At 44.9% G+C, this 288,358-nt stretch overlaps 7 protein-coding genes and 1 long non-coding RNA gene across 21 annotated transcripts; 3 read left to right on the top strand and 5 right to left on the bottom strand.

Moving 5' to 3' along the window:
- The first annotated feature begins 37,333 nt into the window (after positions 1-37,333).
- On the top strand, positions 37,334-77,419 carry arhgef39 (Rho guanine nucleotide exchange factor (GEF) 39). Of its 2 annotated transcripts, XM_048969902.1 has the most exons (12): positions 37,334-37,458; positions 44,628-44,803; positions 45,490-45,584; positions 50,224-50,344; positions 51,710-51,828; positions 61,166-61,236; positions 65,553-65,681; positions 67,674-67,903; positions 72,799-72,887; positions 75,029-75,170; positions 75,406-75,524; positions 76,437-77,419. In XM_048969902.1, exons 2-12 carry the CDS (start codon positions 44,657-44,659, stop codon positions 76,474-76,476), a joined length of 1,302 nt encoding a protein of 433 aa, XP_048825859.1. In that variant the 5' UTR covers positions 37,334-37,458; positions 44,628-44,656; the 3' UTR covers positions 76,477-77,419. The 2 variants fall into 2 exon arrangements, with proteins under 2 accessions (XP_048825859.1, XP_048825871.1); XM_048969914.1 differs by lacking the exons at positions 50,224-50,344; positions 51,710-51,828.
- A 15,435-nt stretch (positions 77,420-92,854) lies between these two features.
- On the bottom strand, positions 92,855-104,473 carry LOC125704397 (glucoside xylosyltransferase 1-like). 3 transcript variants are annotated; one of them, XM_048969872.1, is made up of 8 exons: positions 103,457-104,473; positions 101,599-101,691; positions 100,058-100,253; positions 98,861-98,992; positions 97,060-97,311; positions 96,269-96,392; positions 95,992-96,164; positions 92,855-94,486 (listed from the first exon to the last, which is right to left on the bottom strand). In XM_048969872.1, exons 1-8 carry the CDS (start codon positions 103,654-103,656, stop codon positions 94,325-94,327), a joined length of 1,332 nt encoding a protein of 443 aa, XP_048825829.1. In that variant the 5' UTR covers positions 103,657-104,473; the 3' UTR covers positions 92,855-94,324. The 3 variants fall into 3 exon arrangements, with proteins under 3 accessions (XP_048825829.1, XP_048825848.1, XP_048825838.1); XM_048969891.1 differs by lacking the exon at positions 103,457-104,473 and adding an exon at positions 102,258-103,437; XM_048969881.1 differs by lacking the exon at positions 101,599-101,691 and having other exon boundaries at positions 103,457-104,468.
- Positions 104,474-105,248: 775 nt separating this feature from the next.
- Positions 105,249-114,003, bottom strand: LOC125704412 (YY1-associated factor 2). Its single transcript, XM_048969930.1, has 4 exons — positions 113,688-114,003; positions 113,269-113,394; positions 107,165-107,317; positions 105,249-106,258 (listed from the first exon to the last, which is right to left on the bottom strand). Exons 1-4 carry the CDS (start codon positions 113,711-113,713, stop codon positions 106,021-106,023), a joined length of 543 nt encoding a protein of 180 aa, XP_048825887.1. The 5' UTR covers positions 113,714-114,003; the 3' UTR covers positions 105,249-106,020.
- A 21,192-nt stretch (positions 114,004-135,195) lies between these two features.
- Positions 135,196-180,997, top strand: ptprz1a (protein tyrosine phosphatase receptor type Z1a). Of its 6 annotated transcripts, XM_048969805.1 has the most exons (31): positions 135,197-135,451; positions 148,959-149,027; positions 154,567-154,746; positions 158,878-159,029; positions 159,542-159,637; positions 160,994-161,060; positions 161,302-161,459; positions 162,542-162,692; positions 164,462-164,646; positions 165,076-165,202; positions 166,743-166,795; positions 167,540-168,143; positions 169,011-169,490; positions 170,908-171,052; positions 171,732-171,823; positions 171,985-172,070; positions 172,665-172,685; positions 172,856-172,952; positions 173,066-173,148; positions 173,597-173,731; positions 174,149-174,283; positions 174,652-174,815; positions 175,050-175,185; positions 175,530-175,676; positions 175,999-176,092; positions 176,487-176,560; positions 176,643-176,771; positions 177,623-177,769; positions 177,891-178,033; positions 179,865-180,000; positions 180,142-180,997. In XM_048969805.1, the coding sequence occupies exons 1-31, from the start codon at positions 135,388-135,390 to the stop codon at positions 180,280-180,282; spliced, it is 4,491 nt and encodes a 1,496-aa protein (XP_048825762.1). In that variant the 5' UTR covers positions 135,197-135,387; the 3' UTR covers positions 180,283-180,997. The 6 variants fall into 6 exon arrangements, with proteins under 6 accessions (XP_048825746.1, XP_048825755.1, XP_048825762.1 ...); XM_048969789.1 differs by having other exon boundaries at positions 135,196-135,451; positions 167,540-169,490; XM_048969813.1 differs by lacking the exon at positions 169,011-169,490 and having other exon boundaries at positions 135,198-135,451.
- Positions 180,998-182,732: 1,735 nt separating this feature from the next.
- Positions 182,733-195,518, bottom strand: aass (aminoadipate-semialdehyde synthase). 3 transcript variants are annotated; one of them, XM_048969840.1, is made up of 24 exons: positions 195,315-195,518; positions 194,492-194,709; positions 194,118-194,294; positions 193,910-193,994; positions 193,445-193,512; positions 193,189-193,335; positions 192,856-192,934; positions 192,289-192,416; positions 190,980-191,128; positions 189,919-190,041; positions 189,669-189,780; positions 189,208-189,267; positions 188,961-189,028; positions 187,219-187,340; positions 186,927-187,056; positions 186,730-186,840; positions 186,403-186,511; positions 185,750-185,890; positions 185,211-185,378; positions 184,789-184,884; positions 184,477-184,592; positions 184,286-184,374; positions 184,029-184,205; positions 182,733-183,815 (listed from the first exon to the last, which is right to left on the bottom strand). In XM_048969840.1, exons 2-24 carry the CDS (start codon positions 194,702-194,704, stop codon positions 183,697-183,699), a joined length of 2,787 nt encoding a protein of 928 aa, XP_048825797.1. In that variant the 5' UTR covers positions 194,705-194,709; positions 195,315-195,518; the 3' UTR covers positions 182,733-183,696. The 3 variants fall into 3 exon arrangements, with proteins under 3 accessions (XP_048825797.1, XP_048825807.1, XP_048825818.1); XM_048969850.1 differs by having other exon boundaries at positions 194,492-194,706; XM_048969861.1 differs by lacking the exons at positions 194,492-194,709; positions 195,315-195,518 and having other exon boundaries at positions 193,910-193,990; positions 194,118-194,256.
- Positions 195,519-199,781: 4,263 nt separating this feature from the next.
- On the bottom strand, positions 199,782-202,566 carry fezf1 (FEZ family zinc finger 1). 3 transcript variants are annotated; one of them, XM_049019962.1, is made up of 5 exons: positions 202,428-202,505; positions 201,379-202,218; positions 201,153-201,287; positions 200,812-200,944; positions 199,782-200,548 (listed from the first exon to the last, which is right to left on the bottom strand). In XM_049019962.1, the coding sequence occupies exons 2-5, from the start codon at positions 202,159-202,161 to the stop codon at positions 200,277-200,279; spliced, it is 1,323 nt and encodes a 440-aa protein (XP_048875919.1). In that variant the 5' UTR covers positions 202,162-202,218; positions 202,428-202,505; the 3' UTR covers positions 199,782-200,276. The 3 variants fall into 3 exon arrangements, with proteins under 3 accessions (XP_048875919.1, XP_048875910.1, XP_048875927.1); XM_049019970.1 differs by having other exon boundaries at positions 199,791-199,894; positions 200,525-200,548; positions 201,379-202,566; XM_049019953.1 differs by having other exon boundaries at positions 201,379-202,564.
- Positions 201,331-203,604, top strand: LOC125746227 (uncharacterized). Of its 2 annotated transcripts, none has more exons than XR_007398889.1 (2): positions 201,331-201,397; positions 203,125-203,604. It is a non-coding gene; the product is annotated as an uncharacterized LOC125746227 (long non-coding RNA). The 2 variants fall into 2 exon arrangements; XR_007398887.1 differs by lacking the exon at positions 201,331-201,397 and adding an exon at positions 202,640-202,818.
- A 2,458-nt stretch (positions 203,605-206,062) lies between these two features.
- cadps2 (Ca++-dependent secretion activator 2) lies at positions 206,063-287,907 on the bottom strand. Its single transcript, XM_049019940.1, is given in 31 exon segments — positions 206,063-206,982; positions 207,423-207,527; positions 210,880-210,987; positions 214,234-214,266; positions 214,355-214,438; positions 214,832-214,906; positions 221,979-221,993; positions 223,306-223,453; positions 223,956-224,111; positions 225,277-225,306; positions 226,354-226,473; positions 226,852-226,993; positions 228,046-228,202; positions 230,687-230,787; positions 231,597-231,720; positions 232,043-232,106; positions 233,274-233,375; positions 241,720-241,907; positions 244,366-244,440; positions 244,442-244,503; positions 247,645-247,848; positions 248,145-248,253; positions 248,658-248,724; positions 253,769-253,908; positions 254,393-254,504; positions 259,110-259,231; positions 259,473-259,712; positions 259,972-260,052; positions 265,058-265,390; positions 272,947-273,060; positions 287,578-287,907. Coding segments are annotated over 31 exon segments (3,912 nt in total). The 3' UTR covers positions 206,063-206,811.
- Between the last annotated feature and the right edge of the window lie 451 nt (positions 287,908-288,358).

The following is a 288,358-nucleotide window of genomic DNA, read 5'->3' as shown; positions in this document are numbered from 1 at the left end:
CAGATCTGCACTTTGATTAAACATTGAAGGACCAATGGACTGTGAGGCATGCCTGTGAACTACACTGCCTCTCTGCAGGCCTACCTAAAAGTCCACCGTTATCATTCATCTCCCTTCAGCTCCTACCTGATGTCCAGCTCTGGCTATAGACCATCAAATTCAGATTTAACCAAGGAATGCAGGCTGTACCTCGTGCTTCAGCTCCTGAACTGAAATGAACAGCTGTGAAAACGTCACTGGTAAACAGCAGCGTAGGCGGGTGAAATTTACAGGGCACAGAGTAACCGAGTGATTTATCAAAACTCATCCTACTTTGAGCTGATAAGTGACAAGCAGCGTTTAGTACCGCTGCTTGATATGAATCAAAATAAACAATGTAGACAATATTCATCTGTCACGGGATGTTTTATAACCCAGGACTGAAGTGCCAAATGTCTAAGGTTAGAAGAATATTAAAAGTATTCTGCAGTGCGTGTCTCCCAACATATTCTTCAGAAACAAATGTCATTTACAAATGTGTTCTTCCACAGGCTAAATGGCAAAGCTTCCTTTGCTATAAGACTACGCTTTTCCTTCACTATCATCATATCATAATTGCTTTTTTGGTGTTGATGATCAGAAACGCAATAAAGCTGCAGCTATTAGACAACGAGGAACATTTACTTTGAAAAATGCATGACTACAAACAACAGAAAGAAAAGCCTGCAAAGAGAAGTATTTTACATAAACAATGCAGTTAAATTACTGTCATATGCCACATGTCAGCTGTTTCTCTAAATATTATACATAATATCCGTCTTCCAGGTGCTTATGCCGGACTGGGTAGCAGTGGACGCAGGACCATTTTTTAATCTTCTTTTATGAGACAACAGTGCTGTCCACTGAGCCACCCATTATTCTAAATTCTGCTACTTAAATTACTGATTTATACCAATGATTTTTTTGTGTGAATTCAATATACTCACATTGGACTGTTTCGTGTTTGGCATTGCAGTATGGTGTTGCGTGTCACACCATGGTCTTTGGGGAACTCTGTTCTCCTGGCACTGAATACATGGTTGACATGACAGTAAAGGTCATTTGACTCGACTGGACTAACAGGCACCTGATTAGGATTAAAATGTATGTTTTACTAAAATAACTAAAAAAGGGATTTTCCCCCACTCAAATCCAGGACAGAGGCATGAAATGACAGTGAAATAATCTGTAAGTAAAAAGATATCATTCAAATTTTATGTGTGCATTTTTATATCAATTTGTCTGTGAAGCTAAATTTCAACAAACAGATGAGAGAACTCCATTTGGGATTTGGAGAGAAAAATTAGAATGCATAAATTCATTAAAATAAAATAAATTCCTATTCTGTCTTCCCCTGATAGACCACATTGTGGGACAATCCATCACAAAGTTTCACAAAGTACCGACGCCACAGAGCCCTCAAGTTCCCTGTAAATCAGGACCATGATGCATATTCTAGAAAAATCAGGACATTTTCACACTGTACAAATCCCAGGAGGAACATTCGGAACAAACAAACAATAATTCAGAGAAAGCAATGGCTTTTATTTTCATCGGTCAAGGGAGTGGCAGCGGCACGCCACTCAGGATGTGAACCAAAAACCCAAAGCCCGTGTCCAAAAGTCCAAATAGCCAGCTTTCTAAACATACATCAGTCCAAATGTTTCCCGTAAGGAGGGGAAGTCATTGATGTCAACAATAAAACATTCACTTTCGTTCTGACCTGGGAACAGTCTGGCAGAATGCTGGCACTGTTGAGAAAGCTGCACAGTCTGGTTCAGGACAACATGTAGGCTTTTTACCCTAGATAAAAGGCAAAATTTTATATTTTTACCATGTATAGACATAAAACACAGGTTGATATTAATGCAGACATTAAATATAGTTTAGGTATTTGAAAATAAGGATAATCAGGATGAACAGACATATAAAAATTATATTTTGACAAGATATAGACTGACGTTGTACAGTGTAAAGGAACAAGAGCTTTCAACAATTAAATTGACCTGAATCCCAGCTTTGTTGGTTTATCAATACTGTGGTACATATTCTGCTAATATGTATCACAGTATTAAGAGAGTCATTTTCTGGCACATTTTTACATTGTAAATAACAAAAATGACAAATATAATTATTATAATTATCACCATCACACTAGCTGAATGGATGAACAAAACAGTTGGATGGATGGATGGATGGATGGATCACTAGATTTCTTTGTAGAGTAAAAAAAAGCCATGAAATCAAAATGAAACAGAATATGGAATGAGTAGTTAAAATTTTCCTCCCTTTTCCCCACTCCTACTTTCTGATGGTGCACATTAGTATTACAGATGTTTGTCTACGGACTCGAACGTGCATCGCCTGGCACCACCAAGGAGAGGCGCAATTTAGCCGAGTGATAAGCGTTCTGAGGGGGGCGTGTTGTCAGACTGACCTCGTCACTGGAAGAGCACCGTGACCTTGCTGCGACTTCCCTCCCTTTATAAACCACATACTGATTGATATCAATTTCCAGTCTGTTATTTCCACAATGAAAAGGGTAGAAATCTATCACCGGCAATGGTCCGAGGCGGCAGATTTGAGACAAAAAAATGGAGTCTTAAACCTCTCCCTCTGGGCTGATGGACTTCTGCTACTGAAGTAGGACACCTCTATCAAATACCATTAGCCCTCCCTACATTTCAGGTATATGATATCCTGAAGGACAACAGCTAATTTAATCTCCTATCAAAGAATCGGGCAGATCAGTCATATTTCCTGAATTAAATGACATTTGGAGAAAATTGATTTTGGCCAAAAATGAGGTTTCCTATCCTCAGACTCCAATTAGCAGGAGAGCAAATCCTGATGATTTTCTTTCCCCTAACATCTTGAGCTTTAAGAGAAGGTTTTTTTTGTACCCTGCTCAAGCAGCTGCTGGCGAGCCCAATCAAGCGGTATAAATCTTTAATTTTAGCGATCAGCATTAATGCCGAAATACTTTAAGATCTTTTCTCCCTTGCCCGCTTTCATCCTTTCAGTTGGCGGAATTCCGCGGGGAGGGTACTCAATCATTTGCTCCCTAAGTACACAAAATTAGCTGCTTATCTGTTGATCTCCTTACATGATCCTTTAAAAATCCTTTCTGTGTGTCCAAGGCCGCAGCCTTCAGAAGAGCGAGACAGCCTGCCTCCGTCTCGATTCGCGGGGGGAATCGGGCTGTTTAAATAGCTCTCGACGAAGGCCCGGGTCGTCTTATCCTGCACCCTCCCGTGACAGACGGATAAGGCGAGTCTCGTGCCCCCTGTTCGGCCAAAAGTCGACTCTCGGGCCCCCTGTCCAGCCAAAAGGTGAGCCTCGGGCCCCCTGCTGGCCAAAAGGCATTGTGGCCTATGATGTCACTGCTAAACTGTTTATCATAAATGGAAGACCCAAGTTAAGGTGTTGACCAAACTCGATCATATGCTTAGAGATGTAAACCTTGGGGTGGGTTGGGGGCCAAGGCAGGCAAAGGTATCCTCGATTTCGAACCTCCCTCATTTGATAACTTTGATTCCTTGTTATGAGAGCCACCTTATTTTTAACGCCGAACCCCACCTTCGGTACTCCCTCCATCACCGCCCCCCCATACCGCCCCTGCCTGCGGTTGTGCCGCATTTGCTTAGATTAATAAGTCATGGCAGTGAAATTAGGGAAGAGCCCCGCTAGTTAATGGAGCCTGTGAAAGTTAGAGAGGGACCACAGCTCTCGTTAACTGCGTCGGCTGCTATTGATTGCGCCGGGTCACTGGGGACTCCCTTTCTACAGCTGACTTTGTGCTTCTACAGGAGTTCTAAGGGTCTGCCGAACAACAGGGACCAAGCACATCTCAAACAAGGTCTATGAAAAGCCTATCAATTAGGCTTTGAAGGTCAAGCTAGGTTTTTTTCCCCCTCTCCCTCCCTCTGCCCCAGTCTCCCTTCTTCCCCCTTCCTTCAGCTACCCGTACCTCCAGTACTCTCTCTTCACTTCTCCAAAATACATCTGAAGACTCCATTCAATTAAATATCTTGGTGCTCCAGCTGCTTTCTAAGTGAAAGGTCAACTAAGTCCAGAAGGCTAAAAAAGAAAGACTTGGCTTCCCCCCCCCACCCCCCATACACACACACTATTGCTTGCAGACTCTCCTAATGATACCCAATGGTCAATCGCTAACCAGCAGTGACAGTTGCCCCAGAAGCACCATTGTGGTGGAGAGTCTATCGATCAGGGGGGGGAAAAAAAATATAATGATAACCCGTAGATATAATGTCAAGCCCCACGCCATCTCCACTGCTTGACATTCAGGCAGGTAGTGTGGAGAGGGAGCCGTGTTGGACATCAAAAGCGACGGCTGCAAAGAGTGTTTCTGCACCCACCGTGGACAGTTAACCCTTATCAGATCTACTGCAATTACGCCACCGGTGGCCCCATAGAGTCCAAATGGCATGACCAATTATAGGAACAGCCCTTCCACAACAGCTATCAAAATGTCCGGCATATTCCCGCCCAAAATTAGGTCTCTTCTTTATATTACTACTCTCTTTATTTCCACAGCTGCTGCCCCGCAATGTGATGGGTAAGTGGGGGTCAGCGTGTTGCTCCACCTGTGCTCCCTTCACCTTTGAAACACGGGTCCGTCTCTCCACACTCAACTGTACAAGACAAATGAGTCTGCAGGGAGTGGGCGGCCGCAGGTTCATCTTACTGCACAATGCTTCGGCAATCTATTTCCCCTTTAATTGCGAGCAGACAAGTCGAGCCATACATCTGCTACACACTGCTCGACCCAATACATAAGTGCCATTGATCAGTCTGGGTGTGATGCCACCTTCCCATGTCTCGCGCTAAGTAGGAACGCATTATCAGAAGGTTAATACGATATACCACTAAGGCCATCTCCAAGCCGGTTCCTCTACCCACACCCCTCCTTTTCAGATTGGGTTCAGGGTGTCTTATTCTGAGCTAGATATGGATAGACAGCCTGACTCCAGCCCCAGTAGTGTGGGGTGCGATGGAGCTGGGGCGGACCGTTCCCCCTGCCTGGCCGTCTTATCAGCAGCCCCCGGGAATGTCAGCCAAATGCCGGTAACGCAGGACGACCGTCTCCACAAGGCAGGCAGCTTTTTTTTTTGGGGGGGGCAGTGGCGAGGGGATGGCGGTATGGCGCTAAGCGGGCAGGACGGCGACCTGTCTGCCTCCCCCTCGGCCGCGATCGCATTTCCCAATTTTCAATACTTAGTCACTCCTTCCCTCATCGCTTCCAGCTGCCGTTTCTTTAACCTTGCCATCAGCACCATGCCTCCACTTTAGTGGCCACATCTTAGAGGACTTCGTCAATAGGAACACACTCCCCTATACACACACATACACAAACACACACCCCTGTAACCACACACACACACACTCACAGATGCACACACACCTGTATACACACCCATGTGCACACACACCTCTATACACACACACACGCCTGTACACACACATGCAAACACATATACACACACATATATACACATACACACATGCACACACACATGCACACACACCTGTATACACACCCATGCACACACACCCCTGTACACACACACACACACGCCTGTACACACACATGCAAACCCCTGTATACACACATATATACACATACACACATGCACACACACATGCACACACACCCCTGTACACACACACACAGAAATATATATAACACATTGATGCAACACTGAGTGCTATTCAGCAATAGAATATAATTCTTAGAAGATAACAATTACAAATGTATAGTTCCTGAAGAATTGAAAGGGATAATATTTGTATATTTTTATTGATACTTTTCATTAGTCATTTGATCCATAATTGTAATGTTTTCTGGAATTTGCATGAATTTGTAAAATAAATAAATCAATTAATTTATTAATTTAAAATGCTTTAAAAAATATAATAGTAATGTAGATTCAAGGGCACTTGTCAATCATGATGCAGTCTTTTGGCATTAAGTGCCATAGATTATACATATGGATTACAAACAGTGAATCCATACTGTAATTAAAACAAGCTCTTGGCACTAATGAATAAATTACAGAACAATGTTGGTACAATACAGAATTTACCGTGCAAATACGTAATACTGACACTTTCTCAAATGAGAAATTTAATTACAGGAATGGGATCAGATCCGGGACTGACATTTTCCCACAAACACAATTGAAATTAAAAGCTATTTAAATATCGTTTGACATTTGGCCAGGTACCAATGCAGTCTCCAAGAGAAGAGAGTGTCTTAGTCTGTCAGAAGATCTATTTTTATATCTGGATTGCTTTGCTTGATGTCAGGATCTTGAAACGCAAAGATTTAACACATTGTGTCCCTCGTAGAGTTAAGCCAATACCCTACGATGATAGATGTACATTAGCTCAAAGAATGTATAAAACCACACCATTGTCGCTGTTTTCCTGCTAACCAACATGTGAATGGATTACCAGGCAAGAATAAGATGTGGGTGGAAATCCATATAAAAAAAATGCTAAATACTTATTTATGAATAAAGCAGTTCCTGAATAAACTCTCCAATAAATTATGTAAACCTTGCCTTTGGTCTGTTTTTAACTATGTGCTCCAAAAATAAATTATTATTTTCTCCTTGTCCTAAAATCAAGAGGGACGCAAATGGTCATGCAGTCCCTTTGCCTATTTTAGGTAAAAGTGACTTTACAGAGAAAGTTTCTGTGCTGTCGTCTAACAGGAAGTCACAGGACTCCTATCCTGGAACTGAACCTCTGGCAGGTACAACCTGCTTTATGTTTTTTCGTTGTTTTAGATCAATCCACCTTCCGTAACCACTTTTCCAGTACAGAGCCTTGTGAAGCCTGGAGCTTATCCCAGGCAGCACGGGGTACCAGGCTGGGGAACATTCCGGAGGAGATGCCAGCTTATCCCTAAGGACCCACACAAAACCAGTTCCAATGTAGACAAAACAGTCCACCTAAATGCATGTTTTTGATGTGCAGGACTAGCTGGAGGAAACCTGCATAGATACAGGAGAACATGCAAACTTCACAAACGTAGATGTGGGACAGCATTCGACCCGCCCATCCTGGAGGTGTGAGGCAACAGTGCGACCAACAATGCACGTTATTTTTTTTTTCCAACTATGGTGAGAGATGAAACGACAATTAAATGAAACGACGGCTAACTACTAGTGTCTAGTCGTTTCAAATGAATTCATCCACAGAAGCAGGGAGCCTAGCCGAGCTGCGAATCCCCGTTATGTTAAATGTATGTCATTTTGATTGTTTTTCTCGCATTAGGACACCAAAGCCGTTCACTTGGCAGCAATCCCTCTCTAGCAGGAACTAAGTACAAGCTTTGCTTCTTAAATCTGTGCTTCTCTGAGGATTTCATTTTTCTGTTTCATTGAGTTTGTTGTGTCTCAATATCGCCCATTGACAGCTCTACAGATTTCTCAAGGAAATGTAATATTGATTTTTTTTCACATACAAATCAGGTGTTGTAAAGATTAAGAACTCAAATTTGTGACGAGTGAGCTGATGGGTTATATTCCAGATATATAACTTATGGTACCACAGACTACTGCATTTAATCGACTTCAGCAAATACTCAGCATTGTGAGCGGACAGTGTACTTTATTGTAAGCAATACCAATAGATGGGACTGTGATGTGCTATGCTTCTTACAAGGGCACTGAAGAAATGCCCCTCCTCCAGCCTTTGGACCAATAGGGTCTTTGCTTACCACCTTGACATCAGCTCCCAGCTTGACCTTTATTATGACAGGTCATGTGCTGTACGGTGATCTTCAGTGACAAGTCGGCAAAGGTCAGCACGGGGTCAATATCACAGGGTCGTCGGGGGCGCGGCCTCTTCAGCCACCCTGCAGCACTCGGTATTGGCTCAGCATCAGGCTGCTATTGACAGGAAACACCTGACCTTTCTGGCCAGGTGCCCGTGACAGCCCCCCCCCCCCCCTGCAAAAGGGACAACCACACAATGGGGCAGAAAAGGGCAGGAAGGTAACTTTAGCACAGTACATTTTCTTTGGGGCCGTTGTGCTGAAACTTACTATGTGTGTCAACATGAGAGAAGGTTGGGCCTTAAAGTGAAATTCACAGCACAGAAGGCCAGGCGAGAAATGTCGTATTAAAAAATCATATAAAATTATTTATGCACAAACAATGGCCCATTTAACTGTGTTAGGCTTTAGACTCAAAAGCAAAGCATGTCTGTTTGAAGCAAGGTGGACCGACCGTACAATAAAACACATTTACGTGAGCTTGTGGCGAGAAAATGTGGCGAATGCTATAGCGGAACCTCATTAAATTAATTGCCAGATTAATCACGAGATTAAATCAAATCTTTGACCTGCCGTTAATAATTAATTACAGTAGAGCAGGGAGCCAACTAGAGAGAGACATTTGCTGACAATGGGGAAGAAAGAGACGTGATTTTACTCTATGTTTGAGTTTATAAATCTGGTTTAAATACAGTGGGCTGTTGTAGACATGTCAGGTGGAATCACAGATACTAAAGATGGGGGTCTTCTGCCAGTGGGAGGTCTGCAGTCTCAGTCACCTGACACCTCTAAGTCACACCTCCACCAAAAGCAAATCTTTATATAACATAATCTGGAAAGATCCATAGTGTTCTTATCTATTTTATTTTGCAATTAATATTATATATTTTATCGTTTATTTTATGTTACTCTATACATTTCACACATTTTCATTTATTAAAACTAAATTCAAATGAAACAATTCTTTGTTTAGTTTCCCTTCAAATTCCCCCCCAGTCCCCAGGGGTGGTACATACTGCAAACCGGAATAAGATATAATCCCAGCTTTGATAATGAGGTGAGCTCAAGTCTGCAGGGGGAGACGAGCAGAATGAAGAAAGACAGCAAAGATCTTTCCTTACTAATTAACACAATGGAGCCGGACGATTGGAGCTGGTCCTAACTACATCCACACTGATACCTGGCCCATATGTTTAAGAATTGTAGTTGATATTTTCTTGCAAAAAAATCTATTCATCCATCACTTTTCCAGTTCAAGATTTGAAATAAGCCTAAAACCTGTATTGTTAAAGAGATCAGTGTCAAAGTACGTGCGGTACCTCGCAGCCTCGGCAGTGATCTACTGTAAACACGGTGCTACAAAAATATTTCCCCTTCAATCATTAACAAAGCCCAGACCCTGCTCTTCCCCACAAATCGCTGGGTCCATCATTGAGCTCAATGTGTGCAATGGATGACATTGATGGGGTTGCCTCAAACTCCACTGTTGCCCCGGCACTGAAATTGGCTGGGGCCCAATCCTGCAATCCCCCCCCCCCCCCCCCCACCCAAGAGCCCCCACGTCTCGCAGATCAAACAGTTTATGGACAGTTTGGTTTGAAATCAGGAGGCGAGAGGGGGGGTGCGTCATTAAGGAAGGACTTTAATCCCAGCAGCTCCAGGCAGGGAGTGGGAGGGGGGGCACCTGTGCTGATCGGAGATGGGGGGGGGGGGCTGGCATATGTGGGGACGCACTGGGAGGGGCCAGCAGCTGGAGCAGGCCGCGTTAACTAGTGGGGGGGTGGCGGGGGAAAGGGTGGGGGTGCTGCTCAGGCTTGTCGGGTGACAAGTGAGCCCTGATTTGCAAGCAATGGCATGCTGTCTTCAAAACATTGGCGCTCGGCCGATCCAGGTGCTTCGGAGGCTGCTCTTGGAGAAGCTGCTGTGGACACCATGTCATTGAGAGCTCCCGGTCAGTTCCCTGAGCCCCCCTCCCCGCCCCCCACGGTGCTAAAGGTCATCCACACCTACATGCTGGTCCGACAGTCAACATTACTGTGGAATGTCAACTCATTTGCCAACAAACACATGCAATAAGGCATTTTTAAATAGTGTTTCTCCTGGAAAAAAGAAATCTAAAGGTTATTTACCTTCGTAAGTAAATAGAAAATATAATTTACATATTCCTCTCTTTAAAAACAATGCTGCAAGAAAGAACCTGACAGCAGTGTGAGATACAGGCTAGGCTATCAGCCCATGAGAGGCTTCTTCGGGATTTAAACCAAACCCGTTTGAAAATCAGCCACGTGATTTTTTTTAATTGACCCCCCTGACATTCCTTGGAGCCTGGATAAACACGGACATGGTCTAAATTTGACCACAGTGGACCTCCGGCACATTCAAGACGATGCCGGCAGGCTCGGAATTGTGTACGCGACCCCCGGAATGGGGAAAAGGTCAATCGCACCTATTGTGAGACCTTGGGCAGTGCTTTGGCTCCGCTGCTGTGTCAGGCCCTTCAGGGCTTGTCAGGGAAACGAAAGGCCCTGCCAGTGGGGGTTGGGGGACGCAGCCCCTGGTGCCCCAACGGTAAAAAGCATCACGTGCTTTACCTCGCGGTTAAATGCCACCGGTTGTTTTCCGATGCCGCGGTTTAGCCCGCGGTCGGCCCCCCCCAGGCGTTTGCAGCACTGATCACCTGTGCATTTCTTTGTTGCTGCTCTTTGACGTGAAGGTCTTCGGGGTCGTTGGACTATGGCAGGTGATAGGGGGCGGAGCCAAAAGGCAGGAAAGCATGGATAGGGTGAGCTATTCGCAATGGAAAGGCATCTTAGAACAACAGGCTTCCCAGAAACGTACCAAGTAAAGGAGGCGCACAACTCAGTATATTAGGGGCATCACAAATAAACTGTCAGCATGTAGCTCAATGATTAGCATGGCTAACTCACTCCTCCAGGTCGGGACGGTTGAATCCCACCCTTCACCTGTGATTGTGGGGTTTGCATGTTCTCCTAGGTGTGTGTGCGTGTGTGTCAGAGAGAGTATATCAGTGCCCTGTGCTGCCTGGGATGGGCTCCAGGCCACCCCATACTGCATAAACGGTTGAAAGATAGATGGATGGAAAATGACATTGGGGAATGGACTCTCTCCAATGACTGGCATTTGCTTTTTGGGTCAGGATTCTGGGGGGCATCACTGTATAAACCCACAGCATAAGTCAACGCAATGTCAAACAGAGACTAAAGTCAGTCATACACAAAAGCTTTTAATTCATCTCTTACGTAACATTCAAGTGTTTCCCAATTTACAGATTTCCATAATTATTGTCAGGTGGTAAGATCCCTGAAGTTATATCAGCCAAGTCCCTTTCGAAGCGTTATTGTGCTCTATCCAAGTACCGACAATACTCTGTCTTTCAACCTAACACTGACACTCTATGTATAAATGTAATCATATCTATATACCCATATGTCTGCTGACCAGTTTATAAGTCGTGCTCGTTTTTATCAATCTGGCTTGATGGCATTTGGATAACCGATATACCAGTACTGCGGTCCCGCTCGATAAACATTAAGAGGTGAATTATTGATAAGATGCTACGGTTGGCATTATTGCAAGCGTCTGTCAAGCTGGGGATTATTTTCTGGGTTTTGGCACAAGGTCAGTGTGGTCAATCGGTCATTTCTGTATGACTAAAACTGTTTTATCGAATGGCACTGAGGACTTTTGCAAATAGAGCTGAGCTTTGAGATAGTAGACCTCCCTAGTCCATTCAAACTTCACACAAACAAAAAAACATTTGATCCATTATATTAAATATATAGAGGACAGGGCTTTTTAAACATGTCCGGAATAATTTCTGCAATGAAGACCATAGACTTCATAATGAGGAGGATATGCTGGATGCAATAGACACATAACCTTGTAGAACAATATCATGAAAAATTTCAAAAACATATATTAGCACAGGGACACAGATGATATGAGAGAAACAGTCTTGTAGAAAATTGCCATGATTCAAAACATACAATGCTTTTAAAGGGTTTATGTAAGAATTTTACGTAAGAAACATTGTTTGTTTGTTTCTAGACGTAGTCAAATTTTCACTTTGACCAAAATATATGTCTTTATAGAAGACTGCAGATTCTCGGCTTGAACATTTGAGCGTCAACATTTTGGTTTAATGGAGGAAAGGGCAGATGACCAGCTGAAAACAGAAGAGCAGGGTCTCTGAGGGCAGAAGGAGGTTTTAGAGCAGAGCAGAGCAAAGGCCTGTGTGCTGTTATGGGGGCACCATCAGCGGTCACTCTGGTTATGTTTCTGCAAAGCAGTCGATGTGGAGTGACGTGAAAAATGATGAGGATAAGTGCAGTCCTCCTACAAACCCTGATCACTCACCTGACGCATGTGTGACAGGTACCATACCTCAGGAGTAAGGACTGAGCGGATTTCTGGCACACATCATTGGAGAACTGGACATTTTTCCTGACTGCCAAGTGATGTCACAAACAGTATCAAGCCCATATGGTCTAGTCCATACATCAGATCCATACCACTGAGTCCATAGCATCTAACCCATACCATCCAGTCATTACCATCTAACCCATATCACTGAGTCATTGACATCTAACCCATAACATCAAGTTATTAACAACTAACTTGTACCAGGTACTAGTACCAGGTATTCGGTGTTCCTGATTGGCTGGGAGCTGGGAGTGAGCAAAAACGTGGACTGTCTGTGGTTCGCCGAGGACTGGGTTGGGAAACACTGATCTAGCCCATACCGTTGAGTCCATACTGTCTATGTCATATAGCCCATACTATCTAGCCCATTCCAGCAGGTTGATAAATCAAATAGACAAATATGGGGAAGAATTGTAACTGTCCATTTCTGAAAATAACCATACATAACTGCACAGTATATCATCCATCTCTGTAGCCTCCATAGCTGTTTATCCAGTACTGGGCTGCACAGAGCACAATGCAGGGGACACTCTGGATGGGGAGAACATGGAACCACATGTGGGGTGGGGGGATCACAGCCCCCCAGCTCAGGGAGTGCGAGGCGGCAGTGCTGCCCATTGGGTTACCATATTATCCAATATACATTAACTATGGTATGAGACTCAGTGAAATATAACATGACACATAAAGTTCAACATCCTTGCAAATGTCAACATTCCAGCCTCTGAGAAGGAGGTCATTTGGCTTGGATCTTAGACTGTAAGGAGAGGTTTACGCTGGATGTCTCACCAGTCCATCACAAGGCGATCAAATGTCAATGAGCCATGAAGGCCCAGAACCACCCGCTTAGCTTCAGTCACCCTGCGTAAATGCATTATGGCAACAGACAGCAGGTCACTGGATGCTCCCCGGATCCTGCAGACTCATGCCGAGAAAGACCCAGATACTAGGGACTGGCACACTATACAATTCCCCAATGAGGACTCAACGGGAGCAAGTCTGAGAAAGCCTGACCATGAACCCCACCTCCATACCCAAGGACAGGCTCCCCCACACAAGTGCCCAGAGGTTTCCTAACTCCCAGGTCTGCAAATCATGCTGCTCTGTGCATGAACCAGTAAGATGCATGCTTGATCTACCCAACAGACAGCCATTCTGTTCAACCATATCCATAACATAGTTCTTGTTCATAACATATGTTATTCAATTCAATATTTATTTTTATAGCGCATTTTGTCTCAAAGCACTTTACAATATCCCTGCCAAACCCCCCCAGAGAGCAATCCAGATGCACCAGTAGCAAGGAAAAACTCCTTAGAACAAAGAAACCTTGAGTGGCACCAGACGCAAAAGGAGAGCCCATCCTCTAGGGGGCAGCAGAGGAAGTCAAATGAACAAGATGGCAAAGTCCTAATTTACACCATCCAAATTTTAAGATGAGTCTAAATGCAGAGGGCAGGCAGGTGATGGTGCTGCTGCTGATGACAGGACGAACAGTGGTATAGCAGTAGGGCAGGCAAGAGAGATGTCAGAGGCAGAAGGACGTACAGGCTGGAAGGATGTTACAGGTGGTAGGTGTGTCGTAAGCAGTGGGGTAGGCAGGATATTACATCTCAGACTCCAAGTACACTATATGGACAAAGGTACTGGGACACTTGGACATTATACCTACAGGAACTTTTATGACATCTCAGTCTAAATCTATAGGCATCAATATGGAGTTGGTCCTCCCTTTGCAGCTTTAACAGTTCCCACTCTCCTGGGAAGGCTTTCCGCAAGATTTTGGAGTGTGTCACTGTGAAATTTTTCCCATTCATCCAGAGGTGAGTCACTGATGTTGGACGTGAAAGCCTGGCTTGCAATCTCCATTCTAGTTCATTCCAAATGTGTTCAGTGGGGTTGAGGTCAGGACTCTGCGTGGACCAGTCAAGTTCTTCCACAACAAAGTCACCCAACCATGTCTTTATGGATCTTGCTTTGTGCAGTGGGACAATAGGCCTTCCTCAAAAACTCTTACCACAAAGTTGAAAGCATACAATTGTCCAGAATTGGCCTTGGTATGCTGGAGCATTTAGCGTTCCCTTCACTGGAACTAAGGGGTCTAGCCCAACCCCTGAAAAACAACCACATACCATTATCCCTCCTCCAACAAACTTTACAGTTGGCAGTGAGGCAGGTAATATTCTCCTGGGATCCGCCAAACCCTGACTCATCCATCAGATGGCCACACAGAGAAGCATAATTTGTCACTGCAGAGAACACATTTCTACTGCTCCAGAGTCGAGTGGGGGCGTGCTGTACACCACTCAATCCAACGCTTGGCATCGTGCTTAGTACTGTCAGGCTTGCATACAGCTGTCCGGCCATGGAAGCCCATTCCTTGAAGGTCCCGGTGCACAGTTTTTGTGCTGGAGTTAACGTCAGAGGAAGTTTGGAACTCTGCAGTTATTAAGTCACACACAGGCTCAGTGGTATGGGGATGTATATGTTAAATCTCTAACACAACTTAGTGGCCAGTTAATTAGGTACAGCTAATTGCTAATGCAAACAACCTGCTCCTGTAAACAGCCAATCACGTTGCTCCAACAGAATACATGCAGCATGCCAACAAGGTCAGGAGGCTCCCTTACTGGTCAGCTGAGCATTAGAACCGCTACGACTCCTAGTCACAGTGATTTTAAACACGGTATGATTGCTGAAGCCAAATGTGACGGTTCCAGTATCTCAAACTGCCACTGCCATGGGATTTTCACACACTATACAGTGTCTTGAGTTCCCAGAGAATGGTGTGATGAACAAGAAAACATCCAGTCAGTGGCAGTTCTGTTGTCACAAACACCTTGTTAATAAGAGAGGTCAGAGGAAACTGGTCAGGCTCGTTAAAGCTAATGGGGAGAACAAGTGCAGAAATAACAGCTCAGTCCAGCAGCGGTGTGCAGAAAGGCATCTCTGAATGTACAACTCATCAACTGTAGAAGTGGTTTGGGGACAAAGGGGGTCCTACCTGGAACTGCATGGGGGGGAGTGTATATTGATCATTATACTACCAAAACCAGAAATGCTCATGTAGCTCTACTCATTACACAGTATAGCAGAGCTCCTACAACACACAGTAATGATGACACAGTACATAGTAGTAATGTTGACGTAAGATACATCTGTAATCATCATACAACATAGACAACTCTTATATAACTTCTAATGCATTGAGTTTGTTTAAAAGGTTTAAACTGCTTCTCTAAAATTAGTCTGGAAGTTGAAACAATCACCAGTGATCAGAGATGCACACACCTGTCCGTGCCAAATCACCCTAGTGAACTGCGTAATTAACGCCACCGCGTAACCCACCACGATTTATGCATTCCGTTATTGTGAGCAAATAAACAAATAGCCCCGCTGACCATAAGGACTGAGTAAGAAGCATTTTAATTAAAAGCATGACATTGTATAGCAAGAAAATGAATCTGGATCGAATAAGTATAATGTAATTATCGCCCCAGATATAAATAGCTTTAATTTCATGCTTTGCAAAAATGAAATGGAAATTGCATCAGGGTGTTTATGAAGCTCGCTGCCAATCTTTTGAGCTAGAAGACAGGAGCCAGAAGCAATTGCTTCCCTGTCTATTTACCCACCCATCAGGCGGATCTGTTTATTATCATTATCGCTGAAGCTACATCTAAGGTGACTTTAGCGGTGACGGATACTTAGGAAATAATAAATAAATGCGAGAAAAAGAGAGAGATCGTATTAGAGAGAATCACACGGTAACGTGTCTCGCATCGCCGGTCTTCCAAGCACTGAGCAGATGGTCAGAAATTACACACCCACACAGCATTCACATGTACGCGGAGAAGTGTAAACGGAACGTATATGGGATACTTAGGCAGACGAAACAGGCGTCTGCAGAGACGGGAACAACTGCCATATATTGCTACCTTTTTATAAATTGCTTTTTTCCTACTTTATTATAGTATCATAAAGACAGAACTTGTTTATGTCCGGCTGGATTATGCGTTGAGGATGAGAAGTTTATGGAAAACGATTGACCGGTTTTGACGTCATTACCCAGAATGCTAAGCTCAGTTACAACTGTTGGGCTGTTCATTGATCTTCCTGTGATGATACTGCCAGTTATGTTTTAAAGCCCCATTTCTAGTGTACTCCAAACAAAAGACATACCAACGGCTGTCCCACGATAATGATGCAGGATTCTCCAATTCAGCTCCAGTTTTTTTTTTTTCTAGAAAAATCAGTGTTTGGTGGCTTTGAAAACATCTGACACTGTCAGTTCAAAGATTTTGGAAATCCACCTTCACATGGTTGCTAGTGTTCCCACATTTTATTTGTGAGATATGTGAACATTATGCTAAAACTTCTAATCTCTCCTCCTCACCCTTGAAATGTAGTGCTGTTTCATTTGTTTCAGCTATGGTATGCAGGGGTGTGTGTGGTGTGGCCACGACCTCTTTCTGGTACAGATGGAGAGTAACTGGGCATGGCGTGTGGTGGGAATTGTATCATAACAGAAAACGATCACCATGTCATCAATCTGCATTACTATTTCTTTGTAAATGGTGAAAAACCATGTTTGTGCCGCCACTTGTCACGCCTGATTGCTCCTAAGCCACATGCTGCATGAATCATTGATCCCAGTTTTCACTTCTTAACGTAAACCTTGCGTGCTGCCCACTGACGAGTGTGGGGATCTTCTGCCAGCACTCGAAGAAACATGTAGCATGATCCCATCTTATACTCCTACCTAAGATAGCTCAGTAGTATCTCCTTAGCCTAGACTCCATCCTAGGATAGCTCAATAGTATCACCCCATCTCATACTCCAACCTAAGATAGTTCAATAGTATCTCCTCTTCCTATACTCCAACATAAGATAGCTCAATAATATCACCCCATCTCATACTCCAACCCAAGATAGCTCAATAGTATCACCTCATCCAACACTCCAACCTAAGCTAGCTCAATAGCAGCACCCCATCTCATACTTCAACCTAAGATAGATCAATAGTATCATCCCATCTGATACTCCAAGCTAAGCTATCTCAGTACCATGACCCCATCTTACGCTCCAAACCAAAGATAGCTCAACAGCAAATTCATATTGCACTCTAAAATCAGAAAAAAAATGTCCATTAATAATACTTAATATGTGTAGTTTAAAACATAAATTAGCATTCATTACATGTTCGAAGTAGGTTTAAAAGTTGAGCCGTTGTGTCCATAAAGCAGTAAACATAGATTTGTGTGTCATGTTTCAAATGTTGCAAACTCCACAGTTTAATATAAATGCACGTTTCTGTTTATCGGCACGTAAAGTCTCCCCTTTTAATCGTTACTTTGTTCTGATGAAGCCCTTCGCATTGTGCCGCCGCATTAATTTCCTCCGCGGTGACATTCTGATATGAGCAGAACAGATGGAAATGCAGGATTGTTCTAGCAAATTTATCATAAAAAATGCATTCGACACCTGTGTAATTTGCCTAATCATTTTTTCCTAATAAGCTCCCCTCCATTAATTATGCACGATTTCCACAATGCAATCAAGATAAAAGTAAATCTGATGGCTTAATACCCTTCAAAATAATTGGTTCACCCATCTCCAGGCCTCCTTTCCCTCCGATTCCTGTTTCTTCCTCTTCCCCGGATTTTTAATTAGGAGGAGAAAATGGCGGATGTCTCTAAGTGTATCAGGGCGAGCCCAGCAGGTGGCTTGGCCTGGGACTTGGTGGGGAAGAGGAAGCTATCCCACTGCTTTTTTGGGCAGGAGTCAAGGATGTAAGCTGACAAAAGGAAGGGTGCACACCCCCCCCCAAGACCCCCCCCCCCAACCTATGTGAACACCCCCGCTCCCCCGCCTGGCCCACTCTCCTCGGCAGCCGCCCCTCTGCAGTAAACAGATGCGATTAGCGTTCGGCTGCCTCCGAAAACGGGCCGCGGGACTCAGTGGGTCTAATGAGAATCAACTTTAGGGGGGCGGTCGTCTGGCAGGGCATCCCACCTGTCACGTCGTCGGGGGTCCTGGGATCTGCTCGGCTAAACGAGCCGCCGAAAAGCAGGCCTCCTCCCCACCGGCGATGCCAACGCCTTTCTTCCATGCCTTTCGGCTCAATTTTAGCTGGCTCTCCTTGCTGACTGGCTTCTGCGGTCATCGCAGCAGATTCACGGGAGGATTTCAAGAGGAACCTGCAAAGGACCGTCACTGTCCCACTGGCAACCGTGCCAAGCAGGGATCCATTTTTAATCTCACTGACAGACATTCACATGAGATTCCTAGATTGGGAAATAATTTATGTAGCATTCCATGAAATTCCATTCGATGCTTTCATATATTCCTAAAATGTTTTGCTATAAAATATATGTTTACAATACAATTTTAATGATGTTAATGTGAGAAATTCGCCATGTGCAAACAGAAGTTAGTGCAATACAATTTAAGACCTTGGGTTCCTCTAAGTCAGAGCTAGATAAGATTTTACCAACTCTGAGTTACTACTACAATTCTTCTCAAACGAGCTTGATGGACCAAACGGCCTTCTCTCATTTCTAGATTTCTTATGTTCTTATATGCGCAGTGTATTTTAAAGAAGTAGCAGAGTTGAAGGCTCCACCCCACAAACTGAAGAGAAAAGGTAAAGTACCAATTCTTTTTCAGGGGTACGATCCATGTCATTCATATGTGCAGTATCAAAATGCAGGCCCCCCACCTGCCCAGCAGAGGGCAGCGTTGTCAGTGCACTTCACTGGCACAAATTAGCGAAATGTTTTTATGTGCAGAATATTCCATAATCTACAGCACAGCATAACTATGCATATTATACTGTGCACATGAAATAATTTTGCTAATTTCGTTTGGCCAAACAGACTTCTGTGGCGCTTGTTTCCATTGATTTTTTTTTGTTTGATTTTGTTTTCAATGTTTTAAATTAGGGGCGGCATGGTCGTGCAGTGGTTAGCACTGTATGGGGCGGCATGGTGGTGCAGTGGTTAGCACTGTATGGGGCGGCATGGTGGTGCAGTGGTTAGCACTGTATGGGGCGGCATGGTGGTGCAGTGGTTAGCACTGTATGGGGCGGCATGGTGGTGCAGTGGTTAGCACTGTATGGGGCGGCATGGTGGTGCAGTGGTTAGCACTGTATGGGGCGGCATGGTGGTGCAGTGGTTAGCACTGTATGGGGTGGCATGGTGGTGCAGTGGTTAGCACTCTTGTCTCGCACCTCTGGGACCCGGGTTCGCGTCTCCGCCTGGGTCACATGTGTGTGGAGTTTGCATGTTCTCCCCATGTCGTCGTGGGGTTTCCTCCGGGTACTCCAGTTTCCCCCCACAGTCCAAAAACATGCTGAGGCTAATTGGAGTTGCTAAATTGCCCGTAGGTGTGCATGTGAGAGTGAATGGTGTGTGAGTGTGCCCTGTGATGGGCTGGCCCCCCATCCAGGGTTGTTCCCTGCCTCGTGCCCGGGATAGAATAAGCGGTTTGGAAAATGGCTGGATGGATGGATGGATGTTTTAAATTAAGATCCAAAAATGCATCAAAACGTATAAATACAACCAACATTTTATTTTTCATAAGATAGTGGGCACAAAATATTTAAGTATAATACAGGGAACTGCTAAAATGAATATGTTGGGGAAATCCTGTTTAGTTCTGATTTAACTGAATTTTAGCGCTATTTCCCAGGACAAAGAGATGGAACTCTCTGAACTCCATTACCTTTCTGTTAAACAAATGTTGTCTTTATTCTAACATGGCGGTCCGAGGACTGACGTAATCTGCGTCCCTTAGGATTTTATTTACTTGGACCAGAGATTCCTTGATCTTAACTCACAATAATATGGGACCCCTTCAAGACCAACAGCTGCCATATTTGCTCTTTGTATGAGCAAAAACCCTTGAGTCACTGTGTGCATTTCTCTGCCTGCTCAGTATCTGCTAAACATACCGACTAACAAATTTGCCAGAATCTTGCACAACTACAGTAGCCCTAAAAGTGGTTTACTGCACGCTGTGCATAATACAGTCTCAAAGAAATCCAATCATTTAAATGAGCAAGATCTTCATTATAATAAGTCAAACTGACCACCATTTTTATGTTATAATTTAGCAAGTCATTTCAATAAATATAACGTAAGCCAAAGATGAGGTTCATGTGCTATAGTTTACTCAGATGGATGAGGTTCATGTTCTATAGTTTACTCAAATGGATGAGGTTCAAGAGGTTTATTTGAAGCAGCGCTTGGTTATAGTGAAGGGTTGGTTTTGGTTATAGTAAAGGGTAAATAGACATCAAGGGACAGTCATCAAATATTAGAGAGAGAGAAGCTCCCTGCCTCTCTGTGAAAGCCATAGCTTATTCATCCTCTGCCAGCAACTAGTGAGAGCAACACTCTGCCCTCCCCAGGGCCGGCCCTCCCCGGTGACAAAGGGCTCCCAGAAGCAGATGACGGAAGGGGCGTGGGGTGGGATTCGGAGAGGGGGGTAAATTTAAGAGGTTTATCGGTTCCACCGCCACGCCAAGCGAGCACTACCCCCCCTGCCACCCCCCACAGCCACGTCAGCTTCCTCTTGTTTTGCCATCGCAAATCCCTGTGATCATTATGCCGCCATGTTTGGGTTTCGGCAGAAGCGCAGGCTCTGATCCTCGTAGATAATACCTGTGTGGGACTCCATGATAAGCGACACGGCCTTTGTGGCAATGCCGGGGCTCTCGACAGTCAGGTCGCCTCTGCAAAGGCAAAGTCGCATTTAAAAATGCGGCCTGTGTGCAAAATGGCTACTAGACCAGCCTGGCTTTGTACTCGTGCTGTTCTGGTCCAAAATCCATTTCAAATCCATTTCAAATGCCCCCTATTCCCGCCCCCGAGCTGGGATCATTAAGTTATGCCCGTTGATGATGATGTGGCCTTTCCCTGACACATCACTGGGATGATTACCCAGGAACACTAACAAAAATGGAGGGGGGCACCTGGATCGCACCTGACCCTAGAAATAGATCATTAGCCTCAAATAAAATCTTGAGAAAGCCCAAAATCAAAAGGCTAACTGATATATAAAAGATATCTATATAAAAATAATACAAGAAACAACGAACATGAAAATAGAAATGAACAAACCCCATTTTGACTTCTCAGTCAGAGAGCCCCCAGTCTGGGGGGGAGGGACATGGTAATTTAGCAGCTCTGAAAAAAACAGTCACTGATTGAGTTGGGAGATTTCATTTAAGTAGCTCTAAAAGCGATCAAATTAAAGGTTTGCTTTGTAGATATTAGTGTCTTAAATGTCAGGGGATATTCAGTGCGCCAACCCCACCCTCCATCGTGCGCCCCCATCCTCTCCGGGCCGGCGAACGCCCGTGTGATCACACCTGCACAGAAATGCTAATGCACGGATGCGCTAACTTTCTGCTTACGAGAGCTTTTACTTCATTAATTTGGCATCGGCTGAAGTGTTAATCTATGTCGTTGCCGTGGTTACGGAACAAACAGCAGCCCCAGCGCATGGCCCGTTAATTGCGCTTGATTGTTTCAGGCAGACAGAGTGCGGCCAGGGTGGGATGCAAAGAAGCTCTGCCATTGACACCCCCCACCACCGTGCTGGTCTGCGTGCGCATTCGCTGAGCTCTGACATGCAGCAATAAAAAGGTGCTGTTTCCCCGTTAGGCGCGTGCATTTTCCCACACGGCTTATCGCAATTCGGCTTATTTTGGTGCATCTGCGACGTGGTATTAACCTTGGTACGCTGACCTCCGGCACTGTTGCATTATGGTAAGATGGAGAGGCACGGGCATCAAAGAGATCAGATAGCATAACAGAAATGGTTACAAGTACAGAGAATGCAGGTAAACTGAATGCAGGCATTCAAACCATCCTGCCAGGCCTTATTCACCCAGTCGCTGATATATTACTGAGATACAGACGTGTAATCATGATAACACTGCCGTTGTCCACTGTCATTCAGTCAATATCATCAATACCTTTCAGTCCTCTGCATCTTTATTCTTCCATCCATCATCCATCTGCTTACCCAGTGCAGCAAACACAAGGCATTTTAAGATTAATCTGCTGGAATTGATAGATTCTCGTTTTGTGATTCATGGCCTTTAGCAGGTTGGCATCCTGCTCCCTTGGTGCCCTACTACCACGTGCCCGATGCATCCCAGACTGGGTGGATGGATGAAAGCATTATTTCTATTTACAATGAGGATAATTTGACACCTGCACTCCTCTTCACAGTCACATGGACTTCAAACCAGACGGCTCACGCTCAAGGCACCAGCAGTCTTTGAATGATGTGTTGGATCCCCAGCTGGTGAGGATATACGTACAACCGTCTATTTTTGTGTGACCGACCAATGCGGCAAGTCTGGAAGGGGATGCCAAACCAGTACAGACAACGCGCTCAAAATGGACACCTTAGAGACAACATCTGTCTATGGATGCAGAGACAAATGCTGAGTATCAGGAGGACAAACCCTAACAAGACGTCAAACCCATGAGACAGAAGGTGTGGGGCCAACTGAATCACTGGAGCTTAAGGATTTTACTAAAATTCGTTAGCAGGAACGGAGATAAAATGTCATCAGTTTTGTGGTCAACATGCTTTAGGCTAGAGAGTATTTAATGGTTTTCATGCCAATACTGGATATTTAAAGGGCCGATTCCAGCCTTTGACAGTCCTGCGAAGGGCTTTTATAGTAATTTCTGTAAACTGGAAAACTAATTTAGGTGTTTTTGTGTGTTTTAGGTACAGAACATAACAACGGTTGGGAAAATAGTACACGTCTGCGCTCAAGAAGTATTTTTGTGTTTGTATCTGTATTTGAAGATCATCTAGGTCTGACCATATCTTGAACGTAATCAGAATTCAAAATTTACTCCAAACCCATGAACGATAAGGCATACGAAGACATGATTTCAATTGATGATATTTCTAGAAGGTGGTGGAACGGATGGAAATCATCTTTGTGTTTAATTCTCCTGAAAACATGCAGATAATTCAAGGTCTGGCAGCTGAATCCTCATCGCGGAGAGACAGGAAGTGAAGGTAGATCAGTCACTGAGGCATGCTGGGAAATGGGCCGGCACCTGGATCACTACTGTAAAGGGGGCTGCTTCTCTTCTTATGGAAACATCCCCCATGTTCTCCAGCTGGGTTTTTTTTTTTTTTTTTGAGGGGGGGGGGGGGGGGGGAATCATATATGCGTCTTTAGTTTGAACCTTCACAGGAGCCAATTTCACCCAGCAGACTGGCAGGAATCTACAAAGCTAGCTGCGAACTTCAGGGCTCCATGTGAACACGGTAATAAATGTTGTTATCGTTGCCCAGACTGACGAAAAAAAACTGCAAATAAGCCGTTTTGCTTTTGAAAAAAAAATGCTGCTTTTATTTAGGTGAGATAGACGCCTGTAAGGTTTGCAAAAGGGAGTAAAAAATACATCTAATATTCTGAGGTAACTGTGACTATATCAGCCATATACAAATGACCCAGGACCTTGGTTTAAACAGCAAATAAAACAGGCACAAATATTCACTTCCTGTTCCTGTCATACCCACCTTGTTACACCTTCCCTAGTTGATGCCGTTCAACCCAACGCAGCTAATTTAATGGACCTTATTAGAAATGACACAAAAGATACTTAACTTAATGGCTGACTAATCCTTCAGATCATAATATATTATAACAAATTATTGTTTTTAAAGATAATAAGATCCTTCCACGTAGCACGGGGGAGCACTAGTCATTCAGCCTATGGTGGAAGCATGTAGGTCTCCAAAGCTGATATTCAAATGAGGGTGTGTTTCTTCCTTTTGAAATGAATTTCTCCATTTTTCACAAGTGCAGGAACATTGACATGCTTCTGATTTATACATTCCATTTTGTCCTTCTTTGTGACACACAGTTAAGAGCGAAGGTTGGGATCTGAGCACAAGGTCAGGCCATTTGTCCGACACACCTGGGGCATTTTGGGGGATTCAGTGCCTTGGTCGAGGGCCCAATGGAGATGCTGCAATTCGGCCGAGGCTCAAACCCGTGACCATCTGAGAACAAGCGCAGGAGCCAAACCCGCAGAGCCTCACAAGGATGGATGATACACCGTACATCACTGTGCCACGGTGCCATGGAGTCTGGGTAGCTGCACGTCGATCACGCGGGCCAACCAAAACCAGCGAGCGGTTACATGAGCTTAGGACCCGATGGCCTCTGGCTGAGCCGCCTGGTAACTAACTGAAACTAGATGCCACTTAAAGTAGCTTAATGCTCGCAGTAATCACTCTGAAAAATCACTCCTAAATGCCCTGTCACTGGTTCGAATGCACCCCCCCCGCATGCCGCCTCTGCAGCCAGACCCTGTCTATCCACTCTGACGATATGCGATAAACTGCTAATTTTTGTTTCGGGGGGGAAAAAAAATTCAAATAATAATAATAATAATAATAAAGGAAGCACAAGTCAGGAAAAATCAAGACGAAGTTTTAATGAGATGAATGTGGCTAATGATAGTCAAGGTGAGGGGTTAAAGCGCAGGGTTAATGGTACTATCAGGATTCAGACAAAGTTAAGTGTTGAGGAAAGGTCTAGCACAAGAGGTTAATTAACCTTTTAAAACCCTAAGTTGTCGGCACATACATACATATTGAATGGAGCCGCCACCGGGGCCTCCGGGTCATTGCTAATACATTCTGCACGCTACAATTAAAGCATCATCCGACCACTCCAGATCTCCATTTAAGTGCCATTTACGAGGCTGAAATCTGAAAGGCAATTAATTTAAGTCCAACGCTATTGAAGTAAGGAGGTGCCAGGTTACAAGATATATAATTTAAGACTGAAGTGCTGTTAGTGTGGTCAAAGCAAGGCTAGTGATGCAAACGCTAAAGTATCCGCTTTTATTCCGTTCTCATTCTTTCTCTTGTTATTTTTCTCCCCCCCCACCCAGCTTTAATGGCCATGCAATGCAATATGGGGACAATAAACGGGAGGGAAAAATGCACTTTAGCAGTTCAGGGTAACGCATTATTGAGTTGGATGTGGATATTACTTTGAGAATATTACTTACGTCAAATTTTATACATTCAAAGGGCTTTCAATTTGTACTATATCGGTCGGAACACTTTGTGACCCAGACAGATATAAAACAATCCGAAAAGTAGAGGGAGACTGAAGTGGCAGCCCTGAGATAGAATAGATATTTGTCAGTGGATAGAAAAGCTATGCGAGTTGAAAATACCGAGCCAGGAAAAAAAAAAAATACATTTCTGGCTCCATCAGGCCATTGTGGCACATTTCAGGTATCAGAAGTACGTTCGAGTGAATTACAGAAAAGGTGATACTTGTTTAAAGGTTAATGGCATTGAATCATTTCATTCCGTGGGATTTTTATATACGGCCCTCAGTAAATGGCAACCGGTATTCAGGAAATTCTCCTTTTTGCAATTTAATGGAGAGAAGGCCACATGAAAATTAAATCTGCTGCCAGAAAGAAGCATATTAAAGAGAGGAATAAGAGGCGTTCAGGCCTGTTTGTCTTGCGGTGAGCAGTGGGTGAACGGGGTGTAGGGGGAAGCCGGGCCAAAGACGACTCCACCGCAGCAGGACAATGTATGGCCCTAAGTCACCATCTATCCATCCATCCATCCATCCAGTTTTAATAGGGCATCTCAATCTTAAAGCTGAATTGAAATATCAATAAATGGAAGTGTGCAGATATGATAATCACTTCAGTATTATACTTATGGGCAAAGCTAATGCAGTGAAGGGTCTTGCGGTAGAGATGATGAACAACAGCATGATGACTTCAGCATCCCGTTCGGGACGTTCCCCTACCCTGTGACCTGTGCTTCCTGGGATAGGCTGCAAGCTAACATCACCCCCGCACCAACCGCATAAGCGGCTGTAGGTGGATAGATGGGTGACGACTCTATTCCACATATTATTCAGTTGCTGTGACACCTGTGGGCTCATCCTTTTAGTGACCTGTTACAGTCGCTCGCGCCGCGATCCGTGACCCATTACGCACAACCTGCCTCACCTAGTAGCCAGCCAATCAGAGCCGAGCCGCAGGATGACGAGGGTCCGGTGCTGCCGATCGGGAGGGGCGGGGTGGGGTCTCTCATTAGGAAGCCCCGCCCTGCAGGATGGAGCAGAAGATGGAGCAGGCGTCTCCATCCTGCTCAACTGCGGGAGGGTAGCAGCCGCAAGCTCTCAGGGGTGAGGGAATGACTCCCAGCGGAGCTGGTCCTGCAGACCCTGCCTTGTCTCCAGGAGGAAATCCCCGCCGCTCTTTAATGAGCCTGTGAGCCCCAACCCCCCCAGCCCCCCCTCGCCTTTTTCATCTTTTTGCCCGTCTTTCTCTTCCAGCACTGAAGAAGTTTCAGTCACCCTCCTCAATGCGCATAGCCTTTCTTCCGGGTTCGGAAAAAACCTGCTCCGCGCCCATCCCTGCCGCCAGACAAGTCTCCCCTTTTCCTCGCGCGTTCAAAGTCGCCGGCCCCCTTTAGGCGGCTGCGTGCCACCTGTCTCCGCGGCTAGGAAGCTGCCGTTTCAGTTTGCGGGGAAATCATTTGGGGGAATAGTCAGCGATAAGACACCAGCGCTAAGAGACGGCAACGTAATGGACGGCCACTGTTCCTGCCGTTGCATGAGAATCTGAAGTAGAAACAAGATGTATTTCACTTATAATTATATCTATCCATCCATCCATCCATCCATCCATCCAGCTGCCAGTACAGGGTCAAAGGGATATCATGTAAGTCCAGAAAACTATATTGAGTAATGTGTATAGCGGATCCTCACTTAATTTCAGTTACAAATCAGGCGGTTTAGGCTTTGAATCAATTAAGAGTCTTACTTTTAGAAACATACCACTCTCAAATAAGTTGGTTCAGACAGTTTTGTCCTTTTCAAGTTGAAATTTTTGTCACCTTAGTTGAAGCTTGAAAACAACTGTAAGAAATTCCGACAGCACAGAGTAGCTGCTCTTAAATTAACGGCTTTCAGCTGACACCCTCTACTTAGTATGTAAAGAAGATCTTTGACTTCCCAGTAATGCTCCTGCTGTCCTCCTTTATCGCAAAAGCTGGTATTAATCTGTCATGATCAGCGATTAACTTGCTTAACTGTGTTATTACGGCATACGGGAACAAATGCTTTGAAAGTCTTAATGGCATTAAAAGGCCTTTAACTACGGAAGGTTTAATTGATTCTCAAAGCTGTAAGGTACCGGTTAACAGACATAGGGTTCACATTAGTTAAATAAATCAATCAATCATTCAATCATCCATCCATCCATCCAATACTGCTTATCCGTAATAGAGAAACCAAAATGAAAAGTAGATGATGGGGTTTATTTAGGGCTACATCATGATGCAGTGCTTAGCACTGTTGCGGTTTGAGTCTCTGCCTTACCTCCTTGTGTGTGGAGTTTGCATGTTCTCTTTGTTTCATTTATGGGTTTTCCTTCGAGTACTCTGGTTTACCCTCCACAGTCCAAAAAACATGTTGAGATTAAATGGAGTTACCAAATAGTCCATTGGTGTGCATGTGTGAATGGTGTGTGAGTGAATGGTGTGTGTTAGTACATGGTGTGTTAGTGCATGCTGTGTGAGTGAATGGTGTGTGAGTGCATGGTGTGTGAGTGCATAGTGTGTGAGTGCATGGTGTGTTAGTGCATGGTGTGTTAGTGCTTGGTGTGTGAGTGAATGGTGTGTGAGTGTATGGTGTGTGAGTGCATGGTGTGTGAGTGCATGGTGTGTGAGTGCATGGTGTGTGAGTGCATGGTGTGTGAGTGAACGGTGTGTGAGTGAACGGTGTGTGAGTGAATGGTGTGTTAGTGCATGGTGTGTTAGTGTATGGTGTGTTAGTGTATGGTGTGTGAGTGCATGGTGTGTGAGTGCACGGTGTGTTAGTACATGGTGTGTTATTGCATGGTGTGTGAGTGTATGGTGTGTGAGTGCATGGTGTGTGAGTGTATGGTGTGTGAGTGTATGGTGTGTTATTGCATGGTGTGTGAGTGCATGGTGTGTGAGTGCATGGTGTGTTAGTACATGGTGTGTTAGTGCACGGTGTGTGAGTGCACGGTGTGTTATTGCATGGTGTGTGAGTGCATAGTGTGTGAGTGCATGGTGTGTGAGTGCACGGTGTGTTATTGCATGGTGTGTTAGTGCATGCTGTGTTAGTGTATGGTGTGTGAGTGTATGGTGTGTTATTGCATGTTGTGTTAGTGTATGGTGTGTTAGTGTATGGTGTGTGAGTGTATGGTGTGTTAGTGTATGGTGTGTGAGTGTATGGTGTGTTATTGCATGGTGTGTGAGTGAATGGTGTGTTAGTGTATGGTGTGTGAGTGTATGGTGTGTTAGTGTATGGTGTGTGAGTGTATGGTGTGTTAGTGTATGGTGTGTGAGTGTATGGTGTGTGAGTGCATGGTGTGTTAGTGTGCTCTGCGATGGGTTGGCCCCCCATCCTGACTATTCCCTGTCTTACGCCCATAAACTCCAGACCGCCAATAATAATAATAACAGGATATAAAGGGTTACAGAAACTGGATGGACACTTATTTATTCCCATACAAACATTTGGAATCAGAATTTTCACTGAAATATTTTTAGTTGTCCAAACTCTTTTGTTCATAAATATCCCAAATCTGGGAGGAAAAGATTTCAGGGCAGACTGACCCGTTGAGGGTCGGCTGTGTAGACCATGCCGCCATGGTGCCATGATGGGCTTCCTCTTTGGAACTGGGAGTCCGGGATCAAGCCGCTTCCTGCTCTGATCCTACCAACCTCTTACCAAGCCACTGTGTAAATGTATACTTTATATGTAGCTGAGAGACTAGAGGCACCAGTATCCCATGCCAGGATCCAAACTGTGGCCCTTCTATCCACTATTTATAGACCCTTATTTATTTACGGCTCTGTACAATTCATACTTACCCTGTGTGCCCGTAAACATCGTCAATTCTTTTTACTCCATATGATCAAACATGTCAAGTTTATGACCCATTCGATTGTGGGTGATGGATCGACCAGATGCCAGTCTAAATAAGCAGTGTGAACTGGGTTCCTGGGCTATTTATCTGGTGCTTTTAATTCGAGTTCAGTCCCATTGGTGAAATAATCTAATAAGTAGTTAAGTATTTATACCACCGTCATTCCCCAAAACAGCACTGACATCAGCGTTTCCCAGATTTGCATCAAAATGATCAAATATAGTTTATCGTGGTAAGAATGTCAAAAAAAAATAAAAATAATAATAATCGTGCAAATTAAGCAATTAATGGAGAAGAGCGGAGAAAAAACCTCCACACAAACAGCCCGAAAGTAATTGAGTCTGACACCCGCGATCCAAATAAATCAGCAACGCTGGAGGATAACCGCAAAAATGCTAATTGTTGTCATCGGAGCTGCTTCTCAGAGACGCATTGCAGTGTAGGACAGGCGGCTGGGCCACGGTGACCATTAAATCTCTCCAATTCAAAGCCTGGGACAGGGTTCAGGCTAATGCCTCTCATGAATATTCATGAGAATCAATTAACAAAATAACAGCGGAGAGCTTGCATTAAAATGCAATCGCCAGGATCTTAGTAAACTTTCCACTTCTGTGCAGGGGTGTTTAATGTACGAGGCGGTCTACTGCCAGGGAAAGTTCACAAACGCCGTCGAAATCATCTCCTTCGGCTTCATTACATCTGAAGAGGGATCCACTTTACGTCCTGGGGCGACGCTGAAGGAATCGCCATCTACAAAGCAGAGCCAGGCAGGAAATGCTAAGACAGGTGAATGGGGACCACTTTCACTCCAGACGTTCCTTTAATTGGCACCGTAATTATAATATCGTACGAATAATGCATGGGACCAGCCTTGCGGAGGTGGTGGGGGGAGGGGGGGGGTATGGGGAGAGAGACCAAAGCAGAGAGAGAGAGGAGAGAGTGGAGTAACTTTTTGTGATTGCGTGTGGATCTGCTAGCAGCTGGTAAACAGCAGGCCTGATCAGTCATGAACTTCCTCTGGAGCCCGGGTCACCCACTACAAGGTACGAGGCTGTCGGTAACCATGGATCCCTTATCCAATTCGGGTGTCTTCTTTTTTTATTGAAAAGTCATCCCTATTCCGAAAGATCAACCCAACTCTGAGTGTAATATCTGAAAGTGCCCACATTGAATAATGACATTTCTAAATTTTAAATGTAACAGATCTGTGAGTCTGTGTATGAGGCCTTTTTCTTTATCCTAAGTTTGATTTCCTTTTTGGAGCCGTTCTGATGTAAATGACACTGATTTGCGTGACATTTCCTCCATAAAATTGATCTGTGCAAGTCAGTCTCACGTATGCTTGGATGGAACTTTGCATATGGACCTTCTGCCTCTGGTACTAAAGATATCGAATGAAACGGTTAAAACAAATAATGGATTCAAATTAAATTATCATACAAACACTCTTGTTGAAGCCTAGCTGTGTTTAGTTTCGTACAGAAGCCACTTGGCTGGGGACGTGAAGGCAGCCTGGCAGCTATTTTTAACTCACTGTTAACAATTGAACCCCAAATCGTAGGAGATTTTAAAACTTGAATCAATGCTGCTTCAAATGGCGTCTGGCACTAGCTTCAGATGGCTGTTCCGAATTCGGCGACGTAGCATTACACAACAGGTCTCATGCATGCTTGGATGTGACCTACTGCCCCTTGAATGAAACAATTAAAACAAATAATGGATTCAAATTAAATTATCACAGAAACACTCATAATAGCTTCTTGATTTAGCCATTTGCTTTGAAACAAAGACAGGACGAGCCCCGGAGAATTAAAAGAGTCACAATGAGATAGCCCTGCAGACAAGACACGCTCCTCCAGTTTCAATATGATGACTGTTGGCCTTTGTCTAACACGAAGGCCTCAGAAGGCCAAAAGCAGAGGGCGGAAGCTACATTAGCGTCAATCTTATTAAACTAATCAACCTTCGAGATTATGATTAGTTCAGTCAGGTGTGCTGGAGGTGAAATATAATAAATGTAGCTAGTGGCCTGGGGTCCTCGAGGAGATGTAGAGATTCTGTCCTAGAAACCAGCCTCAGAAGGCAAAGACTGTGGCTAGGCCAGGACTAGCTTCCTGGTGCTGCTAACTCACTATTTCAAAGTGGCATATGATCATATACTCCACTGGTACTACTGAGCATGTCAAGGAAAATCAACAACAATAGGGGTCCAATTATGACTTTGTTCTGCAGGGATGGTAGACAGAACAGCCAATTACTCGACTGTGATTTTTTTTTTTGTCCCTCGCCGCTAAGTAAATTCAGATACAGCTGCCACAATCGGAATGACGGCGGGAGTCGCAGGGGCCCGAACGGGCTGGGCCATGGGTCTACGGTAACACAAAGTCAATACCGGCACATTGGCCAGAGGACAACTGAGTGACAGGCGTAGTGCGGAAGAGCCAGCACCAATCCCGGCTGTCGATACAGGAGTGCGCCTCGTTGACACGCGCAGAGTCCCGTCAGGCGGTGCTTTTAGTAATTGCGGTCTCGAGAGTTTTAATTATCCATAAAAACCATCAATGTTTGCATGCTTCTTGTTTTGATGGTCCCTTCCTACTTATGTGTCCCTCGATTTTTTTCCCCCCTCTTTTTTCCCTGCGATCACCCCCCTCCACCCACCCACCCCCCATTCCCCAGACCAAATGGTCATTTTGCTTTAATGAGCTCGTCGCTGAAAACATTCACAGAGCTGACAAGTGTGGAGTGCCAGGTGACGAGGGCTGATTGAATGCTTTTATCAGGCCCACAGAAGGTGCAAAGGGGGGAATTTACATAAGTGTGTGACAATTATAGCAAATGGCTTTTAAAACCCTCCTCTGCCTCATCGCTGGCAGTGCGGGTACCGGCTCATTCTGCTTGTTTGTTCTCGCTTGCCTGTGAATTCTGTTTGGTTCCATTACTTTATTTGCGCTTCACCTTTATGGCTACTTAATTAAGAGTATACCTCCTGGAAGGGGCTTTTAAGTGATGGAGGAAAGCTACGTGTGATTATAGACCAAAAAACATGAGTGTACTTCACATTGGGGTGGTCACCATTCCTGACTCTTTTTTTAAGGGGAAAAGCATAGGGCGTATCAGGTAAGGGAAACAGCATAGGGCGTATCAGGTAAGGGGAACAGCATAGGGCGTATCAGGTAAGGGGAACAGCATAGGGCGTATCAGGAAAGGGGAAAAGCATAGGGCATATCAGGTAAGGGGAACAGCATAGGGCGTATCAGGTAAGGGGAACAGCATAGGGCGTATCAGGTAAGGGGAACAGCATAGGGCGTATCAGGTAAGGGGAACAGCATAGGGCGTATCAGGTAAGGGGAACAGCATAGGGCGTATCAGGTAAGGGGAACAGCATAGGGCGTATCAGGTAAAGGGAAAAGCATAGGGCGTATCAGGTAAGGGGAACAGCATATGGCGTATCAGGTAAGGGGAACAGCATAGGGCGTATCAGGTAAGGGGGAAAGCATAGGGCGTATCAGATAAAGGGAAAAGCATAGGGCGTATCAGATAAAGGGAAAAGCATAGGGCGTACAGAACTGGACTGAAACGTGAATCTCAAGAGAACCACTCGGGATCGGCTCTACCTTTGCAGGACTCCTAGGCAAAGCTTTCTTGGAGGGGGGGGGGCTACTTCTTTCACATACTCTGCTAGCCAGGTAATTCAGAGGCCCAAGGCCAGTGTTTTTCAACCTTTTTTACACCGCGACCCAATCTTTACCATGCCAGCTCAGTCGCGACCCTACATCAAGTACATGTTGAAATTAACGCTATGATCAAGCACACAGTGCACTCTGCAATTTACACCAATCAATGCCTATCGCACAAATCTGACTGGATGTGCCAGTGAATTTTGAATTAAGCATCTGTGGTTTGATTCCTTGGGTTGATTGAGCGTTCACTAGTTTTGCACTTAGCATTTACAGAACCAAGACCCATTTATATAGGTTAATTTTAGGATTGGGGCTGTGAAATCTGATGATGGATCAGCATAGGAGCTTGCTGAATTTAAAATGGTTACATTTTCCAACCCTGCCTCACGACCGTTTCAGAACTTTCCATGACATAATTTGGGTCACGGGTTGAGAATCGCCAGCGAAGGCTACTAGCTATTCTGCCTATAGCTACAGCAGGCCTTAGGGCCACTTCAGGATGACATCCTGCAGCACTAGAATATAACAGAATGACATTTATGGTCTACTGAAGAGATCTTGCCAAACATCTGGTATTGAAACTTTGCCACTCATAACATGAAGTAGCCGGCTGGACTATATCCAAATCAGTTTCTGATGCGTCATGTATCATCTAAATCTTTTGATTATATATATTTTTTTACAAGCTCTAGCACCTAGTTTTAAATGACAACCAGCAGCTAATAGGTCACTGACATCTAAATAATTCATAACCTACAACTCAATACTATTGGACTGGGGTAAAGGGACTCAAAAGTTGAATTTCAAAACATCACACTCTTTCAACTCGCAAAGTTTTCTCGAGGTGAGAAGGTCAAAATATTTAAGTGTCCTCTGGCAACTCAGTCCATGAATAATGCACCATCGGGGGGAGGGGGGGGGAATCCAGGGAGAGTTCCTTAACTTGTGTGGATTATTGATGTTTATGCGCAATATCTTTTTCCTCAGGTAAAATGAACCCTTTGTATGGGTATTTCTCAAATGACTCCTTGTTGTTCAAGTCTGGGTAGCCCTTAGGCAAAATAAGCCTAATTTACACAAGTCTCTGTTGGGGCAAATTATTATAATAACAAATTTTCTTTAAACATAAAACACACAAAATCAAAAACAAGAAAGGGGAGGATCGCCGGTCTCTTTCGCACTTTTAGGCAGCTCTTTTAGATGGTGTTCTTGCTCTTCGTACCTCTTTAAACACTCCTCACCCAGGGGGACCCAAAGTACTGTCGGTGTAGAATTATTATCTGACTAGCTGGGGACTTGCCTGACTGACAGTCTTGTCTGAGATTATTTAATCTCTCGCTTAGTGAAGAGAGTGCAACTACGAGGTATTACAATGATCGATAAAGAAAACATTTCTTAATAAATAGGAATTGGGAATGCAGGAGGGCGCAGGTATTTAGCCTACTCTGGTCCAGATGGAGGTGAAGCCTCCACTCGCTCACTAGCCGAACTGAATTCTGAACACTACCGCTAATCTTAACCCAGTTCTGCCTATAACTACAGACTGCATAGCCCCACCTCCACTTATTTATATTACCTGTAGTCCATCCATCCATCTTACATACCTGCTTTCCCTATTCAGAGTCGCAGGGGACTCCTGGAAACCGTGAGCACAGGGCAGGGAACATATATTTACACTATTATGTATACACTGTGCAGAAATTCTCTCTTTAATGCAGTGGTTCTCAAAGTCGGTTCCCGGGTCCCACTGCCCTGCATGTTTTCCAGCTATCCCTGCCCCACACCTAAGTCCCAGCTGTCTTTCAGCTTCTGATTGACTGAACACACCTGATCCAGGTAATCAGCAGTGTGTAGGGCAGGGATAGCTGGGAAACAAGCAGGGCAGTGGGTTCCGAGGACCGACTTTGGGAACCACTGCTTTACTGTAACCATAGATGCTGTTCATACTTGTTAATTACATCATGCCATGCATACCACTGTACAGCTGTTCTAAGTCTGATTTGCATGTGAGAGAGGGAGACCCACAGAAACACCCTGGGAGGTATATGGTTTTACTCATTTAAGTTAAAGAGCAGAACAGTTGTTGTGACTGTCATTCAACTGTCCAGCCTGCCCACAAGAGTGTCTACCAATCAAATTATGCCACACACATATAAATGGCTCATCTGACAAAAACACGCTTCAGGAGCTAAAGGACTGAAAGTGCAGTTAGCAGATGTGAATTAAAAGTTAACATGAATGTTGATGCAGTACCAAGTCACAGTGAGCCTAGCACCTGTCCCTAGAAGCGCAGGGCACGCCCCAGATCGACGGCCTGTCCATCGCAGGGCACACACTGGGGGCAATTTAGAGTCATAAATAACCTTAAACCGCATGTCTTTGGATGGAAACCAGAGTACAGAGGAAGGCCGCTCAAATGTGAGATCATGTGTACACACACACACACACACACACACACACACACACACACACACACAAAGCTGGGAGTAAAAAAAAAACACGATCTTGATTTGCTGAATGTATTTTTAAAAATTCGAAGTACAAATAGAAAGTAGCTTTTGTTTGACAGAATTACAAGAGCATAATTAACCTTTATTTTTACCATTTATCTGACTGTTTTGAATGCGATTTAATGTAATTAAGACAGGAGATGGGAAATGCAAGCTGTAAGCTGCTGTGAAATGGGCACATGGCAGTCAAATTAAAGGAAGATATTTCTTTGAAAAGAGGAATGGTGAGCATTCAATGTTGTTTACCAACCCCCCCGGTATTCATAAACCAGCTTTGGCCACCGATGACCTCTAGTCACTGACAGTAGTAGAGGTGTTGCTACCAATCACAACAGACTATTTACAAATTCAATTTTCTCTCACAGTTTATTGATTTCAAGGCCATCAGCTGTTTCTCAGGTACTGCTAAAGATCAGACTTCATTGCGAGCATTCCTTGTGTTTGTGCCAAGCACTCTGGTAATTAGATCCAAGTCCACTATTTATCTTTTGCTACGCACAGCTTCTTTACTCTTCAGATTCACTGTGAAATATTTTCTGAGTCCCAATAAAAGTTCTCTTAGAAAAGGCTGCACCTCTGGAGGTAAACAAGCTTTGCGCCCACTTAGATGACCCTGAGGTGGTCAAGGCCCAGTCTGAACTAATCATCTCAATCAGTGTATCGTTTAGAAACCCTGTATGAAACCACTGGAATGCCGTAAACGGCCAAATCATCTTAAAATCATCATAAAAATGAATAAATAAGTATGAAAATCTGGGTTTGTGGTAGAATGGTTCATACACCTACCAGAAGTTGTTACAAATTTCCCTTACTAATAGCAACAAATCACTATATTAACTGCACTAACCTGTAAATCAATATTTACATTAAAGCTAATAGTTCAGAAATGAGAAATACATAATCTCTACCCTATATCTCACTATCATGTAACCTTTATTGTGCCTCGTTGCAGGAGTCTGCTGAAAAATAAAGATAAAATAACTATATCACTTTTTTGTGATGCACGTCAAGATTACCTGGGCTTTTATATTGTTTACAGTTATTGCTATAAATGTTGAATGTTTACATGGAAAACTGAAGTGCCACAGCCTGCTTCTCAGCAGTGCCTATTAACAGATTCCTACCCATAATGCTCAGCTTCAGAATGAGGTGATCCAAACAGTGTTTCATCCTGCTGACTTAATGCTGTGTGAACATTTTACTGATACATTCCGCGATTCCACTGCTCGTTCACCCACAGCTACAGCTCCTGTATTGTTTTTTGCTGGTTTGGGATTGTTCATCGGAGAAACACAATCGTGACACTAGATGTCAGTATTCTCGCTACAGTGAACCGAGTTGACGATAGTAATAAACACGTTAAAAAACCCATCTTGCATCTATGAGAACATATTGCAGTCGATGTGCCAATATCAGATTTGAGGACGCCCCGAACAGTTCTACATTTTTCTTTCGTAAAAGCACGGAATAGTAGCATTTACTTTTATCCTTCCTACGCATACTGATGCAAGATTCTGTAAAAGTTTGCTTTCATTTTTAAGTTCCTTTTACTATTCTGATGAATCATTTAGTTCGCCAGTTTATAAATCCATTTTTTGCAATACAAAATTCTGATTGTGAGTTGCACTTAGTTTCCCTTTAAGTAGAAATATTCAAAATAAATATTTACATTTTAATGAAAATTAACACCCTCCACCCTAGCCGGCCACCTGCTACAGTCACAAACCTGTAGATAATATATATATATTAAAATGAATCAAAACGGCAAGTAACAAAAGCCTGCATAAATAATCGTCTTCGTTTAATTTCAGTAAAACGCACGAACAGATAAATGCAGCAACAAAGCCGAGCTGGAAATTTTTATACAGACGTTAAGGCACTCGCGGCCCAATACCGTGTCACGTGTAATACAAAACCAACCAATAGGAAGGGTCGATTAACCCGGAAGTTTGCGGAACGTGAAAAGAGCGCCTGGATTCGAAGTTTGCAAGTCAAGTAAGGTCAGTCGCATTATTTTATAAATATAACGATAAAAGGCAATAATACTGATGGATATCAAACGGATTTACGAAACGAATAAGTATTTTGAAGCAGAACGTGTATACAATTTTAGTTATAGCGTTCGTGATTTTACTACTGTTTGTCAGCTTGTTTGGGCTTTAAAATATTTAAATTTTTAATGTTACCTCGCCCTTGTATCGCTGGTGGTCGAACGGTATCTCTGAGTTCACGCTCCTGGTTACAACTTCGCATTTAATCCTTACTCTGGCGGCACATTGTAGAGCAGTCGACAAGTCACGGGCGATTGCTATTACTCAAGCAGTTACTGTCATGTGTGACTTTATGCAAAAGTTTTTAAATAAAGATTTCTTAAATCGCACATGACTTAAGGGGCAGAATATCCCTCGTCTCAATAGCAGCGTAGCGTTAAGAAGGATTATTATTTGGCAACTCATTAGTAACGCTTATGTTTAATTAAAACATGCCGCACCCACAAGGTGTTTGGCGGTCTGCCTTTTTACATTCCGACGGAGCCACATGAGATATTTCCCAATTAACGGTTCTTCACTAGTTTTAAAACCACTAAACTACACATGGCTCTCTCTTTTTCTTTATAAAAATAACCGAAAAGAAGGCTTGTCTATAAGGGGTGTTATTTTGCAATCCAGCCGGATGCAGACGTGTGTTTGGTGTATGGGAGGTAGACGCTAAATTGCAGCGCTGGAGTAATTGCCTCCGGGGTCTTTTCTTGCATTGATGGGAGTATTTATAAAATGAACCAACCCTAACGATTGACAGAGCTCACGTCCGATGTTGATTTATAAATGTATCCGGATTCAATGGCAGTAAGCTGAATTGCGTATTTTTATTTGAATGCCTGCACGGAAAGGGCACTCTTGTAAATGTGCATGTGATATGCACTGAGATGACCCGCAAAAGGCGATGAAACATCTCAAAGACACCCATCGCCTTTCAGTGAGTGCAGTGAGGCTCCTCCAAAGAGCAGATGTTCGACTTACGGAGCTGATTGCGGGGGAAACGTGTTGCAAACGAAATCAATAGCAGGAAAAAACATCCCTGATTCTGAAAGCGACCTTTATCCATGGGGTTTCTGTCCCAATCCTGCTCGTGATTGCTGACGATCTCGGGCGATCCGCACAGACAAAATAGTCTCCTTCCCCCGGCAGTCGCCTCATACCTTTTTTTGTGCTACCGTCTTTTGAAATGGAAAAGAAGCGCCTCGTAAAGACAAAGCCGAAAGATGAGCAAGTGGCCTACATAATTAAAGCCGAAACTGCTCCTCGCTCAGCTGCTCTCTTTTTGAAGTCGCACCCGGTGCCAGGCATCAATTAGTGGGGAGCTATTTTAACGCAGCTGCTACCGCCCTGTTGGCCCTGCTTGGCGGTACATGTGCGGCCCAAAGGCGCCCAGCTCATCTATCTGCTTCCTGCATCAATGCAGGATTAGGAAATACTTCATTTGGATGCAGTGATGTAAAGAAATTCGCACCCCACTCCTCCCAACTGCCCCTAGGGATTGATTGGGATCTCTTTTGTCCTTTCCCTGCGACAGGTGGGCACAGAACCAGAGTTGAACCAACCAGTAATGGGTTAAATGAGCCCCACATGGAGTCTTTATGATTTTATCAATATCTGGTTCAAAACATGCCCCTTCCATGTCACCTTGCAAACCGTCTTTGTCACACTCAACACAAACGGCCTCTTTTCTCCTCCCACATAGATTAGATATCGAGGTTTTATCTTGCATGCTTCGGGTGACAAGTTCCACACAATGTCACAGTTCCCAAAGGGGTTTGACAGTTGTTGTTCTTTTAAATTACTGTTGTACTGTTGGGTGAATTATAAACCACTGAGACTTTGGTTCTCTGTGAGGTAATTGGTGATTCCCAGTAGGTGGATCACAGGCCAGGTATGATTTTCCCTGACGTGCACAAATGCGCAGCCCTGACATGGAGGGTAAATGCCTGTTCTTGTGAGCGGCACAAGTGAGAAGATGACATCACTCCCATCACCATCCTTGCACGTGTGCACTTATGCTCATTACACCGGACAGTAACATGTCGGTGTGTGCTGTCCAATGAGCGTGCTGTTTATGACCCCCCGATCAGGTTGCCGGTGCCGCGTCCTGACGTGGATGCAGCCGACCGGGACCTGGAGGGGGTGGCATGTGCCTCTGGATGGATCAGATGCAGTATCTGGCTTCACCAGCACATGCTCAGTGACTTTGGAGTGGTTAATGACAACTGATGGCTTCCAAGGTGCTGCCCTGTGCTCAGCTAATTTACACAAAAATCCAAAATGTGACTCTCTCTTGGGGGGAAAATGCAAAACTGTTTATAGGTCAGCATGACTTCACCCAGCTTCCAACTAAAATGTTCTCCAGAGAGTTAAGTGGTCAGTGGCTCTAACGTCTGCAGTTATGGGATTTATGGTGTTTAGTAAAGGAATGACCTGTACTTAGCTTTATATCGGACTCTATATCTTTTTAGTTGCTGTAATGAATATATGAGCAGGCTATGTAGTTGATTCACCTGCACAGGGTGTCATGTGGGGCGTGTGGGTGGAGATTTGATCCATATGACAAAATGGCAGCTAAGTAAAGCTCATCATGAGGAAGCAGAGGTGATCAGGTGATGTAGAGCTTGTCCGGAGAGGCTGTTTAGTGTTATAGGCTGCACCCTGGGAAAAGTTCCTCCCACAGTCCAGTAGTAACTGGAGAAAAGCCACACGAAGAACCAACTGGAGGTGCATGGCCAAAACTGTCGCTCCAGCTGTGGAATTGACGCGCAGGACGTGCAGGTCACAGCGGAATGCGTCTGCGGCCGACTCCCGGAACGACACCTTCCAGCTTTCCTACGTTCCCCGCTAATGAAAGCAGAATGCGAGTAAAGATCTGCGGCGGATGGTTTCCTCAGCAGACCTGGAAAGGAGCCCCCCCCGGCTACCAGTTTGAGTCTGCACAGATCACATGCTGTTCTAGGTTGCATAATTTTGCGTGTGAAGACACGTCATGGCTTGCTATCTTCGGGAGACGCTGTCTTGGGTTCCAGGGCTCCAGACCGCAGGGAACACAGCGTCACCTGTGGGCTCAAGCTCCCTATGTTCTGCAGTTTCGCATCCACATTTAGGGGGGTCAGTAACAAGCCTTGACCACCTGACTCATGCCCACACGTAACCATGCAGTTCTGTCCGGTTCATTCATTGGTACTGCCAGTGTAGAGCAGGCTGCTTTTTCGGTTTGTATGACTTCCCGTTTGAGATGCGCGCACTCACAGGTGTCCGATGAACAAAGCCACCATAATCCATTCCTTTTGATATCTTGTTAGAGTGCAGGCTGTTCTCTTAAACCAAACTTGCTTCTAACAAAGTCTCTGTGACGATCTTGTGAGAAGTTGCACGCCAGTTTAGCACCTGTTATCCATTACTTTTTACGTGCGATGGCCTTTCACTGGCGAGCGCGGGGGATGTGGAGCTGAAGGGCGCTCGCTCCTGCGCATACAGATGGTTCCATCTTAGCTCTAGGCCTGTACTTTTCTGTTTCTGCCGAAGAAGAGGATGACGCTATATATATTTTTACAACCCAACCAGATGTTTGGGGCATAAACATTGCTTTGCAGGCACGTGCTGGGCTTGTTGTAGTGCTCGATTAGTGCTTGGCGTTTATTCCCCTTCTGCCACGTAGCAGCTTAACACCTGTTTGCCGTCAGTGGGACCCCCCCCCTCGGCTTAGATTAATTGCCGGGGGGACGCTGGAGTCGCATTCGGAGAAGTGGGGAACTCGACCAACTTGGGCTCGTCCAGTATTAATTGGTCAGGCTAACGAATGCTAATTGGACACACTCTGTCAAATAGTAGATTCTCCCTTATTATTTACACAAATGAATGCACCGAGCTTGGCGGGGGAGGGGGAGTAGTTTTAACTTCCTAAGCGTTCACTTAATTTAGAGGCAACTTATCGGCAGTATGGCAATAAAGGCGGTAATTAGACGTGGCTTCCCGCAAAAACGCACAAGAGCAGGATAGCCATCCGCGTGGTTGCCGTTAGCGCCGAGGGGCAGGGGGAGGCTGTTGACTGTGTGCTTTGTGGCGGATGCTGTTTTTGGGGGAAGATCCGGGTGGGACGGCCCAGCTGCTGGGGTAGCAGAGCTCAGGGCTGGGGTCACTTAAACTACGGTTATCTTAAGTGTTCTGAGGCATCTGCTCAGGCAGGTAAATGTGCTAAAGCACGACTCAAGCCCCCCCCTTCCCCGGCCTGTAACCCTCAGCCCAGACTGACTAAGTAAACCCCATCAAACTGAATCTCTGTGAATGTAAGACATGAGATTTGCTGTGTGATTGTCAGCACTACATTAATAGGAAAGGAAAGTCTGATTTGTTTAATTTCAGGGGAGAAAATGGCCAAACTGCCGAAGTGTGGGTTGTGGACAGGTGGGGGCGGCTCGATCCCTGTAGCTGTAGGGAACGGCTCCAGCGGGTTTTTTTGGGAAGCGGGGGGGCGGCGTCCTTTCTGAGGAGGCTGTCGGCTGTTAACCTTTTCGGCCATCTTGCAGAGGGGGCCCCCGGCCCTCAGCGCTGACGCCCTGCCTGGGGATGCGTCTCCCTGCTGCTAATTGAGGCCAGGCAGGGGCTGCCGTGCTGCCCGGGTGGTGCCAATTAGCAGCGATAAACAAGGCCCCGCTGCAAATCCCCCCCCCCCCCCCCGGCGTCTGCACGTATCCATCCACCCAGCAGAGCGGCTGGAACTTGGCAGCGTTAGCTTGTTGCTAAGGGCTAACCCCAGCTCCTTCATTAAATCCACCCGCTACAAGATAATGATGGAATCATGTCAGTTCAGACCAAAACAAAGTGATTCCGCTGATAGATTATAAATCAGTTTAACACATAATGCAGAAATGTATTAAATTATAAATATGCATGTTTTTTGTACCTTCCTTTTCGGATTAACCTAATTTTAAATGTTTGACTGTGTAGGATATGAGATGCTTGCACAAAAGTGTGCAGTTTTTATTGTAAATGGCGAAAGTGTGTTTCATCCGTAAAACAATTTGTGAGCAAGGTTAGAGGGATGTGTTGAAAGCATGGTCTGGAAGGCTCCACCGTGCGGGCGGGCAGTCGGTTCCTTGCTGAGCGCGGTGCATGAAGAGGCCGTGAATCACGTAGCTATGAGTGTGGGCCGGTTCTCACCCAGCTGCCCCAGCCTCTCTCCGGACCACAGTTGGTTTAATCACTAATACCTGTGAGCACTTTTTAAAAATCTGATTAATCGGTTTATTTATTACCCGCTAACCTAAATGTCTCTGGAGGGGGTGTACTGTACCCCTGAGAGAGCTGTGTGCTCGGCACCCCTGTGCTAGCACCCAATCTGAATGCATTATAGCACCTGCGAAGCTAATGAATTGTTTAAAGCCCCCCTCCATGTTTGTGTTTCAGGGTTGGGTGTTGGGTGTGATTGATTTAATGTTATCGCAAAGGATCTTGCGCGCTAATTACACCCCTAATTTGTTCCCCATGCCGTACCCGGACTGAATGCGCCGGCCCGCCGCCTAGTCAGGAGCACGGTATCTGCAGCCCGCTCCAGTGGGTGTCGGAGCCCTTTAAACCGCGTTATCCGCACACAAACACACACGTTCCCCCCCCCCCAGGCCCACTGAGGTGCCTTTTTGGGCCCCCGCATTAATATTTCATGATGGATTATCCAGGCCTGCGCACAACCGCCTGCTTCAGACAGCTACAAATCTCAGATCTTGTTTTCCCATTACGCTCATAATGAGTAATGTGTAAGGGAGCGTCCTGCCCGCTCACCGGCGCCCCCTAAACCCACGTGGACGTGTTTAACATTTGCAAGCCTTTCATGCGCAAATAAGTCTTGGATTTTTTTTTTTTTGGTAATTTTTCGAAGCACTTCTTAATTGTCCCTTGTGTAATTGTCACACCCATCCATTGTACTCATTGCATCCTGCAATGAGTCGACGTCTGACAGGGAATTGTTTTTGTTTTTTCCTTTTCTTGCACATTCTCTCTGGCCCGAGTCTGCCTCCTGCTGGTCGACCTGGTGTGCTGCGGTCTCGCTGTATTTTTCCTTGGGGGGGGGACTGGCTTTGCATTTCTTATCCTTTATACTGCCTTTTAGCTTCAGTGCAAGAACAGTTATTAAAGAGAAAAAAAGGCTAATCTTTTTTAAACAAACGTAAACCCAGTTCTTTGTTGAAATATTGCTTGCAGATATTCCTCCCAGCGGCTGGCAGGCCTGACATGGGGGGCCTGTATCAGCCGTCCTGACTGTTCTGTCCCATAAAACCGTCTCTAATCCATTCCGGGCTCAGTGATCCAGCCTTCAGTCATGGCCGCACCGGGGTGAGGTTGGCGTTACTGATGGGGTCCCTTGGTCCTGCTCGTGCTTTAGTCTTCTGCTTAATGATAAGGGGAGGGGCAGAGAGGACAGGGGTGCGGCTGGTGGTGCACACGCCCGGCCTCTCTGGTGTGAGTTTGGTGAATGAGGATAGTTCTGTAGGTGTCCAGAGATGTAGTGCATGATGATGGTAAAGGCGTCCTCCTATTCCTGGAGCTGAAAGACTTTCCTCGACTCGCGGGAGCGCTGAGACTAGCAATGTGGCTTTGTTCTCCCGCCTTCCTCTTCGTCCGCCACTCGTTATCGTCAGTGAGGCGCGACATGCTTCCTGTCAGGTGTTTGATCCCAGTCCCTCGCGGCACGCGAGCTGCGACGTCATTGGCCCCTTCATTTGTGATGTACAGACTCCGAGAGTCACTCTTTCCTGTATGGCTCTGTGCAGAATGCTGTGATTAATTAATGACAGCATCCCTTTTAATGGGACAGGCCGTTAATATGTATCGTACATGGCCATGCAAAGGCTTTAAAATGATTGCTCTTCTTTGCTTAGAGATATGTTATAAGAAACTAGAAATAAACAGTTTCCAGACTGTAGTGTGTATATTGGGGCGTACCGGATTTGGCCTTTGCTTGCTGGCATGTGGACTTAAACCTGAGGTTTGGCAGTTCATATCTTCAGACAGGTTTGGCTGTTGTACCGTTGAGCAAAGTTCTCACTTTCATTAAATATCTAGCTGTATAAAGCATAGAAGGTGACGTTAATATGACGTGGTTTGCGTGCCTCTTCTATCTGTCATAGATTTTCTAGGTCCCCTTCGTCATCTCGCCATGAGCCTGGCGCCGGCGCCCACCGGGCCACCCTCGAGCGGCGTTCGGGAGCAGCAGGAGCGCTGGGAGAGGAAGCGGGCCCGCACGGGCCGGGAACTGGTCCGTACCGAGCAGCGCTACTGCCACCAGCTGGAGCTAGTCAATACGGTCAGCGTCACCTGGGGGTCAACCCCCCCTACCCTTCGAGCCGCTCCTCCCTGCCCTCATTTCCCATAATCCTTTTAGAGTCCTGCTTCCCAGCCGCTGACACATTTTCAGCATGGTCATAGACGCCCCCAACACGGCCCCCTGTGACTGCCAGATCACACACGTTACAGCCTCTTATGCAACAGAAACCCGGCGTAGTTCAGAGTTCACGACCCTCCTGGCAGTTTCCTGTCTTTTTTCCTGTGTTTCTACAGCCTTCTCAGACCTTACCTGAGGCGTCATGTTTATTGTGAAGCTTATTCTGCTTCAATATTAATCCTTATTCTGCTTGAGCCCTAGATCTCACTACTGCTGTTTTTATCACGGGTGTTGCATGATTTGAACTGAGCAGTGAATTATAAGGGGGATACATCATGGAACATTGTCTTTATTATTAATGGGATTTGAAATCTTTCCATTTCGTATTCAGTGCTTTATTTCCCACCCTTCTAGTAAGCCTACATTAAATTTGCATCACAGATTAAAGCATTAAGAGTAATTGAGGCACCGCGGCTGATGGACGCCTTCCTCCGCTTTCTGCTTCCTCCAGCAGCTCCCGTGTGTGATGGTGGCCTCGGAGATGGCGGGATGTATGCAAAACGTCAAAGACATTCAATTATCCCCTCCTCTCTCCTTCGTTCTTTTAGTACTTTGTCGAGATCCTGAAAGCCAAAGGAACCCTGAGGCAGGACATTAGAGAAAGCATCTTCAGCTCAATTAAAGCCATTCATTCACTAAACCAGTAAGTATCCTTTAAATAATTTACACAATATTTATTCTTAGGAGGGGGGTGGGTTGGCAAAAAAAACATTAATTGGAGACTTACATATTAATGAAGTGCGAATGAACTTTCAGGTTAGCTAGTTCGTTTTAATGGTTTGCATAAACAAGATACACAAAAATCGATAAGTGCGGCATTTGCCGGACATAACGGTTTCTCTTGATTTGCTCCGGAAGCTTCCGTGCATGCACACTCACTGCCGCTTTTTTTTGGGCTGTGTTTGTTCCTGCCGACTATTGTGGTGGTGTTGTGAACTTCAGATCTCTGGTTTGAGCTGTACCTCTGCTGCACACGTGTGGAGACCTGCATGTCCTGTGTGCAACCTAATAGTGGGCAAATGTGCTCCATGAAGTGTCAGGAGTCGTCGTGGATTCTGAAGAAGCTACAAATGGCTAGAGGTGACCAGAAAGAGAAAAACTATGGGATATAGTTTAGGGCGATGGAGCGCTTTAGCCATGTGAAGTTTCAGTGACATGCACGTCTTCCGCCTGATAATGTAATCGATTACGATGTAGATCATAATAATAGTTGATACTTTATTGATCTACTAATAATTGGTACTAAATTGTCTTTTACGCCTCCCTCAACGTGGTCTTTGTAGAGTAAGCTGTCCGCGAAGGGCAGCCACCTGTAGTGCTGCCCAGGGAGCTGGGGGTTAAGGGCCTCGGTCAAGGATCCGCAGATGTGCCCAGGCTGGGTTTCAACCGGCGACCTTCTGATTACAGGCACATCACCTTTGCCACACACTGCCCCGAAGGTTACAGTCAATCCATCTCTTCCAGTGCTATGCTTTTGTTCTTCTAGTTCATAGTTACGTGAGCACACTCTTTCTATGGCTGCCTCATGTTCGCTTCTTCACTTACATCATGATGTTATGTGTTGCTGGTCACCAGGGGACAGATTTGCCTAATTTTAGGAACTACGATGGATTAGGGATTGAGTTGCAAACCATATGTAATTGAATGAGCGCCTACTTTCTCTTTGTCGTGCTGTGGTGGACGTCTGAGGATAGGGAATCTCTGGCTATCATAAACTGACTTTTAGTGATTAGCTAACTGGGAAAGAGGGAGATTTTGTGTATTTTTGAGTCAGCCCTGTGTCTAGGGCAGGGGTCTCTAACTGTTGTCCTGCAGAGCTTAGCTCTCTCCCTGTTCCACCACACATGATTCAACTCAAGAAATTGGTGGTAATTAGTAGAGAAGTTTAATCAGGTGTGTTACATGAGAGGAAACCTCAAAATGTGCAGGGCTGGGGCTCCCCAGGACTGGAGTTGGAGACCCCTGGTTTAGAGGGAGAGTTTGGCACCTTTTGTTGCATGGAAGCTGGGAGAAATGCAGAAACAAAGTGTTGCGCCGAGACGCTGGTAAGCAGACCCCCCCCCCCCCCCTTGTTCGAGCAAGGCCGATAAGCGCCATTTGACTGCCTCAAAGTGGCCCATAAATTGAGCCGCTCGGTCGATACTAAAGATTGGGCCCGGCCATTTGAAGCGAAAGCTTGGGGTGATGTTGGCCATTCATTCCCTTATCTGGCCGTTAATTGCCACGTTATCAAACACAACCGGCTTCTGTGTGGCGTCTGTACGTAAGGTGTGTCCCTCTTGCAGGATCGAGCTCCACGGCACGCTCCGCTCACGTGCAAATCACACCTGGCTTGTGGCTTAAATGACAAATTGGGAGGCGCTAGCCTTCCGAGCGAGACGGACGGCGGCTGACAGTTCTGCCCGTGAAAGCGGGGGAAATGAACCGGCGATCGGCATGCTCCGATACTCACGTTCCACGTATAAGGAAAAACAGGAATAACAAAAAGGTTTTGGCTGCTTGCTTGGCACAATGTGAGCTTCATTCACGAGCTACGGGGGGGGGGGGGGGTCTCTACGGGGGGGTCTCACAGCTCTAAGGAGAGACCCTTTGCCCTGTGACAGTTTAAAACATCTGCGCGTCTAGCTGCTTAGAAGTCGGCAAGCTTAGATGTTTGTTCCTTGATTATAGACCGTTTCTTAAAATCCTCGCTGACTTTTTCCTAACATAAATAAAGAATGAAACAACATTCAAAACAAATATACAATTCCTTTTTCCTCTGGTGGCTGCATATGCATATGTATTTAAATCCTTGGCCGACATAAGAAACCACTCCGTTCTCCCGCGAAGAATAAAGTCCCCTATCGACATTCATCTTTCCCGTCTCGCCATGCCGCATGGAATTAAATTGAGATTCCACTCCCCTACCACACCCGCCATTAATTTCCACTAAGTCCTGTTTGTAGGCGAACACGGTGACATCGCACGCATGATCGGGGGGAATGAGCCGTAACATTTCTGCGAGATTCGTAATGCACTGAGTTGGGGCACGAAAAATAATACTAATAATCTGAGGAGAAAAGTCCCCTCCCCGTCAGAGAAACCCGAGTTCAGAAGGCTTAAGCAAAACGCTCCGGAGACGAGGCCACGGCCTGTAGTTTGATAGGGCTTTGATTTTTATTTGCAGTTTTTATTTTTCTGTTTACGTTTATCCTGGTTTGTGATTGCGACAGGGATCGGGGCGGCTCGAGTGAATTGCGGTTTCGGTACTGCGGTGCCTTAATGAAATGTTTATTTGAATGTATTGATACAGCGATGCTGTACATCATCATTACGGCGGCTCGAGGAGTTTGGGGACACAGCTCCCGATAGCAGGCGGCGATAATTGGGTGGCTGCTCCATAGCAAACTATAATAAAGAACTTGAAAGTGTTGTCATTTTATCAAGTAAGTAGCACAATTTCAAAAAGTATTTGAAAAATAAATATTCTGAAAGAACGCGTCTGGGGGTTTCTTAATGAGAGTAAATGTGGTTTGAAAATAGATCAAATACTATCCCACATGTCAGAAGCCGATCCTTGTCACTATGAGAAATGTTGAATAAAATTACAGCGTAATTGAGTGTCTTTAAGGTGCCTGGTACAAAAAATTAATTTGGTTCCAGACCCGCTCCGGTTCAGCGCTCCGCGGTTCTCTTGGGTTCTTGTGCCGCTCGTGTTGTGTGTGTTTTTTTTAGCGGTTTAAGGGTCATCGTGTTGCATCATGTCGGGTCAGAGTACAAGTTCTCATGTGTAAAATGAGCTTTCTTGCTCACAGCTTTTTATTTAAAAAAATATGGCCACTTGCAGGAGAAAAAATAAGGAGAAAAAAAAACTGAAAACTGAAAGATGTTTTGATGTTTACGAAAATGGCACTAAAATGACAGACATTTATTAGCTGCTTATTTTAATGAAAATGCCTCCTTCTTAAGAGCAAGCCAAGATTTTGCTTTTGTTTGTAAATTATAATGTTTGCGCTGTGTGCGTCATCTTGTGTTCCAAGACGAGACATAATCGATGATGTTTATCCTGACATTTTAAGCAAAGTGCCGTGACCCCGTGTGTCAGGTGCGGTAAAGTTACAGGTCGTCCCTAGGATGTGGTGGCTGCCACCCGCCGCTCGCCCTGACAGTGACGGTAAGAGGCTTGCCAGAGGGCCTCCCTTCTCCTGTAAACACGAGCTGACTAGCATCGTTAGCCGTTTAAATGCTACGTGGCCTAATAAAACCTCCCAGTGTCTGATTGTTCCCCGGATCATGTTCACCGCCACTGACGTCAATAATCGGCATCCTCGCGTTCCGGCCGACCCAAACCATACCGTCAGTGACTGAACCCCCTCCGGGTTTTGCATCCACAAAGAATTAATGTGCATTAGCGTGATGCTAAAGGAATATTAATGCTGTTTTTACAGCCTTCCTTACGGCAAGGAATTTAATTGCCCTAAAAAAGTTTAAAAAAAAAAAATATATATATATAACTTGTGTTTTTATTTTTATCATAATAGCCTCCAGCTGCAGGAAAACCCGGAAATGCAGTTTTCCTCCTGCCCTTTGCCCTCGTTAGCGCTCTCGCCGCTCCGCTGACATCTCCTGATTACGAACGGAGGCTACCGTGGCGGGCAACTTCATTAAAATCTATTTAAATCAACTTCACCGCAAAAGTGCACCTTCTCTAAACATCTGAAGTCCCAGGGAACATTGTTAGGAAGTGGGTTGGCGCGCGCATGTGATTCCAAGTTTAGATAATAAGCTCGTTGCGAGTGTCAACATCCCGACGAATTCCCCATTTATCCATGTTAGAGTAACGTGGCTGACAGGCGGATCGACTGCGGCGCTCCCCCCTTTGATGTGCCTTTGTTCCCAGGTTCGGCAAACACTCCTGCACCGGAAAGTTCCCGTGCCCACTGTCTGCTGCTTGATAAACATGTCAGCTGGGAGAAAACAGCCTGCTGTTGTGTTTCTTTCAGTTTTTCTGCCTCACCCCCCCACTAACGCCTGGCTTTGGGGTGCCACGCCGCGGAGCGAGGTTCCGTGTGAAAATCAAAAAAGGACTGACTCTTATTTTTAAGCGTCTAATTGAAAGAAGCACCATTAAAGATAATGGACCCCGTGCAGAACCACCACTTATTTGTCGAGATGACATGCTCCCTACATGCCACTGTAGTCGCCATAGATACCGTGCAGGCGCTGTTTGTTTATTAATTTCTTCCCCTCCCCCGATGTTGATAAGTTGGCTGAGTTCCTGTACCCCATCTGCCTTTCTGCAGGACGTTACTGGCCTACGTGGAAGACGGGATGTTTGGCCCCGGTTTCGAAAGATTCTGCCAGCACTTGAATCACTACACGATTTACGTCGACAACATCCATAACGCCAACAAAGTTCTCCAGGTGCGGTTTCCTCCAGATAGTGCAGCGGAAATCCCGGCTTCCGTTTGCTCCTTTTCGGGTGAAGCTTCTGCCATCTTCCTTGGAAACTACTGGAACATAGTCCAAGCACCTCGTGCCCGGAGCGCCATCCCCGTCGTTAATCATTTGTTGCACGTTTCTGTGGGTCCCTCTGTGTGTAGCGTTTAATGTCCCTAAACTGCAGGTCATTAGGTCACTGATATGCTGTCTTACTCAGAAAGCAGACACCATCGATTATTCATATATAGTAACTATTTTTTGGTGCTGCTGTTCTCTCAGTCACTAATGTGAAGTTCAGGCCTTTCTGGATGCCGGGCTATTCGTTCCCATTTGGTTCTGGGCCGGCCGCATCTCAAACAGGCCTCTCCATCTTGTGTGCCATTTTGGTTATGACAGTCTGGCGATGTGCATCCGCCCGTCCCTCCGTCGGAAAGGCTAAGCGTCTGATCATGGCCCGGGCTCACGCCTCCAGAAAGGCTAAACTGTCTCACTGGAGTCCAACTTCCGCATCTCATTACGGAGCCTCGCGACCATGCCGATCCGATTGCCCGTGCTGGGGAATCGGGCCGCTCGTTAGTGTTCCTGGCCGCCGTGCTCCGCTCCCAGGTCCTGCGTGACAGGACCCCACCGAATGGCCCAAATAAGACGAAGCTGTCAGCCGGACGTCCAGAATGACCCGCGAGTCGGCTCTGTGACCTCTGTACCGCTTTATCTATTTGAGCCCCTGGGCCTCCGCGATATCACTGTCTTAATTAAGAAGAAGGATGTGGTCGCAGCAAATTGACCGACCCCATTGATTAAGGACTAGCTGCGCAAGTTACATCGATTTCACCACTGGCTCTACATAAACGTAATTGTCGGAACACGGCGCCGCATAATTGCGGCGATGTGACAGCGAGGAGTCGCCCCGTCCTTTTCAACCTTCGCCTCTGTCGCCTCGCATGATAATGCGCTGCCGCCCAATTAATGGAGGCTTCTGGAAGTGCTGGTCCGCAGCATCCGGGCCTGAAAGTTAGGGTTAGCCTGAGATGCAACTTTCAGTTGTTTTTGAGAGATAATGTAGCGATTGGTCGACGATTTGGAGGGATGTCAGTCACGTTGTGTGGGTCCGTCGAGTTTCTGTCGGTTTTGGGCTGCCTTTTATCCTGCTCTTGGCTCAGTGAGGCGCCGGAGCGGGTGACTCAGAACCAGCCCGTAAATAGCGCCAGTAAGAGCTTGAAGCGGCAGCCGGTGCGTGATGTCAGACGGCAGGCTTCACACCTGCACGTGTTCCTGTACGTCTGTGTGCGTGTGTGTAGCACTAATGACTTCCTGATCAGCAGTGTAAGACCCTCCCCCCCTAAACAGATGACGCTGAAAAAAAACAAGGCTTTTCGCCGCTTCAAGAAGCTCCAGGAGTCGAGGCCCGAGTTCCGCAACACGACTCTGGAGGATCTGCTCCCGCTGCCTCTGCAGCGCATTCAGCAGTGAGTACCGCCGCCCCCTACTGGTCACCGCTGACCTGACGAACTGCCAGCATGGGCCGGGGGGGTGTCCCTGCCCATCCGTGCATGTGCAGATTCTTCTGATTATTTTTATGTTAAAATAAGAATTGAGGGAGCCAGTTTCATTAGCGTATTTGTAAGTGATGCAATGTATTTGTATGCAGGTATTTTCCTATAATTTCTGGAAACGCCTGAATCTGGGTGTTGTGATAAAATGCATTGGTTCACACTGGGAAGATGACTGGTTTTGTTGATGGCTAAACTGGGGGGCTTGGTTTCCCTTGTAAACCAGCATATATTCACCGTTCCGATTTAACCTGTCCGCTCTGTGACATTTTAAGATCCTAATAAAGACCCCAAAAAATATTGCTGTGCAGGCATCGCGTTTCTGGGCATTCAAGGTGACACCGCGCGTTTCCGGTACTTGTCCTCAAAAACATTGTACAGAGCCATGGAAGGGGACAGCCTTCTGATGATGGCCGTCTGACACGGGGGGTCCCTGTGTCCTGATGAGACTCTGCCCCCACCATGGTGACATCGGTCAGCCTTCCGCCACTGATTTTGGTGGCAGCCCATCTCCCCATGATCAGAGCCCAGGGCACTACTTGTCTGTTTCCTGTTATTTGCTGCTCATCCTTCCCCCTCCACCCCAACCTTCTCTGCGTGGAAATTTCCAGATCAGCTTTCATTGGCATACATGAGTAAACGCAGCTTTTCACGCCCCAATCTCCCCCCCCCTTCTGTTTCCGGAAGTTTCCATTAGTCACACGTCTCTCTGTGGGAAGCCTTAATTGTAACCCACTGGAGAAAAGGAGGAATTATTAGATGACGGTGAAGCTCATTTTGCTGCTAAACGTATCCCAAACCTGTCAGCGTACTCCCTGTTAACTGCGAGAATTTGTTGGCTGTAATTTCATGCGGTCTTCACCCCTGTCATAAATTAATACAGCATGAAGTAAAATGGGCCAAAACACGGTTCGTAATGAACAGGAGTAATAACGTGACACCCTTACCGCGCCGCTGCCGGATGTCTTAATTATACTCTTATTTATTTATTATTCTCCCTCCCACTTCGCCCAAACTCGAACACGAAGCCGGCCGCAGACCGTTGAGGAGATTCCCGCTGAAGAACGCCGCTTGTGTTTGCAGCTCCAAGGCATTATTTGATTGTGTGTGTTATGGTTTAATTTGTATTATGTTTATTTAATGACGTTTCCCTCCCCCGGCGTTTAGTGATATGCCGACTACGGAGACCGCCACCAGGATGGAGTACGAGCCCATTCATCCCTGGAACGTCGTCTGTGGTTTTATGTTCCCGCATAACATCCCTCGGACTGTTAAGGCGCGGACGGGCCGCAGATACACGCGGGGGCGTCGCGGTAGTGTTAGATCAGCCGCTGTCTTTATCTGTTACTGGAAGGGGGGGGGTTGGATTCAGATTAGCGTCCCTCTCCAAGGAAGATGGTTCAGTGTTTCCAGCCTTAACGATGACAGGAAGATTATTGCTGTTAAGAGGTGCTGCGGTGAAGGGATGTCGCTCCAGGCGTAAAGCCCTCGATAGACAGCCTCCTCGCTTCAGTATTGGCATGATAAACTGTAGGTGGCACACACACACACACACACATACACACACAGACCTGTCCTCATATCTTTGTGGGGACTGTCCATTAATTTCTAAGGGCAAAACTCTAATCCCAACAATGACAACCTTAAGCCCTACCCATCTCAACCTTAACCATAAGTGTCAGAATACTTTAGGCATTTTTAGTTTTTTTATTGTATTCACAGATTTTTATAAAATTGCGATTTATATTGTGGGGACCTGAAAAAGCTAAAAAGTAACTAATTTTACCACATTGCTGAGGCCATTTGGTCACCACAATGTAATGTATACCTGGACCACACACACACACACACACACACACACTTGTCTCACCTACTCACCACGTGAGGCCGCAGTTGGTTGTTGTGCCTTTCAGCTATACGAGTCAAAACATCACGTCATCTGGAACTTTGAGTTTACGCTAAACTAGGTGGGAATGTGTGAGTGTGTCTGCAATGAGTCGGCACCCCAGTGAGTTGGCTTCTGGGATAGGCTGCTGACCCTCACAATCCTGCATAGGACAAGCAAATATGGATGGATGGATAGTTTAAGATAAATGTTCTTTATGGCAGGGTAGTGTAAGGTGACTGCAGGCAGGCCCAGGTCTTTTAGGCGGGTGTTGACTGATGGCTTCCTACGGCTACTCAACACATTCACAGGCTCTGTTCTTTATAGTTGGCACTGATTGGAAGGTTGGGTCCCCTTTGTTGGACTTTAAAGTTGCATTATTGGCCAGGTACATCTGCATGTACTAGGGATTTGTTTCGACAGTATTGGTACACAGAACACAGAACATAATAGAATAAGCAGAAATAAAATAAATGGAATCACATAGATTTGAGTATGAAAGCATTACTGATTGGAACCAGGTTCCCAATAATATACAAATAAATAGTGACACCGAGTATACAGGAGTTAAACAATGAGACTGAAACACTGACCAATAGTGTTTGAGGTTTCATGCCTGGTGGCCAGTCTTTCTGATTGCACATTCCATCAGTAAGAGCAGAGTGTGAAGGTTGAATTAGCAAAGCAATAGCACAGCTGTGGATAAAATATTGCACTCCGCATATATAATGGGAGATGTATTATAGTTCAAAAGAGGGCAAATTGTTGGTTTGTGTCTCGCTGGTGCATTTGTGACCAGGACAGCAAGCTCTTGTGTCGCATCGTGAGCCACGGTATCCAGGATAATGTCGGCATACCACCATGAAGGACGGACCGCGTCTAACCGGAGTAACTGCAGACACAAGGGGAAGCTGTCTGAGAGGGATGTCTGGGCACTAACCCAGGTTTTATTGAAAAACAAAACCACAGCAGTCCAACTCACTGCAAATGCGCACCTTGACTCTCGCGTTTCTACCAAAGCTGTTTGTTGGGAGCTGCACAGGGTCACTGTTCATGGTCGGGCTGCTATAGCCAAACCTTTGGTCACTCATGCCAATGCCAAACGTTGGTTTCAGTGGTACCAGTAGCACAGATCTTGAGTTGTGGACAATGTGAGACATGTATTGTTCTCTGATGAGTCCACCTTCAGTGTCTTTCCTGCATCTGGGAGAGTTCCGGTGTGGAGGAGCCCCAACGAGGCTCATCACCTGAACTGTTGTCTACTCAGAGTGCAGCACGCGGGTGGATCAGTGATGGTCTGGGCTGCGATATTATGGCATTCACTGGGTCCACTACTTGTTCTAGATGGGTGTGTCACTGCCAAGGACTACTGAACCATTCTGGAGGACCATATTCACCCAATGATTCCAACAGTGTACCCTGAAGGTGGTGTCATGTATCAGGATGATAATGAATCAATACACACAGCAAGACAGAGTGGTTTGCTCAACATGAAAGTGAATTTGAACGTCTGATGATCTCAACATGATGCGGTATTGGGCGCAAAAGGAGCACGAAAATGTGGCCTGTCTTTCGGTACCCGGAGATCAGATTGGGAAACGCTGTAATGTATTATGGTCTGAAATCAAGTGTTTGTTTCATTGTCCAAGCCCCTTTAGACGCTGAAATTTGCAGAAAGAATTTAAGGTAGCGACTGGGTAGGAGGTCCAGGACAGTGTTAAAATTTGGGGGGAAGGAACTAGGAACTGTGTTATGGGGGGGTTGTTGGGGTTGTTGCAAGTGGGAAGAGACCATTTAAGTGACGCAAGTCAGGGCAGTGCGGGTCACTGTGATGGGTGGGTGGGTGGGACACAGATGCAGTGCCTTATTACCGTGAGCATTTCCCCCACCCCGGTACCACGCAGCCCTGTTCTCCCTGCCCCCCTTCCCTGCAGTAAGCGCCATGAACCGGCTGTCAGCATGTCCCGCCGCGGCCTCTCCCCCGGGCCCCCAGACCGCCTGTCTCTGACACCCGTCGGTAGCAAAGGCGGCCCTGATGGGGGCTGGGGGGGGGGGGCTCCCATTGCCGGAGATGCGGGCGGCCATATGCCCGCACCAACTGCTGCCAGCTCACGTCCCATCCCAGCTGCCCGCCTGCACACGCCTGACACGGCTCTGCGGCGGGGCCCCTGCGTGGACGGGACTGGGCCCCGGATCCCCGGTGTCACCTGGAGCGGAGGCGGGCAGCATCCTCCACAGAGCGGCGCTCATTCATTTATCATCATTACACTTATTTATTTATTACACTGGAGGTCCCAGGGCCCCTCGGGCGTCAAGCCAGAAGCCAGATTGGGGAACATTTGGAGATGTCACGAATTCTCCGGCAGACGCTTGTCCGTCAGACTCGTGAATATCGCCTGCACGCTCGCTCCCCCTCCATACGGCAAGTTACCTGTTCTCTGTTTTTCTTCTTCTCCTTTCTTGCTCTTAATGCTGCCAAGAACATGTTAGAGGAGCGTCTTCTCAGATACAAACTTGCTAATTAGGGCCTGTTGTTGATATATCCAGACAACCCTTTAAAAGTTATTTGATGGCTGGATTCATTACCATGTTCGGGGGGGTGGGGGTTGCATTTAGAGCTCTTGCTGCATGGTTCACGCACTGAATTAGCAGTGAATTATATAAATTGTGTCATTCTGGCACCTCATTGGAAAGCTTGTAAAAGCCAGTAGTAGGTTTGTTTGTACGGAGGGATATTAGAGACATTGAATTGAATGGCTGCATAGTGAGTATGAATCTGTGAGATGCGAGATCATCAAATGCAGATTCAGTTTTTTCAGGTATACACGGTGTCTGGTTTGCTCTGATTGGCACGGCACGACTCCGCCCTGGCCTATCTAAAAGTCTTCCTGCTGACCCCGAAGCTGTTTTCCAACTGCAACCTGCCTGGGAAACCTAGAGCCAAACCGATACAAGAACGTAGTGTGCCGTCAGCTGATTTAAAGCTAATCAGAAACGTCAGAAAGCAGGTACCAATAGCCAATGTCTGATATTCCACAGAACAAAGGATTCTAATAAAAAAGATTCTAATTATGCTGATGATCTGGCGTGCCGGGATAGGCCTCTGCGTTCCCGTGGTAACCTTCCTGTTATCGGCACACACGTCTGTGTCCTCCGATAAAGTGGCTCACTGATGCCGTTTGTGCGCTGGTGTATTTGTGTTCGATTTGCGGGGGATTCAATCCCGATGCTGCGGCCCACGCCTACCCGGCGTGTGTTAGGCCCCGGGTCCTTCACCCGGTCACCGAGTGGCACCAGCCAGATTCGGAGCGCTTACGTTTTGAGGGTGTTTTTGGGCTGTCTTGGCTTTAACAACCTCTGAGATTCCCTCTAGTGGGACAGAGTCGTCTTTCTTGTAATCTTTCTTTCTTTGAAATCAAGACCCCAGGATGGCTGCCGGAAGATTCCTCCCGCATGTACGCAGAAGACCAGGGTGCCCGACTCTCCTCCCGTGGCAGCCAGTGTGGGGTTTTATGACGACGCTGGGTGATCTCGGCACGCCGCCGTCCTCTCTTTCCCAGCTCGGCTCGCTCCGTTTCCGCGGCATGCTTTTAATCAGGCGCCTGGAAAGACGCCTGCCGTGCCGGCCGGAGTAGACGCACGCTGCCCGCGTCTCCTTCGGCTATTAAACGTGGGTAATTACAAGGCGGTCTACGCTGTGTTCAATAAGCCATACCGATGCCTGACAGCGCATGTTGTCTCTTAATTAGAAATTTGAATCCTTAATGCATGTGTATTAAGTAAAATAATTGGACAGCCCCCCCCCGCCCCACCCCCACCTTCTCTTCCAGTGACAAGTGTGTTAGTACGGAATGACCCAACATGTCTGTAATATGCAGATGAAATGAGCTGTTTTTAAAGCAGAGGAATTAGCATGCGCTAGCTAAGAGGCACACCTGTAAGTAGAACAGTGGCGCTTTCTAATCCGGCAGTCTTCATTATAATAACTTAATTGGTATAGATATCATTCAGATTGCATTACTGTCTTCTTATCGCCTCTTTGCTTTTGTGGTAATGAGTAGAGCAGGACTCGCAAATGAACGACTTCCGTTTACATTATTCGGAATACGCCTTAATATTTCTCATTACAATACCCCTCCCTTCTTTCAATAGAGGGAAATGCTTTGGTTTAATTAGATTCCACCCCCTCCCCCCCCCTTAATAAGTACCAGGACATTCAGTGCTGATAATGCCTGTAATGCATTTGTTCTAAAACTGGAATAAAGAAAGGAAATTATTTCACTTTCAAGTGCTTCTTAATTGAAGGAGGCTTAATTTAACTCCAAGCTTGTTCATTTCACCCCCAGTTCCTAACGAGTAATATGATTTTGCCTGTTATCCGTCTGTGTAAATTAGATGGAACTCTGATGTAATTTAATTTTGAACATTTTCGCCTCGCAGCTCTTTGCTGTAGGTCTTCTTGAAGTGTGGCTTTGTTTGCGTGTTTTATCAAGCGCCCCCTCCTCACTCGCCGCCTTTTTAAACCCGGCCCCCCCCGGCTTGTTTTTCTCTGCTATCTGAGTGCTGTGTCATTTCCTTCCACCTTTGTATTTCTTTTTATTTATCTTTCTCTCTCGGCACGACCCTTTTGTGGACGACCAGGTGGCCGCTGCCCATTCTCAGGCCGAACTGTAGGTTTTTACTCAGGTGCGCCCCCTGCTGGCCTCGTATCGCCAATCACTTCTCTTTACTGGGTGTTACGCCGCTCTGCATGGCGCCGTGACCCCTGCCCAGCTCTCCTCTGTGACCTCTACTGGGCCTGTTCCAGTGGCCCATGGCGTCGGTTGGGGGAACACGGAGCCAGTCTGTAAACTGCGAGACAGAGGCTGAGTTGGGGAGACAGGCTGGGGGGGGGAATCAATGTTGGCTATTGATGCCACCAAGGTCACCCCCGTCGTCTCTGGTTCTATTGACCAGGACGAGGAGAGCTGTGAACTCTGGGCTGTGGCCACATTCGGTCTGTCGGGGGCGGGGGGGCGGCTGTTCCTTCATCTTAATTTCTCTCCCGAACCCACCGAGCCCTCGCTTTTCTCCGAAAGACGCTATAAACCGTGAATGATCTCTCTGCACCGTCTCTGATTTCCATGAGACGGTTTTCCGAGACTCTAGTATCCCCCCCCCCCCCCACTCGGGGTAAACGGCGTCACAGTCAAAGGGGCCGTAGCCCGGATGCCAAGCGCTCTGCTAACGCGCGGTCCGTGGGCCCCCGTTTCACGCCGCAGTTGGAGGAACGGCGTGGCAAGTCAGCCAGGCTCCCCAGCAGGGGAGGGAGGCAGCAGCTGGGTAAATTGGAGCCTGATTTCTCATGCAGAGGATCGTCTCCCGGCCCCGCGCCTCCCTCACCCACAAAGGCCTGTCAGCGGCGGAGTTTAAAGGCGAGGCGGCGAGAGAGACGCCTTTCTACTGGATATTATCGCTTTCAGTCGTTTTCACAGGCGCCGGGTGACATCCTCTCGCTGTCACAGGTGTTTATATCAGAACATGGCTGCAGGAAATGCGCGGCCCGCCATTGTTTCCTCCCCCACTGCTCCCTCCGTGATGAAATGCACATCCCAGAGCTTGACTGGAATCTCCGGGAGCCCGAAGACTTCTACAGAATCCTTTGCTCAACTTTTTTGTCCACTGGGATTTAAGGGTGGTTGTGTATAAACTTTTTTTTTTTATTATTATTATTATTATCATCCTTTGCTTAGAAGCTGAGGAAGTCTGTATGTAAAGACCCTTCAAACGGTAGTAAAGCCTGACTGGTGAATATTTAATGAAGCGTATAAATGTTAATTGTTTTGGCCATTACCTCTCGTCCATATTAATTCTATATATCCAGCAGGCAGACGCATATACAGCAGATTGTCCTGTAATGTGCTGTCTAAACAATTTTAAAGGTGATAATGGAAAATGAATATTAATGGAAGGAAAAGCCAGTATATATTGGGTTTATTTGAATTCCTGGTTGAAGGTTTATCTCTGGGCTATGCGGTGCTTTTAGAGGAAACATCTGTGCTTTCTCTAGAAGATTCTGGAGCATCCATAGATGATTCCCCAGTGATTTCGTTTGTGCTGTTCGCTGACTGGCTTCATTAATGCTCTGCCAGTGACCGTTTTTGGATTGGAACCATGTCACACGGGGTATTGATGTCAACCAGCAGGGCTGATATTTTAGGGCAGGGCCGTTCAAACCATGGCCCTCAAGGTCCGAGTCCTGCTGATTTTCCAGCCTTCCTTTACATGTGAGCTGGGTGTGGCCAATCAGATGAGTAATTAATAGAGGAACGACCCGGGAGAACTGAAAACAAGGCCTGGATTTGGAATCGAGGTCCAGATTTGAAAAGCCCTGCTATAAGAGTGGTCTTAGAGGATCGTAGGGTTTGTGGGGTAGGGTTAGGGTCTTCCCACAATGGTAGCCTTGGTACCATTTCCTAAAGCCTGGTTTGTGATTGTGTGTACCGGCATAGGTTACTTGTGGAGGCCACAGCGTAAGCTCTGCGTACAGCTGACAAACAACTCAGGCATAAGCCAGTTAACGTTTGAAGCATGTATATCTGCATCAGGCTTAATGGCGACAGACACGGTGACTCTTTTTAATTCAGCCGCGTGAATTATGACTCATCAGTCCAAGAATCATGTCCAGTGTATGTTTTGCTGCCTGAGTGCATCTTAACCCCTGCCTTGAGAAATTACGAGCCCGTCCATTTTCTTAATGGAAGTAATGCCTAAAAACAACGCTAACTATTGACAGCTATTTGCGAATCGCAGAAGTGGGCTCACTTAATGTTCTGGAAGCTTCCAAAGCCATCTTGCAGCTGCACTCTGCTCGGGGTGGGAGGGGGGGGGGGACTTAATGGCATTGAGGATGGCAGATAAGCATTCTCTCAGGGTTAGGCCTGGGTCACATGACCCGAGTCACAATAGATGCTGGATACCTGTTTTCTCTTCATATCCATTTTCCAGGAATTGGGGCTTAATTCCACACTTTGCTGTTTCTGAGTAGTGTAAGTGCCCTCTAAATGTTGGTCTCCTTGGTTAAATAATGGTGTTGTGGTGCACTCTGCCATTTTATACCCTTTTTGGAAGAGCAGTTGACATATGCGTAATGTCTTACCAGCAGTCATTCATTTGACATGGGGGAGCCGGGACACTTAGAGCCATCTTGACAAGATTTAGACCGTCCCTTTCATCAGCTATTAAATAAAGCAAACAGATCCGTATATTTGAAAATTACAGTAGATGGGAGCACTTTTTTCCATGTTCTGGTTTGTGAATATTCTCTGTTGAGTGTCACTCACATCTCTAAACTAACGGGGAGATAATGACTCTGTTTTCTCTTTTCAGATACAAGTACTTCCTGCGGGACCTGACGGAGAACACGCAACCGGACAGCCCCGAGTTCGCTCAGCTGTCAGGTGAGCGGCCGCCGCAGCAGGTCCGCGTTTTTGGGTTAATTGTAGCGCAGTTTCCTAAACAATCGAATATCCAGCACGGTTAAAAATGAAGGACAGCTGCACTGCTAATTGAATTAAAGCTCAGTGGGAATCGAAGGGGGGGGGGGGGGGGCTCTTCCCTGTCTGCGACGGTGAAGGACAGTGTTCTTCCAGCCTTTGTTGTTGTTTATTTGCTATTAATGTGGGGGGGGGGGAGGGGGGTTGTTGAAATTGTCGGAAAGTGGGGGACCAGCCTGTTGTCTTTATGGATTTTGAAATAATGAATTGGGACCTGACCAGGGGGATAGCGCGCGTGAGATGTATTAATAAATAAAATTTCTAAATCAACAGAAGCCCGATAATGATTAATTTCTAATCCCAGTGTCAAATAAACAGCAAATCCTTCTTAAGCAGAAATGTACACAAAGAATTATTTATGTGTATTAATTAAAATCTCATCGGTTGTGCTCTGCTCCGGCTTACAAATTAAAACAGCCTGGCGATTCATTTTCTGAGGAAGGAAACCATCCAGATTCGCGGCCCCATCGCTCGCTTTCTCTCCATTACTGCATATACTCCCTTATTTCTTACTTAACGCTGCCTTAATTTAAAAGGAATTATTTAAAAAGGGCTCTCAACGTAACACTGTGTCTGATTAGGCTGACTAGCCCTGAAAGTGCCCCCACCTTGGCTCTGTCCCGGGCTCCGTTGTCGGTGTCACCGTCAATGCGCGCTTTTCACGCAAAGCGTCCCCAGCACTGCAGTAGCGCAGGTTAATTAAAAAACCTTACAATTAAAGTGCTCCGACGACTAATTCCTATTTAGCATTTAAAAGATAAAGCCTTTGATTTTTTTCCCTGTGAATGAAAAAAAGTTGCTAATGTGTTTGTACAGGCAGCGCTAAAATACATTTCAGAAAGGTAAGGGGGAAAATAATAATAATTACTAAGTTGTAAAATGGAAAAGTAATTTCTGGAAGACGTCCCCGATAATTGTTGTATAGATAAGTGACCCAATTAAGTTGTAGTTATTATTTCATCAGAGTTAAAGTACGTGAAGCAACCTGTTTAGTCCCCATTTTCTCCTGAGCACAGATATGGGTGTGATGAGAAGCCGGTGTCCGACCGCAGCTTTTACCGTGTGAATCGGTGCGGTAGCCGATGCTGTGGGGTCCGGGTCGGGATTGGTTACGAAACACAGGAGCGCACCTGGATCTGCGCAGGCGTTTTAAAAAACATGTTTCATATATATATATATATATATATATAATCTCGGTATTCATCGACAAAACGTTTCGCGAATGTTTTTGACTCAACATAGCATCATTTGATCGCTTGTCATTACTTTAACAAAACACATAACCGATTGTGTTTAGCAAGACCGAAAGAAAAGCCAGTGCGGTTTGCGGGCACAAAAGGGCACCGACATCCTCAGGCTGGTACTGCAGGGAGCTGCACCGGGCCCTGCAGTTCCCTGCATGCGCGCTTATTAACATTGCCACTAGGTGGCGCCGCTTTTTGGAGTGGTATGCTGACGGCTGAGTTAGCATGGTGCCCCATAGCGATGCTGGAGTTTGCTTATACAGATTCACTCAAGGGCGCATCCAGCCTTTCTGTACACAACGCTACAGGGAGGATAAAAAAAAAAAATTAGTACCCTGTTCTGTATCGTTCCAAATCACATTATTCTTGCTAGTCGAAAGGAGAAAAGCAGGATGATTTTTCTATGTTTAAATAATAATAATTATAATTATAGCAGCAGTTTATTTGAGAGAATTTTTGAGAAATGTGTGGTTTAATGGTTTTGTAAAGTTACTGGTTGCTTACAGTTTTAGTGCTAAATTCTATATCAATTAGGTCTGCATGTACCTTGTGATAACAAACCAGTTCACTGTCAAATATTACAACTTGTTGCAAGTTGTGGTTGTATCAGACCTAGAATCATCACGGTAAGAGAATGACTGGGGGGAAAAAGGCAGCTGTTTATAGAAAATAAGCAGGCTTATATTTGCAGGGCGCCTTACAGCATTACGTCATCCCAACTGTCGATTGCACGAGAATGAAGGAGGCAACAGCTGTCGGCGTAAAATGAATGTTTGTTTTCCACAGTAATGGTGCAACTTAATGTTGTCTATTTTATTGTCTATTTATCCCCTTAACAAAAGGTGAATATTAAAATGTGTTAGTAAGCAATGAATTTTACCACCAATTCACGTTGCACATCTTACAGGCTTTTCTGAATAGCAGTAATGTTTTTATTTATAATTAATATATGGGTGACGGTCTTTAGGCACATTATCTCTAAGATAATTCATTTTCAGCATGAAATGTATTTCGTGTTAATAAGTAAATAAATATTACCTGTCATCAGGACTAATAAAACACTTGAAGCTCGTTCTAGGTGTACTCGCCAACCGTTCTATGAATAATAATTTTTGCAGGGAAAATAAATAAATAGTTAATCGTGGCCTAGTCATGCTTGGTATTACATTTACTAGCAGGATCAGATCACTGTTTAAAGACTCCAGTGATTCAAAGATAATAAAGGAGGGGTCTTATTTTCTCTTTGCTCTACCTTTTAATTGCTGTGAATGTGGACAAACTTCTTTATTCTGAAGGTATTTAACCAACTGAGGATTGGCCTTTGTGTGTTTTTTCCCTGAGTGGTGAAGAGGGACCTTCTACTTGGAGATAGTATAAAATTAATGGCAAGCCAGTTTTCCATTTTCAGCAATTTTTAGTTGTAGCTGATAACTGACAATTCAGGGCATTTTAGACTTTTGTTTAAACATGCGCACATGGCTGTCTCTGCTTCTGCTTAGCTTTTCAGGAGATATGATTTGTGTTCCCACATGCCACCATTTTTTTTTAGCTGAAGATTTCGGTCCCGCGAGGTCAGTGTTCGCTTTCAACTTTTCAACCAATTTTGGAGAGTTTCTTCAAGAAAGTATACCGCTTGGGTAGAGGGGCAAGTAATGAAGTACAAATGCCTCATTACTGTGCCTTTTTTGTATTTTATTTTAGTATGTTAAGCTGTTGCAACTTAAACATTTCTGAGCCAAATAACGACTTTTTACTCCAAAACATTCTGCATGACCATCATTACTCACCCGGTTAAAACATAATGCTACTGCAGACAACACACCTGAATCAGGCTGCACGCTAATCACAGAACTTCCAGTGAAAAGAAAATAATCCAGTTGTTGACTTGATGATGCACTTGTCAAACAAATGATGTTGCGTTTTAGTTTTTTAACAACACAAAACCTGCCGACTTGGGAAAAAAAAAGTTTCACTACGTACATGAATTGTTGAACCCAAACCCAGATTATTTATAATTTGCAGTGGATATTTTCAAATGCCTATGTGAAGAATTTCTTGTAATTCTGAATAGTCCAAAGGTTAGTAGGAAAGACAAATTCCATGCATTCTACGCACCTTTCAAATGTGGATATAATCGTCAAAGGAAAGGGATACAATATCATCAGCAGTCATGACTGTGTGAGTGTTAATGTACTTTAGCTGTTGGGTTATAGATGCTTTTGTTTTCACCTTAAATTGATCTCAGTTCTGTAAAAAAAAATGCTCTCTCTCTCCTGGTGCTGTATTACGGAATCTTTCCGTATTGAAAAATTCTGAAATTCGCCATCACATTTATTGCGGTGTAAGGCCATGTGTTAAGTAGTGTTTGTGAGTGCATGTGTGTACACCAACGCTGTCTGCAGTGACCTGGCTTAGGGTTACCATTTTCAGCATAAATAGGCGACGTATGAAATATGAAAATTGTGCTCTTTTCCCACCACTGTCCTTGGGTGTAGCTGCCGTGCCTACCTGCTCACACGTCCATCGCACTGACACTCCCAGCATCTCATTGGCTCGTCTTTGATCAGTGTAGGTCTCACACCTACACGCATTCCTGTTATGTGCAGAAGCATAATGTCTGTCTGCGTATGAACCAGCTCGCATTTGTGTCGTCCTCTGCTGACATTGCACATGGTGTTTGTTCAACGGAATGCAGTAATAAAATAAACGTCCCTTTTTGTTTGTAGATCAAAAGACAGATAAATGTGTATCGGTGGCCAAAGTCAGTAATGCAGAATGCCCCACCACCCCCCCCCCCCTCCCCCACCAAAAAAAAAAAAAAAAAGATAGTCCTTAATGCACCAGACCAAAAAACAGCCACATGAAGCCGCTAAATGCCTCAAAGTAGGTAAAGTGCTGCTAATTGACTGCGTGAGAATGGGCTCCCTGCGCTGGTGCATCCATCTGGAGCTAATGCATTAATTGCATGTGTGCCAGGGGCGGTGAAGGCGGTCTCGGAGGTGGCCCAGCGCATCCAGGACAACGCCCGCAGCCACGAGAACCAACTGCAGCTGCGCCGCATTCAGAAGCTACTGACGGGCGGCAAGAGCAAGGTGCTGGTGCCAGGTGGGTGCCTGTGATGAACTATTCCTTTCATCCCCTCCAAGAGACCACCCCTTCTGTGTCGTCTGCAGAGGAGACGGGGGATGGGGCGGGCATCAGAAGGTGGGGGCTCTTTGTTTGAATATTTAAAAAAAAAAAAAAAAAAGTGTGGTTTCCGTAGTCATTAAGCAGCATTAATGTAGTGAAGGCATTTTAATGTTTTATTTAAAAAAAATAGAAAAGCTTGATGGAATGAAATTAACAAGTTGGGCTTGGTAATTGATGAGGTGGAGGGAGAAAGGTGCACCCCCCCTTCCCCCCATGCATACACACACACGTACACATACACACCTTGGCCCAAGTTGCATCCTTCTCCAACTTGTGGAGTGTATGGCCCTGTCTTCCTACCCGGAAGCCTTTGAGTGTCCCCGGAGAGATGCCCACATGTGCACAACAGAGAGAGGCCTCGCCGTGGAGGATCGGGCCTGCCACTCTCCCCCAGGACCAATTAGCGACGCTGCACATCTTGTGGGCAGGCAGATAAAAAGGTAGCGGGAAGGGAGGCAGGGGCTGATGAATACCCAGTGAGCTGGGGGCGGATTCCCTCAGATGTGGATGTGAGATGTTGATAAGCCTCTCATCCAGATTCTCAGTCCACTTCCATCTCCACTCGTCCAATAATGGCCCGGCCCTTACGAGGCCTCCTTCCCTCCTTGCGGCCTGTTAATGCGGGTAAAAGAAAGTAACTCTTTACAAATAAGTAACTTTAAAGCCGACCGCCGGGGCCTTCGGCCGGCTTGTTGATATGCCTGACGGTGCCCATGAAGCTAATGTGGGTCAGAACCGCAGTGGGATGCCGGTACCTGGGCAGTACGGAGGCAGATGAAGACGGAGACCTTTTTATGGGAACGCTTTGGTGGAATCCGAACACTTAGCCAAACGTTTGGTTTCATGATGAAATTTAAAAAAGGGAAACGATGTTCCGAGGTCTCATCAGCGTCGGCACATAGATGGCAGTATAGAGCAACAAAACAACGGGGGTGGTGGCTTCTGTCTTGCAGAGGTAGCGGCTGTTTAGGTCATTCGTCTGCAAAGTCATACACTCAGTGCGGAGGTGCGTATGTAAGGCTTGGTCTGAATGACGTACCTTTGAAATCCAACTTTATTATCTTCTCATGGGCCAAGCGTCTCACCGCTACGCTCTCTTCTCCATGGCTTCGTCCAGATACTTGCGGGGGTGAGAGAGACCCCGGTTCTTTGGTAGCACCATCTTAATGTCGGTGTGACTGCCCCTCCACCCCTCCCCCATCCACCCCAAAGAGCCACCGGTCTTTGATGAGGAGCAGAGGAGCCCGTTTTGAAGGGGGAAGTTGAAAGAACACAGCGCATGAAGGGGGCCTTTGGATGTCCCGCTCTTTGAACCGGCCCTGTTCAAAGCACCGTGCATGGATCAGGCAGGACCACAATGGGAGACCAAAAGCTCGCCAGTAACAAGGCTCTACGTTATACTGGAGAGTGTTGTAAATACTAAACAACCTGCTGTGTGTGTCTGTTTATTTTTTGGTCTATTGCCTCCCCCCCTGCCCCCCATTTTAAATAATGGTCTGCTCTTCGCACGTGGCCTTTGTATATTGACATCCTTATTAATATTGGTTTGGGAATAAACCATTTACATCTGATGGGAGAGGGCTGCATTTTCACTCAGTCAACAAAAGTATTGAATTCAACATCTGAATTGGTTCCTGAATCTGCTGAAATTTGTGCAGTTTACTGATTAGCATTTCCGTTCCTAAAGCGCAGTGTCGATCCAGACCAATCTTATAGATCCACCTGTGGTTGAGCTTTAGATCACATGACCCATCAAACCATCTGGAAGATTAGTCGTCACTTTGTCAGTTTGTGATGTCAGGACCTTGCAGGGCTTTGAGCTGGCAGCTGCTTGGTTTGCCCATCCTTAAGTCACCTGCATGTTGGTCTTTAAGTGAGCAGAACCCCCCCCCCCCCCCTCTATTCCAGGCAGGTGGTACATCCGCGAAGGATGGCTGCGGACCGTGCCCCCCAAGGGTACTGAGGTCAAGCCCAAGATGTTCTTCCTGTTCTCTGATGTGCTCTTGCTGACCACGCCCTGCTCGCCTCTGCACCCCACCAATGGAGACAAGTTTTCCTGCCAGCGTGTTTACGCCCTGCAGGACTGCACGGTGGGCAAGGTGTTCGGCCACACCAAGAGCCAGGGCGGCCTCATCAGTGTACGTACTTCTGCTGCTGCAGTTGCTCAGCTCCCGGAAGCATAAATGTGGACTGTCTGTGGGTCACCAAGCACTGGATTGGAAACGCTGTGCTACTCTTATCTTCTTATACATGTTGTCCTTATTATTCTGTTTTGACTGGCATCCTGCCCAGTGTGTACCCCAGCCCACACAAACTGAACACCTCCCAATGTCCAGGAGGCTTTTAGCCTCTTCATTGGGATGTTATCCAGAAAATCAGACAGATTTATGCTGTGTTCCATTATCTCAGAGGTTGGAAGTTGGAATTACATCACTCCCAAATTAACCACGTTCCAGTACAACAAGTCGGAAAGCTATTTAGCAATACCAAGGACCTGTTTCAGTAAGCAAGATTACTTAGCTGGATAACTTGTTGGGTTTAATTTACCCCAGTTTAAATGGCCTTTATCCTTCGTTCATTTACCTTTACTCCAGACTAACTACAAATTATCCGGCTAACCGGTTCCGGCCTGGTCAACTGTTAACCATTGTTAGCAATATCAGTTGATAACAGCACTGGTTTACACATAAAAGCACCGTAGCAATGCATCCACAGATAGCAGTTGGGCAGTACTGTGTGTACGACCAATTTAATGAGCCCCAATACAGTAATTTCAAATGGAACGCAGCATTACCTCTGTAGGTTTGTCCAGCCTGTAAGCATGCCTCTGTCTGGTGAGTATAGTGAACACTCTCTATCGATGTTCAGGGGACAAACAGAATTTCCCAGCCACTAGCATAGAAAGTGGAATTCTGTTTAGTCAGTTTAGTAAGACTGCCGTGTGTCGTGCTGGCGCAAACGTCAAGGGTGCCGCCGGGAGGCCGGTGTGGGTCTGCCGGCCCATAATGCCACGGGTGTCGCCCCACAGACGAACACGTCGCAGAAGCTGAGCCCCGATAATCACAAAGTTCATTTGTGTCCCAGTTTATGCATTAAAGGGAACAGAGGAAGATGAAAGACTTCTGTATTTTCTTATGTTAATTTAGCATCAGTCTTCTCATTCTCGTACTGCAATCGCAAATCAAACATATTCAAATGTGGAACAACTCCCCCCTGACCACACTCCCGCTCACGCTATAACACACACACAAACGCACTCAGAGGTACATGCATGTGCACTTTACCAGTTTGGATAATTAGCTCTGCTTGAATGTACTTGACTTATTAGTTCTGTCTGTGTGGAGGGCTTTAACCTCTTCCACTCTCCCTTCCTACCCTTGTGGTAAAAACAGCACAGCCCCACTGACAGCTCAGATTGTGGCCTGGTGATATGTAGGTGTGTACTCTTGGTGGGGGGAGGGGGGTTAATTAATATTAAATACCATAGTCTCAGACTGGTCTAATTCTATTGGACAGGTAAGAGCGACGTTATCCAGGCTTAGCCGCACAGCTGGCCGGGTGTTTATGGTCGTCCTCTGTAACCCTAACCCTACTGCTCATGGACAGGGTCTGAGCGGAATGTAGACTCCTTCTCTGTGATGTGTTCGTGGTCTTCACTGATGGATGCGATGCCTTTTCCAGACTTTCCATAGAAGAGCTGTTGCAAGACTCAGTGAGTTTTTGTGTTTGAAGACTCCCGTGTCTCTCTCCAGGGGGTTTCTCTGTGGCAGTAGGTGAAGGTGGCATTTTGAGGTCTTTTCCAGTGGACTGACATCCACTGGTCTCTCCAGCGGGTGCACAGAATAATAATAGCCAGTTCAACAGTGGGCTGATATTTTGTTTGCCAGTACCTTTGTGGTTTTAGGCACATTTTTTGGATTTTTGGGTCTTGTTTGGGGGGCAGTAACACGCACGCTACATTCGGAAAGTTTCCCCATACAATATGCCGGATGTCGGCAACTGTGATCCTGTTGTATGACCCAGGGTTAGCAGAGAATGCCGATAATTATTTCCAACCTGCCCCAATCTAAGGTCATGCTGGACCGTCGACCGTGAGCCTATTCAGAGACTGCAAGGCCTAAGCTTTGTTCATTATACTCCCGCATTCTGCCGCAGAAAGGAATTGTCAGTGAAAATCTGTCTTTTTTTTGAACCAGTTACCCACCACAGCTCATTGCACATTGGAGCAATTTTGATTATAAACACCATAGAAACAGGGGTGCCTGGCTCCTGACAGGGCGGTCGCGTTCGTGTCCGCAAACATCGCCGGAATCAGCGGCCTGGCAACGGCAGAGCAGGTTGTACATCTGAGAAGAGAGAGCTGATAAGCCAAGCCAGATTGTTATACTCAGCACTTCCCCTAGGGGGCCTCCGTTCTGAAGGTATTCCAGCTCTCATTAAGTGCAGAAATGCTGAGTACCTGGAGCACGCAGCCATCTACGTGTTGGGGGTGAAGATTAGTCCGGTACACTAATTAAAGGAGCAGAAATGTTCAACAGTCCAGGACCTGATCAGTGGTGAGTGTAGCTCTTGCTTTGACGACTGCTGTTCAGGTTTTTGAGAGGGTCTCCCATAAGAGGACAGGTGACCTTTGACCTGTGTGAATGCTCTATTCTCCTGGCTTGCTCAATTTGGCACATTTAGTGTGAATGCAGGAGAAAATGGCTACCCCTTTTCAGAACTTCATCTCCCAGAAGGCCACACTGTGCCACATGACTGACGGAGGGTAATATTAGTCAAACATATTGCCATATCACCACGCAATATAATGGCCTCATTGCCCTGCGGTCAAGAACCATAGAAATCGTAAGCCACTCTGGGCAAATGGGCTCCAGTGATCCCCACACACCACTTGTTTTCCACTCTTGAAATGAGCGCCTTTGATGTGATCTGCGGCCTTTAAAGCCCACTCCCTCCTCATGCCGTGTTTCCCAGACCGGGCTTGCGAGGATCTTGATCGCTGCCCGGCCCATTCTATGCGGGGGTGGGGGTAAAAGCTCCTGGAAGGCTTATCAGATTACACCCGAGATCCATTTCTTCCTTCCATCCCGCAAAGACATCTTCCTCAGCCCTGTCAAGCCTTTTCATTGTGGTAGTTAACGTTATCTAATGGCAGGAATGGCATTTCATTACCTCGTTATCCTATAAGGCCAAATGCATACTCAATAACATTAAGGGTAATTTCTCATAAAGACATATTATTGATCCGAGGCCCTACCTGTAAGCAGAGAAAATTGCTGTCAGCGCTCTCCAGCCTTTCACTGCCGGGCCTGAAGAATTAAAGAAAAATTAAATTTGACAGCAGTAAATGCACAGCCACAATCTAGACGCCAATTTATATGCAAAACGAAAAAGCTTTATGAAAATTTCCTCCATTTTCTCACGCATATTTGGTGGTGGAAGCGCTTTCTTCCCTCCCCGGCCCGCTCTCTCGCTGCCTCCTCTCCATGAAGTTCTCCGTAATATCCCCGCTATTTAAATATTATACAGCGTCCACGGCAGACTCCTTTTGATGTATAAATAATCAGGCCAAATTATGTGCGGTAAGGAGGTTCGGCTTCTGCCATTCCTATTTTACAAAGTAATTTCTACCCCAGAGGGTCAAAATTCCTGACAAATTCTTAATTACGGCACAGCAACAGAACGGGAATCTATTTGTGCATAAATCACCAGTGTTCCCACGTGGCGAGTAGCTAATATTTCCAGCCATTTCGCTTGGCCCGCTCAGTGAACTTCGTAATTAGATAATACTTTTGATGATGGTACATTTGAAATCTTAATCCATTTAATTTTTTATGAGCGCACCCCCCACCCTCCCATCTCCACCACTACCCCCTTTATTTTAATAGGGATATGTTAGTGACCGCTGCCTATTTAACTATCATTAAAATTCTGTCCACAGCTGTAATAAAGATTAAAGATGGCTAATATGCCGTCCATAACCTTGCAGGTTTCCCCATATAACGAGAGCACCAGGTAAATGTGAAAGGTCATTTAATATGTTAGGCACTAATTATGATCCCCTCTAATAGGGTCCTGTTGTAATTATTCTAGTATTAAGCCCCTATTGTGTAATGCCGGAGTGCCTGTTTTCGTATCTGACACGTATGATGTCAGTCTAAAGACCCTCTGCTGAGGCAAGAAGCACATGCTTCCTGTTGACTAATGGGATGGGTCCCTTTCCTTAAGCTCCCCGGTCTAATTTATTTTATAGGCGTCTAAAGTGCAGTCTGCTTAAAAGTGAAATCCGGCAGTGAATTTTACTACCAGAGTATATTTAATCACGATTTTGAGCATACTTTGTGGGCATGACACGTCCACACGGTCAGGACGAAATGAGTCCGCGGCCGTGTACAGCCTGTTCCCTGGGGATCTGCCCTTTGCCGGCCGGAATCGGAGTGTCCGGACAGCACTGGAAGGGGCGCTCTGACGTATGGAAATGCGCGACCGCTGTTATCCGTGCCAAGATGCCCGTGATGTTCGTGCCGCCTCGATAGCAGCTGCGCTCGCAGGCATGCGCTAATGCGCGATGGACTTTTCACGGGTGCTGCAGTAGTACGCTGTCGTCAGGCCCTAACGTTTGCCTGTCAGACTCTCCCGCCGCCCGGTCCACAGGAGACCGGAAGCGGCAGCACCTGGCCGGGCGGGCGCTCCATCTGGCCTCCGTACCCGCCCCTGCCGACCCTCTGCCCCCACTTTGTCTTCAACACACCCTGTCATGCTTTTAATAGTGATATGTGTGCAACAACCAGGAAACACCTTCAGCTCATTTTTCAGATGATATCCGCCTTTGATTGGTGCTATTATTGGTGGAGGGAGCAGGATGCTTTACAAAGGGGCTGAAAATGTGGCAGATGCGGTTAGGGTTAGACGTAGACCTCTTGGTCCGTTAATGAAGAGGGCATGAGCTTTCTAACTGCATGTCTCACCGAACTTGGAAGTATCTCCCATGTCAGTAGCTGTGGTCTGACTCCACTTCTCTCTGTTCTTTCAGCTGACCTTCACTGAAGAAAAGCTCTTGCTGATGTCCAGCGACCAGGAGGACATCAACGACTGGTACCGGAGCCTGTCCTCAGCTGTGGGGTACGAGCTCACCCCGCCCCACCCAGGCCTGGGCTGCCCTTGGCCAGCGACCTTGCAGACGCCTCGCCAGAAGAAGGCGTCCGCAGCAGCATTGATCAGTCCCCCAGCATATGACAGTCTCTGCCTTAATTGAATCCCAAAAGGGGGGCCAGGCTTGGCTATTATTACCGGGGCCAGCCGATTGCTGCTCATTAAAAGGGCTTCACAGCCCACGCTGGCCCAGCTAATTAGTTTATTATACAGGCACCTTGACGAGGGGAGAAGTTGTCATCCTGCCCTTTATTGCACCAGGGACGTTGTTAAAAGTTTAATCAGCCAGCGCTGACCGGGGCGGGCCGGCCCGCGGGGCGGTCGTTACCGGGGTCTCGCCTGCCGCTGGGGCGCTGACAGGGTCAGGGCCCGGCCGCCGCCAAGGAGACGCTGAGGGACGGGGGCTGGCGCGCTCACCTGAAGGAAGAGGTTTCGTTGGGTGGGGGGAGGACCAGATGGCAGGGGAAAGAGGCTGTTAATCACCTCCCCACCGCACCTACACTTTAACGATGTGTGCATTGGATGGGGGTGGGGTTCCCTATCGCCACTTTGATAGATACTGGCGACAGCCCGTCCGTCTCTCCTGCAGCCTGACAGCGCTGACAAGGCGCTAACGACCAGAATGCACTGGGTTTCCTGTCGGAGGCGGGGCCTGTACCTGTGCCTGGGTCCAGCGCAGTCCTCGGTTGTTTTAAACAGTGGGCTTTGACACACCTATGATGAGACAGTCCTTTGCTTTAATTGGACAATGTACAGGGGAGACTTACACCTGTGAGAAACATCCTGTTTTGATACAGTGAGCTACTCATCCATCCATCCAACCTCTCCCTGCTACAGTGAAATATGTTGCTGTGTAAACATGCAGCTGTTGGTGGGAATGGATTACAGCTAGCATGGTGAAGATGACGATGGTGATGAAGAATACCGGGATAAACCATGTGACTCATCAGTCTTCTGCATCAGCCTGGTGTTCAGACATGGGCAGCCGACGTGACCCTACAGTGTCACTGCTGTACTGCTGCTGTTCTCCCAGGTGGCCTGGTGACCACGAGATCTGGGCATGGCTGTCGTAAACTTGACCGTCTGATTTGGGATGGGGGGGGGGGGGTGCTGTGAGGTGGTACATTACTCCTGTGCTTCATCCTTAATGTGTTTCCATGTGGCACAGAGGGACAGATATTGGGCCGGGTTTTCAGTCCTCCACTGCACAGCACCTAACCCTTTATCGCCCACTGGTGGGCATAATTAAAGGTGTCTGTTGTGTGACTCCTTCAGATTCTGCCTTTCAAGAGGCCCGAGGTTTTTTAATTATTACTTATTTATTTATTTATTTATTGGTAATTAGCTCCTGATGGGTATCTGCCTGTTCTGCTCTCTGCTGACCTGCCAATCGTTTGAGGAATCCGCTAATGAAACAGCCCTTTGAAGGCAGACTTGTGTTTGTCCTCCTGTGGCTGTGTTTTAGGCCTTAATGGATTAGCAAGCAACAAGCCAGACTTCATTTAAAAGCTTGTATGCTTTTCTTAAGCTTGTAATTATATACAATCTTGGATGGCAGAGTGACTCAGGGGTCGTGACCCTGTCCCGTATCAGCATTTGGGAATCGGGACAGATGGATGGATAGAAATCTTCACAGACAGATGACTTTATTGGCTTTGACATCAACGCTGAGTGGTATTGCTCAAAAAGGATGTGTTATCAGTGAAGGCATTTCTTTAAGGGACACAAGAGTTCTTCATGGTCTCAAGAGACAGTGGTTTTGCCGGTCCTGCTATCAGTCTTTCAGAATCCATACCACCTGCTGCCCCTGGTGATTGACAATAATATTACCATTTCCTTCTCTGCTAGTGATTAATATCAGTGGGGTGATTCAAGGTACAATCTGGCACTGTCCTGTAATATGGCCAAACAAGCTTTCTCCTGGGGTGTAAAGTGACACTCCTGTGTCCTGCAAAACTTTTGCTCCGAGATTCCTGCAGAAATCCGAGTAGGTGCAGAGAAACCGCAGCGGGAAGCTCTTCCTCCACCATTCATTCAGGAGCTGAGCGTTCTGTGGATCTGGTTCCTCACTGCCTGTCTTCTCCCAATCCACCCTTTTTCACGCCGAGCAGTCAGCTGGCCTCCAGAACCACGGTGGTGCAGAAGAGGGACAACCTGTGCAGGAGACCCCTCCGTTCGGCCCAGACCCAGAGCGAGCCCCGCACCCCCTCCGCGGGACCCAGCCAGCCGCAGCCCCTGCGGAAGAGGAACATGGTGAGGGCTCTCTTCATCTCCTCGTCCTCTAAGTGCAGGATCAGCAATACGGACGCAGTCCGTGGACGGTCTGAAGTTAGCCGTACTCCTGATTTCTGTCTCGGGGACCCGAGCACCATGTCCTACATTCTGGAGCAGCAGCTGCAGAACCACTGAAGCTGGAGCTCGAAGCAGCGTCCCACTCTGTCTGCTCTCACCATCTCATGTTCATTCCCTGCCCATGCTGACCCTACAGGTCACAGCAGAGACAACAGGCCAGTGTGAGGACCCCCCTCACAGTCCCCGCCTTCCTCCGGGTGGGGGTGGGGCCAGCGCCGTGAAGAAGATGAAACTGACGGATGCTCCGGCAGAAAGGTACGGCGGCGACACACGCGGGGGGTCAACGGCCAGCTGGCTCTGGAGGAAATGAAACATTTATCAGGCTGCACCCCAGCCCGGCCCCCCGAGCTAATTAGCGGGCCCCTCCTCTCCACTCTGGCCCTAGATTGTTTGTTTATTTATTTAAAACCTCCAGCCTGAGAGCCAATTAGAGTAGCAGCCGGACAAAAGAGCGGCTGAAGGAGCCGAGAAAATAAATAATGAAGGCGGTGGCGGGGCGGGGAGGCGAGGCGAGGAGGCGAGGCGAGGAGCTGGCGGGGCGTCTGCAAGGGTCTCCCCCCATTCGAGAGGCACCGCGGATCCCTGGGCCGCCAGAGGTTCCCCCCCAACCATCTTCATCTTATAACATTCTCTTTGATTTACACCTCCGATAACTAATGTCTCAGCCAGAGATAAATGCAACTCTTGATTGGTATGTGGGATGGAATCGTCACTTAGGTGGCCCCGGGGTTACAGACGTACAGAGCTTCATGCGTCCTTGCGTCCTTCCCCCTCACTTATTTTTGTTAAATTTCTCAGTTTTAGCGCAATTTATTGATGGTCTTGCAGTCCTTGCAATGTGACAGTTGCAGGTGCATCACATGTGATGTCGATATTAACATCGCACACCATGCAGGCCTCCTAAATGCTGAGCCCTGACAACACAGCCTCCTCAGGTGCCCCAGCACATCCCAGCTTCTGCCTTTTTAAATCCCCGAAAGTAGCTGTTATATATTTCTTATGTCATCAAAGTGATCGCACTGGAGTGATTATCCTGAGTCTGCAGTTAGTACTGCAGAAGGGACAGTCTGTTCACTCTCTGTTAAGTGTTTATTGGAGAATTCAGATTCTGCAGGAATAATGTGGTTTTACAGACTTCTGCCCCCCCCCCCCCCCATACCCCCCTAGCGCTCCGGAGCCAGCTGGGTCCAGCTGTGTGATCCTGTAACGGACTCCGGGCAAAGGGGACCTCATTCCCAGGACGTCACTGGCCCAGTGCAGTGGAATCTAGAGGGGTGTCGACTGCAGCAATTTTTGAGTTCACAAACTGAAATGAATATATGAAAATGCTATATGGGAATATGTGGGAGATACATTTTAACTAGATTTTTTTTTGCATTTATGTGCAATATTTTACACCTTTCCTATGTAATGTTCTCCTCTGCTGTCTTCATATATGCTAAGCCATGTATACTGATGTCTACCGCATATACTTTTATACTGCATTTATGCGAAGGCTTGTTGAAAGCAGTGCCATGCTGAGCACTTTGGTCAAGTCTGTGCACAACACTGGCAGTGATGAACAGTGCAATAAAGACCCCAGTGCATGTCTGCTGCCTGTCCTGTACTGCTGAGTCCACCTGAAGTCACCAACTGGAGATTATTCATTCTGCTACTGAAACATGCTTGTGGAAAATAAGCTTATTGCTGCGTTGAAGGGCAACGTAACAAGTGTCCACTATTTGTGTAATGTCATTTATATTATATCATTACTCTGATTTTATCATATGCCAGAGGTTAAGTTTTAATCATTTTAATATATTGCAAGTCTTTTTTAAAATAATACATTTCTCAATCACCTTATAAGAAGCGATTAAGAAGCGATCACCTTGGAAGCGATGTTATGTCCTGTATTTGTGTAATGCTTCGTCCATGATTGATGCATGTACAGTATGCATGATTATGATGGAGCTGATTAGCAGAATATGTGCAAGGTAACATGGGCTCAGCTCTGCTTCAACATCGCAGCACAGAAATCATAAATTTCTGCAACCTTAAGGTTTTTTTTTATTCTCTACTCCTGTTATGTCAGGAAATTTGTTACACTGATTAAAATTTGAAATGTAAAAATTCGGTTTGTTGTTTTTAAATATTAAACCCCTTTCAAATTCCTCCTTTTGGATAATGTGACTGTAACAGAGTGTCCACTAGAGGGCAGATTGGGTCTCTTTGCTCTGTCTGCTCCAGGAACTATGGAGTAGTTTCTAAGCCTTTGATGTGCTAGTTCTGCTACTAAATAATGGGTTTAGCATAAGGCAGCTTCAGGACTGTGCAATACAGACGTGGACGTCTTAGATATATAGGCAGATTGTACGTACTTTAGGACAAAGGCTTCCAGCTGCGTGGACTTTAATGTATGTATGTCCCTGCAACACATCTACACAAACACGCAAATCTTTTTTTTTTTTAAACACAACATTGTAGAAATTACTTGTACAAATTATATATAGAGAATGCAGACGCGAATGGTGAAATTAGGAAATTAGAACGCAGACACTGAAACGAGGTCTTTTCAGTGGGACATTTCCCTTCATTTGAAAGCAAATGCTGCCCTCTATTGCTAAAAAAATATCACTGCAGGAAAAGTGGATACACGAACCACCTTTGTATTCCGAGTCTCTCTCCCAAAAGGGAAATGTTTGTGTTGCAGCAGCAATTCACGTAAAATACACACACAAGGTAGGTAAAGGAAGACGGTGGACAGAATTGCTATTTATATATATACATAGTAGTATTTGTACATTATATGTTGCACATTGTACTATATATATATATATATATATATATATATATATATTATAGTATAATATATATATATATATAGTATAATATATAATGTACAAATATGCAAATGCAACTGTACTAGATAAACTTTTAAACTAAAGATTTCCACATCAGAATGTGCAAAATTAAATGTAAATGTGCATTTTGAGACAAGAAGAGCAGGTATTTTTACCTTGAAAGGAAGATGATTGTCAGTGTTCATTTATCTACAAAGTCACCATTTTCACCAGTTGTTATCTGGCTGGGTTCCGATCAGGAAAGATCAGGAGTGTGTAACTGTCAGGGTGACCAGATAATCCGTGTCAGGAGGGTCACTTTGAGGATTGGGTTTGTAAACTAGCATTTTAATTAAAAGGACCTGAAGTTCACTTTAGCCCTGAGTTCTTTCTGCATGCTGATTGGTCAGTTTCCTTTAATCATGCATGTGTCACTAATGTTAACTAAGGAAACGAACCAGTGAAAGTCCAAAAAGAACGGAACTATTTAGCCAATCATATGGGCCTTTCAGTTTTAAAGTAGCTTGTAAAACCCGAAGTAGCTCAAAGTGTCTCCCCTGACATCAATGATCTGCTCACCCTAGTAACAGTTGATCAAATGACACATACGCAGTTTGAATCCACTTTGGGCCACCTTCTCAACTGCTATGCTGCTATGAATCTGAGCTACAGAAATCCAGTTTGAGGTTCTCATCTAAGAGAACCTCAGCCATAGAGCATGATAACTTGTGTAGATGACCACACGTTTTAAATGACGCAGCTACCTGAACACTGTTTATCCAGGATAAGTTCACAGTAAGCCTGGAGCCTTTTCCAGAAAGAACGGTGCAGGACAGGATGCAAGCTGCCTAACTTCAATTCATGGTATCTCAATAAGACTAACAAATGATTCAACCCAAAGGCTGGTGACAAGATATCAGCCAAGGAACCATTAAAAGCTATGAGCTGGATGTCTTCTTGTAATGCATGGTGTCGTAGGTCCGCCTTCATCGCCAATTGTTCACACCAGTCACATTTACTGTAGCATGCCATTGACTGTGCCCATGTTCCTTAATTAAGATGCTTTAAATATTAAAAAGGCCCAAATTAGATCAGTTTTGAGAAATAGCTAAATCTTGCTCTATTTTTTAAGAAGAAGCATAGCAACAGCTACAGGATTTGTGCCATGCTGACTGCCGTTATACACATAAAGCAGTACAATATATGGTTTGCTCATTTTAAGTACAAATTAATTATATTCATTGCATCTCATCATCTCACTGTATAGCCCATAAACTTTTCTTGTTCAGCTTCATTCCACCATTGTTGTGCATCGCAACAGTCTTTCTGAAGCAAATACCTGTAAATAAAATAATCAGTATATATCAATCTGGCGTAATATGGTCAGCAGTATTATATACTAACACAATCATCCAAACACATTCGAAATGAATGCTGAATATCCATCCATCCATTTTCTAAACCGCTTATCCTACTGGGTCGCGGGGGGTCCAGAGCCTATCCCAGAAGCAATGACGGGGGGCCAGCCCATCGCAGGGCACACTCACACACCATTCACACCTACGGGCAATTTTTTAGCAACTCCAGTTAGCCTCAGCATGTTTTTGGGCTGTGGGGGGAAACCGGAGTACCCGGAGGAAACCCCACAACGACATGGGGAGAACATGCAAACTCCGCACACATGTGACCCAGGCGGAGACTCGAACCTGGGTCCCAGAGGTGTGAGGCAACAGTGCTAACCACTGCACCACCATGCCACCCCTGAATGCTGAATATATACAATATAAACAGCACTTGCTATATTCTGTATAAACACTCATTTCTTGCAGGATAGTACTGCTTGCTACTGCATGCATGCAATTACCTCTGAAAACATTTCTTTAAAAAAAAAAAAAACATATTGTAGAGCTGCAGGATATATTTCTATCTTCATATCTAAAATTTAAACAATAAGAACCATCAGTAAGCTGCCAATAAGGAGCTCTGCTTGATAGCACATCACTGAAATGCCTGCAACACTGCATGCTACTATTTTGGTAATACATGTGTCATGAAAGTGCTGAGCGCTCCCTCTGGGGAAACCTTTAATGGTGGTTCCCCAGTCCTGGTCCTGAAGGGCCAGTCTGCAGATTCCCTGCTCAAACACACCTCATTCAGCTCAGCAGCTAATTGCCAGGTTTAGAAATCGTGTCTGAGCTGGGAAATCTACAAACTGTGTTGCAGATCAGCCCTCCAGGACCAGAATTGGAGAACCCTGCTTTAAGTGTTGGTGAAGAAACGTAATGAGTGCAGGTACACCTGTCAACAAACACTGTACGTTACTAGTGTTATACCCTACAACAAGAAGGAAAGGCACAGAGACTTCACACGTGCTGTTTGCTACATTTTGAAAGACATGGTTCCAGTATATACCACCAAATATGAGGGAAAATGAGAAAAGCTAATTACAGTGATAGACCCAAGATATGCATTCCTGCAACCAGCTCTGCCTCTGAAGGAGTGTATTACTGGAGCCTGTGACAGACAGCAGCTTGTAAACCTGGACACAGTAGACAGGCTCATCTTCCTTGCCCAGGACCGGTATTTAAAGTATGGTAAAGTATTAATAATTAAAGTACTAATAATGACATTACTATGCAAGTTCAGAATTTACTGTTCTATTTGTGTTTAGAAAACAAAACAGGAAATTTGTTTTAGTTTGCACCTTAATAAATAAACATTGTTTTTGCTGAATTTGCAAGTATTTTAGACCAAATGAATGGATTGATGAGAGACTGATTCCATTCAAAGGTGAATAATGTTCACTAGTCTGGTTATACATTGCTACATCACAATGTTTTGTAAGTAATCGACAGTGACCCCAGGCCCCGGGTTATACATCAAAGGCTGCCTCTCCACCTCTATGCCCCAGATGTCTATGATGGCTGCTAGTTTGTCCATAGTCCTCTGTGCAACTCTTGTTTCATGGTTGTCGAAGCATATTACTGATGAGAGAGAGCACAGAACCTCTCAAGGTTTAGTAAAAATGTCGGCCTTCCAGTTTCAGAACTGGAAGCTGTTTGTCCTTTGGGCTTGTACACTCCAGTAAGAATGAGGAGACCAAGGTCAGCACTGGACTGTGTCTGATCCATATCACACCAACTGCAAACAAACCTCAGGCTTCCCGTCGAGTTTCTCATTTCGATGACAAATTTTTTCAGCTGACTGTGAAACAGCTGAAACGTAGATAATATATCCACTGTAAAAGAAGTATTCATCCTTGTTGGCCTTGGACGGGACTTCATCAAACACTGGGTAGCCATCCTACCTGCCTGCTACTCTTGTGCACATGGTACCGAGAACCAACACTTTTCTCCATTTTTGGAAAAAATGTCTCTTCCTTCAGCTTCCTGCCTTGCAGTAAATCATGCCATCATGTCTGCCACAGAGCATCAGCTGAGGTTGTAGTTTAACAGCAGTGTATGACCAGACTCCTTTGTCTTTTGATCCATACTGTATTATGAAAACATATCGTCATTTGGCAGCTGTTTTTTTCTGGAGGTGCAGCCCTAATGCTGGGCTGAGTTATCTTTGTGACGGTCTACTAAACTCAAATTTGTTTGGGTTTCCATGGCAATAGACAAATGTATTATAGTAAGCACAGCTTGAGAGCAGTTTAAGATCAACCAAAGTAACCAAGTAGGCAAAATTCAACCCAAATGCAAAGTTGCAAAAGTTTGTTGCAGTTGTTCAAAGTACGTTCTTTTTAATTAATTTCACTTTTTATAATCTTGAATCTCTTGATGTCACAGTGGCAAGGTACAAAATACAGCTTCACAAAAATATGTCGTTACATTTTTTTTTAGAAACTTGAATCTCTTTAGGACACATAATCACATTTCGTGTGAGAATACATGGAATTTGTCATTTTAGGGTGATTTTAAGGATTTTTCGCAAATTAACTTCCCTGAATGCAAAAAGCCATTGAAGTGATTGTCAATTTGACCCCAAACACTGGCAAAGGTACAAAACCTGTAGCAATAGAATAAATAACATTTTCAAAATTATACACTGATTTCCTATATCTTCCCATACATAGTTCACAAAGTCACCAAACTTTCAACAGAGTTTCAACTGAAATACAAAATACGACGCTCAGATATTTTTTTCTGATTAAACAGGCCCCCAGACAGAGTGTAAGGGATTTCATTTATTTAGCACCTTTCACTAACACAAGGAGACTTTAGAGAAAAATTATTAACAGAAAGAGATCAGTACAAATAAAATAAGAAATGCAAGGCTCAGTCACAAATAATAGGCAACAAATACAGCAGACTCTCAAACCATGCTAAACAGACTGGACAAAATGAGAGTCAGTGATCAGGAAAGGAGGGATGGCAGAGAGGAGAAAGGACTTCAGTTGAAGTTAAACTTAAACTTCAAGACCGGAGACAAACCAGGACAAAAAGACCTAAGACTGCAAATGGGAAAGAGGGGTTGAAGTAACTCCATAAGATAGTGAGGAGCATAGCCTTGCAGTGCTTTAAATATAAACAGAAGGATTTTATAGTGGATGCAATATAGAAGAGGGAGCCAGTGGAGATTATGGAGGAGAGGGGTGATGTGTGCTAATCGTGCAATGTGGTGAGGACTCGGGCTGCAGAGTTTTGAATATACTGGACAGGGTCTTTCTTAGCTCAAAATGAGGTGCAGATGATCATGTGCTCACATGTGCGTGTCTATGTACCATGCCTCTATGTACCATGCCTCTATGTACCATGCCTCTATGTACCATGCCTCTATGTACCATGCCTTCAACTGGCTCACACACTTTTTACAAGTAATATATTTTAGGAGTTCTAACGATTATGTAATTGAAAAAAAAGACAATTATCACATTAAAGCATATTTTATTAAAAGAAATTAAAGTGCCCTGTTCAAAATTAAACGCAACATAAAAGCAACATGTTAATTTACACATTTAACAAACAGAAAAGAAATCAAGTCAAATACAGCACAAGCCGTTCTTTTAATTTACAGTTCTAAGGGGCCCTGTAGCAGCGTAGTTGAACATAAATACACACAACCAGCAAAATGTTGCCCTAATAGGGTGTCTGAATGAAGCCATTGTTCATCTACGTTCATCTGGGCCGAATGGCCTCCTCTCGTTTGTATAGTTCTTATGTTCTTATGTTCTTACACTGTCTACAACCAGAGGCAGAACTAATCAGCCTCCTACTTACCATTTTATAAAACCTCTTCATGCACTCCTTGTAGTCCAAGATCACCTAGTCCAGTCCATCGATTGCCGCCTTGCAACACATATCCAAGTGCCTCACCTATTAATCTGTTGCGCAGAGGTGTCTTAACCTATATAAAAAAAAAATAATTCATGCATTAAAAAATATATTTTTCTGACAGATACAAAAGCAGCGATAGTGTTTCCAGTCATGTATTAAGTGCAGAAAATAGCCTCCCCGTGTCTGCAGTCTGGATGGGGGATATGAGGGCGATTGCAGCTGTAAGGCTCAGGGTGGGAGGAGGATTCAAGAGGATTCAAGCCATAGATGCAGCTTCTCCAGGGATTTGGTGTGAATTAGAGAAAAGTGAGAACAAAGACAAAATTATTATTTAAAACCAATGCTGGTGATGTAGTTAACATCACTTATATACAGTGCCTTCAGATCAGGACGTCTCATTCTCAGACTGCTAGGGTCCCACTCAGACACCATGTTAGACTTCCTCAGTCCTGGGAACTGCTCTGCCAGTGTCTTCATCTCAGCATCCCCATACTCTGCTGAGTTTGTCACAATCCATCTGGGAGAGACCACACATGCAGACAGATAAACTGCAGGTGTTTGGGAACTGGCTCTCGATGTTTAGTGCATTCAGAAAGGGCTCCATTACCTGTAAAAGTTATACAGTACAAACATTTCAACAAAACAGTGGCATGGTGGTGCAGTGGTTAGCACTGTTGCATCACACCTCTGAGACCAGAGCTTGAGGCTCCGCTATGGCTCCAGATGTGTGGAGTTTGCATGTTCTCCCGTGTCATTGTGGGGTTTCCACTGGTTTTCCCCACAATCAAAAAATATGGTGAGATTAATTGGAGTTACTGAATTGGCCATAAGTGTGAATGCACCCTGAGAAGGGTTGGCACCCCATCCTGGGTTGTTCCCTGCCTTGCACCCACAGGCTCTGGACCCCCTGTGACCCTGAGTAGGACAACTGGGTACAGAAAGTGGATGGTTGGATGGAGTTCAAGTGCATATTAAACACTCAAATACATTATGATATACAGTACACACACATACTCCTGGGGCCAAAAAAATGGACCAGACCCAAATTGCGCAGTATTAAGGTTTGGCCCATTCTTCTGCCCAGAAGTATATGATAATACTTACTGTGTTCCTGAACCTCTCCCAGGCACCTTCTTTGAAGTATGGAGGGATCTCATCCTGCAGAGACTTCAGACCAGCATCTGATTGAAGAAATGCTTGCCAGCGGTTCCTCACTATGCTGCTGTCTCTCAGCTGTGTCCGGCATGTCTTCAGCACTCTGACCTGAGATCAAACATGACAGCTCAGCTAGGAGTGTCATTCAATTAAAAGGAGAACCAAGGACTGTGATATTGATCTCATACCTCCTGCTCCACCTGAGAAAAAAAAAAAAGGTTTCTCTTTTGGAAAGACAAAAAACTGGTGGATCTTCTCACGCACAAGTTGCATCAGGTACATGGCAAGGGGGATGAACTCATGCAAAGGAATACAGTCCGTAAGCTGCCAACTCATTCCCGGCTTGGAATGAGAGGCCTGCAATAAGAGCAGGCAGGATCCGGTGCGTCACATCTGTTGATTCTTTATCTGACTCCCACCCAGCAGTGTTTACTGTCTACAAAATTTACTGAGCTTAAAAAAATGTCAAAAAAGTAAATCTGTGAATAGTCTAGCAGTGAATACTGCTAGACAGATTGGTTTGGGGAAGGCCAAATAGCATGGCCATTTCTTGAAGATTTCTGATCCTGTTGCTGGAGGTCTGGTAGAACCATAAGATTCTTCTACAAGTGCTGGCATATTTGAAGACGTTTGGTACTCCCCTCTGCCAATTAAAGCAGTGGGACATGGCCAGATTGAGGCGAAGGGCCACACAGTGCACAGTTACCAGGCCAAGGTGTGAGATCTGGAGTCTCTGTCCAACTCCAGCTTTTCTGCCTAGAAGAATTCAAAATGCTCACTATGACAATCTCATGAAATATCTAAACTAAAGGTAGAAGCAAAAGAGACAGCTCACCAATCATTACTGTGGCTCCATCTCTGGTGAAGGAGGCCTGCTTGATGGATGGTAGCATCTTGCCATCTGATGACTCTCAGTATGGTGTCACACGAAGTTGCAGCATCCCCAGCAGACACCTGGCCGAAAAACACTTTGGTTTTCACTACAGTGGTTCCCACTTTATCAGGTCCCAAAAAAACTATCCAAAAAAAAAAAATCTATATTCAGTCTAAGTAATTTTAATCAGAATTTACATATGAATTTTATTTTAGACGTAGAAAATAATCTCATGTCACAATAAAATCCACTTGATTAGCGACAGATGTCAGACATCTCATCATTACATGTCAAATACATGCATCGTTTATTTCCACACTGGGAATTTTGACAACTCTGCCACCAAGTGTTTATCGAAAATCTAGCCAGTGATTAACAGCATTTCATCAATGATGTAGCTGCTTGTATATTTGGTGTTGGCATTGACCTAGGGGCAGAAAATAATTAGATTGGCATGCTTGAGTAATGAGTAATTATATGGAGATGTTTAGTTTACAATCCTGTAATTAAATGATTGCAGAATTTACATTCAGACCATCAAAATAAGCACAGCCCAGTCACTTGCATTAGCAAATAGTGGGTTCACAGGTGGTGTAGTGGGGCCACGTTTGGTTGAAGCATTTATGTATTATTTTGAAGTAGCCTTCAAGAGCTCTGTGATTCATGCCCGTTCGTGCTGCTATGGCACGTTGCAGTGTCCACAGACACAGGAAAGTAATTATTTTTTAAAGCGACTATTTCATATTAGCGTTTTGCAAATTATACAGTCAGGGTTTCTGCAGAAGTGCTACATTGTGTTTTTCCTTTACTTCTGAAGCTTTATGGATAGCTGTCGTGTCGTGACGTTTTAAGGTTTGTGGAGGGCTGTCCCACAAAACCAGCAGCAGGGTAAACAGTGGGGCCAAAATGCTTTTGGTATAAGTCCCTCTTCAGTAAGTCTGAGCCAGGTAAACTTATCCAGCCGTTGCAGGGCAAAACTACCCGCTCTGTGTTTTTGAGACAATCTGGGAAGTTGAATAAAAAGTGTCACTAAAATCACGTAAATGTCAGCTTTGCTTTAAAGGTGCCGTAATATGCATTTCTTCAGTATTTCAAATTGTTCTCTGGTGTCTATATAGAAGGTATGTGATGTTTGGTTGGTTGAAAAATGCCCAGAATTAGTTTTGCAAGCTCATTTACAACCTTATTATTTGGCCCTAGAATGAAACAACAATAGAATGGATGGGGGAAAGCCTTGGGGAGCCTCATCCCTGGAGGAGTCGAAACCGCCGGAGAGCTAATAGGCTCAGGCCTGTTGGGGGTGGGGGTGGGGGTGGGGCTGGTGTGGTGCTGAGGCATCGCCTGTTATGGCGGCACTCGGGTCCCAGTTTGAGGCGATTCATTCGTGGAGGCACATGGAACATCCTGTCTCTCCAGCAAGATGACCATCTTCCTCTGCTGTTGGGGGAGCCTCATAAATTCCATGTTTCAGTGGCAACACTCTCTGAGGTACGCAGACCGGGGAGTGGCCAGATCTCTGTAGGTGGGTATAGCTACTTTTGGTCTGGTCGGTCTGATGGCTGCCATACTCAGGCAGTAGCTGTTGCTGAAGCGGATTTGCTCCTTCCGATGGTGTCTGATGTCACTCCTGCCAATGAATGTATCATGAGACTCAGGCTAAGGCCCTCCTTGGGCGTCTTGTCTGTTGTCTTGTCGGTTGTCTCGGTGTATGCTCCGACCACGGTGAGTGATGTCTCGTTGAGGGAGACATTTTACTTGCAACTTCGCTCGGCACTCCACTGGCCATGGATGACTTCAATGCGAGCCCTGGCACTGGCAGGGGTGACAATGAGGATTGTGTCAGTCCCCATGGGTCTGGAGACCGAGGTGAAAGTAGCCCCATGTTCCTTGACTTTGCGAAAGGTCAGGGGCTGTCGGTCACTGGATCCTGGTTCCAACGCCTTGAACAGCATCGTTGGACTTGGTACTCCATTACTGGTGGTGCAGCGAAGGAGATCGATCACATCCTCGTAGGCAGACGCTGGAGGCTCCTTCAGAACTGCAGGGTCTACAGAACTGCCCAGTTTGTGAATTCTGACCACAGACTTGTTGTTGCTACTCTGAAGATTCAGCTTAGATCCAGGGGTGGCCAATCTTACCCAGAAAGGGCCACTGAGTGTGCAGGTTTTCACTGCAACTCCCTAATTAGATTACTATTTAGAGAACTGAAAAGTCCTCACACCAGGGTGTCAACAGCTGACCTAAAGGTTATCCCAAAAACCCACATACACACTGGCCCTTTGCGAATAAGATTGGCCACCCCTGCAGTAGGCTATGACCTACTAGGAGAAAGAGGCTGGATTTAGTCAGACTCCAAGATCAAGTTGTTTCTGATGAGTTTAAGTCAGACTCCAAGATCAAGTTGTTTTTGATGAGGCATTAAGTTTGTATGAGGAACTTACAGACTTGGGTGCAACTGCTGACTCTAATGTGATGTGGGAGACCTTCTGTGATTAGACCCTGAAGGTTGCCAAGGGTTGTGTTGGAGTTCCCAGTGGTCCCAGAAGGAGGTGGTTCATCTCGCAGGGCACCCTGGAAATTATTGAGAGGAGTCGCACTGCACAACTTGGTGGCAACTCCAGTCTGTACCAGAAGCTGAGAAGGACAGCTACAGTACGAGGGCTCTGAGGGCAGATAAGGAGGCGTTTCTTAGAATCTGTGAGCAGGTGACACACCATCTGTGGTCTAGTGATCCACATGTTGCTTACAGAGGAATCGAAACATTACGCACATCTGAATCTGTTCCTCGAAGACTTGCAGTGATGGAACCGTCCTTACAGATGACACTGCAGTTGTGACCCGCTGGGCCGGCTACTTTGAGCAGTTGTTTAAAACTGACCTTCCAGGTAGGATGTTGGACATCTCTGGGTCTACGGTTCTCAAAGCTGATCCTCTGATCAGCTGTGAACCAACCAATCTCACTGAGATTGCACAGGTAGTGAATCAGCTGGGGGTAGGGAAGGCCGGCTGACCTGAATGAAACAGGCCATTTCCCTTTTTGTGTGAGCTCATTAATATGTTGATGAGCTCTGCTCTGATTGGCTCTTTTACAGTGAAACACTGCAATGGCTCATACAGAACCAACATTTGTAGTCTCTAGTCATGTAATGTAAAAGTATAGCACATAGAATTATGTACAGTACATAATGTTTGATAATGAAAGTAACACTGGTTTATATATTTACTACACATTCTATTGTTATTTTAGTGTTCTCTTTACACTTATTTAAAAACAACTTTACTGTAGCCTAGGTGTGTAGTAAGCTATATCATCTAGGTTTGTGTAAGCAGAGCCAAGATATAATGTAATAAATGGTCAGAGGGTCTGTATATAGAATATAAAGATTAAGTATCTGTATTCAGTCTGCGTTAAACTTTGATAAGACAATATTTACAATAGTCACTTAAAAAAAAGAATATGTTTAGAGTACATTTGCCGTATATAAATCTTTATCATTTTTAAAGCAAAAGTATTTTTAAAGATATGCATGTTGTTTTACACATATTACCAACTTTTGAACTGTTGCCATCAGGGTGAAGATACTGCCCCCCTCTGTTCACTAAAAAGATTCATTTTTAATTTGTCCACGTTAGCCTTTTTTTTCATTTTTTCAACAAGTAATTTTTCCAGCCATTTTTTCAACCAGTAATGCACGGTAAAATAAGCAGGATGTTTAGCCAATCTGGACAAACTTGATTTGTTTCAATGTGTAAGGTATGTGTATGGGAATGTCTATAGCAATGCCTATTGTTGCCTCGAATGCTCTGACGTTGTATCGATATACGTACGATTGTGTTGTTTTGTTGAATTTATAATGCTGTGATGAAATGCCTTTTGATTATGCTGCCAACTACTTTCCCCATGTGGACAAATAAAATATCTGTCCGGTTTTCCATATTTCTTTTTGGGCGAATTTTAATTAATGTTTCAATGTCTATACTTGCACTTACCGTTCAATAGCTGTCTCACTTACAGTCACTGGTGACGAATGGACACAGTGCATTTATTAATAGATATGTGTGGAAATACATAATCTAAAACTTAAATGGTGTCCACTGCACCCACATAGTCACATGCGTAAAGCACTTTATTTGACATGTCAGTGTCTTTAAATTTTATATTCATTAGACCATTAATTCTACCCTTTGTACTTGAAACAGACGCAGTACAGTTATTAATAGTAAGACAAAGGTTTTGTGAAATCTTTCAAAAGTAGAGATAACACACGAGGACTCGTTTGTTTTTTTCCCTTGTCCCCTTAGGGACTCCGAACATTTCTGTTTTTAAAGAATGCAAATTTGGAAAAAAAAATACAGGATGAAATACTTGATATGCGCCCCGTTCTTGGTTGTTCCCTGCCTTGCGCCGTGAATAAGATAAGCGCTTTCAGGCTCAGACAATAAACTGCATTTTTGCATTACAGTGCACTTAGTATTGTGGTAGAAAAATTTAGAATATAACACTTAGAATAAAAGTCGGACCTCTCAGTTTGATGAGGTAAAGGAAATCTCTTTTATTTCAGCATTCCAGCAAAGCGCTCTCATCACACTCTGGCATTCGGTACCAAATCTTCCGGAGCTCTCCGAGCAACCAGTTGATAAACCATAACTCCCACTTCACAGTAAGGGTGTCTAAATCCTGATTGGTCACAACACACCAATGAACCAAGCTTAAACGTATAACAAACACAATTCTCGAATTCTATTGGTTCACCTTGGTGGCAAGGTAAAGTCCACCCATTCTGCTCAGTTTACCAGAACATGTCTCGACTAATAGGCTCCTACTGGAGATATGAATATAGATATTGATTACATGACATTGAATCACTGTAAATACTCAGTTGTCCTTTGATTAATGATTAACGTATTGACATATTGTCATTGAATCACTGCCAATACATGGTTAACATATGATTAATATGATTAACATGATTACTTATACATTTGCACTACCGCATAGCTTGCTATATATTGTCTGCCACAACTATTCTATAAAGCTATAACTCGCTGTGCACCAGTTGGGGCAGCTTCAAATCTCTTCCTGCAAGTGGTTTCTCCCCCCTTTGTTCCGCTGTCTGCTTCTCCAAGGCCAGAGCTTTCCTCAGGGTCTGCGGAACTTACTGCAGGCAGCTATCTCGAAGCGAGGTCACACAGTATTCAAAACAATCTCTTCTTGCCTAAGGCCTAAAGACACACACAGACCCAATATGCCAACCTCTCGGGCCTACCGATGTCCAATTTTAATTCCACTTAGTTCACTTAGAGATTTACCGCTGTGTCCTTGTTCCCAGACTGCGGGAGAGACTTTAATCCATGCTCCATGTGGGCTACATATAGTGTATTTATGTAAATAAATATTTGTATATAATTTTTCTCATTTTAACTGTTTCTATATAGATGTGTATACTTCTTTAGATAAATGAATATTTCATATAAACGAATTGTCAGTTGCTTCGCTCATTCCATACTTGAACAATATACTGAATAGGGAATCATTCAGGCCACCAGGAAAGGCCCAACCTCATAATCAAATTAACACTTGCATCATCATCGAATAAACATAAAATAATATGTGCATGTGTTATGATCGCCGGTTGGCGATCAGGTACAAAGTAGGGAAGGACAAGGCTGGTAGGCGGGGGGGATGCAGGACACGGGGTTTATTAAAGGAAAACACGGTAGATGGCGACGAACTAGCATTAATGACAAGGAGGGAGTCGGAGGGGATACTGGCAAAGGCAAGGAGGGAGGGGAAGCCGCAGCAGGCGACAGCATAGCCGCAGCAGGCAAAGGTGCCGTCCACCAACGCGCTGGAGTGGGGGGACCGACAGGTGACCGAGGAGCCGAAGCAGGGGAACCCGCAGGCAGCCGACGAGGCTTCGGATGGGGGACTGAGGACAGGAAACGAGGCATCGGAGGGGGACCCACAGGCGACCGCCGAACTAGAGCCACAGGACCTGCAGGCGCTCCCTGAGCCCCAGCCAAAGCGAGCCAGGACTGGACAGGCACGTCAGGCGCTGGCGGGACAATATACTGTCTCAAAATAATCAGTGACAGGCAGCTAACAAAATGACTGTGTGTCAATATTGGTGTAATGTGAATTCATTTTCAATTAATTTCAGTTCAGTTCATTTCTTGCTTGTGACATTTATAGCAAGACATTTGCCATTTTAATGACCCCTATTGGAACTTTATTTGATTTTGTACCAATCAAGACAGCAAAGTCTTCTTCACACTTTCTGCATATCTAACTCCAGACATAAATCAGATTCCCAGCATGGTGGCCCCATCCTAAGATGATGAGGGCCCATCCACTTGGATGATATGACTGGGCACAGTATGAACTTATTCCTACAGTTGTCCCTTGGTACAAAACTTAATACAATGGTATGTAAATATGTGTTATACTGGATTGTAGTGCTTGATTGTTGCGGCATTCGAGTGGCAAAGAGATCATGAGGGGGACGGCAATTTGTAGCAGACACTTATTGCGCGATTCTTAAAAGTACGGCAGTAAAATAGTGAGCAAGAATAAACACACACAGACGGGAAGCCATTACGAAGACAAAAGTGGATACAGGTAAGAGAGACAGGGCACAGCGGGTCACTCTCCGGAAACTTTTTTCAGTTCAAAATAAATCCAAAATACGAATTACAGATTAACCTTTACTTTACTTTCACCTCTGCCTACATAACGTCTGTTCTGTTCTTTTTTGAAACCGGTGGAAATGCAGGCTGGTTCTCAAACGGCACCAAGGAAGAACCAGCCCAGCCCTGGCACCAGCACCCTGGAAACGAGGTAAGAGTGATGTTGGTAAGACTTCAGTGTTGCTGGATATTCTTTTGACCAAAAAAAAAAAAAAACACCATTATACCATTTATGTTTGCCATCCTGGGGCAGCATGGTGGTGCAGTGGTTAGCACTGTTGCCTCACACCTCTGGGACCCGGGTTCGAGTCTCCGCCTGGGTCACATGTGTGTGGAGTTTGCATGTTCTCCCCATGTCGTCGTGGGGTTTCCTCCGGGTACTCCGGTTTCCCCCCACAGTCCAAAAACATGCTGAGGCTAATTGGCATTGCTAAATTGCCTGTAGGTGTGCATGTGTGAGTGAATGGTGTGTGAGTGTGCCCTGTGATGGGCTGGCCCCCCATCCTGGGTTGTTCCCTGCCTCGTGCCCGTTGCTTCCGGGATAGGCTCCGGACCCCCCGCGACCCAGTAGGATAAGCGGTTTGGAAAATGGATGGATGGATGTTTGCCATCCTCAAAAGCAGGGGACTCCAGTGCGTGCTTGGTGATCTATATCCACTCCATAAGACCCTCTGTAAGGCACTTAACTAGTAAATTAGGGGCAGGTATGCTAAAGTGTAAGAAGTAGATAAAAATACTAATTAATATACAGATTTCAGGCCACAACAGAGCCCTCAATAGCTAATATCTTTAATTTTTTAAAATCCATCGTTTGCTCACTGCATATAAAAAAACTCATTTTTTTAATCTTTTCAAAAATATATTGCATGTAAATCACTTACCTGTTACGTATCCCCACAAACAAAAACAGTAAAACTACAACAGTAAAACATTAAAAAGAACTGAAAACATTAAAGTTCACATTCAGAATATTCTTCAGTCAGACATAAAAATTAAAAATCAGATTTTAGTGTTTTGCTTCAATCAAAATATTAATCTATGTACAATCTCATATGTAACCATTTTTGGCATTAGCTATTTAAATACAGGAAAACACTAAGAAAATAGAAATGAAAAATACAATTTAAAATATTTCAGTACACAAACATAGCAGTGTATTAGTGGTTCTATCATTGAAATACAGCATATATTGAACATTTTCATAAAGTCCGTCTGTCCACCCATCCATCTTCAACAAACGTTTGTCCAGGAAGGACTTTGGAGGGCTGAAGCCTGCCCAGAGACGCCCAGGACTTAAAGGCAGGATGCTGGTCCACTTACTGCCGATGTGACAAGCAGCATGCAGCTGAGCTGTACCTCAAAGGTGTACCGGCGTCCAGACTTGCATTCAGTGCAGGTCAGTCCTACCATAAACAATCTCCACGGATGAAGCATGTAGGTACAGTCATTTACAGGGGCAGTTCACCCCAAAACTGAAAAAATATCCACTCCCATTATATTCGAGAGAAGCCTGACATTTCTACAACCAATATCTCCAAAACTAGGCAACTCCCAGCAGAACAACCTAGATGGATAGATAGTACCAAGGCACCCCTCTAAAACATGCCTTTTTTCAGCTTTGGGGTAAACTGCCCCTTTAATGCCCAAACAAATGGTTGGGAGGCCATAATGAAACACCTCACTGATATACTTAGCATACTACGCTAAACCACCTTTTTTATAAAAAGAAAGAAAAAAAAAAACAAGATAAACCCCTCCCCCTTTCCCCCCAGTCACAAGGGATAATCTATTGCTCCAAATCCGGTCAGGAAATAATGGATGTTATAAATACTCAAACATCTCAGTCAAAAAAACAAAACCCTTCCAGAAAACAAAACTGGTATTCCTATCTGCGCGATCACCAAGAGACACTGCGTGATTGTCAGACACGTTATAGTTATAAAACTAAAAAAAATGATTGTCACGCCCCAGCTAGTCAGGAGCTGGAAGTCTGTGGATCTGGACCACTGCCACATCTCCACAAGTGCTGAAGACCACCAATCAGCACATAGCTAGACACTCTGCTCCTCCCCTTCCCTGCGGCTGTATTCTGACCATGTCACACAGGGTGGAGCCCGATCACACTTAGGGTCAGATATCGCGTGGAACATTCGAGAAGGTTTTCTGTTGCTAAGTGTAGAATTATGCTAAAGGCAGTGTTGGTTAGGAGTTCCTGGGCTTCCTCCTTCCAGAAGACACCAATCACTGTCCTCTGGAAGGGTCCCCCTGAGAAGTCCTCACACTCAGCTGAAGCCTCTTGGTGAAAAGATGTCCCGCCCGGCCACAGTAAGTGTGAGTCGTCTTGCGTAAATCTTCCTCCAAAGGTAGCAGGAGAGACTCAACCAAATCTTCCCCAAATGTGTACTGGGGGGGGAAAAAAAACAATTATTCAATTTGCCACCAGACACCGAATTACTCATAAAGCTGACCTCTCTGTGTATATGCAAATTCCATTTCTATTTACCTGTACATATTAAATATGACAAAATACTAAGCATACAAGTAGCTACCTCCACAGATTTATTTAGGCTTAAATCAGAGGCTGTGTAATGTCTGCAGTCCCCCTGGGATCGTGATCAAGCCATGACAACCCTGTGCTGGAGGAATCTCCCCGATAATCAGAGAATCTTTAGTAAACAGTTCAGCTGAGGTTATCAGCGAATGAATTCTGTCAGCTGATTAAACACAGACAGGGCCAGCAGCTCAAACAATGGACTCCTTCAAACATTTGATAGATAATTAATGCGACTCTGAAGACAATTGTTAAGAGTGTTAACAAGAACAATTGTTAAGAGTGACCAATAGGAATAGCGTGCATCTCGTTTGTAAATAATAAAAAAAACGTACAACACGTACGAAATGCATAGCGCTGTAAAGCTATCAAATTCACCACTCAACTAAAGGGCACTTCTCCACAGCACCAGGTGCCATACGGCACTGTTGTTAAATGACACTACAATGCAAGGCAGGGAATTTTGTTCTGAATTCAAAAAATGACGCTTATTACAAAAGTATATTACAGGGCTGAATGATGTCCTATATTAATACAAACATTGCATGCTATGCACATCCAGTACTTACATTGCTAATCAGCTAGATTAAGATCTAAGGCTTTTTCTTATCTTCAATAACCTCCACAAATATTATAGCGCAGGGAGTTTAAGTCTCGCTAAAACATTCTTACTCTATCATAGGAAAAAAACCTAGCAAGTTTTTTCAAAGTTTAAATTCGGTGCTTTTGCATGAGCACTGCATGCCTTCACTGAGACAATGAAAATGATTTTCCATCCTTAATTGCTGTTGAAAACACTCCTAGATGGGTTAGTGAGAATTTAACTCCTATTTTGTTTCATTAATAACCAAATATTTGTTACAACAAAATCACATTTCAATATCTGAAAATTTTTCAATACCGAGTTGGCAGTGCATTATGCAAAATACTTTATTTCTTATGCTACCCTGATCTTGTTGCATCTGTTCTTCCGACCAGATCGCAATTAAAGCTTGTGTTACTTAATTTGTCCACACGTCCATTACTATTAATTTTATTTATTATACATGCATGTATATTGGGACAAGGACAGTAGTCCGATTACATGGTAGACAAGCTATACCCTTAGCTGTGCATGTAAAAGTACTGAATGTAACAAGGGGCAACATATCTGTACCTGTTCTTTTAAGACACAAAAATATAATGCACTATTTGCCTCACTGATACATTTCTTGGGACATAAGTATCTGGTAAATATATAAAAGCAAATAATGCAGTGATGAGCCCAGTGTATGCGAGTTACTGGAGAGACAGCCTGTGCCCAGATAGAGAACAGCATTACCCATAATGCTATCCCTGCACCCCAGCCCTTCCTCACCCTCTGAAACGCCTGGTAAACCGCCCGGAACGAAGGCTGCTTCTCGTCATGATAGACGCCCCGGTTGCCGTGGAGGATGAAGACCCCCTCCTGCTCCGCCGGTATGCAGTTGCTTCCGTAAATGCAGTGGTCTGGCCGGTAGTTCCACTGGCAGGGGACGAGGAAGAGGCTCTCTGAAAGGGAACGGTCTGCGGTCAGTCTGGGCGAGGCTAACCCCGAGTCCATGGGCATACTCACATCATCACGGACAGAGAGGGCAGGGCAAAACGTGGCTCACCAGGGTTGTGGTGAAAGATGATGTTGAGCAGGTCCTGGTCTCCCCAGGTGATGTTCAGCTTATACTTCTGAAGCAATGGAATTAGGAGGTCGTTCCACCGCAGGGCAACCGAGGTCATGTCATTCTGCCCATGGGACACGTAGCAAAAGTAAAGTCACAAAATTAGCTTTAGGATCGCATTTAATACAACAGCACACCCCACTTCCCATTCAAATAAAGTATTTAAATCATCTGAAAACAATTTGTGGGCTAGTTGCCATTTAAAAAATAAAATCATGGTCATTCATGGGTCGGAGCGGTGGCTCTGAGGCGAGGGATCTCTGCCAGCAACTGGAATTTTGCTGGTTCAAATCCCGTGAATGCCCAGAGTGGTTCTACTCCATTGGGTCCTTGAACAAGGCCCTCAAGCTGCAATTGCGTCATCCTGGGTTATGACGTTAAATCTACATCCAGCTCTATAAGTAGGTCCTCCAACTTACAGGGAATAACTTGGGGGCGGGTGGCAGGATTGGCACTCCAGCCACTGGGAAAAACCTCACACTGGCCCAGTTGGACTAGAGTGGTGCTGAGGTTATCACCCATCACATGGCTTGACTCAGGTTTTCATCCCTGGAGTGGTTTGTCATGTGGTGGGTACACCAAGGCACTAATCAGTGCATACTCCTTACCTCGTGGTACTGCAGAATTATTATGTGATGCATGATCTTCAGTAAACTACCTTTCACTTTACTGAAATATTTTAAGCTCAGAAGACTGTTTAATTTAATCTTGACACAGAAAAGCAGGCGCACCTTGAAGTGCTTCTCTCTGATCCTGGTCATGTTCATGAGCATGACCCCGGAGTTGAGGCCAGTCTTGCCGTAGTAGGGGTGCCGTGCGAAACGGCTGTACCAGGCGATGCGCGGCTCCTCGTGTTCTGGCGCCATGGCGGCCAGTTGGCTGGAGTTGAAACGGGCCAACAAGGACCACAGATCCTCCACAGGCCTTAGGAACAGGATGTCCGTGTCCACATACAGTAGGGAGTCCACGTCCTTTAGGATGATCTGCAGAGGACACACACACAGACATCAGTACAACCGGTACTAACTGGATTAAACATTCCAGACAGTTCTACCCATTCACACCCTCTCTCTCAGTCACTTTATCAACATGATTATACGTAAAATAACCTCTTCATCTGTTGACCAGTTGCTAATTAACTGAGGGACCACTGGATTCTCAGACTGGGGGGGGAGGGTGTCATCTACTTTACGGTCAAGAAGCAGATCTCAGGAACCCTGCCAATGGGGGAGGTGCTGAGGAAACTGCATTATATTTAATTTTAACAGGCGCTTTTATACAAAGCAACTGACACAGCAGGGTCGGGCAGTCTCTGCGGTAATCGGCTGAGGGCCCTGCTCAGGGGACCAATGGTGAAATCACTTTGCTGACCCTGGGATTCGAACTGGCAACCTTCCCATCCTAGCTTTACACTGCCCAATAAACCCACCAAGGCAGGCAGAGTCTGGAGGATGCAGCTCAGGTGAAGGGAATTAAGATAAACCTTTAACAGAGTTCAGCTGAGGACAAAGGGCTAAAGCCCTCCCACACTCCACAAATTCCTGTGATGGGATAAACCATCGCCTAAGGCCTCCAGGGTGAGGACCTCCCAGAGGGGAAGCTTCTTTGCACACGCCATTTGGACCCTCAACCAGGGCAACACCTGGGACTGACCTGGCTGATAATCACCCCCCATTACAAATCTATTTATTACTTACAGGAATACCCCTGCTCAGTGTTGCACTGCATTATTCATACATACTACTATAAATACAGATGGGCAGTTAATGACATCTGTACCCCCCCTCTCCCCGTTACATTCCTATGAGTAATTTCTTATCTAATCCTATTACATCTGTATCTCATTCTTTTTACGTTACGTCGTGTCATAAAATAATATTTCACTGCAAGTCATACTGTATATGACTGGCATATGACAAATAAAATTTGAATTTCAGTCTGATTTCTGCATTAGTTCTGCGTTTCTGGGGTGCTCTGCTTCCCCAAAACCTGCCAGGTGTTCCCACATGTGGCTTTGAGGAATTGGCGAATCGCAATGAGTATCTGTGGGTGTGTGAGTGTGTCCCCTATGATGGGCTTGCTTCTATAGCCACTGCCCCGCCACACCATTGCCGGTCCGAGCTCCAGACTCGCATCTCCATACAAAGGAGCAGCAGTAACACAGAAGAGAATGATGAATACTCATGGGGTGAATCTCAAGAAACCAAAAGACCAAAGACCGTACTTGTCTTGACAAGACCGGTCTTGCCAACTTGCCATCCAAGAACAAACTTGGAGTGCAATGAATCATGGGATTGGTCTCGTTTGGTGAGGATGCAACCCATGTATCCTCGATATTTTTGGGGCGGAGCAAGACCAACATCCGGGGATTTTTACCGTCCTCTATACTCCTGTTTGAGTATTGGAACTAGACTTTGGCAATGGAAGATGATGCATAACAGGTAGATGAGAGCACAAGTACAGTCAGGTATGCATGTTGAGATTTGCTCATGATGCGACAGGATGCCGGGGTTTGCTGCACATGGGACTCACAGGCAGGAAGAGCCTCTGAGAGGCACAGGGCTTGAACAGCTTCTTCCACTCAGCAGCGTTGTCAGCAGGGAACGTGATTGGGTACAGCGTGTAGTTGTAGCGGGACCGGCCGGGGGCAGGCCACGCCTCCAGCTGCACAAAAAGGAGGGAAAGGTGAATACAGCACGCAAGCAGTCCAGTTCACAAGCCGCAGGTAGACGTACCCAGTAGCAGTGTCAGCAGATAAATTTCTGAAAGTAGGACTGCAGGGGAAGGCTGACCAATATTCCTATCAGGAAGCACTACCTGATGATCTTTGTGCTTGACGCTTTTGGGAAACTCATTCGGCCATTTTATAATGCAGAATGCTCTGTGAATGGCTGAGATCTTTGCACTACGATGCTTATTTTGTAGCTAACTCTGACGTAGCCAACTAACTGGCTATGCAAAATATCACGTTAGCCTTAGTGATGCATAATGTAGTTAACATATCAGTATTGGTCGATATTTGTTAAAAATCAAAATAATGGCATCTGACTGCTATGACAATCTTAGTTAATATTCAAACTTTATTAATATTCAAAATTAGCAGCACCAGAGCTATAGACACAACTACTGAAATAACAGATGTTTGCTTTGAGCGATCAGCCATTTTCATTGGCTCAATCACCATTTAGAAGAGGCCAGCGACATGTTTATAATTCATTATTAAATCTGGCCTGCAGATCCATGTTTCGCTTTCCACAGAATAAAAAAACCCAGGTAACATTGTGCTAAACGGTGCCAGCAAGCTTGGCAAACTTCACCCCCCCACCACCCAGGGGGCGCTTCTTTTAATGCGTTTGATGTATTTTGCACATTGAAATTTTACACTGGTTTGTTCTACCTGTATTAAAAAAATGATTAAAAAATTAAAGTTCTGCTATGCTAATTTCTATGAAAACCATTAATAGTGTGTAATTAGATCCCTCTGGTACTACTTGTGTATTTTTTTAGAAGTTTGAAAAGGTTTGGACTTAAGCTATCAAAATAATCAATTCATCAATTACTCGAATCAAACCATGATTGAAATGAAAGATTTCTAATTCATCAAACAGTTTCCGCAATGACTGGAATCGAATCGCCTTGGGGCCAATGATTTACACCCCTATGTACGAGCGGTTAAATCATGAGCGTGTCTCTGTAAACAAGCCGTACAAGAGTCAGACAGGTGCTCACCGCTGCTCTGAAGCCGGAGTGCAGCTCGTCCTCGGCAAAGATGTGGAAGCACAGAGGCTGGCGGCCGAGGGCGACGGCAGACTTGAGCATGGTGAGCGTCTCGTCCAGCCGCTGCCCACATGCCACCACGGCAAGGTGCACCGGCTCCTGCCCGGGTCCCCCAGCCTGAGACGGCTTCTCGTCCCTCAGGATGTACCTGAAACGAACCAGGTGTTGGCCAGCTGTATGATTCCTCACCAGCCCCCCTACAGAGCTGGGGTCCAGAACCCAATTGCAAGAGTGATTTGCACACGAGATACCTGGCAAGGGAGACATGGGACGTAGAGGAGGGTCTTAAAGGCAACGGAAACATTGCAGAATGACTGTCAGTGCCCAGCTTAATTCCCTAAGCCATAGAACGAGCAGCATCAGATGGCCTTTTGTGGCTGAATATTAAAATTAAAGTATATTTAAAAAGAAAACCTAACTGATCAATCATCTTTGTAAAATGGGGTGCAAGTATACCATTTTAAAGTGCATGTTACATAATATAAAAGGCTAAATTACTGTGGTTAAGTCCTTCCCCTTTACTGAAACCAATGCATTATCCTTTGGGAACAGAAGCCTAGTGTCAAATAAGCAATAAGATAAACCTTTAATCCATGTTTTCAATTAAGAAACTTCGCCATATTTTGCTTACAGGGGCTGCCAGTCTCACGGCATTAACAGAGACATGGTCCCTGTCTCATACCCCTTCAGCACAAAAGCAGGGGGCTGAATTATGGAGATGGGTCTGGCAGTCAGTGGTGCTGAAATTCACATCTCAACACAGTAGGCCAGCCCTGGCTCCCCGTTTTATCAAGCAGGGTTTCACCTAGAGTAGGGGTGGCCAATCTTATCCCCAAAGGGCCGGTATGTGTGTGCGGATTTTCACTGCAACTGCCTAATGAGATTACAAATTAGAGGACTGATTGGCTGAAGAGTCCTCATACGTGGATTTGAAAAGCTGACCTAAACATTATCCCAAAAACCTGCAAACACACCGGCCCTTTGCGGATAATAGCTACCAGTTATTTTGCTAACGGCACATATGTCAGGGGTGTTAAACTCCAGTCCTGGAGACAAAAAAGTCGTGCACATTTTTGGGTTTTACTTCATGCAATACCCCTGATGCAACTCTGTGCTAATTACCACACAGCTCTTGAGCTGAATCATTTATTTGAACAGGAAAAGAACTATGTTACATAGGGCTCTGGTGTTTAGCTAAATGGTGATCTTGATTGCAATTGACCTAATTGGTTTAGTGTGTGGTCCGGGATAAGCCAGGCCTTTGGAGAAATCGCACTAAAAAGAACCATCAATTTTACAGAAACCTAGAACAAAACCTGTTTGCTTAAGGGTCTCTTACATTAAGGACCGCAGTGCTAAATAGCATTTATTCTTGCTTAGCTTTATATGACATTACTAGCAATCTCCAGATTAATCTTCGTTCAGCAGATAATCCAACAGAACATAACAGCTTTTCCTTCCTATGGCCATCGGGATTAGTCTGCCGAGCCTACCTAAAAGACGATTCCATTAAGCAGTTCATTCCACAAACAGCAGGGGGCAGCCTCCAATAGGGATTCCAGTAAGACACTGACAAACTCCTACACCTGACAGGACGAGAAAAAACAGGCTCTGCATAAAAGCGCCCCTCGATCACTCCAGTGACACTCCAGTGATAAACGGAACCAAGAGCTGCTTCACCACCACACAAAGTAAGCAGGTGTAGCTCAAGATACTCTTTATGATCATATAAAAGTGTTAGTTATGTGAGTCAAAGACTGGTGTCTTACACTACCGAAAATACCCGGTTGTATAATCAGATTTCATCCAGGGACGGATTATGGACCGGGCCCGCGGGGCCGCTGCCCAGGGGCCCTTGGGGTGCAGGGGGCCCGTGGGGCCCCTAGCCCAAAAATTTGCAACGCTTATCAACAATATATTTTTGTTTGTCTATTTTAGAGGGCCTACATTCTTTGATCCTCTGCCTACAAGGGTCCCTGACCCTATAGGGAGGGCGTTTGGCTGCCAAGGGCCCTTGAATTGTGGTGGTTGGGGGGGGGGGGGGGCCTCGCGAACGTTTTGCCCAGGGGCCCACACAACCCATAATCCGTCCCTGATTTCATCATTTTTAGGGTGGCCCAGTGGTGCAGTAATTCACACTGTTGCCTCACACCTCTGGGACTTGGGTTCAAGCCTCCGCCAGTGTTCCATGTGCTGCATAGTCTCCTTGCGTTATCGTGGGATTTCCAGCTGGTTCTCCGGTTTACCCCGCAGTCCAAAAAATGCTGAGGCTACTTGGAGTTGCCAAATTGGCCATAGGAGTACCCTACAATGGTTTGGCGCCCCATCCTGGGATATCCCTCCGGGATAGGCTCCGGACCCCCGCAATCATGAACAGTACAAGCGGTTTCACAAAATGGAAGGATGTATTTACATTTAATATTACAAATGTTGGACTATGAATTGTAGTTTTTCTGGGATGAGCAAAAGGGGAATGGATTACATTTTATAATCTGACGCCAATAATCGTTAATAAAATCAAACAGGAGTATAGCGTTTCATTATTGGTGCTGGCTCAGGTCAAATTACTCATAGATTACATCGCAGGAGTATACACGCCATTTCTTTGAAATGGAAACGGATACAAATGTTGAGTTTAACGCCCCATTACTGCGTAGTAACTTGATATGTGGGATATCATGAAAAGTAAAAACAGAATGGGTAATAATCCATTAAGTTAAAACAGCAGAAAGCTCAGCTGAGTAAACACTGCGCGCTGCGTCTCCACACATCCTGCCTCACACCAGGACGAGAGGACACCTCCAGTAATCTAACCGCACATTTCCCGTTTGCTCTTCTTTTTGCAATGCAAAAAAACGAACAGTTTGCACAACTGTGCTACAATGCCAACCCCTTATAAATACGATCCTGAATAAATCAAAGGCGTGTTCAAAATCTTCACCTCGAACAAGGACAGTGCCTAATTCCGTGCATTCTCAAATCTTCACTGAAAAACCAATTAAGCAGCACTAACGCCGCCGCCAAATAAAACCTCAACCAGACCGATAAGCCACAGCTGCTGAAAAACCACTTTAACAAACCAACAAGCAGGGAGCGTCGTGCTCGCGGTTAAACCGCCTTCCGGCGGCGGTGACTCCAGACCCCACAGATTCCGATACATATGCTGCCAAGTCGGTGAGGCGCTGCACAGTTCCTCGGTAACAAATCGGAAGCGGGTTCATGTCCCGGAGAAACACTCACACATACTTATTTCTGCTAGCTTCCTAGCTACTCGGGAAGCCCACCGCTGCTGAGCCTAAATTCACTCAACCCGTGTGGTTAATTTCTTTCTGTTACACAGAGGAAGCTCACCTGTTAAACCAATGCCGGTCGCTCGGCCCTGATTTTTGCGCCCCTTTCCCGGCTCCCTGGCGCACGTCGCCGCGCCGCGCCCTCCAGTCGGTCCGCCCGGCCGCGCGCTCCAGCGACGAGGCGAACTGACTGAACACATAGAGCGCGGAGAGCAGCGCGAAGACGGCGCACGCCAGGAGCACGCGAAGGTAGCGTCGCATTTCGGTTAAAAACGCCAAGCGAAAGCTCCTTAAACCGAAGCTCACGGCATGACGACGAGGAGCGGACTGGTTAACAGGGCCGCCCGTGTACTAGCCCTCCGGCCATCGGAATGACTTAAGCCTTGTCTTCTAGCGCTGTCAAAAACGCTGGCGATGCGTTGGCTTCTGGGAGGAAGGGGCGACGGCAGACATCGCCGACCGCATCGCCATAGGACGGGATCTTCTCTGTCATGAAAAATTAATCAACCTCGGGGCACGCTGGCCGTGTTAGCGCATGCGCAGAGAAGACCAGGGAGGGGAAAGGGGGTGGGCACAAGATGGCCGCTTGGTGATGGTTTAGGGGTTTTCGAGGTCGTCGAAAAGCATGTCTGATATAATAGAATTTACTTACCTTCTCTTTTCACGTTAATTTGAAAAGTCAAATTGATCAATTGCAAAAGTGACCACCGACCACATCATGTCCAAATCATTATAAGACTGCAACTACAGCAAAAACCGTGATACTGGTTCAAATTTCCTTAATTCTAAATTACCATAGGCGGAGTTTGGAGGGGGGGTCACTGCTCCACCCCAGTCGTCTGTGTAGAAATTGTAATCGGTTTGGCAATACCATGTTCTATGCTGGCTCTGCATCTTTTCATAAGCGGTTTGTCGGTACGCTATAAATAACCTATTCTTTCGTGTAGGTGTGCATCAGATACCTGCGTTAACAGTAAGCAAGACGCACTGAACGCTGCCTGACACCGAGCTTTGCTCTTATCTGCATGTGTCTGTCTCATGGAGAGCATTATTTCTCCATGAGCATTAATAAAATATTTATATTCTACTCAATTTAAATTCTATTTATAAATTAACTTACGGGTGTAATTCCTAGTCTCTCGTCTATCTTATTGCAAGTATTGCAAATGGTTGACATGTTTTTGTTTTGGATTTTAAAATCCGTGAATTCACATTTAATTACTCTGGGTGTGGACGTCTTGTTAGCCCTGACAGTAGCTGTCATACCTAATGATGCATTATGTAGAGGCAAAGCACTCTGCAAATAAAGCACGTTGTAGTTATTAATGTATACCTGAGGAAAATGAGGCTACCAAAAGCCTGACTGATTTGATATGGCAGATGAATGCCGCTTATGTTTTTCATGAATTCACACAATCAGCGAACAGCTGTCAGATCGAGTCCTAGTGTGAATCAGGGCATATACAATTCAAATTGGATTCGAGTACTAGTCACAAAATACATTATTCATTCTCTAAAAACATTACCACATTATACAATGGCATGCTAACAACAGAGTGTAATTTGTCTACTCGACTTATTACATTTTTAGTAATCAAAAGTAATCATTTTATGGTTCAGCTTGAAATTTGAGGTAGTTTTAATCCTCACTATGGCATTAGAATGTAGACCAAAGCATTACACCCCAATGCTAGCAACCCCAGAAATGTAAACGCCAATAACTTTAATTTCCGTTTTTACTAAGGAGTCTAGTTTCTCTTTATTTTGTGATAATTTCTATAATATAAACCACTGTAAAGTAATGACAAGCTAGCGCCTATGAAATGAACAAGAAGCAGACAGAGGTCAACCTCTTAACAACAAATTCATAATTTCATTCTTTTACTTATAAACATTTCTTCAGACAGTAAAACAACGTAATTAATTGAGATGTTCATACACATTTAACAGCACAGACTGGTATACCCAGGGATGGGAAAATTAAACAAAACTGACATGTGCTATAAGATATTGGCCTAACCATACACAAGTGTCCTTGAAGAATATTCTTTCTTAGTTAAGCCACACCACGTACCTGCAGGTGTATTAAGCCACTGAGAATAAGTAGCTATGTCGTTCTCACAGTTATCACTTCCACTGTACACCTCAAATACCCTTTTCCCATTATCTGCTATAATGCATATTCTATTGTAAATGTTTAAACTCTGACCCATTTCATGCCACAACATTTTTTTGGAGAAAGAAATCGAGTAAGAGTGTATTGACAATATAACACTGACTTTATGTAAAATACTACCACATTAACATGGCACTATACAATTCATACTCTAATTTGTTCCCCAGATAATACCCTCGTTTCTTAAAGTCATGAACAAAGGGCGAGAAAGTTCACTTACTATGATCTTGACAGGAAACCGGTCTCGTTAAAAACAAACCCACCAGGACAGAACACATAGTGGAAGACTTCCAATATGTCCAACCTCATCATCTGCATGTCACAAACATGTGGTCTAACCTCACCTGAAATTGAGACTTGTGGTCTATCTTGGCAAAAAAGTTTATGACATGCGTATATTGCGTAATGACTAAAGTAACAGGGGTGTGGGGGCGGGGTAGGGGGCGGGGCTAGTGGGATTCCCCGTTGATTGACGATCCCTCTCCCCGGGGCGAGGACGACCGGGAGAGACCTCGCTCGGTGTTGTCGGAACTGGAGCCACTTTGGCTGTGCTGGTCTGCCGACGCTGCGCTGGAGGATGCTGGTGGCTTTGTTTTCTCTTTAAAGTCCGTGATAATAACAGTCAGGTCTCCGACTGTGACTTCCAAGTGCTGTGCGCTGCTCCTGTCCACGTTTTTTAATCTTGGCCTGCAGGGGCAGAGTGGAAAAGACCCTTCAGAAAACACTGAAATCATGAGAGCTTCCACAAGCCTCTAACTACACTCATATTGTTCTACGGAAACTGATTAATAAAGATCGCAAAACTGAGATTAGCATCGTTTGCAGCTCGTCAGGAGAGCCTTAACAAAAAAGCCAGCAATTCAGGTGAAAGCACACTTCTGAAATCAACTTCTTTTACTCTGAGGTGACAGTTGCCCACTTTCCACACCACATCTGCCGTAGAAAATACCTGCATAGGCAACTAGACTCTATTTCAGTGGAGGCTGTCAGTACAAGCCAGCAGAGCAAGGAGGAGGCCAACTCCTGCTGATGATATTTCACTGTCACAATCAATTTTTCCCCTCTTCAGGGAGGATGCCCTTTGGGTTCGTTTGAGTTCTGGAGTCCAATGCATTTGCCTGAATGTCATCTTCACTGCTCGTGAGGAGGCGGAGCACAGAATGGTTTCTCCATCATGACTAACTTTACACTTTCCCCAAGTTGCATTGTACATCCTCCCTATAGAGTTCAAGGACCCGAAAAACATGATGCTACTGATCTGCCCCCACACAGATGCAGAGACCCGGCTTACAGCCATTTATATTTAATCCTGATACAAACATGTCACCCAGAGTTAGTCTCGCTGATTGGATCTCAATTTACCCACCTCACCCTCATTTCTGAAACATTATCAGCAGAAACTAAATACACAGAAATTCTGAAATATGGTTATTTAAGCTGATTGCGCGCGCGCGCGCACACACACACACACACACACACACACACACACACACACACACACACACACACACACACACGAGCATGCATGCATGCACTCACTCTTTCTCCCTGGTGAAACTAGATTTTAGTTTCTCTGTGAGAATACTTGTTTACCTCATTTTCTTCTGGCTGTTTTTTTTGACCGCCGGCTCCTTTTCATTCTTTTCTTTATCCGTTTTCTCTCTTTTTTCTTTCTTCGGTTGCGTGGGGGAGGCAAACTGCTGGGTTACTTGCTGCGCGACCAACTGAGAGACTGGACGGGGCTTCCTGGAAGTTGAGAGACAAACGAGGGTGACCTCATGAGACAGTTATGGCCCATGGATAACAAGTGGGCGGCGCTACATAAAGGCCAGTATTACATTTAAGCCCTAACCAAGCACGGTAATGATAAACCGCCGCCCGCGCTAACAGACGCCTCAGAACGTCACCTTTGGAACCAGTTTCGGAGAAAGTGATACAGCTGCGACACGTAATTAGGTTTTGAGATGGGACGTTAGATGCGATTTGGCTATTGGATAAGTTGATAAGCCGGATTTGGTAATACCTATTAGAAAGATTCTCGATGGACATGTAGTGTTGAATTACTGTGTTGTAAAGCAGAACATGTGAGACCTTGAGGAAAGCTGTATTAGTTCGTAGACGTCCGGTGACGTTTAAAGCAGCAGTGATGTCACAGTGATAATGCGTTTGCCTTTCGGCTAATTATTTGCATGGATCACTTCCTAAAACAAAAAGTACAATGTTGACTGGTTCACCTCCATGCTGACCCTTTCCATGGCCTCCCACTGGCCTGCATGTCCATCCACTCCACCAGTTTGAACAGAGGCTGCTCTCCTTCCAGGGAACCTCTATTTCTATTCTGTTCCTAATTACCAGAAGACGTATTAAAATTAAAGACAGACGTGCCTATTTCGGCATGGCATCAGTGTCCCCGGTCATAAATATGAGGACACGGCACTGTTAATCACCCCCACTGTGCTTTATCCGCAGCTCTGCCGTTCGCGTTTGATCTCGCTGCCATTCATGAGTGACTTTGGAGGGTATCTGTACATTAAAATTAATTAACGATCTAGCAGATGAGTGCCATGGCTTCAGCACCAAAGCAGAACTGCTGATCTCCGGTCCTCCCAGATGGTTCAGCCCCCTCCGTGTCCTACATTCCCAGGTAATATTATATAGATGAGACCTTAACAGACGAAGCCTTCAACAAGCAAACATTCTTCTCTTTGCTATAAAACAAGGGTTTGCTTTCATTTCGTCCAATCTGTCAGCATAATCCTCCAGGGCAGTCCTAATCCCAAACGCTGCCTGATTAAACATACTGCTATATAGGCCGACACTTTCAGCTTTTCCCCATTTTGGCAGCGAAGGTGGGGGGGGGGTTATCTGTACTTGACGACAGGAAGAGGCTAAAACAAGAGACACTGTAATGGCATTTCAATGTCAGCAAGAAAAAAAAAAAAAGCTGTTTGCATCCATTAGGGATTAGTGGTTTCACAAGGAAGCACAAATCTCAAGACCGCACAGCAAACCACATCAAGCTGACATGAAACGCATGCTAATGCGGCATAATGTTAGCACCCTTTAGTCAATCACAAGATGAAGGTATTGATCTTGGTGAGGATTCCTCCCGGGTTCAGAGCGACACCTCTGGCGTAAACACTGCGTTTAAAAGGCGTCAGTCAATACTGCTCTGGCGCAATCCATTTCCAGCGGCTTAGAGAAGCCCTGCATAATGATACATAACGTCAAAGGACTCGAAAATAAACCACAGCCTTTGTACAATTTCCTTTACTGGGAAAACAATTACAGCAGCAGCCTATTCGCACTTGATAAGAACTTTCCTCCGCTTCCTAGTCTTCACCTTCTCGTCTCACTCTGTTGACAGGCCTCTTTTCATGCCTGACTCTGCTTCACTCACACTGCATCCACCCTAATCCAGGCCGATCACTGCCGTTGACTTTCTGTCAGCTCCTCCCACGCAGAGTCCTTCCCTGGACAAGCTCCTCTCTTTCTTCCCCTATTCTTCCACCTCCCGTTCACATGCAAACATGGCCCCTCGCTGGCAGTGTTCTCCAAGGCTCAGTGGCAGGATCACTATATTTTGCTCCCACTATCCTCTTTTCACACCGTTGGCTTTTCATCACACACCAACCATTAATCCCTCATGGTGTATGAACACTAAACCCATCAAAACCATCATCCTACAAATACAGATGTACGAAACTGAATGGTACTCTAGCTAAACCCCACTTTGAATTCCAAAAATAATTAGTCTGCATGTGCTACCCAAAGTCTGCCCTTTAAGAAAAGCCCTAAAAAATAAAATAATCAGAAGATACCTCCATATATTACAACATCCGTCCTGTTTGTCATAGCAGTGGGCTTAAAACTAAGTGATAAAATTCAGAAAATCATTTTTCAAACACTCTTAAGGTTTTGCAAAGCAGTTTTTTCAGCTAAAGAAAATATCCAGACAGGTAACCACAAATATTTTGTCTAGCTTACATGTTCCTCTTTCCTTATTTCTGTTCCACATCTTTGGCAGAGCGCTCTGGAAAGTCCTGACCATTTTCCCTGGTTACTGTTGATGTGATTGGCACCAGCCAGCACTTGTGACACACGCAAGAGGCATTTTAGTCACCCCCCTCCATTTCTGTAGTCATTATACCACCCTCATGTTCAGATTTTCTGCAATGAAAGCAGAAACGACAAATCGTTTCACAACAAGAGCAGAAAAACGATGCCACTGTACATGGAGAATTTTGTGCGATACTGGAAATTAAACATAAATGTGCAGATTTTCAGATCATTTCCACCCTATCTGCTTATTACACTGGTTAGAGATGGGTCACGGTACACACATGCACTTACAGATAACCAGGGATTTTGATGGCAGCATAAACACAAAAATAAAGCCAGTAAAATATTCTTATGAAGTAAAAGAGCAGTTAGCAGGTTCCTCCCAGGTTTGCCAAGCTACAATGGATCTGCCACTGCAACACGTTAGCTGACCTGCCAGGCAGCGTACACAGCAAAGCGGATGTCAGCAGGCCATGCCTGACCAAACCCACAAGCCCGGTACAGTCCTCCATGCCATCTGCACCATGTTGTCCTACGTCAAACAGATGGCTTTGGCTCCCATGGTGAACTACAGCTCCATGGACATCACCTCCCCCCCCGCCACCCCCACATATAGGGCACACGAGACGCTTCCCCACGTCTGCTATGACACAGGGTTCACTCCTGAACTGAGAAATTCCTGCATTTATTTGCATTAATAAATAGTAATTAATCAGCATTCGACATTTCATATTTGTGCTTCCTTATTGAATTATACAAAGGAAATGCAGGTGGGCTCCCCCTCACACACCTGCAGGGAAATGAGTCTGATAGGGGACGATGTGGAAATGCCATTAAAATTAAGAGATTTTCTACTTGTGTCCAGAAAACCAAGAACTGCGGAACCTTTTTCTAGCCATTTTCCATCTTGACTAAACAGATGAGTGTTTTTTTTTGTGTCGATGCAAGTTTAATTACACGAGTAGCGGTCTGGGGAAAAAGGGCCACAGCTGAACAAAGATTTTAAAAAGACTAGATTGTTATTGCTGCATAAGAAAGGAAAAATGTCTCCTTTAAAAATGTCACACACCTAGTTTATCTGATAAAAGCTATCTGACAAATTGGCTCTGCCAAAGCAAAAAGTAATGCATAATATATAGGCTTGTATACACTTGCTTATTATACATCTGGGTGTCAACAGAAAAGGAGATGCAATCCTTTACTCGTATCCCATATTTCATCAGGGTTCCTGGGCAGAAACCTACAGCCCACTATCACAGTGTTTAACGACCCTCATCTAAAACCTGAGCTCTTTAACACCTCAGGCAACGGAACATCAACCAATGAAACGTGGGGGGGGGGGTTGTCACAACACAAAGATAAATATGGAACCTATCACACAACTATAACTGCCCTCGAACTGAATGTTATTTGACGTCTGATGGTGTATAAATCCTGGTCCATTTTTTTTTTAAGTACAACCTACATATTTTAACCATTGTTAAGTTATTTTCAGAAGCATGATATAATGTTTATTCAACCATTACTTGGTTGAAAAGCCCTACATCTCACACAAGTAGCTGGATCTCCTGGAATGACATTGCAAGTTCTCCATAAATTGTTTTTTTTTCCCCCTGTTACACTTCCCCCAGCACTATTACATGACTAATGGCACGACATCGCTGAAGGTGAAATCACACCTACAACTGCCTGTGTCACCAGAGCAGCCGCTGTTTCCTCTCCTCCCAGTAGAAAGCAGATCCCTGCTAGAGGAGGCATCAGCTACAGCCAGCCAATCTGTCTGCCTGATCGCAGTGATGGAGCCCTACTGCGGCTAAAGCGCCCAACACTGCAAACCACTGCATGTTAATGAGTCAGGAGCATGACGATCCTGACAGCTGTGGTAAACCAGTGGAGTTTGACCTCAATCCAGCAATGCCTCTGAGAGATTAGGTCATAGCATAGCCTTCTGCATTCTCCGTCACTATGTAACCCAACCAGGTTACAGAAGGGGGGGGGGGGGGGGGGGGTTGTTATGAGATTTCACAGCTGCCGTAACAACATTTAAGCTGGTATTTTCGTTCTCTACATTCTCTACAAACGAGGACCGTACACTTGTAACATTATGGGACATATTTAATTTATTCCTCAGATTTAAACTAAAAGGAAGGTCAAATTTAAGCACTTCTGTGAAAAATGTCTGATTCTGACATCGACAGAGGATACACGCACACTTACCGAGAGTCTTCTCTCAACTGATGTGCGCGGCTTCTTAAAATGGCTTTCCTGTATTATAATATCTACATGACAGAGCAGTGGTCTCTGATGCTGAACTGTCCAGTAATCCCATCCCAGTAATCCCATCCCAGTAATCCCATCCCTTATTAGAAACTAACGAAGAGTTCAGATGACAGAAAACACGTTTCTGGAATCGCCCAGTACTGACTTCGATCCAGATGCCAGAAAACCAAAAACTGCTCATTTTATCAATTACCACTATATACGAAGCTTCCTCTTTTGAAGGAGATTCTTACTACAATAAAAGGGGAAGGATTATGCTTTGGTGAGATGTCACACATAGACCCAATGACGTGGAATCTTGTTCTTTTTGACTGCAATACACCGATCTCAGGAGAGATGCAAGTATAGAAACAAAGTTCTCAGATGGCTTTGATAAAAGCTTTGCTGGAAATGCAGCAATGCTTGCATGATGGATGCAGAGTAATCTATAGTGAATGAGGCCTCCTTCCCAAAGTCATCGACAGCTCCTGCTTTGGCACTGCCAGAAGAGAAACACATCGTGGATCGACTGTACTCAGCATCCGAAGGGTTCACGCAAACACAGAAGGATGTGACGTTCTTCTATAGATCAGCATAATATATTAATTTCGGATATCTCCCTCCAAAAAAATTTATGGCATTTGGCGACATCAGTTTGGAAATATGAATGTATGGTTAATTTGTTATTCCATCGCTTAGGATAAATAGCAGCGCGGAAGAGAAAACTAGATTATCAATAACCTGTTATGTACATTGATCGCACCTAATTAAAACTATAAAAAACAAGCAAACGTGACACATTTGTGCGTATTAATTACGACTTGGTCCCGTCCTGGAAGGTAAAACCCTGTCATACTTTGTTTTTGCGTTGCTGTGCGATTCTCCTGTCATTCACATACGATAACCGAATCTGCCAAGTTTCTAAATATCCGACAATTGATTTATGCATACAGCGTTACTTAAATGCATATTTCTCGTTTGTCTTAAGTGTCTGACTTACGGCTCCCCCCTTATTTCACGGAAATATAGCGATGTTGAAACATTACAAGTTTAATCGCCCACCAACTCAAACGACCAAGTCATAACTTTGCCCGCCGACACCGAGGATGTGTCAAATCGGATAAATTTACGGAGGGTATTCGGGAAACCGTCAGTCCCTTCTAATAAAAAAGATTACACCCTTACATAAGGAAATATGGCCTTTTCATTTGCTAGAATACAATCAACTAGATCGCTGGTTAAGTTGAAATGCGTGTGATTACCCCGATCTCATGACATGTTATTGCACATTTACTATCAGTGGGAAGGAAGCACGTATCTGAATGCCGAAGCGCAGCAAGCACGGACCATCAGCGCCGACGAGCAGATCGGCTTACCGTGTGGATGTCCCCTTTCTCACATCGCACATCATGCACTTGAAAGCCTCGGCGCTGTTCCGAAACGTACAGACGCTACAGTCCCAGTAGCCTTCGTCGGAGGAAGGCTTCGGCTGCCGCTTCGGCCTTCGGGGACAAGACAACAGGGAGAGAGAGCAGCGCTTTACTCTCGGCGATCGCACACAATCCGTGTGAATGTCCCGTCTGTAACCATCTGCCGCCAGCCCAGTCAACGGGGGAGAGCGGTTAGCTTCCCCGGGAGCAAAGATCGGACCGTGTAATGGAGCGGCCAGTCCGCCATGGCTGCTCCACTAGGAGGGCCACCTCTCAGTCACACGTACCTCGCACGATCGGCGCATTCATTACTCGCAGCGCCGCCACAACACGGCTATGGCTGACGGACGCGGAGCGCGCTTTACCTTGTCGGGCTCTTCTTGTCTCCCATGTCGCCTGCCTACGGATGTTTTCAGGGGGGATGCGGGCAGAATTGGGGCATAAACCAGCGACGCGCTCGGCTCGCACAGCTGCCAGCTGTCGTGGAAACTCCGGTCGGGGGCCGCCCACGTGACACGGCTCGACCAATCATGGGCCGATCAACCTCCCGACTTAGGAACGGCAGGCCGGGGGCGGCAGTTTTGCTTAAAGACGGCTCCGTATCAAAGCTCGTCCCTTGGGGAAAGTCGAAAGAGATGTGCGTTTTGGTAGGACCACACGAGATGGCTTTCCCCCTTGCACCTCTCGTTCACCTGTGCCTGATGGGGCTTTTCGCAATCGATACGTTCCTTATGACAGTCACCACGTGACGTCATCAGATGGGTATTCTCTTTTTGCGCAAGATTTCAATTGTCAGCTGTTATGGACAGAGGGCTGGATGTCAGCAGAGGCACAATTCGGAACAAAGGCCGCTAATTATGAGCGAAATGGTAGCGAAATAACGTCATTTTATAAAACTTTGCAATGCGTGGAGCAAAGTTTCTGCATGCTCTGTAGTTATTTACATTGACCTGTTTGCAGCATTTGCATTTGCGTTTTAAGGTCAACCGTGATGCCCTGGCGCAGTATACGTTAACAAATCCTCGTAGCCCACAATGACGAAACTGTGTTTTTCCGTCCAACGACGTTTAGCTGAACTAAGGTCTCGGTTCTGATGGTGAAAATGAAAGTACTTTACTTCAATATGCAAACTAACATAGGTAAATACTGCTTGTTTAACAAATGCTCATCAAAGTATACGGTTCCTAAAAACAATAAAATAATTGCAATATTAATGGTTCTTTGAAATAAAACGTGCCGCATTTTGGGTGGCTGTCAAATGGGGATTTGTCAGTACAAATAAAGTAGGCCTACTAAATCAGCTCTATGTGCAAAATATGAATTTAACTAAAGGCATCTAAATGACAATAAAAAGAAAGAATGATTGGTCGTTAAATCCTTTGCATTCAGATAACTAAACATCCGAGCACTACAAAAGGCATGACTACTTTATCATCGATTGTCCTTGTTCTTCCATAGTTAACAGTTCAATTTTATAGCTTTATACGATACAATGATTCAAAGTGACAAAGGAACCGCTGTGGTTCTAAAACTGATCAATAATAATTCAGGTTAAGTAATTATTTGCAATTAACCATCATTTCTTTTACTTTCGAAAGCATGATCACATCATACAACCTCCTGGTGACCGGGGGAAACTGACTGTACTCCTCTGCAATCTGGCGTATACACTAGAGTAAAGGCGACTCTTAGCGGGTCACACACTGATGTTGTAATATTTATTTTTGACCAACAGAGGGGGCCATCTTAGCAAGAGTAAAAGTATAGGCAATTCCGGATGATTATCGTCACTTCATTCATTTCAGTTCAGTCTCAGAATTATTTAAATTATGACACCGCGGGGCTTAATCAGTCAAAGACCGGCATGCATTGCACTGGATTGTACAAAGTGTAAATATTTGCAAAAATAATGTCCATGATATGTATGTATGTCAGTGCTTGTAAGTGTGTCATATTTTCGTGACGTGCTGAATATAGTGTTCCCCTATTGTGGTATGTTTTTAATTCCTCCCCCCACCTGATGGTGTTCTGTGTGTGTACTGGTGACTTCTCCAGTTGCACAGAATAAAGGTATTGACTGTCATCTGTGCTTTTATGCATTAATTAAGCTATGCCTCACAATGCTGAAACTGCGACACTGGTGACAGCAATGGCATGCAAGATCTTTGAAGGAATTGATGACCTCATCCACTCCTATACACAATGATGACTTCGTTCACTCCTACACACAAGGCTTCTAGTGACATCTGTCTGTGCTACTGCTGGTACTCTCTAGTAGTTGCATGAAATAAAAGTGTCAACTGTCATCTGTGCTTCTGTGTATTAATTAAGCATGCCTCACCATGCTGACATTGCAACACTGGTGTCAGAATTGGGATGCAAGAAATTGATGACCTCATGTGCACCCGACACGCAAGGTTTCCCAGACGGTGGCAGAGAGGGAACCAGGCACAGTAACTTCCCAGGGTAACCTCATGGGTCTAGTGCTCCCCCGTCCACTGTGCTACCTGGAGGAACAAATTGTGACAGTGAGGGGTGGGTTGAAGACCAGCTTGGAGCTCCCATACTTTAGTGGAATAGAACTCCTGGAACCTTACCTCTGCCAAGTGCGTCTGGCTGCCCGGCACATTCCATGGAGCAACGAGGAGGCCTATCGGCACTTCCCCAAGACCTTGCAGGAGGAGCTGGCTTTCCATGCCTTTGTCAAAGTACTAGCATGAATACGTACTGCACCAACATGTACAGCTGCGGGCACCAGCCAAGCTCGCTGAAGCCTTGGCAAGAGGGCTAAGAGTGGAGGCAATCCTGTCCCTGCCTGCAACATTTCACCGGCTGCCGGCCATGCTGTGTCAATGCTGCAACTGGGGACTCCAGGGGTGATGAGAGCTAGCGGGTGCAAGTGGCCCACACTGAGCAATGGTGGAAGTGTCACCCATTCTCCTCGTGATTGCCCTGCCCTCTGGTTCAATCCTGCGCTGCCACCAGAAAACTCTAGGCAGGTGGCACCATGAGGGAGTCATTGCCTGCACCACCCACCAACAAGCCCTCACTCCTTCGTCATCAAGTCAGCTGACTGGGTCACAACCACAGACTCTATGTAGACTGCACTGTAGAGGACACCCACTGCCAAGTCCTGATGGATTCAGGGTCCACCATCATCCTTTTCCACTGGGGTGGGAGGCGAAGAGAGTAAGGCTCACTTGCGTCATCGGGGTGTGCACCAAAATGAAAGGGCGTTGGTAGCTCCGGATCATGCTGATGGGGTGAAACACAGAGCAGAAGGTGTGGTTGGTCAACATCTGGGATGCTTGCATAATCTGGTTGGACTTGTTTTGCCATTGAGGCATAACCATCAACGTGCTCGCAACCACATTCACCCACAGCACAGGTGCCTCCCGCAGAGTGGAGGCCAGCATCAGAACTGGTGGAAACAGCAGGATTGGTGACCTCAATCCTTTGGACAATCTATAGCCTGTGCCGGCAGTCCTGGCCAGGAAGAAGGATGGACCATGCTTTTACGTGGACTTCTAGTGTCTGAATGCCGTGACCCAGAAGATCTCACACCCGCTGCCCTGGATCAATGACGCACTGGATGACATTGCCAGGTCGACATGGTTTAGCTCCTTAGACCACCAAAGTGGCTACTAGCAGAAGGAACTGGCCCTCAATGGTCGACCTAAGATCACGTTCACTATCGGTTGCGGTCTATGGCACTTCTGGTTGATGCTGTTCGGCTCTGCAATGCACCAGCCACCTTCACCTTGTTGATGGAGTGAGTGCTAGCCTACATCCCCCGCTGCCAGGGTGTCATCTACAATGATCTGATCGCTCACACCACTATTTTCAACAGAGCACTCAATAACCTACACACCATCTTTATTGCAATCCAGAAGGCTGGCCTGCGCCTCATCGCACCAGAAGTGCTCCCTCCTGTGCTGAAAGGAGTTTCTGGGTCATATAGTGAGCAGTGAGGGTGTGACGGTGGACCCAGGTATGTCCCCCCCCCCAGCTAGAGCTGCCCCCCGTGCACGGGCTGATAATGAAGATACGGTTGAGGACAGAGATATGCTGTGGACTCAGGGGACTGTGACATGCCACCTACGGCGGGAGCACCAGCCCCCGCATTCTTGGTGGGATTTTGTTTTGGACTCGGACTGGGGGTCACCGGGGACGACTGACCCTTTTGACTCTGCAAGGCTTAATCACTCGCAGACTGGCATTCATTGCACCAGACTGTACATAAATACTTGTGTAAATAATGTCCGTGATATATAATTATGTCACTGCATGTAAGTGTGTCGCGTTCTCGTGAAGTGCCAAATATAGTGTGTCACGCGCTGTGGTGTGTTTGTAATTGTGTTCCTGTACAGAGATTCTCTATTTTATTTTTATTTTATTTTATTAGAATGTATTCCAGTTTGTTTTACACTTCATTCCTATTTTTATACTTAAACTGTATTGTTCTTGTCTTTGTGTTTATGTGTTTTATGCGCCGTCGTAATGCGAGCGATTTCCTCCGGGATTAAGAAAGTCTTCTGATTCTGATTCACAATGCTGGGGACCATGCATAAATTTTCACTAATATTATATCCAGTTAGAGAAAGAGTCTTTTCTGAATTCTGGAGTACCTGCAGAAACCTTTCCCTGACAGTATAGGGCACAGAGTTGGAGAGTAGCCTGGATGAGATGCCAGTCCATTACAGGGTGCCAACTCATGCAATGGACAAAATATATATATATATATATATATATATATATATATATATATATATATAAATACTGTAGATGTCAATTTACTTAACTGCATGCTTTAGGACTGTGGGATGAAACTGGAGTATCTGTAGAAGTCCTGAAAAACAAGAATAAAATATCAGTACAATCATTGTCTCCATTGTCTTAGTACAAACAATTTGTACAATCCATTTCAAATTATTTTTAAATGCATTTTGTACCACCACATGGAAATTCTCTTTAAATCACCTTTGGATAGCTTGTTAAACATCATACACTATATTGCCAAAAGTATTGGGACACCCCTCCAAGTCATTGAATTCAGGTGTTCCAATCACTTCCATAGCCACAGGTGTATAAAATCGAGTACCTGGGCATGCAGTCTGCTCCGACAATTACAAAAGAATGGGTCACTCTCACGAGTTCATTCAAGCGTGGTACCGTGTTAGGATGGCACCTGTGCAATGAGTCCATTCGTGAAATTTCCTCGCTACTGAATATTCCACGGTCAACTGTTAGTGGTATTATAACAAAGTGCAAGCAACTGAGAACAACAACAACTAAGGAGGTGGTAGGGAATGTAAAATCACAGAGCGGGGACAACGCATGCTGACTGATCTGTGAGACTGAGCGGAGACAGTCGCCAACTGTCTGCAGAGTCAATAGCTACAGACCTCCAAACTTTGTGTGGCCTTCAGATTAGCTGAAGAACAGTGTGTAGAGAACTTCATGGAATGAATCTCCGTGGCCAATGCAGCCGCATCCAAGCCTTACATCACTAAGTGCAATGCAAAGCTTTGGATGCAGTGATGCAAAACACGCCGCCACTGGACACTGAGTCAGTGGAGAAGTGTTCTCTGGAGTGTTGAATCATGCTTCTCTGTCTGGCAGTCTGATGGATGAGTCTGGCTTTGGTGGTTGCCAGGAGAACGGTATTTGCCTGACTGCATTGTGCCAAGTGTAAAGTTTGGTGGAGGGGGATTATGGTGTGGGTTTGTTTTCAGGGGTTGGGGTTGGCCTCTTCCTGTTCCAACATGACTGCACACCAGTGCACAAAGCAAGGTCCATAAGGACATGGATGAGTGAGTCTGGTGTGGAGGAACTTGACTGACCTGCACAGAGCCCTGACCTCAACCTGATCAAAACATTTTTGAGATGAATTAGAGCGGAGACTGCGAGTCAGGCCTTCTCGTCCAACATCCAACTTCCAACATGAAAGAATGGTCAGAAATTCCCATAAACACATTACTTTACCTTGTGGACAACTTTCCCAGAAGAGCTGAAGCTGTTATAGCTGCAAAGGGTGGGCCAACTCCATATTAAAGCCTATGTATGAAGAATGGGACATCATTAAAGTTCATGTGTGTGTAAAGGCAGGTGTCCCAATACTTTTAGTGCATGTGTAATGCTATTAATGTGCCATTATGATATGTCAGCTGAAGCCCTTATTTGTGTCAGTGTACAGTTGGTTCAGGTGTCACATTGGCCAATTTTCCTGGTGTTTTTTAAATCCATGATTTCATGTTGACATAAATTCAGATTTTTACTTTTGGAAGTGACTTCCTAAGCTAATGATTGGGGGAAGGACGCAAGCTATTAACTGGTTGAATACATTTATGATTGGCGTCTACATTCTGTCACAGGAAAGCATCACACTGGATATAAGATTTAAAACATCATTGCTAAGCGTGAAAACCTTCATCCTTAGTCGAAATCATTGCAGGGTACTTCATCCGTCTCCGGCCACACGACGAGTAAGGAAGCCTCCCAATCTGTAACACGTATGCATCTGGATAAGAAAGGGGGTAATCGATAACGCTTGGGTAGAGGACTGTGCCATGACGAGAAGCACTTCACCTAGATAATGTCTCTCACTTCCCAATGAACTCTGAGTTTTGCCAATAAATTTACCCTGAGTGGGATTTTTGGGATGGAGCTGTGTATTATAACACCGACAATCAGGTGTCTTCTAACTGGAGCTAAGCCATGTGATATAATTTCAGGTTGTTCAAGGCATCTCTTCCTTCATCTCTTTCTTCCTACCTTTTGCCCTGGGCTGTTCTCCACTGTCGCCTCTTTCAGCGTCCTTCTGCACCACCCTGGCTCTCCTCCATTTCCGCTTCCCTGTCTCAGAGTATTTTCCCATTTTTTCTGGGCCTGCATCTCCATGTCTTCGGTTATCCAGTGTTTTAATGAGTATCATTTTTGCTTGAATACATTTGGCAGCATGTATATGAATGAATTCTTTGCAGTTTCTTGCAAATTTGCCTAAATCTGATGATGAGTGTCCAATTTCTCTGCCTTTAGTTTTAGTATTAGAATTAACTAATGATAATTAGAATAAACTAATGATCGTACACTCAATTTATCATCACCACTGATACGATGTCTGTGTTGTGGTGTTTTGCTTTGTTATTTATTGTCTGCCTGTTCCTGTTGTCATCATTGTCTGATGTTGCTACATATTTATTGTTTGTTAATATCCTGTTAACTAACAGGAGATACGCAAGCAAGTTTCTCATTATACTAAGTAGTTGTTCCATTTACAATACATTTATTTAGCAGAGTCAGTCAGTCCCTGGAGCATTCGGGGTTAAGGGTCTTATTGAAGGACCCAACGGTGAAATCATTTTGCTGACCATGGGATTTGAACCAGCAACCTTTCACTCATGGGCATGGTATCCTAACCTTCTATCTCTTAATTTTGATGCATTATAAAATATGATGTCATTGTGTGCATTGTGCTGCAATACAACAATTTCCAAACATTGTTGTTCAATAGTTTCCTTCCAGTCAATATTTCTGTCAAGCTTATTTCTCTCAGAACTTAATTCATAATATAAAAGTCATCAGTTATCATTGAAGGAAAATGATCCGTGTGTATCCTGCAAATGACAAAATCCAGGACAAACAGGTATCATTCAGTGTCTCCAGTTTAGCCTTCTTGTGATATTCAGTTGCCTTTGGGTTCTTGGGCAAATGAGAGCGTTTTTTATTTTTAAGCTTTGTTTTATTTGATCATTTTTTTCTGTTGCTGTTGTCTTAAAAAGCTGTGCTGTCCTATAAAACAGGATTGTCAGTGACAGACCACACACACCGCTCCCAACAGGAGGCTCACTGCACGACTGTTCCAAACTGTGTGAGGTCAGGACTGACCATCCGCCATTCAGAAAAGGACTTTTCAACTAAATTGATTACGATGGCTAATTCTGAAAGAACCTTTTCAGATCGTTCAGCCAGGAGCCCAAAAGCATGCAGCGACATTCTTCTTCTGCGCAGCGATTGGCTCGTGTTTGTGTGATGTCACCGGCGGTGTCATTTTTGATCTTTACTTTGAAGTATGGCAGTGGTCATGTTATTTTCCGTCCAAAATCGTTGATTGGGCTGCCATGAAGCTCACACTAGGGGGTACTGACTGGGCCTGAATGAGCTTCAGAGGAAACAGAACTCGTCAAACTCAGCTGAACAGAATAAAAGGGGAGGTTCTGAGTGAATACCAGCTCTGTGGAAGGGTCGATGAATAGGGCTGATGTGCTGTTACCATGGATCCGCCCGGCCCGCCATGCTGGAACCTCAGACAACTTCAGCACAGAATATGCAGGCTTTTACCCACAATGAAGCTGAATTTTCATTCTTTTAAAATTTAGCATATTTATGTCTTATTATTGCATCATTTTAATCAGTCATGGCTATTGAATACAAGGCATTAAAATACAGAATGATCTCACGTTTCTGTGTAAGTTCCAGTCACGTGCTCGCTTGGTGAGTTGTTCAGTGTTGAAATAAGCACGCATTTGCACTAGAGGGTGCTATTTAAGCTTGTATCGTAAATGGGGCTGAAGTTCAGCTTTTTGGTGATTTATCAGCTTTTTGGTGATTCATCTCTCCATCTAGCATGAGGTCAGGGTTGGGCTGGCATTAAAAATCAGAACATACATGTATAAATGTTGTTTTCCCAGTGCATGGGCTATTGGTATTATAATCTTTGTTTTCGTTGATATGTCCATGTACCTTTTCTGCGCAATATATATTTATATATCCATCCATCAATCCATCCATCCATCCATCCATTTTCCAAACCGCTTATCCAGTATCCTACTGGGTCGTGGGGGGTCTGGACCCTATCCCAGAAGCAATGGGCACGAGGCAGGGAACAACCCAGGATGGGGGCCAGCCCATCGCAGTGCACACACGCACACCAGTCACTCAATTTAGCAAGTCTAGTTAGCCTCAGCATGTCTTTGGACTGTGGGGGGAAACCGGAGTACCCGGAGGAAACCCCAGGACGACATGGGGAGAACATGCAGACTCCACACATTCCGGTCAAATTTGGAGAATTTTGGTGAGCACGATGTAAGTTCTATATGTAGATGACAGTAATAGTAGAAAAACATTGTCATACATTCATAGTGTAATATGACAATTGATTGTGCTGTGATTCCCACTTTACTCATTAATTATGTTTATTAGGAGCACAATAGCATTATGTACCTGAATCTGTGTGACATCTGTGTGTATCTTTATATTTACAGTCAGATACAGTGCTGATACTGAGCACTGTAATTACTGTATGCTCTGGGGGGGCTGGAGCTCCTGATGGGACAGCGTCCCTTTCTGATAGTGACAGAGGTTTCACCGAGTCGTCAAAGACATCAAAGATGAAAAGCAGCTCATTGTGTGCACCACGCACCTGGATGTCAGAGTTCAGTTGAAGCTTACGTTTGGGTAGAACACATTTGTCGGTGGTTGAACCTCAGTCAGATCACCTTGTTAATAAAAATGACTTTATGTCATTTCAGAGTTTGTTTATTGTTATCAAATTTTTTATATCGTTCTACTGTCCAGACATTGTACCGCGATAGAAGGTATTTTAACAGTATAAACAGCAACTCTATTCCAGCATTTCCCGATAAAATTGGCCGAGTGAGGAGGTGGGGTATTTTCACCGGAAAATAACGCTGGCCAAGCCTAGCTAGTACCGCCGGTCCTCCCTCATCCACCTCCCTGAAATCAATATGCCTGAGGTGGTATGTTTGGTGCTGCAATACTGACCTGACTAATTATAGTGAACGTCACCTAATCTTTAATTGGGAATTAAAAGGCTCTCTTGCTATATTACTAAGTAAAATCAAAACTTTCGTTGATTATTACATTTTTATAAATTTCTTGTTAAATGTGTTTGTTTTTAATTAAACCAATTGCTATTATAAATTTTTGGACAAAAGCCTTTGTGAATCTAAAATATTTTGAGGGAAGTTGCCCCCAGAACTGGTCAAAAATTGTCTCTTTCAGTCCAGGTAGCAGATTCGACCTGAGGGTTAATCAGGGTCTTTAAAGAGGTACACGGTTCCTTTAAGTTATATTACTCAATACCAGCTTTTATGCCTATAATACATTATAATTCAACATTGAACTGTTGGCATCATTGCTGATTGCCAGTTTTATGCCGGAACTGAAAAGCGAACCCATAATAGCGCTGGTAGATGTTGATTATAAAAGACATTAAATGAAGCGTGCCAGTTAAGGTTGGCACAAATAAAATCACTTCACACGAAGCCGGATAATTTATGGCCATGGTTCTAACTTTGGTATGAGATTGTTTAAGGCAAACGTGTCAAGACAAGATGAAGAAAAGTCAACTCTGGGCTGGACACAAGCAAGGCAAAAAGAAGCGACGCTCAGGCTGTCTTCGTAAATATGGAGGGATGAGAATGAAAAGGAATAAGTTAAAAGAAGAAGAAAAAGTGTCACACCTACATCTCCAACACTCACCCGAATTGCCATACTTCCAAAGTTTGTCCTCCCCAGAATGCTGAACAGCTGCAACTCGTCTCCATCAATCACCTTCTTGAAACTCAGCACTTTGCAAATTCCCATGTTTATGCGATCTCTGTGTATGAGCTGTATTTTTAACTTCCATGGCTACCGATTCTTGCCGCGGTGTTTTCTTGGGTTTGGCTGCCTCGCCGATTGCCTCCTCGTTATCGACCTCTTGCCTGTACCTGCGTTTGTGCTTTTGGATTTCCCCTTCGGCTTACTTCACTGCATGTCTATTTTGACCCTGCCTGTTTGTGACTACGGTTTGAGCCTCCACATTAAACAATAATTCACCCTGCAACTGGATCCTTTCAGTCTGTTCATTACAGAATACTTTGCCTTTACCAGAGATTCAGCAGAGGTTGAAAGGAGCACGTCCTGCGCTTGGCTACCTAGATGAGATCCTCCGAAGTAATTAGTACATATCAACATAAAGTCACCATTCCAGTGCAACTGGACTGGCAGCACTCATGTGTCTGTTCTTAGCTTTGATTTCCTGTACACCACCTGGGCCTGTAAGCTTGGAATCCCCTTGTCAGATGTCTCTCCCCCCTTGTCTGTCCAGGGCCCTTGTTCACCACCAGACTCAGCCTGCTACCATGCAGACTGGAATCCTGCATAATGAGGAAATCAGATCCCTTGTGCTACCATCTCCCTGGGACTGGTCATCCAGGGCCTCCCTGGCTATTAAACATGCTCCAGGACCAAGGGAGAGGAATATCTGTTATTTGCAGAGCAACCCAGGTGGAGAGTCCACAAGTCCTGGAACCAACACTGATCCCTGCCAAGTATAACTAGTACCTTGATGTTTACAACCCCACCAAAAAATGCTGCCTACCACCACAAAACGAGCTTGGGACTGTGATTTCGACTTGTTTCGCACTCCCCCCAAAGTAGAGTTTACCTGTTATCGGCTCCAGAGGAACAGTCTGTAGAGGAATACGTAGATGGAGCACTTGCTCTAAGCATCATTCGGCCATCAGATTCTCCTACAGCTTTGTAGAGGAACAGGATAGTGGCCTTCATCCATGCATTGATTACCACTCTCTCAATTTCACTAAATTCAGATACCCAGCATATTTGATTCCAGCAGCTTTGGAGCAGGTCTGGAAGTTAGATCTGAGAAGTGCCTATAATCTAATGATGAATGGAAGATGGCATTTGTGATCACTTGGGGGCACTATGACTACCTCATTATACCTTATGGGTTGGCCAGTGCTCTAGCTGTGTTCTAGTGCTTTATGAAAAAGGTGTTCTGAGACATAATCAGTTTAATCGTTTACAGTGATTATCCAACCAGTTTTCCCAGGTTTTACAGAGACCATGGGAATACAAACCATTTGCAAGGCAGAAAAGTATGTGTTCCATCAACAGACAATCTCCTTCTTAGGTGATGTTCTTGGTCCACAGGAGGTACGGATGCACGAGGGTTAAGTACAAGAAGTAAGGAACTGCTCAGTCTCTTCCACCTAGAAGGAGCTCCAGCAAAACCTCGACTTCACAAACTTCTACCGGAGGTTTCTGTGAACGTTCAATTCCAATGCATTGTCTCTCATGGCCATAATGAAGCAGAAATTCTGGAAACTTGGATGGAGGGAGCCCACACAGCTTTTCAGGAATTAAAGAGGCACCTCACTTCAGTGCCTATGCTCAAACAGCCTGTTCTCATGCTTCCCTTCATGGTGGAAGTGGGTATGTCCGAGGTAGGGCTTGAGCAGCGCTCTTGCAGCCTCTTGGTTTGCCTTCTAAATTACACCCATGTGTGTTCCTTTTTCCTCACAGAAGCTGTCCTCAGTAGAACATAATTATGATGTAGGAAACTGGGAACTACTGGCCATCAAGCTAGGATAGCCTGGAGGAATAGCACCATTGATTGGAGGGATCAACGGATCCATTTATACTACTGACTGCCCACCGTAAATCTCAAGTACATCTGTGAAGCTGCATGGCTCGAAATTGTGGACCCCCCCAACAAAGGATCTTAACCCTCAGCAAGCCAGATGGGCTTGGATTTTGACCCAGTTTCATTTTACAGTAACTTACTGTCCTGGCTCCAACACTAGCAAAGCAGATGCCCTGTCCTGACCGTACGACCCTCTTCATCAGACTTCCATCCCAGAGACCATCTTGTCCACCTCCACTATAGTGGCCCCAGTACAGTGGGAAATACGGACATACTGCAAGATGACTTGCAGACTGATTCCAGCCCTCCTGACCCTACATGTACCGCCAACAGTCCATAGCCAATCGGTCCACACTTTGTTGAGTTCTGGCCACCCTGGCATCACTCAGGCTTTGAGCCTGTTACGGATGGACATGGTGAAGGACAGAGGGATGGTCCATGTTTGCGGCTCAAACAAAACAAGGAACTTTATTTAGCCAAAAAATAAGGAACAGAACCCCACAAGGAACCATAAATAAAGGGCTGTGATGAGTCAAAAACAGAGCATGCAGACAACAGGAACTAAGACAACGAGCAACGCAAGAACAATCACACAGCAGCACAGGGACAACAGAGAACTAACAGAGTAAAGACAGGCACTTAAATACACACAACAAGGGCTATAACTAATCAATCACAAAACAAAGGACTACTGTAGGGCTAATGACAGGTGAGGGTAAACACTAGGAATTAGGGCAACACAGGAGATACAGTGAATATAACTGATATAATTACAAAACTGGGTACACAACAAGGATAACCAGAAACAAGTATAGCATTGAGAACTAATACAAAAATAACATGAATGAATTCAACTACACGGCAGCCCAAGGAGCAGGGGAATACACTAGGGACAGAACAGAGCTGGGAAACAATGGGAGACTTACCTGCTAAAATGCTGGAACTCCCGCCAATTTCCCAAAGACCCTGGTCACACCCAGCTACGGACTTCATCACCGACTTAGCTCCTTCACAAGGTCTCACAAGTGAACAGATTTTGAAAAATGTGTCGCTTGATACCCCTTCCCAAGTTGCCAAGTATTTCCGTCACAGAATGTTTATTTAATCGGGTTTTCAAGACATTATGTCAGATTGAGGGCCCCAGGCTTTCTGCACTTGACTACAGGTCATGGTAAGCCTGTCTTCTGGTTACCATCCTTAAACGAACGGTAAGACAGAATGCCTAAAGCAGGAGATCAGTAGGTTCATCAGGTATAACTGCTCTACCGATCACTCGGACTAGAGTTGCTTTCGCCCATGTGCTGAGTACGCCCAGAATTCAGTACACAACACGTCATTGAAACTGACCCCATTCCAGTGTCTACTTGGAAATTAACCCCTTCTGTGTCTGTGGGAAATTGTACCAAGTAATATACCTTGCCACAGGTTGGGGAAGAAGCCCACACCCAGTTGAAATGGGTAATGGACTCCCAGGAGTGACTCTCCATGAAGGACATCACGATGAAGCTGCTTAGCCATAATCTTAGCCCCTGCTATATCAGTCTCTTTATGGTGGCATTTCACTGCCTTTCACATGTCACTTTTGAAGCCTGTCTTCGGCCCCATGGCATCCCCGGTGGACCCAGTGGCCCCTCCACCTCCTTTAGAGGTCGGGGGGAACTGGTGAACACAGTACATTCCCTTTTGGACTCTAGGCATCAAAGAGGTGTAAATGGTAATTTGGGAAGACTATGGTCCTGCAGGGAAAGCCTGGGTACTGTTGTGTGACATCCTGGACCTGAACCATGAAGAGGTTCCACTGCCTGCACCCCACCCGTCTGGCTCCCCATTATTTTGGCCACCCACCTCGCAGACGTCTGTGTGGTTCAAGAGCCACCCGTGAAGGGGGGGTGGGCAGTGTTACGCCTACATCTGAACAGACCAGACCCTTGCCCAGGCTCACCCGTACTGCCACACCTCCAGAAACAGTCCGGCTCAGAATACAGCAGAGCTGTCCAGCACTTTACAAGTTCCGCGTGAAGTATTACATGTCTGCACCATACCGCGTGTTTCCCATGTTTGTGCGATATCTGTGTATGACCTGTGTTTCTTGACTTCCTAGCCTCCGGATTCTTGCCTTTGTGTTTCCTTGGCTTTTGTTGCCTCTCCGATTGCCTCTTCGTTATCGACCTCATGCCTGCACACGGATTTGTACTTTCGGATTTCTCCTTTGGCTTGGGTTGCTTCACTGCCTTTCTGGTTTTGATCCTGCCTGTTTGTGTCTGCAATCTGAGCCTCCAGGACATCAACTAAACATTTATTCACCCTTTCTGTCTGTTCTTTACAGAGAGAGATAATTTTTTAATATGTGATGCAAAATACTTAAGTGGACAACTGTATGTGGTGCAGATTTTCCCACATTGATGTTTGAGGGCACAGGGGTTGAGCCCCTTGTTGGTGACACACTCTCCTCATTTGGAAATCTTTCTGTAGAAGCCAGGCAGTCCAGGGTGTTGAAGTTGGAGGTGCCAAGGAGACGGTTGTATGAGCTGACAATAGGGTTCTGAGGAGGCCAGACTGAGAGTGTGAGAGGAGTGCTAATGCCCTAGTGCCCCCATGGCAGGAGAATGAAACTGGTCCTTCACTATAAATTCAAAAATCTGATCCTCACATCCCAAAGAACAAAAACCCTTTGATTGGCGAGTTTTTATTCAGCTTTTCCTCTTCAAAATTAAAGACCGCTACCCTGAACAAAAAGGTCACTGAATAGAATTGTATCTATAGAATATCCTTAATGCCAAAGTGTATTGAATATATTGGGCAATCTTATCATTTTAATTCTTCAGCTGAGTGACACTGAATATTTAAGTCCAAAAACAGAACAATACATTAAGGGCGTTTGAAAATTCATAGTAGGAAACACAGTTAAGCAATGCCATTGCAAAGAGACTTTTAATTTGTTGATTAATATTTAAATTTGGTGAAAAACTACATCTCTAGCTTCTCTCAGTGCTTCTGAATGCTGTTAAAACCTATTTTTTGTTGGCTCATTGTGTGGGCATTTGAGTGCATGTTTCTGTCCAACGAAATGGATTTTAAGAGTTCGACAGTTTAACTAAACACATATGAAAGACAGCTTTTCCCAGAAGAAAGTGTGAAATGTTGATGCTCTTGTTTTTGTCTCCCAGGATTTCCAGCATTATCGTCAGTTGCTGAGGAAAATTGGAGCTGTTTTTGTTCTTCATCTGACTGCGCCTGGTTACCAGCGCTCTGCTGGGTTCGTGTACCATGGCTGCCCGGTTGCTAGGGAACTGAAGCACCCAATCTGAGTAACATTGACATTTTGAAGTAGCCTCTCACTGCGTTCCTTCAGAATATGAAGCGAGGCAATTACAGGTGGCCTCTAGTTAAGCCCTGAACTGAATGAGCATGCAGGATTACTATGGCATACACCGTGAGCACACTACAGGCGTTTCATCTGTGAATCTGTTTACTGTCTTTAGAAAATGAAACCAACAAACCCATTGAAAAACTTATCCATTCATTCATGGGTGATGACATAAAAATGTAGTTTTAAGATTACCTAGCAGATTATTCAGATGATCATCATATATACGATAACCATATATACCTACATGCTCACACACCCATGGTGGCATTTTCTCTACCTTAAGCAGTCATGCTTTTCACTTTATATGTATTTCCCCTCCGAGCCCTTTTGCAGATGTATAAGATATACTAAGATATACAGTAATATTCAACACAATTGTTCAGTATTGTTTGGGCAAAGCCTAGTTCAGTATATTAAAAGACAGACAGATAATGTGAGCGTCATGCAGTGTACTTCCCATGGTCCCAGACAGCCACATAAAACTGACTTTTGCCAGTTATAAGATCATTTATGTGTAACTTCCAATTGCAGTATATTTACTGTCTTTGCAAAGCTCATTTAGGTATTAAATCGCCAATGATGTGGATCTTTGTGATAGCAACTTGGCACATCTGTGAGCAATGGGGGAATAATTACCACTTCATCTTCCAGACAGATGATGGTAAAATCCTTGACAGCAGTTAGACTGAGGGACTCAGTATTATAAAAAGCCTAAAAGGGTAAATGCTGCACTAGTTAGTTTGAGAACAGTCACCCTGCCCTGAATGTGTGTGTGCCTGTGTGAGAGAGAGTTAGTGAATGTAAGAGGGAATGTGTGTGTGTGAGAGAGAGTGAGAGTTAGTGAGTGTAAGATGAAATGTGTGTGTATGTGAGAGTGAGTTAGTGAGTGTAAGAGGGAATGTGTGTGTATGTGAGAGTGAGTTAGTGAATGTAAGATGGAATGTGTGTGTATCTGACAGTGAGTTAGTGAGTGTAAGATGGAATGTGTGTGTGTATGTGAGAGTGAGTGAGTGTAAGATGGAATGTGTGTGTATCTGAGAGTGAGTTAGTGAGTGTAAGATTGAATGTGTGTGTGAGAGTGAGAGTTAGTGAGCGTAAGATGGAATGTGTGTGTGTATGTGAGAGTGAGAGTTAGTGAGTGTAAGATGGAATGTGTGTGTATCTGAGAGTGAGAGTTAGTGAGTGTAAGAGGGAATGTGTGTGTGAGAGAGTTAGTGAGTGTAAAATGGAATGTATGTGTGTGTGAGAGTGAGTGAGTTAGTGAGTGTGAGAGGGAATGTGTGTGTATGTGAGAGTGAGAGAGTGTTAGTGTGTGTAAGGGGGAATGTGTGTATGTATGTGAGAGTGAGAGAGTGTTAGTGAGTGTAAGAGGGAATGCGTGTGTATCTGAGAGTGAGTTAGTGAGTGTAAGAGGGAATGTGTGTGTATGTGAGAGTGAGAGAGTGTTAGTGAGTGTAAGAGGAAATGTGTGTGTATCTGAGAGTGAGTTAGTGAGTATAAGAGGGAATGTGTGTGTATGTGAGAGTGAGAGAGTGTTAGTGGGTGTAAGAGGAAATGTGTGTGTATGTGAGAGTGAGTTAGTGAGTGTAAGAGGGAATGTGTGTGTATGTGAGAGTGAGTTAGTGAGTGTAAGAGGGAATGTGTGTGTATGTGAGAGTGAGTTAGTGAGTGTAAGAGGGAATGTGTGTGTGTGTATGTGAGAGTGAGAGAGTGTTAGTGAGTGTAAGAGGGAATGCGTGTGTATCTGAGAGTGAGTTAGTGAGTGTAAGAGGGAATGTGTGTGTATGTGAGAGTGAGAGAGTGTTAGTGAGTGTAAGAGGAAATGTGTGTGTATCTGAGAGTGAGTTAGTGAGTATAAGAGGGAATGTGTGTGTATGTGAGAGTGAGAGAGTGTTAGTGGGTGTAAGAGGAAATGTGTGTGTATGTGAGAGTGAGTTAGTGAGTGTAAGAGGGAATGTGTGTGTATGTGAGAGTGAGTTAGTGAGTGTAAGAGGGAATGTGTGTGTGTGTATGTGAGAGTGAGTTAGTGAGTATAAGAGGGAATGTGTGTGTGAGAGTGAGAGTTAGTGAGTGTAAGAGGGAATGTGTGTAAGGGTGACAGAACGCTCTTGCAGTAGCTGGCTCTGTTTCCACTTAATTTGTGTCACCTTGACATGGCTTGGGCTGCTGCTGTCACGGGAGTCTGGATTATTCCCTCTCAAAGTGTGTGTTCTCTCTTTCTCTCATTCTTTCCCTTCTCTCTCTCTTTGGTTCGGGCCCCTGTATGAGAGTGCTTGTCTTTCCCTGATATCCAGAGAGCTTCATGCTGCAGCACTGGGTCTTCCTGTCCTACAGGATACATTTGGAAAAGGACACACAATCCTTTTTGGGTGTAATATTTTTATTTGTATAATGACCGGCTTCTGAATGTTGTCTGACTGCTCATGCGTAGTGTTAGCTATTGCATAATCACCCACTCAGTGGGTGGCACTGTTGTTTCACACTGCCAGGGTAAAGGGTTCTGATCCCACCTCTACTGTGTGTGTGCATATTCTCTCTGGCTACAATCCAAAGACATGCAGTTAGACTAATCAGAGTCTATAAACTGCCCATAGTTGGTGTGTGCATGTGCTTTGTGATGGACTGGAAACCTGTCTAACGTTGTATCCCTGCAAAGTGCACTGCACTGCCTGAAATAGGCTCCAATCCCCCCAGGACCCTGTCCAGGATATGCAGTTGGATGATGGATATTACATCACTTTGCAGTCAATCTCTTTTTATATGCAGATAATTATGAGCAAACATCTTAAGCTGTATAATAATGTTTTTAATGTTTGACCATATCCAAGATGACTTCCGGTGGATGGTATTGTGCATATCATGAACTGTCGTTTGACTTTTAATGTCTGAGTTCTGCCTTCATCACCAATAGTGGTCACACGATTCATTAGGTGAGAGGCCTTATCGGCAGAGACCTAATGGAAAGTACAGAGTGCCTCCTAACGTCATCCTGTTTGATCCCGCGAAGCAGCCATCGATTCTCACCCCACACCCCAGGGGCTGAAATAGTCCGACAGCGTAGCTACTTGTCAATAACAGTGACACTGTTTCTACACCGCTTTAAATAAAAACCTTCAAAACAACATAAATTGAATTGCTGCCACTCATAAGGGTGGAGAGTGGAAGATTAATATCCAAAGAAAAGGTAAAAAAAAAAAAATCATCCATCAAACTGTGGATTACGCTGAAGATAAACCCTCCCTCCTCCAATCTGATTGGGCTGTCCATGGATATTTACATCACAGTGTTTCCCACTGGGTCTGGTTTCTGTGATGTCGAATGTGTGTCTGTGTAACACATAACCAATAGCCCTGATCCAAGACCCCCTAAACTGAAACAGGTCGGTCTTATTGTTCTTCCATCAACAAGCCATGCCTGACGATTTCGACGGCTTCTTCCATTAAATCGGAGAAACTGCTCTCCTCCACAGTCATACAAACCACAGACCTCAGTTCAGCGACCTCACTCATTCTATTCACATAATAATATATCACTGCTTCTCAGGTCTTATTGACCATACATGTCAAATTCCTTTTCATTGAAATGATGCGATTCCTACGGAGCAGTGTGATGCGATCGGCTAGTCCTCCGCACAACGAGTCACATTCCAGTTGTTTTTCTATTGCCAAAGTTAGATCGCATCAGCTGAATCACCAGCAACAAGATCCTTTGTGAGCTGGCTGCCCATTGTGGCTTTAGAATTTAAAGAGACTGTTGTGAATACTTTGGCACATCTGGATCTTCTGTGTTGTAGGCAAAAGCTACCGCAGGTCTTTCCTTTGTTCTATAACGTCCTCGTTTAAGTGCCAGTAGCTACCACACTGTGTCAAAGGAAAAACAGAGAAAATACGGGAACATATAAAACGAACATTGAAAAGATTTTTAACTAACTTTTCAATTTTATTTGCCATTTGTGTGTGTTCTGGTGGATCTTTACATCTGCACCCACACATATTGATCCCTTGTAGAGCTGCCCTGTACTGTAGTGATTCACTGCATGTCCTTTTGGGTGTTTAATGGTTTGTCTCATCTGGTTTGCATTCCATTATTTCTCTATTTCACTAGGTTTTGTGAGATTTTTGCTGCACTCGGTTTTTCCGCTTCCATCCCTCATATGCTTGTGCCGTCACAAAGTTCACTAGGAACAAGAAGTCCTCAAGAGGCCGTCTAGAGGCCCTCGTGTGCCCCCCCACTCTCATCACTAAAACTGGCAAAGCTTACTAAATTGAAATGCATCAATTTAAAAGCATGCAATTAAAATTAATAACACAAAATTCCATTAATTTTTTTTGGTTTTGAACTTTGGACAGATAACACAAGGGAACTGTGTATAACACTAAAGGGATATCAACATATTAACAGACAGCCAGCCACACACACGCACACGCACACACACACACTCACACACACACACGCGCACACACACACACACACACACACACACACACACACACACACACACACACACAGACCTGAACTCAGACCTTTGTGGGAACCGTCCCAACCAATTCCAAAAATGACAACTTTAACTATAAGTAACCAAACAAAATACAAGACTTCTGGCAGTTTTTTTTTTTTTTTGGTATTTGATTGCAGTCACAGATTCTTATAAAATTTAATTTCCCCTTGTGGGGGCCGAAAAAATGGTCCCTACAACATCAGAATAACAGGTTTTTATCACATTGTGGGGACACTTGATGTGGGATCACTGGTTGTGAGCCCTGCATCATTTAATGAAAAATTAGGATCCCAATTTATTCAATACAGGTACAATGAACATCACTAGGGCAACATCGTATTGAACTATTAAAAATCGTACAAAAAAGATAAAGATTAATGTGTTGCAGGTGAAGGAGTAGATCTTTCAGTTTGCATGTGAGTGCTTGAGAAAAAAGACACTTAATGAAATACTGTATTGATATGCAGTAGGTGTTTAACCCAAACGTACTTCAAGAAGCAACCATGTCAGTTTTGTGTTTGTTTGCGAGAAAAATGACGTAATAGTTTAAACGTACTGAAATGTCTAACATCTTCACACAGATGCCCCATGTTAAATGCTTTGTCTTGTGCATAGTTTATATTATGCGAGAGCCACTGTTTGTTGGTTCCCACTAAAATGAACCCACGATTGCGATGTAATTGGTAAGAGAGGCTCCTATGACTTACTGTAAAGTGTGCAATCTGCAAAGTGTCCATGTCCCTTTCAAACGATTCAAGCACGCTTCATACAGCGGTCGAGGTTAAGTGTACCCGAGAAAGTATGAATGACCATGTAACATATGTTTAGGAAATATAACAACCCTCGCGGTGAATAACCAAGCAGGCAATTGCAGGCTAATGGTGACAAACTTTTAAACTTATTTTCGTGGTGCCACAAGCGAGACCGGTAACCGTCTCCGCTTTAGTTGTTCATCGTAATGTATTATTTTAGCCTGCGGTATTTAATAAATAGCTGAGTGAAAGCAGCTGTCAAAGTTAATTAGTTGAAGGCTGGAACCCAAACCTGAATTTCCGCGGCCTCCGGAGACTCGAGCGTGACCCATAACTTATACCTACATTTTGAAGATGTAAGACTCCATTGATTTTTATGGAAATAATAATATGCATTGCTTGCTGTAAATTACTAGCTGCGCTTTTCCTACCTTCTCTTATACGACACCCTACTTTACGAAAACGATTGAACTACATATTGAGTTTTGCCCTGAAGGCTTATCAAACGTTCTTTTGACTCATTGCTTGAGAAATCCAAATTTGGGTACATTTTATTTTAGTAGGCTTATTTCATTATAGGACAATGGCAATCTGGGTAAAATGCGGTTGTGTTGTATCTGTCTGTGGTTTTTCGTGTTTTTGTAGGACCGTGAGTGCCAGGGTTGAAATATTATTAGTAAAACCTGACCATTTCGGATTGCGATTCAGCTTGTGGAAATGGAGCAGCTCCTCCCGGTGCCGCTGCTTCTTTCTGGGCTGTGGGCGGCGCACACGCCCAGTTATTCCCTTATTATTTCAGTGCCCCGAGCCGTCGGCTCCTAGAGCCACCCGCAGCAGGGCAGAGCCGGCTGTCAGATGCGGGGAAGCCGCCGGCATGAGCAAAATCTAGCATCTCCATGCACTTCGGGAGTATAATTCCCCCAACGAAGACCGCTTTTCCTCTACCTATATATATTTTATAATTTTGTCTCCAAGTATTCTTTAAAGAGGGAATATGGAAATGTCCATAAAAAGAAGATACCTGTTATTCGCTCAACTGTTCTTCATTTGTCGAATAGGTAAGGTTTTAAGATTCGTGATTTTGTTTTATTTTGCGCATGCACTAGGCTATTATTTCCCGTAAGCAATAAAGACATGCGTCGGAGAAAGCTCGCGCATTTTCTGCCGTCGTTTTCAGCACACTACGAGTTGCCTCCGACAAGCGAAGGCTTTTTTGCGTAAACTTCATATGCACTGTTTATTTCGGGGCTTCTTATTTACTTTTGATTACGAATTATTTATGGACATGATAGGTTGCTGCTTTTTTGTGTCACACTGTTTGATTATAGAAATTCCAGTAGTTCATAACATCCTCAGAAAAAAAGTGATTTGGACAAGTATTTCAAAACCAATACGAAACGAAGTATTTTATTGAAAAAGCGAGAATGAAAAATTCCTACACAGGTGTTGAAGACGATCTTCGGCTACTCTAAAAAATAAAATTACCTGCTGCATTGATTCTGCTTTGGTGCAGAGTGAATAGACATTCAGTATTATGCTATATATGAAGATTAAATGCGCTTAACTTGCACACCCGTTTTTAAAACTGCAGTTGAATACACGCTGTACCGTAACGGGAACGAGAAGTCCAACATAATCCTTTGGGCGTTTGATTAGGCTGTATGAGTTCAGGATTAATTTGTTTGCTTTTTCGGTGTATTGATACCAATTGGTAAATCCAAGGTGCAGCTGACAAACCTGACAGGAAAGAGTAGTTTGGTTTGAGCAAGGATCTTCTGAGGTTTAGATGTGAAGTCAGAGTTTTTCTCTCTGAGGGTCTGTCTGCCAATCAGTCAATCTGTCTAGGCCTATAATTCGAAAGGAAATATGACGCTCTTATACTCCGTGAATTATTAATGGCTTACAACGTTAACTGCAAATAAGTTTAAATGTGTGTATTTCTCAAAGGGTTGTATGCTTATCCTTATTTATTAATACTCCGAAGGATCTGTAATGATGGTTTTATCGATTGTGTTGGTATCATGTGAATCAGCTCTCGGTTTTCACTAAGATAATGGATCCCATCTGCCGGGAACAGTGAAGGTGTGAAAGAATGGGTTTTATTCAGCTGGTCTTAGCTGTATTTCAGTTGTGTCTGAACTGAGCTTAGTTTTCTACTCGTGTTTAGCCAAGGAGGTGACTGATATGGTTGGTTTAATCTTTTGGGCGTAAGGGGTTGCCAAGGATTTAAAAAAAAAAAACTGGCTGGAGCAGGGAAGCTTGGAAAAAGGAGCCTTTTATGGGAGAGCGTTGGCACTCACTGGTTTTAATGTGTCAGTACCTGCTCAATACCCGCTGTGCACCCCCTAGCCAGACCTGTCCCTTACTGCGAATGCTTTAAATTTAACCTTTGGTGAATTATAGGGCACAAAATGGGGTCTCAAGCCATTTAGAATGGGGAAAAAAAGAATCTATGTACCATCCGTTTGTCACTGTCAAAATGACAGCACCGTCATATCACTGTAATATAACGTTAACGTAAATGAAACGGCCAGATTCACATAGGCCGAGTCCTGCTTGACGTTCATAAATCACCTTTTGTCCTGAGATTTTTCCTATTCTCGGCCAAATGCAAACCTGCCACGCGCCTGTCTGCAAAAGTAACTCCAGTGCGTGGATTGATTAATTTATTGATGTTTAGTTGGATTTTATCCAGGTCAATGTACAATTTTCCATACCAGTAATCAAGGTACAATGCTGAAAGGTACGACGGCAAACCTCCTCCTTTAGTATTTATTAATACGAAATAACTGGCAGACTGCCTGCAATCCACGTGCTTCTTGTTTTCTAAGCTAAATGTTCACTCTTGTCAAGTATGCTTATGTTTTACTTTAAGAAATTAGTCATTATACACGAGTCAAACGTTACCTTAAGTCTCTGCTACACTAAGTACATGTACAGCTTGATGGCTCTGTATTCAGTCGTTTCAATGAAATATTGCACAGTGTCACTGGTGAACAGCAGTTCCTGTGTCTCTGTCTTTGCTCCGGAGGGCTTGTGCTGCTGATCCAAGCGGAGATAAGACACATCAGAGCACCGTTTTCTCGACTGTAGAGGGGACATCCTGAAAGGCTGAGAGGAGCGGGAGAGCTGACCTGGGGCTTTGCTTTAGCATACAGAATGAAGCCCTAGGAAGAGTAACCGAATGGGGCACTGGGGACCCACTGTGTATGAGAGGGGGGGTGCAAGAGGGGGTATCTAACATTTAACATTACTGCAATAAAGATGTTTGATGATGACATTCCATAAGGGTATTTCGAGCCCCGCATCAGTGGCCGTGCATGTGCGTCTGTGACGTCTGGCCCCGTGTGTGTGCACGTGTGTGTGTGTGCATGTGTATGTGTGCACGTGTGTGTGTGTGTGTGTGTGTGCGCGCATCTGTGACGTCCGGTCCCGTGTGTGTGCACATGTGTGTGTGTGCATGTGTGTGTGAGCACGTGTGTGTGTGTCTGCGCGCGCATCTGTGACGTCCGGTCCCGTGTGGGTGCACGTGTGTGTGTGTGTGTGTGTGTGCGTCTGTGACGTCCGACCCCGTGTCGGTGCACGTGTGTGTGTGTGTCTGTGACGTCCGGCCCCATACATGCTTATTATCCAAACCTTGTGCCGGCAAGCTGAGCCGCAGAGCCGGAACCCTCATTCTGCGGCTGGGTCGTGGATGACAGTAATACGTTTTTCAGCCACACCATCCTCCTGCGACTCTCAGCTCACCTAAGGATGACACCCACACCTCCGCTGCTGTCTACACGCCCCTCAGCCAAGAGGAACGTCGCTAACTTGTGTTTTCACAGTGTGGCCCCTCACCCCAATTTGTCACTATCACATTGTTAAGCAGAGGGCAGGAGACCGAGGTTATGTCGTCGTTGTCCCTGCTCCTCATTCCTGACCCCTGTCTCACCCTGATTTTGCTTGTTTTATGTGGCTCAGTTTGGACTGTTTTCTCCCCCCACCCCCATCATGGCTGCTATGACGGGCCCTTGTAGTTCTCTTTGTCTCTCGGCCAGCAACGTCACCCTCCTGACTGAGACATTTAATGAATTGTGGCAGAGGGGGGCAGCCCATAGTCCAAGGCCGTTTTGAGTGGGACTCAGACAAAGCTACAAGTATAGAACTTCCACTTGGGCCTAAAACTGTGCTGTGAACTTCTACTTGTCAGTTCTTGTTCGGTTTTTGCTGTAAGCAAGCTAGAAGTGGCCTCATCCAAGGCTTTAATACCTTGCCAACGGCTTCTGCTCTGAGCTTCAATTAGTTCTCTTTGAATGCTGCCTCATCCAGTGAAGCTAGCAAGGGAAAGTGGAATGAGAAAAACCAAATTTAAGGAAATTGTCTGCTGTCTGGTAGTTCAGGGTGCCCTCTTAGTAGTTAGCAGGTCTTTGCGGAAATACAGGGGGTCCTCGGGTTACGACCCCGTTCCGTTCCTGTGACAGTGACGTAACCCGAATGTTGGTGTAAGTCGAAACTCACCCTTTTTCTGATCTCTTTACAGTGTCTAATTTCACTCCCATAGTGACGCCTTTCCTCTTCACAAATGGAACTCTTGCACTTTTAACAATCACTGCATATTCTTCCGCCGCGCACAACCTGAACTAGTTAGCCCAGATAGTCCGTAAGTACGACACTAACGGCGTAAGGCGAAACACTCGCGTCTCGGTATTTTTTGTAAAGTTTTTTCTTGGGAGGAGAGTCGTAAACTTGAACCATCATACGTTGTGACCCAAGGACCCCCGGTATTCACGTTTTACTTTGGTGGCTTTGGCTTGAAAGGAGCCAAAGAAATAACCGAGCCGAGCTGTCGATGGAGCAAAGCATCTATGGTTTTTTTTTTGTTTTCATCAAAAAGTATTTCTCATCATACAGTGTGCAGGTTGTAAACACTGGTGTGGGGGGACAAAAGAACCGGAATCAGTGTTACCGTGCCGCCCTGCATGATGTTCAATAAATCCAACCCCTTAACCCTCAAATTTGCTAATGTTTTATACTGGCACTCTATAAGTGGTGCTTTCGTTGAAATCCTGAGAATATATTATGCCCAAACGATCATAATGTTGATGAGCTCTGCAAATAAGTCTGTCCATTTTTATCTACTAGATGATTTTCCATGCCATGATTTTTGAGGCGAATCAACACCTCAACATGTTGGTTAAGGGTTGACCAATCACGTAGCAGCTTCCCACTGCTGCTCTAATGTCTCTGTGCATTTCAAACCCTTTCCGTTAAGGTATCATTCAAAACTAACTGCATCGTTTCCAAGACCATCAGACACAACAAGTCATTTTAAGGAGATATTCGGTCATCTTCTCAATCGCCATCACCAGTCTTAACATCCTGACTGAGCAACATGAATGGAGAGTCAACCAAGTATAAAACTGCTAGCATATTAAACCTCTAACTGCTGTTATGTCCCAGTTTCATGGTTTTCACTTAGAATTAGGTCATTAAACAGTATTGTGCTTCCATTATAGCCTTTTGGGAGCATAAATCCATAAGGGAAATTAAATAGATGGTGCAATTTATGTAGAATGAAAACCATGTAAGGATTCCGGGATTCACTGCTGCAGGACCGTGTATGTAAATGCATTATTTGAAAGTTTTTAGAATCCTTAACAAATCTTATGACGAAATTCATGTTCTGCATATGTGTTTTTGAGGGCTTTTGAGTCATCGTAAGCTGGAAAGAAAACTACTTTGCAATTTTAAAATGGGTTTATTTTTCATACTGTAAGTAATAAACCTATAGATGTTTAAGAGAAAGTCAGGCTTGATCATAATCCAGTTCGTAAGTATGATGTTGATGTTTGAAGAGTTTGTGGTTGGCCTACAAGTTGTAGCCATGCTAATGCTGTGGAGCTGTCAGGCGGAAATAGTCACATGAACGGATGGAGGGAGAGCAAGCAGAAGGCATGGGGATTCGGCGTTGGCGCAGTCTGCCTGTGTGGTGAGTTAAATGGGTCAGATGGGTGCCTCCACACTGCCCTCCATTGAAGGGGGGGGCTGATATAGGCGTCGCTAGGAAGCTGTGTGGAGTATCACCCAGGATGAGCTGCGTGTAGTCATGGCTGAAGCCAATCCATGCAGCGCCGGGGAATTCCGTGGGGAAGGCAGACGAGGCTGTTACTGAGGTCTCCAAGCTCGCATCCATCACTTGCCTTTGTTCTGCATTTGACGGCTTAGACTGTCACGCGAGCCCAGCTCTGTTGGCCTTTATGAATTCTGTTTAAATGTTTGAGAGGGTGGATGGGACGGTACCGTACATCATTCAGAGGAAGCTAACCTTCTCAGCGAGTGCTTAGGAACACTCTGGGCCAAAGTACATTTGTTTTCGGCCTTTGCTTGGGTGAGCAATGGCACACAAGCAGGATTGTTCTATATCTGCATTTAGGCCACTATTTCAATGCCGTCTTTCCTTCAGGGTTATATTTTGTACCTCCTGTTATATAAGTATACAAATGTACAGAATTGGGGAGGTGTAGCTGTATAAGCTTCCGTTGCTCTTTCTGTTTATCGCTATTCTTTCTCTTACAGGTTTGCTATATTTTATAAGCTGAGTAGATGAATATATTTTTATATAAATCCCCTAAACCCCATGTGTTTATGCTGTTCTCAGATTTGAAGTCATTTGTCTTCACATTATGTTAGGCTGAAACTGAACTTTTAATAGCAGTGGAATGAAGGCATCCAAGCCTGGATCCCAGCGGAGGTTTCTGGAAAGAGATGGGAAGAGCAGAAGCTGAGTGGGGCCACAGCATCCAGCTGGAGAGTCGGAATTACAGCAGAGCCCCTCCGTAGAGGGTGTTTTGATGACGGCATCTTTTGGAAGTAATCCACGCACGCCTCATGTGCCTTGGCTCTATGACCGGAAATAGGATATGCCTGAAATTCACAGTAAACTAATCAAGAGTAGCCAACTGAAGAGTTTAATGCTCCAGTGGTGGAATGGGGTTATAGAGCTTTAATTAAATCTGTATTTCTACAGTCTCTTATAACTGTGAGAGAAATGTTTAAGAAGCTCACGAGAGTGTTACATACACAACAATGTTCTAAGGGCAGAAGGAAAAAATGATTCTCTCTCTAAACCAATCAGATTGTATAGACGGTGGGTCCACGCAACTAGAGGAGGTTGGACCAACCAATCTGATGTCTTCTTCCCACCTCCTCTAGCACCTCCTCTAGTTGCTTGGACTCACCTCCTCTATAATCTGATTGGGTCAGAGAGAAAACCAATCATTTTTTCATTCTGTCCTCAGAACATTTTTGTGTAAGTAAAACCCCCATGAGCTTTTTAAGAATAGTGATGGAAAAACCCCTTGAATGTCTAGACAGAAATCCTGTCTTCAAATCATGTCATGACTTTTCGCAGACATGGGTCTCAGTAAATTGTCTTGCTGGAGCAAGACAAGGGGTTAGCTGATTGACAAAGTGGAGTTTTCGCTGATTTTAGTGGTTTCCCAAAACACATCAGCCTGTAAGGAAAGCATTGTTATAGTCAGATTTGCCTCAAAGTGAACATGCTGTTGTGGTATCAGTGTGGTCAAGATAAGAATGGAATGGATTGGTTTTAAGGATGCATGCATTTCTTTTGGACAAGCAGGAAGTTGCTGGTGGACGTCATGGCTAAAAAGGGATAGAAGTAAATAGTTTTCAGGTTTGTGATGATAAAGAGCTCTTTTGCAATACCCTAAATAAACAGCATGCTAAATGTAGTTTGTGTTTAAAACATCTGCACTCTCATGGTAAATGTTTGGAAATGTTCAGTCACTAGAAGTCAGTTTTGGGGTGAGACCAGAAAATGTTCCTTTTTCCTGTTTTATTCCCCAGCATCATCTTTGAAAAGTCAGTCTGAAGTTATCCACACTGCTGACAATGGTGGGAATTGTGTGTGAAGCCCCAAAGGATGGGGCCAGTGAAAAGGTTAACCAGTCGAGTTGGCTTGAAATGGGGCCGTTTCAGTTTGGGCAGAGTTTGGCTGCATGCTATCTCGCTAAAATGATACAAACTCATATGGAGCCCAAGTGAAAGGAGAACCCTTGAATATGTGTCCATGGTAATGGGCGAGGGGCCGGACAAAGTCACAATGGTGAGGAGGCATGAGAAGGTTTGCTTGTTTCTGTGGAGTCAAGTTGGACACATCCTGCATGTTAATTTCTCGGGGCCAGGCCTCTGGCCTAAGGTGTGCAAAAGCGACCCCAGTCACGTGACTGCTGACTTCCGCCTCACCCATTCCACTGCCGTGCTCTCTGTCCTGTGCAGGTAGCAGTGTTTTAACTAAGCAGGAAAGCTGTCCATCCCTGTCAAGTTTATCACCAAATCAAATTTCTTCTTCTGTAATATACTGGTAATTTGTTGACTTAAGAAACCAGTAAATAATGCTGAAATTAGTGCCGTCTTCTATGTAACTTTAGAGCATTATTCCTCTCGAACTTTCATAATCTGCTTGATACATAGATGCGTTACAATGTTTGTTACTCATTCCAATACTGCATTGCTTTGTCTTGCACTGTCTTGTCTTGCATTGCAGTGCTGTTCGTCCGGTCCCCCGATGCCCTGCCCTGCAACTGAGTTTCACTGTGCTCCTTGGAACACATGTAACAATAACACTTAAAACCATCTCATTTCTGCTATTCAGGTAGACAGTTCTGCTACATTGTCATCTCCTCTATTCATCAGCAAAGGCTCTTTGCATAATGATGGGAGAAATGAGACTCTGAAATGCAGGGAGGGTCAGGTTACTGTATATTGTCAACCACTGCTTGGTTTAATCCATAATGAGGCAGTAATATAATCATTTGGAAGTAGGGTTGCAAAATTCTAGGAAGTTGAAAATCTTCCATGGGAATTAATGGGAATATATGGGAAGTAATGGGAATAAACTGGATATTCGCAAAATGGCAGGATGGCCTAGACTAGTGGGGGGAAAGAAGAACCTCATGATGTCACTAGTAGTGATATCATTTGTGTTACTAAGTGCTTGGGAGTAATTATGTGTGTGTAAAAACACCCCAAAATAAGCACCTGCATCAAACCCACTGAATTATGAGTACTAATATGTTCTGATTTTGCTATCTTTGCATCTTTCTTTGTATTTCTTTGACAGCTCTTGCAGAGTTCCACGGAGTTCAATATTTCCAAAATCCCCTAGCTTAACTTCCCATGGAAAGTTTCTGGAAATTCACTTGATGTGTTCCACCCATTTGCAACCCAAATTGGAAGCGAGTAAAGATGGGCATTAATGGTAATTCTGCTGATTGCTACTCTGTGGGTGAGCAGTATTTTGAAATCTGATTTAACCTCTCATTTTTGTTTTAACCTTACAATGTTTATCTTTTTACCACTGAAGAGCTTTATTTTGTGAAACTGATTATAGAGAGATGACTGTGGTGGTGTAGTCATTACACTGTATCACAGTCGTGACTCATTCAGTCTAACTGGCTTTAGGATAGTCAAACTCAATGTCATTCTTCATGAGTGTTGTCCATAATAGTTTGAGACGTTTAGCTTCAGGTTTTTTTTTTTATTTTTTTTTTTATACAATTTGTACAGGGGGCGGCATGGTGGTGCAGTGGTTAGCACTGTCGCCTCACACCTCTGGGACCCGGGTTCGAGTCTCCGCCTGGGTCACATGTGTGTGGAGTTTGCATGTTCTCCCCATGTCGTCGTGGGGTTTCCTCCGGGTACTCCGGTTTCCCCCCACAGTCCAAAAACATGCTGAGGCTAATTGGAGTTGCTGAATTGCCCATAGGTGTGCATGTGTGAGTGAATGGTGTGTGAGTGTGCCCTGCAATGGGCTGGCCCCCCATCCTGGGTTGTTCCCTGCCTCGTGCCCATTGATTCCGGGATAGGCTCCGGACCCCCCGCGACCCAATAGGATAAGCGGTTTGGAAAATGGATGGATGGACAATTTGTACAAAAATAAAAGCAAAAACAATCTTATCAAGCTATCAAAGAATGAGGAATTTCTAACACCCTGGGTTTGTTTTTGGTTCAGCAAAGTTATCCACTGATTGCTTGTGAGTTTTCAGGAAATGGGCTTCATTCAAAACGACTCCAAAGGTCAGTTCATGGGGGAAGGGAGTTAAGTTTTTAAAGACTATAAATTAGAATCCTAGCTAATACATGCCCAATGTTCACTTTATCATTGCAATATTTTTACAAAACTGGGATGTGATCTTCATAGCGTAAATTACAGAGCAAAGTCACCTCCTAACGATGTGTTGTTGCACATATATGTTTGGGCATGTGAACATAAAAGATAAAGGGTTAGAACGTGTATACAGGATGGATTAGTGCTGGCCAATATCTCTATGGGCAGGAACTGCACTAGCTACTCCAAATCCCAACACGGGAGGCTTACTGGGACACTGCATATCTCTACATGGGCAGTGGTCAAAGTCATGTGATCAAAAGGAATCAAGATTCCAAAATAAAACTCTCAACTCAAGGTATCTGCCAAGCTCTGCAAATGGCTCGTGGGAGATTTACTTGTGCAAAAATGTTCTGAGGACAGAAGGAAAAAAATGATTGGTTCAGAGAGAGAACCAGTCGAATTGTAGAGGAAGTGGCTCCAAGCAACTAGAGGAGGCAAGACCAAGACATCTGATAGATCCAACCAAAGTTCTCTACAATGAAAAAAGGAGTATTACTCCCACAAGCGTTTAAATGATTACAAAAGATGTTCACAGGGGTTTATGAGCTAAATGTTTTCAGCCTATGAGCTTGTGATTTGACCATATAGACACAGATATGCAGGTATGTTTTGTATAATCCTGGGTAAAGAAATACCCAGTGATAAGCTTTTCATGTCTGTGACTGGCCCAATAGTGTATGATGTATGTTTAAACCTCAGCTGTTGCAGCATGCGAGTGCCTCCCCCACCCCCCAAACCTCATGCCATTCTCACGGTTACTGTATGTCACATGTCCATGGACAACAGCTGAATTATGGCGCACAAAAAAGTACAGGCCATCAGTCATGTGCTATAAAGAAGTGTGTGGAATGGCTATACTGTTACTGAACTGATTCCTGTTTGAGCATGTTCAGCTGTGGAGACCCTGATCATCTTTGTCCCTGTGGAATTTTGTTAATACAAAAGGTGACATGACATGTGTGACATCATCAGACCATATGGTCTGCAATTTCCTGTTGCTATGGCAGGTTACATGTCTGACATCAGCCCATGTGGTCCATCAGTTCCTGTTGGTATGTCGGGTGACGTGATGTGTGTGACATCATCAGAATATGTGTAACACTTGAAATGTAGGTGACAGCATGTGATAGGGTGCCATGTGACTTGAAATGCGTGTGACTTCATGTTTCAAAACCTCATTTCCTACGGTGTGACTCCTGTCTCATGAAACCAAATGTCTGATACTCATTCCCACAGTCAGCTGACCAGAGAAGGACTATTTCCCTATGCTGATCTAACAGTTTTGGGATGTCTATCCATCAGAAGTGGGACTTTGTAGATGGCTGTGTCTGCTTCCATGATCTGACCCTTCGACTCAGAGCATTCCTGCATTTTTGAGTGATGGCCGTCTGAACTCATGTGGCAGATGGATATGCTTCCTTCAGCTGACACCTGTGCTTGTGCTTATAGACAGGAATTTAATTAGCATCTATAAGCATCAGTCTACCAAGTCCAACTGGATATGGGGTGAACTGGGGTCTCTTTGGCATTGGATACCCGCTAATGAATGTTGCCATTTGAAACAGAAGTTTCCTTATCGTCCGTCCGCCGTTCTTTATACCCCACAGCTCCTTCCTCTTCATTACCGACTGCCAAACGGTGAGGATAGTTCTCCGGCAGCGCTGGTTCCGGAAACCTAAAAAGAACCCATTGGCTGTTTGCTTACCCAGCATAAATAACACATTACTCTTTTTTTTTCCCATAATGCAGACAATTTACACCCTGAGAAGTAAGTTCGCCATCCAGGAAATGAGCACTCGGTGCACAGAATTGTTAGTTGGACATTGACAGCTAAGCTATGGTCTCCCTGAGTTCCAGCCAAGGGTTTCAGCCAAGAGTCTCCTGGGGTAGCGCTAATCCTCTTAACCAATCCCAGCCTGTGATATTACACCAGCAGAAACCCCCCCCCCCCCCCCCCCGTGGCAGACAACCATCTCTTGCTTATGGGTCTGGGTCTGTGGATCTTAAACAAGCAGAGCCATCTTTCCTGCTAACTGTAAAAGACGTGAATATTAAGAGGTCTCTATGGCATCGAATGAAGGGATAATTTAATTAGTCTTGAACAAATTCTACCCCAGCAGCCACCTCTGTACAACAACTGCCTCAGACTACCACTCTTTTGATCTAGAGGGATTTATTCTTCTGTAATGCCACACTGTACAGTAACCTCTCTGGTACACTCTGCTTGTGAGTCCTCTGGTCATTTAAATAAAAGCGAAGATGGCAGCATCTGACTGATGGTAGCCGCATATGTTGATCCCGACGGTGATGCTTTATCTGATCCCTGTCGGGAGCAGGAACAACTGGAATCCTAATAGAAGGAGACAAACTGATCTGATGGTTTATGTTATTCCGGAATGATTGTTAATAACCCACCCAGCTGGCCCTCACTGGCTGAGGGGAGCTATAGGCGCCTCTTCAGTCTGATCGAGTTTCATCAGCTCGGTTGGTTTCTAAAACAGTACATGGTCTTACGGAGATTAAATTTTATTGATCCCATGGGCGGAAATTTTTGTCGTCCAACTGCATTACAAAAATAACTCCCAGCACAATACCCCCCCCCCCCCCAAATAAATAAGTATATACAACAGTACAGATTTTATTTTGAAACATACAAAAATAGTTTCTATCTAGCCAGAATCTGACCTCACTTACGCAAGACAAATATTTCCTTTGCTGTATCTGTGTCATATGGGTTTTGTTTTCGAATCTGGTTGGTCTGAGTGAAACTGCCTGTTTTTGGGGGCTTGACTGAGGTTTGATCCTCGCTGGCTTCCAACTCACACATGGTGCAGTGCCCTTTGCCCAGTGGAATAAACAGGTGCGTCACTCTTTAAAGTGTGTGGACTCAAGTATTAGGACAGTAACAAAGGGAAGCAGTGAGTCTTTAATGCTTCCCTTTCGCCCGTGTGGGCCTGTGAAGGCGCATGAGGCAGCATTGGCCACAGCCTGGACTGGAAGGTCCGTCGCAGTGATGTCTCGTCTCGGTGAAACGGCGCGGCCCTTTGTCACCGATCACTCGATGTTCCCGGAGAAGGCCTGCTGAGGCACAGTGGGAAAGTGTGGAAATGTGGCACTGCTTCTGAGGTTAATTATGCAAGCTAACGTGATTTGCAGTGCTGCCAATGCTCAGGGAACGATTTCTTAAATTCTGGTTTCCGGGGTTATTACTGTGGGCCTGTTGGATGAGCCAGTAACAGTTCATTTCCGCATGAGCCATGGAGGCCAGTTCCTCCGTACTCTGCATCTACATCAGGTATTTATAGCAGTTGTTCTTCCTGATAGTCTAAACCAGTGTTTCCCAATCCAATCCTTGGGAACCTGCAGACAATCCACATGAGAGGGAGCAAAAATGTGGACTGGCTGTGGGTCCCCTAGGACTGGATTGGGAAACACTGGAACATTGAACCTTGGATGCTCTTGTTTAAGCTTCCTTGCTCCACTATGGGCAGTGCTTAATAAATGAATAAACGTTACAGTCTGAATACCCAGAAGGGTTGCAGTCTCATTGGCTAATTAATTTCTTGTATTATTTGGCTAAATAAATGTGTAGGACTGATGCCACGATGTAGTTTTAAATGAAGACTTGTTGCAGCTCTATGTATTAAAGTTCAACAACGGAATGTTTTGCTGTATTTACATAATAACTTGCTGCATGTTTAGACAAATGTTTGAAGTAGTACAATGTGGCAGTCTGCATATAGCCTGTAGTGGCTAGTTGTGTGTGTGTGTGTGTGTGTGTGTATGTGCTCCTACCTATCCGGTATCTGCTGTTGGTGCCAATGTCTGTTTCCAGTAAGCTAAGACTTGGCACCAACATGGTTATATGGGCTAATCTTTCTTGTATTGTAGGGAATGCAGGCATAGCTCTTCAAAACAGCCTTTTTAATTTAATTTAACATACTGAAAATGAGAGCAAAAATGATAGGGGCAGGGATGTGACTGAGGACTCACTGTTTCTCAGACCACAGGTGGGATTATGGAAGCTGAACCAGGTCCCTCCTTCTCTAGCATCCTGTTAGTTTGTCTCTGGTTCCCCTAACCCAACTCAGTCCTTGACTATGCCTCAGGAAACAGTAACAGGTCCAAGCCTCCTCTTCGTCAGATGTTTAATTAGCTCCAGTTAATTGGTGTCAGAAACGGCAACTCAACTCGCATACGACTGTCTTAACCATAAAACCGGATGACTTTTATCTCAAAAAAACTTGTTTAGGCTCGTGAAATAATTCTTTAAGTGAAACACCGTTGAAGCTTGCAGATGTTCTTAGTGCAAATATGAAACGTGTGTGAACATAGTTTTATTGTTTGTGTCAGTTTATTTTGTAATTCATATTTGTGTTTTATTTCAGCTGATGTCGTTCATGGGTATTTCCGAACACAGCGGAAGTTCACAGAGGACATCGATTGGTCGTACGCAGGTAGGAACCATGCAGTCAGTAGCTGGGGGCATCTTGAAAGACACTCTTCCACACTGAGTTTTTCTTCCACACCTACTTGGTTTTGGATTTCTGGACCCCCGAACCCCACCACTCTCTCATTTCTTCATTTAGTTAAAGTGCTAAGACTTGTGTCTGGTCGTGCAGCAATTTGCATGTACCATGATGTACTGGAGGTCCTGCTTTCAGTGGACCTTGAGGCTCTCTACAGACAAGGTGTCCAGCATGTTTACTCCCTGTCAGAGAGTGATTCAACCACGCTACTGATTGATTGGTTCAGTCTTCCAGAAGCGTGTTGCCTCTGCCGCCCACATGGGCCAGGACTGGTAGGCCTCTCCATCATCAGCAGACCTTTGGTGTTGTTCTATCTCCACAACTGGAGTGAATGAAAGGAGTAACATTGATGTTTCTGCAAATACTGATTCCATTTAACAGACAGAAAATCAGACTCACTGATTGTGGAAATATTGGGGTACTTTAAAAAAAATGCAAAAAGAAAAACCAAACAATCTGCCTGCCAAATTATTACCTGTTTTCTGTTTCACAACCCTGAATCCTGCTCACTTGTGAATCCCATTTCCATCTTTTTTGTTTATGTCATCTTTGAAACATAATTGCCGTGCGCCAGACATTCACATTCAGAGGTATTAAAAGCGGGAAGGAGATGTGGACAGCTTAATGATTTCGCTAATGACTAGACGGCCAATTTGTCAGGGTGTGTGAAACACAGACTTGGCTCTCTATGGGATTTTAACTTATTGAATTGTTCAGAGAAGGTAATTCCAACAGAAGTAAAAAATCAGATTGCGACGCATCCAGTTATCTGTCTGGCTCTTGCTTACTGCTGTTCTAGCGCTTCTTAGAAAGAAGAGCGGATCAGAATATCCGGACTCGGTGTGCCAATCCGATGAAGCAGGTCTGGCAGACCGGGTAACCTCCGTCGGAGGTGGAGGGGCCGACATCAGCGGCAGGAACGTAAAGTCGTCAGTGTGATGACGAGAGTGTATTGCTGCTGTGTTTGACTTGGGGGGGGGGGGCAATGCCCCCCAGCCCTGTTTGAGCTCTGCTTTCCTGTGTCCCTGAAATTCCTGGGGATTGGGGCGCTGGTGCCGCCTCAGCCGCCCGCCGACTTCAAGCTGGGGAGGCAGCGAGCTGTCAGTACAAAGGGGGCATTATGAGAGCCAGACGTGGAGGAGGGATGGAGGGGCATTGGGTGGCGTGGGGTGCTTTTGTGTGAACCTCCGCTCTACTCAAGACTTAAACGTTTGCTGCATTCTTACACATATTCAGTTGCCTCCTGTAGGAGTTGCTGTGGTAATCCTGCTCCCCACGGCCTGTGTTACTCGGCTGCTTTTTTGACGTAGGCCGACAGGTAAAGTATGTGTTTATAACCAAAGCAGACGGGTACCGTGCCACTCTGGGGCAGGCCGCTGGGCCCTGCCGTGGGAGCTGTCGCCTGAGACACGAGGAGCTCTCGTCCCGCCGGGTAGGTAGCTGTCAGAAGTGGGGATCGGTTGTTTTCTATCTCCAGAATAAGGCTGGAGATTTGTGTGTCAATACATGCACCGGGGCATGAATAATCGAATTTCCATGTGAAAGAGAGCACTTGAGTGTGAATATCAGGACAGCCTGGTTAACACAGAGAGATTCATAAAAGGGCCAATTGATATTCCCCTGATCAGGGCTTAAAGAAAGGCTCTTCCGTGGAAGACGTGTGTATCGCCGCAGTGAGCATTTCAGAATGACAATATTAAATTTTATAAATAATTAGGGGAACATAGTCAGGGCCTTTGTAAACAGTTGCCCGAGGCGGCGTTTGAAAGGTGACTGATGGCTGTCTGTCTATTCGCTGCACAGTCTGCAAAACAGTGGAAACGGAGGAGGGCAGCCTTGCCGGTGCTGTGCGGCAGCTCTCTCCACCCAAACATCCACCTTTTATCCGCAGGCAGCAGTGGCATGTGGTGGTGTTCTCTTCCTCCGCCCACGCCTCCGGGGGCCACCGTGATCTCCTCCGCTGGCTCCTTTCCCATCTCGTTGGCTTTAACCTGCCTGTTCCGTCTCCATCTGTTACGACTGTGGCCTTTGGCTTGAAATGACGTTCGGATTATTGTGCTGCATAGCCTGGAATCAAAACTCTCTCAGCCTCTGTCCCTTGCTGGGTCATTGTGGCGGCGGGGGGGCTCATGGCAAACAGCTCATGGCAGGAGTGTGATTTAAGGGTTCATTCATGAAAAGGTGGAAGTAAACTGGCAAACTCACAGTAGGAAAATACAATGTGTTTGCAGCATCTAATGAAGTCTGCAACATGTTTGTCAGGTGTGATTCTAGGATTTTTTTTTAAGGTGGTGGGGTCATGAGAGGGGCCGTAAGTGACACAAAGGGGCTAACTTCATCATTAGCCAATAATATGTTATGAACCAGTGAGTGACAGGGAAGCAGCACTGCGGGGGCCAATCATCTTTCAGCTGGGGCCAGTGCCCCTCTGGCCACGCCTCTTTACACACTCCTGGTCACAGTCAATCATCATTTCGCTTAATTTTTCTCTCCCTAGTGGACAGCCTCCAGTCCCAGGGCAGATTGAGATATCGGGTTCCTGGCCGCGGAGGTGGGGGTTGGTTTGGTATGATGTGGTGGTGGTGGTGGTGGTGGGGGCAACTGGATACTCAGCCATAGAGTGGGAAGCCAGTTATCTTTGAGCACTAGGGGCTGCTCTTTGTTAACTGTAATCCTGTCTCACATCATGAGCACAAAACCAGAATCCACTGGGCCCTGCGTTTAAAAAAGGCTTTTATTTGTGTCCAGATCCACAACTTAATTTGTCAAGAAAGGAGAATCTGCGCTCTGCTAGGATGCTCCGTGGATTTTAATGAGGATGAATTTCAATTTCTTTTTTTTTTCTCTCTTTTGCTTCAGCACCCTGAATAATTACCTCAGATTCTAACCTCAGAGTGAAACCCTAAAAGATTCCCGGCACACATTCACCTGAAGACTAGCAGGACATAATATTCATGAATGCATTCTTTTCTCTTTTCTTTTGACAGCCATTTTTCAGAGGTCTTGAATTACAAGAGAGACTGGAAGAAAAAGCTCTTTTGAAGGCTGGACTTCACTCCAGTATTGTAGAGCTAAATGCCTGTGGCTGCGGCTTATTTGCAGCAAGAAGCTGCATCTAGGTTGAAATGTGTGCCGCAGCACAGTAGTGACATTACAATGGCTATTTGTGAATTGTGATGTAGCTGAATCAATAAAGGGGGCTCTTGTAAACAGGTGATACAGCTGCTGGAACAAGGCCTCCAACTATTTCCCTTGGGATTAGCAGGCTGTAGTTTTGGTTTCCTCTGCAGGAATGCACACCTTTTCAGAACGGCGACCAGAGAGAACACTCCCATCCTTACGCCCCCTGGTGACTGAGGTCAGGTCACACACCCAGAGCTGGTATATGTGTCATTAGTAGGGCAATGCTGTCCCCCCAGAGATCTGGCTGACGGCAGGGTTTCCCTTGAAGGCTCCTGATTGGATCTCTGAGATCCCTGAGTGGGCGGGGCTCCCTCTGGGACCAATGGAGGCTGCCAATGTTATTATTTGTTAGATGAACAGGCAGCACCTGGGTTCTCTTCTAACCCCAGCATAGGATAAGCAGGTGCAGAAAATGGATGAATGAATGGATGGATATTTTTTCCTCTTTATAAAACGCTAGTGCATTTTTTTCTGGCCACAGAAGGCAGCTGCTGTTGTCCTTATTTTGCCGACTTGCGCAGCGTCGTCCTTACTGGGCTCTTCTCCGTCACTGAGCCGCGGCCAATTCGTGAAAGTCATGAAATTTGTGCTAAAGAGATACGGACAACAGGCAGTTCAGCTCTGAAAGCTGCATGACAGGTGAAGTACACACACAGAGCAGTACGTCGCAGAAATATTCAGGGGGAAACCCATTCGCAAATGTTACGGTCTTCAGCTGAAGGTAGCTAATGGTGAAAGAGAAGGCGGCTCGGTCTCAGTGTGATGTGACTCGAAGCGATGAATGATAAGCCATATAAGATGATGTATAGACATTAAATGGTGAATTATGACTTGATGGGTTTACAGTGAGATGATCGGGAATTAAGGTTCAATACACAGCGAATCCTGCTTAAGCAGAGTGTTCTCGCTGTGAGATCTCCTGATGGATCACCCTATCTTACCAGAATGTGCTTCTGGATGGGTGATTTTAATTTAAGGAAGTCTCCTTTTGTACAGTTATTCCTCAGTCCTTATGCCCATAGAAAGGCGTCTTAATCATGCAAATGAAGATGAATTTATATCCTGGGGAGGGGGCTGGTAGGAAACTGACAACAGAGTCCAAATTATTTCACAGCGCCCCATGGTGGACCCTATTGAGATGTTAATGCAGGCGGCCCAGAGTTCTGGATGACCTAATTCTGCGTTGTCTTTGTACTCCAGGAGCAAAATGCCTTTAAACAAAATACATATAAAAGTATCTATAAGACTGTGTCTATTTTAATTATTTATGAGTCTCATTACATTGGAGTTTGTTCTTCGTTTTGAATATCTGCATTTGCTGATTTCTGTCAGCAAAGTGCCACCATGTCTCACCTCCAGGGTCATGGGACCTGCGTGTTTCTCTTTTCTTGTCCTTACAGTGTTTGTTATACAGCTGTGCTGTTATGGCTACTTCTGGAACGAATGGATGAGCAGAGAGCGTAGTTATTACGGACCTGGACTAATCAGATTCGGGGGGGGGGGGGGGGGCATCACCAATGGGGGTGCTGCCCTTCTTGCACCCTGGACCCCAACACTCCAGGAGGAATAACTGGTCATTAATAGCAGACGGGTGGTTAATCTTCATAGTTATACATTTTTACATTTATGCGTAGATTTTGTTTTATAATAATCTGCCCAGATTTTGCAACAGGAAGCTCTAAAAGCAAACGGCACAACGGTTAGCCTATATTTGGTTCATCTGCTGTGGGATGCATCATTTTGTGAAAGCTGGAGAAGTCCCCAAACTCTACAGAGTTCATACGTTTAAGCGGTACCTCAATGTGGCAGCTAATCCTGCACTGCATTGTGGGAGTGGATCAGTGACACGGGCATCACTGGTAATTACTGGGGGGGGAAAAAAGCATCCAGTTAGTCAGCAGCCACCCACAAGCTGCCTCTCTGCTCCTCTGCCCACAGCTGACGTGTTTGTTTTCTTTCCCTTCTGTCCCTCAGCCCTCTTCCTCCTTCCCTCTTGCTTTTATCTCCTTGCCATCATCGCCCCTGGCTGCTGGAGAGGGAGCCGAGGGGCTCTCCAGCCCTCTGCATTACTCATGATTGATTTTTGCCTTACAGTGTGTATTTTTACGCCTTCAGACTTTGTTTTTAATCCAGCGGATGGCCAGGGTAGCCAGACGTGGGATATGCCATGATTTGTTAATGTTCTCTAATGTCGCTAAATATTTATTTGCACTATAGGTATGTGCTGGCCATAAGCAGCCATTTTTCTATTGTTTGCTAAGTGTTGTGTTTCTTCTCTTCTCAGGGACTTTAAACCAAAAGAACTGGGCTAAGAAGTACCCATCCTGTAGCAACGCCAAGCAGTCGCCAGTCGACATTGAGGAGGACTTCATCCAGGTCAAAGTGCAGTTTCAGCAGCTGAGGCTGGAGGGCTGGCAGCAGGCGACCCCAGACAGCACCACCATCCACAACGATGGCAAGACTGGTAAGAAAGCATATGGACTGTAAAAAGGCCTCTACATCACATGTTACAGACGCATTGCTGTGAGGCATTACTGTGATTGAGAGTGTTGTAGTATGTGTACTGTAAGGAGCCCCCTTCGCTCCACCTTACAGACGCATTACTGTGAGGCATTACTGTGATTGAGAGTGTTGTAGTATGTGTACTGTAAGGAGCCCCCTTCGCTCCACGTTACTGACGCATTGCTGTGAGGTATTACTGTGATTGAGAGTGTTGTAGTATGTGTACTGTAAGGAGCCCCCTTCCCTCCATGCTACAGACGCATTGCTGTGAGGCATTACTGTGATTGAGAGTGTTGTAGTATGTGTACTGTAAGGAGCCCCCTTCGTTCCACGTTACAGACGCATTGCTGTGAGGCATTACTGTGATTGAGAGTGTTGTAGTATGTGTACTGTAAGTAGCCCCCTTCGCTCCACATTACAGACGCATTGCTGTGAGGCATTACTGTGATTGAGAGTGTTGTAGTATGTGTACTGTAAGGAGCCCCCTTCGTTCCACGTTACAGACGCATTGCTGTGAGGCATTACTGTGATTGAGAGTGTTGTATTATGTGTACTGTAAGGAGCCCCCTTCGCTCCACATTACAGACGCATTGCTGTGAGGCATTACTGTGATTGAGAGTGTTGTAGTATGTGTACTGTAAGGAGCCCCCTTCGCTCCACATTACAGACGCATTGCTGTGAGGCATTACTGTGATTGAGAGTGTTGTAGTATGTGTACTGTAAGGAGCCCCCTTCCCTCCATGCTACAGACGCATTGCTGTGAGGCATTACTGTGATTGAGAGTGTTGTAGTATGTGTACTGTAAGGAGCCCCCTTCCCTCCATGCTACAGACGCATTGCTGTGAGGCATTACTGTGATTGAGAGTGTTGTAGTATGTGTACTGTAAGGAGCCCCCTTGGCTCCATGTTACAGACGCATTGCTGTGAGGCATTACTGTGATTGAGAGTGTTGTAGTATGTGTACTGTAAGGAGCCCCCTTCCCTCCATGCTACAGACGCATTGCTGTGAGGCATTACTGTGATTGAGAGTGTTGTAGTATGTGTACTGTAAGGAGCCCCCTTCCCTCCATGCTACAGACGCATTGCTGTGAGGCATTACTGTGATTGAGAGTGTTGTAGTATGTGTACTGTAAGGAGCCCCCTTCCCTCCATGCTACAGACGCATTGCTGTGAGGCATTACTGTGATTGAGAGTGTTGTAGTATGTGTACTGTAAGGAGCCCCCTTCCCTCCATGCTACAGACGCATTGCTGTGAGGCATTACTGTGATTGAGAGTGTTGTAGTATGTGTACTGTAAGGAGCCCCCTTCCCTCCATGCTACAGACGCATTGCTGTGAGGCATTACTGTGATTGAGAGTGTTGTAGTATGTGTACTGTAAGGAGCCCCCTTCGCTCCATGCTACAGACGCATTGCTGTGAGGCATTACTGTGATTGAGAGTGTTGTAGTATGTGTACTGTAAGGAGCCCCCTTCGCTCCACATTACAGACGCATTGCTGTGAGGCATTACTGTGATTGAGAGTGTTGTAGTATGTGTACTGTAAGGAGCCCCCTTCCCTCCATGCTACAGACGCATTGCTGTGAGGCATTACTGTGATTGAGAGTGTTGTAGTATGTGTACTGTAAGGAGCCCCCTTCCCTCCATGCTACAGACGCATTGCTGTGAGGCATTACTGTGATTGAGAGTGTTGTAGTATGTGTACTGTAAGGAGCCCCCTTGGCTCCATGTTACAGACGCATTGCTGTGAGGCATTACTGTGATTGAGAGTGTTGTAGTATGTGTACTGTAAGGAGCCCCCTTCCCTCCATGCTACAGACGCATTGCTGTGAGGCATTACTGTGATTGAGAGTGTTGTAGTATGTGTACTGTAAGGAGCCCCCTTCCCTCCATGCTACAGACGCATTGCTGTGAGGCATTACTGTGATTGAGAGTGTTGTAGTATGTGTACTGTAAGGAGCCCCCTTCGTTCCACGTTACAGACGCATTGCTGTGAGGCATTACTGTGATTGAGAGTGTTGTAGTATGTGTACTGTAAGGAGCCCCCTTCCCTCCATGCTACAGACGCATTGCTGTGAGGCATTACTGTGATTGAGAGTGTTGTAGTATGTGTACTGTAAGGAGCCCCCCTTCGCTCCACGTTACTGACGCATTGCTGTGAGGTATTACTGTGACTGAGTGTGTTGTAGTATGTGTACTGTAAGGAGCCCCCTTGGCTCCATGTTACAGACGCATTGCTGTGAGACATTACTGTGATTGAGAGTGTTGTAGTATGTGTACTGTAAGGAGCCCCCTTCCCTCCATGCTACAGACGCATTGCTGTGAGGCATTACTGTGATTGAGAGTGTTGTAGTATGTGTACTGTAAGGAGCCCCCTTCCCTCCATGCTACAGACGCATTGCTGTGAGGCATTACTGTGATTGAGAGTGTTGTAGTATGTGTACTGTAAGGAGCCCCCTTCCCTCCATGCTACAGACGCATTGCTGTGAGGCATTACTGTGATTGAGAGTGTTGTAGTATGTGTACTGTAAGGAGCCCCCTTGGCTCCATGTTACAGACGCATTGCTGTGAGGCATTACTGTGATTGAGAGTGTTGTAGTATGTGTACTGTAAGGAGCCCCCTTCCCTCCATGCTACAGACGCATTGCTGTGAGGCATTACTGTGATTGAGAGTGTTGTAGTATGTGTACTGTAAGGAGCCCCCTTCCCTCCATGCTACAGACGCATTGCTGTGAGGCATTACTGTGATTGAGAGTGTTGTAGTATGTGTACTGTAAGGAGCCCCCTTCGTTCCACGTTACAGACGCATTGCTGTGAGGCATTACTGTGATTGAGAGTGTTGTATTATGTGTACTGTAAGGAGCCCCCTTCCCTCCATGCTACAGACGCATTGCTGTGAGGCATTACTGTGATTGAGAGTGTTGTAGTATGTGTACTGTAAGGAGCCCCCCTTCGCTCCACGTTACTGACGCATTGCTGTGAGGTATTACTGTGACTGAGTGTGTTGTAGTATGTGTACTGTAAGGAGCCCCCCTTCGCTCCACGTTACTGACGCATTGCTGTGAGGTATTACTGTGACTGAGTGTGTTGTAGTATGTGTACTGTAAGGAGCCCCCTTGGCTCCATGTTACAGACGCATTGCTGTGAGGCATTACTGTGATTGAGAGTGTTGTAGTATGTGTACTGTAAGGAGCCCCCTTCCCTCCATGCTACAGACGCATTGCTGTGAGGCATTACTGTGATTGAGAGTGTTGTAGTATGTGTACTGTAAGGAGCCCCCTTCCCTCCATGCTACAGACGCATTGCTGTGAGGCATTACTGTGATTGAGAGTGTTGTAGTATGTGTACTGTAAGGAGCCCCCTTCGCTCCACCTTACAGATGCATTGCTGTGAGGCATTACTGTGATTGTGTTAGTGTGTTGTACTGTCTGCACTGTAAGGCGATCCCTTTTTCATCTTTTTCAACTTGAAATTTAAAATTTATCTAAAAAAACAGGCCTCTGCTCACTTAAAGGAAGAATACATTAGTACGAAACGAGATGAAATGAGATGAAAATTTAATTTTGTGGTCATAATGATGATGATCATAGTTCTCAGTATATCGCTGAAAATCTTAAAGAACTGAAACACAAACTCGACCCATTTTACTAAGTTCTATTTTGAAAACCACAAATACAGTTAGCAACATAATGTACTTTCTGCTTGCATAAACATTAAAATCATAACATAGCCAATACCCATGTAAACTTATGAAAATCATATTGTCTCCTAAGAGTTCGAGTATTCACTGAACTTCAGATAAATACAAATAACTCTGTTACATCATAGTTACACTGGAAAATCCATACAGACCAAGGAAACTACTCTAAATCGTTGTGTTTCAAGAATATATTCCACAACGTATGTTCTCCACATTACAGACTCTGCTATGTATGGTGTTACTCTGAGTGTGTTGTAGTGTGTGTACTGTAAGGGGGGCCCTGCTCTCCACGTTACAGACTCTGCTATGTATGGTGTTACTCTGAGTGTGTAGTAGTATGTCTTACAGACACAGCACCGTAACGTTTTATGCTAATTGTGTGTGTGGTTATTTCAGTGGCCATCAGCCTGAATGCTGAGTACTATATCAGTGGGGGAGGACTGAGGTCCAGATCCAGGGTGGGCCGGATCGCCTTCCACTGGGGCAGGTGCAACGCCTCCTCTGACGGCTCTGAGCACAGCCTCAATGGTGTCAAGTTCCCCCTGGAGGTATTTCCAATTCACTGTAGCTCGCCAGAAGACCAGAGTATGATGAAATCCCACCCTACCTGAGGAACATGGCTACATGCTGTAATCCCTAAGGTTAATGTAACTGGTGTTGCTATGGTTGCTGCCATTATCATTAGTGATGGGAGAGACAGCACATTGAAGGCCACAGTGGGAATGATCAACCACCCACTTCCCGTTGATTAGTGAATTAGTTCCCTTTGAGTTTCCTCATTGACTGACCTCCCCCTAACCCAAAGCCTTGTCTGTCCCATCATTAAGTGCTTTTTTGCAATTCTCTCCAAGGTACAATAATCTTCATGTCCATGTGGTAAAGACCATCAGAAATCAGTGTATGATGACATGGACAAATGTAATTTGTTAGATAAAAATTTCAGAAGAAAAACTGACATTGAATCTGACATTGAGTCTCAGGAGTGGACGGTTGTGTTTTTCGTGAGCACTCAGTGGTGTTAACAGTATTTGCCCATCTGGTCTGCCTGTCTGTCCTACAGATGCAGATCTACTGCTACGAAGCGCACAAGTTCAAGTCCTTAGATGATGCCCTGAATGATGGCGGAAAGATCACTGCCCTGTCTGTCCTGTTTGAGGTGGGTCTTTTTTCTCTGAGGTGAAGTTTAGTGAGTGAATGAAACACAGCTGTGTGTGTGAGTGTTGACGGTGCACACAGTCAATGCACACCTGCATCAACAACGCTTCCTGTGAAGCCTGATTGTTTATCGAGGGTGTTTATTAATGTTTGTACTTGATCATTCCTGTGTTCTCGCGTGCCTGTTTTATTTCATCTTCCGTTGCTGAAGTACAGTTGCAATACACAAAAACAGAAGTGCGGTGGACAGTACAAATCCCCAGATGTTGTTCTGGCCCAGCCGCAAATATCAAAGATACAGGGTTGCATCCTTGTCAAGCAAAACAATCTCATGATTCATTGGGTTCCACGTTCATTCTTGGGAGGCAAGTTGCACGAATGCTCCTGTCAAGAACAGAAGAATCCTGAGATGCTGCGAATTTTGCCCAGAGCTCCCATGCTTGGGAGCTTATGGGGATTTTTTATGGTCGATGTTGAAGCCAGCGAGTGTTTGGGAGTTTGTCAATTTGCTTGTTATTTGGAGCTGGGCAAGAACAACGTCCGGGAATTTTTACCATCTTCTGGACTTCTGTTCCCAACTTTTTTGAACTGGACTTCAGCAATGGAAGATGCCATCAAACAGGTATGTAAGAACTGTCAAGTACTTACATTAATACACACCCTTTGGGAGACTTGCAGCAAAGGAAGGGGAGTTGGCATTTGTGTGTGTGTGTGTGTGTGTGTGTGTGAGAGAGATGGGGGGTTCCCATGGATGGAGGTTCAGCTCTTTATAAGGTTCTCCGTGCCAATCAGAATATTATCTCAGATGGGCTCTCTGCAGGATCTGCAAAGGCACCGAGGGCCCAGACAAAGCGTGCTGGGCCGTTATCAGACATGCACAGTCATTTCTTCGGACGTCTCAGCTGGGTTGGGGCAGCAGGGACAGGGCAGGATCTGCTGCCTGAGGCGTGGCCATATTGCCACTGGGTGCTCCGGAGGAGAGGAGAGGGCAGGTGAATGGAGAAGATGTGGGGAAAATGAAGTGGGTGGAGACAGCCAGAGGCGTGTGCTGCTCCAACTGCCCCAGTGGAGTCTGGGGCTTGTAGAAGTAGCTGGTTACCATGTGAAAAGGACACCGATTAATCTGCAGAACCCGAGGGAAAACATTACATCATGTATTAATTCCAGAAAATAAGAGGTTTACAGTAAGAAAGAGCTGTGTTTTACGTATGTCAAGGGGCCTACATTTCTTAATCATTTTAAATAATTGCACAGCATTTGTCTTGTACTGGTGGCACATTTCTGTGAAGGTGCTGCACACATACTTGGGTGGGTTGGGGGTGACAACACAGTAAAATGATCTGCCTGTCCTCTACAGACCAGCCCGACGGATAACGAGAACTATGAGGCGGTGATTGAAGGGGTGAGCTCTGTGAGCCGATACGGTACGTCACTGACTGGCCTCATGTTGCATTACGTTGGCTGGTATTTTTGAAAGCTTTTTTGAAAGGATGTAAACACTCAGCCAAGCAATCTAATTAATTCATCACCATAATAGCATCTAAGTGCTCGATCCCGGATCTCCGTGTGTCTTTAAAAGCTTCTACTGGAGATGGGATCTGTCCTAATAGTGCTTCATAAGAGATCTCAAGTGAGTCTGGATTTTGTGGTTCTGTGTTGTTCCAGGTAAAAGTAGCACCCTGAGGCCGTTTCCCATGCTGGGATTGCTGCCAAACCAGACCGAGAAATACTTCACCTACAATGGCTCCCTGACCACGCCCCCCTGCTCTGAGACTGTGGAGTGGATCGTGTTCAGAGACACCGTGACCATCTCTGAAAGCCAGGTGAGTAGGAGGGGAGCCATTTCTAAAGGGGGGGATTGTCCTGCTTGCATTTGGTCTCCTACTTCCAAACCTAAACTTTCTGCTGAGTCAGTCGCAGACAAAAACATGTGCGTGCACGTGTGAGGTTTGCTTGGCTCCGTCTGAGATGTTCCCTCATTCTTCCCTCGTCATTCTCTCTGGCGTGCGACGCCGCTCACCAACACGTCCGGTGTCGTTCGTATGACACCGCCCACGTGACAGCGGTCTTCACAGACAGTCTGCTGCTATATGTAGGACTACCTGCCCACCGACTGGTTATTAGCGTTGGGCAAACAAATAATTATCTTTGATTTCTCACGTTCTCCAGTCAGCCACGTAGAGTGGGCATGAGTCATGAGGATTACGCAACACGGGAATCTGTACATAGAGCGAAGGGTCACCGCTGGGCCGGTGGGGGACATGGATCTAGTTCCGTCTCCTCCTGTTTGACCGCTCAGTGAGGTCATCGTGGCAGATGCACTGATAGCAGCCCAAGCCAGCAGACCAAAATTAGATCAATTTGGGGCAATGAGTCTAGGAATAGGTCTCCCCTTAAAAACTCCCAATTATGCCATTCGCTCACAGAGTAGCGCCTCATTGAGAGAGCAGAGACGCCTCTGGCTTCCTCAGCCTGACATGCCTGACACTCATAATGGCCTGGGATCGCTTTGCCGTAATGCTGTCATGTAGTCAGTCCAGCTTGCTTGGATCCTGCCTGCTGACAGACACAGGATGAAGCAGTGAAATGATCCAGGTGCCAGGATGGGTTCCAGCAGGGCCAGGCTGTGTAAACTGGGTCACCGGTTTACACTGCAAAGCTCACGTCAGTGGAGTCTGACGAATGCTGCTGGGGCTGCTCTCGTGTGGAGAGAAAGAGACCGATTTAACTCAGACTCCCGTTCTGACCCTTTTCCCTGCATTTCCCAGCATGCCCAATAAATGCGGTCTCTCCGGATCGTTCAGCGTGCTGTCGTAGCCCGGCGTAGCAAACGGAAGGCCGCAGATGAGCGTTTACAGATGGGTCATATGGAAAGCCAGAGTGATGCCGAGCGTTTGTCTTGCAGCTGGAGGTGTTCTGCGAGGTGATGACCATGCAGCAGGCTGGTTACGTCATGCTGATGGACTATCTGCAGAACAACTTCCGCGAGCAGCAGGTCCAGTTCATGGGCCAGGTTTATGGCTCCTACACCGGCACAGAAGAGGTGGAAACAGCGAGTATGTACCATACCAGCCCTCTTCTGGCTTGCTTACTCCAAACCTCAGACCCAATTTCGCTGTCCAATAAGCACACAGCTCATTAAAATGTTCTAAGTTATTAATATGACTTGTTTTGGAACAGATGACGCTGTTTTCCGGTCTCGTTGATGTATTAAACTAATTAAAAGTTAATAATAATAGTCCCCTTTATTTTCAGTTTGGTAAATTAAATCCCTCAAATTATTAGTCAATAGAAAGTTGTTCAAGGGCTAAGAGCAATTAAGTGATTCTAATTAAGTTGAATAAAAATTCATTTTAAAGGGTGAAAACATTTCAGAATGTCGATTGTTCTAGCCGTAACTGTAATGAGGCATAGAAATTAATTTTAACTTGACTGGAAAATGAAGCAGCTTGCGGAACGGATACTGGGTTTAATGGGATTGGAAGGCTGCAGCACATTCAGAGTTTTGTTTGAGGCTGAGAAATGAAGGCTGCAGCTGGAATGCAGACTGGCATGATCTACCGCCACCCAGGACCTTTGCGTCTGACCCCTGTGCTGAGGCTGGATGACAGCCAGGCAGCTTCATTCAGGGTTATTCCAGCTTTGGCTCGGTGACATTTTAGGAAATGCCAGAGGAAATCACTGCATGATTATGGGGATGCCCCTTCAAATGAGTCTGTTTAACGCCCTTGTGTGAAATCTGCCGCAGATGGACCTGTTTTTAGTCAAATGTAGGATCTTTCTAATCTCCACGTACGGCTGAGCCTTCAGGTTTTCGAAGCCCCGAAACGTCCTGGTGTTATGCAGGTGTTGGTGCTGTGACGAGCCACAGACCAGCAGGATTAACGGCTTTGAGGGAATTTCCTGGCTTTTCGTTCGGCCTGCGCCTGAAAGAGCCGATGGCGAGTGATCAGTGTTTGACAGGCATCCTTGTGCCTCTCCGGAGACTATAAAATAGCTTCAACAGACCCCAGGAGGACGGGGACAGGGAGACGAGCAAAAGCTCCATCACATAGCAGAAAGAATTCACCCTGCAGACTCGCATTTAATATTCCTTAACTGTGTTTAGATTTCTCCTGAAATTTTAAACTCTGTGTATCTGTATCTGTACTGTACTGCATTGTATGGGTGGCATGTTGCTAGGTAACCCTGCTCTTGTTCATTACTGGTGTTATTGTCCTCTTTTGAAATGTAAATGCTTTGTACTAATCCAAAGTGCTTTGATAGTAAAACAATGCTATAAGCATCATAGCCATACAAGACGTGCCAGTGTATAGTGGATGTCGACCAACATGGTGCTGAGGAGATGGGCAGCTCTGACTGTCTTTATTGCTGCTGGGTTTTCACTGGGTGCCACTGGTTACCCATCTGATTTTTTTTCTCTGAAGTTTGCCTCTGCCCTGTGGTGTCGAAAGAAAACTTCTGAGCTAGTTTTTTAAATCTGTAATTAGTAACAAAACACGTCATTCATTGTCTAAAAATATTAAAAGGATTATTCATAAAATTCTTGAAAAAATTAATTTATAGCAGTTAATCTTAAAACTTAAAAAACAGTTTCTCCCGCATACCCCATAATCTTGTGTTAAAAGATTTCCTCTGCATGTGTAGCGATGTGCTAGATTAGTCAGTTCAGTTTGACCTTCTGCAGTGACCTTTGACCCCTGTGACCCTGTGTAACAGCTGTGAGGCTGCTCTCGGTCTTTCTTACAATATGTATCGGTTTATGAGCGAACGTGCCGCCGCGCGATCGCGTTTCCCCACACCTGTCATTTGTGACGCTCTGCAGCTTGCAGCTCAGAGCCCCAGAACGTGCAGGCCGACCCGTACAACTACACGAGCATGCTGGTGACGTGGGAGCGCCCCCGCGCCGTGTACGACGTCAACATCGAGAGGTACTCCGTCACCTACCAGAGCCTGGAGGGAGGGGACCCGCCCAAACTGGAGTACCTCACCGATGGGGACCAGGATGTGGTAATCTCACGGCGCCGTTTGAGAAATATTCGGTATGGTGTTCGTGGTTTTTATTGGGTGATTGCAAACACAAATGATGCTCTCCCTCCAGTAAAGACCCCGTAGATTCCCTTACTGACACTAAGATCCCTGAACTACAGTCATGTGATCAAATTACTGCTCAGTAGTGCACTCTACCCATCGACACCAATCGTTGCTGTATATTTTGGTGATGCAATCGTTTTTGTGTTATTTTAATACTTGGAGTAATTTGCTGCCTTGTGCTGATTATTTTGTGCACTACTTATCGTTCCTTTGTCCGTACTATTTGATGCTGCTACTAATGGTTATTCTTTAATATACTGTTGACTCACAGTCCGGTGATGCTCGAGTGCACCTCTCGTTGTCCAAAGTACATATGACAATAAGCTTGAACTTATCGCATGGCAGGGGGCCATAATCCAGGATCTGCTGGCCGACACCAGCTACGTGGTACAGGTGGTCGCCGTGTGCATCAACGGGCTGCGTGGCCGCGTCAGTGACCAGATGATCGTGGACATGCCCTTGGATGACCCCGGTAAGCAAACCCTGCCTGCCGACACACACCGACACTCTGTATACTGTAGGTGGCCAATCTGTCGTGCCAGTCAGAATCTGAATGTCAAAGTCATGTTTTAAAGTCCAACGCTGTAGCACCGGCCCAGTCTCCACTACATGGACAGTTGTAACTGTCCTTTGAACAGGCCTGCGGCTGGTTTTTGAGGACTTTTCTGCAGTGTTCCATTTTGCAGGGTTTCCCTGTGTGAAGATCTCCGACAAAGAGGGAATTTTCTCTCTCGGATCTCACACATCCTGTATATGTACCCTGCCGTGTGTTACCCTACTAGAGCGCTACGTCTTTTTTACATCCTGCTGTTTGAATTTCTATATTCTTTTTAAATGTAGGAACAATTTATACCATACTGTAAAGATCACTCCATGATTTAGAAAAGACGGTTCTATGCCTGTTTTTGAACGCCAAATGTGTATTGGCGTTTTACCCAAATGGGTGAAACATGGTTCTGCCAAACAAGGTTCTATTGCTGTTGAAGGAGATCAGTTTAGTTTCCCCGTGACTTGGACACATTGCTAACTCGTGGTGCTGTGTTACTCTTGACAAGATGAGCTACTGTTGAGATCCATGATGGACATACAATAAATTCACATGCACCCCTCTCTCACTTTTAAAAACCCCTTTCCCAAACACGTCCACTCTGTCCATCGTAATGGAGTTCCCCAGGAATCTTAACACCATTGCGGTCAAACTTAGCCCCGCCCAGCAGGTAAGAACCACGCCCCCCTCCCCTGTACTGCTTTGGGTGAGCCGGTGCATGTGGGGGCTTCTGCTGCGCTGCTCTGGGTGTTTATAGCGTTATAGGTTTATAACTGAGAAGGACCCACATCTGTTGTGACTCTACTGCTCCTGCTTCCGAGCTCATGTTTTAATCCAGTGATGAAATACACGCAAAGTTCTCGTCATCGATGCTGCTCAGTCTGTATGCCATTGTCACAAACACATTTACTGAAATTAAGTTTGATTGAAGCTGAGATCATGTTAAATGAATGGATTTCTTTTTATATTCTTGTAAATGATTCCACGCCAATGAATGCTTACTTTGTGTGTGCCAGGCTTTGTTGAAGGACGATTTCCTTCTGAATGTCTGTGTCTAAGGCCAGCCTGGCTGAGATTGTTTGTGAGAATTGCTGTTATATTTTTAGAAAGTATTTAAGGCCTCAGGACAGGCAGCTTTAATCTACTTCATAGACAGAACGAGTTTTTAATTATTTCTTGATTGATTTTTGTGTGTTTTTTTTTTTTGTTTGTCGAACCCCTGAGTCTATGTGAGGTTCCTCATACACAGATAATGTCAAATGTTTGATCTTTAGGAGGCTGGTTTTTGTTTAGTGGAAACAAAGGCTTTTCTCACAACAACAGTGAACAACATGTGATGTGTGTCTTCCAGCTGATACTTAGTAGTGGCCTCTCTAGCGCCAGTCAGAAAATCTATTCTTGTGCGCATTACTAAACAAACACGCATTGTGCTCGTGCTGACTGACGCGTGTCTCTTTGCTTCCAGAGTCAGATCCAGTTCCCTTCTCAGACTCGACCGAATCAGAAGATGACAGCAAGGTATTTATCTGAATCTTGCTTTTTTTTGTAGGATATTATGTAAAGAAAAAATATGGTCAGCATAGACACAGCTGATATAATTTTCCATTTGTTTTATAAAGATTTTTGTATGGGAACTAAAAACAATTAGAAAGCTCTGGAAAAAAATTGAGACCACAGCAACATTTTTAGTTTCACTTATCTCTCGCTTTATGATAATGCATCTGTGTAAAATATACATATTTTTTGCAAACTCCAGCCTGGCTCTTCCCTGCTTCTCATTGATGAAGAGCTTCTTCCATACGTTATGAGTCTCTAGGGCCTTCTACGAGACCTATCTCTCCTAGCAGTGGACTTCACACCTGTATTTAATGGTTTTCCATAGTTTTTGAAGGTCACTTGATGCTATGCCTCTGATTTATGAAGCACTGTTGTATAAGTTGACAGTCATCCCTGGCATTAGAAAGTCGCTTCTGCTCTCTACCTGGCTGGTTTTTGGTTACTGCCTGTGTCCTCTGCATCACCTTGTTCTTGTGTACTGCTGTCTTAGAAACTTTGAGCCTGGAAGCAGCCTGCCTGGCAGTGTAGCCTTCTGCTGGCAGAAGCAGGATTAAACCAGGATTTAAATATGCACATTTTATAAAAATATAGAGTGGTCTCTTAATTTTTTTCCAGAGCTGTATATATTTAGTTACATTTTTAGAATGTGAGCTCAGTCTACATCTTTGGCAAATAAGTCTTTTTGTCTCTCTGGTGGGTTAATAGCCAAACCCATCCAGTGCGCCAGAAGAAAGCTCAGGGAGCCCGTTTCACTGGACCTCTCTGAGCTCGGTTCCAGCCACCACGCCCTGGGACCAGCAAGGTATCCGGCGTCCGAGCTTCAGAACCACGAGCCCTTCGAGCCCAAAGAGGACCACGGAGGAGAGCTCTCAGCCATGGTCCGTTCAGCAGAACGTAGCGAGGGAGTTTACGGGGCAGCCTACTACCCAGACGAGCACGTGGAGTTCCGGGATTCCAGGGAGGGACCAGCCACCTACCAGCAGGGGCGAAGATGACCCCAGCATTCACAGGACGGAAGCTTTGACGACGCCAGTGCCACCCCTTAGTCACGAGGGCATCATTCTGGGCGCCCCTCCCACGGAGCACTCAGAGGGCTCTGCGGGAGGCGTGGCAAGCCCCACCCCCACAGCCACTATCGAGGACTCCAGGGTATCTGAGGCCAGCCCTGCCCCTGAATCCCCATTCATTATAGCCTCTGTCCCCTCCCTCACCGAGACACCTCTGTGGCCCAAAGGCCAAGACACCCAGTACGTCTCCACTCCAGCCTTTGGTGACCTTTTCTCGCAGACCACGCAGCCAGGGTCCACTGGTGAGGCTACTCTCGCGCCACTCCCTGTGTCTAACACCCTGTCTTACCTCGAGTCAGTCACCTGCTTGCATGCTGTTACTTTGTCAAGGGGGATGTTGTTTGAGACCCCCTCCAGTCTGCCCTCTGTTGATGAGAGCCTGTCTGCTGTTCTGCATGCTTCAGCTGTGTTGCTGTCTGCTGATGGTGGTGGTCCCTCCCTCGAGTCTCAATCCTCTCTCCCATGGCCCTCTGGTGGTACGTCCACCTGGGACACAGCTGACGTTGCCAGCGGTGCTGATGATGATGTCGTACTGTCTGATTTAGTGCCTGTGGTCATGGGTGATCTATCACTTATGCCTAGTCATACTCTTCACCTTCAAACTTTACCTGATTCATCTGCCACTGTGCAACTCGCGTTGCCTGATTCTAACTGGGATAGCCCTCGCCCATCTGAATATCTCAGCGCTGTCGCAGCTCCACAGACTGGTACTCTTTCTCGTTATGATGAATTACTCCAGCCATCGGCTTCAGTGTTTAGTGAGGGTGTTGGGCCTGCTGATCTTGCTGATTCTCTTAGCGTGCGCCGTAGTGGGACTAGCTGCATTATGGACGCTTCAGTGGTAGATGGGGATCCTGGATATTCTTTAATAAGCCATTACAGGGGCTGCAGCTTCTCCCTGCTTCCCTCTACCGTTTCCGTGCCTCCCACTCATCACTCATTCAGTGTCGATATTCCGGACGCTTCGAGATCCTCCGTCTCCATCTTCCCGGGCTCTTCAATGTTGGGTGCGCCCTCTGGTGGCGGCGACACTGATAGCATCTTGTCTACAGAAATTGTTCCATCCCTGCACGCCAGTGATAAAGTAGATCCATCTCTTGTTCCCCTAGGTCACTCCTCAGTTGACCCCTACACTTATATGCACGTTGTTACAGCCACTACAGCTAGTGCTCAGAGCAACAGATTAGGTCTTCCCGCTCTTTCCCCCACGGTCTCCTTTGTTGCCAGCAATGTCCGCCCTTCTGTGCTTCCGTCCAGCCGTCTGCTCTCTCAGGAGGGACAGTTAGATGGAAGTGCTTCGGGGAGTGCAGCTCATGAGTGGGAAATGGGCCAGAGTGCCCACCCAAGTCTCCTTGTGCTTATCACCTCTTCCATGGCCAGTGTGGTAATTCCGTACAGTGACGGTGCCACTGGGCACAGGAATGGGAGCAGTACCCTCATGGATGACAGTATGGGTCCCAGTTCCAGCACCTGGCCACAGGCCGAAGAGAGCGGCTCTGGTCAGAGCGTTCCCGGGAGCTCCCCCGACAATGAAACGTCATCAGACTCCAGTATTCCTGCAAGGGAAGTGGAGGACACGCCAGATCCAGGTAATGCCCAACTGTCCCGGAGTGTCCTGGCTTTCCAGTAGAGGGCGCTGTGACTGGCAGACTGAGGCAAGTACAAATCAGTGGTCTGAAAGCTGGAAACGGAGGTGACAAGTCCACAGCTGGAATGAGATGCCTGGAATCACTGGGTAATGGAATGGCTCGCTAAACTCTCTCAGTCCACAGAAACGTAATACGGGGGGACTTTTGTAAATTCCAGTGACAAATGAGTAAGGTAAGGTTTAGGGGGTCTTCAGTAGAATGTCATCTAACTCGCATCAGATCTGCAAAGTGATCACCAGGGTCTTTTCACTCTGTAGGAGACCTAACTGTGTGTAGAGGATCATGCATATAAATCCAAGGGGGAAAACTGCAATCAATCATTGCATGAATTGCAAAGTTGTCTTTTGTGGGCCGTTTGCTTGTTATTTCATTGTCTGCATGTATGTGCATGCATACCCCGTGAAACATACTCTGTTGTAGTCATTCTCTAGAATCTATACTTTTTTAGACATACAGTGTCATTTGACTGCCATTGCTTTTAAAAAGAGATCTAACCCATTTAAATCCCTGCCATGACTGATGCATGATGGGTAACGTAATGGAGCGTAACCATGTGATCACTAGCCTGCTTAGAACATGCCATCAGCCGTAATTATCAATGATCAGGAACGTACAATTGGCAGAGCAGCAATGAGGTGAGTGGGCGTTCAGAGTGCGCTTAACGTTTAAATCTTACACCCTCTGTGATGAAAGGCCGGCTAACAGAAAGGGAGACATGCGTAATGATCCATTCCATTAATGCATGGCCTTATTTTTGAACCCTAATGACTATGTGACACTTATAAGATGTGTGTGTGGGGAGGGGGGTTAAATTTCAGTTTATCTTCTATCACCATTAATGTAAAAGCATGGAGGTCCACAGTAACATAATTATTTTTCTTAATTTTTTAACTGCTCTTTGAAAATATTTGTTATGGTTTACTCTTAACAGAAAATAGGTGGATGAATGCGTAGTACTACATGTCAGTGACCAAGCATGTTGATCATTAATGGCATTAACCAAACACTAGGTAGCAGCAGAGTTCTTCTGCTGTTGGCAGGTAGAGCTTTAAGAATGTGTCTGAATGGGTGAGGAAGAATCGCCCCCCCTTTTTCGAGTGCTACTTGAGTGGTGAGGTGCTCCACTGTGTGGTTATGGTAGTCTAGGGGTATGTTATTTGTGGTAGAGGGCCTGTTTTGTTTTATTGCTGGCTACAAAATCTTTGAGGGACACTGTTGGTTCTCCCGCACAATTACTGAAGGAGGTATTTCTCTGGGTGTGTTATTTTCATGTTGAGGTGGTACTTTGTCAGAGTATTTGGAGGAGCGAGAAAGTGATGTGCGGTTGTGTTCATACCGACCCCTCCTCCCCCCACAGAAGCCATCAACAGCAGCCGTGAGTCCCAGGTGAGCCTGTTGGGACGGGGGGAGAAGGACAAGCGGACCGTAGTTCCCTTGGCTGTGGTGTCCTCGCTCACCGTCCTCTGTTTGATGGTGCTGCTGACAATCCTCATCTACTGGAGGTAATCCCAGTATGGGGTGTGTGCCAATATCATCCCTCGGCCAGGCCATAGCAAGCTGGACTTCGCCGATGCTAAATTTCTGGGCCTCTGGAAAAGAACAGGACATGACTTCTTTGAAAAGCACATGTGTATTTTTGGAATATTTATATGTTGTTGGCCAGGGCAGGATTAGTGGAGAGGAGTTTTGGGTTGTGGGACCTCTTGTGAATTGTCCATCACTCTGGAGGACATGACCTAGTAGATGATTTTATCAGTTATATAAATGGGAGAACTTGGAATTCACAGCTATTTTGTATGTAAAATCTACTGCCACCAGAGTCTTGGAAACTTTGTTCATGTTTTGTGCTTTTTCTCAGGCTTTCATGCTTAGTAAGTTATCAGTTTGATGATTAATGACCTTGAGCATCACCTAGAGACATTCTAAATGCACATGTGTTAATAAGGTGGTAAATATTTGCAATTATAATGTGTGTGAGATATAACTGTAGCTTAATTGTGGTGTTTGTGATCAGATGAAAACTCGGTGCCTCTGGATTTTCTCCGTGTATAATGTTGTCTTCAGCTCCTTTGACACTGCAGTCTAGTGTTTGATGTGAAAGACGTAGAATCCAGTGCTATTGGAGACGATTCGGAATAGAACCTTGGAAGTGATCTTCCTCACCAGGTGTTTGTTTTACAGGAAGTGCTTCCAGACGGCTCATTTTTATATTGAGGACAATATGTCCCCCCGGGTTATCTCTACTCCACCAACGCCCCTGTTGACGGCTGCAGGTACCACATGCATGCATGCATGCTTCTCCTTACAAACATGTTACATGAATCAAAATAATCAGGAAAGTACAATGTTCAGACATGCACAGGTTTTCTCCAAGTTCGTCATTAACTTTGAAATCAAATTCCACCTCTTGATCTCTCTCTCTCTCTCTTTTCAGATGATCATGAACCTCTGTCTTTGAAGCAGTTTGTCAAACATGTGGCAGATCTCTACAGCACAATCGGTTTCTCCCAAGAGTTTGAGGTGAGGATTGAATTGCCACTCGCCTGCACCGATTCCCCACTGTCCTCGTGGTACCAAGATGGCAGTGGTGCTGGTCTTTGACTGTAAATTGGTACCAAGGTTTCGTTTCTGACCCTCTGCTGACAAGTTAGCACACCAGGATTGCAATACATATTTTAAAAGTACCTTATTTTTATTTCAGTACCAAGAACAATCCATTTTCCTTTTAAAATGGCTTAGATTGTAGTTGGGTCATGAGTTGCATTGGGTTCTGTGATTGCTTTTTGAATTGGAAAGCTATGTTAGAAACGTGCCCGTGGATGGTGTAGCCATTCCCTGACACTTCACGCTGATTCCGGAAGGCTCTCTTGCTTGTGTTTCCCGTAATGTCGGCTAGCATGGCATCAGTGCAAGCAAAGGCATGCCGGGTAGCCGTCGGTTATCCCGCTCGGCAGATGCATGAGCCCACGCGCTACGTCGCTAAGGCCTATTTAGCGCATGGACGACCGCCTCGATTTCTGCACTAATGTTCCTCACGGAGATGCTGTGTGCCTTTTTGCTCGGTGGCCATCGTGGAGTTCATTGCTGTGCTCTCTGCATTCTCACTCTCATTAGATATTCAAAGAGTCTTACCAGGTAAGGTACCGTTGCTTCTTTTAATCACCATCCCATTATAGCTTTAGTGAGTCGCACGTGCATGTCTGTCTCGAGTCTCCTCGCACGACCCTGGGATCACATTGCCATGCGGGGGCCAAACTTTGCTGGAGCCTAATGGGTCTGCCGACTGACTGATCCTATCTTTGCAGGAGATCCAGTCATGCACAGTTGATCTGGGAATCACATCGGACCACTCCACTCATCCAGACAACAAGAACAAGAACCGATACATCAACATCTTAGCCTGTGGGTTCCACAGAACTTACTTATTGCTCACTATAACTGCCATATTACTTATTGCTGACTATAACTGTCATAAGTTGTGTAATACCTAATGTCACCCACCGCTGCTGCTTCAGATGACCACAGTCGAGTCAGACTCTCAGTCAGCACTGACAAAGATGGCAAAGGCGGAGACTACATTAATGCTAACTATGTCGACGTAAGTTGCCAGCCGCTCCGTTCGTACTGTGCAGTCATACAGCAAGGTTTTACTATATGGAAGTATGCGTTTATATTTACATTGTCACTGTGATGCGGTTCAAGTTTTAAAAACACAAATTATTTCTGTTTTTGCTCCTAAGGAGTGTCACCATATATAATAACGATAATAGAAAATATGTTTTGTCCTCTGAGCTTCCTCCTGGCCATGGGCCGACTTCGGCCGACAGTTTGTGGCTTTTACCTGGAATTTGTGACATCGAGGGAGGGCTGGTTTAAGTCGACCTCGTCCATCTGCTGACGGCTACGCGACACATCCCCGCCACGCTCGTGATTTTCGCATCACTGGCCACGTGGACACAGGAGTGGAAATAGAGCAAAGAGTAACCACAGGTTCCCGGTACCTGATTTTGCACACATGATGCACTGAGTCACCATTGACCCTGCAGGGCTTCGACACTCCCAGGGCCTACATCGCCGCCCAGGGTCCACTCAAATCCAGCACGGAGGATTTCTGGAGGATGGTCTGGGAGCAGAACGTAGGTGTGATTGTCATGATCACCAACTTGGTGGAGAAGGGAAGGGTGAGTGTTTATTAGCTTATTATTATTATTATTATTATTATTATTATTACAGCACCATAGATGGACGCCTCAAAAGTTAATGTACAGTAGTATTAATTAAAAGGAAAGAGAAAAGCTGACAGATACCAATGACAGCAACTTCTGTGATGCATGTAGAACAAACTCTAATGCCAATGTTGTTACTGTAGCAATTCAACCCGTCTGTCCTTGGATTTGGGCGGCCAACCTTTACGTTATAATCCGTAACCTCTAGCCTACCCTCGCTACCATCCTATCACTCTGTTACACATTTTCAGCTTGTTAGCCCAAAGTACAAGTTCATCTCTTGATATCTTGTCATTGTTTCTGAAGTAAGGGAGGGCGTGGAGGGTAATGGGAAGGTGGTCAGGTAATTCAATAGGACTCTGTGTTCCACAGAGGAAGTGTGACCAGTACTGGCCACTGGAGAGCCAGGAAGAATACGGCTATTTTCTTGTGACTTTGAAGAGCACCAGAGTCCTGGCCTACTACACCCTCAGGACCTTCACTCTGAGGAACCTCAACGTCAAGAAGGTCTGCGTCACCATAGACGTATATTTTTACATTTTATTTGTTTAGTGGGTGTTTTTAATCAGAGTGACATGCACCTGGGAAAGCGGGGTCACACAGTCCCCGGAGCAATTGAGGGGCCCAACAGAGAACGCACTGAGATTTGAACTAGCAACCCCCCAGACATAGGCACATCCCCCTACCACACTGAGCCACACGCAAAGCCCTTAAGGGTCAGAAATGTCTTGTAAATACAATTTACAATTTATTTAAAAAATATTTAATTTTATGTTTCTTCCTATTCGTGTTTGAGCTATTAAAGTTAAAGGTCTGGCATCGATGTGTCCTGAGGTGTCGAGTGGATTCTAATTCCGTTTATCCTCTTGCCCCAGGGTTCACTAAAGGGGCGGGGTCATGAGCGGACTGTGGTGCAGTACCACTACACCCAGTGGCCAGACATGGGCGTTCCAGAATACACACTCCCCGTGCTCAGCTTTGTGCGGAAGTCATCTCAGGCCCGAACTGCTGATATGGGCCCCGTGGTGGTTCATTGCAGGTAGGATGGGGTCCCTCCCCTCCTTCCAGAGTCATTTGGGTGTTTTGCTGCTATGGTTACTGTTTATGAAACTTGATTGATGATTCTACCTCGAAACATGTCTGGGAGAGCCAACAGAATTTTGATCAGTGAATTTACAGGGTAAAGGCTATGAAGGCCATCTTGGTCTTTTGGAAAGGGATCACGTCAACACAAACAAGGGGGATGCCGCTCTGTTTTCTCTCCTTTTATTAGCGCCGGTGTGGGCAGAACAGGCACATACATTGTCCTGGACAGCATGTTACAGCAGATCAAGGAGCGGGGAACCGTCAATGTCCTGGGATTCCTCAAGCACATACGGACACAGAGGAACTACCTGGTGCAGACTGAGGTGAGAGTGAGCCAGAGTTCACTAACCTATAAGCCAAAATGTATAAAAAACACAGGAAATCACAAATGCAGAAATGAAATAATCCTTATGAGATCACAGTGTCCCCAGAGTGAACCGGCAAAGACAGTACAGCACATTGTCAAAGTGCATAAACTACGACACATTTTATCTTAAAATATATAGCCAAAGGTCCAACAACTCTATTCTCTAGCTGTTTATTGTTTTCCTGAGTTTAAATAACAAGTAGTATATAGGAAACCACCCTTCACCCTTCTGTGTGGGAAACTTTAACATGACTCAGACAAAGTAAAAGATCCTGAGGCTGTTCGGTTGCCTCCCTCCAGGAGCAGTACGTGTTCATCCATGCCGCTCTGGTGGAGGCCATTCTCAGCAAGGAGACGGAGGTGTTCTCCACCCACATCCACAGCTACGTCAGCGACCTTCTGAGCCCAAGGCCATCCAGCAAGTCTCAGCTGGACAAGCAATTCAAGGTAAAGTTCTGAGAGAAACTGCGGAGACCTTATATGCATGTGCGTAGGCTAATCAGCACTGAAAATATACGCAGGAGAAGGGGACAAATAAAAGCACAAGCATGTAATCAGTGCAGGGAGTCTTAAATAGATTTTGTTTATGCCATTTTTTAGAAATTAATTCATGACATTTTTCAAAACAGTAGAACAGAAAAGGTGGTAGATCGCGTAGATTGCAGTAGATTCGCAGTATATTAGCAGTGCAACAGTTAACAACCATACTGTGTGTGTCTAGCATTTAGTGTGCAACTGTACACTGGACTAAAATATCATGTGTTTGCAGTTGGTAACGCAGTTCGATGCTAAAGGATGCGACTACTCAGTAGCTCTGAAGGAGGGCAATAGAGAGAAGAACAGAATCGTATCTCTCATACCTGGTGAGCATCAGCACTGTTACCCTCTAATCAAATAGCGTTTACCTACATGTGCGCAGACATCCATATCAATCAGATTCATTTGAACGGGCTCCCCCTTTCAGTCTGGTTCCTTCCAATGATTTTTCCTACCAGGGAGTTTTTTCAATCCACTGCTGCCTCTGGCTTACTGTCTGGGGACAGTAAACGTAACATAAAGCGATTTGAAACAATGTCATTTTGAGAAAATGCAATATACAGAAATAAATTTATCGCTTTTGATTTAATTTCTTTCTACAAAAGCTATTCACATACAGTAGTTTTCTGTTGCTTTTCTTTAATATTTCCTTCAGTTTGAAATAATGTTTTAAATAATGTACGGTTGGATTATAAATACGGCCGTAAATTTGTGTTGCAGTGGAGAGGTCCAGAGTGTGTCTGTCTCCAGTGACCGGAGAGACTTCTGACTACATCAACGCCTCTTACATTATGGTGAGGAACTTTTCCCAGAAATCCCTGAGTGGCTAGAGGTTATAGCACGTCACAGCACTGAGGTATAATGCTTATGTTTCAGGGCTACAACCAGAGCGATGAGTTCATCCTTACCCAGAACCCACTGCCCAGCACCACCAGTGATTTCTGGAGAATGGTGTGGGATCACAATGCCCAGATCATTGTTTCACTGCCAGACACTCAGGGCATGGTGAGTAATTATTGCTCTAATGCCGAGTTTCCCAACCCGGTTCTCGGTGACCCCAGGCAGTGCGAGTTTTTGCTCCCTCCCAGCTCCCTGCCGGATTGTCCACATTTTTGCTCCCTCACAGCTCCTGGTATTTGTGCACCAGGGCCGGAGTGGCCAATCACAAGATTTGGGAGAATTTCTGGCGGACTGCTTATCTGTTGTCAAATATTTTATTTCTGGCCGACACAAATTCATCTGCGCGATAACTTGGGCGCAGTACGCCATTGCGGAGGTGCCACAGCAAATCGCCTGCTATTGCTAATCGCTGGAAGGTTCTCAAACGATGGATGATAAAGATACCAGGCGGGGCTGAGAAAGTCAGACTGCTTGAACAGCTCAATATTTATTATTCATTTGTTTCTTGAATGTCAGCAATACATTTACCAGGATAAGAAGACTGGAACTGTGGCATTCTTTTTTATCAAAGATCTGCCTGGTTGAAGACAAAATGGTCTGGTTTTGGGCATAAATCCTTAATATCCATGTGCTCTAAATACATCGTAATGAATGAAACTACTGAGAATCTAAAGTATTCATCCTCTAGTGCATAACTTTAGGACCATTTAATGGGGTCCTGGGGGTTGTATTGACTGGTTTTGATTATTGGAGGGAGTTACAACCACCCATAATTTATGCCCATGTTGGTCCTAATAGCACTACCATAATATGGAGTCTTCATCTTAATTGGTGATATTACCAAACTGTAACACAGGAAGCATTGTGTGTGCTGTGTTGTGCTATTGGCAGAGGCTTTGCAGCTCAGCTAAAGGGCACTTGTGGAGAACAGTTTCACATCATTCTCATTTTCTCAGGCTGAAGAAGAGGCATTTTATTGGCCCAGCAAAGAGCAACCAATCAGCTGTGAGATGTTCACAGTCACCTTCACAGGAGAGGATCATTTGTGCCTATCTAATGAGGAGATGCTGGTGGTGCAGGACTTCATCCTTGAAGCTACACAGGTAGGATTAGTCTTACTAACTACTCACATGAGCCATGTTTAAGACTGAGAACCGGACATAGATTTTTTTTTGTAGGAGCAAAAACCTAGACGTTGTTTAAAATGGGTTGTGTATCCTGCAGGATGACTATGCGCTGGAGGTGCGGCAGTACCGTGCACCAAAGTGGCCCAACCCGGACAGTCCCATCAGTAACACCTTTGAGTTGGTCAACATCATCAAAGAGGAGAGTGGGTCTCGAGATGGCCCCATGGTAGTCCATGACCAGTAAGACACATTCTTCCAGATTAATGACGATTATACTTTTTTGATTCCAATGGGGAAATTCTCCTTTTTGCCTACCTCACCTTGGTCTCAGAGGTGAGAGCAAGCTTGGCAGCAAAGGGCAGCCACCCGTAGCAGCACCCCGGGAGTTATGGGCCTTGCTCAAGGGCCTATATACATGCTGGGGCCGGGCTTGAACTGGCAACCTTCTGATCTTGGGCACAGAGTCTTGGCCAACTGAGCCACATAAGAACATAAAAAATTTACAAACGAGAGGAAGACATTCAGCCCGGCAGCTTCTTTGGGGAGAACTTAACTTATAGGTCAGAGCTGTTAAAATCTTATCCAGCTCTGTTTTAAAGGAACCCAGGGTTTTAGCTTGCGCTACACTAGCAGGAAGAGTGTTCCATACTCTAACTACACGCTGTGTAAAGAAGTGTTTTCTCAAATTCAGTTTAAAATGTTCTCCCGCTAATTTCCACTTCTGGCCACGAGTTCTAGTATTTAAATTAATATTGAAGTAGCCATTTGACTGAACAGCATCCAGACCCGTTACAATCTTATATACCTGGATCATGTCCCCCCTTAGTCTCCTTTGTTCAAGGCTAAACAGATTCAGCTCAGCTAACCTCTCCTCATAAGACATTCCTCTAAGACCAGGAATCATTCTTGTAGCCCTATGTTGCACCCTTTCCAAGGCAACAATGTCCTTCTTAAGGTGCAGTATGGTGACCAAAGCAGCACACAATATTCTAGGTGGGGTCTTACCAAGGAATTGTATAGTCTTTGCATCATCTCCCTTGACTTAAACTCCACATACCTAGAGATGTAACCCAACACCCTATTGGCCTTTTTTATTGCTTCCCCACACTGGCGAGAGTGAGACATGGAAGCATCAACATACACTCCAAGGTCTTTCCCATAATCATGTTGCTCCATAACGTGCCAGATATCTGAACATAAATCAGAGGAGTTCATTCATTCCGTAATAGAACATGTTGTTCTAAAATCCAAATACTCACGCAAGCTACTGATTTTTCTCCATTAATTTGATGTTTACATCTCCAAGAGGCAGAATTTCATTTAGTCATTTTCGACGGCCTTGTGGTTTCAGTAGCAAGTAATTTTATTTTTCCAGTTGCAATATCTCTAGGCGGCGCCGACCTCGTTATTCCCAGCTTTGAGGGGGGGCTCTTCAGCTCCTCCGTCGTCTGGAAACCAGTAGGCTGCGGGTGTCGCTGCCGGGGGAGTTTTGCTGTGACCTTGTGTCTAGTGAAAGAAGCAAGAATGAGAGGAAATGAGGAACAGTGTTAATTAGGGACCGAGGGCTACGAGCTGATAATATTTCTTATTTAGGTAAAGTTAAGTTGCCTCACATATTAATTAAAACTATTTAGCTGTATAAATGGATAAAATTATATTGGATTAGATTAGGTTCCTTACGTAAGCGTGCAACATCAGAGTCCCTCCCTGTTGGTCGACTCTTTGGACTGTATCTGACTTTCTCTAGTAGCATCCAGGATTCCAGTTTGTCATCGTAACCCCACTTTAGGAGTCAGGGAATTCAGAGATTTTATTGTCATCTGTTCAAGTGCAATAAAGTACTTGCCTGCGTACCTCCCTGCAAACTTAATCAACATATAACGATAAAGAACAACAAATAACGAATAACAGAATAGTGAGAACAATAATGTACAATATTCATTCAATATACACAGTAACATTCATATAGGACAACAATGTGCTGAGGGGCAGTAAATGAATGACCAGCTGCTAGCACTGGCACTCTGTCTTCATCGAAGGAGCTCGCTGACACACTGACTCTCCCGAACAGGCATGGCGGTGTCACTGCAGCGACCTTCTGTGCCTTGATGACTCTGTCAAAGCAGCTGGAGATGGAGAACACCATCAATGTTTATCAGGTGGCTAAGATGACCAGCCTCATGAGACCAGGAGTCTTCACGGATGTAGTGAGTTCCTCTCTCCAACACTGTAGTATAATACATACGTCCCAACAGTCCAGTGTATTCTCTATAGATATCAGTAGGCTGCGTTGTTTATAACATAGTAGGTTATAATAGAAGGCAACACCAGTGTCTTTGCTGTTCCAGGATCAGTACCAATTCCTCTACAACGCAATCCTGAGTCTCGTTAGCACGAAAGAAGATGAGCGAGCGCTTCAGAGTACAGAGAACAACGGGACTGCTCTCAGCTCCAGCAATGCTGCCGAGAGTTTGGAGTCCCTTGTGTAACCATGGCAACGGACCCTCAAACCTCTGCTCTCTGAAACCGTTTCCTTCTTTTTTTAAGAAATGCTGTGAATCCCCCTTTTTTGACTCCACGTTGCTGTTGGAAATGACATGATCTTGTAATGTGTGCCTTTATATCGTTCCCGTTGAACTCCTAACAGATTTTATACTAATTTTTTTTCCCCAATTCACTGCTAGTTTCTCTAATTTTCCTGTTTTAGCCCTTAAAGGGGGGGGGTCCATCTTTTTAATATCTTTTTATTTTCTTTTTGTAGATTTGAAAATTTGGGCATTGCTCAACTTCACACAAAGATATTGTAAATACATTGTTAGATATCCCAATGTTGAATAGGACCATTGAGTAATGTTCTAATATGTAAATACAGATAGTATTATAGTGAAGAACAATGGACCAAAACTCTATTTATAGCTATAGACTTTTATATTTTACTACTGCATCATTTTTTAGTCATTCTGAAAGGTATGGCTGAATTCTAATAATTAAATGAGAGGTTTTAAACAATTGATATTAAACGTATGTAGATAATTGAAATTAATGAAGCATGAATTACCGACTTTTGTTTTAGTTGCACACAGATATAATTTAACAATGTGTTTACCTTAACCGGACTTTTAATCGAACAAGATCCTTGAATTTTCCTTTGGTTAGTTGTCTCGCGTCATTGTTAAAATTCAATAAAGACCACGCTGTTTCAGAGCTGCTGGTGTTCTTAATCCATTAACCAAACAAACAAACAAAAAGGAAAACGAGATTCATACAAGTCATGGAGAGCAGGGATTCCAACATTATTACATTGTCTAAGAAAACATCACTATGTATTTTTCTTTTGGAGCTTTGATTAGGAATTTCTGAGATCAGAAAAATCGGATTTGTGCTGATTTGACGGTTGACTCTGGTTTGTTCCTCGAGGGACAGGGGTGTCCAATCTTATCCTCAGAGGGCCGGTGTGTGTGCAGGTTTTTGGGGTAACCTGTAGGTCAGGTGTTCAAACCCAGGTGTGAGGACTCTTCAGCCAATCAATCCTCTAATTAGTAATCTGATTCTGGAGTTGCAGCGAAAACCCGCACACACACCGGCCCTTTGCGCATATGATCGGACACCCCTGTCCTAGGGAGCTGTTCCTTGCCACTGTCACCTCTGCCTTGGTCGCTGGGGGCTTCGGGCAGAGATGATGTTAAGCACTTTGAGAAAATGTAATGTTGTAGAAAAACACAATACAAAAACAAATTGATCTTCTTCAATCTGAACCTTGATTCAGAGGCTTCACACCCGGCTCACAGGTAAAGGAAGGCTGGAAAATCAGCAGGGTTCGGACCTCGAGGACCGGGATTTGAACAGCCCTTCTGTAGAGTCAAGGAATAGTGTATTTGTTTAATGTACTTGTCCAACCGTTTATAAAATCGTATTAAAAGAGGGGTCAAATGGAAGATCTCCAGTTGGAGAAGAACATTGCAGGGATAATGTAGAGAATTTTGTAATACAACTGATTGGAGCTTCCTGGAGCTGGAGTACTTCCAGCTGAAAGGGAGCAACATTTGCAGAATTTAGAGTCTGCCAATCCTCCAGCATAGTAGGTAGCTGTGTGTGTGTGTATGCATGCATGCGTGCGTACTGCATGTCTAGCCATAGAATAACCCCTGCAAAAATGATTTAATAATTAAAAATCTGTGTGGTAGTCCAGTTATTTAATCAGATAGAATGGGCAAGCTTCCAGACAATGACTGCAGGTCTTTAATTTGTGTTTTAAACTTTAAGTAATTACATTTCTAATTATCTTGTGCATGGTGCCCCAGATTAAACATTCTTAAATTAACTGCTATGTGCTTTCAAGGGACTAGTTTTAAAAAAAAAAAAAAAAAAAAACGCAATTTGTATTTTCACGATGCACACAATGGAACCATCGACAACTTTCTGCTTTTATTTACAATGCTGTAGTAGCAGACTTAAAACCAGCATATTTAATTTATATTGTTGTTTAATAAAAGTATTATTTGATCAATTATCATTAGCTAGGACATGAATATATTTATTGTGCATCTCATTCTCACAGCATGATTTGCAAAATCTGATTTATAATTATAAGCTATTTGGTAGAAATCAATTCTTGGAAAAAGACTTGACTTCCTTGAAAGACATTTCTTTTTGAAAAGTACCATGACCAGTTCATAGAAAACGCTGTAGCAATGTTACGCTACATTAATGCACTGGAATGTTTACCTGTAGTATTATGAAGCAGCAGAGGCTTTTGCAATGAACTGTAAATGCTTGCAGTTCCTTAAGCATTAACCTTTTAGACCCAAGCGTGTGTGTGTGACCCCCCGAGTTCTGAGCTGCCCACCTGTAAGCCTGCTGCCACTGAGGCACTAACCCGGCTCCTATGTGCCCAGAGGGGTGAATGTGCACTTCATCCACACAAAGATTCAGCCGCACCTTTTGCAACAGACCCATCCTTTATTTCCATGGAATACAAAAGAGCAGGAAATGGTTAAGCACTCCGCAAGTCTTACAGCAGCTGTAGGAAGAGCCGGTAATCAGCACGGCCAGTGGCCTGTTGGACATTTGCCCCACCTCTGCTCAGGGCTGTCAGTAAAGTCAACGTAGTGACCAGCTAATTTCCAGTGAATGTCCGTTAACTGTACAGGAACCAAAAAATCAGCGCACACTGTGATGCTATAAAGAAAAGAGATTCTCTATTTTAGGAGGCAGGGAAACATCCTTTAGCTGTTAAAATTTGAGGAGTGATTAAAAGATATATTCATTACCTTTACCAAAAAATCACCCAAAGAACATTCCGGTTTCACTTTCATACTTAGAACATCATTTAAATCATAACACATTCATTTCACTTAGTAATAATTTATGCCAACCACTCAATTTGGATTTTTTTTCCCCTGAAATTTTCCTTAATTTAGGAGTTTAAAGTTGTATTCCTCAAAACTGGGTTTATATAACATTTTAAAAAAAATTGTATTCTAAAAATAATGTATCCACTTCATAGAATTTGATACCAAAAATAGCAAACATCTGAGGTGCACATGTGACAACACGAAATTGTCTAAAGATAGTATGATAGATAGTGGTGAGGATGCCAGTAGGTGGCAGAGTTACTGGGAGGGAGTAAAACCGTGGCCCATCTGGAGGGTCCCCAAGGAGCAGGCTGGGAAACACTGATTTTAAGGCATCAGGATTGCACAATCACACACACACACACGTATATACATGTTCTAATGGATAAATACCACTGAGGGGGCATGATTCATGTAGTGACCTGAGCGCTGCATGCCAGCTTCCACGTAACATTTGAAAAAAGCCCAGCATCTTTTCTACCACGTACACAATGTGTTCTGCCCAGTGGAAGTGTGACGCCATTCATCTCTCTCAATGAAGTACTGCAGTTATTCAGAGAAGGAGCTCTTTGTGCTATACCGAATCCCCTCATCCCTCAGCCGTCTTAAAATCGGGGCGTAGATGTTCTTAGTCAGTGGTAACACCAATCCCTTGGTCTCAATTTCACCTGAAAGGAAAGTATATTTATTTTAGCACAAAATGTACTGTTTCTGAAGGACAAATACTTTGTGACAGTCGGGTGAAATGACGTGACATGTTAATTTCCTGTGTTGTGTTCAAACGACTGGAGTTTGGACTGCTGGAACGTGCCCCGTTTGTCTTGGCGAATGACCATGTGACATAGTTAACACACTATCGCCGGTACTGCTGGCGCACTGACCATCCAGGACCATCCGGGAAGCGATGGCCGTGGGGTAGCCCACAGTCTTAGCCATGGCCGAGAAGCCGTTGGGGTCCCCGTACACCACGAGGCTGATGTGTTTCGTCTCCAGCTCACTGGTGGAGTGTCTGATGCCCACATCGTTCCTCATGACGATCATGTCCCTCTCTCCCTTCTCTGCGGTTACAAAGCACATGCACAGAGTTACAGGTTCCATGCCTTCCACAGGCCGCTAACACAGCGCTTCTCGTCCGTACCAAAGGGGAGCCTCGCCTCCAGGTGTTTGGCGACGGCAGCTAAAATCGTGTCAGCTTGCGGCACTGGTTCACAGCTCAGCATGCCGAACCTGAAGATAAATAAGTAAATATAAACATCCACCCTCATGTCAGCATTCTCCTTCCAAAATGACACCACTGAGCCCTAACAGCAGCTTCCACAAACATCTCACCACTTGAGTGTCTCCATTCTGTACTCATCCCTTCCTATCCTGTCAAAGACAGCATCCTGGAAGGCAGATCCGCTGGTTGATGACGGAATTCCCATGAGGTGACACAGCAGCTCTTTCTGGGAGGGGACAGCAGATCAGTCAGGCCACATTTTATAGAAGCGCTTCATTTGCGGCTGAAGAAATGGATTACAGGCCTTTGTAAAATATTAACATCTGTACTGTGACAAAGGCGATCTGAGACGTCAAAGACATTCTGGTTATCTATTCCAAACCGAGTTAACGTAAAAAGCCCAGAGAGGGGTTGAGGTTTACCCAGGAGACGGGGCCAGACGCAGGGCTGAGCATCGGACAGGGCTCAGTGTTCACCAGACCCAGCTTCACAAATCCGCTCATCGCGTTTGAGAAACCCTACAAAGGAAGACATTTCTCACATTCCTACCATTCTTTCATGGAGACCGACACAGGCGAAGGCCAAACAGAGCAGCCTTGTAAACTGATCAAAATAGCACCTCAGACGTTGTGCCCTAAAATATGACACTTAAACATTATCAGTAATCATCTAACGTCTGTGTGGGCCACAGCATTTAAGGCACGTGTCTGGTTTGTAAATTGATACAAGAATTTCAGCTTCTCAGAGGTGACATGACAGACAGAGTGGAGGGAATTGTAGGAATTTCCCAAGTCCCTCCAAACCGGCTACGCGATCCTTTGTGGCCGGGTGCCAGGGGGCGCACCTTAAAGCGCAGTGTGCCTCGGATCAGCGTGTGTGCGGACTCCATCCCATACGGCTCTGCGTATTTGGTGCTGTCCCGGTTTGGGAAACCCTCCAGATTGAATCCCGGGAAAAAGTCCATGGGCATGACCGACTCCAGCAGGGCACCACCAGGAGGGATGTTCATCACCTGCACATTCGAGAAAAATTAATGATCAAACGTGCTACCAAAGTCGGCGTGTCGAAATGACCTGTGTCGATATTCCCATAGAAAGACCTGTTTGGCACCATATTCCTGAACTCCATAGTCATTTATATGAGTGACACACAAAGTAGCTTTTATTCCAAGCTTTTAAGCTTATTTTGCCCTTGCTGTCTTGCTGATCGCTTGTTTCACACGCTGCTTACACTCAACTGTGAGCAGAACACGGCTGTAGCAGCAGCAGCTGTCAGGTGACTCAGTGTCAATGATTCAGTGAGTGAGGAGAGCGCAGCAGGCCGCTGTGTAAATAATCCCACGCGCGAGGCCCCCCACCCCCCCTCCAACCCGAGCCAGCTCACCCTGCCGTCCTTCAGGAAGAGGGCGGGGCTGATGGTGTTCAGGAGGACGCCGTAGGGGCTCCAGCTGAACTTGTAGCGGAGGGGGTTTTCCGAGCACTCAGGGGCGGGTAGGCCCCCGCAGAATGAGCTGTAGGACTCCACCTACGATCACCAGCGGCGTTAAGGGAAGGACACCCTGCTTTTCATTCACAAAACATGCCGAAGCCAAATGAAACCGGTGACTGTAAACAACAACATGGTATAGAAAAAAAATGGAAAATCTCCCAAATTACACAGCAGAAAAATGCTGTATATGGAAATTTTAGTAGTAATGAATACCGTCATCTTTAATTTCACTATTGCAGAGTACCTACATCAGTGGTTCTCAAAGTCGGTCCTCGGGCCCCACTGCCCTGCTTGTTTTCCAGCTATCCCTGCCCTACACACTGCTGATTACCCGGATTAGGTGTGTTCAGTCAATCAGAAGCTGAAAGACAGCTGGGACTTGTGTGTGGAGCAGGGATACCAGCAAAACAAGCAGGGCAGTGGGGCCCGAGGACCGAGCTTGAGAACCACTGACCTACATGGAAAATGCAGATCTAAGTGTAACGTGATAATCCTGCTCCTAAAATACTCAAACACATGCAAAAAGGCGCACAAAGAGCGACACTTACAACACAGCCATCAACCTTGGCCTGGTCGATACACTCCATAGCTAGCATGTGGTCGATACCAGGGTCCAGTCCCATTTCATTCACTATGGTGATGCCTGCCTCTTTGGCGCTGAAGACAGATAACCGATCAGGGGAATCTATCGCAGGACATTTACGAAGGCCTTGCAGTCCAACCCGTACGGCCAATGGAATAACAAAAAGGAAACAGGACTGTTGGAAGTGTCTACACACTACAGACAGGACAGGAACTCAACTGTATATCAACTGACAGTGAGGCACTCTTTTCCCCTGTAGACGGCACTTCTGCACCCTTCCTGTGTACTGTACCTCTGCTGAAGGTCTTTCATGGCCGGGCTGAGGTAGCTGGCCGTCACCATATTGACCTTCTTACTGATGCAGTGCTTCGCCACCAAGGGATGATGTGCGTAAGGCAGCAGGCTGAGAAAAACAAACACGGCCCGTTCACCGAAACCCCAGGCGTTTGCTGTCTTGCTGATCGCTTGTTTCACATTCGCCCTCCGTACCTGATGACCAGATCGTGGTCTTTGACCAGGGACTCCAGGTGTTTCTCCTGGCTGGTTACGTCTAGCATGATAGGGATGGTGTTGGGGTATTTTGCTGCAAGGTCTTCAGCTTGGCTCAGAACCACAGATGCTGAAGAGGACAGTTGATACGGGTAATGAAAACCCAATGGGAACTTCTGCAGATGCTTATGACACCAGATCCAAACTGTAACCTTGCAGTGGGTCATTATGAAGTTCTGTTATGCATGTTTGCTGAAGCTCTGGATTTCTGAAGCAGTCACACGCTCCTTACCCACAGTTACTTGAGTGTTAGAGTCTCGCGTCAGGTACTCTATGACCGGACCAGACACGTAGCCGGAACCCAGGAGCAGAACCCGTTTCCTGCCGCTCACCTTCAGAATCTGCGCCCGTTCCCTGGAGAGAGACATACAACAGCCATCTTCAAATGGGTCAGGCTACTACAGCGAGGGCCATGTCCAGACAGGGACGATCTCTTAACTGCTACCGAAATAGCCCACATTCAGGTGTTAACTTAAAAAAAAAAGCCAACTAAATGAATAAAAATTAAACGACAGCAGAGCCAGCAGAAATGTATACTGCACCTGCATTCAGTGTACGTGGACAATCATAAGAGCATTAAACACGTAGCTAAAGCACTTATTTACCAGACCGAACGGAACACCACTGCATGCATAAGCATGTAATTCAATCCTTTAAAACCGTCTTCTTTTGCCTTTTATTTGAAAAGGTGCATTCAGGTGGGTCTGTATTCAGGTAAATATTGAGAATTTCGAGCAATGAGTTGAAGGATCAAATGCGCAAATTATCCCTCATCCTAAAACTAAATCTGAATGAAACCTCATATTATTTGCATTTATCCCCTTCAGCATAAAGAAAGCACTGACAAGTTTGCCAGTTTCAATTACAGACACTATCAGGTAAACAGAAGGCTGCATTTAAAACAATAAAGCTATTAACTCTGCAGAGAGCCCTACAAACCAAATGTGAAATGAAAAGAGTGGAGGTGATGTGGTTAGTAATAATCTGATAAATGACAGTCTGCATTAAAGACCGCTGAATGAGAGGCCTATACAAAGATAAAGGAATACTGTGAAAATACACAGCGTCTATAGAATAAAATCAGTTACTGATTTGATGTTTTGCATGATTTTACGCTAATGTGATTCTCATTAGTGAATGTCAAAATAAGGGCCACCTCAGGCTCCAGTACAAATGAGGGCAGGTTGGGTGAAAATGAGCCCGATTAATGTTGACAGACGCCCGGTTCTACATTAGTGAGGAGTTACCATGGAAAATGCCAAGCAAGACACATCACTGCACTGCGCAACATCAGCATGCAGGGACAACATAGACAGAACAGTCAGCAAGTAAAATCTAGTGCCGGTGCGAAAGGAGTGTGCCTCCTACTGGTGGGAACCGTGACCCTACGGTTAAGCCGAAACCATTTTTATCCTTCTTTGAACTGCTGATTGAGAAAATTGAGAGACTTAAATCATGTTAAGTCATTTGTTAAACACATTTAAAGACTATTTTCTGTCAGTTTCGGCAGTTGATGGATAAGGATGGAAACGTGCCTTTTAACATGATGAAAATGATAAAAGTTACTGAAATGTTACATTTTCAGTATGTTAACTAAAGACACGACTATACTGTTATTCTACATGGGCCCTCAGAAAAATCATTTTTCTGCTTCCATTTATGAGGCAGAATGTTAATACAGCAAAAGGGAAAAAAAAAAGTAATCCACCCCCACGTGACCACATTTGGGTGTGATGAACATAAACTGCGTTATTTTCCCGGAGGTGACCTCTATTGAGGACTCTTCAACACCTCAGGCGGCCAAAAATGGCAAGCAAACGCACTCATGTTCTTGAACAAAGCAGCTCGTCAGTCACTCTTTCCTAATTAGCATAAAACAGACATGCCGCGGATGTGATGTCATCAAAAAAATGCATGGCTCCCGGATCAATCTAGGAATAAGAAGGATGGAATGAAGGGGGGGAGGGGGGGTACCTTTTCTCTCGAAGGCTTTGGATGTATTCAAACTTCGGGGTGAGCTTTCCGTTTGATGTGATGACAGCCTTTAATTGGGAAACAGCGAGACAGATCAACGAACGCGCAGTATGGAGGTTTCACCCGAGCTGAGCATTAAGAAGGACGTCCTTCATGTTTGGGACTCTGGGATCCCAGAAGGCCAACGTTAGACCACAAACAGCTGGTACAGACGGTAATAAAAAGCCCCCACAGGATTATAACTCACGTCTCTGACTTGGGGGCTGAAATCCTCTCGCTCCAGGGGTCTTGTGGCATCTGAAAGAAGCTGCAGGAACAGAGCAGAAGCCAATAGAGAAGCAGACTGACACCAGCACTTTCAGCTAAGGCAGATTGTCCAGATGTAGCTGCTTGCTAATGCTACCTTGCAATTGAGTGGGACTCTTGAGGTTTCGGAGTCCGCATATAGTCACTAAATATTAAATAAACGCGTCACGTATTTAGGAGATGCTGAAGCAACATGTTTTACTGACCAGCTAGCTAGCTACGATCTTCTGACTGTACTCACTAGCTAATTATTTATTTTTTGAAACATCGTAGGGGATGCAAGGCACTGACGGGACATATTGAGAAGGAGCACAGAACAAGGAACGCAGTGCAGTGTGGGGGGGGGGGTTCTGTGACTTCAAGCAGGCATCGCTAGAAAAAGCACCGCGATCGCACTCTCACCATCTCCCAGATGTACGGGCAGAGCCGATCCCCAAAGTACTCGGTGGCTTCAATGGGAAGCTGAGCGGGAAGGTTATCGATGGAGCACATCAAAATGCCGGTACCTTCCACGCTGCGGGAAACACACAATGACTTACTGCGCAAGGACAGCATGAAGAAGCTTCAGTGGTATAACAGAACAGAAAATGTATTTTGTAATTGTATTTATTTTCCTAACATTCATTTTCAATCGTTTGTGCTTGTTTTGTACCTGTCATGATCTATATGCTGGTTGGCATCATACATACAGAAAGGTTTATCAATGGTGGTGCACTCTGTCATAAACTCGATGGAGCCTCCCACATCGGCGGAGATGTCGCAGATGGCCAGGAAGCTGTGAGAGAGAGCCAATGAGCATGAGCGTGTGGCCGGGGGGCGGGACTGTTGACACACCCCCGGACTAGTTTATTCCTCACAGAGATGCTATCGGTAACGAACAGAAACGGCGCCCGAATCCAGAGGCTGTCCGTGACGTTGCACCCGACACAGAGCTTTGAACAGCAGCTTTGGTGGGATCATGCACTAAAGACACAGGGCAAAGCCTTCTGGGTTTATTTAACCAGTTAGCATTCAGTAAAATGAGAGCTTATTCAGAACACGAATGGGAATTAGACACCATCAGACGTTATGCGTCTTTTTTGACTTGATGAGTAATAAAAATAACAATCGAAAATAGTAATGCCATCATGTTAATGGTGATGACTGTCAACCATACAGACAGCATTCTTCTAGAACATTCTGTCTGCTATTACAACATTCCTTTCAACAATTAAACAAACAAACACAATGAATTTGAGGGTTGCTGGAATTTCTTAGAACGGGCCAACTTTATGCATGTACAGGATCTCGATATAGGCTGAATTGAGACGACTCCAGAATAAGATAACTTCAGGTAAACTGCCAGAAGAGTGGTCTGCATGAGGGTCACCCTACCTTCTAGACCAGAGGTGGGCAGTCTGACCCGCAAAGGGCCGGTGTGTATGCGTGTTTTTGGGATAACCTTTAGGTCAGGTGTTCAAACCCCAGAGTGAGGACTCTTCAGCCAATCAGTCCTCTAATTAGTAATCTAATTAGAGTGTTGCAGCGAAAACTCACACACACAGCAACCCTTTCTGGATAAGACTGCCCACCCCTGTTCTAGACAGCCAGCAAGCAGAACCATTCATGAATATTAAGGACTATTTAAGTTTAAGCATGTTATTTTGATGCTCTGGAGATCCTCAAGTGATCACGCAAGCCTCAAGTGATACTGGATGCCTGCGAATCACTCACCGGTGAGGTAATTCGGGCCAGCCTTCCGTTGCCTTTGCAGAAGGCTCTACAGGTCGCATCAGCCTCTGTGCGTCCAGCCGTCTGAGTAGGCGAGGGGTTTGAGGGTCCCAGTAAATGCCGTTTATCAAGCAGGTGGTGTAGGGCGCGATCTACACAGGGCAGACCCACGTCAGAACGGGAACATCCGCCTCAAGACGTCAGGACAATACCACAAAGACATCACGAGAATGAGCAGCCCTACATTAACAACACTGCGCTGAATCCACTCAACCAACCACAGAATAATGCAGTTTTGTTACTGCAGCTATTGCAGAATCGGCACAACCCATGTGCCTCAATTACAGAAGACATTTGAAAAGAATCATCCTTTATTAAAAACATCAAAAGCAGAGAGGAGCTCAAATGTGAAGGACGGGGAAAAGGGTGCTTTCTGCAGCATGCTGTGCTCAGTGCTTTTCCAAAGTTAACAAGGACACACAATGTTACTAATAAATAAAAGTGTGGTTTTTTTTGCAGTTTGTTTGAACCAGAGACAACTTTTAAAATTAGTAGAGAAGTGTTCTCCCTGAGTGTTGAGTAACTGTTTTGCAAGCATACAGCTCAGAACAGACCATTACAGGTGAGGCACTGGAGGTGCACTGGAGATAAGCTACAGGGGCAGCTGAGCGCGAACCAGCTGCATGGACTCACACTGAAACTCCCCTTTCAAAGTGAGCTTCTGGGAAACAATCTTCGCTGACTTGGGTCCTTCAGAGCCAGAGATAGCGAGGAAGGTGAACAGCTCAGTGTTCAGGCCAAACACACACAGCAGTTGAGTGTTACTCAATACAAATGAGATTTCCCCTACCATTATTTTAGGGGGGGCCCTGCCCCTTCCAATGGCACCCCCTACCCCCCCGTGAAGGTTAAGTTAATTTTATTAAATTTTATTTTCAATATAGTGCCAGATCACGGTAGTTTCTATGTGCAATACTAGTTCTTGTCAATGCCTGTCGCTCCAATGTGTGGCTGTACATTATCCATCCATCCATCCAGGCATTTTCTAAACTGCTTATCCTACTGGGTCGCGGGGGGGTCCCGGAAGCAACGGGCACGAGGCAGGGAACAACCCAGGATGGGGGGCCAGCCCATCGCAGGGCACACTCACACACCATTCACTCACACATGAACTCCTACGAAACACATGAATCCTGTCGGTGTCCGTCTGCCCCCCCCCCCCAAGCTGTAAACCTGGGGAAAACACTGAGGTTCATGCCAAAATAAGAATCGGTTGAGCCAGGAACTAGAAGAACAGGGACTGGTGACTCACGCTGTCGCGGAAATGAGAAGTATAGCGCTCAGGGTGTTGTTCATACTCCAGTGGGTCATACACCCCATCGCTCTTCCTCACGAGGTGATGATGACGACTCAGCACTGTTGCGTAGACTTTGGTTAAATCTGAATACCCAAAACAGGATAAGCTAGGAATAAATAAAAATACAGGCACTCAAACACTACAACTGCTATGGACAGCCGTCTTACCATTTAATAGACCTTTCCTCATATTAATATTATGACAGAGACAGAGAAACAAGCCGGTTGACAGAAACCAAGACAGAAAGAAACTTACTGAGAGGCATTTTATTGATCCCCTTTTAAAATCTGGCCCTCGACTCTAAATCCAGGCCTTGGTTTCAGTTCTCTCAGGTGGTTAGTTTAATAATTACTGATTCTGATTGGCCAGAGGGGCTTCACACCCGGCTCACAGGTAAAGGAAGGCTGGGAAATCAGCAGGGCTCGGACCTTGGGGACCGTGATTCGAACAGGTCTGCCACAGAGGGGAACTGCAAGTCCTTGCACCTGTCATAAATTTGAATAAGAGCAAAGAAATGTTCACCTCCATGCTTTGACACCTCCTGCAGCTCGTGAGGCTCCACAAATTCACAGGGAAACTCATTGATTATCTCTTGGGCACCCTGAAAAAAGGGGAAAGTTGGCAAATCAGGAAGGACTAAGCACCAGAGGTCCAGAGAGTACAAATCCAGACCGAGATTTTGTTTCAACCAACCAGTTGAGTACTCTGTGACTGTGACCCTTTATACTCAAGTGGTTAGTTTAAACAAAATCCTGGTCTGGATTTGTACTCTCCGGACCTGAAACCTCCACCTCTGCTAAGCACACACACTTTCATTCCCTCAAATCGCCCTGCCAGACAGGTGGCACTGGCTACCTTGGACACATTGCCGGTCCCGGTGAATACGAAAGTGAGCGGTCCAATCGACTTGGGCATGAGACCCAGCGAGATCTCATACCCACAATCCCTCACTGCCTGTATTGCCTGACTGACATTCCGGTAGTTGTGGGCCATGCCGATGTGCTGAAAGTAAAGTGTGGGGGGGGGGGGGGGGGGGCACAGTGTTTATTTCAGGCCAAGAGAAAATAACAATATTAAATATGTGAAGGACACAAGGAGACACACCCATTACCATAAAAGGAGTGTGGTGACCCAGGGCCAGGAAACGCAAACCCAAACCGTGCAAAATATTAATCATCCCTGTAAGAAAAGAGAAGGAAAGCTTGAAAACAGAGGCTTTGAAGACTAAACACCAAGATCAGTCTAATTCACAGTATTGCTGTGATGTAACAACGCATTATGTAATAACACTGCATTATGTAATAACTCAACAAAATGTAACAAATATTCATCCCATAATGGGATGTTATTACATAATGTATTGTTATATGCATTAACTCCTAAACGTCTACATTACCCTTTTGAGAAGGCTAACCTAAAGTGTCCAGGTAACATACCTGTCAGAGGCTCTGGAACAAAGATTAAATTAATGGCTGAACACTACCTGACAAGTGCTGAAGTCACCATTAAAAGAGATTAAATTTATAGTGTGATTCTATTAAAGTAAAAGGCACCCATTGTCCAGGAGAAGCCTCACCTGCCACTCCAGCCCACTGCCCAAAGGCAACAATACGAAAACCATTGGAATCCACCATCTTCTCATAGTCGATGAGACGGACTTCCTGGACAGAAAAAAAACTAAGTAAAACCCCCAGATTACAAGTGCTTTCATGCCATTGTAATTATTTTCACTGAAATAACCATGGCTGGAGCAGACGAATGTCACCATGAAATTTCCTGCCTACCTTTTTCAGCATGTCATCAAGCAGCCCCATGTTGGCTTCCTGAGCTTTAATAGTGTGGGAGAAGAATGCATAGGTTCTCTGGGGCAAGAGTTTCTCCTCGGGTGGCCTCTTAACCCCGATGATCAGGGAAGCCTCTGTGATGTCCTCCTGAATGACTGCACCCACTTTCTCGTAGTACTGAAGAAGAGCATATGGCTTAATTTCGAGGTGGTTCCTTCATGCATAAATAATAGTGCTTCAATCAAAAATCGAGGACGGGCATGATGTCAAAACAGATACCCACATACGCAAACTCCAAGATTTATGCATGACAGACATAAACATCTTGATGTTGGCGCTTAAGAAACGGGTGATTATTGTGTCTTGTCACCTACTTTCTCGTGGATGGCCCTCCTGTTGGACGGTTGCACCAGGACCTTATATCCTGCATTTGTAATCTCCTTGACGTGGCGTGGGGCCAGGGGCGCGCGCCTCTCCCATACATTGATGTCCTCGCGCCGGATGGCCATCACGCGCCCATTGTGCTGGGACCGGCGCTGTCCACGAGTCATCCATCCGCCGCGGTGTCTCCGCAGCAGCCGCAGCATCTCTACTGGCGATGGGTCAGCAATTAAAACCGAACATTATTGCGTTATTTAATATTATACAAGTATACCCGCGACAGCGGTTACACTAAAGTTAAACCAAATGTGTTGCAAAGTCCACGCGTGTTACAAACGGTCTTTTCCTTTGAAAAACACAATTCCGCTATGATTCTTGGTAAATATTTAAACTACACTTTCTAAGTGCATCTGAAAGCTAGCTAGTTAGCACGTGGCTAACACTAGTGGCCGTCGCCCTATCAGTAGCGCTGAAATGACAGCGGCTTGCGAGGACGCTTATCACTATTTCCATTCTAACCATGATAATTTAGCATGAACTACTCCAAGGCCATTTTCTCACCCCACACGCCGGATTTGATTATCCGATCTGCTTTAAACTAGGCCCTTGTGTCTATATTTAGGCCGTAACTCTCCGGCTACATTCCAATGAATGTGCCGAAATTCACTTCAACGCCCTAAATGAATAATATTACGGCGGACGCGCAATCCTCCACAGTCCACCCACTGGGCATGGCAATAAAAGTTTACGGAAGATGTTCTAACTGCGCATAGCTAAAGTCATCCTGTTATCACGCGTGATTTTTCGCCCGCTTACCTTAGATCTCAACTCCCCCGGCTATTATACCCGGTATCGGCGAATACAGCCACAGCGCCTCTTTAGCAATGCGGCTCAGCACCACCGTGCACTGGGCGTAATGTGAGCTCGACCAGCAGCCGCACCAATCCTATCCCAGATCCCGGGATCGACCCCTTCCTTCCCCCTGTCCTTGTCCTTGACGTGGTTGTCGCGGTGTTATGACTGGCTGAATGAAACACACGCTTTCCAGTGACACGGATTAGCATGTGCATTACATACTGGATCACGGGATCTGGTGATTTATGAAATATGATACCGAACAGCCATATTATACAATTGATGAATACATCAATAATAATACAATTACCGAAATAAACTCACCCACCCATCTTCCCTTATGAACTGCGCAATTCCATTTCTTAAAATCATAATAACTTCATACAGTTTTATACTTGATGACTGGCATTTATACACTGATATCTTCTAATTTGATAGCAAACTTTTCAAATGTGATATTGTTTCCGAAATTTTGTTAAAACTGATAAAAAGTTTTTTTAAATGTGTTCAATGGAAGGGGTTGATACCCCACTTTCTAAATGTTCTATCTGGATTCCCTACCTTTACATACCACAGCTTCGTAACAAGATCAGAGCAATAGTTTAAAACCTTCATGTTATAGGAATGTCAATAAAATATTGAAACCTAGACGTCAAGTGCGTTAAATGAATATCGGTTCCTGAAACCCGGAGGCTTGTAACGTAAGTTGCTGAGTCCTACTTTCTCTTCCAAGTTCGACCCCTACCAGTCTCTGTAAATTCCTAATACTTTAGTACATGTCATTTGTGGCCAAGGAGACAACAATAAACTGCCAGCCAGGGGTACTATTAGAGATTCTGGATCCTATAAAATCACATCACATCACATAACCCCTCCCCCCTCCCCTTTTGGCACCCCTGAATACAGCGCCACAGTGGAACACTGGGAGTTCACCCTATAATAATTAATTATAGCTTTGTATGAACAGCTCCAACAGTGCTGTATATCAAATTTATTTACATATTAGGTTTTAGTTTGAGATTCAATTTTTTGATATACTACCATCTACTACATTCTGATCAGTCTATTCCTGCATATTGGCACATTATTAAATGACTTGGCATTCCAACTGAAGAAAAAACAAATGTAACCAGTTAGGAAGAGCTAAATCTGCTTCAGCACTCAGTGTGACACATATAAAAGACCTATAAAATATTGTCCTTTTCATAATCATTGGCTGCATCTTAGACATGTTTCATGAATTCTTCGTACTCTTCAAAACTGGAATTTAATTAGTAACTGAATTTAGCTCTTACCTATAGGAACAGTTTCAGCTTTCATGAATTTACACATAACCTTAAAATGTGCTTCTTTTCTTGTTGAAAAGCATGCATGAAATAGCTCGAAAAAAACTTCTGTAAGCATTTCCACGTAGCTTATGTATTACTGGGAAGTTGTGTCATTGACATCAGATTGCTTTCTCGTCATATTAGAAAACACAAATTCAAACATAACTTTAAAACATTTTATATGAAAATTTTAAAATGCTGATATCACAATTTCAGTATAATTTTTGTGAGACGCTGATATCAAGAAAGGTTAATGCTATGTAAAGGTCACCAGTTAGCAGGTCACTGCTTTTCCTTCCTGCCGGAAACCCAGTTCATTAGTCAATATGTGATGTCATTGCTGCACTGGCCTCATTGAGGGCTTCTGCTGAACGACAATAAAGGAACACAAGTAGTGGGAATGTGAATTGTTCGTTCATTTAATGTGAATCTATACAACATGGATTTTACAGGAAAGAACAGCAAATTGTTTTGATTGATTTGAATTCCATTTGGTAATTTGAATAATATAATATAATACGCTGCTCTCTGACTTCAACCCTCGAAATGTCAATCCATCTTATAAGCACTTATTTTGATCCGGGTGGCCTGGATCATGTCTCAGGCAGCACAACGCTGTAGGGGGGGCCCATCACAGGGCATAAATACACATAATCATATTCTATGGGCAATTTCGAGACAGAAATGAATGTAACTGCATGTCTTTTGGACAGCAGGAAGATCCCCATGCAATAAGGAGAAAACATGCAAACTCCACACAGAGATCAGAGGTGAGATTCGAACCAACAACCTGTACTGTAAGTGTGAGGTTTTAGTACTGCCAAAAATATAATAAAATTACACAATACAAGTATTTTGTGACACCATGAGATTAATGTGTTAACAAAGAAATTGGTGAATGGCTCAATTTAAAAAAATGAATTTAGTTGCTTTTCAGCCCACATTAACGTAACAGTCTTACAATATCACTCTGCTTCTATTTGGACAATTTGGTCAATTGAAGGGAAGGGTGCCAAAGCAGGGATCCCCAGGGATTCGAGCTGTGAACCTTATGGTCACCGGCACAGGCTGCTGATTCTTTCCATATCAGTGATTCCATATGGCACTATAATTTAAGGACTTTATTAACATACTTCATATATCGCATGTTTGCAATTTGACTTTTGTAATATAGAAATTATCCTATGGAATTATTTGATAAACATTTGGTAATTTATTTAGCTTTTGTTCACAAAAAATTTGAGTCTATTACTATTATTTATTACTGGATTATTTTTATACTGTTGTATGTTATATATATATCAATTCATACATGCATCTTCAGTGTTACTAACCTCAATGAATGTATACATTTTTGCTAACAGCATTTTAAATTAAAGTCAAAATATTCCCAGTAGTATATGGAATAAAGCGGAGTTCTCACTATCACACTGGGTCACCATTTCCCTGGCCAAAGAAAAATACCCAGATCAATGCTTATTATATTATAAAATATAGATGCTGACTATTCATTATTTTTTATATGCACAATGTTGCATTACTGTTTATTGTATATACTATTAAATCAGCTGTTAAATATTAACCTGGACAAAACAGAATCCTGTGGGTATTTCTGTAATGGGATTAACGCCGCTAATTTTAATTTGAATGCATGTAATCCCCTGTGTATTTGCAAGGCGAACTGATGACATGCAACTTGATGCCAGGTGGGTGCTTCAAGCTGGGAGGAAAAGCAGCTATTTATCAAAACTTAAACTGATAAATAGGTGGACTAGATTCCTGCATGGTAAAATGTCTCTGAATCCCACACTACTCAAGGTAAACCACTGACCCGCAGGAACACCAAAGCATTGCCGTAAACCTAAATTATGGCTAATATTCAGAACCAATTTTTATCATGATAATTTCGTTTAATTTTGCCCAAGTCCCACAAATCCATTCCTGCTTTATTTTTACGTGAACTGGCATTACCACTAGTCTGTGAATTCAGTCATGTTATATACTGGGCCAGTTAAGGCATACCAGTTAATTGCTTTTTGTTATTATATAACCAATGGAAAATAACAAGAACTGACAGACACTTGTCAAATTAGAGAAACGCAGACCTGTATCATCGATTGGACACATGTCACGTGACCCCAGTGTCAACGATAATAAAATACGTATTTTATTTCAAGGTTAAATGACCAAATAAATACTGTGTAAATATAGCAATACATATACTAAATATCATTTAAGAGAAAAGCGTCTGCATAATGCATTTCTCGCATTATTCCACAAGAGGGAGATATTTTCTCGCATGGTTACCTATACAATACATCAATTAATATTTCAATCCCTTATCCAAGTATTCGGTCGCGGGGCTTATATAGGCCCAAGTGTAATTTTATTTGAAGGAATACTTTTAAGTCGAAACGTTTACTCAAAACCGTCTACGTTTTTTTCGAATTATACAGCTGAATGTTTCCGTAGGGTGACTTTCCGAAGCCTTCTTAACGCTACGTCGTTCTTAAGTTCTGTGTTAAAAGATATAACTAACGAACGCCGTAGCGTTAAGGCGGCTTCGGGAAACTCACCCCGGAGCTGTTAGGAACAAGCACCTGACTCAAGGATCCAGCAGCACAGCCCTCCTTACTGACTTCGAAGCAGTTTCTTTCAGGTTAAGTCTATTATATGCCCTGTCACCGCCAACTCCTGTGTAAAAAAATAATAGAAATAGGCCTACTTTAAAAAAAAGTTTACAACAATTTCAGGCCTGAAATTTTCAGTCATAATCTTGTCATTCAGAATAATATTCTGATAATGTATTGCGGAGGCTACTAATCCCACTAAAAGCATACCTGAAGCAAAATTTTATGTGCATGCTGTTTAATGATAAACAGGTCTGCGTGGAGAACGATAGCCCAGCTTAATGAAAACGTCGGTGTTGAACACAACCCGAAATATTTTTAAAGAGACCAAGAGGACGTAGTGATACTTCAGTTAAACATTAATTCTTTCGAAGCTTATAACAAATATAGGCCTACATAAAAAGTGGCGTCAAAGAAGGTTGGTGAGACAAAAATAACGATTTTTTATTTAAGCATCTTAATAAACATTTTTATATAAATTTTGAGTTTTTTTTTTGTTTCTGTGCTAAGGACCACACTGGGATGACTGGGATTTAAACTGCAGATGCATATATTAACGTAAACAAATAAAACGTCGACAGCGGGGAAAAGTAGCCAGTGAATTATTTTGGAAAAAGTAGCCAGTGAATTATATTGTAAGTTTATCCATAAAAATTATAATAAAATGAAGCTGGTTGCACACCAGGTATAACATCAGAATTTTTCTTTATATACTCATATTCATTTTTTTTAAATTATAGAATTGCCATCTAAAATAAATATAAAAACTTTCATTAAATACGTAATCCTGAGCTCAAAAATAAAGCAAAAACGGTAATTATGAAAAAAAAAGATCATTTACATGGCTCGTAGATGTCTTAACCAAAAATTATAATCCACCAAATTACTTCGCACAAGCAGTCACTGGTCACATGCGGGAATACATATTTCCATTTAAGGTAGATTTTCATAACCGGGAAATGATCTCACTGGCTTTCGTGGGCTTCTGTTTTTGCATTAACAAGAATCGATGGCGTTTGGCACCCCGGCGAACTGTCGTGCAGTTTCCTGATGTGCTTTTTCAAGTCAAAGTTCCTGCAGAATCCCTTTCCGCACGTGGGGCACGTGAACGGCTTCTTGTCGTTGTGCGTGTGCATGTGGAAAGTCAGGTTGTACACCTGGTGGAAGGCCTTGCTGCATATGCTACACTTGAACTGCTTCTCCCCGCTGTGCGTCAACTTGTGGTTCTTATAGTTACCTTTAAATCGAAAAGGCGAAAAAGTGTTAATAATATACCATAATACACACAACTATATCAAAAGTCTCTTATATAGCCCTATTTATGAAACGCTAATCGAAAAGCATAAATAAACAAGCTGAAGATTTCGTTTATAGTTATTTTAACCGCTAGTAATTCTATTTCGGTAGCCTAAATAATTAAAAATATATTATTTTATATGTAAAAATGTCATATTTATTAGAACTTCTGTAGTATGGTGAATAATTAGTAGGTCAATTTACCTTTTTGATGGAATCCTTTTCCGCAGAATTCGCACACAAACGGTTTGTATCCCGCATGGATCCGTGTATGCGTGTTCAAAGTCGAGCTCCTGTTGAACGCTTTGCCGCACTGATTGCATTTGTGTGGCTTTTCCTGCAAAAGAATATTATACTAATATCAGTTGGATATTAGTGCAGTACCGCGTCGTCCAAAACAAGGCGATACAACAGACACTTCATCATGGAAGGTGCTCATATTCAGGTCAAGACGCAAAGCGTAAAAACTGATGTAAATTGCTATTATATACAAAAATCCACGTCGCAAACAAAATTAAATATAGGAATAAAACTGGAATCATTACCTGTGTGTGGATTATTTTGTGACGGCATAGAGTGCTGGCTTGACGAAAACCTTTGCCGCATACTTTACAGACAAATGGTCTGGCTCCGGTGTGCACGGGCATGTGGCGCGTTAGGTTGTAATGAGCGTTAAAAACCTGTATTTTGAAGAAATCAAGAGCTGATTATTACCTAAAAAGGAAAATACTTAATATTGCCACGGTAGATTGATTTCTGGAAAAGACTTACCTTTCCACAAACCTCGCAGGTAAAAACTTTCGCCTTGCTACTTGGAGACCCGCAATTAAGTTTGGAAGAGTTCTTGAAAAGTTTGTCCGAAAGAACCTGCGCGCTGTCCTTCATGTAATGTTGCAACTGGCTTTGGGATAAATCTTTGAAAGTAACTCCAGATGAGTACCTTTCAGCACAGTGAGCGAGTTTGCTTTTCTCCGAGAGGAATGTTTTTTGGCGCCCATGAAGCGGCGAGTTGAAGATGTAGGAGGCCATGGGGTGTAGATTGAGGATACTTGCCGGAGGTGGACAGGAGCTCTCCCCGCAGTTCAGGTAGCAAACAGTCCCCATTGCGTGGAAAGATGATTGATTTATTACCCGTGGTCGAAAAAGTTTATATTGCGCCACTGACGGGCTCACGTCCGAAAGTTCATTTTTATAATTTAAACCAATATTTACTAATTCGTTGGAGTTACATGAGACAGCATCAAACTGATTCGGTTCGGATCCAGGGGCGGTTAGTTTGTGCCCCGGTTCGTATGCCAGGGGAACGAAAGGTATCATGCAGTGGAGCGAGGATGGATTTACTTGGATCGTCTGAGCTGGATCCACTTTGTTTAGGTGCGCCTCGTACACGTTTGGAGTAGGTATCGACTTTGGTTCCGGTGTCCTGGCCATAATCCGTTCGATCGAAAAAGCCAGGGGCTTAGTAATGGCTATCATATTTTCTCCAGCAGGTATGTTTCCAGAAGCGGAGGGTGAAGTGAGTATTCCCGCTGAGTGGAAGCGTGCACTTTCCATATCTTAGAAGCACTTTTGTGTCGAGTCTGGCTGTTCCTTTGGATTCTTCTCAATGACCTGCAGGAAAGCACATCATCTGATACAGTCTGCGTCCACGCCAGCCCCTCGCAGCTCCCTTCGCGTTAACGCTGACTCCGGACAATCAGCACTTAAGTCTCCCCCAATTGCTCAATAAAACGTGTTGTGTCAATAACGCAGACCAGACCTCACCAATCGTTACCTTCCTGGAGGAGAGGGTAAAGTAGATAATTGCTCAATTCACTTACATCAGTCAACAGAGACAGCTTTTTTTCCCAGCACTCGTTGTCTAGCTCTATTATGATCGGCTAAAACTCACTGGCTGCAAGAATGAGGTGTTCTTTATCAGCAAGCGTCTTGTGCAACTGTAAAGCGCTCTGCAAATCCGAGGTCCCCTCGCGGCATTGTATGACATCATTTAAGTCGCGCGGGATGACAAGGGCGCAGCGGGTCCGTTTTGTCACTGTCAACATCTGACATATTTTACCTCATTTTCTTTTCCAGCTTTATTTTCCTGCCTCTCTTCCCCAAGTTTCTTCTTATAGCAACAGTAGCAATAAAGAAAACTACATAAATATATTTAAATAATTCCAAGGCGGAATATTTTCTGCGGCAGATTCGGAATGCATAAGCACAGGTGTACGTGAATGTACTTATTATTAATAATCAATTAATTAATATTTAGTAATGTTTGTATTAAAAAAATATGTACTGTGTATATATTTATGAATAAAACACTGCCATTTAAAGTAAGCGCGGCAATTGAACTTACAGTAGAATTTCGCACTCTATCTTTTTATGTAGTTTATAAAGGCCTAAATATAAAATTGTTTTGTGGGAAAATTAGATTGGTGTATCGTTTTAAGCCTGTGAGATCGCTTTAAATCACGCGGAATCATTCTCTTAATTCAGCAATGCATTTCATTTCTTTTTTCCCCTCCTCAGTAAACAACTATCCTGTGGGACGACGAACCTTGGGATCAGTGAATGGAAGCTCTCGTCAGACTCCAGCGCCCAACAGCGAGACAAGGACATTATCCCACCAACTCTCTACAAACAGACAAAAAGAAATATTATACGCGTGTTCCGCCAGTTCACACTAACATTGAGGCTATAGACGGGAGTGCTCATCTCGGCAAAGTTTCGTGGATTGCAATCTTAAACAATTAAAAGGTAAATAAAGCGCGGCTGTGTCGGAGAAATCAGATTTCATTTTATACCTTTGAGTTGAACTGTTTGTATCAGATGTAATTTTCGAAATTTGAATTGCTGCTTTGATTTCTCGTGCCTAGCTGTAAGCCTGTAATGTGGACGTGTGGTTTATTTTAGCATTAATACCTTCAGGAAACCGATATATACTCGCGCTAAACACCTGTAGCATCGTTCTTATTACAAGGAGACACACTAGACTTTATACTTTAATGCAGTCACCAAAAGAAATAAAGATTCAAAGAAATCCTGATACATACATGCGATATATATTAATAGACTAAATCTTATGTCCAATAATGACGACAATAATAACAGTAATAAAAATAAGGTGTATTTATTATTATTATTATTATTATTATTATTATTAGTAGTAGTAGTTTTTTACTACTAATAGGCCTACTACTGCTACTAGTAATAATAGTCAGATATAACTACATTTGAGAACAATATTTAAAGTTGTGAGTGAAAATCGAACAACTAATAGAATATAAGTATTTTTTTAGTACCAATAAATCAAGTTAAAATGACACTGAAAAACCAGAGAGATCTAAGCTTTTAACCGTGTAACAACGGCGTAGTCACAAATATTTTTTTTCGGATAGTCAAGACACAAATGTTGCACGTTATAGGTAATTTAAATATATACGAAAAGAGTGACCAGTCTGCGAAACTCCATATTATGGTCACTGTTACAAAGCTGCATTTGCCCCTCATCCATCTAGTTAGTGAATATGCTGATGATGTTACGTTATTGCTAAGAAAATTACTCTCTACGTTCACGTGTTTTTTTCCAATCATTTTTAGCGAAAAACTTCGTTCACTGTATTTTTTTGGGACGTCGTCGAGTTCGGTATTAATTAAAAAAAAACATTAAAACCATTTTAATGTGGATTGACCGTAAACAAATAGTGCATATTTTACAGTACAAATGAAAATTGTTATACCTGTAGCTACATTTTAAATATGAAAGTCACCCAGTTTACAATCAAGTGAAAAAATGTTACTAGTAGTTTACAACTGAAGCTGATATAGCAGGAAAAAAAATTCCTGTCAAAATTCTAAATAGGCCAGTACGTTGGGATATGGGAGGAATTAAAAAGTACAATACCAAACTTTCTTCACGTGGCATAAAAATTATACCCATTCTTAATTATGATGTAGTTCCGACGGACTTCCAAAAAACATTACAAGAGCAAAGATTTTTAGAACAAAATATCTAAAGGCGTTTCCTATAATAAAATAAAAAAAATCTTCATTTGTTGAGTCATTTACCATTACAATTCAACCATTTTCAACACACGGTACTTTCAAAGTAGAACACAGTATATTATCGGATTTTGCTTTACGTAGCCTACAATATTTCAGGTTATTAGTACGAATATCGAGCATCAATATGCTCATTCATCATCCGTAGTCGGTAAACTAACAAGACTCCGGCTTCTTACTCTTATAGCCCAATTAAAACAAACGTGAATCGCTTCAAATGAATATGGTATAGCGTTTAGCTAGAATTTCTAATAATTGATAATTCAGATATTTTCGCAAACGTTCTATGAATTAAACGAACCGAAACTGCGGATAACTATAGTAACAGTCGCAAAAAAAATGAAACCAAAGATGGTAAGAAAAAAAATGGCCAAGTTTGCCTGGTGGAGGACTTTGAGAACGGCGCGCCAACACTAACTGACAGAAGGGCTGCAGGCGGAGGGCTTGTGATGCTCATTTGCACAATCACATATTTCAAGGGCTTCTGCTCTTAAAATAAACAAAGACCTTACACCGTACGCTGTAATGTGGAAAAGGAGATATTCAATTTACCTAAAAATTGTACTATAGAACAACCAATATTCCGCGTATGACATGAAATAGCTCGTATCCTATAGGCCAAAGACGGTTATAGCCGGGCAACCACCGGGGGGCCCCCTCTACCCTCATCACCTCTCCTGTTCCATCAAGCAAAAAATTACATTATTTACTGATCCTTCTTCACAGATTCCTTGACACTTCATTTTCAATGGATCTATTAGTGTTTTGTGGTGTCTAAGTTACGCATCGGCTAAAGCTGAACGTCCAATTCTTTAGTTGCGTAACCTTTTAAAGTCGGTTGCTACTTTAAAGTTACCATTTTAAATGTAGGGTACTACTTGTCCTTATTAGGATAATGTGCAAAAAATAGGCACAGTCTTTGTAAAAAAGAAATGATCATATTTTATAAATCTAGGCCTATATAGATATGTACTAGCAACTTGCACATTAACTATCCATCCATCCATTTCCTGCCTCCGTACATTAACTAGATTTGTATGATTTATTGTAATGGTACCAATAGTTTGTTCTCATTACTAATCAATAAAATCTAACAACAGAAACAATCGAGAGGAGCACAGGAAAGATATAAAAATTTTGTGAATATTCTTTTCAATTGTGCATATTGGAAAACTAACCAATCCATGCGTAATTATCAAGTCATTTTGGCATGAACCTCGTGTTTAAAATTCTTAAAGCAGTTGAATGACTAAATATAGGCGTATTACACTAACAATGCATTAATTAGTAATACTCTTAAATAACACAGGGAGCATTGTGCGGTATGTGTATTCTGTAGAAATTAATTCAAATTCATATGTCATGCAAAGATAAAAAATAAATATATATAGAAATGATCCATCGGTTACATTAAAACACTTTTATTCAAACACTTAGAACACACCTGGTCAAATACAGGTGCACAAATGACAATATAAATATTGTTTTTGTTTTTCCCAGTTAGTTTTCACTGAATAATGTCACATAAAAACCTATCCTGGAATTATGTCTACAGAGAAGACTTTAACAATAGCTTACGTATGATTTACACAATCTTGTTAATAACTAGACATAGATTAACTACTGTGTACACTATTTCCAGCAATGAAACAGCAATTACCTCGTCTACTACGAAAAAAGTGCTTTGGTCTGTAGGGCAAAGTGAGACACATTCATAGTTCATACAGTAACAAGAAGACGCCACTCCCCAATACCTCTCTCTTACTACAGGAAAACACAATGTCAGATGATATAATATTATTTCATAACAAGCCACGTGGCGCGTTCCTACACCTGTTAAATTAACATTTCAAATGCTAGTGCTAGCAGCCATAGATATTTACTTCAGGAACCGCAATGCAAGCACACAACACATCTGTTATTTTGGTCCATACAGATGGGATTTAAAAGAGCAACGCACAGACACGTTTTGTGCATCTGGTATCCACTGCAGCCGCACTGCACAAGTGCAGATGGCAGGGGACTTTTAATAATGCCAGGCTTTTAATGCACTTGTTTATTGGAGTGTGTGGCATAAAGTTTATTATGAAATGTTCAGTCTTTTGTTAAAAAAAATGGATGAGGGTGTCTCCTTATGTCAGTTATAGGTGGTCTCTAGCCCTCCTCTTCTTCACTGTCTCTCATAGATATGCCCTGGAGGCTGTTGCCACCGGTGACAGATGTGGTCGCTTCCTCCATCGTCAGCCGGTTGTATATGGCCTCATAGCTCTTATTGTTCAGGGTTCCCTCCAGCACCCCCTGCAGTCTGAAATCGCGGTAGGTCTTCTACAATGAAGATGAGGGAAAAGAGTTTCAATTTCAGTGCCGTTTGTACAGATATTCATTTTTTTTTTTTTTTTTAAGACTGAATGACTCGAGACAGCCAGGGGATGCGGTATGACAGGGAGGCATCTCAGCTCCGTTTGACTTACACATATCAACACATCTTGATTTGCACACAACGGTATCTGGGTAGTTTGCCGCAGGTTTATTTGGAAAACCTCACAGTGCAAGCAGTATTTATCTTTTCCTGTCTTTTTTTATGGATATTCGAATGGAATGAATAACAAAAAAACAAACAGAGGAAGAAGTATGTCTATAACTTGAATGTCTAACACTCCATTTCAGCTCTGTGACTCTACACCAGATGCATTTGCTCATCATCTTTCTGGGCGATAAATTCAGTTCCTTCCTTTACCCTTGCGGTACCTTGAACAGATAGTTACCTTCACGATCTTAATGAGGGTCTTCAGCTGGTAGACGTGGAGCTGCTGGTCCAGTCTGTCCGTGAGCCAAATGCACATGGCCTTTGTGGAGTTAGTGTACCATTGCTGTGGGGAAACAGACAAAGGTGTCATGTTTCCTGACACGCCAGACCGTGGACTTCAGATTGTTGACGTGCAAAGTGTGAATGGCAGTATAATGTGAGATGTGAGAGTGCGGCTCAAACGCAAGTCTTAAGTACTGGCACAATCCATACGAGCCTGATGGTTAAAGAGTAGATTGTGTGGGAAATGTGACTCATCCCTCTACTCCTCGCTGAAGAGCCTCTGAAGAAAATGATAGATTCCAATCAGTATTGTTGCCAAGGAGGGCGTCTCGGGCCTATTTTGATGGGGTTTTTTTATCATTCAAAATGTCTTTTGAACTTCTTCTTACACTGAATTTATTCTCCATTCATGTTCGAACACTGTTCACATACAAGCATGGCTGAAAAAACCCCACAAACCGATCTCTTGAGACAGAGGCATATATGTCCCACATGAAGGTAACCAAAATGGAGAGAATGCCTGCTGTTCCTGACATCGTCAGTCAGGGGACGATGGCTAATTGAGCCAGGGGAAAATGAAGTGGGAGACAGGGACCCCAGTAAGCACACAGGAAAAGGAGGGCAAGTAAAGGAGTAGAGGTAAAGGAGTTCAGGTAGGGGAGCAAAGGTAAAGGAGCACAGGTAGGGGAGCGCAGGTAAAGGAGTACAGGTAGGGGGGCACAGGTAAAGGAGTACAGGTAGGGGAGCGCAAATAAAGGAGCATAGGTAAAGGAGCACAGGTAGGAGCACAAAGGTAAAGGAGCACAGGTAGGGGAGCGCAGGTAAAGGAGTACAGGTAGGGGAGCGCAGGTAAAGTAGTACAGGTAGAGGAGCGCAGGTAAAGGAGTACAGGTAGGGGAGCGCAGGTAAAGGAGTACAGGTAGAGGAGCGCAGGTAAAGGAGTACAAGTAGGGGAGCGCAGATAAAAGGGCACTCCGTGGGGCTTCGCCATTCCCCCCGCTGGCTGTCAGTCGCCCAGCGCCTGGCTCCTTGAGAGATAACGTCCTTAGGCGTCGCCGCCTCCGTCGGCATGATAGCCACAGCAGTGGATCTGTGCAGCGCCGGCCCCGCTGCCCTCATCAAGCTCCTAATCAGCCCCGCTTTCCTATTCTGAGACGGCCGGGTGGACTCATTTCCTGAACCCCCCCCCCCCATCACCTGCATCTCTCTCCTGGCCCTCAGACAGCAGGCGTGGGGGGAGCGCCTGAGCTGACACGTCGGGACCCTGCGGCTCGCAGGCGCTCCTCGCGCATGACTGTGGGCGGCTGAGCCACATTAGTGCCCTACCTCTCCATCTCGCCGCCGCCCGCCTGCAGGCCCAGCCAAGGTTCAACAAATCAACGGGAGCACGGAAAACAAGGCATCAGCCTAATCTGCCGTTTGCGGTGAAGTTTTCAAACCCAATCTAGAGAAGAGCTGGAGGGGTGGGGAGACGCAGCTAACAAACAAAACAGTGCGACTCCAGGAGAAGGTGGAAGCGGTGAGAAAGCGCTGGTGGAAAAATTCAGCCTCTCTCGTTTTTAATAGTAAACAGGTCAACAGAAGCCCCCCCCCCCAACCACCCAATGGTTTGTAGCATTAGCTGCTAAATGTGGAAATAGTCATGCCCGAGTCACAAATTCCCAAGCTGGATTCCTGATGGCGTTCAGTCCGTGTAAAATCTGAATCAGACCCTATCGCCACTGAGGAACGCAGTGAAAGCAGCAAGACATGCGGTAAAGAAAAGGGGGGAGGAAGGGGGGGGGCACAGAGGACAGAGAAATGGATTAAAGGATATGTACAGGAAGTGGGGGAGAGAGAAAGATAGAGAGAGAGAGAGAGAGAGAAGCACTTCAGGGGGAGTGAGAGGCCAGGGGCGGAGAAGCTGAGCCCCGGAGAGGGGCCCTTTGTCCCCCCAGCCTGGTCAGGCCCAGCAGAGGTTGAAAGAGGGGGGTGCAGGGAGCCCCCATGAAAGGGAGGGTGCCCGGCTTCAACGTGACCCTCCCAGCCCCGAGAGAAGTCCTCTCCACCAGGGATTAGAGTGGGGCCTTCATTTTGGCAGCTTTTTAGATCTGTTAAATAAATAAATGAATAAATCGCAGACAATGAGGGTCAGCTGCCATGACAAGGTCTGCTCTGGTGATGGGGGGGCTCCGTAAACACGCACCCACCCAGGGCTCGGCAAACGTGGCGGTAGCATGACGCTGCCCACTAGGACGCGGAAGGCCAGCCAGTGCTGCTCAAGGCCTCCTTTACTCTTGCTCATTATGATGAACACAAGGCCACAGGACGACTTACACAGAAGGTATGAACTCGAGTTTCTATTTTGAAAAGAGCCCAAGATGGCAGAGTGCAACACACCTCCACCCCGGCTCCCACCATCCCTGCTGCTGGAAACATCTCACACCAGTCATTTTCAAGTTCAAATTTAAAAGCACCACCATATAAATCTCCCCACAGATTCTCCATCAAGTAGTGAAAAAAACTGTGTATTGCAGAATGCAATTATGAATATGCAATTTCGAAATAGCAATTTTCTCAGATTACTAAATTTTTTATTCACATATGTATATTCGCAGTTCTTAACCATTTTTCTTCCTTCTTATCCATATTGATTGTTCTCGAAATGGCGATAGGAACCTTAGATGTTCTGATACGCCTGGTACCGGTGGTATGGTGGCTCCGTGGGTGGCACCTGCACCTCCGCCTCACGCCTCTAGGGTTGGGTGTCTGGACCCCACTTCTGCTCTGTGTATGTTCTGCTCTCTCTGTATGATATAGGATCCTTCAAGGTAGTCTTGTCTCCTCCCACAATCCAAAGACGTGCAGTTAGGTGAAGGGATGTCTATAATTTTACTATACTATGATTCTGCATGTCTGCAGTGATCCAGGGGTCCAATACTGCTGAGGATAAGCTCCAGACCCCCCGCCCCATAGCCCCGATTGTGGGAAGCTGAATGGGTATCTCCAGTACCCCACAGTGTTGTGACATGAATCTCTCCACCGCGTCCAATCAGATCGCGAGCCTCTGCCCTGCTGCAGCAGTGTCCTGAGTGTGTGAGCACGTTCCCGGTGACGTCTCCACTCTCTGCACTGTTTTACGCTTTCCCAGCTCCTCCAAAGTCTCTGCTGAGGAGGTGTTTAGCTGTAAGCTGCCCACGAAGATGCACAAACATGTGCATTGGAGGAGTCCATTATGACAGACCAAGGTTGTGTTTCAGTGATATGTTAAGATAGAAGCATTGTTTTTACATAGACACAAATTATTTTACAATACAAACATAACACATTTTTTTTTATTAAATAAGGTGGGGGCAAAGAATTAACTACAAAGAAGGAGAGCACGATTACGAATGGCATCCACACAAAAAATTTGTTCCAAGGTTGACACTAACCTCAAACACCTTCTCTGTGTACATCTCATCTGTGACCTTGTCTCTAAGGATGTCCTGGTTTTCCCTCACAAAAGTAATGTACGCATCTGCCAGGTCCATCCCAGGTTTCTGTGGACAGAGTGGAAAAAGGCGTGAGGGGCAGACAATTTTAAAAGATGTGCTGTAGAATTAAAAAGCATAAATCACATACCACAACATACAAAAAAAAAAATGGGTGAATTTAAGTTAGAAAAAGAGAGATTCGCCAGTGATATTATAAACCTACTCCTCAGCTCTGGTCTCAAGATCAATCTCCGCATTCGTCTCCAGACTTGAAGAACGGACACACACAAACAAACCAAGGACGAAGCGAAACGGCAGGTGGGAGAGAACATGCTAGCGGTGGCCGCCTTTGTGCCCCTCCTGCCTCGTGCCGTACAGCCACAGATAAAGTTCTTTTACTATCGATGACAGGCCATCGTTTATGTACATTCATATCGACAAAAAGAATATCAATCGTGCCTTTTCTCCCCCAGCACGGCTCAATAAGAAGCCTCTGAAGACAGCATGGCACAGAGCAGATTTCTTGTTGATTTTTCTCTGTTGGGCAAACTATACAGCAGTGACATATCAACAGAACGTTAGTGACTGTAGAGAAACTGTAGTTAATGACCCATCAGACAGAGAATACCTCCAAGGATTAAAAAGGAAGCCAGATTGAGTTGTTCTTTCAAGCAAAGGGCACGGAACGTCTCGACATAAAACAGGAAGCCATTCTCATGATATGAAATTACATGTTGTTATCCTGAATAGTGTTTGCACACATCTTGTTGTTGTGTATTGTTTCGAAACCCAATAAAGACAGGACCTTCAGTCAATCTCTACGCAGAGGGGGACAGAAATACACAGTAAAACGGTTCATATTACAGGTGGGAGGTGTTAACCTGCGTTCACATTCAGCTGGAAACAACGGAGCAGCTACACAATCCGGTTCCAGTCCTCCCAGTCTGCGACACACCTCATAATGTCTGTTCCCAAAACAATCGACACCAATTGGCATTTCTATTCGTCAGACGAGTCAGCAGCTCCTGTCAAATCAGCCGCTTTGGTTCCCATACCTCCCATTTTGCTTGTGGGTGAGAAAACAGGTCAGAACAAATAGAAAGTGATGCGTCAGGGTCGCATTATGATCACAGTCCGTGCGAATTGCACGACGGGCCGTCACAGGTGATGGAGACCCGTGTAATCCCATCCTCGCCCCCCATCCGCTTATGCCAGATGGGAACTTTTTTTTTACAGGTAATTCGTTCTCCAACTCTGCCGTCAATGAAGACTGCGGCTCGTAATTAGTGGGCCGCCAGCGATAAACGAACTGACTAATTGTGACAGCTGCCAATGGTTCCCAATTAGCGGCAGGCTCTCTGTCGCTCGCACAATGGCTCCGGCGTGCGTACCTGAGACGCACTGCAAACGCTCTTATAATTACACCCGCTTAGTCTCCTGCCTCGCTCAGTTACTCTTCCTGCCTGTATCAGAGCTGTCACCCTTTACATTCACACAGCCTGGGAGGTAGAAAGGTAAATAATAGACATTCAGAATTAAATCAATATGTGATTCAGGTAAAAAAAAACAAAAACAATATTAGGCATTCCTTTGTTTAAAATTATATATTTTAAAACAAAGTATCTCAAGAGAGCAGAATAATAATGAAAACCAAAAAACTGAAACCACACAAGACAAACCCAGCGTTTATCAGAGCCGTGCAACATACAGGGACCTGTACATTTAATCGTGTCTGTTAAACTACCGATTTCTTGTGTGGCATAAAAAACGTTATTTTTTCCTTCTTTTGTGCCAAAAAAAGCTCAATACTTTAACATCCTCTTGCAGCAGATGGACAGGGAGTCTTTCAGTGCACCATAACTGCAGAAAAGGGGGCTTCTCACTGCACCGCATGAAATGAGGAGGACCCCCCTCCCCCCATCTGTGTCTCATCGCTGTCCCTTGTCCCCTCAGACCCCCCCCCCTCCAAGTGCCAGGCCAATGACTGCAATTTCATCTTATTTTTTTTTTAAATCAGACAGTCGGGTGGCCAGGTTGCATCAGGTATGGCAACTCGTACCTGAGCGACAGCAATCGCCGTTTTCCCCCCTGTTCTGGTGCGAAGAAAACATCAGGCAGGAAGAAAAGACGGAACAAAAGTGACGAGAAATGCTGAACAAACCGAGAGGGATGGGCAAACGGGGGTGTGGCAGGCTGAAGCAATCATTACGGCTGAATGAAAGGGGCACAACAGGACATATTAAGCGCTGGCTAATGACTGGTTAACCTGGAAGGATAAATCCTCGATAGAGAATGGGGGGCGAGAGAGAAAATGCACTGTAATTACACAGTACAGCAAATCTGGCTTCCTGCTCCCCGTCCAGCGGCCTCCAGGTGCGGGCCGCAGCGTCTGCCGGTGTGTGTGTGCGTGCGTGGGTGTGAGACAACGCCAGTGTGCGTGTGAGAACCGGTGGAAGGCCTGACACTCAAGCCAAGGTCCCCAACAGTAACTGGCACAAAGCAAGGAAGCAGCTTAGCCCCTCGTGACAGGCTCGCAAATGTGTTTGCTGCCAAAGCGTTTAAACGCCATTCATCCACGCTCTTTATTCACACAGCTTTAAAGCAGGTTTACGGCCTTCCCTTTCACTCCGCACAAAAGAGCAAGGTGGAGGTTACTTTATAATTTGACTCCAAAGTGGGCATTAGGGCTGACTCACATCGCAAGGAACTTGTGTCAACAGCACACAGGTTTAATCTACTTAGACGGAAAGAGGGTAGAGACAGGCCCCGTCAGCTTAATTAGACCCAAAATAACTTCTGCTCCCTAAATGACACAGATATGATGAAAAGTTATCTTTTTGAGTGAAGTAATGGGTAAATGCATGGTTCCTCCATGCCCAGCGAGAGTCTGCCTTGTCATTAGTGGAGAATGTGTTATACCAGCATAGCTGAAGAATCAAACTGCGTGTCACATGGTCTGTGGGGGGGCTGATCGGTATACCTTTCCCTCAAATGGCACAAATAACTATTCACCCCAAAAACACCTGCCGACATATTTTGTATATCGACGCAGTATCACGCCCGTGGGGGGTGTCTTTTTCCATAAGTAAATAATTTTGCCTAATTATCACAAACACGGCACTCTCTTACACTGCTGTGACTCATTCGCTTCGGCTCGGTCCTGTGGCCGCCTCCAGCTGAGTTTGTCATCAGCCCCCAATTCCCCGACTGCAGACGGCTCCACGCCACACTAACCATCACCATCACCACGCAAAGGAAACTACATTTAAATAATTAGCCATAATCAATGTCAGTCTGCAGGTTTGTACTTACGGGAACATCCACATATTTGGCCGCAGCCTTCGCCTAAAAGCAAAAAGATAGAAAGGCTCATTTTGGGCTATAATGTTACGTTACAGATTAGACGCGGTGAAGGGTGGCAGTTGCTACTCACAGTGAAAGACAGGATGGAGGAAAAGAAGGTTCCTTCGTCGTACCTGGAGAGTTTGGACAGCAGGCCGTCCAGGACGGCCGCAAACTATAGGGGAAAGACACTCAGTCATCTTGGGTGGTGCGTCTGCAAACATATGTAAGAGGCAACCACAGTGTCTACATAAAGGGGGGATTATGTGGCGAACATGCTGAGAGTGATGAGGGGAGGGGCTCTTAAAACTTTAATAAAGGCCAGAGTTTGAAATGCTAATTTATCGGCCATTTCAGGCATGTCTCAAGTGCCCATGCGAAGGCAGATACTCAAGTCGTCATCTGTTCCTGGTGCTTGGCTCTTACTCAGCACCCTCCCCTGGGGGCCCTGCGACTGAGGGCGGGCTGAGAACATCTCGAGGTGGCTCCCTGAACCTGATGTCATCCACCTCCATGGAAAGCGGAGAGCATCACTCACCATACCCAAAACGCCCCGCTCGCACCGTACCTTCGAAACCAGGGAGGAAATCATCTCCTTAAAGGACTCGTCGATCAGGACGTCGATTTTGGAGTGGTACTGTTGCTGGGGGTAGAGACAGGGAAGATGGAAATGGGATTAATCGCTTCCCAATTTGTGCTGGTCAAAGCCCGTGTACCTCCCCAGCAACCTTCACCGCCTGATTTCATGTTGTCTGCGATGCTATGCCACCCAATGGGGTCCCAATCATAAGACCCAAAGGTTCCCCAAACATTGGCCGGTCCAAGCACCGCATGGCAGGAAATCTGGACAGAACGCTCTTCCTCCTTCTCCTCCTGAGCCTTGCATTCAGTAGAGAAAATCTTCCCATGTATGAAGCTGAGTTAAGCAGCTAATAGGTCTATTATGCGGGTGAAAGGAAACTCCCGCCCTCGTTTAGGGCAAAGGAATTTGAAGGATACTTTTTGTGTTTCCCACAATCACAGCAGCCTTGTGTTTTTCTAAAGGACAGGTCCAGCTGGGGGATCCAAAGACTCGCGCTAGATTCAATTAATCCGCCATTTCATGTCTGCTAACTCTTATTCACCATTTATTTAAATTGTTCTGCAAACGACGGGAGAAAGAGCTTCTATTTGCGCCTGTGAATGGAGGCCTTTGCTGCCAGTGTGGCAGGCGGGGGCTCCTCTCCCCCAATAATGCCCTTTTACAGCACTTCTAAAGACCAGCGAAATTAAAAATTTCAATCAACAAAGAAGAACGATCAGTGACAAATTGAAGGTACAGGGAGGTTACTCCTGGCAGGACTCATTTTCTTTTTCTCTTTTTTTATGACATGAAATGGCTGCCTTTGAATAAAGAGAATTTACAGCATATCTTAAGAACTTCTTACCTCAATTAACACAGCCATGTTTGCGTTTCATGCCTGCCGAGTGGGAGATTAAGCTGTACGGACAATAATAATCAGAGTGCCGACAGGAATCCACCCTCTTTGCAGATCGCGTGCATCAAGAATTTGTTTTAGCTGTGGCGATCCACATGTGATCCTACAAAATCCACTTTGGGGGGGGGGGGGGGGGGAGTGATCCTTTTCTGTAACGTCACTTCACATTTTTAACATAATGCAACAAGGACTAACAGCTATCCATTCATCCATTTTCTGTAACCGCTTATCCTATTCAGTGTTGTGATGAAGGGATGCAAAGCATTTCCGGTAGGCTGCAGGTGGAAGACTGGGAAGAACACACCACGCACTCACACACCATACACTCACACACACACACCATACACTCACACACACACCATACACTCACACACACCATACACTCACACACCACAGACATTGCACTTACACACTGAAACACACCATACACTGACACCATGCACTGAGACACACCATACACTCACACACCACACACACCATGTACTGACACACCATACACTGACACACACCATGCACTGACACACAACACGCACTGACACACATCATACACTGACACACACCATACACTCACACGCACCATTCACTCACACGCACCATTCACTCACACACCATGCACTCACACACCATGCACTCACACACCATGCACTCACACACCATGCACTCACACTGAGACACACCACGCACTCACACACACCACGCACTCACACACACCACGCATTGACACACACCACGCAGTGACACACACCATACACTGACACACACCATACACTCACACACACCATACACTCACACACCACGAACCATTCACTGACACACACCATACACTCACACACACCATACACTCACACACCACAGACATCGCACTTACACATTGACACACCACGCACTGACACACCACGCACCATTCACTGACACACCATGCACAATTCACTCACACACCATGTACTCACACAACATACACTCACACACACCATACACTCACACACAACATACACTCACACACCACAGACATCGCACTTACACACTGACACACACCACGCAGTGACATACACCACGCAGTGACACACACCATGCACTGACACACAATACACTCACACACACCATACACTCACACACCACAGACATCACACTTACATACTGACAGGCCACACACTGACACACCACGCACCATTCACTGACACACCATGCACTGACACACACCATACACTGACACACACCACGCACTGAAACACACCACGCACTGAAACACACCACGCACTGAAACACACCATGCATTCACACACACCATACACTTACACACACATACACTCACACACACCATACACTCACACATACCACGCACTGACACACTGACACACACCACGCACTGACACACCATACACTGACACACCACAGACATCGCAGTTACACACTGACACACCACGCACCATTCACTGACACACACCATACACTGACACACACCACACACTGATACACCAAGCACTGACACACCATGCACTGACACACACCGTACACTGACACACACTATATACTGACACACCATACACTCACACACCATACACTCACACACACCATGCACTCACACACACCATGCACTCACACACACCATGCACTGACACACACCATGCACTGACACACACCATGCACTGACACACACCATGCACTGACACACACCATGCACTCAGACACAGCACGCACTGACACACACCACACACTGACACACACCACAGACTGACACACCATACACTGACACACACCATGCACTGACAAACACCATGCACTGACAAACACCATACACTGACAAACACCATACACTGACACACCATACACTGACACACCATACACTGACACACCATACACTGACACACACCATACACTGACACACACCATATACTGACAAACCATACACTGACACACACCATGCACTGACACACACCACGCACTGACACACACCACGCACTGACACACACCACGCACTGACACACATCACGCACTGACACACACCACGCACTGACACACCATACACGGAGACACACCATGCACTGACACACCATACACGGACACACACCATGCACTGACACACCATACACTCACACACCACAGACATCGCACTTACACACTGACACACACCATGCACTGACACACACCATGCAATGACACACCATACACTCACACACACCATGCATTGACACACATCATACACTCAAACACTCACACACCACACACTGACACACACCATACACTGACACACACCATACAGAGACACCATACACTGGGACACCATACACTGACACACACCATACACTGACACACGCCATACACTGACACACGCCATACACTGACACACGCCATACACTGACACACACCATGCACTGACACACCACAGACATCACACTTACACACTGACACACCATGCACTGACACACCACGCACCATTCACTGACACACACCATACACTCACACTCCATATACTCACACACACCATACACTGACACACCACAGACATCGCACTTACACACTGACACACCACACACTGACACACCACGCACCATTCACTGACACAACACGCACCATTCACTGACACACCACGCACTCACACACCACAGACATCGCACTTACACACTGACACACACCATACACTGACACACCATACACTCACACACACCATGCACTGACACACACCATACACTCACACACCATACACTCACACACACCATGCACTGACACACACCATACACTGACACACACCATACACTAACACACCACAGACATCGCAGTTACACACTGACACACCACGCACCATTCACTGACACACACCATACACTGACACACGACAGACATCGCAGTTACACACTGACACACCACGCACCATTCACTGACACACACCATACACTGACACACACCACACACTGATACACCATGCACTGACACACCATACACTGACACACACCATGCACTGACACACACCATGCACTGACACACACCATGCACTGACACACACCATATACTGACACACACCATGCACTGACACACACCATGCACTGACACACACCATGCACTGACACACATCATACACTGACACACACCATGCACTGACACACACCATGCACTGACACACCATACACTCACACGCACCATTCACTCACACACCACGCACTCACACACACCACACACTGAGACACACCACGCACTCACACACACCACGCATTGACACACACCACGCACTGACACACACCACGCACTGACACACCACGCACTGACACACCACGCACTGACACACACCATACACTGACACACACCATACACTGACACACACCATACACTGACACACACCATACACTCACACACACCATACACTCACACACACCATACACTCAAACACTCACACACCACACACTGACACACACCATACACTGACACACACCATACACTCAAACACTCACACACCACACACTGACACACACCATACACTGACACACACCATACACTGACACACCACAGACATCGCAGTTACACACTGACACACCACGCACCATTCACTGACACACACCATACACTGACACACCACAGACATCGCAGTTACACACTGACACACCACGCACCATTCACTGACACACACCATACACTGACACACACCACACACTGATACACCATGCACTGACACACCATACACTGACACACACCATGCACTGACACACACCACGCACTGACACACACCATAGACTGACACACCATACACTGACAAACACCATGCACTCACACACCATACACTGACACACACCATACACTGACACACACCATGCACTGACACACAACACGCACTGACACACATCATACACTGACACACCATACACTCACACGCACCATTCACTCACACACCATGCACTCACACACCACACACTGAGACACACCACGCACTCACACACACCACGCAGTGACACACACCACGCACTGACACACACCACGCACTGACACACACCACGCACTGACACACCACGCACTGACACACCACGCACTGACACACCACGCACTGACACACACCATACACTGAGACACCATACACTGACACACACCACACACTGATACACCATGCACTGACACACCATACACTGACACACACCATGCACTGACACACACCATGCACTGACACACACCATGCACTGACACACACCATATACTGACACACACCATGCACTGACACACACCATGCACTGACACACACCATGCACTGACACACATCATACACTGACACACACCATGCACTGACACACACCATGCACTGACACACCATACACTCACACGCACCATTCACTCACACACCACGCACTCACACACACCACACACTGAGACACACCACGCACTCACACACACCACGCATTGACACACACCACGCACTGACACACACCACGCACTGACACACCACGCACTGACACACCACGCACTGACACACACCATACACTGACACACACCATACACTGACACACACCATACACTGACACACACCATACACTCACACACACCATACACTCACACACACCATACACTCAAACACTCACACACCACACACTGACACACACCATACACTGACACACACCATACACTCAAACACTCACACACCACACACTGACACACACCATACACTGACACACACCATACACTGACACACCACAGACATCGCAGTTACACACTGACACACCACGCACCATTCACTGACACACACCATACACTGACACACCACAGACATCGCAGTTACACACTGACACACCACGCACCATTCACTGACACACACCATACACTGACACACACCACACACTGATACACCATGCACTGACACACCATACACTGACACACACCATGCACTGACACACACCACGCACTGACACACACCATAGACTGACACACCATACACTGACAAACACCATGCACTCACACACCATACACTGACACACACCATACACTGACACACACCATGCACTGACACACAACACGCACTGACACACATCATACACTGACACACCATACACTCACACGCACCATTCACTCACACACCATGCACTCACACACCACACACTGAGACACACCACGCACTCACACACACCACGCAGTGACACACACCACGCACTGACACACACCACGCACTGACACACACCACGCACTGACACACCACGCACTGACACACCACGCACTGACACACCACGCACTGACACACACCATACACTGAGACACCATACACTGACACACACCATACACTGACACACACTATACACTCACACACCACGAACCATTCACTGACACACACCATACACTGACACACACCATACACTCACACACACCATACACTCACACACCAGACATCGCACTTACACATTGACACACCACGCACTGACACACCACGCACCATTCACTCACACACCATTCACTGACACACCACGCACCATTCACTCACACACCATGCACTGACACACACCATACACTGACACACACCATACACTGACACACCAAACACTGACACACACCATACACTCACACACCACGCACTCACACAGGCACACCTATGGGCAATTTGGTAACTCCAATTAACCTCAGTATGTTTTTTGGACTGTGGAGGGAAACTGGAATAGCTGGTGGAAAGCCGACAATGACACAGAGAGAACATCTAACTAATGGTAAAATCACAAACCTGAAGTCTCAGAGTTCTACCGAGACTATACAGATAAATACAATCACAATCACCTGTTTTCAAATAATTTGAATGACTGCTAACAATTCAGGAAGAACAAACTATTTAGCAGGAAAATCACTGAAGCTCAAAATGGCCCCGTCATTTTATAGGATGACTGGATAGTTTGATGACTCAATTGTCCTCCACAAGGGAGCCCTCACCTACTCCACTGTTTCACAGAAACTTTAATCTGAGGTATTTTTTAATAGATGTATTAGGAATCCCATTCAGCTTTAAATGATACACGGCTTTCTACTGTGCAGCAAGGAAAAAACTTTGTATATTAGCAGGACCTATAAACCAATTTCCTTATACATCCATACCCATATGATACAGTTCAATGTTTGCAATTATGAGTTTACTAGCAGCAAAAAAAATGTAGATGAAAATGAATTGCTTTAAATAATAACTAAAGATGATATGAGTGGAAGAAAATTATATAAGAACAATATATGAAATAATGAAATATATGACATAAAAACATTAAAGCAGGAGAGACGACAGGAAACACTTACCCATTGTTTGTCAGTCTTGGATGCAAAGATGTCGTGCAGAAGATGAGGGGGGCACAAAGGAAGACCAGAAACAAAACAAACAGATAGAGAAAGCTAAATAAAAGCCACCAATGAAATGTGTGCGATTTATAAAACAATGACGTTGTACATGGCAGCATGACTCTACAATGGAACAGACTGATTAAAATACAAGATTTTACTGTTTTAATAAAGAGTTTGTTTGCTTCACATACTGTCTTAATGGCCAAAATAAATAGAAACCCACACAGCGTAAACTCAACGGTTCCCTAATGATTCAAGGACGTCTTCGATGTTGTTCCACATCCTGGGGACCGACTCGGCCAAACAGCACAACAGTGACACAGAAATGCAGCTCATTGTTTTGCATTTATAATATTGACTCTCACACACATAATATTTAATTCAGCAGGGTTTTGGTCTACTTTGTGAAAGTAGGAAAAATCTCTTTGACTTCAAAGTGCTCGGATGGAAACACATCTTGAAAAAAATCTGAAGGAGCCTCCCTGTCTACATTTATCTGTAATTATCGAGAAGTTTCCACTGAAGGCTAGAAGATCACTAGCTAAAGTTCCAAGGCTACGATAAATGGCTCGACTGTCCACCAGTCAATGTTTTACAATTTAAACCTGCATCTCTCTGTCTAGGCACAAGACTGTAAATGCACTGCAATTGCTAAGGAAGAGAAAACAGACTGTGCAGCTGCCTGAGAACTGAGATGAGGACCAAGTTAAGTGAAACTGACCTCCTGGGTCACTGGTAGCAAATGGTCTGCAGGTGGAAATGAGTTCATGAGTGAATAGCCCACAAGCAGGACCAAAGTTCTCCAGCTGAAGGCTGACTGTCACATCATGGAGGATTTCAAAGCCACTTAAAAGGGTTCAGAAGCTATGCGTGCAGTGTGCTGAGCTTTGGGGATGCCGAGGGAATCGTGCTCAGCCCTTCACAAACTCTATCCTCCAGTAAGAGAGGGGTGGGATTGCAACCCAGAGACCTGCATTATCCTAAATAAAGCAAAGACACTATGGCCAAACTGTCTGAAGCGCGGGGCAGTGGGATTGTCATATCAAGTTCATTTTCTAAAGATGTCCAGTTCCGGCTATGCCTTGTTTAGGGAGGTCTTCCCAGATGCGGGTCCGTCTGCAAGGCCTGCCTCATAAGCACCTGCTATATATTCACACTGGTGAATTTCTTGCAGTCTACGAGATACCAGGGAACGCTGATCGTCTGTGTGGCTGCCAGTATTAGCAAGCACCGTTTTTTGGAGTAGAGTTTCACCAAGCAAGATTAGCCTCCAAAAATACAGTACCTCCTGGCCGGAGTCCAACACGCAGAGTCTGGAAGACTGCTTTTTGGCGTCCATCAGCACATTGAACATGGTGCAGACGGACAGGGACACCCGGAAGTCAGTCGACTTGCCGGCCTTCTGCATCTTGGAATCGAAAGCAGCTTTTGTTCTGGGAGAGACAATAAAAGGGCATGTAAAATGGGTCACCCCCAGGGACCAATTAAAAACAGTCGCACTGTCTCATTCTCCCCAGACCCTCCGCTTTGCACAGTAAGTCCTTACATGAGCAGCATTACCGCGGTTGCAAATGAACATTTGATGAATGTTCAGTCTAGAAGGTTAGTTGTTTCACGCCTCAAAAACAATTGTCACAGTTAATATAATGGGATCCTCAAACAATGCTTCAGTATAACTAATAATATGTTTCGTCATCCTCTCTGCCTACAGCTTCCGACTTCCCGCCATCTGTGTGATGAAATGTAGCCTGAAGATGTGAGCGAAGTGTGACTCTCTACAGTCAAAGGTCAGGATGTGAAGGAAGAGGACGCAGGCTGGGGAGGCAAGTTTTGAGGACATGAGAGGTTCGAGGTCTTCTGTGACTGGGGGACTGGGGAGGGGGGCGGAGACTGACTGTGAGACTGGTACTGGCCAGCGTCAGGACTGAAGCTGACCTCCTGACGCAGGCCTCCACCATGTCACTGGCCATGAGTTTGAGCCTCTGCTCCAGGTGCCTCGCGAACTCGGGCTCAGGCCACCGCAGGTCCAGCACAAACATCTGCAGGGCTTCTAGCTTCCAGAAGAGGTCTTCAGACGTTGCTGAGCCATTACTGGGGGTGAAGGCACCATGACAAGACAATGTAAGATATACCCACATACATACATACACACATACATACACACATACACACACACACACACACACACACACACACACACACACACACACACACACACACACACACACACACACACACACACAATTCCACTTCCATGAAAGGACAGAAATACTAGGACACTTCAGCAACAGCACGGATAATTGCTGTGGTTATTGGTAAGGCAGTGAGAGACACCTGTGTTTTCACAATAAAAAACATGGAATACAAATATTGCTTAATAAGGACGTGATATAAGAGTATAGCTCATTGATGTAATTAGCTTCCTCTTATTATATACCCTGTTGCGTGCATTAGTAGAAATGAGTACTACATGACACATCCCTTTCTTATTTATGCAAATTAAAATATCATAACATTGCCGACACAAACAATCGCTTTTCATTGCCTTATTAAGTGTTGTTCCTGTTCAAAATCTGTGATTTAAAAAATAATAAAATCGCCTTTGTTGTTTTGAAATGGAAACAGCAGTGTTTTGTTGGCTTGGTTCAGACACGTTAGAGGCTCCCGCTTGAAGCCAGCAGGTTTGACTCTGCTCTTGCTATGCAGACAGATGGACGTGCACCGGCAGCCTGCTGCCACGTCTATGACAGGTTACGGCGGGACAAGAAAAATAAGCTCATTCCGCTACCATCCAAATGTACAGCAGCTGCCAGCTAAGGGTGCAATTGCCGCCTTTAAGGGGATTGCTACCTAAGCAAATGTGCTGGGCAATTAAATGTGTGCTACATTGGTTCCCCTCCTGCCCAATTATCTATTGCAGCCTCAGAGCCCATGAAGCCCACCCATCTCCCAATGGCACCACTCCCGGGGTCTGCAGGAGAGGAGAGACTTCACTAACGACTCACTGGAAAAGGAAAAAAAAAAACCACTGGGCAACAGGAGCCCCCCCCCCACCCCCAAACCAGTTGGGACCCTCACTGAGCTGCCACGCTGAAGTACCACAGCCGGAAGGGGGGTGATATCACACAGTCAATTTTCTGGTGCCACTGGTAGACCCCTGAACTCGACACTGGATACAATGTAGACCAACGGCACATGCAGATATTTTCCGACTTTAACACGAAGGAAGGGAAAGACGGCATCATATCATACTCACAAGATGTTGGCCAAATTAATTCCTTGCAAGCTAGAAGTTAAAAACGAGATGATTACAAACAATCCACGTTGCCACTCGAGCCCACTCTCCATGCTGGATGGTTTGAGAATTGAGCATGAACACGTGGCAGAAGAATGTGATACTGAGCCGTTAATTCCCAATTCCCGAAAAAGTTATCGCAGCCAAACACAATGGCTGAATGCTACACGTGGAGTTGCACGGGAAGTTCGCATAACATATCGGCTGTCTGTTAATGACACGATATTCCAGCAACCAGCAAGGCAGCGGAGGACTAGTGAGAACTGCAGAAGAACCTTAGAGCATGGGAGCCCTTTTTTACTCGGCAGTACCTTCATGGTAAATATTCTTTAAAGGTTGTCAAAATGTTGTCATAATGCCATGGAGATCTTCAAGCCACTATAGGCCGAACAGGGCAGAACAGAGCACCGGCTGAACCCAAAAAGGAGGAACAGATGGGTCCAATTCCAGTAGTCCTCGCAGATTTGCTGGTAGGGACCGGTTTGTGTTGAAGCCTCGCTCACATGCAGCGGGGTGAATACAGGAAAGGCAATCACAAGCACAGTGAGGGGTGAGGCTGCATACCAAACTGTACTCCACAGCTAGAGGCTACCAAGGCCTGCTCTGCTCCCCCTCCATAGGCCAGCCTGGTCTTCCACAGTTGGGATACGTGTCTAAATCTGCTAGGGGTGTCAGAAACATTAAACGACTACAGGCGAGAAATTTTCACAAAGAAAGCAGACAGAGTCATGGGACAGAATTTGCCCGGGTCCTTCGAAGTCACAGCACAGGTAAGGCTGCACATGTCTAGGGTAAGCCTTCAGACATACTGGTGGATTTTTCTGGTATCTACTGCACCACTGTCCATAAAAGCCATTGTCCAGCTGTTTGACAGTTTAGATTGTTATCTCTGATGTTAGCATCTCATTTTTCCTGGTCCTATGGAGGAGGAGATTCCTAGACGGTGCAACCCGTCCACAGACAGCACGATGCCATGACCACCCACACAGACAAAGCTGCCACACCCTCACCCCCCCCCCCCTCCCAAGCCATACACACTTGTGGTCACACAGCGGGCCCATCCATGAGGGCGCTGAAAAGCTGGGCAGCTGGGGAAGGATGAGGGGCAGGCCAGGAACTTTGGGCAGAGGGACACTGGGGAGGTTTTCTGTTATCGTCCTGTGAGGGAAGAACATGCACACACACACACACACACACACACACACAAAGGATGCAAGAGACAAAGAGGAGACTGAGATCCACTTTCTCTCTCTCACACACACACACCCCTGGGAAAATCATTGTGCAGCTTACCTCCTAGGCTCTGCTCCAACTGCAGATCCATCTCAAACTAAGCATCACACGTCTCAAAGCAAAACAACAGCATCGGAAGCGACAACCGGCACGAATCAGTTTAGAGATCCCGTTGCATATGACATTCTTCAGGCCCTGTTTACATGCTGTGTGCAGCTGCTTCCTATTTCTCTCCTGCAATCAAGGAAGATCACCAAGGCCAAAAGGTGCCTGATGGAGTGTAAGGGGGATAAACAGCCTTACTTGACTGACTGCCACGTCTCCTGCTCAAAGCCCCGATGCACGGACTGGGCGATGGAGGACTCCATTAGGTCAATGTAGCGCACGACCAACGGCATGAAGTGATTCTGCAGGTGCTTGTGAAACGTCCCGTTGCACAGATAAGCTGGAGGGCAAGATGGGGAACGGAGATGAGTGAGGAAACAGAAAAGAGGATGAAGGGCTCTGTCTCCACAGTCACAGATAGTGCAGGTGACCCGGTTTAGGGAAAAGAACGGTGGTTTACAACCCTAAGGCTATTGGCTGGAGTTCCGGGAGACATCCTGCCATTGTAGCTTTGGCCTGCCTTCTTGATGCTTTTGATAAGTGTGTGTCAATTAATAACAACCATCCTCTTTGATACTAACTGGAAATGAGCACCAAGGCCATTCTTGACAAGGAGAGATGTGGGGAATGATGAAGAAGCTGACCTACATGGGGTCTTTCCTGGGCGACACAGTGTTGGGGGGAAGGGGGGGCTGGGGGTGTTTGGTTCACAGCCCAGTGGGAGCCTTTACTTCCCAGCTCATAATGATGCTCCAGTAATGAGAGACAGAGATCCAGGTACCATTCTGGGCTTCATTAACCCTAATCCCAGTCTAACCATTTTGTTAATGTTAACACAGAACTCCTGATGCTGGTTATGATTACAACACAAGAAAATGCCATGCAGTGAATCTCTGCAGGACCTTCACAAAGATCGCAGTTACCACACTGGGTCCAGTGCAATTGCATTGATATCATGAAACCAAAGCGTGCATTGAATCTCACTACATTTTTAACATGCCTCTTGTTACGTGGGGGAAAAAAACAGGTCATTTTGCATTTTAACAGTTGGCTAAAAGGTTAACAGCTAAAACAAATGTTCTTTTATCCCTGTAAATGAGTGTCCAATATAAATTACAATATTCCAAAATGTTCTTAAGTTAGTGGTGAAAATACGCAATTAATTTTTGAACTGACAGTTACATTAGTAGCTGGTATTGTCTTCATCAATGTGTAATTATCATTATACAGGTTGTGGCAGATGAACGCTGACCTTTTGCTTAACGAGACCTCTTGTTTTTGTGTTCCATTAATTAGCGTTGTTAGTGGTGCAGGTTTGTGTTCCATTCAGTGACAGCCACCGGGGGGGACTAGCACGGTGGGAGGGGTGCTTTGCCCCATGGGGTCACTTACGGTCAGTCCGCAGGAAGTTGTTGAGTAGCTGGAAGTGGGCGAAGCCGTCCCAGGAGTCTGGGGGCTGCACCTGCAGAGCAGCGTCCATGTCTACAGTGTACAGGGACCAGAAGGTCTCTGCATGTTCTGCCATGGCCTCTGGCCACCAGGAGAAAGCCTGGGAAAAACGGACAGGGGGCTTTGAATGGAGCAGGTGGAGCAAAGCACCGAGAGCAGGGTGTGACAGTGGGGGTCAAAGGGCATGTGTGTGTGTGGGGGGGGGCACATGAAGCTGCAGACAAAGGGACTTGGGTCCTATAAGGGAGGAACCTTTACTGGTCACATTAGAAGAGCCCCAGGAATCCAGGTTATTCCATAAAGTCAATGGCAAAACTAGACACATCTACTCAGAGCAATACGGCAAAATTACATACATTGATATAGGAATCCAATAACTTAAGATTTTAGTGCAAAAGAAAAAATGTATATCATTACATTATTTAAGAATTTAAGATTGTACAACTATTTTAGAATATTTTTATGGGGAAAAGGCCATACATAGTAAGAATGACCCATTCAACAAAAAATATACAAAAAATAATCAAACTAAATAGAAAATCAAAACGAAAATTTACAACTACAGCAAAAATGACCGAGTAATTCTGAGACGTCTTCCACAAATAATCTCTCCATAAAAACTATAAAGAGAGAGAAAGTCGCCTGTAAATTGGCTGTGCCTGAGGACACCAGCAGATTGAGGAGAAGAGGTCTCCCTCTGTCCACCACACCCATCCTTGGGAACCCTAAGTTCCAGGTACCTCAGACCCACCTAGGTCCACCATAAATATCCTTTAGAACCCTAATTACCAGGCACCTCAGTCCTACCTATTTCCAACAAACCTGTCTTAAGAACCCAAATAATCAGGTAGCTCAGGTCTGTCTGTCTGTCTACACCCTACCATCATTACCAAGAAACCTCATTGCCCCTCAAACTTGTCCTTGAGAACCATAATTACCAGCACCTCATCCTGCCTGTCTCCTCTGGACCTGTCCTTGAGAACCCTAGCCCTAATTAACATGTACATCGATCCCACCTGTGCCCACCATAACTGTCCTTGAGAACCCTAATTACCAGGCACCTGTGGCGTACCCCTCCTTTTAAGGACAAAACTGACACTGCTGCACCGAGAACAATGTTTCATTATTGCCTCACGTGAACAGATTTGTGGTTAATGGAAGCAAACTGTAGGAGCAGGTCCTATAGGGGTGGGGTGGGGGGGTAGCCTCTTTAAGAGGCGCATCTATCTCTCGCTGCATGAGATGGAAAGCGGCTTCCTGTCCTCCCACACGCTCATGTACCTTCAGCATCACGACGGGATGCGCGATTCACCGCGGCTTTGTGTGTCAATGGGGCTCTGCGGCTCACTTCACAATCAAGACAAAGGAGAAAGACCTTATGGTGAATAGTCCGTGTAGCATTTACCACGCAGGACATCACATGCAGCAGCGATTTTACGAGTCATACAAAAGCGGCCGGCACAAGTCTCCATGAGACTTATGACAGTGATTTATTCCATGAACTCCAAGGTGATGCGTTCATGGAAACAGGGGAGACGTGGCATTCAAGGCCAGCTCTTTGTGACCGCTAAAGCGTCGCTGAGACGCAGCGCAACGCCGCTTCCTCTCTGCTAAAAGCGTCGCCCCGCTGTAACCAGACGCACTAAAAACACAGTCGAGTGACACTGGGGAGTGCTGTGGGGCGGGGGTGGGGTTGCGGGGGTGGGGTTGGATGAATAGCACTGACCTAACAGACACAGAAGGTAAGGGAGGACGGTAAAAAGCTCAGAGATGGGGGGATGGCAGCACATGGAAAGAAAGGTGCTTAGCAGAGCCGGTGTGTAATACCTCTCGTGCCTCAATGAGCGCAGGGAGGAACCGGGGGAAAAAAAGAGGGGATTATGTAGACAAATGCTAGATTCGCAGCTCTGCTGGTTAAGCTGCAAAATGCATGACAGTAGCTCATATTAACAGCAAATAAGGAGAGGGAATGAATGAAAGGGAAAAATGTTAATAAACACTATTATAAAGTCCACTTAAATACAGAGATAGAACTTAAGAGACACATTTTAAATCATATATACATGACATTTTACCCATTTTGACTGCTTTAGATATGTGTTGCAGAGAAAATTTAATAAGCTGAGAATCTCCCATGATTCCACTATCTTCAGTTCGTCTTAGCCATATTCCATGATGTACATGGGACATGTATATTCCTGCAAGAAAAACTTCAGGATGCGTCTTCAACATTCATGTTCCACATACGAGAGGAGCATCATGTAACTCAGCCGAATTTTAAAAATAAACCACAGAACGCGTGTAATGTGGCAGGAGATGCTCTTTACCCAAGTTGCTGCTTGCGCTGGGAATAGCAACAAGCGATGCAATTACATTCAGATGAAAAGGGAAAAGGGTATGTAGCCGGATAAAGACAGTTTACATATTATATAATATATGAAATGGCATCAAATTTGCAGCAAACAACATACACATACTTTTTATAAAGGACTCCAGTTGAGTATAAAATGAGGTAATGACGTCGGCCTGTTGGAAGGAGGTACCGTCGAGATGAGTGCTACACAGTGGTCAAGGCGTGATTTACCTCCGCGTGGTGCTCTTCGTTCTGCTGCAGGACCTCGATGCACAGCTCTCCCAGCCGGATGACGTCCTCCATGCTCTTCTCCGGGCCGGCGTGGGCATTCCCTGCAACATCACCGCAGCCTATGACCTCATCGAGCCTCGCCACCTCAGGGCCACCGGACATCGAGGAGAGACCACACACAGCACAAAGGTTTATACAGAACGTATGGAATACAGAAGACTATTAAGGAAAAAGGGCAATGGAGGTACTGTATACTAGGCCATTCTAAGAATGTTTAGGCCAGTTCCCAGCACAACTGTAAGGTATTTAGAGCTGTTGGTTGCTTGGTCAGGTGTTCTGGGAATTGGGATAAAAGAGAAATGTGGATCTGTCCAGTGTGGCCTGAGCACTGGTTTGGGAAACACTGGCTTAGGGTCTAACTTTTGGACAGGACAATAGACCAAGTAGGTCAACATGGCACAGATTATAATTAAATGGAACCATTTTACTGGGGATTGTACAATGGGGAATAATTATAAAGAAAGTTCTAGAAAACAAAATTGATTTCAAAGGCACCTAGAACTGTTCTCTGGAGGACCATCAACATTTCAAATTGGCCATCTCTCAACATAAAGGCTAATTTCATTCCAAAATTCACTTTAAGTGATCTTAAGAAAGCGAACTGGAGTGTTAGTGGTATGGGGGGGGGCCCAAGAGAGAGATTAGTGCAGAAAATGTGTGTGTCGCTCCTGCTGAGAGTCTAATGAGCTGAAGGCGGGCAAACGCTGCCTCTGCTGCTTGGGTTTACTCAAAGGGAGAGGGAGGAGGAGGAGGAGGAGGAGGCTTCTCTGTCCACAGTCCAGATAATGAACCCTTTCAGGGTTTTTCTGCGTGCCTCTAATGTGGGGATCACGGCAATCTGAAGACCAACCTTCAATTCTGGCGTAGTCAGTGAGCTGGGAGTAATTGACCAGAGCTGCTTTCTCGAGGCATTTCTGAACCACCTTCCTCAGCTGGTCCGGAGGGACTGGTGTGGAAATGTCCTTCATCAATACCTGATTAAGGTGAGGGGAGTAGAATTACTGATCCACACTGGTGCTCCTTTTTCCACATTTACACACAAAATCACTGATTGAGAGTTTTAGGGCCAGAATACTGAAGTGGGAATTAGTGTAGGGGCACTCGCTTTGCTTTCATTACGCCATGGCTTTCTTTGTTTTCCACATTCATGAGACAGAGCCAAACTTTCGTCCCTCGTTTTCATGTCACGTTCTCTCTCCTATCAATCTGCATGCAAGACTTCTCCCTAAAAATTTAATAAAATAGTCACAATTCCCAGAGTAACAAAGAAGTGCCCGGAATGATGGCTAGACTCACCCTTTCCAGCAGGGATAACGTGGCTTTCAGTGCACCTTCCGGGCGTCCAAATGGGAAGCAGTACCTGCAGGGCGGGAATATAAGTACCACTTAATGGAGAACAAGCAGTTTAGGGAACCGGCTGTATTTTGACATCTCAGTGGATACACTGAGAAATGTAGCCATTGTGAATCCATCCATCTTCTACCAGCTCAATTTGGTCATGGTCATGAAGGGGTGTACCTGTGTGTTAGTATGGAAGAGGTTAGTGACTTTCCACTTCACACCATCATAGGATGCCATCCTTACAACAAGTCAGCTCACCACATTTCTGCCCTTCAAGGGCTGCCCTGGTCAACTGCAAGTGAGGTTGTGAAGGTCAAATTGCGCAGGAGCATGTTCAATTGTGAAGAGGGTCACCACACAAATTTACAGAAAGAGACCTGATCACCCAACATCAATACCCAACCTGAATGGCAGCAAATCCTGCAGGCAATGTTCCAACATCTAATGGAAAGCCAACCCAAAAGAGTACAAGCACCAACGGACCGACCAACTTCATATTAATACGTTAGGTTTCAGAGTGAGATGTTGGACAAGCTGGTCCACATACTTCGGGCTATTTAACGTAACATCTACAGTCAGTTGGCAGCCCTTAACAACAGTTTAAGTTGGTTAAGACTCTTGAGGTCCCGCCTAATGACAAGGGTCTGTGAGATTTACGTGCATGCAGGTGTACATGAAGAGCACCCTAAATATTCCAAGCCTTTGTCCTCTGCTGGGAGCGTGGTGCGTACACAAATCAGCCAAATTGCCTTAATCATCTTTGCTGTGTTACGACTAATCCTCAACGCCAACGACACACTCAAGGACTTTGATTCTTCCCTGTGCTCATTTACATAATCCACGTATTGTCACCGCTGTTGTATACTCCTATTAGTCTGCTGTAGTAGGGTGAGGCTAAATGGCTCCTGCTGCTTTCGGCCCCCAAAGTGGCCCCATCCCTTCCACTGGCGACATATAAAGGGAATGAGCAAGCAGGGTGAACTCATCCCATCTGCCTAAAGATAAATACACCTGTTGATATTGGTTCTAATCCACATATATTGTGCTCAAGCTTCCGTCAGTCTCAGTTGGAATGATAAGTGAGAAAGCAGACATTTTTATAGCTTTCATGTATAGAAAGGGACACAATGTACAAGAGAGATGCTGTTCATCTGGAGCTTTATGCTCGTCCTACAGCATCCATTACCTGAAATGTACGATCTGGTTTTCCAGTAGACTTAGAAGTCGGCTTTTGATGTCTTCAAACTGTTCCTTTTCCTCTTCTGTGACTGTCCCCATACCATCTGGCCTAAAAAAAGGTTTTAAAATGACACATTATTGAGAATAAAAAAAATAGCCTTGATATTCCTCCCTTAAAATATGTAGTGCTGTCTCTCATCTAGAGGAGGAATGACCTAATGACGAATGGAAAACAAAGAGAAAATGCACGTTATTCTCTTTCATTATCGGGCATGTGGTGAATAGCTAACACTCGCTCAATAATACAACAATTAGCCAAAGAACAGACAAAGATACTTTACTGAAAAGTTAAACCCATTTGGAATATGTTGCAAAATTCAGAAAGCATCGCAGTTTCACATTAAGAAAAAGTTTATATGATTTAAGTACCTTCGTTAGGTTTAGAGGAGAAGCTTTCGCCTTCACCAAAGTGCTGCTTCATTCCACACCAACACTCAAAACCAATTTGTTGTTCCTCACCCCACTGGACCGTTACCCACCCTTTTTGAAGTGAGCTTTGTTAAGAGAAACAACAAGACGGTAGCGGGGGTCCACATTCCCACCCCCACTCTTCACTCTTTGGGGGTTGGTACTTTGTTCTAGGGCCCTAGCGCTGACAACGAAGGTCAGATCCCCTTTCATCCTCACACGAAATAGGGCATACTGTCCTCTACCTGGACTCTCGGGGGACCTCTAGGGGGCACTCAGTTGGGGGGGGGGAGGGTGGGGGGCAAGGTATCCATACTGAAGATTTGGGGCGAGGATCTCTCTGGTAACCTGTAGCATATTTACAGCACTGACATGGTCACAGACCCTCAGTCAGGAAGCAGTGAAGCAGCAAAGATGGACATAGCGTGTGCAAGCTGTTGGCCACTGAGAGTTGACAGGACAGAACACAAGGGTGGAAGAAAACAAAGCACCCAATCGGTCTGCGCTGAATGTGTACGGTTTGGAGATTCTCTTGTGTGTCACGGCCGGCCGTTTTTAAGATGCATGCGTACGCTCGGACACATATGTACTGCGATACACCATCTGCCCAGAACTTAATACAATAAAAGTTACCAGGGAAAAAAGCCCATAGTTTTAACAACTTATAATTGCTGCTCCATGTGTCTGGGGGTGGGTGAAGCAATCCAGTCTGTTTGACCACTTGTGTCGGAGCTGCTGCCCGGACACAGTGCATTATGGGAGGAAATAGAACAAGTGAGTCCAGAAGGAGGCATTATGGAATGAGTCCCTGTTTTAAAAAGAGGGGTTTTTTAGCGTGGGACACCCGTGTTAACATCACCAGCCTTCGCCAGCAGGAGGCCTAGAGCCTGCCTTTAGCAGTGACTGAGTCGGAGGTGTCTGTCACACAGGACTTCGTACGGAGGGTGCAGGAGGCTCTTTGGTTCTCTGGTGTGGACATGTCAGCTCCATGTCTCGTGAAGGGATGCGCAGGAGTGAGGGGGCCTGGCGTTCCACCATGAGGGGAACAAAAACATTTCTGTCCTTAGTAGATTCAACGTAACAAAATTTAGTTTATTTAATGAATTTATATTGGAGTACATGATCTTACTAAATAATAAGCTATATAAAAATATATTTAATATGTTTTGATGAAGCTTAGTTAATTTAATTATAATTAAAGTTGAAAAAAATTTATATGGCCATGACTGCGCATGCATGTATAGTCACTGCCTGTGTCTGTTTTTTTGACTGGGAAGTCCTGGTCTCCTTTGCTGGACAATGGACTCGCCGTCTTTCACTCATCACTATCCAGCCGACGTCTTTTGTAAGTAACCGTTTGCGATATTGCATCAGCTGTTTTGTTTGGAAGCTATACCATCATACTGCACGCACGTTAACGCACAAAGTCGACGCAATATCGGGCAATTGAAATGTGTGCAGTATATGAGCAGAAACAAAATGCTATTAAACATTTTACTACAGAAGAAGGGAACGATATACTGTAAGAAAGGGCTGTGGGGTTGCAGAATGTCAGGTGGTTTTTTGCCCTTTTCCACATAGAACAGTTAATCACATATTTTTATATTCTCCATAGGTCAGTACCAGCGTGGATCATTTGAAGCCTGGCGTATTCAAAATCTTTTTGCATCAGTCATTTTCCAATTTATTTATTCACATACAATATGAATGGCATAGCTATCCTGAACAGATATCTTTATAATATATTAAGCTGAATGTTTAAACAGGGTTACCACACATCCTCTTATTCATGTACATCTTTTTTGGGAATTAAAAATGCGGGAAATGTCTGGGATTTCGCTTTGTTACATATTAGCGTTTGTCTTTTTTTACAGTCAGAATACTTTCTTTGTGCGTATTTGAGTTACATTGATGCCTCTCTTTGCATCCTAACAGCGGTCTCCATTTTTGCTAAGCAAAATAGACTCATGGTAGTTCAAAGAAGGTTTAGCTGCATGTGGCTACATTTAGCTACTCACACTGCAACACCCCAAATTAACCTTCTGACAGCCGGCATTGTGTGTTTTCTGAGTTCCTGCATAGCTCGGTTATTACAAGGGGTGTAATGGTTCAAGGCACATAATCAAACCATTTGGTACGCCCCCTACAGTTCGATACACTCATAATATTATCAATTTATCAGGGTAATAATTATTAAAATCATGCCGAACAAGAAAACATGTTGATCCCAAGTCAAATACATGGTTATTTAGAAAAATAAAGAGTTAGTTGTTTAATTGAAGGGTGGTTAAATAAAAAGATACTGGGGGCGGCATGGTGACAGTGGTTATCACTGTTGCCTCACACCTCTGAGACCAGCGTTTGAGTCTCTGCCAGGGTTCCGTGTGTCTGTGGAGTTTACATGTTCTCCGCGTGTCGTCGTGGGGTTTCCTCTGGGTTTCCCCCCACAGTCCAAAGACATGCTGAGGCTAATTGGAGTGTGAATGTGCCCTGCGATGGTTTGGCACCCCATCCTGGGTTGTTCCCTGGTTTATGCATATAGACTTTGGACCCCCCACGACACTGAATAGGACAAAGGATGGATGGATGGATAGATAAAGACAAAATCATACGTTATTGTGGCCGAAAACCATGATACATACTGAACTGTAGGCAAACAGTATTGTTACACCCCTGGTTATTAAACAATAAACTGTCAACCAGAAGTTACACCCTACTAGCAGTTAATAAAAAGTGTGAAATCAGCTTACTAGTCGAGATTGCATGGGTTAAATTTTTAGCTCCAGAATTACAGCAACTGCCAGTATCCATCACTAAAAGTTGTTTTTTTGAATAATGTACAAGTCAATTAGTTATGTTCTTTGGTGAAGCTTATGATTAATGCTATATTCGTTCTTTATTACTCAAAGTACATACGTCTCTTTCTTAGATCATCTTAACAAAAACTTCATTTCATCGTGTCAGTATATCCACTGCTTCAGCAATACATTTAACCACTTAGAAATTGTCTCTCTCATTTTTTTGGGTGATGGACAATCACTGATAAAAATACAAAATTCACAGTTCTAATGCTCGTATTTCTGAAAAAAATAAGCACATATCATTGTCATAACAGACCTCTTTAAATAAACCATATATATTTCATTCTCTGCTTTGTCCAGCAGATTTTAAGAGGCTACTAGATTTGTAACAGCTGCATTTTTTTTCCCCACGAAATTTTAGTGAGGTAAGTTAAAACACTTTTGGAGTACTATTTGAATGTATTTAATTTTAGGGATGCGGCTGAAATTCAGTGTATCCATGTCTAACAGTCATGAGCTATTAATGAGTTTTAGATTGCAGCACATAGTCAGCACCATCCATGTTTATATCTAAGCTGCCCTTGTACTTTACAAAAAAATGGAATCCTTTGTACGTTCATTTAACACTTGTGCACTTGCAGCATTCTTTCTACAGAGAGAGATTGTTTTGTTCACATTGGCAGTCACTTGAAGAACAATGAAACAGTTACTTGTTCGTTTGAGGGCTGCCATTTTCAAACAAACGCATGTGGAACATTTCATTCCCGCAAGAACAGAAAAAATAAAACATGGATTGAAAGATTTTAAGTTTGGTGTCGTTGAACCTCCCCAGTGTCACAAACATTTTCTCATAAACCAGTGGTAAGGTACATGGTCATGGAGACGCTGAAGATGGCCATCAGCACATGTGCAAACAGTGGTGCGGAATGTGAAAATTGGTCCTATATATATAAAAGTAAGTCCTATATATATAAAAGTATAAAAGTGTGTGTGTATATATATATATATATATATATATATATATATACACACACACACACACATCCATCCATTTTCCAAACTGCTTATCCTACTGGGTCACGGGGGGTCTGGACCCTATCCCGGAGGCAATGGGCACGAGGCAGGGAACAACCCAGGATGGGGGGCCAGCCCATCGCAGGGCACACTCACACACCATTCACTCACACGCACACATTTCTACGGGCAATTTAGCGACTCCAATTAGCCTCAGCATGTTTTTGGACTGTGGGGGGAAACCGGAGTATCCGGAGAAAACCCCATGACGACATGGGGAGAACATGCAAACTCCGCACACATGTGACCCAGGCGGAGACTCGAACCCGGGTCCCAGAGCTGTGAGGCAACAGTGCTAACCACTGCACCACCATGCCGCCCCCCCCACCACATACTCTTTCAACAACAAAAATGATGAGCGGAAATGCCCATGGAAATTGGGCCCACTGCCATTTCATAACTAGGCTTCTGGCAACAGAGGAAGGAAGGGAATGGCAGCTATTGCTTGACTTGACAGACATTGTGAAGCTTGTAATTGCTGCAGCACAAACAGATGAGTCAATCGCCTACCTTGAAGGGAAAACCTCTGAGCACTGACAGAAGATCCTTGAGATATTCCCTGGCATGAAACTCCTACCAAAACACCGTTATTTGGTGCACTATCCCAAAATCAGGATATTTGGTTCTCTTGTGGTACAGTGGACTCTAAGGTTTGAGGCCAAGCACAGTTTTTTTTTTTAAGAATGTAACCAGTTGCTTTAAAAATGTGCCTCTTCTACTAGCAAGTAAGCATCAGCTCATGGTCAGCATTGGGGAAGTTAGTCACAAAAGAAAATTTAGAGACAGAGGTGGAATGTTCAGGTCCAGAAATACAAGTCCAGACCAAGGCTTTTGTTTCAGCCAACCAACACAACACGAATAGCCAATCGAAATTGTGTGACCCAGCATTTTAAACAGTTTTACAAATTCATGCCATCCTCCTTGTGTGACAGTCATTCTGATCAATCGGAAGTAGAAGCGCTGTGCTCCTCGCCTGCCAATCAAGCTCAACAAAAGGAAGTGGCCCAAAATGACTGTATATATGCCCACAAGCAGCAAACGACTGAAACCCAAGGAGCTGTAAGTGAATCACCTACAGATTTCATGGTCAGCGATTGTTTACAGAAAGGTCCTATAATGAGGAGGCCAAGCAGCCTTAGCTGCGGGATCCCAGTTTCTTTATCTTCTTACTGGAATTGTTTTATTTTTATTATTACTTAACACAGTCACAGCTTATGTAATAATTGTTGTATATTATTCTCTGCTAATTTATCCCTTGTGCACTTGGGACCTTCAGAAAGCACTAACATTTTACTAAGCATTAAAAAGCGATGGAGAGCTGTTTCTAAACGCAGGACTTAAACAGCACGTGTAAAATCCACTTACCATGTTCCGGTTGCTAGCAACCTGGCACCTTTTTGCCAAATAATAATCATAAAACAATCATTTTAAGTTATTTTGCCTTTAAATTTATAGTAAATTGTTGTATAAGCAGAGTACGTGACATAATCTGGGAACAGCGTCCACACCCAAGACCACCGTCATCATAGGACGATGTAAAAAGTTCTGTTTGTTTGGGAACTCTTCTTAGTGATGGTGAATGGGAAATTCAATAGAAATTTGAACAGTTACAATTACCTGTGGCTTGGTTTTTAAGTATGTATTGTATATGCCAGGTCACTGAAGACCCGAGGTTTGTACACAAGGATAAGAAAAAATAAATACATATTGGAAGCTATTCATATCTTTAAGATGTCTTGTATTACAATATAGACCAGTTAGTATTTTGATAGTATCTCATGTGGTAATGCTGCGTCACGACTATTACATACTGAATAATGAACTGAAGCATGATTTAAAAAATATCACAAATCAAATCGCAACTGCGAAGTCTGTCAGAAACACCGCGATTAATTTTTCCCCCCAAATCGTTCAGCCCTACAGCTGAGTATGATGCGACAGTCACAGAGTCGTCATTAAATCACTTAATTTGAAAAAGGAAACTATAATGTACTGTATTTTTGTCAGGGTTGGGACTAAAGGTTGTTATAACACACGTTCGTTCGTTGTGTGATATCCTTTATAGTCCTGGCATCCAGCATGCTGTACAATTTAAATAAAATCAGGCTGACCAACTCCATTAAATGCATACATCCAACAGTGCTAACCGCGGCACCACCATGCCACGCTATTAAATCCAGTTACCAGTCCGTAGTAAACCAGTTTGCACCAAATCAACATATTTAAATGAAACAAACGTACTGAATCATGTTCAAATACAGCTTTATGTGTGTTTTTATACAGCTTTATGAAATCCTCTAAGTCAAATGAAATCTACCATGGTAAATTATGTTTAGCTAAAATCGAGAAAATTAAACTGGACCAAAGCATTTAATTCAAATTCAATCAACCTTAGTACATCACGTACAACCAACCTAAGAAAATTAAGTTGGAGCGACAACGTTACTTAATGATGAGAAAAATCCACCTTCTATGATTTTTAAGTTGATTCAACAGCTATTTTTTTCCAGTGTACTCAACTGTGGAGGGGTTCAGTCGGTGGAAGAATGAGACATCCAGTCTGTCAGAACACCTGGCGGCATGAGGCATGAGAGGAAAGGAGGCGGAGCTGTCGGGGGGGCAGAGAAACGCCTTTATCTTTTCACTTAAAATGACCGGTCACTGTGGCATCAAATCCACCACAAATGCTACATCCTGACAGTGAGACCTAGAGCAGGAAGGTCTGGGGCAGCAGACCTGCATGTCGAGAAATTAGCACGTGTATATCAGCAATACTTTATTCTGCTTGTCTTGCTCTAAGTCTTGGATCTAATTTAGGATTAATTAACATTTCAGTAGTAATTTATAAATAGACTACATGAAAAAAGAAAGACGATGTGATAAACATATAAATTGACTTGGAGGACACACATTTATGTGTGTGTGTTTATATATATATATATACACACACACACACAGATATGGGCTCCATTTCCTCTCAGATATAGGTAGGGTACAATCCCAGCACCCTCGTTAGGCCATATACAGACTGCAAGCAGCCCCCCCCCACCCCACAGTGTATTTACACGCCCTGTTCACACCCAGCAGAATTTAATTATTCAAATGAGAGCCGACTGACAAAAAGCCAGTTGGAGTAATTGTCCACATTTACAGGTGGTGATTAGGTAGCGGGTCTAATCGTTACTTTCCCTAATTGCTTCAATTAGCCGACAGACACAAGCACAGACATCTGAATTTAACACACAAAAAGTCAAAACGAGGCTATTTTAGATAAGTGGCTGCCTGATTACTTAAATGGGAGGCACTTGGGTGACATAAACAGTTATTAGGGGCCCTAAGCTAATCGATCATATTCTGCACAATCTAAACTCACCATGAGTGCTAAAGAAATAGACTATTATTAAATGTGAAACAAATGTCTTATAAATATCACAAATTACTAAGTATATGTCAATGTGTATTTACTGAAACAGTGATCCAGTCTAATCTTATATTTGTTAGACACAGAAACTGCTACATAAAACCCACAAGACAGTTTTTCTAACAACAAAGGAAGCCAACACAGCAGAATGAATCACAAATAATTAATTCCATTGTGTGGAAATGTCATTTTAATTACCAAGCGGCGGAAATACAGGGGCAGTGTTGCTGTCTCCTCCCCCTAAAGTGACAATCAGTTTGGATGCAATTCAAAGAGTGAGATAAACCGACATGACATGGCTGGTGGCCAGAAAGCTCAAATCACACCTGACACACCTGAAGGTTCCAGGAGTGCGTGCAAGCCTGAGGTCCACACACCTCGAGAGCAAACATTTGGAAAGTATCCACAACCTAAAAACTTCACATGGACATGCGACTATTTATTTACTTGTCTGTTTATGTTGTAAAAATACATAAAAGACGTGAAATTCCTTCACCTTTCATCCTGACGATTCCAAAAATATTCCGAAACAATTCTACTGCTGCTGTGACAAGGTGCTGCTTTCGGACAGACTGTTAATTGCATTGTTTAACTGTGCCATCTGTTACTGGTGTCTTGCTTAAGATGCGAGGTGTCCCAGCCTTCCTGGCTACACAGCCGTTAGCCAGCCTTTGCCGGGGGGGCCCTACCTGTTTCCGTGTATGTGGGAGGCGCAGAAGGCGTAGCTGTAGTGTAAGAGGGTGGGGTCGATGAGGGTGTTCTTCTCGGAGTACTCCATCAGGTCCCTCAGGTAGCTGAGGTGGCGGTGGCAGCCCCTCACACCATACCGGGCACAGTACTCGTCCAGCACGAACACCTGCCCGGGGCTGAACCAGCCCTGTAGACAGGGGAGGGGGGGGGGGGGGTTACATTATTGCAATTGTTAATGTATTGTTACTTTCTCAATAACTTGTTCAAATACTCCTTAGTAAAAATATCACATCCTTCCTTCTTTGATAAGTGAACAAACTGATGCCAGGAAATGTACAGTGAAAGGAGGGTAACATCCTGGATGGTACAGCGGCTTTGCGTGACGTTCGCTCACACGTACGTGCTGACGTCGCCTAAGTCGTGTGTTTGAAGCGTGCGAGAAACCTGAGAGCCTCGGGGAGAAAAGCTAAAAACAACAAAAAAAAATGGGAACAGAGGCTCTGAATTCTTCAAAAAGATCCCAAATCAGCAAAAGAACATATATTAAAAATGTATTAAAAAATTCAGTTAATATCAATAACACATAGCTTATATCACAACAACTTGTTGCTGAAGACAATATTAATCTATTTTAACCAGCTAAACAAAGGTAGTGTAAGGTTAATTACTAACAATTAATTCAAATCCAGAAATATTACAATACTGCAGATGGTGTATAGTAATTTGAAATCTTGTTGCAGTCAATTAGCGTGTTTGTGCATCACATGATATCTAAATTGGGCACGAGTTTTATGGGCCTAATTAAGTCGCCTCCCAAAAGGAACATTCGCAAATTATCACGTCTGCGGGGCCGACTGCCCGGAGCCCCCAGGCAGGCCGGCAAAATGGTCCGGCGCGACGTACGGAAGTGATCGGGCAAGATCATCTGGGACCGCAGCGAGGATCACGCCGAGGAGAAACAGCCCCGATGAAAAGGAGGCAGGAAAGGGAAAAAAAAAAAAAAAGCCAGATTCACAATGACACGACTTTCCAAATCCCCCACCCCCCCCATTTGTCCCTCTGTCTCTGTCTCTGATCTATTAATATTGCACTACGCCGCATTCACAAGTACTGCCTGCCGCACAGCAGAAGCCAACAAGATGTTCCACAGTGACAAACAGATGGCCAGAAATGTCTTGGCGATGGCTGCCCCATTAACGAGCCGACTGCCTTGTTATCGCTAACGAACGTGCCCCTCCGTGTCGACGGGGGCCTCTCCCAAGCAGCACTTTATCGGGGCGCTCCTGAGCGTGCCTGGCAGCACAAAGAAGCAGCCGTCAAAAAACGTGAGAAACTGACTGATGTGACAATGCAGAGGGGCAGCGGAGAACAAAAGTCCTGGCCGACGATGCTTCTCTCTCTCTCTGCCCCTCTCTCGTTCCCTCTCTTTTTTAAGAAAGGTCACCCCCAATAGAACAGCAAACCCCCGAAGTTAACTACCCGACAGCATTTTTAAATGATTAAAAGTGTTTTGAAAGTCGCGCTGGTCTGACTTCACATGGCTTAATAATTAAACGTCTCGCCTCTCCGAGAGTCTCCGCAATCTGACTCCGCTGCAGGCGGGGGGCCAAAATATATGACTATTTTTATATTATTTTTTACAGCTTCGCCTCCTGTGCGTGCCGCTTTGTAAAACCAGGCCTCTCCTATTTCCAGCACTCCAGCATGTTATTTATAAATTAATGGGCTCTTAATCGTAACCCGCGTTGGGGGGAGAAAAAGCATGGCAGTGTCTAACCGAGCGATCGCGTTATTAGCAGGCTGAAGGAACAGCGGCGCAATAGTAATTACATCACGGAGGAGCCTGACTCTGCAGGCTAATTCTTTATTTGATGTCAAGCAGGGGACAAGTGGTGGGGTGAATTGTGTGACCCCCCCCCCCCTCCCTTAGAGTGACACAGTAGCCCCCAGCATCCTGAATATACACATACACACGCAGACTCTCTTAATATATGTAGCATATTTTTCACGATTTATAGAGATGGTAGGGAATTTCACTGTCTGGAGAGACTAAATGACGAGGCCTGCCATTCAGGAGGTTGAAAAATGGAGACCGGCAACATGTGTTAGGCTTAAGGGAGGCTTAAGGGAGTGGAGGCTGGGCGTCCCTGATTGCTCTCCCTCCGGAAAAGCACGGCGAATGGAGGTCCGCTCTGACCGGCCGTCCGCACTGGGTGTCGGACTTCATCTGGACCCCCCAGGGGGTCCGAAATGACATTTAGGAGGGACGCCAGTCTACACAGAATGGATTCAATTTTGGAGTCGCTGAGAAGAGCGTGATTGGTCACGAGTACGGTGTGTCACGGTTGCGATGGGTCGCGATCTCTCCTCACCTTTGCTCTGCGTTCCCTTTTGGGGATACTGCTGTTCCTGCCGGGAGATATTTCCCTCTAAATGAAATCTAGGAGAAACTGCATTGGTCGGACCTCCAAAGTAGACAAAGTGTGATGGCCAAAGAGCAGGGGGCAGCAGACCGGAGTCACCGCGGTTCCTATGTGCTTCTCCTCTTTCTTTTAATGTGCAACACGTGTCTGTCCTTGTGCCAACAGCCTTGTGTCGCAAATGGCGTGGGATGGGGGGGGGGGGGGCTTTGTCTTCAGACTCACCAGGCAGGAGAAGGAGTCACTCATGCGATGCTGCAGTGTGCATTTCTGCAGGACGACGAAGAGAGAGGCGTGATCAGACAGGTGCGGGTGCCGCTGAAATCAGCTCGTCCACGGCCTGCCTCTGGGAGCGGTCCACACCTTCCAGAAGGCGAAACGCAACACCAGCACACAGAGTCAACCCCGGGAAGTCCTAACATTGATCACCCACCGAATTGCTGCGTTTGAATACAGAAAAAAAACACTCCTCTCCATGTACATATGAATCTTGTGTTGTGCACATCACGTGTCCCGTTCTACAGTCTTTTTTTTTTGTCATGTGGAGAAACCGTAATTATCTGAATGTACTGTTTGGAAGGACTTGGGTCTCATTCTGAGCAGCTCAGGGTAAGACTCAGAAAGGTATGGCAGGCATGCTCGCATGGAAACTGCATGCTTGCATGGAAACTGCAACAAAAGACGAAAAAATTTCCCCGCATCCTGCAAGTGCTCTTCGAAGAGGTTGTAGCTAACTGGCAAACACAGACAGAACCCCCCCCCCCAAACCCCTCCATGGCACCATCATGGCAGCTAATCGCACCAGCCTTGCTAATCGACCAAGGGGAGAGTGTGTAAGAGTGCGACCTTCTGAGGGCTTCATTTCGTTAAACAGTGAGTAACAAACCTGTTCCACACAAACTGATAATCGTGGGATGTTTCTGCAGTATCCGGTGTATCACTCACTGTCTATCACAAGGGGAATACCCACAAAGACTGAAATGCAAACATTAGTAAGTGTCTGTGCACACATTAATGAAAATACAGGCAAAAGATGCCACCAGTAATTATACATGGCGTGGAACATCTACACCAGTGGCCAAAATTGTAGAAACACTTCCAATTTTTAGAGACTGCAGAACTTTATTCAACTGTTGCTCTGGTTACTTAATGAATCGCCCAATGTATGATATTTATAACATTATTTGATTGTTTATAAAACATTACTGCCGATATTTGTGTATTAATTTTAAAGTGTAAGGCCAAAAATACTAGGTGATTCCACAATTCTGGCCAGTAGTATAGAATGAGATTTGTTTGTTGACTTGCCATTTCGTACTACTTTTAAAAAAACAAAAAAGGGGGGGGGGGGGGGGACCGATACAATTGTTGGCTGTCAAGTCACTGTCTAGAGCACATTCAAATAAGCCCACCTCACAAGCGGCACCTGGCCGTCTCGCATAGAAGAGTGGGGAATCCTCTTCAGACCATTTCAAGAGACTGAGCCAGCTGACATTAGTCATTTAAGAGCAGCAACATATTATGCAACCATCTTTAAAAAAGCAGAATGAAGCTGAAGCAACACTGGGAAGCTGGGAAACAGACCATGACTGCACCGTTTAAATCCAATAAGAGGGCTGGGGAGACAGACATTGATCATCGGGGGGGGGGGGGGGCGTGTGATATTCACATTATCGGGCACATAGAGGAATCGCATTGATCCATGGCATTTTTAACTCCTGGCGAACAGGAGGAGGAGGGTTATTTAATCGGACTGGAAGGAGAGTCACGGCCTCGCGAGCTGAAGGCTGGAGTGCAGGATCCATCTCCGTCATCAGGCCGGCCGTCACATCCATGTGACAGCTGCCGGCGAGGTGCACGGGGGGTGTGACAGGCCTCAAATGCGGAGAGAGTGAGACTGGGCTGGGGGCTGTCACAGGTACAGGCAGATTTCACAAGGTGCTGCTCCAGCGAGCATCACGCTCCAAGACGCAGATGAGGACAGAAAGGGCCTCAGTCTGCTTCAAACTGCACCCCCCCTCCCCCCCCCCCCCCACCCAGCGGGACACAAGAGGCGGACATTTTAGTATTGGGCTCATACGATGATGGGAAAGTTGGAAGGAAAAAGGTCAATACTTTTAAAATGAAAACAATCACATCAAACTACAACAAAATAGAGTTCGCAAGTCAAATGATGTCAGTGCAATTAAACAGGCTTCTGTGTTAAAACTGGAAAAAATATTACTACCTGCTCGCATTTCACTACAGTTCATGTTGTATCAATCGCACTGTGGCAATACGGAGAGACCACGGCTTTTGGACGGTGATTTATTTGTAAAGTTTCTGGAAAGCTGTAAGAAAATTAGCCGCTGTCATACGACGCACGACTTGATGTCGGTGCGTTATAGATGGTCCGATGTATGATATTTATAGTGTTCTTTGACTGTTCTTGACTGTTCATAAACATTACTGGCAATATTAGTGTAGTACTTTTTAAAGCGTAATGCAAAAAAATGCTAGATGTTTGTACAATTTTAGTCATTAGCGTAGCTGTGCTCTGTCACGATAAAAAAGCCTGCTGGGTGTACCTTGCTCCACATGCTCACAGCAGAGAGCACGCATGGCGTGTGTGAGAGCAAGGATGCACTCATGAATGGCAGACCGGGAGTCACATGATCGACGGGATCCGTGAGGAGGTGGGGTGTGGCCACCTTGAGAGAGTCAGGTGACTGGGTTTATTCCTGCTGATTCACTGCACCTGGACCTTGTTTGTGAGAAGAGTGGGAGTGTTTCACATCTCCTCTCTGCATTGTGTGAGGTTAATCCCATGTCTGCCCAGAACCCGTAAACCCTGAAAAGGGAGACCCCGCCTCGATAAACCTGTCATTCTATGCCCCACCACTCAGGTCACATGGCACCATTTCCCAACATCCTTTACCTCTGATCTGTTCAACTGCTCAGGCAGTTTACAGGTATGAGAGTCTGTGACTGTGCAGGTTTATACATTTGCAGTTACTAAATGCACAGGCTGTACTCTGTGTGCATCATCTGCACAGTCAGAAAGGCAGCTGCTCAGCAGCATGTTCTGCACATGCATGTTGTCTGAATGGACTGTCTGCGCAGCCAGAAACCCAGGCCCCCAGAGAATGGCAGATGCATGCGCAACAGATTTACATCCTCTCCCGGGCTTCGTGCTGACAGCCTTCCCTGATTGTGGTTCTGTTCAAATCACAGTCCTCAAAGTTTGAGCACTGCTGGTTTTCCAGTGAAGCTTCTGTGGCCAATCAGAAGCAGCAGTTATTAAACTATCTGGGAGAACTGAATACAAGGCCTGATTGTGGTTCTGGCTCCGTGTTCAGATTTGACAACCATGAACTGAACCCACCAGTTGAATCCAGCAGGCTATGATTTCAGTACTGGCCACCTCTAATTCACAGAGCACAAGCCTTGAGAAGTAACCCAGAAAGCACCAAGGCGTTTGGGTGCGTCGGACTTTTATAAATATACGACAAGGTGAAAACCTACTGAGCAAGTTGGCTGGGGTATCAGGCTGGCAGTTTGTCCCTCTGCAGTTCTGGTTCTGGGAGGGTGGGACCGGCTTGTAGGATTGACCCGTGGCCCGGTATATGGCCTGTACCCACAGTGCACGGTCCTGTTCATGATCGCTAGCGAACATCACGTGATCCCCCTCTCTCACTGCCCTGAAAAATGCCCGTCCACCTTGGAGACCTGGGATAACGAGAAAGAAAGAGAGAAAGGAAATCCATACCAAGACCCTAGATCAGGACTCCCCAAAGCACGGTCCAGCTCAAGGTCCGAGCCCTGCTGGTTTTCCAGTGAAGCCTCTGTGGCCAATCAGATACAGTAATTATTAAACTTACTATCTTGGAGAACATGAAAACAAGGCCTGGATTTGGAATTGAGGCCCGGATTTGAAAAGCCCGGCCCCAGACAAAGGCTCCTCATGGTCGTAAGGTTGTGAGGCATGTGGATTTGGGCGGCAGTGGGAGCAGTCAGTGCTGTACCTGGGTGGGGTTCAGCATAGTCCACCGTGTAACCGTCCAGCTGCATCAGCTCATGCGGCTCTGCCTTTTTCTCCCGGTAGCTACACATGGCAAACGTGTACTGGCTGACCTGCATCACAGGGCGCAACATGACGCACCTGATACTGCAGAATGGTTCTCAAAATGGCACAAACAATCTATTGCAGGGTTAGATAAAAAAGGAAACAACTCATTCTTTTCTCTCTCTCTCCCCCTCTCTTTCACACACACACACACACACACACACACACACACAAACAGACCACTTTTTTCTTTGACTGAAAAGAAGCTTTTGAGTATATAGTACTTGTCACTGGGAAACAGACTTTTTTGGTTTATGAATTACATTTGGTTAGATTTATTTCAAGATCATATAATAATAGAGCTGGAAATTGTTTTAATTAATAAAATTTCAAAATAAGTTTAATGGTAATATTTCATTTTTGAAACATCTCTTTTATAATTGGTAGGGGAAAAAACGATGAGTTTACTAACCTGCACAAGTATAAAATAACGCCTTTTCCAGCGCTTCCATGTTCTTTGTCCACGAGCAAACAGATACCTTTTATTGAAAAGAAACGAATATTTACACGTCAGAATGTCATGCCACTTATGGCTGAATGGCATACTTTAATTACGCAAAAACCTTGAAATTATAATTGTGAAAAATAAAAATTTAAATCTAATCACAGAATAACAGAATTTTCCAGTGCAGGAATAAATGGAAGAAACTGAAACCTACACTTAGTTCGGTATATACTGAAGTACATGTTTTGCTGTCCAGTGATGCCATTAATCAAGGCTTGGAAACACACAATGAATAGGTGCATTAATACTGGACGGTGATCTTGAAGATTACCTAACCGGGGACGGGGGATAGGTGGTAGGTGAATAAAGGTAGCAGAGCCCGGGAAAGAAAACGTGCGGATAATCAGGCACAGACATCGACCCAAAGCGGACAACGAGGGCGGGTGGCGCCCAACTCGGGACACCGCAGGCGCGCATAAAACACTAAGCGCCGCTGACGGATGAAGCTGGATATGAGTCCCAAAAATAAACATAGATGTAACAAAGGAAGGCAGTATTAACAACAGTAATTTCATATTAAAACAGACTCGGTTAATTCCAATTATTCATAATAATAATAATAATAATAATAATAATAACAATTATGTTTTAAATTAGTTTAAATAGGATAAATAGTTTTTGCCCAGTTTCTCTGTATATGAACCGTAAAAATAATACACTGTAAATATCACTAGACTGCTGGCCATTATTAGAGGAGAACTGACATAAAGCTTTCGAAAAAGCGAACGAGCAACACCTATGACGAGGGAGAAACTTAAAAAGTTAGGCTTGTATTAATATCATTATTTATCTCTCAGCTTCCTTCTTTCAAGCATCAAAATAGCAAGAACATGTGAAAGATGAAGCAATCTGGCGTGCCATAATCAGTGGGCCATTCTCGCAAATCAAACAATAAGAAAATATGTGCGCACATTACGGGAGCGAGAGAGAAATCAATACATGCTGAGACGCTTTATTGAAGGGGCTATGGGGGGAAGCGTGTGGGAGGTTACCCCGTACGATAAAAGCTCCCTGTCAAGGTTGAAAGAGCAATAAATGCCGTCTGTGCAATTTGGAGCATTCTGCTGGAGTTGGGTTAACATGTGGCAGAAGTAATCAGCCACTTGTGAAAATGATTTTCAGTTCCTTCTCAAACACCTTTCAGGCACTCATGATCCCATTTAGGTGACAACAATAGACGTCCCTCGGCTGGCCGGCGGCCGTGGACTCGGGAGCCAATGGGACCTCACCGCCGCGGGCACTTTTCAGTCGATGCGGCGCACCTCCGCTACTGGCCGGATAATAGGAGCCGTCGGCGGGGCGCATTCCTTCCACATTCACTCGCTCTCTGCTTTATGTCGTTTTTTTAAAAGTCCTCCTTCAAAAGATCAAACCACCAAATTGACATGATTATGTTTTAGAGGCCACCGACACCTGTGACCGCAAATGTCTTTTTTTTTGTTTCGCTTCGCTATTAAATCTAACTATATATTAAATGTTACCATACCATCAATTTCTTACAAATTTCACAATTAGTAGAACATTTCAAAGAAGCCTAGAACTGATCGATCAGCTGTCTTCCACGTTGGAACCATTCATCCGTCAATTTTCTACGCAGTTAACTTGGTTAGTGTCGCGCGGGTTGGGGGGGTGAAGCTATCAAACTTGCCTTCTAAGTTACTAAGGAACTAAGACGTATTTATTATTGGAATTCCAGTACAGTATCTTTCACATCCATCCATCCATCCATCCATCCATCCATCCATCCATCCATCCATCCATCCATCCAATCCAGTACAGAGATGAATGGGAGTGGCACGTGCACATTTACTTATTCTCTGAAATTATGCAGCTCTATAACGCACTTCTATTCCAGAAAAAACTAGTACAAGTAGCTGAAGAGAAAAAGTATACAAATATTTTTCCCCCAGTTAATTATAAAAAGCCCGAACCTGAACTTTAAAAACTTCATTTTAAAATAGCAGTGCCCCCTTGTGGGAACCTCGATTTCCCTCCTAAATTACGTCCTGTCTCACTAAACTAACTCGATTATGCACGTTTGCCGGCACGTAGCCAACCAGCCTCGCCTCCCACCCCCCAACGAAATTCATAAATTATTTGTTTTAGAAAAATGCACTTAGATGCTCATATAAATGATGAAAAAAAACAAAAGAACAGGAACTGCAGAAACTGGTAGTAAGTACAAAACAACGAACAGAAAGAAAAACTGACGGTCATACACATTCCACTTGAGTAATTTTACTGATTGAAAAAAATATTTCAATCTCCTAAAGCGCTTCAAAATTGTATGCAGGACTGCCTATACACACCACAGACATAATACTCAAATTACAATACTACTCCGTAATTCAATGTAATGTGTCACACTCGTGAAGTATTTAACGGCCACTAACATAACCATGCGAAGAAGACACGCAGATAAACCAAACCGTACAGAAACGCACTGGGATGATTTTGGTCTTAATCCTAGTATGTGGTGCCAGCCTAATTGTTTTTCAGCTGTTACTGTAATTGAGGCTTGATGCGCTAATCGTTCCTCTCCCTTTCTTCAACTCTGCCTTCTACTGGAATTAAGAACAGGAATGCACACAATTACAGTGAGACTTTTGCATGAGCGCCGCTCCAAGCAGAGGAGAGCAGGGGAGCCAATCGCTGCTAAATAGCGCTGGACATATGAAACAACATTATGTTTGAGGGACTGGAGGGCGATCCGCAATTAAAGCTCCCCGCTCGCCCCATTGTCGGCGAGTCCTTGCTCCTTCCTTGCCGTCTAGCGCCATTGCTTCTCTGCCTAATGAGGGTTCTGGCATCGTCAGCGGGCCACGGAGACGGGCTGAATGGGAGCCTGAAAAGCAGGGACAGGCTCCCCTTCCCACCTCTGATCAACAGATGGCTTCTTTAACAGCAAGCACTCAACCTGAAAATTCCTCCTCCCTTACCCCCCACCACAAGACCCCCCCCCTCCCAGCCACCCCATCGCAGGGCTTGGGGGAACCTCTGATGTGTGGCCTGTTAATGCTCCAAAACATGGTTTCTAACATGTCAGGCTGACGTGAGCATCCATACCACGCCAGCACACCAGCAGATATTCTGGTTTCGGCTTATAAGCCACGTTCCTCCAACCACTTGTGAGGTCAATGGAGAAGATAATAAAAATCTGACACTCTGGCCAATTAGCTCCTCACTGTTCATTACCATTCATTCTATTTAATCAGTCATGGTAGAATGCGATATCTCTGGCCAGTCCTGCTCAGAGCAGCATGTGAATGCACAGCAGGGCAGCTTGTGTGTAAGGGACTCTGCTCTCCCAAAGAGTACGTACTGCTTGACGGAAAGCTTAATTTTATAACATAGAATGTTATAAAATGCTGCTTGTATTTCATTCATTTTCAATACACTTTATCTTCAAACCCATAAATGAGGGACATTTACACATTAAAATATTCACTTAGCATTTAAGTCGACTTTAAATGAGGTTTGATTTTCAAACTTTTAAACTTCCATTATTTTCGTGACAAAGAACTCTGGGCCCGAGGAAAAATATCAACTAGGTGCCCCTCCGCGATTTTACATCTAATTTGACATTATCAGAGGTCCCTGTCAAATGTCGGTCTTCCTATATCAGCCCAGAGTATTCATTTCCCGCAGATGCCTCTATTTCTATAATATACAGACAGATTGAATAAGTACTTTATAATAAAAAAAACGTTTATCAGAGTTCATAGCCACATTCTGAGTATTTTAAAATAGCGTATTAAAATTCAATACAGAGGCAATAATGTTTTGCACTGATTAGTTATCTCAGATATAGTACGGAGCATACGCAGTATTAAAATCATTGACTATACTGCCCCCTACTGGAATAATCATTAAAGTGAACTATGACAGGAAAAATCTTAAGGACGGCAAAAAATATAGAACTACTTTTAATTCATGTGTACTTATTTCTGCAGTACACTTATAATTAAACTGCCAATTTAATCATGACAATCATTAAAAACCGATTACATTTCCCAGTGACTTAAGAAAATAGCACACCAAATTCACACATGAAAATATTAGTTTTGCTTTGTCATATCCTCAGATAAAATATGAAGCATTTACACAAAGACCACAAATAAATGGCTTATAATAAAAATCATTTTGCATACTGTCACTCAGAAACGGCACATTTTAAGACTGGCATTTCCCATTCTAACAATCTTACTCTGACAGGCAGGGGGCGCTGTCACTCTACTGCATCCACAGCTGCTAAACACGACTACAGTGCAATGCGGTCAGAGCAGTGATCTCTAGGCTACTTAATCAGACACTCCACCACAAATGTTCACCCTCTCATGCTTTGGAGGATTTCTGGATCTTTAAATAACTATGAAACAGATATTAAAAGAATAATCGACAGCTCTAGGCACATTTTTCTTATTTTCTATAATTTCTATAACGGCAGACTGTAAACAGCCCCAGAGCTCTCTGAATGTCATTATAATTCTATGGTCATTGAAAAACACACTCAGAAATGGAAGTGCATGTTGAGGACACCCAATCTGAGCTTTGCATGGATCCAGGGAGATGAACTATGAATTGTGCTCTTAAATAAACAGAGCAGAGACTCTGTTGACTTAAGTCACAAGATCGTGCTCTAAGGAACAGGATTTCAGCTGAATCATGTCCTGTTAGAAATTTCTGTAGCCAAACTCGGTACTCATGTTTTCCATCTCTGTGGAGGGCTATACAGGCTTCCTGGCCACTAGGTCAGTGCTAAGTAATGTGTTTCTGCAGATGTCTAACGTCGGGATTGCATGCGTCAGCAGGGCTGGCTGCTTCAGAAGGGAAATGAGGACACAAGTCCCACAGTGCGGGCTTAAGCTCATTGGTTTACCCCAGTTTCCACTAGTAACTTTATTAGTGCCATTTTGGTTCAAAAGCCAGTGATCCTCGGCAAAGTAGGAACCTCCTAGCCTTCCCATGCCCCCCCCCCCCCCCCCCCCCCCCCCATGGCCACCTCCCAGATCCCGTACCCGCTGTGCTTCATGTTGGGGGGCTTGTCCATGCGCACGGCCAGCTTGATTTTCAGATCTGTGTCCGGGCTGTGTTTTGGTACCACCATCTTGTGCAGTTCTGCCGTTTTGGGGCTGTTAGTAGTGGGATGCAGTACCACCTGCCAGGGAGAGGAGAGCGGGGGCTCCCACACGGGGCGCGGCCCACCCAGTTGACACTGCTGCATCGTCCACAAACACTTACTGACACAAGGGCAGAGTAACTGCTCTACAATGGCCAATACAGAGCCCAGGGCTAAAGATGAACGCGTCTCAGTAATGGAGACAGGATCTTTTGTCGAAACAAAGAAACACTTGCAATATTGTTCCCACAAATCACTAGCGTGATAACGGACATCAATCAGCAACACATGCCTCAGGAATGTTAGAAAGCCATCTGTACAACTTCTGTATCAATAAATAAAAGATATATACAAGTTACTATTTAATAATTAATTTATTACAATACAGCTAAATTTATTATTGTCTTAACTCTTGCGAATTAAAACAATATGATATATTGATAGGCTACCTAAAAAAATTACTGAATGTTTAGATTTTATTCAGTTGTTTCTGGCAATCAGTTGCCGACAGGGTCACCCTCACCCTGCCCAGCTCCTTGTCTTCGAGGGCCAAGACGCCGGTGCTCTCTGTGAAGAGCTTCACCTTGACGACAGGCAGGGGGTACGTCGTCGTGAAGTCCCCCTGGGTGCCCCACCTGCAAAATCACAGAACGTCAGGGCTTTTACAGGACTCCCACACCTTCTCTTCTGAAAGGATGGTAAGAAGAGTGGACAGAAGCAGACAGGGCCCATTATTTTATGTGGCACTGCAAGGACGCGAAACGTAGATATAGACGAAACCCAGAGTTGTACTGCTGCCACTGATACACGAGAATACGGCTCAAGGTTCCCCTTCGCCTGCCATGCACTAAAAATGTGTACAGAGACATGGAAGAAGATTCCCCGCGTACTGCTGTCTGATGGCTGGTTTATCCCTTTGACAAACTGCATTCTCAGCTCCAGCATTCTCACTCCATTTTATTGTAGATTTGCGCAGCAATAAAGCACAGCGTTCCAAAGAATCCTAAAAAAAAAAAAACATCCTGTACCACTTTTGGGTGGGTAGGGAAGAACATGAAAGCAAATGGTGGAATGTTTGAGTTGCCAAGGTAACAGAACAATCGCGTGGTTGCCGTCGCTAGATCCTGGGTAGCAAAGCAAATTATCCATGAATTCAGTAGAACAGAAAAGTACCTTGGAAACATTGCCTTTGTCGGTTATGTTTGATTGGCATCAAAGAAATTGGTGGAGTGCCCCCCCCCCCCGCCAAACACTTCTATGGCATATTCCCTTCAGTGGGACAAATGCCAAAATGTCAGACTTGGCAAGCACTTTACACCTTGCTGGGAAACAGCGGCATCTGGTTGAAGGCGGAGTCTCTGTCCGCCTCCTCCAGTTGGGCAAAACGCACCTGTGACTTCCCCAGCATCCTGCTCCCCCAGGAACCTGGGAACCAGGACAGGTGGTGAGGCTTCCCCCTCTCTGATGCACCCCCAGCCAACGGCAACAGCTGATAAGTGCATGTTGGCCCACTGGTGTGGAATACCACAGCACTAGAAACACAGAGTAGATCCCACTCCTTCTATTCGTGGTCCAGGGCGCATGTTCCTGCAGCAGAGGCTGTGGGTGTCTGTGTGGTTTAAGCCTCGGTTTCACAAAAGGTGTTTTTGCTGAAAGCAGCAGCATGCATATTTACGGTATGCCATCCTGTTATTTAACTGTCAACTTTCACACGCAGGACTTTGCTGTGTAATGGAAGGTGGACCAAATCCATACACCCCTTCCCACTAACATAATGCTGCCATACCAAGCTGGAATCAGCAGTTCTAACCAGAACCAGAACCAACCTGCCACTCTGGAGCGAAGAATCCTACAGCATTAATGCACTTCCCTGTGTGGTTTGAGAACTGGACATACTGGTGAGATAAGCTTAATGAGGGTGATTTTACAGCTGCAGATCTCCGGGTTCTGAAATTCGGCTTCTGAAATTCAGAAACCCCTCAGAGAAGGAGCACTTTAGTCCAGGAAGGAGAACCAGGACTGGAAAGACAAGGACCCAAGATCTCATGAAATCTGGCGAACTGAAAGATATCATAAGACCATCACACCCCTCTGGTAATGGTTGCTTCTGTTGACCTGAATTTTACGGCCACCTACCCTGTTTATTCAGGATCCTAGAGCTCTGTGGGCACCTAGGTGACATGTCTGTGTTCTTTTATGTGTGTCAGAGTTTCGTCATTCTGGATTACGAGTAATGAAAGGTCCAGTTGACAGGCAAAATGGACATACTGACCTCTTTATACTGACTGAACCGACCACCAATCACTGAGGGCCATCATGCAAAGTGACATAGAACTCCAGGGAATGAGAAAGATGATGAGCTTATGTGCTTTACAGTCGCTAATGAATCGGTATCACAGATTATTCCCCTTGACCAGAGAATTTCATATGAATGAAAGGTCATTTGGCTCCTAATCCAGGCATCTCCACTCTATGACTTTCTGTTGTTTTCATTTGAAATTTCGATTAATATGGATTATCAGCAGAGCCTTTACTGGACCAGACTGACCGAATAGATACTTCGACCACGATGCCACGCGACCCTGGAAGTTATACACTCAAGTGTTATATCTATATTTAGGTGGAGCAACTAGCAGAAAACATACTTATATTTGCTTAATATTTATCCTCACAGAGGATTTTTTATTGCATATATTTTACAGTTCAGCGGCACGGTAGATAGCCTCTCGACTCCTGGGTTCTGGCTTCCTGTGTCTTTGTGCATGTGTGTGTGTGTGTTTGTATTGTGTTTATATTACATTGTGGGGACCAAATGTTCCCCACAATGTAATAAAAACCTGTTATTTTGACATCATGAGGACCATTTTTCAGGTCCCCACAAAGATCTGTGAATGCCATCAAAAAACTAAAAATGTCAAAAGTCTCGTATTTTGTTTGGTTACTTATGGTTAAAGTTAGGGCCGGGTGGGGGTTAAGGGTGTCATTGTTGGGACTAGGATTAATGTCACAGAAATGATTGAATGGTCCTCACAAAGATATAATTACAAACCTGTGTGTGTGCGTGTGTGTGTGTAACATTACACAATATATATGGTTAATAAGCGACAGTTATTACTTTAAAGACACAAACTGTGTTGAGGCAATTAAATCTGTCAATTCTATTTACATCATTTTGAAAAATTCCGTATATCAGACATTTTTTTCCTTTATCTGTAGCGGCACCTGGGAGTTAGCATGCTGGCCCTTTCAGATTCATCCCCCTCCACAGTAATGACTGATGAGGGGTCAGTGAGGGTGACCGGGATGCCAGGACACAGGAAAGACGCAGGTGGAGCAGCCTGACCACCCCGTCCTGGACGCAGTACGAATCGACCAGACAGTCGTCAAGGATATCGCTGTGGTTACGCAAGACCCAGCCCCTGTGCATTACAGCGTCTATATCTGAAAGTCTGTTGTAAACAGCATGCCCTTACTAACTGCACAGATAGCAAGTCTTTTCATGAGACACATTTTTTTATTAAAACATGTATTTTGCGTTTGTTATGACAACTGTAATAAAAGAGACTTGCACAAACAAGCTAAAATTAGTGTCTTTTCCTGGTATATAGATGTCACAGGTTTCTGTTATGCAAAGTATAATAAATAAAAATATTTATCTGTATACATGTAGACGTTTTTTTTGTTTTGAGGTATTAAGGTGGTGCCAGACAATGAAGACTGTAGGAATATGCATTAGACTGCAAACTCATTTAAGAGACCTGCAAAGCTCTCCGGACCATGACCCCACCCACCTGCAGTATTCTCACACCACTGGTCTCAAACAGTGAACCCTGAAGGCACCAAGCAGGGAGACCCACTAGGTACACAATTATCTTAATAAGTAAGTAACAAAGAGTCCAGGCAGTACTGGGAACAGGGTAGCCAGTGACTCTAAGTGAGTACTGATTGGACAACACCAGCACAAGCTGGATACACGATCTTTTGCCTTATTGGTTATACTAAGTGAATACAAACTGAGGTTACTACAGAGCCATCAACAAAATGGTGAGTAATACTACATTGATTATACCGTACTTATTACTTGCTTCCTTGTGTACTCTCACCTGTATATAAACTTTGAAATCATATTATGGTCTCTTCTCACATCTCTCCACAACACAAACAGCAGATAACAGAGGCATTGCGTGATCGCCTGTTTCTTCCTGTGCCTTTTTGGTAAAGATGAGCCGATGCAAGAAAATAAATGAAATAAACAAACACATTTGTCATTGTCCAGAACTCATGGTTTTTGGTGAGAATTTTATTATCTTTCTCTATCTGTCCAGTTATCTTCAAACTGTTTATCCCAGTTTCCCAGTCCAGTCCTTCGGGACCCACAGCTGGTTCACATTTTTGTTCCCTCCCAGCTCCCTGCCAGACAATCCAGGTACTGGGAGCTGAAAGGGGAGTAAATATGTGGACTGGCTGTGGGACCCCGGGGACTGGATTGGGAAACAGTGGTTTATGCAGTACTGGCTTGTGGGGAAGCTGGTGCCTATCCTGAGCAGCACGGGATATGAGACAGAGCAACACATTATGTCAGTTCCCCGCAGGAGAGTGGGGGGGGGACTCAAGCCCCAACCCTGCAGGTGCGAGGCAACACTGGTACGTACTGAGGCATTCCACCTGCTCTCACATATACATAATCATTAAAAAATCTAGTTAATATATTAAAGAATGTGCTGGAAAGGTAATCATCAATTGATGTTATTAAACTGATCCACTTGGCTAATTAGGCGGGGAATTGACCAAATTAAGGTATTTTTGTTTATTTTTATACAGGAAAACAATATATGCGCTGGCACATAAAACACAAGAGGGTTCATTTTTGCTTTATTATTTATTTTATTGAAAATTGAGTTTCCTACGGAGTGTCAAACAAACTTCATTCTGCAGCCTTTACAGTCATGCTCCAAACCAACCCTATGCGTGCAGTTAATCATATGCACCTAGTCCAGCCCATGTATACAGGGTAATCTGAGCCCAAACAGTCTATGATAATCTTCCTGTGATCTACACCAAGCCCAAACCTTGTGTGAGGCTTTTACAGATATTTAAACCAAGCCCAACCCATGTATGAAGATCTTAAGGTGATGTTGTCAAAGCCTAACCCTTGTGTGGAAATCTTAAGGAAGCCTAACCCATCTACAAAGCGCTTAAAGTGATCTGAACCAAGTCCAACCCACGTGTGGAGATCTTACTGTGGTCTGGAGGCCTCCGCCTGGTCCGTCTGCAGTTTCTCCCCTCCTTCTACTTCCATGGTGCAGTACACAATCCGGTTGGGAGCCACTGATGTCAGCCCCTGAACTTCCACTATCACAATCTGCAGACTCGGACACAGAAGGCCGTATCTGAGCACATTCCCAACCACCTCCATAAGACGGACTTCAGAATCACATCAGTTCATTGATATAGACTGAGCCACAGCCTCATCGCCCCTCTACATGAGAGTTGGGAATCTTAAATAAAGCACAATAAAGCTACACGACGTAGGTAAACTAAACTAAATAAACCAGTAAGATCGATTAGGACCTTCTTATTAAAAGCGGCATGACTCTACTCACCTCCAGAGTGAAAAACAAAACCACCTCAGACTTGGACAGCATGATCTCATTCTCATCCACCATGTCCAGGAAGGAGGAATTTATCGGAGAACGTTTCAGCTTCTGAAGCTTGAAATCTCCCCCGGCTTTGGACACAGGGAGGCTCTCCAGATTGGCCATCAGCAGGTTCACAGAGGCCCTCAGCTCCTCCACGTACATCACCTCCATTTCCTTGGAGATGAACCTTGGATACTTCCTCTCCTGGAAAACAGATTCCATTGGGACGGTCGGTATGAAACCCTCTTCAAGTCTTAGCTACTATAGGTCATATCTGCTTGTAGAGATTGCAGAGCAGGTATGATGGTCCTAGAGCAATGTTATTTTGGCATTCTGACCTCTGGCTGCTCTCCCAGTCTGTGATCCACTATGATTTGTACAGTTATGACAGTAAAGAAGTTGAAAGCAAAAAACTAAGACGATTATTACAGTAATGTGGAGAAAAGAGGGAAATAATATCTACCCGGGCGATTTGCTCTGCCAGCTGCAGCCTGCCGTCGAGCTCCCTGCGGATCTGCGCAGCCTGTTCGTCCACGTTGTCCAGCTGCAGAAAGAGCGCATGAAGCCTCTCAATCTGACGATTAATACTGCCGTTGTTTCCCTGTCTCTAAAATCACCAGTACAATCAATAAATACAACACAAACGACATTACACGTTCATTGATTTATGTAGCTACTCCTGGGTGTGGCAGGTAGATAATCTGAATTATTTTTCAGCCAGTAACGCAAGACAAAAAAGTTACTATATAAAGATAACATGGGGGCCATTTATTCTAGCCAGCATTTCGCCCGGCCCCCGAAGGAAGCAATGATTTTTTTCCCTCAGTAAAAGCCAAGTGATTCCTATCCCCCATACAGCAGCGAGGGAAGGATTTCCATCTCCTTTAGGCAGATATGATGGTGTTGCTTGAAATTATCTTCTGAATCAATGGGATAAAATATTTATGGAATACTTTTAAAAATAAGCAGGCAGTAACAGCCAGAAGAGTGGAAAAGGCAGCCTTTGTGCTGGAGTCTGGAAGGCTGGGTGAAGCATCTCCACCTTCCTGTTCCCCATTCACGCTTGGATTTTACTGGCATTCATACATCAAGCGATTCCCACTGGTTACTGGTTACGAGTGCAGTACGATAACCCGAAATATCCCGTGCCTTCAGAAGTCTTGTTCACCCCATTGCCAAGTTAATTCTTACTCACAAAAGAGTAACAGCACTGTCAGCCTCGCATGCTGAGGTGCGTCGGCACCAAGTGCTGAGCACGGAGGCCCTGCTCACATGGCATTTCGGACAGGAATATGGCCGCTGTGCCGCCGTGAAGGCGGCTAATTTGATGCCGCGCACCAAGCTCTGGCACGTGATTCAGCCCTGAAGGCGTCACAAGGACAGCTGGGTGAAAGGAACTGCAAATCTCACTTGCAGAGTGGCTCCCACACACACACACACACACACACACACACACACACACACACACACACACACAAGGCCAATGTGACATTCAGGGCTTAAATGTGAACTGCAGTTCCTTCTCTCCAATCATTTCACAGCCGTTCAGAACTATTATGCCAAAACCATCCCTTTAATGAATCCGTCCCATTGATTAAAGTATCACAACATTCACACCTATTTGCTACTTAATCCAAGCATGTCCAGCAAAAGCAATAATGTACTGGATGGATGGATGGATGGATGGATATGATATGCAGTAACATACAGGAAGCCAAACTGAATCATTCTCTTCCCACAGCACTTCCATAATGACAGTTTGTTTACATCGTGTGCTATTATTGACCGTGCTGTTAAGCCACATATTGGTCAAGAGTCAAACAACATGCTCTCAATTTACTGAAAAACACATCCGCAAGGATCAATACATGTAATTTAGAGACAAGTACTGAAGCTCCTCATTAAAGACTAGAGACTGACACCCAACAGCACAAACAATCAGAAAGGTGCTGGTTCCATTCCTCGTACCTCTCACAGGACTGTACATTGTCATTAAATACCCAGTGATCCCCCCTTAAAAACAGCTGCCGTCTTCCATAAGGTAGTGATGCCGGAAATGCATCACAGAGGGGGGTTCCCAAAGACACCCCCGCCCAGATCAGATGCCAGACAAGTGAAGAACACAAACAGTCATTCTGTTGTCCCTGTGGAGCCCTGCCTGGTTTCACAATGACCTCCCTAATGGCCATTATACATCACGGCACCTTGTCATGATAATTTGTGCTCAAAACAAAGCGCTATTGCTATCTCTGCTCCGCTACTGCCTCTGCATAGCCAGCGGCAGCGATATCTGAGGGAGGCCGCTGATTCTGTTACGTGCTTAGATACATCTGCAACCAGCCCCCACCCCACCCTACCCCACCCCCCAGAAAGTGGTCATGATGGCTTTAGCAATCTGAAAACAAATTCAATGCAGCCCCAGAAGGCCATAGTGACACGGCAAAGGGATGGACCAGGCTGCAGCAGAACAGTCTTCATCATCATGTACCGAATTAAGATGTTCCCTGCCCTAGACAAATCCACCAGCATGTTCTTTTAAAGGAAGCATCTCCAATTTCCTGCACAAAATTAGTTGTGATCTTCTGGCACCACAGCTTTCATTGGGCTCAGTACTGTCCCAGGGTGCCTGCCACAGCAAGACTTATTTAACAAATCCTACATGGGATTTGTACATGCCTTGCAATGCAGCCACAACAGACAAAGCCTAGAAAAGAGCATCCATCCATCCATCCATTTTGTAAAACACTCATCCTTCTGGGTTGCGAGGGGTCCGGAGCCACTAGGCGGGGAACAACCCAGGACGGGGGGGCCAGCCCATCCTAGAAGAGAGCAGCTCTACCAAATATTAAGGTGTCGGTTGAGAAGTCGTCAAATTATCCGAGGAAAACCAAAGCCGTAATTCTCACAGCGCGATTCTGATTAGCGCATTCGCCGACTTGTGAACTCTGCAATACTCTGGAGCGAGACGGTGCAGTGGACTTTGGCGAGGAATCCGGTGACTGCCGGGGGATCTCAGCCCTGCTCTGAGTACGGGCTCAGAGCCCTAAAGTATCCATCTGACTGAAGTTTGCTGGGTGATAATGCATTACCCTACCGCTCTCGTCACTGAGTCTTGCCCCCTCTGTAATGACCGGACTGTTGAACCTGCAGCCTCACATGAGGGGGGCGAGTGAAGCTCCCATCACATCTGGATTCACAGAGCTGCTCTCCTGCCATCGAAGTTGCTGAAGCCGCCACAAACACCAGGGCTGCGCAGTCTTATCCAGAAAGGGCCGGTCTATGCGGGTTTCCACCCCTATTCCCTAATTACATTACTAATTAGAGGACTGACCGGCTGAGAAGTCCTCACACCTGGGTTTGAACAGCCGACCTAAAGGTTACCCCAAAACCCTGCACACACACGGTGCCTTGGAGGGTAAGATTGCCCTCCTCCGCCTAAGACAGAGAGAACAGAGCTGACACAAATGTCAGCAGGTTGGTGTGGCTGCGATAAGGTCTCCTTATGGTGTCTGCAAACCACAAGCGCTGCTTCAGTGGGACAGACTGAGGTTTAGGAACCCGAGGCTATTAACTACTTACACACTTATTTTCTAATGTCTATTTTGCAGAGAGATAGACTTCAAGCAGGGCACCATAGTGGTGTAGGGGATCGTACTGGAGCCTCACACTGCTGGAACCGGGGTTCAAGTCTCTGCCAGGGTTCCATGTGTGTGGAGTTTGCATGTTCTCCTTGTGTTGTCGTGGGGTTTGCTCCAAGTACTAACAGTCTCTCTCCCCCCCAGGTTCAAAAACTATGCTGAGGCTAACTGGGGTTGCTAAATTGCACATAGGTGTGAGCGTGCCCTGCAGTGGGTGGGCACCCTATCCTGTGTTGTACCTCTAGGCTCCAGACCAGTGGTTTCAAAAAATGGATGGATGAATGGATGGATATATTTCAAGCAAGAACAGGCAGGAATGGGATTCAAACCCACAACCATTTATTAGGGAGCTCTTGGCCACACTACTGCTGGACCAGGCAGCAGGGATCTCTGAATACAGGTATAAATGAGATTCAACCCAGGATCTCCTGGTTTATAAACAGAAACTTTAATGAGCTCTGCCCTGGTGCCACACTAGGGAGCCTAACAAATCACTACCAAGCAAAACAAAAAACACGAGTACTATTTTGTAAGTTGTTAATACACGACTAATTGGAACGTCTCTCTTGACATGGCTGAATTGACCACAGACCAGGATGTCCCACAATGTAAAATCAGAAAGAGGAAAAAAAAAAATTAAATAAAAACAATGTAAACTGATTCTAACCCACAGGTACCGGAAGCAGGGTGAGTCAGTGATGCAAGATGTGGATATAGGTGGTGCGTTCCAAGAACAGCTCTGGTTGAGGGAGAATTTCTACACCCACCGAGGCTGCAGAAGAGCGCTGCTTCCCCCTGCTGCTGAATAAACCAGCTTGGTCACAAATCACATCACCATGGCGACATGGGCACATCTTCGAGCCCCCCCCCCCCCCTCCGTAAATGGAAGGTTCCGGTTTACAGGCTAAACCTTGCAGTTCAAAAAGGCTGCTGACCTCTGATACCTGAAAACTGGCCCCTAACAGTGCCCTGGAGACCGGAATGGACGGGCAGGTCATGGAATACCATTTGCCCCTCCCCCCCATTTGGCTTTCAGAATCAATATCTAGCCCTTGTAAATACCAACAGCAAAATAATGAAAATACACCCTGGTGTTGAATTTTTTTTCAAGCAAGCTAACTAACATTCAAGGAGATCATTTATCTAACAGATCAAAGGTATTTGAAGAAAGAAATTCACATCTGTAGTCTTTTAATATTAATTGGGGCAGAAGGACACACATGGGGGCTGGACTCATCTGGAGGCCCCTCACCAGCACCTCACCTTCACTGCAGATATGTGAAGGACTATTGAACTGCCAACAGTGGACTCTCAAGGCATTCAAGAGCAAAAGCAAATTAAAATAATTCAGCTCTCTCAACTTGCAAACAATGACTCTTAGAGCCAAGTAATCAATTTGCTGACTTTCCACCATTCCACATTATCATCGTCATTTTCGCTCCCTTTTCTCTACTGTGGCAAAGCTTGATCCGTCCTTGATTTCACTGAATTCTACTCCTTCCATATTTTGTCCACCAAAATTGTACAAAAAAAATCGAATTACATACCATAGCTTTTACAAATAGGACTTTTCTTTCTGTTTAGTGAAGTGATATATTGTCATTGTTGACACACCACAGTACACAATGCAGAACAATGAAATACGTCCTCGGCATTCACTCCAAACGTGACACTGTGACATAGCAGGGGGCAGCTAAATCGGCACCCAGGGTGCAGCGCTTGAGGGCGTTACCTTGCTCAGGGTACCTTAGTGGACTTACTGGTCAGGGATAGGAACCAGCAACCATTCAAATCACAAAGACGCCTCCCGAACCATTAGGCTAACACTGCCAGACTTGACTTACTGGTTTAATTATGTACATTTCAAAGGGAGGTCTTATTCAACTTAACAGCAGAAATGGAAGCAGTTACCTGGCACCCATTATAAAGAAGCTGGTGCTCAAACTTCTTAATGCCAAGGATCTGCTGGAACATCTCCAACAGCTGCTCTTTGCTCAGGATCAACTCAGACACGCCACAGAAGGGCATTCTGGGAGCCTGTCTCCGCAGGTCCTCATCGCCCCTGTAGATGGCGTCGTACTTGGCGATCCAGGAGCTGAGCACCGTCTCCTTGCTCAGCCCATCGATTTCAGGCAGACTACGGACCCGCCTCTCGATGTTCTTCTTGAAGACCTCGCGGAAGTCGCTGGCTGAACAGCCACCGCTCTGCACCATCCGGGACACACGGTCGCTCTTGAGGAACACCTGAAGAGCAAGACGGTGAGAACATGCAAGAGTGTAAATAAGGTTCTCCATCCACTGAGTGCTGTATTGAAGCTGCACGCATACAAGTGAGGGTATAGATGCTGTAAAGGCTACATGTCGACCTGGGCTGGAATGGGAGATACATTATCTGTTGGTTACATGTAACAGCAGGGTCTGGAGGCAGATTCATCTGGCTTCCGGCAGGAGCAAAAGGAAAATTTAGAAGTAAAAATAGACAAGACGACCCACGGAAAGCACACAGGCAGATGTATCGGAGGATTTGTTTATCGTCCTGTCTAGGAAGTAGAAACCATTTGAGCCTGATTGCATTTTCTTGTCTTTGGATACGTGAGTGGGTTGACAATGCAGTGATGTTCGCATAGAAGTCTTCACGGCGAAATCCATGGTGACTCAGACTGTACTTACTTTTTAGTTCCAGACTTTTATACAAAAATCCGGTATCCGTCGTGATGCTAATTAAGACAGCATAGGTATTACGGCACTACTTGGAATTGTCAAGTTGAACACCTAGTCAGAAAATCTCAGGTAGGTGTATAATGAGAAAGGAATCTTACATATTTCATTTTTTTTTTGAACCATTTAAAAGATCCAGTGACAAAGTACTGTAATTAGTTTTTATACCTGCAAATTCATTATGCAAACACCTTTCCAGCAGGCACCGCCACAGTCGAGCACACATGCATTCTGGCCTTAACATGCTGGCTACATACATCTGCGCTGAACTGCAGAACGATGGCAGCATCGCCCGACTGCCTTTAGTGGAGGGGAAAGGGGCAACAGATGGGCGACAGTCGTATCTCCATTAGGAGACCAATGGTGTGGTGCAGAAGTTCTTCACCCAGTGAGCTCAGAAGACTGGGCTCACGTCAGTATGTGGTGACATTCTGCCCCCGGGACAGGCAGAGTGATCTAAGCTGCATTTAAGGAAAGGCACTGCACAAATGTACAGGCTTTGGCTATGAAATGAGCTGAATTCATCTCAGAATGGGAGTGCGGGGCTACGGTGCCAAAAAAAAAATCAAGTGCTGCCGTACCATCCAACTAATGGCCTGGGCTCTTGTGAGCCATCAGCTGAAGACCCCCACGGATGGATCGGGGGCTGTGGCGTCGTGGAGAGCCAGCTGAATACAAACCAGGGCAGATTCGATGAAGCGGCCATGAAGGATGATTCAGGGTTCCAGGAAAGCTGTCCTGCTGTTTGCCTTCATATAAAAATACATATATGCTGCACTCCAGGAAAAGAAAGAGCCTGGACCCTGAAGGCGATCGCTGCATGATCGAGGGCCAGGTGGACAGTGTGCATTTTGTTTCCCTGCTATTTTTTTTAACTCCCTCTCTACTCCTGCATCTAAATTAAGTCCCCATCCCTTGCTCCAACTCATATGATTTTTGTTAGACAGATCTTACAATGGCGACTGCATGAGGCATTCACAGGCGACTTTCACACCTGACTGGGCGCCGCTCCTGAGTCACTGGGGAGAGAGCACCGGTCCATTCTGCAAGAGATCCCATCAGGGTGCAGAACCACTTCCTTGCAATTCATGGGCCTGAACAGAAACTCTAGATCATAGCTCAGTTGTTCTGCAGCTGACAGGCCGGGCCCACCAGTGATGGCGGTCCGAATCATAACCAATGAGATCACGATAAGAAATGCTCATTGCCAGTCAGGTCCACATTCTCTGTCCGTTAATAACGGGGGGGGGGGGGGGGGGGGGGATAGTATGAATAGTAGTTGCATCTCTTAAACATCTGTTAAAAATTCAATTTAATAAATGACAATATAAAATAGCAATAATAAATTTTATATTAAATTAGTGATCAAAGGCAGATATTTCATTGATATTTAACGAGAAATAACACTGGGCATTTAATTAAAACATCTACTGCACAGGAACAGGATTTACTCAGTAGACACCCCTATACATCAGCATATAGAAAAAAACACCCTTGTCATAATTTTGACTATTACTGTCAAACTGTTTGCAGTAAAGTGATTTCACGCAACATTTTTTCCCCTCATTATTTTCAGTTTAAACACCACACTGCAAAATGTTTTTTTTTCTCCCAAATTGAATTATACCTCTTTATTCTAAAATAATTGCAGCCATAATAAGGCTCCAGAGAGAGAGAGAGAAAGTAAATGCTTCCATTCGATGGTATTACAAATGTCAGATGTTATTAATAATGAATATGCCACACAGAGATTTCCTCTTTGCCTGCTGCTCCACTTAATTGGTGACTTGAAATCTCAGTCAATTATTTACAAGCAGCAGTGTACTGAGCACTGCCAACTTCTCTGGAGAAAGAGAAAAGGCCACTGTGCCCCGTTAACGTTCCTCCCTTAATGTAATTAAAGGTAACATCTACAGAGGACCAGTGGACTCCTGAAGAGGAGACGTCATCCCTCCTTTGGTAACAGCTTTCAGAGAAATCACTGCATATATGAAACCTCACCTTCGGCATAAGTGTCTACTAAGTAAAAAAATATATATTAATGCATCATCAGCTCTGAGGTCTTTAAGTTGTTCTTTAAAGTGATTTTTTAAAATATTAAAGAATCAAATGAAACTTAAGTTTTTTTTTTAAAGACAAACATGCACTTATTTTCAATAGCCTTATATACGATTAGACTCAGTGTCAAGGCTTTTGAAAAGACGACGGCCGACGTGCATTAGGGACGTTCGTAATAAACGCCACCGGAAAACACGGTGCTGAAGACAACCTTTGCACGGCCTCCATACATACGCAGGTCCCAGCTACCTACTAACGCTACGCGAGAATAACATGATTTATAGGTGTCTCTGAAGCACATCCATTTAGCCAATCGGGTAATTAACTGGTAATATCTGGAAGGTCCCTTGCAAGATCCATACACAAGAAACACAACAGGTTTTTGAACCTGCTCCATATGTAAACCTTATAGCATTTCTGAAAACATGTTTTACCCCAAAGCAGGAAAACAGACAAAATGATGAGCATGATTTCATTAAGACTGGGTTTCAGTTTGTCTGGTCCTGAAGTCGCTCAGGTAGTGTTCCAACCATCCGGTGCATTGAACAGGCGAAAATAAACACTCGTTAATTCAAGGTTAACAAAAGAAACTACGGCGATTCCATCTCACAAATGAAATACTTTATGTCACTGTACCAAATATATACCGTACTGCAACAAATATAGAATGTGTTTGAGTTCTAATAATTTTCAAGACATGTCTCATAAAAATGGGAGGAAGTGACATGATTACCGCTGACTAACGGGAATCCCACACAGGGCAGGAAACAGATACGGTACAAGAAAACTACGCTGCCTTTTGTTTTTATGAGTATATGGGATTGTGACAGAAGAGGAAGTTTGAGAGAAAAGCAGATCTCCATGGATACTATACTGGACTGACGCGCACTGGCTCATGTGTGTCATTAACTATTAAACAAAGCCCACCACCTCTCCGTGACTGCGCATAGGTGCACGGAAGCGCTGCATCCGCTCAGGCGTTCTTGGTGAGAGAGAAGTGAAGAAGGACAGGCACAGCCTTGCCCTTTCAAACCACGGAGGCTTCGCCCTTCATCGTTTTTGAGGGAAACAAATGCCCTGGTGGCCGGCAGCCTGTAAACAGCGAATAAGGAGCGTGGAGTGGGTGCTGACGAATAAAGTATGTTATGTTCACTTTGGAAGGTGATCCCAAAATCACTTCTGTGTGAAGCCCGACTTCATACTACACGTGAAATGTGTCCAAAAAGCCAGATCGCCCGTACAGCATCGGTTGGGTTCATTAAGAGTCTTTCATAAGTTCAAAAAACAGTAAAGCAGAATTTTTGTAAAACCTAATTCCATCCCGTTCACAAGCATTTTGTGACTGAAGGTCTTAAACTGACTGATCATTCAGCTTGACATTGAACTGAATATTATGCCTGGTAGTGATGAAAACCTTTCTTTTTCTTTTATCCAGAGCCTTAAATTTTAAAAGCTTTACTTTACTAAATCACTAGATTCAGGCAGAGAGAGAGCAGTGTTTCTCTCCACTGGGCAATTCGGCTGTCTCACTGGAGCTTCGGATGTGGCCAGGGAAGGCGTTATGGAACACCACACAGTTGTTCAATGTTCTGAATGGACACACATGATACTGTAACTGCCTCTTGCGTTACAATCTTAAGAGTTTCTGTGAGGCGGGGGGAGATATCTGCAAAATACTGAGAACACAGTGGCACTCGCACTAAACAGCACAGTTCAACATTATTACTTTCCACAAAGATTGTGCAAACTCGACATGTGTATGAAACATCCAAGGGAAAGCAATCTGTTGAGACTACATTCACGTTTCCAAAAGTACATTTTAACTCCACAATCTAGATTCGATACCATGTGACATATGTAATGATCAAAATGAGAAACTTTACTGACAAATGCAGATTGCGGATGACAGTGAGGATTGACTGAATGACGCTTTCAGGACAGCCCCTTCACTTGGGATCATCAGATAAGCTCTGAGCAGAGCAGTTATCAGCAAGGCTGTCATCTCACTTTCAGATACTGTTAGGAGAAAGATGATAAATAACCCATTTGGCAGTGCTTGGTCATCCTGACAGTGCTGCTCAGCGCTTATATACGGCCGTACCTTCGCACTGTAAGATGTTACACTCTGAGGGGTACTGGGTGCCCAGGGTGGTGGAATGGAGAGCTGCAGTATGCTAAAGTCTGCGGTGTTTCCATTGTGATTACAGGGCGTCTCTCTCCACCTGTGCAGGGGAAAGGGGCTGTCCTACTCATCCACACAAACGCCAGATGAAGGCTTCTCAGGAATGCTCCCTCAACTTGGGTGGGGGGGGGGTGTAAAACCGCGAAATGTTGCTTCACACAGCCTCTGCACTCCCCGGAGAAATTCTCTTTGATGTAGGGCAATTAAAAATAGCACACCAGCACAAACGAAAACCTTTCAGGGTGTGGGGGGGGGAGAATGATAACCCAAGTCAGATGGATTATGAGATGCTGCACATAGATAGTGATATAGTGACAGCCTTTTAAGAAGAAAAAAAAATCGAACTCAACCAACTCGGAGATTGAATGGGTCTATGGAATTTTTTTCCACTTGTACCTCAACCGAAATCTTGGAAGTCGACCGTTGCTGCTTAAACCTGTATGGGTCGGGACGCATCGTTAGGTACACTCACATAGTCCCCAGTATTTTAGCCCCGATGCCAATATTTCTTCAAAGCCAAAAAAAGAGAAGTCGTCAAGCCCCATGCATGTAAACCTGAATTAGCCCTGATCTTTTCAATAGCTAGAAACTCCCTACTCATGCCTATGAATCACTCTCAGTCAGAGTAACTGTAGAATTTAAGAAGGAAATTTTCGTGAGACTTGAAGGTGGTGCACGTGTGTCTGCTCTCGCTTCGGAGTGTGAAGTAAAGTGAAGCAAAAATGATTAGTTGTCATTGTTGACACACCACAGCGCAAAAACAAAATGTGTCCTCTGCATTTAACCCATGTGTGACATAGCAGGGGGCAGTTAATTCAGAGCCCGGGAAGCAGGGCTTGGGGGGGTGGTACCGTGCTCAGGGCACCTCAGTGGTGCCTTGCTGGTCGGGGATTCAAACCTGCCATCACATGGGATTGTCATTTATTTCAAGTTTATTGCTTTTGTATGTGTGCTTTTTCATGTGTGAATTCATTTAAAATTTATTGTTAATGCTTTTTATTTTGAATTAGGTAGGTACATAAGTTTACATAGGCGATCACTAGAGGGTCTGCATTTCTGATTAAATTCATTTACATTGTCTCTTGTGGAAAAACTCGATTAGGATCAAATCACAACTCAACACAGCCTTCAGGACACACATATATATACACATATATACACATATATATATATATACACATATATATATATATACACATATATATATATATACACATATATACACATATATACATACACATATATACATATATATATACACACACATATATACACACATATATACACACACACACACATATATACACACACACACACACGTATATATGTATGTGTGTATATTATATAAATATATAAACCATGGCATAGCAGCATGAGAAACATTGCTATTTATGCTGTAAACATGAGAAATTATCAAAAATATCTAGGGCACCACATTTTAAAAATGGCAAGATCGTTTTGAGACTGACTTGGACTCAGACACCCGATAGTCTGTTTGGATCCTAATATAAACTGTGATTAATGCATGGTGACATATCTACCTGCTGGATGCACACAACAGACAAACCATAACCCCCCTTCAACCACCGAGTGACAATCATGATCTTGGGAAAACGGCCGTCTCAAAACAGAGAGAATAGCGGCAAACAGTAACCCTAACATGCGGGAAATTAAGGTCACGAAGTAGCGAGCCAGAATTCCATCTCTGTTCATGAGTGGAATTTTTTATTTTTTATTTTTTTAAAAAGGGTTGTTATGGCCAATAAAAAAATGCCGTTTTTATAAACAGAATACTAGCCAGGAAAAGACAACTGTTTGCTTAGCTGATAATGCTTCTTATACGATTTCAAATTTATTTTGTAGTTAAAAGCGAAGCAAACAACAGGGGGAAGTAGAAAGTTCAACTCTCATGTTGTGTATAGGATAATATCTAATAATAATTATTACAATTTGGTGACAGGTGATCATTGTTGACACACCACAGCACACAACAATGAAATATGTCCTCTGCATTTAACCCATATGTGACAATGTGACATAGCAGGGGGCAGCTAACTCGGGGAGCAGTGCTTGGGGGCGGTACCTTGCTGGTTGGGGATTCGAACCAGAATCTTTCAATTACAAGAGTACTTCCTTGACCATTAGGCCACCACTGCCTCAAGGCATGGTAGGAGGCTAGGTAGGCTAGGTAGTGGTAGGAGGCTACCAAGCTGGCGTGAGAAATTTACCATATCAAAATCGACAGCTTAACGTAGCTAATTATGTATAGAATCACGTCAGTGTAACACTGAGAGATTTTACTCCTGCATTCTACTGCTTGCTGCTCTTTACTGTTTAACACAGACAGCTTTGTACTACTGGGGTCAGTAGTTTGGTCCATGACCATTGAAAGTTCTCCAGAGCAGTGAGTGTTAAAGCCAGAGCAGAGACGAACCATGAGACCTGCACAGATGCTCATGCCTTCACACTCACAACGGAGCCTGGTACCAGCTGACAACCAGGAGATACAGATATCAGAGTAGGCGGAACAGGTGGGGTAGGAACAGAACAGGTGGAGGAGGAGTAGGGATCCAAACGGATGAGGGAGTATGAAGATCTGGCCTGGAATTTCGAGCATGGATATTCATGGCTACACTGACGGACAAGCCACTCTTCATCGCATTACCTATGATGTTGCCTGCATACAACCTTTAAAGAAGGAACAGTGACAACAGGAAAGGATCTTACACTAGGTGAGACATTCCGTTCTTTTGGGTCTGTCGTGTTTCAGCCATACTATGCAGACGTAGGGCTCTATAAGACCAGTAGCAGATGGCTCACTTGATCAGCAGAGTCTACTTGCCTCATAGTAGCTTCGCACGGCATTGCAGAATGCTTCGTCGGCGGCGATCTGTGTCTCTCCACTGAGGAAGGCCTGGAAGCGTTCCTTCACAGCCTGGAGCTGCTGTCGGTTGAGCTGGAGACAAAGGGGAGCAGCCAACAGTGACCCACTGGTTAAAGAGGCAAGCAGAGCTTTGCCTTAGATGTTAAAAAAACATCATTAGTCAAATACATGACGAGCACTATAGAATAAAGCATGGTGCAACCGTGGGTTTCAGTGGATCTTTCAGTAGATGAGTAACACATAGTACGAGTTAAGGATTTGTGCTTTTGGACAGGAATAGGCAGCAGGAACGTCTATACCCTCTGACATGTTGAGAGGGTGGGCTGTATTTTGAAAGGGCTGAGAGCGGTTTGTTTAATTACATTGTGTCAACAGCTTCTAACTGCACTAAATAAAAAATAAAAAAAACACGATGCTTAGGCATCCGCTGCATCCAGGTTCCTCCAACTCTTTTCTTTGACATAGTTCTGCATAACTATTCCTGTGCTAGTTTATGATGTAGCAAAATAATCAAATCAAATCAATTGTTCATAACATAGGGGTCAGACTGGGATCTCACCAGACAGGCATTGTATTTTAGACTAGACCAGGCAGTGGCACCCTGGGGAGTTTGCAGAGGGGATGGTCAATTTCCAAATACAAACTGTATTTATACTGTATATTCAACTGCATATATTCATTTTTTTGCAATGCCCCAATAGCCCTCCTATTAACATCTGAAAAAAAAATGGAAATGGTTACACTTATACCGAACAAGGCTTTCAGGCGGCATGACAAATTCAAGGCATGCAGAGAAGCCCCCTGATTGGTCGGCTGATTTCACAAGTTTCACATTGTTTAAATGCATTATAAAAAGAACATAATAACCAGTGAGAGCTGTTCTGAAAGGCCTCAAGCCCTGCAATTCAGCCCAAGTCAGAAAAAATTGGCAGCAATTTTTGCGTAACTAAAAACTGCCTAATAATTTAAGAACCGGCGCTTGCAAATGACAGGGATGACAAATTCTGAGCCAAGTGGGATGATGATGACATATCACTCCCACAAAACAAGGAGATAGAGTGATTAAAGTTCACATTGTAATGGTACGTAATCCAGACAAATAAATAACACTGTTTTCCACAACAATTCACTCAACACAAGCATCCTTAGTATTTATTCAATGGCTTTAAAAAGAAAATGCTTTGCTGAAGCCATTTGGTATACAAACAGTTGTGACTAACTGAGGGATAGATCAGCCAGTCTAGGCCATATCAATGACCTTAATTAGCCATTATTAGATACCTGTCAAATCAATATGCACCAGCATTTCAGGACCTGAAGGATTCTTCTTACACCAAATGTGTAATCGATGTGCAGTACCTCAGGTCAGCTCAGGTCGGGCAGTATGCATTGGTAGAGCACGTCGCACCCATTACATGACAAAACACCTCGGGATCCCAGTTGGCAACCCCCAGGTCAACACATGGTCCAGCCACACCCTCTGGAAATGGCCGTCTATCTTCCACGGCCAAGTGTTGCGTGGGCATCCCATTGGCCTGGTCCAGTTGCTTGGATCATTAGCAATGGAGATCCTGCAAGCTGGATCACCCAAAGGGAATCATACCACATGGCTGTAGTGCCGTAACTGACACTCCCTCACAATGCAGGTGATGTGCAACATTCAGGATTCTCTGAGCCACCACATGTTCAATACAAAGTCAAACTTGCAGTACCCGAGAATTCTCTGAAGTGACACAGTACCAAGCGAGTCCAGTCTTTGTTTCAGGTCAATGGGTAGCATCCATGTCTCGCAGCCATACAGAAAAACAGGGAGTACCAGGACTCTAAAGACTTCGATCTTCGAACTCTTCCAAAGATATCAGAAGATACATCTCTTTCCTGCAAGTGATCACGGATCCTACAGAGGATGACCCTAGCGACGACCATCCCTGGCATTGGGATGTTAACCTCCTGTAGTTCCCACAATCCAGGCGATCACCCTTCCATTTCCAGATAGGGACAACAAGTCACGTTTTCTGGTCAGTTGCCAAGACGCCCATCTCCCAAATGGAAACAAAGATTGCCTGCAATGCCAATAGGGTAGCACTACCATCAGCCTGGAGAAGCTCACCCCAAATAACACAAATCCCTATGGCCTTCCCTACCCTCAGCTGGTTCAACATCTGTGTAATCTTGGTGAGACTGGGTGGCTCACAGCTAATCGGAGGATCAGCCTATGGACCCAGAGATGTCCAGAGACGGTGTGTCACTTGCTCATAGATCCTTCTAATAAACACGTGTTTATCGGCCCTCAGTGCCCTCACAGACGTCCTTCTCAGTTCACGGTGCAGACCGGAGTTGCCATCAAGCCATACACTGCAACTCTTCTCGATAATATCCAGGGAGACTTGTGAGATGAAATAGTTCCTTCTAGGAACACGGGCAACACCAACACTACCCTCAGCAACCTTCAAGGTCTCCCACATCACATTAGATCTGGCAGTCGCACCCAAGTCTGTTCATCAAGAGTTCCACACAAAAACTGCATGCAAGCTCAACAAAAACACCCTGATGTTGGAGTCTGGCCAGGTCCAGCCTCGTTCTCCTAGTAGGTGGTAGCCTACTGGACCTAAGCTAAATCTTCAGAGTAGCAACAAGTTCCTCATCAGAATTCACAAACTGGGCACTTCTGTAGATGCTGCAGTAGTAGCCTCCAACGTCTGCCCACGAGGATGTGATCGATCTCCTTCGCCAAACCACCAGTACTGGAGTATCAAGTCCAACGATGCGGCTCTGAGCGCTGGAACCAGGATCCAGCGACTGGCTGCCCTTGACCTTTTGCCAAGTCAAGGAACATGGAGCCAGCCCTGTCAGTGCCAGTGGTCAAACTGAAGTCATCCATGACCAGAGGAGTGTCACCTGATGGGCGCTCTTCAACCACCGAGTGAAGTTGGGGGAAAAAAATGCCTCCCTCAACGAGACATCACTCACCGCGGTTGGAGCATACAATGACACAAGAGACAAGACGCCCAAGGAGTGCCTTAGCCTGAGTCTCACGATACACCCGTTGAAAGGAGTGACATCAGACGCTATTGGGAGAAGCTGATCCGCCAGAGCTACAGCTACTCCCCGAGTATGGCAGCCATCAGAGCGACCACACCTATAACAGGTGTACCAGCTTACACCAGAGATCTGCCCATTCGGCGGTCCGCCACTAACAGCTTACACCAGAGATCTGGCCACTCGGCGGTCCGCCACTAACAGCTTACACCAGAGATCTGGCCACTCGGCGGTCCGCCACTAACAGCTTACACCAGAGATCTGCCCACTCGGCGGTCCGCCACTAACAGCTTACACCAGAGATCTGCCCACTCGGCGGTCCGCCACTAACAGCTTACACCAGAGATCTGCCCACTCGGCGGTCCGCCACTAACAGCTTACACCAGAGATCTGCCCGCTCGGCGGTCCGCCACTAACAGCTTACACCAGAGATCTGCCCGCTCGGCGGTCCGCCACTAACAGCTTACACCAGAGATCTGGCCACTCGGCGGTCCGCCACTAACAGCTTACACCAGAGATCTGGCCACTCGGCGGTCCGCCACTAACAGCTTACACCAGAGATCTGGCCACTCGGCGGTCCGCCACTAACAGCTTACACCAGAGATCTGGCCACTCGGCGGTCCGCCACTAACAGCTTACACCAGAGATCTGGCCACTCGGCGGTCCGCCACTAACAGCTTACACCAGAGATCTGGCCACTCGGCGGTCCGCCACTAACAGCTTACACCAGAGATCTGGCCACTCGGCGGTCCGCCACTAACAGCTTACACCAGAGATCTGGCCACTCGGCGGTCCGCCACTAACAGCTTACACCAGAGATCTGGCCACTCGGCGGTCCGCCACTAACAGCTTACACCAGAGATCTGCCCACTCGGCGGTCCGCCACTAACAGCTTACACCAGAGATCTGCCCACTCGGCGGTCCGCCACTAACAGCTTACACCAGAGATCTGCCCACTCGGCGGTCCTGCCACTAACAGCTTACACCAGAGATCTGCCCACTCGGCGGTCCTGCCACTAACAGCTTACACCAGAGATCTGGCCACTCGGCGGTCCACCACTAACAGCTTACACCAGAGATCTGGCCACTCGGCGGTCCGCCACTAAAATGCGGCGTTTCTGAAGCTCCTTCAACAGCAGAGGAAGAACCTGGAAGCATGAAATACCGGAAAGTATGAAAGACTCGGATGCAATATTGTAACTTTTTTATTCAACTTTAAAATTAAATACAGTGAAAACTGTTTTGATATTGACTTTCAGCAGTAGTTCCATCTCCCATCACTAGTTGCCACCTATCTGGGCTCTAGAACCTGTTCCAGTGTTCCCTTCCAAAAGACGAAAGATGTGGAAAGATGAGGAAGGCCCCCCTTCCCATGCCTAGAGATACAGTGAGGGAAATAATTATTTGACCCCCCTGCTGAATTCTTAAGTTGACCCATTAATAAAGAAATGAGAGAAAGTCTGTAATTTCACTGGTATGTTTATTTAAACAGCAAAAGATAGATTATTAACAAAACAAGCAAGAAAAAATCATTATGTAACAATTACAAACCAATTTGTCATTTATCTAGGGAAATAAGTATTTGATCCCTTAGAATACATGCTTTAGTACTTGGTGGAATAACCACTGCTTTGAAGCACAGCTGTCTGACGTTTCTTGTAGTTGGTCACCAGGACTGCATGCAGATCATCAGGAATTTTCATCCAATCGGCTTTGCAGACCTCCTTCAAATCTTTAAGGTTTTTATGCTGTCACTTGGATAGATGAAGCTTGAGTTCCCTCCATAGGTTTTCTATGGGATTAAGGTCCGTAGACTGGTTAGGGCCCCCCATGACCATAATGTGCTTCAGAGGGGCCTGAACATGGGCCCTCTTGAGCAGGGGTACTTTGCAAGCACTGCAGGATTTCAAACCGTAACGGCAGGATGTGTTACCGATGGTGACTATGGTCCCTGCTGCTTTGAGATCATTAGCGAGCTCCTCCCATGTATGTCTGGGGTCAGCGCTCACCATTCTTAAGATCAGTGATGCTGCATGAGATGAAACCTTCCTTGGGGCCCCAGACCGAGGGAAATTGACAAAAATAACTGTCATTCTTCCATTTGCGAATAATTTCACCAACTGTTGTCACTTCCTCACTTGGCTGCTTGCTGAAGGTAATGATTCCACCTTTGTGAAGGTCAACAGTGTTTTCACTGGTGTCCTTAGACGTCTCTGTTATTTCCCAACGTGATAAGTTTGAAGATGTAGACAGGTTAGTGACCCAAGAATACTATTTAACAACGTAATGGCATTAAATGATGATGTCTTGGTATCTGTTAATCTGTTAATACTTAATTAAGTACTACTTGTGTTGTGTTAGTGCACATGTACTTGACCTAATTTCTTGCTGGCTTGCAGGGGATCAAATACTTATTTCCCTAGATAAACGACAAATTGGTTTGTAACAGTTGTAACACAATGATTTTTTCTTGCTTGTTAATAATCTATCTTTTGCTGTTTAAATAAACACTGTCATCTTCTAAAACACAGATTCCTCAAGAGACCACAGGTACACAGTGAGGAACGGGAAGTCCTTCCACACACATCCATTGCCGCGGCAACCTCTCCTCGGAGCTTTGCTACGTCCAATCAAGAGGCAAAAGCACTTGATTGGACAGCGCCAAAGGAAGGCTGGCTAATAAAAGCCATCGACTTATAGAGCAACAGTTTTTTTTTTTTTTTTTTTTTTTTAATAAATCAATGCAATCCCCCATATGCAAAGACAGAGAGAAAGACAGAAACAGAGAAGGAGAGAGAGACTGAGAAAGAGAAGTTGCTGCCACTTTTGACTTTGGGGAGGATATGTCAGTTGTGTCAAGTGGGGGGGGGCATTACAAGCTTATACAAGCATGGGTACAGAGACAGTGTATGGAAACTGTCATGAATAACATCACGCAGAGAGCCGATTTCACCAGTACAGACGTTCAACAGATTTATTCTAATATATCCAGTCCTTCAGACGTATGGGCTTGGGGGGGGGGGGCGCTTTAGATATTATGAAACATGAGAGTCCATGTTAAAGTCGTCTACTCACTGATTTATTCATTAGGAAGGTTTACTGAGACATTTCAAAAGCTGGCATGATGCAGCCCGTGAACATGAGACACATTTTAAGTTATAGTTCCTTTAATTTAATATCCATCCATCCATCCATTTTCTAAACTGCTTATCCTACTGGGTCACGGGGGGGTCCCGAGCCTATCCCAGAAGCAAATGGCACGAGGCAGGGAACAACCCAGGATGGGGGGCCAGCCCATTGCAGGGCACACTCACACACCATGCACTCACATATGCACACCTACGGGCAATTTAGCAAGTCCAATTAGCCTCAGCATGTCTTTGGACTGTGGGGGGAAACCGGAGTACCCAGAGGAAACCCCACGACGACATGGGGAGAACATGCAAACTCCACACACATGTGACCCAGGCGGAGACTCGAACCCGGGTCCCAGAGGCGTGAGGCAACAGTGCTAACTACTGCACCACCATGCCGCCCCTTATATTATATTATATATTATATTATATATTATATTATATATTATATTATATATTATATTATATATTATATTATATATTATATTATATATTATATTATATATTATATTATATTAATATAATATAGGAGCTTTTAATAATGACTCTGGAGCTTCAAGTCTCATTCTAGCAGGTCACATGACTAAGTTAGCTCCTCCATGGATGGATGAAGGACCATGGGAACTTTTCCGGTGCAAACGGAAAGGTATTCGGGCTGCTCATGTCTCAGGTAACGGCGAGCCAGCGCTGCATAATGCCCATTCAGCACATGCTGGCAACCATGCATTGTCCAACTGGCCAGACAGATCCAGCCAGTCTTCTGCACAGATACAGCCTCACTGGCATAGACTGAAGGAAATTTGATTAATTGGATTTCTCGCCTAGAAGAGCTTTAGCACTTTAGCCGCAGATAAGCAGCAGGCATTCATTTAAATGCCAATTCATGACATTTTCACCCCTCCAGCAATATTACTGTTTTTTTCCCTATTAGAAACCTTCATATTTCTATGAATGCTTTGTCATCGTGGCTCACAACAGCATCACGGTTTGGGTTTGACAGTATTATTCTTAACAGACATCTTTCCAATTCAGCTATAGGATATTTTAATACAGTACATCGATGCTATTTATGGTGCATGATATGTTATCAGGGGCGGCATGGTGGTGCAGTGGTTAGCACTGTTGCCTCACACCTCTGGGACCCGGGTTCGAGTCTCCGCCTGGGTCACATGTATGTGGAGTTTGCATGTTCTCCCCATGTCGTCGTGGGGTTTCCTCCGGGTACTCCGGTTTCCCCCCACAGTCCAAGGCTAATTGGAGTTGCTAAATTGCCTGTAGGTGTGCATGTGTGAGTGAATGGTGTATGAATGTGCCCTGTGATGGGCTGGCCCCCCATCCTGGGTTGTTCCCTGCCTCGTTGCCCATTGCTTCTGGTATAGGCTCCAGACCCCCTGCGACCCAGTAGGATAAGCGGTTTGGAAAATGGATGGATGGATGGATATGTTATCAAACTTTATTAAAGCTAGATTAAAAAAAATGTATAGAACAGACAGAGTTGACATGCCGGCTGTCTGCTACTGTTTTTCAAAGCAATATTAAGTTGCAAAGAAAAGCTAGTTAGTGCAAACACATTTCACTGGAATTGTCTTAAGATGTTAATTTGTTCTGTTTAAAGATGCCTGGGTCTGCATAACACAATGAAAATCTGATTATAAAAATGTCTGCCACTAAAAAATACAAATTATCTAGGAAAGAATACATTATGTAATCAGAAATGTATCTGTAGAAGTGTTGATTTTCAAGGCAGCCAGGAATGATTTGCAATCAGTATTATTTGAAAACTTCAGGAATGCTGTTTTCTGCATGATTTCTGCCTGAACGCCGTGGGAAGGAAGAATTACACATTTGCCCGGCCATTTCCGGTCATTGTTCAGCTCTGAGTCAGACCTGGGTCACGCAGCGGAGCTCCACCGAACCAAGCAATGGGCTTTCCGTAGATAACGTGCTCGTCATTCGGCTCGTCCATGGTTCGTCTCATAACGTGCACCACAATGGGCTGGGATCGATGCTCCCTTACTGCCCAGTGAGACAGGAAAGCAAAGCGAGGGAGCAGAGGACACATTGCTAATGCATACAGCGCGTACAGTTTGCTAGGAGGCTAGAGAACATGAGCTCTGCATGAAACATCATCGTAAAAAGCAACCGAAACCTTGATCAGACAGAACCACTATCCGACATCCACAGTATAGCGAAGGGTGACAGCAAGGTACTCAGATCACACAGAAAACACACTCTGGGGACAGGAGCCATCGTCAGGGCAGATGAGCTTCATTACAGCGTCTCCTACCGAGTTCGTTCTGGGCTCACACCGCAGGAACAGCATGGAGTTTTGGGCAAAAGAAATCCACTGTTTACTAAAGCAATGCTCTTCATTGTGATATCAGATGATCAATCGTACGGGTCATATCTGAGGCTACGTGCAACGAATGCTGATAAAAGAATCACGGTAGACATCATTCCCTTTGAACGCTCAAGTGTTCAAAAACAAACCACTTCATCTCAGACAGTGATTTTGTGAAGAACACAAGGTCAGGGACCCTTGTAGTTTGGATAACAACAAAAGCATGGTGATCTATCAGAGGCAGAGTGAGAACGGTTAGATTCTTTAATAAATGGGAAAGAAAAGGGGGATTAAAAAAAATGACACAGGACTATTTTGGTCTAAAATTTCCCAACAGACAGAAGGGCTTTGAAGAAGGAGAACTGGTGCCAGCGAGTTGACAGCAAAACATTCAGCAACTTAAAATGTATTAACCTCTAAAATCAGAGCAAGCTTATCGCACTGCGTCCCATTTTTCGAGAAATCTTCAGGTTTGTGGGTCTCAGATTAATAACGGTTCAAGAAAAATCACAGACTTCTGCAGAGCGACTTCTGTCAACGCATAATTTCCGTGCATAGTCATTAGCCAGATTGCAGCACCTGCAGCAATTAAAGTGTAATTAAAGCACAAGCGGCAGGCAGGAAGAGGTCTCACCACGAAGTGGACGGACGACACTAATCTTCTGAAAATTCTTTTCTGTTTTAGTTAATATGGATGTTTTGTGAATGTCAATCCACCTACGGAGGATTTTCCTCCATATAGAAGTTTTTTGAGCACGAGTGGCCTGAAAACTGTCAGTGACACCTCATGAATGCATCCTCCACAGCTGGGTTGATTCATATGGTTTTACTGGCCCTGCGGGGGGTTCCGGAATCCTCCTAATGTCCTAATGAGTAATGCAGGGCTTTGTTTTTCAGGACAGAGCTGCTCTGTCACACAGGCCAGTGATTTCCCTGTTCTCCACAACAGGTGGAGCTCAATGATGAAACACCTTGCTCCTGGAGTGGTGCTCTCCACACCACAGTGACAAATGTCATGCCTCCCACAACAGGCAGTTAACCTTTCCTGCTCCCACCCATATTATCAAATGCTGTCAATCACTGCCTGGCTTAATCAGGTTCTCATTGGATGCTTTATTACCAGGCTAAACCAGGAAGTGATTGGCACTGTCCACCCACTAGGTTTCAAAGCCTTGTTTCTCCCATCACCGACTTGCATGTTCTTTCTTCTCCCAGCTGTCAGGCACGTGTTCAGCTCCCTGACAATCTCAAGAACCGATGCCCCAACACACCTATATTTCCTCACCCTGCCGGAAGGCAAATAAGCCATAATACTGACCCACCCAACCCCACCTTCAACTCTGAGTTTTAAAAACACTCGAGCTCCACTTTCGACAGCAGCATAGAAGCACCGCTCACACGCAAAGCCCAACGGCCGAAGGCTTCCTCCTTCAGTGGCATCAGGCCTCAGAACAAGATCTTTAACCTTGACTTGAGCGCAAGAGAAAAAAAAGAGGGCAGCCCATGCTTCAGCGCAGGCTCACGGCGCACGGCATCCATCAGCGACACGCAGGCAGCCATGGAGATCGGGACAGATCAGGAGGGAGAAAAAAAATCTCCCGCCTTGTTTTCAATCAGGCAGGCTTTTCCAGTCACACCACCCTGGGTACTGAATAGTTCCGGTCCTGTCTAGCATGGCAAAAGAGGATGCTGCTTCATTTATTCTTTTGTATTTAGCTTCTTTATAATAATAATAACAATAACAATAATAATCATGGGGCAGCATGGTAGTGCAGTGGTTAGCACTGTCGCCTCACACCTCTGGGACCCGGGTTCGAGTCTCCGCCTGGGTCACATGTGTGCGGATTTTGCATGTTCTCCCCATGTTGTCGTGGGGTTTTCTCCGGGTACTCCGGTTTCCCCCCCACAGTCCAAAAGCATGCTGAAGCTAATTGGAGTTACTAAATTGCCCGTAGGCGTGCATGTGTGAGTGACTGATGTGTGAATGTGCCCTGTGATGGGCTGGCCCCCCACCCTGGGTTGTTCCCTGCCTCGTGCCCATTGCTTCCGAGATCCAGTAGGATAAGCGGTTTGGAAAATGGATGGATGGATAATAATCATCAGCACCCATCCACCTATCCATCCATCTTCCAACTGATTTTCCCAATCAGTTTTAAAGGTGTTTAAAATAATAATAATCATCATCATCAATTCAAGATGGCGCCACAGATGGCAGACTCGGTACTACGCTCTCTGGTATTGACTTTGTTTTCAGAAGTCTGTCACCAGTCTGGACCAGTCGCCACAGGAACAGTTTCTTCCCTCAAGCCATCACCCTTACAAACATCTGACCTGCAACATCAACCTACACCTGCTTCCCTGACTGCTACACCCTGCTCCACTCACAACACACCATTGAACTAAATCTAAGACACCCCACACACTCTGCACTTTGTATGTTGTTTGCACTTTATGTATATTGTTCTGTCCGTAAATAAGATTCATTTCATATTGTATTTAATCTGTACTGGTTTATTCTGTGTACGGTGTACTGGTACTATTGTACTGTGATGTACCGGAGAGACACCAACTGCCGGAAACAAATTCATCGTGTGCCACACACACACTTGCCTAATAAACCCGATTCTGATTCATCATTATCATCTGAAAGAAGAAAAGAAGACGACTTTTAATCTATTTAAAGACTTTGTATGAGTGCATTATTTATGCTCAAATGATGGTTGGCCGATTCTGATACCAAATATTTCAGCAGGGGTGCTGAACTTTAATCAGTCATATATATATATATATATATATATATATATATATATATATATATATATATATATATATATATATAGACGGCCACCCCTCAAAACACTGCTGTTACACAGGCTGACCTGCACCTCTCATGTCATCGGTGCCCTTGTTATTCGCTGCGAAAACCTCGACCGCAAGCATCAAGCCAAATTATTCCTGATCTAACCACCAAATCGAGGGCTTTACTGAAATATGAAAAACAGCATTAAGTTAAACCGGTAAATATTAAGGCTGAAGAACAAAGACTTATAATAGCTCAGGCTACACCACCTACATTCAGACCAGACCCGCTACAGCCAACCAAGACAAATAAGTAACGCATATTCATGAAGAAGCAATATTGGGTAACACTTCACTTAAAGCACTCATGCTATACTCTACTGACCATTACAATGCAGTATGTAGGTATCTATAGCGCATTATAGATGAGAGCTTCATGGAGCATTCAAAACGCATAATAAACATGGCTATAAGGTGTTGTCTTTTTATAAATAGTTATAGCTCTAATTAAAATACTGTATTATAAATGAATTATATATTTAATTATTATATATTTAAACGTATTTATGAGGCACTATGATGACTGCTGTGTTACCCATTATTGCTACACAGAGATGACTTAATACTTATTGCTACAATTAAGAATTTCAGAGGAGCAAATTTTATCAGTGCTGTAAAACCCCCATCACCCACCGTAGCATCGACGTAATTATTAATTTTATGCTAAAAGGCATGTAAATTAGGGACCTTTTTTGGGTTAAAGACACAGGCCAGCCAATTAACTGCATTAGCACGTGTGTGTGGTGTGGTTACTTTAATGCGACAGGAATGGTCAAATAACTGCATTTCAATAGTTGGGCTTACGAGCAAAGCCCAATCGAATTCAGCCCTCATTAGCTAAGCATTCCCCAATGCCACAGCTCTCCATGGCAACGGAAAACAACGTGACTCTGCACATTAAAATGTGCTGCGAAAGGACCGACCACATATTAATCTTTAACCTCTAATGCCGAAAATATTCTTTTAAGTGGCCAATGAGTGATATCACCAAATAGCAGCTACGGTCAGGCAAATGCTATTTTTAGAGTCTTCTTCTTTACTTTACGACCTCGACTATTTCCAGACCCTCATTGCTGGATACAATCCATAAGGACCAATGAAGCCACCATTCAGATTTGCATAATAACGAAATGTGCAGCACATTTGTGTTTTTGGTACGTTCCTCCTTTTCTGATCTTGGACGTCCCTTAGTTAAGCACCAGAAAGATGAAAAAGACACATAAATCAAATCCTTAAAATAAACTCAATATAGGGAACATTCTGCACTAGTGACTCAGAAATAAGGCGCAGGTCAAGTGAATGAACAAGCTTGTTGGACTTTCAGCACCCCGAACCCGCCACACCCCCCTTTACAAAACTGAACTGACGTAAGGGGTGTGGGACCAAACCGCAATGCACCATGGGATTCAAAACAATCCACAAAGATAGGGGTCACCAGCACAGGGTCTATACGTTTTCATTCCATTCTCCGTACAAGAAAGGCCTTCCTTAATGGGGGCACTGACTGGGCCGTGCGTTCAGCCGGAGTGGGGTGACCGCGTCTACATGTCTGGCCACATGAACACCTGCTTACGACACGAAAGACTATAATCCTAGACCAAGACCGATGAGAAAATCATCACCGTGGCATCCTGAACATCGTCATCCCAAGCCTTAGATACACAGGCAGGACGCAGACTCATCAAGACCTTAAAACTGCGGCATTGTTTAAGACAAGCTACATGAAAATGGGGATAACGCTCAGCACAGAACAATAGAGGTGACAGGAAGGACAGATGAGGAGGATTTCCTCCTACCAAGTTTTTATCTCCGCTACCAATCAGTCTAAATATATAGCACTGAGATTTTACAGTGTGACAAGATTTTTGGTTATATATGGGGAAAAAAAACACAAAATAATGATACGGTGACAACAGATGAATTAAGCGGAACAGGATGTGTGGGAGGCATTTCAAAGTCATTTCCTTCAATATTTGGGAGTGGGGAAGTAAAAAAAAAAAATGTTTGTCTGACAATGATTTCCTGAAATAAGGAACTATCCAAAGAGTTAGACAGCTGCGATTGGGAGATGGTGGGGGGGCAATGTGCAGCCAACCTGCATCTCAGGTTGATGTCCAGGAGAACCAGAATGGACTACACTCAAGTGCCAAGGTGAAATAGCAGCAATGTGACAGTCTGCTGTCACTCAACAGCATGACAACATCTGTCCAAACAGCTGCTACATTCTGGCTGCCTTGTCTACATTCGGCTGGTATTTCTCCAGGAGGCAGAGAGAGAGAGAGACCCAAGGAGAAAAATGACCTGCAGTGCAAAATGGCCACTTTGCTAGCCCAGAAAATTAAAATGTGTTCGGCTTACACCTGTGCACATGGCAACCCAAATGGGCAGACATTAAACAAAATAATTAAGTAACAGTGAGACAGTAAGGCGAAAGGAGGGCAAGACAGAATTATCTGGATTTAAATTTGTGAATACGCGCAAAGATCTTTCTCGGATTTAAGTACATTAAACCTTGAAGATCGTATGGTGCAGCTGAATGCAAAGCTGAAAAGTGGCGTATACAATTACCAATATAATTAATTACACATACAGAAACCACACCATTGCCCTTCACACAACATCTGTTACTGTATGATCGGCTGATCACAAATGCACATTAAAATATGCGTATGAATTATATATAAATACACATACGTTCATTCTTTTAGGTATGATCACCTCAATTAAATATAATGCATTTATCACTGGTTTGACTGGAAAACAGAAACGTTTTTAATGCTTTACTTAAATTTTCAGGACCCCGCCAGTTTTCCTCATGCTTCATACGAATCATTGAGCTGATAAACATAGCTAGACCAGTGACATAACAGCCCACCTGGGGTATTTTCTGTTCGTAACACCTTATGCCAGGGATTTTAATTAGGAACATCTGTTATCAACAAGTTGCAGGTCCAACTTCTGCTTAGATTTTCTGAGCGCAATTAAATAACTATTGATACTGACATTTGCAAAAGATCGCAACTTGTTCGAAGTTCATGTTTCTTGAAAAACAACCTGGCTTCTCAAGTGCGCAGGGGAGCAACGGCAGCCTGAACACACCGTCCGGTTAACAGGTTCAGTAACCTGCAGAAGTTTTTGAGGGTTACTTGAACTTATGGTATTGATCTGGAAAAGACAAATACGTGCAACAGGAAGCAGGCTGCCGCTTGTGCTTACCTTCTGTTGCCTGCGTGCCATGTCCGTGGGCTGTTTGGCATTAAACGGGTACGCGATACACCTCAGCACAAAGACGTAGATCTGCAACTTAGTTTTCCTCTCCTCTTTTTCTTTTTGCAGCCTTTCTTCTTCATGTTTATCCCTCTCACTGGAGACCGAAGGGCTGGGACTAGCAGGTCGCGGCCGCCCGGCACCCGATCGCTTTTCATTCCGACAATCTCGCTCTTGGGCAGGCAAACACCTCTGGGAACCCACCGCAGCCGGAGCCTCCCGAGGCTCCTCTGCCAGCACTTCTTCGCCTGATTCCTCGCTGGAGGATGGATCCAGCATTATTCAAGTCGGTGAGAAGCCAGTCCCGCTCACAGGGAAGCTCGATCGCAGCCCAGCCGCGCCGTTTCGGTATCCTTCACCACAGACCAAGTTTGAGAGAAGTGCTGCCTGGTACGATCAGCAGGGCGGAGTTTCTGCGAGCCTGTGTCACCTGGTTCGCCGCATTCATCCGGGACGGACATCCATCCAGGCTGCAAGCGGAGCGCCAGCAGGCAGGTAGACAACCTGTAGCACCTGCAGCAGGTGGGAGGAGCTCCCTTCACCACAGGAATCCATGCCAGCGCTGCTCCTGCTCCTACCGCTTCCATATGAACCCTGGCACCCTAACTCAAAGGTTTGGTTTGTGTTAAAGTGCTAATAAATGCTTTCAACCCTTTTATGCTTGTGTCATTATACTGGTATGATATTTTAATGCAACTTGGTCAGAGTGTCCTCTTGCCTTGTGTCCTGT

The sequence above is a fragment of the Brienomyrus brachyistius genome, chromosome 1, assembly GCF_023856365.1.
Source record: "Brienomyrus brachyistius isolate T26 chromosome 1, BBRACH_0.4, whole genome shotgun sequence".
Taxonomy (NCBI): Eukaryota; Metazoa; Chordata; class Actinopteri; order Osteoglossiformes; family Mormyridae; genus Brienomyrus; species Brienomyrus brachyistius.
The sequence above is the reverse complement of the archived record's forward strand: the minus strand, read 5'-3'. Positions and strand labels throughout refer to the sequence as shown.

Excerpts from the sequence above, each read along its gene's own strand:
- arhgef39 (XM_048969902.1), top strand. The coding sequence starts at position 44,657 with ATGAGCCTGGCGCCGGCGCCCACCGGGCCACCCTCGAGCGGCGTTCGG. Across the intron at positions 51,829-61,165 it reads CCTCTGCAGCGCATTCAGCA|ATACAAGTACTTCCTGCGGG; the intron begins GTGAGTACCGCC and ends TTCTCTTTTCAG. Across the intron at positions 67,904-72,798 it reads GCCAGGGCGGCCTCATCAGT|CTGACCTTCACTGAAGAAAA; the intron begins GTACGTACTTCT and ends CTGTTCTTTCAG.
- LOC125704397 (XM_048969872.1), bottom strand. The coding sequence starts at position 103,656 with ATGCGACGCTACCTTCGCGTGCTCCTGGCGTGCGCCGTCTTCGCGCTG. Across the intron at positions 97,312-98,860 it reads CTCAGAGGCTCTTCCTGCCT|ATCATCCTAAAGGACGTGGA; the intron begins GTGAGTCCCATG and ends TGTCCTCTGCAG. Across the intron at positions 96,165-96,268 it reads CATCTTTCACCACAACCCTG|AGAGCCTCTTCCTCGTCCCC; the intron begins GTGAGCCACGTT and ends GTTCCCTTTCAG.
- LOC125704412 (XM_048969930.1), bottom strand. The coding sequence starts at position 113,713 with ATGGGAGACAAGAAGAGCCCGACAAG. Across the intron at positions 107,318-113,268 it reads AGAAAGGGGACATCCACACG|GAAGCCCCGTCCAGTCTCTC; the intron begins GTAAGCCGATCT and ends CTCAACTTCCAG. Across the intron at positions 106,259-107,164 it reads AACAGCCAGAAGAAAATGAG|GCCAAGATTAAAAAACGTGG; the intron begins GTAAACAAGTAT and ends CTGCCCCTGCAG.
- ptprz1a (XM_048969789.1), top strand. The coding sequence starts at position 135,388 with ATGGAAATGTCCATAAAAAGAAGATACCTGTTATTCGCTCAACTGTTC. Across the intron at positions 159,030-159,541 it reads GTGTCAAGTTCCCCCTGGAG|ATGCAGATCTACTGCTACGA; the intron begins GTATTTCCAATT and ends TCTGTCCTACAG. Across the intron at positions 161,061-161,301 it reads GAGCTCTGTGAGCCGATACG|GTAAAAGTAGCACCCTGAGG; the intron begins GTACGTCACTGA and ends GTGTTGTTCCAG.
- aass (XM_048969840.1), bottom strand. The coding sequence starts at position 194,704 with ATGCTGCGGCTGCTGCGGAGACACCGCGGCGGATGGATGACTCGTGGA. Across the intron at positions 189,781-189,918 it reads CAGCATATAGATCATGACAG|CGTGGAAGGTACCGGCATTT; the intron begins GTACAAAACAAG and ends TGTTTCCCGCAG. Across the intron at positions 184,375-184,476 it reads AGAATGGAGACACTCAAGTG|GTTCGGCATGCTGAGCTGTG; the intron begins GTGAGATGTTTG and ends ATTTATCTTCAG.
- fezf1 (XM_049019953.1), bottom strand. The coding sequence starts at position 202,161 with ATGGAAAGTGCACGCTTCCACTCAGCGGGAATACTCACTTCACCCTCC. Across the intron at positions 201,288-201,378 it reads CCTGCGAGGTTTGTGGAAAG|GTTTTTAACGCTCATTACAA; the intron begins GTAAGTCTTTTC and ends TTCAAAATACAG. Across the intron at positions 200,549-200,811 it reads AAAAGGATTCCATCAAAAAG|GTAACTATAAGAACCACAAG; the intron begins GTAAATTGACCT and ends TTCGATTTAAAG.